Source organism: Phaenicophaeus curvirostris, chromosome 12 (genome assembly GCF_032191515.1).
Source record: "Phaenicophaeus curvirostris isolate KB17595 chromosome 12, BPBGC_Pcur_1.0, whole genome shotgun sequence".
In the NCBI taxonomy this organism is placed as follows: Eukaryota; Metazoa; Chordata; class Aves; order Cuculiformes; family Cuculidae; genus Phaenicophaeus; species Phaenicophaeus curvirostris.
This window is the reverse complement of record NC_091403.1, coordinates 13,759,051-13,978,755: the sequence shown is the minus strand read 5'-3', so window position 1 is coordinate 13,978,755 and position 219,705 is coordinate 13,759,051. Positions and strand designations below refer to the sequence as shown.

General features: G+C 44.6%; 3 protein-coding genes across 6 annotated transcripts; 1 reads left to right on the top strand and 2 right to left on the bottom strand.

Moving 5' to 3' along the window:
- Positions 1-7,786: 7,786 nt before the first annotated feature.
- CHSY1 (chondroitin sulfate synthase 1) lies at positions 7,787-84,722 on the top strand. Its single transcript, XM_069866348.1, has 3 exons — positions 7,787-8,052; positions 16,526-17,021; positions 81,244-84,722. The coding sequence occupies exons 1-3, from the start codon at positions 7,787-7,789 to the stop codon at positions 82,834-82,836; spliced, it is 2,355 nt and encodes a 784-aa protein (XP_069722449.1). The 3' UTR covers positions 82,837-84,722.
- An 8,531-nt stretch (positions 84,723-93,253) lies between these two features.
- On the bottom strand, positions 93,254-177,434 carry LRRK1 (leucine rich repeat kinase 1). Of its 4 annotated transcripts, XM_069867134.1 has the most exons (34): positions 177,351-177,434; positions 173,430-173,643; positions 155,018-155,181; positions 153,989-154,160; positions 151,516-151,695; positions 150,758-150,906; positions 143,127-143,353; positions 142,595-142,722; positions 142,172-142,335; positions 141,345-141,482; positions 137,219-137,331; positions 136,043-136,119; positions 132,623-132,752; positions 131,976-132,088; positions 130,899-131,113; positions 128,687-128,851; positions 125,166-125,338; positions 123,079-123,199; positions 122,676-122,835; positions 121,788-122,064; positions 118,651-118,822; positions 117,065-117,228; positions 115,668-115,807; positions 113,866-114,115; positions 112,269-112,435; positions 110,969-111,166; positions 110,078-110,355; positions 109,690-109,884; positions 106,889-107,040; positions 105,202-105,319; positions 103,696-103,812; positions 97,971-98,806; positions 97,306-97,407; positions 93,254-95,430 (listed from the first exon to the last, which is right to left on the bottom strand). In XM_069867134.1, the coding sequence occupies exons 2-34, from the start codon at positions 173,494-173,496 to the stop codon at positions 95,253-95,255; spliced, it is 6,000 nt and encodes a 1,999-aa protein (XP_069723235.1). In that variant the 5' UTR covers positions 173,497-173,643; positions 177,351-177,434; the 3' UTR covers positions 93,254-95,252. The 4 variants fall into 4 exon arrangements, with proteins under 4 accessions (XP_069723235.1, XP_069723237.1, XP_069723236.1 ...); XM_069867136.1 differs by lacking the exons at positions 173,430-173,643; positions 177,351-177,434 and adding an exon at positions 172,474-172,483; XM_069867135.1 differs by lacking the exons at positions 173,430-173,643; positions 177,351-177,434 and adding an exon at positions 159,560-159,806.
- Positions 177,435-180,505: 3,071 nt separating this feature from the next.
- ALDH1A3 (aldehyde dehydrogenase 1 family member A3) lies at positions 180,506-218,217 on the bottom strand. Its single transcript, XM_069867145.1, has 13 exons — positions 218,066-218,217; positions 214,570-214,674; positions 209,638-209,778; positions 207,257-207,386; positions 206,171-206,232; positions 203,230-203,358; positions 200,733-200,846; positions 197,605-197,707; positions 196,403-196,587; positions 190,955-191,119; positions 185,916-186,073; positions 184,668-184,742; positions 180,506-183,241 (listed from the first exon to the last, which is right to left on the bottom strand). Exons 1-13 carry the CDS (start codon positions 218,165-218,167, stop codon positions 183,169-183,171), a joined length of 1,542 nt encoding a protein of 513 aa, XP_069723246.1. The 5' UTR covers positions 218,168-218,217; the 3' UTR covers positions 180,506-183,168.
- Between the last annotated feature and the right edge of the window lie 1,488 nt (positions 218,218-219,705).

Here is a 219,705-nt window from a genome sequence, read left to right as displayed (position 1 = left end):
TTTTACTTTAATCCTCAATTCCCTGAGTTTTTCTTGAGCAGATTGAACAGGATGGGAGGAAGAACCTCATTTTGGAAAACACCTCTTGGCTCACAACCGCACAGGCAGATGGAAGGGTTTTTCCTTTGACTTCAAACAGAAAGCTCTCCTTTGACCACAAACAAGGACAGAAAGGTGGTTGCGTGTTGCTTTGTAGCTTAAGAGTGAAACATGCCGAAGGCATTGGGTAAAAATGAACTGTTTAATGGATTTGCTGTTCCTACTTTGGTATGAATTCCCAAGAACTTGAATTATGAAAGATTCTATTAAAAAGCCTTCAGGAGAATATTTCTCTCCCCCACTTTACAGCAGTTATGCAAGAAGCCTCTTTCTCCACTGGTGCAGATGCCTGGAAATACCTTTATCTGGAAGAAGCTAACCAACAAACTTAGAATTAATGTAATGCTCTTCAACTGCTGTATAATGTTTCTTAGGCACCAGTGAGTATCTGGTTTGGGTGTTGAAAAATCCTAATTCAAAAACATCAGTTGCTCAAGAAATGCAGCTAAGTATTTTTCATTGCCCTTCAGATGATTTATGTGCTGCAGGATCAAAGGTTTTTGTTTTCTTTAAACTGCAGATGAGGTCTAGTTTATGCATAGTTCTGTTAAGTATTCATCAGGAGATACTGAGCACTGGAATTAAAACTGACCAACAGCCCATGTTGCCACCCTCCTAAAATTTATTTTACTTTATTTATGCCTTTCAAAAACATTGTGAAATGAAGGAAAGCTTTTAAGAATTATATTGTATTGCAGACAATGTTTTTGTTTTGTTTTTTTAAAAAAAGGAGTGTTTCTTGCACTGGAAATTTTAAAAAATGAGCAAGAGAAGATGGATTTGGGGGAGCGAAGACAAAGGGGGGTATGACAGCAGAGCTGTTCCTGAGTGACAATGGTAGTTGTACCATTATTTGCGAGTCACTGCACTCCTGATAGAGGTGCAATGCAGGTGAGAAAGGTTAGTGCTAACAAATAGAATCTTATCTGGTTTACACCGTTCCATACTGTGTTGGCTCAAAACTCAAGGAACTGGGCTGTTCTGCAGTTGCTCTGTGCCCAAGCTGGTTTCTTCCTTAGCCTGTGTTGGTGTTCCGCTCAGGTGTTTGGGTTTGGGTGGTTTTTCCCTTAGGTTTTCTGTCTTTTTCTCCTCCCATAGAAGATAACTAAAGGGTACACTTGTGTTCAGAGCACTCCGAACAAGGATGGCATCCAGCATGACAGGCTCCCACACGCTTTAGCAGCAGCATGATGGTTAATGGCTGCATTAGACCCTCCTAGTGCTGTGCTTTATGCCTCCTGCAAGGTTTTTAAGCCTGGCTGCGCATCAGCAGGCATCATCTACCCTCTGGAAGATTTTTGCCCTTGTGTAGGCTAAAAAAGTGACACCTCTTCAGGGACCTGGTTAGCCAAGAGTGGGGCACAGCACATTTCTGTCCACGCTGTCGCTAAATGAAAATTGTATGATTTTCAACTGTAGAAAAAGCTGGTCTAGACTTGGATGGGCTGAAGACTTGGATTAGGTTTTTTTTTTCTGCCTTTTGGAATGAAAACTTAGCTTTTGGAACGGCTCCGCAACCACAAAGGAAAAGCATACGGCTGCTGGCTGGGTGGTGTCCTGGCTTGCTTGCACCATTGTAGCTGATTTTGTCTGATTGTCCAAGCCAGCTGTTCCAAGCCTGACACACACCCTGCCCATATTCCCAGCTCCGGAGCCAGACACTTCAAAAGTTCTTATGAAGCACCCGATGGCTGCACTAGTCTCAGCCCGGTTTTGGTGGTGAATGCACACGTTTTCATGGCAGATTGCTGTTGTGAGGGCTGGTAGGTATTGTGGCTGCTGCTCTGATAGTTCTGTGATCATTTGTGTTTTAAAGTGCATACCTGTTAAAAAGCACCTCCAGCACGTAACAAGATCTGTGCTGATAAATCAATAATGTCATTCTTCTGTCCGTCTGCCATAGTTTACTAAGCAAGATTCTTCAGCTATGCTGCATACCGAGCTCAGCTTCAGAGTGGGTTCTGTGGGTAACGTTAATGTAGGGATGGCAAGGAAAAGGACTTGGGGAAGAAGTTGGAAGGAAAATGGATAGACTGAAATACCTGGCCTTCCAATCTAGCTCTAGTGCTCTGTTACATGCGTTAAAACGGAGAGTTACAGTCAGGTTTGCCTACAAGATGCAACCAAATCCTGGGCTGCAGCTGGTTGAGGGAGGGAATTCTTCCCCTCTACTCTGCTCTGCGGACCCCTGGAGACCTGTATTCAGTGGAGTTGTCAGCACAGGAAGGACGTAGATCTGTTAAAGCAGATCCAGAGGAGGCCACAAAGATGATCTGAGGGCTGGAGCACCCCCCGTACGAGGACAGGTTGAGAGAGTTGGGGTTGTTAAGGAAGAGAAGGCTTTGAGGAGACTTAGAGTAGCCTTCCAATACTTAAATGAGCCTACAGGAAAGCTGGGAATGGGCTCTTTATCAGGGAGTGCAAGGATAGGATTAGGGGGAATGGGTTTATGCTGAAAGAGGAGAGATTCAGGTGAGACCTTAGGAAGAAATTTGTTACTGTGAGTGTGGTGAGGCACTGGCACAGGTTGCCAGAGAAAAATCGTGGCTGGAGGTGTTGGAGGCCAGGTTGGTTGAGGCTTTGAGCAGCCTGGTCCAGTGGGAGGTGTCCGTGCCCGTGGCAGGGGCTGGAACTGGATGGGCTTTGAGGTGCCTTCCAAGCCAAACCATAATGTGATTTTGTCTACTTTTTCAAAAAAAAAAAAAAAAAAAGAAGAAAACCACAAACAAACAAAAAAACCACCAAACCCCAACCAAAACCCCCTCCAAAGCTGAGTCCTAAAGCTTTCGTTAACCATGTACAGGAGGGGGTAACGTTCGCCCTAAGTTGGTCTCACTGCTTGTCAGGGAGAGGGCGCTGTCTGCCCGGCTTTCCAGCCGGGAGCCGGCTTTGTCCCTGGGCTGCCATCCTCCGAGCGCTTCGCCTGAATGAAAAGGCTGGGACCACGCCGTGGCTGCACCAGAAGAGGATGGGGAGGGGGGTAAAAAGTGGGTGCTGGAGCTGAGGAAGGAGTTTCTGCATCATTTGGGAACATGCAGTGGTGCTGGAAACACCATGACCAAGACAAACCCTGCTGGTTGCCCAGCTAGATTTTTTCCACTGTGAGTCTGTTACCTTGAATATATGAAGTGCGCTCATTTTCCATGCCTGGGCAGTTTTAAAGTATCACTTTAAGTACTGGAACATTCATAATTGAAGTTTCTGGAGCGCTTGGGAAACAGTTCACTTTTTTAACCATTCCTTTAAAATACCGGTATAGAATCTGTAACGTAGCAGGCACATCCTGTGAGTATGAGGGTGGGCTCATCGCTGTGGAAAAACTGGATATCAAAACATACAGGAAGAAAAAGTGGTTATAATGCAGGATCATCCCTCTTTCCTCTTAGGGCAGAGTCGCCCCAGGGGAAGAAACCTTTCTTTTTTGGTATGAACCTTCTTTATTCAAAAAGGATGACGTCCATTCAGTATGCGCACAAACCAGCTTGCTGCTTCAAGGACTTGGCTTTATCATTGTTTAAAAACACATTTATTGGTTTGTTAATCTGATATGAATCTAAACTGCGTGAGCCTGTCCACAACTGGTCCAGGTGCTAATCTTGCTGGAGTGAGTGGGATGGGAGCATGGAGACAGAGCACACACGACATGCATCCTCTTCAGGCTTTTGGAGAGCCCTCAGAATGTTCCCTCGAGCAATCCCACATGGAATAGAAAATATGCTGCATGAAAAGGTGTTTATGCTTTTAAACAGTGTTATATGAGAAAAGTATCATGTCTTTCAATACAAACTAGCTATAATATAGTGTGTCAACTATTATTGAGACTAAGAGTTGCATTAATAGGGGAAGGCACACAAATGTGCTTATGTAGCATGGCATGTCTCTGACAACCAGATGAAAAACATTTTCTAGGCAGGTAATGGCAGGCTTATAATTCAGTTGGAAGAACTGAGATGTGGTCTTCATGTTTTCCCTTAATTTGCCTTTTTTTTCTATTTTTTGTATAGCAAAAATAGCAGCTACTTTATGCAAGACCAGGGAAGGGAGCAGGAGGAGTAAAAGAGGCATTTGCCCACCCAGCACTCTTGCACGTGAGCTTGGTTCAATAAATGTAATGAAGCGTGGCACTCTGATGTGCCTGGGGAGGCCGTGTGGGCATTGCAGCATTCTCAGGTGCTGCCTCCTCTTTACAGCTAGATGTCTCGGCCCTACAGCTCTTGGTGTGATCTCGCACTGTGGCAGCGTGAATTCTGAATGTGCCTCCTCTCCAGGTTAGATCCTGGCACCAAGAAAGCATCCCTCCTTAATATGCTCCTTCCCTAAGCACTCTCAGTTCACTCCCTGTGTGCAGTGAGATTCAGTACCATAATTCCGCTGGGAGGTGCAGGGAAGTGGGAAAATGCCAAGTGAGAACTTGGGGCAGCGAACATCTAACACGGGAGTGTGCTGCTCTGCTTCATCGTTTCCATGTGTGCTAAGTCGCATGAAGTTTTGAATTCTGATGACTAACTTATTTTATTTATGGGAAGAAGCCAACTGACAGCTCCTCAGCCCCAACCCTTCTCTTTTTTATTGCCTTTTAACCATGCTAGCTCTGCCTTTTCCTGTAATTCATGGGCTTTCCCTTGAATCAGGAGATTTTTATTGCTGATTTGGATCATGCTGAGAGAAATCCCATTCCTGCTCACGGATTTGCCACATCTCCCTGTTTTGGAACGGAATGGCCTTACTTTTTATTTTACTTGAATGTCTGTCAGTGTCCTGTATTTCAGGACCTGATGATCAGGCTTGAGGGGAGAAGCAGAGTTTGAGGAGGTCCCTTTTGAGGAAGCTTTCAAAAGTGGAGTAAAAGGTCCATGTGTGCAGAGTGGCACAGGCTGAGGATATCCCAGGCTGTGTCAAAAGGGGTCAGGCCATCAATAGCTAGAAAAAACAGTAAAGCATTGGGAAGTAGAACAGAATTCTAGTACTGGTTTGGGGGGAATTTCCCTATATGGAAGATATGGAAAGGACGATATGGCAGAAAATGTTTTCTTGGTGTAAGTAATGGTTTGGGGTTATTTTAATAGGGTGAACTGAGGCAGATTGTGGGTCCCATTCCCTGTCTCCAGGAGGAAGGTCCCAGAAAGACAACTTTGTGCCAGTTTTGTTGGAGCCAACATGGGGCTTCCAGCCAGCCCCTGGGTCTGCCCCGTGCCTGTCTCTGGTGGGAATGCTTCTGTGCCTTGTGCATGGTCAGCCTTTGAAGAGCCCTTTTGGGGATCTTCATCAGCCTCCTCTCTGACTCGTAGCACACCTGAAGCTGCTGGGAAACTGCTGCTACTCACTGAATCCCAGCCACTGCTGCATTTTTAACCCTGTCCTGTTGTTTTGCAGCTCTTGGAGGCATGCAGCCTTGGCCTCAGCAACTCTTCTCACCTTCCAGCTGGCTTTTGCCAAGTGACAGTGCTCCTGCCCTTCCCCAGCTTTACCTACCTCCTGTCTGTTCCAGCCTGGACTTTTCTTCTTTTCCCTCTCTTTTGCTGCTCAGTTCTTCTCTTCCTCTTCCCACAAACATAAACCTCCCTAACTACTTCTGCGTTCTGCCCCTGGGCAACCGAAAGGAGGCCTCTTGCTCTTCTTTCCTGTTAGTTGCTTGTATTTCTCCTCTAGTTTCTATTTATATTTCATTTTACTTTTGTTTAATACCATAAATCGTGATGGCACTTCCCTTGTGTAGTTTGTTGCTCCTGACATCACAAAAGTTCATTGGTGCTGACCTCTGTGTGAGGATTGCACCATCACAAGAGCAATAAAACCCACACAAAGGCATTTTTTCCAAGACATATCACCGAGTTCCTTAGATAAGCAGATTATATTACCTGCTAGTTCCCGCAAGTGTGACAGTTACTTACTGCATAAGGATCCTAGAAATCCATCATGAATGGCTCTCTGACTTAATTATGTGCAGTAATAATTTGGCACAGCACCCTCTTTTGCAACGGTTCTTGCTCAAGAGCAGGCTGCCGTTATGCCAATCCTTTCTTATTCTTAGCTCATTGTGGATGACACCACAATAGAATTGAATTTTAAAATAGGAAAGACTGGCAACTGGAGATGGGAGAGTCGGTAGGAAATGGAAGAGGCTACAATGATACGCAGGAGGTCAGCGGGCTGCACTAGATATGTTTCTTCTGCATACACTGGAGGGTTATTTTCCTGTAAAATGTTAAGGGTTTGGGGCTGCAGTACTTCAAGCACTCTGTAGATGAAATGCATGTGGAGTGTTAGAGCAGACAAAGAAAAAAGAACTCTTCACACAGTACAGCTAACTCCTTCACTCTGTTGAGCAGTCATTATAGCCTCTGGATGGAAATAGGCTGACCTATTTCTGGTCGGTTTAATTAGCAAGGTGGGAAAAAAAGGAGAGCTGCCTGTGCTTTCACTGCCCCAGGCACCACAGCATGTGCTGCATGAATGCATCAGCGCCAAGCGAAACCAGGGCTGGAGGGCAGCTCCTCACTGCTGTGCTGTGCCTTCCCTCTGGCTCTGCACCCTGGGCCGAGGCAGAGCAGGTCCGGGGCCTGGGCAGCAGGGACCCAACCATGCACACATGGGAATGGCGCATTTCTGCTGCCAAGGTTTGGTGTGAGCTGTGATGGGCTCTGAAGGGATGGGCAACAGATCTTTGCCATTGGGCATGGGTATATGGGGCCTGTCCCGAGTCGGAGTCCAGGTCTCCCAGCACCTTCCCTCCCTTGTCCAAAGGTCTGGACTAGAGTCCCAGTCCCACCTCCCGAGCCAGGGTCTTGTCCTGGGATCCTGGTGCAGGATGCTGGGCTGAGGCTGTGTCCAGTGTCTCAGTCCCTGTGCCGGGATCTGAACACCCATGCTCTCTTGGGCTCCCATCCCAGCTTCTTGGACTGAGCAGCTGGGCTGAGGGTCTGGGGTCCCAATCCCAGGCTCCCAGTGTGGGATGCTGGGTCAGGGACCTCGTCTCCGGTGCAGGGTGCTTGGCCAAGGTGCAGCTCCCTCTCGTATGGCCACGCTCCAGGGTGATGCTTTGCGATCAGGTCCCTGTCTCACGATCACATCCCAGATCCCAGTACCCCTCCCCACCCCAGGCTCCAGACCCCCACTGGCATCAAGGACCCGCTCCAGGGCAATGCTTTGGGACCGGTTCCTTGTCCAGGGGTCCCATCCCGTGTCTTCAGCCCCACTCCCCCCCCGCCCCGATTCCACCCTCTGTCCCGGGGGGCTCCGCTCCCATCCCGGGGTCCCGTTGCCTATTCCGGGGGTGGCTCGGGGCTACCCTCCCCATCTCAGGCTCCCCTCCCGGGGTCCCTCCCGTTCCCTGTCCATGGGGGTGGCTCTTGCTCCTCCCCATCCCCATCCCGGGGTCCCGTTCTCCATCCCGGGGGGGCGCTCTTGCCCTCCTCCCCATCGCTGGGGTCCCGTTCCCCATCCCGGGGGGTGGGGGAGCTCTTGCCCCACGCCCCCTCCCGGTTCCCGTTGGCTGCCCGGGGGTGGCCGCGGCCTCCGCACCGCCCCCAGCACCTCCCCGGGGCGGGGCGAACGGCGTGCCCCGCACACGGCGCCTGTGCCGCGCTCCCCGCCCGCTTCCCGTCCCTGCCCCTGCCCATGGCGGCGCGGGGCGGCGCGGCGCGGCCGGCGGCGCTGTGAGGGCCTGCGCCGCGGCGGGCGGGCGGGTATGGCGGGCCGCGGCCGCCGCGCCTGGCTCAGCGTCCTGCTGGGGCTGGTGCTGGGCTTCGTGCTCGCCTCGCGCCTCGTCCTGCCCCGCGCCTCCGAGCTGGCGGCGGCGGCGCGGCCCCGCAGAGCCCGCCCGCAGGGCTGCCGCCCGCCGCCCGCCGCCGCCGCCCCGCCGCGCCGAGCCGGCTCCCCGGCGCAGAGCTTCCTCTTCGTGGGGGTCATGACGGCGCAGAAGTACCTGCGCACCCGCGCCGTGGCCGCGCACCGGTGAGCGGGGGCCGCTCGGGCCGGCTCGGCTCCGTTCGGCTGGGCTGTGGGTTCAGTTCGGGCGGGTTCGGCAGGGCTCGGCTCTCTTCGGGTGGTCTCAGGTGGGCTCGGCTCCGTTCGGTTGGGCTGTGGGTTCGGTTCGGGCGAGTTCGGGTGGACTCGGCTCCGTTCGGTTCGGCGCGATCCCGCGCTCGGGAGGTCCCGCAGCCCCGACCCCCCGCCCCGGGGCGGCTGTGACCGAGCCCAGGGGACTCCTCGCAGCCCGGGAGCGGAGCGAGGCGCCCCGAGGCGGCGGGCAGAGCCGCGAGGATGCTCTCGGGAGGTCTCGGTTCCTGGCAGGCAAAGCCCGCGGTCCTGCCTCGGCGGCCCCTTCGAAGCGAGGGGACGCGTTCCCCCGGTCCCCTCAGCGCTTCTGCTGAAGAGAGCCAGCAGCCTAATAACAGTAATAGTAAAGTTTGGAGCCCGCCGTAACCCCCTGGGTAAGGGAAAAAAAGGACCGCTGCGCCAAGCCGAGAGCGTGTGCTTAGGAACGAGACCCAGAAATCGCATCTGGGAACAAAGAGCGAAGCCGGGCGGTGCTCCCCGTCGCTGATGGGGGGGAAAGTCGGCTTTGGTGAAACTCTCCGAGCCTGGGGCTGGCGGAGCCTTTGTTACCTGGGGCACCTATTTTTGGAGCGGATCAGTCCTTGTGCTCTGCGCTGTGCGGTCTCCAGCCGTAGCTGGGTATCGCCGCGTGCTAACGGGACTCCTGTCCAAAGCCTCAGCAACATCAGAATAATCATCTCTTCTGTGAGAGACGCGTCTGTGGCTTTGGAGAAACTCCCTGCTCTGCTGAAATATGCTCATTTTCCCGGCGTTTGCGCCAGCGGGCAGTGCTGGGAGGCGCAGGGAAGCCTGCTTAGGAAATCTGAAAGAGTTAAGGGCTAAAATGTCAGCTCGGGTATATCCCAGCTCCAACTGAGCCGTCAGAGGAATGGCCAGGAGCTCCAGGGCGGCCCTTTCTCTAATAAAACATCCCTTTTAGTTTTGTACTAGAACAAACTCTTCTCCATCTCCTGCCTGCCCAAGCTGAAAAGTACTTGGCCCTATTGGCTGGTAAGAACAGGATGGCAAAACCGTTTATGATGCATCTGCTCCTCCCCCTGCCCAGCCCTAGTTTTGGGAAAGGGTAGCTCTCTACATCAGCTCAAATATAGTAAAATGGCTTAATTTGGGCAATCTGAAGTGTATTGTCTGCCAGGGGTGGTATTGACGGAAACATAATTCCTTCTTTCAGCAGCAGACCTGTAATTAAGTTACAGGGAGTGCATGATTGATGCTTTGAAATGGGTGAAAGAATCTGTTTCTTCAGGGTTATATATTCTTCTTCGCCATGTGGGATGGAGCATTTTGGGTTGCAAATCACATGAGCCGTGTAATTTACATTTACGTACAGAAAGGTTGGAGAGTTGACCTTTACATACAGAAAGGGTAGACTCGGGTTGGAATGTCACGCAACAGTTTTTATGGCAGAATAGTTTGTTTAGTGTCCATCAGATTTTGCATCAAGAATTCAAGAAAGGAAAACTTACCCCAATGTTGTCCAGAGATGGCAGCTGTGGAGCATTTGACTTTGGTGTAGGAAGGGTTCTCACCCCTGGCTTTGCCTGTGCATGCCAGACAGTCTCGTGCTGTGGGTGAGCTGGGTTTACAGAATCAGATCTGCAACATCTGCTCACACACAAAAAATGGCTAAAGATGCAACTTAACAAATTCAGCTAACGGAATCGGATCTCTTCAGCCCTTGGAAGGAGATCCGAGTGTCACTTTTTACTGCACTACTATTTTGGTTTAACCTCTAAAGATGATGTCCACTCTGGAAGTGATGAATAGAGAGATGATGTCTGCTCGGAAGGGATGAATAAAAAGACCTCTTAACGTTGCGGTAGAGCTAAATGCATTTTTCTTCCCTTTGTTCAAAGAAACAAGACATCTTTGGGGGAAGGTTGGAAGGGGGGAAGAGGAAGACAAACCTGAAGTCTTAAATGGCTTTTGATTGCCGTGAAGTACTCAAGCAGAGAATTGCTGGGATTACTACATTGACAAAGCATCCTGGTGAGCTGAATCGCTGGCACAGCGAGCGAAAAGGGAAGCTGCTAGCAAGGCCTTCCCGGGGTGGCAGCGTGTGCAGAGCCTTGATACCGGAATTAGAGATTCAGAGGCTGAATACCTCCAAATTGATGTGGCTCAAAGGCCATTTACAGACACAGCGAAAAGGGACTGGAGCAGAAAGCATTTGCTGATCCTCGCTGCTGTGAATCCAGATAGGGTTTAATAAGAGGGGAAGCAATCCACTTCCTGAACATCAATCATGAGCAAAATGACCACTGCAAGGCAAAACAAGCCTGCTGGATTTTCAGGAGGCACCGGCTCTTTGAAACAGTGGTGCTTTTGTAGTCTGTGAGGCAGAGAATAAGCTTTACATCTACAGGTTTTTGGAGGGCAGATTTGTAGCTTCAGCAGTTATTGCATCTGACAGCCAGGTTAGCAAAGCTTCCCTTCCAGGAGACCCGTGAAGTGCAGCAGCAGAAACTGTGGTGGCACATCAAAGGACGAGAAATAGTCAGGAAAAGAGACATGCAGGAAGGAGTTAAGGTATGGCTGGGGTTCAGGGAAAGTGCAACAATATGTGGTAATGGTTTTGGAGTTGAGGGGAGTTGTCTTAAAAGAGCTGCAGGAAGGAGAGGATGAAAAGAAGCCCTCTCCCAGAAGATTTAAGTCTGCTGTCTCAGGAACAGAAATCTCAGGCAGTTAACCCTTTTTTTATTTTATTTTTTTTATAGCAACTAGATTTCCCAGGAAACATGGCAGGAAACGAGTGTGAATGCAGTTAATGGTGAGATTCCAGGGGCTGGCCTTTGGCAGTATCCCTGTTGGAACACAGTTGCAGTAGTCCTCAGTTTGGGACAGCCCTCATGGCACCTTGAAGTGCTGTGATGCTGCTTGCATGGGGAAAGTGAGTTTTGCAGGGCTCACACTAAGCCACCCTGCTCCCACAGCAGAATGATGCCCTTTGGAAGGCTTCGTTTTGAATGTGCTGCCACACTTGATGGTGGCTTATAGGAAACAGACTGCATTGGAATCTAAGTACCTGGAAAAGCTTAAGTGAAAGGCAGCCAGAAGGATTTGGGTCTAAAGGAGTTTGTATTATCTGTCTAAGCCCGCAGTAGCTGCTGCAGAAGCATGATACAAACCACATTTTTTTGCTTTTAAATTGGGAGCCTACGTCGAGGCTTTTGGGTGGTATCTGATTTTGGCCCTTTCCACTTGCTAGGGAGGCGATATGATGGATTATGGAGTGTGCACTCTTGCCTCTTGAGATGAGGTCGTGTGAAATGTCTTTAAACATCATAACAGCACCATACACATTTTGTTTACAATATCAATTGTACCACAGTATTGCAGTGGTGCGAACGCGTGTCCTGTTCTTGTATCCTCTAGCAGAAGTAGGACATACTTGGGCTTTTGGAGCAGTCAGCAGTTACCTAAAAATTACAAGAATGTTAATGTCTGAAACAAATAGAAGGAGAGCAGCTGGCACAGATACATGCGGGATAAGGAGAAACAGTCACCTGCATACCCCAAAACATGTATGGCCCAGACCTTTGGGACACATGGGCTTTGGTCTGATCCTCTGGGTATCGGCGTGCCTGTGGGTGATGGACCTGTTTCTGTCCCTCTTTCCGCAGGAAACGTGGGTGGATGTCCACAGACAGAAACTGAGCATCACTTTAAATTGGAGGAGTTTAATTCAAAGGACTCTGAGGAGCTGTGGAAGCTGCTTGGGTTCTCCAGTAAAGCTAGATAGCAAGTTGAATTTGAAAGGAACTCTCCCTCAAAATCTGAATTTTGTGATGCAGATCTTAACTGTCATAGTCTTTTAAAGCTATCTGGAAATATGAAAAAACCAGCTTGATTTTTTGAGCTCTTGTGATGGTCATCTGCAGTACCACGTGCAGGAGCAGTGTGTGGGTTTCTGTGCTCTGTTCTGCTGTGGTTCATAGCTTCCCCTGTAGCAAGCGTTGCTGGGAAGACGGCACCTTGAAGAATAGTTATGCAAAACTAGCTCTAATTCAACATGAAATTTAGCTGAACCATGTATTCAAGAAATCAGTCTTTTGGGTCCGTTATCTTGCTAAGTTCTTCACAAATGACAGTTTTCTTCAGCATAATTATACAAGATGGCTGTTTCTCGAAACTTTAAATGGTTTCTCTGATCTCTTATAAGGGAGGTTCCCAAGCTGCAGACAAACTACAAATAAATTTTTTTGTGATTATCTCCAATTTGGGTCTCTACAAAGGGAGCACTGTCTGCATGATGCTGCTGACTGTGCTTCTGCTGAGTCTGCAGAGCTGGTAACAAAGCAAGGTAATACAAATAAATAATGAACACTGGAAACTGAAGATAAAACATTCCAGATCTGTGCTCTTCCTGCTCCTAGCTATGCTTTTTAAACTTCTTTTAAAAAGAAGAAATGACTAATGATTACATTTGGTGACTATAGTAGCGATCACTTTATAGAAAACACTGGGGTTTTAGTAGTCTCTCTGTGCAGTTTTCAGTATTGCGTGAATACCTCTACCGGCTGTGACAAAATCTTTGCATCCAGTTTGCATGTGACTCACTCAGTTTAGGGTGCACACAGTGCACAAAACCAGGTGAGGGATGGTGAAATTGAGTTGGTAACCACCAATACTGGAGGTGTCCTAATGTCCTCAGCCAAGAAGTTTCTTTTAAAGAAGTATTACCTTATCTTTCTATGTTTGTTTAAATTACACTTGATTGCCTTGTCAATGCTAGCTTCTATTTTGTTGAAGTTGTGTGCCTTGAAGAAAAACCTGATCGCACACCCTCATATGAGTTTTCAGCATTGCTCCAGAAGAAGGTAACAGAGAACCTTGCTGTCCTGATTCATGCACATCCTCTTGTTTAACCAAGCAGATTCAGATTACGCAGAGGAGACAAGGTTGGAATCGTCAGAGCAGTTCAATTGCTGAGTTTTTAAGTGACCAGTTCAGTACTCATATCGGTTGTATCCAGAACCTGATACTTCTCTCTGGACAGTTGAGACGGCCTTACGTTGACTGAGGCTACCAGCGCTCACTGCAGGGGACGTGGTCTCTGCAGACATAGATACCGGAGCCCGGTGGCAGAAATGTGGTCACCGCATTTCCTTAGAAGAGGTGAGGTGACATGGAGCCCTTATGGCAGGAAGGGAGGTCTCGGGTTTTGCTAAAAGTATTTTCCTTTTTTGTATTATCAAACATGGCACTTGTTTGCACGTACAATCTGCAAGTCTCATGTTAGTGAAGCCTTGACCAGGAAAGCAATACCAGCTAGTGGGAGCGGGTCCTGGTGGAGCCACAGGAGTGGGAAGGTGGTGAGACAAGAGCTTTATGCCTGAGGAGCCGAAAGGGTCAGGTTGCTGCCCATAATCGGGGAGCAGACATGGTAAGCTGGACTGGAGATAGGAGGATGGGCAAGAAACATAGCTGTCGACACACTGATCTGCAGAATCACTTGTGATTGAGCCAGATCTGATTCTTTGCAATGCCAGATAAAGAAGTTAAAAGTAGCTTTGATCAGAATTCATCCCTGAGTTTCCTAGTTCTTAGCTCTGCTGATAGCTGGGCTCAGAAAAATGCACTTAGTGTTCATCTTACAATCTGTGCTTTGGCTTCTTTGGCGGTGTGCAACGACGTGCTTTCTGAGCAAACTGTTCTATATTTCCCCCCCAGAAAGGGACTGCGTGGAGCAGCGAGCTGTGGCTTAAACATAAGGAGCAGCACATGGTGATTCCCATTGTTTTAGTCTCTGCTGAGCAGTGCTTGCATTGACGCAGATGCTTAGGCAGTTTTTCGATGTGGGAGCACATTTTGTCTGTCTGAGTTTGAAAAAACTCTCAAAGCCACAGTCACAAATGACACAGCAAGTCTTTCTCATCCTAGAAATTGTGTTGTCACAAGAAATGAACAAAAGCTTAGTCACACCATGCTGGGGCACGGTCAGTGTGAGATCCCAAGGCTGAAGTAGTACTTTGGTGCTTACCCAAGTTGCACACTGATCCTTGGGGTGTAGTTATCGTTAGGGCATGGTCTATGTACCTTGTACTCCCCACAATTGCAGGGATATGTCTCTGGTTTATTCCTGCTTTAGTGTGAAACTGAAATATCATAGAATAGTTTGGGTCAGAAGGGACCTTAAAGATCATCTAGTTCCAACCTCTCTGCTATGAGCTGAGGGGTTTAAAGCAATACAAGGGCTGGGAATCAAACGTGTCAGGGTTATGGTTGTATATACGTTTTATTCCCTCTCCATTGAATAGGAGAATCTTCTCTTGGTGATACCTAGTGGGGTCTTGAGGTGAAGGTACCTGGCTGGAGAGCAGGGAGCAAATTCAAACTAGAAATCAACAGAAGGGGTGGCGGTGTGGAGAGAAAAAAAAAAAAAAGAAAAGAGTTGAAGAATCCAGAAAGGAGCAAAAGCTTGGAGTGAGGCAAGGCATCCTGCCTTATCTATAGTTTGTAAACATTACAAGGACAGGAGAGCAAATCTGAAAATTCAAAACAGTGGAACTTCCTTAACAGTGAAATTTCAAGATATGAGCATGTCTCATTTTAAAATGGATCGGTTTTCAGTGCTTTAACAGGATGTGGCTTTATAACCAGTGGTACCATGCATTAATTGCATCAGTGATGATTAAAGGCCTCATCATCACCGTTGTGAAGTCAACAGTGATGTTTCCATTGGCTTTACTCTGTCCTTTTGTGGGAAGATGGGATCTAAACTTTTCCTGTGAAACACTGCCTGTGGCAGCAAGGAATCCAGAAGACAAAACTTTTAAAGTAATTGGGCAATATTCATTACACAAAGCTTAATTAGTGTGTTGCTGTTAAGGCATTGAAGTTGTTGTTGAGTTAGTACTAATTAAATACCTGTGCACTTCCTGGCAGAGCTTAAGGAAGTCCTCAGGGATCTGATTTAGTAGTGGACAGGTACGGTTGGACTTGATGATCTCAAAGGTCTTTTCCAACCAAACAGTTCTATGGATCTGTTTATTCTGAAATATTTGTACATGTCAGACTTTATATGGTAACTAATTGTGGAGATTTTGAATTTCAAATGGTCTATATTGCCCAAAATCTGCTCTGCTTTTGGCAAGAAACCTATGTTGAGCAGCATCTGGTAAAAGTGGCAGTGATGCATTGAGGAAATACCGTGTCCTTTACATCAAGAGTGTTTTCACATTCAGCTTTGAATATAGGTCACATTCTGAGCATAGTCACCAGACATCATTAGAAAATATTCTCCTCCTATACAAAAAGGAGCAAACCCCATTGACTTACCAAAGAAAATAGTTTTCTTTGAGTTTCTGTGAAGGGTGTATGAACTCTGCTTTTTTTCCAGGTAGAATTTGAGAAAATGATACTGAAAGGTTAAAATTCATAATTTTTAGAACAAGGCTGTAACAGTTACATGATTGAAAATCCTCCGTGGAAGATGTTAAGTGTTCCACAGTCTGCCTTGAGGAATCATCCTACATCTCTTCCTGCAAGATAAGTGACCCAGTTTGCCCATGCAGATGGGTTGGATTTAGCAGAGAGGAGCGTGGAAGGTGTGGAGCAGATGTCGTTGCTGTGCTGCTTCGCACAGAAAAGGCTTCTCTTTTGTAATTTTCTTCTCTACTAAAATCTAGTTTGAAACGTGCAGAAAGCTGCTGGAGGCACTAGTGCTGGCTGCAGCAGGTCAGCTGTTGGGATCACGTGGTTTGTGTCCATCTCTTAGGACTACTTTTCTACTAGTCCTTTGTGGGTTAGGCAGACCCATTTGAGGTTACTGTATCATATGCTCTGCGCTTCGCCAGCTCTTGCAAACAGGCAGGAGTGGTTTACTTCTGTCAAAGTCCTACTTGCTTCTCCACATAGCATCTAGAGAAGTTCCTGTTTTGTTGGTTTCCCACAGGATACTGATTCCTCACAAGTTCATGTGAAGTTTGCATCTGTTTTATTCTGTCAGTACTTCTGAATGCACGTTTGAGCTTTTGGGGGGCTTAGGAAGATTGGGAGCTGGATACGATGCTGTAGAACTTGCAGGGAAGCTTGTTTTATGTGTATTGTTTGCCTGCCTTAGCTCACCTTGACTTTGCTCTGTGCCAATGTGCTTAATACTGCTACTGAATTATTTTTCTTTCAAACACAGCTGCAAAAATGATATTCAGATCCTTGTCATGTCAGAATTTTTTGTGTTATACCACTTGCTCTGTGTGCCATGTGAATGTCCTCATTTGCATGGAGAAAAATATTCCTTCAAGGCATTTAAAAAGAAAACTCATAAAGCAGATGAGGTGTAGTTCCTTTGAGTGGTCTCTGACAGCACACTCTGCCTGCCTCAGTTTGCATACTTAATTAGTCTTTATTGTTTTTTTCAATCTAGAACGTGGTCCAAAACCATTCCTGGCAAGGTTGAATTCTTCTCCAGTGAGGGTTCGGACACCTCTATTCCCATCCCCATCGTGCCGCTTCCAGGTGTAGATGACTCTTACCCACCCCAGAAGAAATCGTTTATGATGCTCAAATACATGCATGACCACTACTTGGACAAATACGAATGGTTTATGAGAGCTGATGATGACGTTTACATCAAAGGAGACAAGCTGGAGAACTTCCTCAGGAGTTTGAACAGCAGCGAGCCCCTCTTCCTTGGGCAGACTGGCCTCGGCACCACAGAGGAGATGGGGAAGCTGGCGCTGGAACCAGGCGAGAACTTCTGCATGGGGGGACCAGGAGTGATCATGAGCCGGGAAGTTCTGCGGAGAATGGTGCCCCACATTGGCGAGTGTCTCCAAGAGATGTACACCACCCACGAGGATGTGGAAGTGGGAAGATGCGTACGGAGGTTTGCGGGAGTGCAGTGTGTATGGTCCTATGAGGTAAGGATGAGGCTGTAGGGAATGAAGTGTGTGTATTTTGGGGGAGATGGAGGAGCGGCTGGGAGAGGCTGGCAGGAGGGACTTGTTCTACGTCTGTGCAGCAGTTTCTCCAGAGCTCACCTCCCTTTGCACCTTAACTATCCAACTGTACAGTTTCTGCACTCTTTGCTTCCTACAAGTGTCACCCTGGGAGAGACGCATGCAAATACAGAAGTGCGACAGTAAGGAGGGAAGTGGAGCCTGATGTTATGTGCATAGGGGTGACGGGAAGAACATTCGTCATTTAGAAAGGGAATGAGCTGAAATCAGAATGGCCACAAGTCCCTGCAGTCATGACTATCCATGCCTCTTATCTTTTTTATCTGGGTGTTTCATGCTGCCAGTGTGGAAAACAGATGATACAACTACTGTGCAACTTGCTGCATTGAAATTGCAAGGCTGGCAGATGTTTGCCCTGACAGTGACAGTTTTTTCACAAAGTACAGCCATGGCAGAGATGTCTCATGGTGCCTGGCACCATCACCCTGCGCACTGAGCTGCCTCCCAGCCTGCCCACAGCCCGAGTCCACTGCTGCTCAAGGGTCTTGCTGGGAGCCCCATCCTGCAGATGCCTGCTCAGCAGGTCTTTGACGTCAGGAGAGACAAGCCACTGCTCATACACCACAACTCAGGGTCTGCCCACACTGATGTGTCTGCAAAATTTGGCATCTTCAGGGGGAGAAAGGAAAAAAAAAAAGAGCCTCCAGCTTGCTTGTGGCAGGGCTTCCTGCTGGATGCTGGGGTCTGGTGGCGTCTCACAGGGGTGAGGGGGACTTCTGCTCTTTGAAGTGAGTCCTGGGTGTTTACAGACTGTCTGATTAAAAACACCTGGAGGTCTTGAGTTGCACTTTCTCCTGTAGTACCAGGGAAAATGCTGTTGGGTCTGCCTTAGAAATAAGGGAGAAATAGAGAGCAGAAATGAGTGTGAACAGTTTGTCTTTTTATACAAACATTTATGGCTTGTATGCAACTATTGCTTTGCCCTTTTATGAGATGTGGTAAAAAGGAGGATTCTTTCACCCACGTGACAGAGGAGCTGTGGTCACAGATGATGACAGATACTGCTGCTGCCCCACTCTTTCACTGGCAAAGACTTGTATTAAACTTCTGACACTGAATTTCTGCCCCCAGAAGCTGTTGCTTCATTTCAGTTCACAGTTCAGTGATGGGAAAGCCTCTGAGAAGGGGAAGGAGGTTTCCAGCTGCAGTAATTCATTCATATCTTTGTGCATTAAGACTTCCTGGACTAACAGTGGCTCTCCACATTCCTTGCTTACAGACCTGGAACTAGTTTATGCATTGCCAGAGTCGTGGTTAGCCCTTCATAAGTAGTCAGTAACTTTTTCCAGTTTTTAGCAGCATAAGATTTTCACTCTAGGCACTCTGAGTTGAAATAACTTTTGGTGTGAATGCCTGTACCATGTGGCATTTGATAACTCACTGAAAGTCAGCATTTATGTCCTACTGAAACCGCAAGGACCCTCTAAGTTCAGTGTGATCAAATTTTGGTTTGAAATAGACTGGGCTTTTCTCAAAATCAGTTTTGTTTGATCGGCTTCTGTTACATTATCGACAGAGATGGATTCTCCCAAGTGCAATCAGTTACTTAAAATTGCTTTGTGTGAAGTGCATAAACTGTAAGCTGTTCAGAAGTAACCTGTAAGTGTGAGATGTTAAGGCTCAGCTGTTTTGGAGAGAGAGTAGAGTTTTGATGATGAAAGCATGCTGCTTCTGCAAGAGATAGGTCCACTCTCATTTAGTTAAGGCTTTTCAATTTGAAAACCTGTCATCTTTTCAGTTTTTTTGATCTAGTCCTCTCATTTTCCAGACAACTAGATTAAATGTGGCTGGTATTTTATTTAAGATAAAGCAATAGCTGTGTGAAGTAACACAGCTGTAACAGCTGTGTTAGGAAAGCTTGGTGTAAAGGTGAAATTTTCCATGTCTTGTATGTTCTTGAATGTCAAGTAACAGGCCACTGTAAGTGAATTGCAAAGCATTGTGTTTCAGTGGGCTTCTGATGCAGCAAAAAGTTTATCTGTGCCTGGTCTGCTGGGGCACAGCCACCACATTCTTCACAATTCCTGTTGAAAAGAAAGCAGTGACAGCACAAGGCTCAGCACACAAAATGGTGCTGGCCTCAGAAAGCCCAAACCTCAAACTTCTCTGATTCCTGCACTTCATATTCTGGAGACTCTCAAGTGGCAGCACAAACGAGGAGCTCAGGTCTCCGCAGTCAACCCCAGCTCATTGGGTTTTGCTCTTGGCATCTTGGATGTGGAAAGCCCTGCCGGACCTCAGTGTGTGTGGCTTTTTTCCCCTGCACTGTTCTTGTGGTGGGCTCTATGCCCAGAGTCATTTTACTCATCTCCATGACTGTCACTGCCCCCTTTCTCTGATTTTAGGATGCCACAATGTCTTTACTGTGCTGCTCATCTTCCCTGTCTCTGGCTCTGGTGTTGTGCCCAAATGTGTTTCCAGGCCTGGCTCTATGTTTTTTTCTGCTCGCAGCAGTCTGTCTCAAAACCCTATTTTTCTTCCCTTCCTGTGTTTCTGTCACTTTGCTGCTCTCTGTGGTGCCTCTTAGACCACTTCATTAGCAGCACCAGTTATTGCCCATTTCAAGACGTGTAAAGATTTGTTCATGCTCTTCCTGCTGTCAGGAGCTTTTCAGCAAATACAGTGAAGGAATTGACACCACGATTCTTTGGACTTCCTGCTTCATCTTGCCCCAGAAAAGAGGCAGCAACAGTATGTGTGAGCTTGAGGAGAACTGAAGCGCCCTGGGCTCTGGGGAGCTTTGTCTGCAGCCTGGCTGCTGCATCTTCAGGACAAGTTTGCAGCCCGTGATGGATTTTAGGCTCCTGTGACCAGGCTTGTAGTTGTTATCCTGTTGAGATAGATCGAATGAGTCACAGATGAGACATGCCTCTTAAAATCTAAGTTCTTTATGGCAAGTATTATCATCATTGTAAAAACAAACCCAAGACTTTTACTGCTGTTTGACAAATAGCTGTAAAACTCAGCCCTCTATAGGGTGGAGCAGTCAAAGCTGCGCATTTTACACAGCACGTTGGAAGGAAAAAGTCATGAAAAGAATGAATGGAACTGTGAAATCACTGAGGCCTACAGATGGGAGCTTGACAGTTTATGAAGTGATGTAGAGCAGTCTTTCCTCTTGAAGAGGACAAAATGCTTGTACTGAACTTACTAGGCAGTGATTCTGCCTTTCTAGTGAGTATTGGGATTTTGGACTTCTGGTATGCTGCTGGATGTCTTTCTCAGAAAAGGTTTTCATATTTAAGAATCCCTCCTTCTCTCTTTTTTTCCCTGCTTGTAGTTCTAGTTCTTCCTATGTGGATCGCAGAGGCTTGCCAATTTTGTCATGTGCTGCTGTGTGGTCTTGGCTATTCAGCCTGCGAACAGGTTTCAGCTTTGATGACAAGCAATCTCATTTGTGATTTAAACAATCCCAACATATTGTTGATCTCATTTTTCGTTTTGAGTCTAATATTTCCTTTAAATGCACCTGAATTACAAAGCCATTGCTCTATATCTTTGGTTTGTTTCAGCCTTTTTTCATAGCTGCTGCTTCACATTGTTCTAGTTTGTGTTTAATATCCTCACCTTAAGACCGCTGGTAACTTTAATAGATGCCTTTTGTAGCTGCTAGAGGTCAAAGCAGTGCTGATATATGTCCTATTAATTTCTCCCATGATAAAAGCCTTCTGACACATTGCTTGGTGGTGATGCTGACTACTTTGTGTCCTACGGTGCAGTAGAAACGGCTGGATCCAATAGCGCAACTTAGGCTACCTCTAACCACTGGTGCAAATGCCCTGATGTTTTGTCTGTTTTTCCTGCTGTTCTGATTGAGGTGGTAGGAGAAAGTAGGTAAGAAGCAACAATTGTCTGTGTGGAGGGGCAGTGCTTTCCTCCAAGCCGACAGCAAGTACTCTTAAATGTCCTGAAGTGAGATAGGACCTTTTACAGCATACATAGAAAAGAAGCTGTGACAAAGGGGTGCCATCACATCAGGAAGTGTGGGCATCTAGGAAGACTATATACAACCTTTTGGAAGTTGGCGAGGGAAAAAAAGTAGAGCAGTGGTGACTCTGGATAGGGAGGGGCCTCTGGTTGAAGCAGAATTTGAATTAACATTTGTGTGGTCTTTCATCTGGAGTAATTGAAGATAATTGCTGCTCTGAAATTTGCTGAAGTTAAGAAAGTTCTTAAAGTGCACATTATATCTGTCAAGTACGTTGGCAGTGCCAGTACTGTTACTGGAATGGACTCTCCCATGGGCAAAACTGAAGTCTATGGTTTACTGTAAGACAGCCAGAGGTCAAAAAAAGATAAAAGTCCTGCAGCAATTATCAGAACTGAAGTACTGGGGACAGATGCAACTGTTAACCTCTAACCTACAGCTCCCTTGGCTTATCCTCTCAGAAGGAACTTTCCACATCTATGAAAAAGGAGATTCAGCCTGGGTTTAGCTGACTAATGTATAGCGCACAGCATGCAGTGACTTCAGCAAGAGCAGTACATCTCAGAGCAGGGCAGGACAGGATTTGTGGGGAGGTACTTTGGGCAGGGTGGTCTGGACAGTGGGGTGGACTGTGGTGTTTGGTCACTGTAACTCTGCAAACATTTGCCTTGGGCTCTGGGGAGACTGTACTTGTCTTTGTGCTGGAAGCATCAAGCTGATTCTGAAATTGGTTGCTCTAATAGATATACGTTGTCCTGGCTTCAAAGCTTGTGCTTTTTTTTTGGTGTCAGAGCATAGGAACTTGGCAGACCCCAACAGCAACAGGTACCTTATCTTGCCACGTTGAATCTCTTCATTTAGGAAACAAATTCATTGTATGTGTGGGAGAGGGAGGATACAGGCATGCCCAGTGTTTTATGCTTAAGCTTTCTTTAAGCATTAAATTTTATCTTTGAAACACTTCAGTGATGCCTTTTTGGCTTCAGAGTAAGTTGGAAGTGGGTAGCCATGCATTTTGGGGATGGATGAATGCAAATCAACCTTCATAGAGGTAACGAGGAATGGTATTTTGTCAGAGGACAAATGAGTAGGACTAGAGGAGAGCATTATGTGGACAAGGAAGGCTCAGTCTTAGACTAAAATACATGACTGATGTGACAGGGAGTCTGTGACAACAATAGGGGAAGCAATATGGTATGACCACTGTGGTCTAATTTAGTAGCTGTGTTTGCTGAGGAGGAGGGCAGAGAGGTCAAAGGATAGAGCAAAGGCTGCAGTTTGAGTTTGTGAAACCAAGGTGTGCATTAGGAGAGTTTGGAATAGGAGACAGAGATCTTGGATCTGCACCCAAGTCCTGACCTAGCTCTTTCACTTCAGAAAATTAAATATTTGAGCACCAAGTATTTCAAAGAGGGAAAACTGACTTGACATCACGAAGTCATTTATAATTGACTTCAGAACTCAGGTTAATAAAGGTTTCTTGTTTGCAGAAATCAAAAACCACTCTGTATATAGTGCTAAGTGTTGTACCAAAACCACTTGAGCCCGGATCTCACTGACTTTGTGCTGGCCATCATTTTAAAAGACTAAGGCTGTAATTTATGCTTCAATGTATATGCCTTTCAGGGTTGTAGAATCTGTTCGAGACTGACCCAGTTTTTGTGAGCACACAGTTAATCTGCCCCTAGTTAGCTGGATGACTTGATCTAATGCCTAAGATGAAGGTTGCTGAAATGGGGACTTCGATGGTGTCATGCAGACCCTAAGGAAGCTTTAGCCGTGAATCCAGCAAACAGAAGTATTACTGTTTCCCCCGTTATTGTCATCTTGAAGTGCAGTGGTTCAGTTAGAAATTAGGATCTGTGCAGCCTGTTGTGTTTAGGGAACGGGGTTAGTTGTTATCTTGGGGAGTCAGGGAAGGCTAATCCTTCGTTGCATGGCAGGACAAAGAACTCTAATAAAATAGCTCATCATCCCAGTTTCTTAATTAAGGCACTTAGAAGATACTTGAGGATTTGAATTTGTTCTGTAGAGCAGCAGTGGGGATAGGCAGAGGGAGGTTAAGGGTGAGACCAGAAGCATTCTAGTACATTTTTTTTTCTTATGCAATGGTGGGAAAACCATCTCTTTTGCAGGGTAGATTCTTGCTTTTAGGCTTGCTGGAGCTGTAATGCTTGGTACTTGGAGGAAATGTGATCTGAGCTGTGCACTGTACTGCCTCTTGTAGGCGAATCCTTCCTGACTGGAGACCTTGGAAGGACAATGGTTACATTCTCAACCTGACCAATACAAAACCCAGTAATACCTGTGTAATCAATTCTCTCCCGTGGGTCAATTATGTCTGACAAAACTTGAGAGTTGGCAAGTTTCCTTTTCCATTTTGTTTAGTGCTTATCTCTGTGTATAAAAGACGAAACTGGGAGAATAAACCACTTCATGGCTCCCTCTGTATAAACAGAACCTCTGTGAAATGGCCCATGTGACTAGACAGTAAAAAAAAGAATTGTCTCTTCCAGCTGAAGTGGATATGGAGTGTCTTCAGCTGGGGCTCTCAATATGGAAGTTTTTAGCTGATCTATATGTACTGGGTAACTGTGACCTGGATATTGGGGGGAACATAATTGTGTAAATTTGGAGAGAATATTTGCTTTTCTTCCCTGAATCTACTAAAGCCAAGTTCTGTGAGCAGCTTAAAGTGCCAGCAGCGTGGAGGTGTCAGAGCCTGTAAGCATGGGAGAGAAAAGCCAGATTTGTTTGCTTATGGGAAATAGAAAAGAGGTGCTCATGTGGGGAAGGGGCTTAATGTAAACTAGCTGAGGTCACTGAAAGGAAGGTAGAAAGAGATGCACTCAGGTCAAATGCTTTCAGTGCTAGTTGCATCATACTTGGAGTGTGTTGTTTTGAGAAATATTTTGATTTTTAAAATAAAAACTGTTGAATTATTGGAGAGCCTAAACAAAAGGTTGATTTTTAAAAAATGGATGGATGTGATGGGTTTTGATGTAATAGCTATCTTTACTTTTATAAAAGCAACTTAATATAAACCATTTTCTTTTGAACTTCGAGTGAATGAACACAGATAATTAGTGAGAGTTGCTTTAGACAGTGTTCACAGCCAGCCATATCGGTGTGTAGCATTAATCTGCCATGAAGGCTTTTTGCGAAGGTGACACATAGCAGGCTGGCACTGCGGTGCCACAGCACTGAACTGGCTGCTCTGAGCATCACCCTGGGCTGACATCTACTGGGGCAGTCTCTGAGGTTGCATTTATAGTCTGTACAATTACTTTGCCAGTTCACCGTGTTTGCAGTCACTACTGCTAGTGCTGGGAGATGTGTTGAAAATATCTGTTAAAAGCAGGTGACTCCTCACATAGCCGAGGAACTGCAAGTTCCTCTTTTGCTTCCCAGTTGCCTGCTCCTAAAGTGATTGTCCTTTGTGGTCCCTCAGTGCTGACAAGGCAAAAGATAACATTTGGTGTGCTGCTATATGTTGTTTTTTTATTACTTGCAGCTGCAATAACTAATGAGAACTATGTATCCCCGGAGTCTTCCTGTGCAGTGTACCCAAGTGCACTTAACATACGTCAGTAAGGAGCTTGGTTTTTGGGGCTGTGGTGGGAGAACTGTTGGCTCGTGGATGAAGAGGGAAGATGGAAGATCACAGCCTGCAGTGCTCAGTCCTTGCAGGCAGGTAGCAGTTTAACTCAGGGCTCTGCACTGCTGTCTGATGGCTTGGTGGATGGTGTAAGTATGTAATCTGACTACATGGAGGATTAATTGTCTGGGATTTGTCTAACCTCATTTCCTGTAGACATCTGATTGAAGAGCTGCTGCTATTTTGTTTTCTAAAATCATCTGATCTGGAGCAGAGAACTTTAGTTTTGCTTTGCTGGACTGTTGCACCACCCTTAATTAATCCTTAAAATGCTTAAAACATTTTAGCATTAATTTCCTGTGTTAAAAAGCTTATCTGGACTCCTGGCGGTGTGAACTTTCATGGTTATCAGCTGGAGACCTCTTAAATCTTGCCAGAAATCCTGGTTGACTGAAGGGTGGGGTTTATCCTCCTGTATGCCTAGACCAAAATGACCTTTATGTGTCACAGAGAAGTTTGGAACGTAATTGGAAGGATTTGGGGAACTAAATGGCTTTGTTTCTTAAGTCCTGGAGTTTCCGCTGAAAGTGTATTTGGGATCCTTGCAGCACTGAAAGTTGAGTTCTGGTTGTTTCTTATTAGTTTCTTACATAAAAGTGAATTTCTGCTGGTGCCCTGGTAGGTCAAAGCCTGCACGTAAACTAAATTGCTATTAGGGACACAAAAGTGGTTTTTTAGGCTCTTTGAATTGGAAACATATGTTTATCCATCTATACTTTCTCCACACTGTAGTGTAATACTTTAATGTGGAGTATTGTTGGGAAGAGGAAAGCCACTACAGCAAGCTCTCTTTTCCAAGTAAGCATTCTGCTTCGTGGCAAGCTTTGCACATTGCATGGTGCTGTTTAACCTGTGCTGCTGGCAGGGGCTTGCTCTCAAGGCTGCAGCTACCTCAGCGTAGGTGAAGCTCCAGCAATCAGCTTTTGCTCTTGGTGGTCTGGTGTCCTGGGAGCGTTGTTAGGGTAGAGCAAACCACTTCATTTAGCATCTGTTCTGGTTTATAGCTGAGAGCACAAGTCAGTACAGGATTGGAGCCCTAAATGTTTTGCAGAACTGTGAGATGAGGCTCCTAGAGCCAGGGCTTTAGAATCATCAGCTTAGAAAGAGGTTTAGGAAAAGGCACGACATGCTCTTGTGTAATGAAGGGAGCACAGGTAGGGTCATGCCCACTGGATCTAAGCTCCATCCAAGTCTCTGGGTTTAATCCTTCCAACTGAGTGGCTTTAAGGAGCTCCAGCTGAGTGCTGTATTTTTGTTCTTGGAAGCGGTCTTCAAAAGCATCCGGCACTCTTTGTGGATTAAGTGCAGGTTCTTAGAGGCTAGGATTAGCAATGAAATAAATGAGAACCTGTAGTTTGGACTCGGCAGAAAAAGGGTAGTAGAAAGCTGCTTGCAATTCTAGAAGTGCTACTGTCACCTTCCTGCTGCAATAAAGAGAGAAGCACCTTATCAGAAAATTCACCTACTTTCGGCTTGTCTATCCGCTCTGAGTAGGCAGCCGGTGCTTGGCTGCTGTGTCCTTGCCTGCTGTCCTCTTGGACATGCTCAGACCTTGTGTCAGTGCTCTTCCTGAAAGGCAAGCACAAGTTTGTTCACAAAAACTTGGTGCCTGCTCTTGTTCATTATTTGCCACTTCATATTGGTGCAACTGGTTAGAAAAGTGCTCCGAGAATTACAGCAGAGTATTAATGAAGGTTCCTCTGCTTATAGGCCTTCAATAGGTGTAATTACTTGGCAGTAGCTTCTTTAAACCTTATTTGAATTAAAGCTACGTGTTTTGGCTGGTTATGTCACCACTGTATTAGTGAGGAATGCAGGAGAAAGTGCTAGTTTGCATTAACTGAGCTGCTTTAATCCTTTGTAACCATACTTTTTAATATATTACTGTCTTACAGAGAGAGAAAACATTTGCCCAAAGGACACCAGAATTCACTGTCAGCATCTCTGCATAAGGGCAATGTTCTTTGTCCTTAATAAGGACCGAGTGTGTCCTTAGTAAGTGGGTGTTGAGAATTAATATTATGTGTAATTCTGCATGTATACTCAATGGGGAACTGTGTGTGTCTTTGGTCTGAGATTTTTATAACCTTTTCCTACGATCCCCTTCAATGTATGAGTGCGGAGTGGGTTAAATGCCTGACCCAATTTTTTTAATGGTTTCATACAGCCTTCAGACCAAATGCTTCACTAAAGCCACTCTTGTCTGACTAGAGTGACTCCACACGTACGCTTCTCACGTCCATTGTCCAGGTCAGCAAAAGTATTGTTCCCTTGCACATGTATCTTTGTCCTGACAAAAGTGACATTTGCTTAGCCTTATCACAGATGATTTGTAAAGAAACCTTACCCTTACCGTGCCTTGTTTGTTTAACCTTATCATAGATTACTTAACTTACATACTTGGTTTTTATGTCCTTTGATTGAAGACACTTCACTTTGCCCAAAGATGTTAGTAACCTTATTAAAAAAAAACAACAAACCAACCAACCAACATCTGAGAGACATTGGCAGATTTAATCTTCATAAAGCAGCAGGATTTTTGCTTTCCTGGGAATGTTTGTGAGCTGTGACTTCTCCTTAGGGTTGAAGTGTCCTGTGTACTCACTGTGAGAGCCTTTTGCAGTTGCACTTTGCCTTGTTGCTGCATTTTACTGGGCCAGACTGGGAAGCCATCTTCAGTCCTGTGAAATAATGTGTTTGGCTGAATCCTGAAGTTTGCCAATGGTATAATCACTGCTACATCTGCTTGTACTGAGGAGGAACCATCCACGTGGTTTCTTATCTTTTCTAGGCCAAAAATAGCACCGTAGCTCCTGCAGGCTTAAAGAATTAGCCTAATTGCAGAACTGAAAACTAGGGTGAAGGTGAAAAGTGTGTTTCAAAATATGTAAAACAGGAGCTGGGTGCCTAAGCATTAGGATGAAGAGCCTTTGTCTGAAGCTCTGGACAGTGAATCGGAAGTATTTATGACGATCGTTTTCATGAACGCTCTTGTAGGGGCAAGTATCTGCTTAATCACAGGTCGGTTCAAATTTAAGTTAAGCAGTTTAGTTCTTATATGGGAACTGCAAGCAAGGAAGATCGAAGGTGAGGGCAGTGTCATCTTCCTTCTGGTTGTAATGTGGCTCCTCCAGACCCCTGGTATGGGTCTGCTGAAGCAAATGGGTCACTTCTACAGCCCACGGCGTCTGCTTTGTGCCATCTGCCCTCGCAGTTCCCGGTGCAGAGGAAGTGTGAAATGTATAACCACGTTTATTCTGCTAGGTGGTCAAGGCCGTCTCCCTTACAGAAAATGCCTTGTTTCTGTTCAGCCAGCACAAAGGCTCTTTTATAGCTGCTTGGCTATACATCTGCCGAGGTGCCTCAGACTGTGTGCACTGGTTACTGTTTGAGCTCCGCAGGCTCTGAGGCTGTGATGCACAGTGATATGTTGTTTGTATGTTGCCTCCCTTTCCTATTGAGGATAGGGAGCTGTGCTGAGTCCTACCCTGAACAAAGCCTGTGTCAGTTATATGAAGAAACAGTAGCCTGTAGATTTTCCCTTTAAAATCAGGACTGGAATCCTCCTGTTTCACACCTTGAATTAAACATCTGAATTTGGCAATGTGACTTCAGGACAATCGAACTTTCTCTAGGGACTTCCTGCTCCAGAGACAGACCTGACTTGAAAGACAGTGTGTGCACCAGTGTAGAGGGCCTCCTGTCCTTCACAGGGTGCTTAACCGACTTCATAAAGTTTTCAAACTTTATTGCAACCTCTGGATTTCCCTATGTTTTCTCCCCTCCCCCGTAATATTTTTTTCTCCTGCACATGTCCTTGTGCTCATTTCACAAAGAAACTTTGCTGAAACTAGTCCTGCCCAGAAATCCACACTCATCTATTGAAATGTAGGGGAGGGAGTGAGAGGAGGCTCTGTAAGCTGACAAAGTCCTGGTGAGTTCTGAATCTGATGTTTGTCTCCTTTGGCTTTCAGACACAGAAACATAGAATGTCTTGGTTTTCTGTGTTGGTTTCTTTTAACCCCACAAAGCTATCGACAGCTCTTCAGTTCCGTTCCCAAATAGCATTCTGATGCTGTCACTGCTGGCTTCTGGACTCAAAGCAGAGCTTGGGTGGAAAAACAACTTTTCATCAAATTACCATTTAATAGATCTCATGGGATAAAGGAAGAGCACAGGAGTATTGTGCCCTGTTTCACCTTAAGCTCTTTGCTTTGATGTTCATGTTCTCTTCTGCTCCATTAGCATGGATAAATATTGAAGTCTGATAGCTGAATGTGGCAAAAGGTGACTTGGGGCAGATCCATGGTATGTTCCACCACGAGTCCCTGTCTCTCGAGAGCAGTAGCTATGCCCAGGCCCTGGCATCGAGGCCCAGCTCTGGCTTGTGAACACGTGCCTGTACTTGCTTTCTCCTCTGGGGAGTATTTCTTTCTTGTTGAAGCTCTGTTTAGGCTGTGAAGATGCATTTAGGCTTTTTGTGGCCTCTTTCACAAGAGGGTGAGAAGTTAATTTTCAACTTAATTTTAGACTTGGTGTCAGTCTTGAGCAAGCTTGAAGAAGTGTGGTTTTGACCTTGCTCGCAGGGAAACTTAGAGGAACCTGATTTCCCAGTACATTGAGGGAACTCTTACCTCGGGTCTAGAATTTTGTGCTTCAGCATCAAAGCACTTTGTAAACCTTTCCCATGCTTCCTCCACTCTGTGGAACGACTGTTCTCCCCACATGGCATGGGGTTATCCCCAGGGCACCAGAGGAGGTACTGTCAGGGCAAGGCGTGGAGTGAAAGAGGTCCTAACTCTATGTCCCGCAGCCAAAACACACCTTCCCTCTTTCACTAGTTGCTTCAATTAAAATTCCACTACTGGGGCTGATGTGAGGGGAGGCAGGAGCAGACTTGTTTTCAGGAGGGAGAGAGATAATCGAATTTTCTGCTGAAATGGGCCTTTTCCAGGAGCAGGCTTGGGAAATGTCCCCTCCCCACCAGTTAAGTGCAGTAACAGGTAGAAGTTGCAAAAATAATCAGCATTGTCTTGCTTCAGCTCCCAAAGGACATCAGAGAGTGGTGAACAAATTGAACTGCGAGTGAAAAGCCCTGCAGAGACAAACCAGTAGTTCTCAGTCAGCCCTTCTGAACCATGGCCTGAGGCACTCATTGAAAATGATTTCTTGATAAAACACAGGGGAGCCAAGTGTGCAGGGGTGCAGAAGAGGCTGCTGGTGCCGGGAGAGAAGTGGAAGAATAGAGAAGAACCTCCTAAAGGTGAAAGGTGGTGTAAGCCGGAGAGCCAGAGTAAAACCAGGGGGGGTCATCTTCATGTGGTGGACTCCAAGCAATTTCAAATATTCTAAACAGAGGTCCCGTGAGTAGAGATACGAGGGAACCAAATTCCTTTGGCATTTGCAATATCAGGCTGGCTAAAGTAACTGCTCTTGTGCAACGCTCTGCTGAGTGGCCGTTGCTTCTTTTGTAACTGCTACTCAGAGTGAACTAGTTTCTAACAATGAGTCCGGCTGCCTGTATAAATCTGGGGGCTGTTTTACAGGTGCTAAAAGGGTGATAAAAGTTGAAGTCAGAAGAGCTGAGAGTAGAGGAGAAGCAGTCACTTGCACTTGCTGAAGAAACTGTCTCCTTCAGGACTGTGAGGACAATGTGAACCTTAAACTTGCTTAGCCTTAGTTGCAGGTGTATGGTGGGGCTAGGCAGAAGATGACCGAGATATGTTTTCGGAAAGGAAATCAGTCTAAAATAAGTGCAAGTAAACAGTAGAATGTTAAAAAGTGCAAGGTAAGGAACAACCTGCTGTTTTCCCTGGCTCTTGCTTGACACAGCTCTAACCCGTAAAGCTGGAAATCGTATCTGATGGGCTACAATAACCATGTTTTTCTTAGATGTAGAACTCCCCTATGTCTGTCTCCCCTAGGCAAGGAGGAATACCTGCCAAGAAAGCAATGCACTCTGAGACTCAGCTGCTTTGGCATGCTAGCAAAACCATCCTGCACTAAAGTGACAAGCATGATGCCGATGGGACGTGTTCTGGTATGACATCTGATTTAAATCTAAGTGGGAGCACTCATGCAGCTGACTGATGGCCAACAGAGGAAAAAAAAACCAAAACAAACCCTGTGAGCAGCCTGTATTGTAGCTGGTATAATTTCATGCCTAGTTACCATGTAAAACGGTCAACTCTTCATCCAAAAATGAGATTTGAAAGTGACTTCTTAGAGTACATTTTCTTCCCGTCCAAGCAGAGAGTATGCAATGAACAGTGGCTTGGATTTTGTTTTCTTTAGTAGCCAATATGATGTCACTGCTTGTCTTTGTGTCTGCCTCTCTTTGTACGGTGGGACAAAAAAAGCCACTTCCAATTTGGGGCTGGTGCCAGTTTTATCAATATGATGATTATATGGAGAAGAAAGGAGCTGCAGTGGTTCTGGTGCTGCCTCGGTGGTATGGCTATCTCTTCATATGCCGGTTAGACTCCCCCAGCTGCCACATATTGTGTTGGAAAGCGCTCCCTTTCATGTTACTGTGCGTGCTCGTGCACTCTGTGGTTAGCTAAAGTAAATGTTCACATCCTTGTGTGTGCTGGAATGTAACAGAATTACGTAAAATATTCCAGACCCTCTTCCTGAGCATTGTCACTGTTCTGGCGTTGTAACTGTTCTAGTTCACTTGGATGATGCTGTTGTGGGTTTTTTAATTTTTAAGTCCTTAAGTGTTCTGTGGAGTTACTGCAGTCCTTTCTACATCAGCCTTTGGGACTAAAACCATAGCTATAACTTTGAAACTTGGGAATATTCATACAGACTCAGTCCTGCATCTCACACCAGACAATAATGAGCACTGAAAGCTAAACTGAGCCCATTGATATGTTGATCATCAGTACTTTTTTCTTTCTGATTAACATTCAGCTTGTGTCTTCTATAACGTTTCAGGCAAACCATGGGATTGTCCATTCTTCATAGATCCAGTTGCTCGGTGGGTTTGAGCCCATCCTGCCAGACAACTTGCTGGCACTGTATCCTGTTAGGGCAGTAGCCATTGTGGCCCGCGGTGCTGTGGTTACGTGTATGATCCAATTTGGGTTGTTTTTCATTCCCTGAGAGTGGTCCTAGGCTGAAGGTGACAGACTGACAGCGTGGAGTGAGTTCCTGTTGTGTTTGATCTGCTGCGACGTGGAGTCTATAATCCCATAAGGATTGCTGCGTTCCTGCTGGAGTCTGTGTGTGCAGAGGTCTGTGTACCACAGCCTTTGCCTTGGAAAGCTTGTGTACCAGGGGAGGCACAGTAGGTGACAGGACACCACACAGCAGCATTGAGCAAGGATAGATACAGATATTTTTAATTATGTTTAAAGTTAAACCAGATTCCAAGCTGCTTGTCTAAATTGAAAAGAAACCTGGTCTGTGTGTTAGGTGAGCTTCCTGGCTGCCCTTTTGGTCAGGCTGGCTGTTTTGGGACCCTTTTGGCTCTTACCTGCCCTGTTTGCCTTGTCACCACCTGTGTGTGCTGCTGTGGGGTAGCCACTTTGGTTGTCCCATGAGTGGCATGGAGGAGCTCTGCTGAGGGGGAGCCCAGGCTTGCTGGAAACTCCAGCCACTAAAGGAGGCAGGCCAGCAGGATCTCAGGGGTTTGGGATAAGCTGTCCTGTGTCTCTGGGGAGTAAGAAGATATTTGAATGAGGCATGCAGTTCTAGGAAGGCTGGCACCTTCTGTCCCATGCCTTTGCTCTACATTGCCAGCTTTTGGCAATTGTCCTTTAGTCTTTGAGAGTGGAGACTCAAGTGTGCTAGTTAACCAGGCCAGGATGGCAAACCTCCTTGGGTGTAAGGTACAGCAGATGTCATACTGGCCTCCCAAAAGGGCATCAAGAGAGATTTGTGTCTAGTAGCGAAACTCACCTTCCCTTCTGCTGCCCAGCGCTTTGGTCATGGGTGAAAGGTGCCAGGATAGCCCGGGAATGTTGTTGCCATGTAATATCAGTGGAAGTGGGAAATTCATAAGATCTGAAGGGGGATTAAAACATAAGGGCATACACAGAGTGCTGGAGCACATTCATCTGTAGATTGTATGTTTCAAAACAGAGCTACCACTGACCAAGGCTTTATCTGGTGGGTAAATGCATGCTTGCCCAAACCACAGCAAATTAAGCAGAATAGTAATTTGGAAAGATGATGAATCACTGTTTCTCTGTCTTCTATTCGCAGGGAAATGTTGGAATGAGTAGGGATTTGCACGTGTACGTGTGATACACATATACATATGCACCTCTTCTTCCTGTGGGAGAAGGTATGCTACAGTTGGTGGTGGGGAGATGCTCTTCTAGCGGTTCTCCTACATCTTGTCTCTGGGAGCTCTTGGAAGCTGGATACATCGGGAGGAGTGGGGAAATGAGAAGGGCAAGGAGTGAAATAACATGAGGCTCACTGAGGCTGTATTTCTCGCTCTGCAATAAGGATGACCTTGCTGGCTAGATTGATTTAGGTTTACTGCAAATCTCATCTAGTCGGCAAGCTGCTGGAGGAAACTGCTGGCAGTGTCTCCAGGTAACAGTAATAAAACTCTCAGTGATTATAATATTTAATTTATAAATGAATGAAATACATAGGAAGTGGCTGGAACAGAGTGATTGTATGAAAGGGCAGGCAGGCAGCTCTGCTTTGTGGGGGAAGAGCAAAGGCTGGGCATTGGCTCAGGCTTTCCAGTGCTCTCCATGGGCAGAGCACAGGATGTGACTTCTAGGAAATGCAAGATGAAGTGGTCTTTGTTTGGACTGGCCACACAATCCCCTCATGAGCAAACACTTTATCATGCCAGTTAGGCTGTGATGGGTGATGTCTTACAGTAGGAGGCTTGTTGCTCAGTATAACTGCTGCTGCCTTTATGGCCAGGGAAAACCAGGCGGTGAGATTGCTTCAGTGCTAAATTCGCTGTTAAAAGACCTTTCAGGGGAAGTCCTTGTGGCAGAAGGCTTTCACATTTATTAATTGGTCTGATTTCTCTACCATGTGAATCATTCCTAAATCATTCCAAAAGTAAGGAGCAGGGTCCAGGTATATTTAATGGCATAACATTTGAACATTGTAACTACACAGAAATGTCATAGAAATGCCTTTTGCAGTTGCAAAATGGAGTGACTTTTTTTTTCTTTCTTTCTTCTGGCATTTCCTCCTGTCCCCCCCATCCGCCAGCAAAACCTTGCTGAACATGTCTGGACATGAATGTTATTTTGTAGGGATCAACACACAATCTCGGAGGTTAAACTTGCTCTGTAAGGTTTTTGCACTCAGATTGAGCTCTTTTGTACATGACATTTCCTGCATCATGGCAACTAGCTTTAAAAGAAGTGCTTAAGGAAGACTTAACTTCACATAAGCGAGGCTGGACTTAGCTTGAGCTTCCTTTTTGAAGTGTCAGTGTCACTTAATAGAGCCCTTAATGCCTTCCTCAGCATTGCTGCCTGTCCCTTCCCTGGTGTGTGGGGTAGCCATGAGCTCCATGGATGCAACCAGGAAATTCTTGCTTTTGTGAGTTATGGGACTGCCTGTCATGCCTGAGATAAATGTGTATCTTTATGTACTCCTCAAGTTGTGCATCATACCCCTTTCCTACAACAAAGGCCTCCAATTTGTAACTTGCTGAGGACACCTCTTAGTCAAGGAGAACTTCATCCAAGTAGAAACTCAACACAAGGCTTTTCTCAGTACTTCTCTCCCAGTTGAAGCCTATGTATACTGTATTTTTTAGACTCTATCCATTCAAGATTGTTGCCATTAGGACTTCACCTGCAATGCATGGAGTACGCACAGCGCAGCATCACACCCTTTGCTTAATGTAAGCAGCTGGCTTGAGTTGCTCCTCTCCATGCATTTATTTCTGTATCTTCTCCCCACCCTCCTTTGTTTTTTTTTCTTTTACAGGTTTTGGCCACTGCTTTTAAAATCATTCAAATTTCCATCAGCACTAGAAGAGGCTAACCACTGAAGCTGTCTTGGTTTTACTGCTACTCAGGATGTCTTTTTTTAAGTATTTTTTTTTTCTTTCCTTCTTCAGTCAAGTCTACAAAGAATACTCTGTTTTATGTGCTTTATATGTGTGATTTCTCCTTAAAGGACAACTCATTTCCTCTACTTTAGAGGTATTTTCTTTAAATCTGTCACTTCCTGTCTCTTCCCTGGCTGTCTCATATGCCAGTTTTTACAATTTTTTGTAACTGTTCCGCTCATTAACTTCTCAGATCCTTTGGGAATTGCATTTTGCCCAGGTGAGGTGAAACTTCATTTTTATTCTCTGGCAAGAAATATTTGATGATTAATTCAATTACTAAATTGGCTTCTAAGCAGAAGCAGGATTGGAAAACTGAAGGGGAATTAATCATGTCCGCTTAGCAGAAGGGACTTGAAAACCTGGAGACTGTACTAAAGATGTCAGTGAAAATTAAACTGCACGGTAGCTAACAAGCTTTTAGTATTTTATCATACATTTTTTTTGGTTTCTTGCTGGCTTTCACTGTTTTTCACCTGCTAGAAGAATAGACAGTTCCCTCCCAAGAAGAGAGCAAAGTCTCATCTCTGGAAAACACTAACCAACTGTAAAGGTGAAACCTCTGGGCTTTTGACTGAACACCTGAACATTCATGTACCAATGCTAAACACATGCAGGGGGACACAAATGGGACGAGACAGGCCCTTGTGTTGCTTTTCAGAAATTAAATATGTGGTCCACAATCTGTAGCAGTTGGGAGAGTTAAGACTTAGTCTATGAGCTTGTACGTGAACAAACAGGAGGAAAAGTTCTGATCCACTTCTTGTAGCCTTGGTGCTCATAGACTGTACCAAGGCTGTTGTCCTTGGCGTGTCCTGCAGCAAAAGAGCTGCTTTTGCATTTGGGTTCCTTCTGTAAAACCGGCCTCATACTTACAAGTGTTTCTCTTGAACTTTCCACAGAATGTGTACCTCAGTCAATTTGGATTGAATTGTCATACAATCATAGAATCATTAAGGTTGGAAAAGCCCTCTAGGACCATCCAGTCCAGCCGTCAGCCCGACACCACCATGCCTACTAAACCATGTCCCCAAGTGCCACGCCTGCGTGTTTTTTGAACACCTCCAGGGACAGAGACTCCACCACTTCCCTGGGCAGCATCTTCCAATTCTTGACCACTCTTTCGGTAAAGAATTTTTTTCCAATATCCCATCTAAACCTCCCCTGGTGTAACTTGAGGGTATTTCCTCTCATCCTATCGCTTTGTTACTTGGGAGAAGAAAGCAGCACCCGCCTTGCTACAACCTCATTTCAGGGAGCTGTAGAGGTCAATGAGGTCTTCCCTCAGCATCTTCTTCTCCAGACTAAACAGACATTCCTATAACCCCTGTGCTCCAGACCCTTCCCCAGCTCCGTTGCCCTTCTCTGGATGCGCTCCAGCCCCTTGATGTCTTTCTTGCAGTGAGCAGCCCAAAATTGAACACAACATTCAAGTTGCAGCCTCACCAGTGCTGATTACAGGAGGATGATCTGTTACCTGCTCCTGCTGGATGCACTATTTCTGATACAAGCCAGGATACTGTTGGCTGCTTTGGCTACCTGGGCACACTGCTGGCTCATGTTCATCTGGCTGTCAACCAGCACCCCTGTCACTAATGTATGCACAATAGGACAGGAATTCTGCTAATGGAGAGCTGAGTTCAAAACAGCAAGCATTGCATCAGATGGTGTTTAAGATTTAGGGTCTTCGAAATAAGACCTGGCATAAGGTTGAATTTTCCTCTGATGTAAATGAGTGTAACTTGACCAGGGAGCAAGGTTATACTGATTTACATCAGTTAAAGATTAGTCTTAGAAATCTTGTTTAGGACTACATACAAGTACTGCAAGAAAATAGTAAGGCCTGAAGGATGTATGTGTTCAGCATTTTGTTAAAACAAATGGAGTCCCTTTTGAAAAAGCTTCTGCCTGCAAGACTTCATGTCTTGGTTACAGTGAACTCAACTTCATGGGACTCCAAAGGCATTATTACAACTTCTGTAATTACCCAAAATAGCTGTTCTGTACGTAAGATTGGCATGATATTAAAGCTCAGTGTCTTGGGCTTTTGCAGGACTCTCCAGTAATGACTCTTCCATTATCTAGCTAGGAATCTCCCTTTGAAATGTATAAAGCCTTTTATAAATAAGGGAGCTGGGGTGTCAAGCTGTGAAATGTCTGATTTTTATTAACTATGTAAGCTCTGCTTTTGGTAGGAGATGTCAGTAAGGTCTTGCATATACTGTGACTTGGGAAGAAACAGAACTTAGGGAGCAAATTCTATATTTGGAGAGGCAGGAGAAGCAGTTTTATTATGGGTTGTTACTGGTTTTGCCTGCTGTCTCCATTGGTAGGAGAAGGATTAGCACTGTTGTGGCAGTGTTTGCATATTAGATTTGATGTTTGAAGCTTAAATTATGTGGGGGAAAGAAATGAGAAGTTATGGACGTGAAAATGCTCTTGTATAGATAAAACCACTGAAGTTATTCCAAACATTAATAAATGTCATTGCTTATAAAATGTGCATATAACCTTAAAGCCTCCAAAATGACTGTAACTTGATATACTTCCCTGCAACTTCTAGATAAAGACATTGAGTTTTTCTGCATCATTTGCCATGTGTTAATTCAGACATGCAAATAATGACTGAAGATCCTTATTTCTATAGCACAGGAAGTATTTTCTGAAGTACAAGCAACCATAGAATCATAGAATAATCAGGTTGGAAGAGACCCACCGGACTTATATCAGCATTGTATTGCTGATTTGAACATGGAACTATCCTTTGAAAATCCTTTTTTGCTGGATAAACTGTCTCCAAGTGCAAATCTTCTAGTTCCTCTACTCAGTTCTAATTATTCTTGCAGTTGTTTTTCATTAAGTGTTAGTACTCTGAGAACTGCAGTTTGTTGATCATTTTTCCATTATTTATATAGCAATTTAGCAGAGTTGCTAAAAATGTAATCAGTTTTGAGTATTGTCAGTTTTAAGTGTATCAGGTGTAAATGAAAACACAGCTGTGGTTCATGCAGTCACTGTACAACTGACTGGTTTCATACTTGCACAATTGAAGAAATTAACAGTTCTCTTCTACAGGTTGTACATAAATTAGGGATGTAAAATGCCTGAGTCGTAAGTATACATTAATTGTATGCACAAATTAATGAAATACCATCTTGCTGAAGCGTCTGTAAAGCATTTGGTACCTGATGTGGGCTGAGACCTACAGAGGGGACAAGTAATGAGAAAAACTAATTATACTGTAATACTGAAATTTCCTAAATGGAACGGAGCAGGGTGTTTTTGTCATAGAAAAGAGCAATGGGACTGGAGCTGGTGTTTGTAGACTTTACTTTTTTTCTCCCTTGAAATCTCAAGGAAGAACCCAAGACTTCCTCCTTGCTAGTCCTGTAGTATCACATTCTAGAAATTTCTGTGCACCTCAGCCACTTTTTCAGTGGATGTTTCATTAATCGCTTGGGAGATCCACTTTTTCCCTTTCAGTTATAACCAAATAGCATCTTGTCTTAGGATCAGAGGAGAATACATTATTTACATTGTTAGACAGTCCCTTCGCATTTACATTATTGCTTTACAAATATTTGTAAGCATTTCAGTAGATCATATACCATGCCTCCTTTCAAACTAGTGACGTTACTCCTCCTTTGTCTGTCTGTCCACAATCTGCCATATACTTGGGTAGTTTGTTGCTGTTGGGTTTTGCAGCCAGCTTTCTGGCAGGAACATCTGTAGAAGGTACAGTTTTGGAGTAAATGTATAATTTTAGCTCCTCAGCTCTGAACATGGGGATACCATTAATGTATCCCAAAGCAATAGCCTTTTTGCTGTGTTGGTGAATAAGTTGCTTTGTAGCTTACACTGTAAGATGTAAAAACATTACGGCTCTCCATTTGTGGGAAGGTCTGTCAGGGATTGTTAAACATAATGATCCAAATGCAATCTCCAGGTTAGGAAACTCTGTGACTGCTGTCTGCTGCAAGCTGGAAAGCAGGAGGAGGGCAAGGACAATCCTGTCTCTGACCTGCTGCCTGGACGCTTCCTGGAGGAATTTAACTGCCCACTGTCGACAAGACCTTGCCTGGGGAGCCTTTAATTTGGTGCAGCATGGCTGCTCTATGTTTATATTCTGAAGTTCCTTCTGGTGCCGCCTCTGTCTTACTGAGTTGTCCAAGTTGTTTGCCAGCTGGCTTGTAAGCTCTGGATGCGTGTCATCTGGTTTCACTGCATCAACGGGGTGAAGCGAGATGAAATGCATTAATTGTTCCTCTGACCCTTTTTTTCCAGCACTGTGAGCTTCTCTGTTTCATGAGAAGTGTGAGTGAAGGCTTTTACCAGCTCGGTGTCACCTTTTGTTTTCTTTTTCTTTATTTAAGTGATGGGCCCCCTTCCAGAGCTTCTCCTCCCCTGGATGGATTTGTGTCACTACTGTTGTTTAAACTCTGTGATGTTGGTATCTGAAAGAGCATTGTTCTTTAAAGATCTTACTGCTACCCTGCATCCTGGGGTCATCTTCTCCCATGTACCTGTTTCCCCACAGGCTTTAATTCCTGATGCTTTTTAATCTTCCTCTACAATTGAGTGACTTGTGTGCTGTGTTCTCTTTGGTGTAGTGGATTTGCATTGCTTCACCTCCCGTGCTTTGCACTGAGAAGTAGCATTGAGTTTACTTCAACCCATTTTCCTCCTCTTACTGCTACCTGGAGGATCTTGTGAGCTCATTTAACAGCCTCCAACTTCTGCTCTCTACCTGTTAATATTTTTCTTCAGATCCTTACCATTCTCTGGAGCATTGCCTCTTACTAATTGAGAGCTCATTCTAAGTAGGGCAAACATTGTAAAGGGCAGCTTTTCCACGAAGAGCCTCTTTAATTGCTGGTAGCAGAGGGTTGTATCTGTAGTGTTTCCTTTCCCTTAGCTTAGTGCAGGTTCAAGTACTGCCCTTCCTGCTGGTATGTGAAAACACTTATTAAAGGTTAGTGCTTTGCATTTGAAGGTAATGATTAATGAAGCTTCATGGTATAGGATTGTTTTTGGTATTAAGGAAAAGAAGTGGATATCCGAATGTGTGCATTCCAGTATTATCAGTTTTAAGCTTATGCAAGCACTTCTGAGATGTTGGTGATTGTGTCTTTTATTTGCCTGGAGAGAAAGGATTACTTGGAGAATAGGCCAAAGGGACCCTCTTATATTAGGAGATACTAAGAAATGCCAAGTCAGTGGCTTCAATTCTTACCTGCACACCGGACTTCCACAGATTTTGCAAGCAGTGTTGTGCATCATTGCCCAAAGCTCGTGCCCAGTTTTTTGAGTGTGTGCCGTCTTCTGGTTTTCATTAACAGATCTTGTGCTTTCCTCCTCCTTCATTGTCCTGGGAACATGATGTGTTTGGTGGAAAACTTTCTTGACCAGACTCTAATGCTAAATCTTGTTGTCAGTTGAACTTTAAATTTATAGATGGGGCTGGGTTGCTTTTAATTAGAATGCCACGTCTTGTTTCTCTCCTCTTTCCTCTCTTTAAATCTACCCTGTCCTTTACAGCACTCCAAAGGGCGCTGCAGCAGAAAAGGAACGTCTGAACAATGCAATGTGAAGCCAAGAGCTCTTTAAATTTAATTAATATCTTTTCTTAAAGAAATTTGGCCTGAGGCTAGATGTGCACAGGTGGGAAAGACACATCTGCTTTTTCTACTGATGTCTAATGGTTTAAGAACAGTGCCGAGGTTGTTCTTTTTTCTGGTTAAACTATGCCTAACCTACAGTGCTGTTTTCTGAGCTTTGGGATTAGTGGGAAAAACCCAGCCGGTGTCAATGCAGGCCAGACGGGTGTGGGAGGACAGCATTGCTGGCTTGGCCCTGCCAAGAGGAGCCAATTTTTCATTCCCATCACCCCTTGGAAATCCACTTGCATTCAAACTAGCCTCCCTTTTGTGTAAGGGTGATGTTAAACAGCAGGTTAAGGCACTTCTGAAATAGCCAGGGTGGAACGAATAGCCAGCATCTCAGAAAAAACACTCAGTAGCTATCACACCAAGTGGTTAGTTTTTAGCCAGATCAGCTCTCTGAGCTGGCTGGTCCCACAGCTTCACGTGCCAGTGCTGGGAGGAGGAAGATGGGCCCCTTCCAGCAGCGTCAGCTGTGTCTTAAGTAGGCTGAGGCTGCTCCTGATCCCATCTGAGGGCCTTTCCCTTCTGCTGTACTTATTCCAAAGCAGTGATGGACCTGGCCAGCTGAACCAATCTAACTAGAACCTGTGGCTCGTTGAAAACCAGATGCCCCTTAGTGCTGGCATGGCCAGGAAAGTAGGGCACATTCATCTTCATCTTTTAATTTGCTCAGAAACTGATTTCTTTGGTATGAATCTGTACCAGTATTTAGTTTTAAACCAACAGCTTGAATTTATTAGGCTTTTGACAGAGGCAAAGGGTTTTGTGAGTTGAGCACTCCTGTAGTAGTTAGTTGATTTTTCCAAGAATTTTGTAGACTGCTGGATGTCACTTACTTCAGAAGGTAAGGAGTATATCTTGTGGAGTCCTTACTACCTTTGATATCAATCAGATCTTCTTATCTTGGCTTTAAGGCTGCAGGCATTGCTGAGGATGTTAGGCTGGTGTTCATTCCAACTGTGCGCTGCTCATTCTGTTTCTGTTGTGGGGTTTTTCTTTTTCTCGTGTGGAATAAGGGGAGGTGGTAGTTCATCATATCTGTTAAACTGGTGTCACAGAAGTGAATATTTGAATTGAAGGCTTTTTTTGTGTGTGTGTGTGAAAAACAGTGTTGAAAAGTGAACAGCTTAGGAGTTGTTCCTAAAAATTTATTTGGAAATAATGGTTTTTGTCGTTGGAACATGATATTTTTATAGTATTGACTTAATAATGTTGTCTTTTTAATTTGGCCTGCAACCTTTAAAATGGATAATATTACTTTGCCTTATGAGAAGGTAAATAGCAAAAAAAAACCCCAAACGCCTAAATTTTGCTGATTTGTGCAGTCCTGTAGACTTTTCAAAACGCTGGAGTTTTAAGGACAGAATGAAGTTGTCCCTTGTTCCTAATCCTTTTTTCTGTACAGTATTATAGCTCCCACAACAGAATCAGACATGAAAAAGGGGATTTTGGCAGCACTGTTTTGCCTTGTCTGTATCTTAAGCACAAAGATAAGCATGTTTATGCTTGAACATGACTACACTGTGGAAAGTAATTGTTGATCTGATTAGCTCCACCGAGACAGAGCTTGCCTTCCTGTGCTTTATGGGTGTTCATCTGCCTGGGGCAGCAAAGGCTGTGCTACTGAAGCTTCTGCCTCATTTCCATTCTGCAGCTTCTCAGAGGATCAAACAAGTTTGGACAGCAGGCAAAAGGCAAGCCTGCCATAGTCCCTTCTACATGTCAGCCTTTGACCAGTTCATGTGTTTCAGGGTGCGGGAAGTAATGAAGTCTGAGCAGAAGAGACTTCTCAATATCTTTAGGAAGACCCATATGCCTCGTTTAATGTTGCTTGATTATTTTATTGTTTTTGTTGTCTTGGATGATTATTTTTCATGAAAAAATGGATTTTTATTTTCACCTCTTTTTCTTTTAATCCAGGCTTTCAGGAAACCTGACATTGAAATTGGCTTGTATTGATGGCTAGATAGAGCTGAGAAGCAGACAACGGGAATTTCTCTCTCAGAAAGCAAGTATTCAGTTAAATCAGTAAATCCCCCTATGAGAGTTTCATCCAAAACTGGAGCACAAAGTCTCATGCAATTAAACAAGTGTTCACAATGTTAGGGAGGACACTCAGAAGCCTCATTTAACTGCTGGGAATGAAGACATGCTAATATGCTGCTTGTTCCATAAATATTTCCCAGTTGTAAGCCATAATGGGCAAATGCAATACCTTTCACCACAGTTGTAATTAAAAATGGTAGGATTGCTAAACTGTCAGCATATAAAACTCTCTAAGAACATGCACCCTCATGGGCTGGTATCTTTCCTCTGTCCTTAATTTTTGCCACAGCTGAAATGCACTGCCTGGGGCAATGAAGGGTGGCACACTGTTCAGAGCAGTAAATGCTGAAGTGTGTTTCCTGGTAGGAACCTATTTTCCCGTTCCACCCCTGGTCTCCTGTTACTATAAATAATTGTTCCAATGTATGGTTTGATCAAAGCAGGTGCACAAAACCATCTCTGAGTCAAGCTTAGGAAAATCACTTATTCTTTACCTGGGCTCCATATTTGTGAACAGTAGTGTTGTGGCTAGGGTGTGTGCTTAACATATTTAGTCTGCAAGACTACCAGGTTACAGAGTAAACTATGATGAAAAGAGCTGTGTTTTCTTGATTAGATTTCATCAGTTTATTATCAGTCTGTAGCCCCATTTCCTCTGTATGGCCTTTCCAGATATATGTGTTTGGTTTATCGACGGAGCTGCCTTGTGATGCTGAGGTATTACCTCACCTTTTGCCTTGTGCTCTCTGCTCTGCCTGTACTTGCCTGCTGTGTATCACCTTAATTTTTGCATTGTTAAGCTTGGAGGTCAGAGAGAGATTAGGGTTTTTCTTGGGGTTTTTTTTGGTATTTGTATTTTCTTGTTCTTCTTGTACTGTTACCAAGCCTGATGGGCCCTCGTCTGGGTAAAAGAGAGCCTTTGGCTGTCCCAGGACTATAAATTATAAACAGGATTGTCTTTAATTTGCAGATTTTGAGCAAATCTTTATTGGAGCAGTGCTGGATGTGGTGATTAGAGTCATGGTTGGTTTTCTGATGAGGATGAAGTTCTCACAGCTGTCTGGCAGAGCTGTTTGTTTCCTGCAGATCCTTGTTGTAAAGTTTGGCTCTGACTCTGTGGTAATAAAGTAGTTTTTGTCAAGGACTTTTTTCTTTCTGTTTTTTTTTGTTTGGTTGGTTTTTTTTATTTCACCATTCTCTGACTCCAGCACGTAATCTCAGGTTCTGCCTATTTGACAGTGCAGGGCATTTCTGCTTCCCAAACCTCCTGCTCTTCCACAAGTAGGCAGAGCATGCCTGGTTAGAGATTGCTCTGCCCGACCCGTAGTGCTGCTTACACAGTCTTTCATCTGGCTCATTAGGTGCAGAGGAGAGCAGTTTCTTACACCTGTCCAATTTCCATTTCCCATTTCCATTCTATGGAACACAGATTTCCCAGAAGTCATACAAGAATTTTATGGCAAAACTTGCCTAGGAGCTGTTTTGGACCATGGGCCTTGTCTTTAATTTTCCTCTTTGTAAAGGATTGTTCATAAAATGCTGGAGATGCTCATTTAAATTCATCCTAGAAGTTCTGCATGCTGCAGAAATTTCAGATTATTCCAGACGCTTATCAGGAAAAAACTTTGGAAATAGAAATGTACATAATTGGATATGTCCGCAGAGATCCCTGCAGGGCGTGTGTTCCAAAGACTCTTGTCTCTGCTGTTAATAACAGCCCAGAAGACCTCAGGTATCTATTTAAGGGTTTGGCTTTTTTCATATGGGGTACAGGAAAAAAAAAAAAAACAAAACAATATTAAAATACTAGACAAATGCAGAACTGACCTCTCATTTAAGGTACTAGATTAGCCAGTAGATATTCATATTTGGACTTGGCTTTAGTTCAGTTTTTTAAGGGAGGAGTGAGGGAAGCTGATGTTTAAAATATCTTGGTTTCTTGTATTTATGGATGTCTTCCAAACATTTAGCACTGGTAAGTCTTGCCGTGGATTGTCTGTACTGGCATGTATTTCCACTGTTGCTGGCTCTCACTCTTTAGGTACTTCTGAAGGCTGCATGTGAATACACTGGTAAAAGACTCTCAGAGGTGTTTCTGAGCATTATGTCTGCTGCACCTTTGCTTATTTGCAGGGACTGGAGTGCTCTGGTCCTCCTTGCTGACTTTGTGTGGCAGGCAGTCAGGCCGAGTGCCTAACTGTCCGCGTAATGCTGGGCAGCCTCTCTGTATCTGGGCTTGGAAGCTGTGGCTCCTGCTTGGCACAGAGATCAAACTCTTTTCTTAAACTGCATGGATGTGAGACCAGACACAAGGATGGGCACAGTTCTGGATTTCCTTCTGTCCCTCAGCTGTAGCTTGCTACTGTCTCTGCTCCTTCACCTCACAAATCACAGAAGCCAGTTTTCATGGTGCTAATGTGTTTTCTCTTGCTGCTTGAGCTGTCCAAGCATACCAGACTGTTGGAGGGGATCTCCTGACAGTATCGTGACTTGCGTTCCTTGGGTAAGATGTCCAGATCATAGGCGCAGCTGGCCAGTAGAAAATGTCTGTAGTGGTGGGGCTTGTGATGTGAAACCCTACCAGAATATATCAAACCATTAAAAGAGACCTTTGGTGAAGGTCCTTCTGAGCTTCTCATACCTAGCAATATCCTTTGTACAACTCATGAAACAGCTACTAGCTCTCCTTGGTGGCGATTAGATTACAGCAATTCGAACGTCTTTGATGATCAGACATCTATCTCCTTTAGAGGCGGTGGGCTGTATACCGAATGGCTTATTCAGAAAGCCAGCTGAGATGTTTGCTGCCTTGAGCACATCTCATGGTCCCACAGCGCTTTCTGCGGAAGGGCATATGGCTGGTGTCTGCTCCTGCATACTGCAGTCCCCAGGTGCAGCAAGGAAATTCCAGGCTTGGGATACATTACATCAAGGTTGTGTTTATCTCAGGACAACTTCAGAATTACTTTTTTGTGCCTTCCCTCTTTCATTGTCTTGGGGACTATCAGCATGTCCCATACATTGTGGGGTGGCAAGCTTTGTAAGCGCTGCTTCCCCCCAACCTAGCTACAAGGCAACAGCAAAGGGCTCTTTCTGTGAAGCTTTCAAAGAGAATCTGGAGGAATGTGTGTCCTTTTGGTGTTCAGTGAATGCTTAGCTGGGCAGTGGTTGGCAGTCCAGCATGTTAGCAGCTTGAGGCTTGGGACACGTGTCTTAGGGGTGCAGGTGAAGGACGTGAGGGCTGACATTATGCTGAGGGACAGGGAAGCAAAGTTGGGTGAGAGATGACATTGTGCACTTCCCATAGGTGGATTTAAGTTTTCTCATTGTATAAAGAAAGGATTTGCAAGCCTTTTGATATATCCAAATACACTGTCCAAAGGTATATTCATCATTTAATGAAGTAATGTTGAAGCCTTGACATTTCAAGGGTACAGATGAAGTGAACTTCAGAGGAGGAGCCAAGTTTTCTGATTTTTTTTAGTATTATTTAGTCTGTGCAGGAAGGTTTTCAGGCCAACAGCTCTCCTTCAGACTGGAAAATAAGACTTAGATGCTGAAAGCTTGTCAGTCGCTGCCCTCCCAGCCCCGCAGGCTCCCTGTTTGTATCTGTTGATCTAATAAAAGGTATTACATCTCCTGAAAAATGTTTCCTCACAAAACATTTAAACACACTGCTCTGGATTTGTCAAAACTGTCTAGGCGAATTAGGCAGGTTTCCATAACACTCCTGAACAGCATTTAAATCATGAAGATGGATTTGGAAATGTTATCCAAGTTTATTTAAGTGGGTAGTAAAGTAGTATGGACAATACAGATGTCTTTAATGTTTCAGTTGTTGAAAACTTCTCTCAGTTTGAAGTCTAGGTAGAGTCTGTTTAAACACTAGTCCTGCAGCAGATGTTTGCTTTGCTCTTCTCCCTTTTACTGCAGCTGGGCTTTTCAGTTACTGGAGCTTCTGCTGCATCATCATCTAATGTTACCTGCAGCTCTTGTTATGCATTTCTCCAGAAATCTTTGCTTTATTTAATGCTATTGTCCACCAAACTCTTTATTTTCCACCAGGCAGCTGCACGTTCCTGTCTTTTGAAAGCACAGAAACATTGTCTTAACCAGCAGCTCCTAATGTAATGTAGCACCAGTTACTCCCCTGCTTTACGAGGTGTTGTGCCCTGATTAGCATTTGCTGCCAGCCGACTCAATAATCCTTCCAGAAGAGACACATCAATAAAATAGCTCCTAAAATACCATGGACATGTTACAAGCAAGGGATGCGAGTCCAGCCTCCAACAGGCCTGGATCTGCTCTAGCTCTGTTGTTGCTGTGTTGAGGTGCTGTGCTTGTGTAGAGCGTTCCCTTCTTCTGAACACACAGATGCCATGCGGTGTTCGTGTCGTTGGTTACTGGGTTTTCAGTGTTAGCTGAGAAATCATATTCTTGACCACTGTTTCTCAAATACTTTCTGCAGGTGAGCCTAGGAACTTCAAGGACCGTGAAGCCATTAACATTCTCATGACAAATTCTGGCCTTTAAATCAAAATACATTTAGACATATTCACAGCGTACAGGGGAGGAAGAACGTGGAAAAAGGTTAGCACAGCCCCTGATTTGTTCCCTTCCATAAATGTGCTGCAAGAGAATTAAAACACCCTGAGAGGAGGGGGTTCTTGTTCTTGCTGCACTGCTTTTTGTACTAACAAGCAGTCTGTGTCAAAGTGACAGGGTACCAGGATCTGTGGTGTATGAGACAGCTCAACTGATCTTATTTGAAATTGATTTTTGTTCACCCGCTGAATGAAGATGTGTGTTAGCCGATCTGGCTACCTGACGTTTGTGAAGATACGTCTTTCAGGCATGCGGTGATCTGCTTTTCAGGGCCATTACTGACATTACTGTCTTTTAAAATTATTTTGAATCTCTGACAGCTCATGTTTTTCCTTAAAGTGGGTAGTTCCAGGCTAACCAATAATGGCTCCTGTGGGGGCATCTGTAGTGTGGTGTAAAAGCAGGGGCCTGAGTAGGAAGATGTGAGAAACAGAAGGGCTGTAGCAGTTGCATACATTTGCAGTAAGCTTTCTTCCCAGAGTAGAACTGTGCCTGCTACCTAAGCTAAGGCATTTCAGGTCAGTCTGAGTGTTGCTATGCTGGGCTGTAAATACCCCTACTTGTTCTGTGTGGCTTAGACTTCTATTCTACCATCAGGCAAAGCCACCACACGACTATAGCAAGCTGCAATATAAAAGAGTTTGTGTTTTAAGAAGCTAGAGGCATCTAATTTTTCTCGTGCTGCTTGTACAGACCTCTTTTGAGTGCTGCTGTTTGCCAGCAGCAGGTTTAGCCTCAAAGCCGTTTGCTAGAACTGGTTTTAATTGTATTTCTCTTGTACTTAGTTGATTTGTACAGTCTCCAAACCCTAAATAAGCACAATGGAAACTGTCATGAGCATTTCTGTGTTCCACTGACTTCCAGTTCCACACAAGCTTGCAAGTTTAATGTAAAAGGTTTTGAAAATCTCTGAGAAAAACAGAAAGTTAGTAGACTGAATTAAATGGTGCTGAGTATCTGTTTGAAGGCAGAAGAAAACAGATTTTCAAAAAAGTGCTCCTTAGGCATCTAGAGACAGTAGGGAAATTTTTCATGGGAATTTGAGAGCAGGGTCCTTCAGACCGTAAGGTCTTTCCTGTTAAATCATTTTGTATTTTTTTGACAAGGACAGAGGGCTTAGTCTTTAGTTTTTGACCCATTTGTCCCAGAGGAATTCAGCCTCTTCCCCTGCCTGCAGTGTCCAGTCATGATCCCATCAGATTTGGAAGACTCTGCACAAGATGTGTAGGACTGTCATTGCTCGTTCCTCTGCACAGGCAGTTTCTCTTTCTGCTAGGATGGCTTTTTTATTTTTTGAGTCCCTGAACTTTCAGGAAGAAGTGACTGTAGGAGTTCAGTGGAAATGGCGAATTTAATGGTTTCTAAAACAAGCAAGCATCTTATTTCTTCACATCCTACCCTCTGTGGAGGCTTCCTGCTGGTACTGTTGATGACATTTATAGCTGTTGCTAACAGTGAAAGGGCAAAAAAAAGGAGACTTGTTATTTTTACTGTCATAGCAGTACTCAGGGCATCAGCTTTAGGAAACTGGAACTTGAGAGCTCTCTTATTAGCTATTAGTCTTCCTGTCCTTTCTGTGCATGCTCCCCGAAACTTCTTCACAATATTCTTTAACATGAGGTTTTGAAGCATTTGATTCTTCACTTTAACCACAGTAACTGATTTAAATGCACTTAGCTTAATAAGAGCTAAACATCTTGTGTCTCTCCTCGAGCCAGCTGCTTCCACATCTCAAAACTACCATGCAAGCTCCAGAATTCAGATTGTTGCAGTGGTGCTAGGGAAAAACATTCCCCTTCTGTTGTGGGTTGAACAGAATAAGGTGTTCTGCTCCTTGGCCTGTTCTTTAAAAAACAAATGGCTGCTTAAAGGTTTTTTCCACTGCTGTGAAAAGTCTGTGAAGGGACCAGGAGCACTGTGCTGTTCCCCCACATGGGCAGTATTCCAAATGCTTAAAATGTTTTGAGAATGAATCTAGAAGAAGCCCTGTAACAGACTGGTAGAGCAGAGAATAAATGTACAATGTTTAGAAATGCAGAATTTCGTGTACGGTTTTCTTTAAGAAAAAAAAAAGCAACACAAAAGACTGAGGAAAATTGGCAGGGAAAAGGAGACTGAGGAGCACAGTTCCTGCACGGAGTGGTGTTGAAATCTGCAAGCTCTGTTGAAATAATGGGTTTCAAAAGACCCCCACCTTTCTTGTTATTGTACATCTTGCATGACCCATATTTTTTAGCACACTTGCCATGTCACAGCACTTAAACAGGATTTTGTTTTCTTGAAGGCAGTCAGGTTCATGTAACGTTGCTAAAAGCAAAAGCTCTTTCCTGCTTTTGCCTGCCTCTTGGTTTAAAAGAGAGCTAAGTGAAATAGAGCGCTGACTAAAACCATGTGCACACAGCCCTCTGCAGTCGTGGTACAGCTCTTTCTGCACGCACGCCTGACTGTATTTCATCATCCTTGCTGCATCCCTTAAGGTCTCACTTCTGTGGCTGTTTGAGGTTCACCCAACTTCTTTTTTAGAAGGTGCTGTTCAGGCTTGCTGTGAATCAATGATCCGAAGGGGATGTCTGATATTTGTAATAGTTTTAAGATACAGTTTAAAATGTGATCTGACACGTTCCTGCTTTTTTAGGACTTGGCATGATGCCAAACTTTGTCTTTACTCAGAACAACCCTGCAGAATTTGGAAAGGAACTCTTTTCTTCACATCTCATTGCCTCATAATTTATATAGTTTGTTCTGTGGTGTTGGCATGTATTTCCGAAAGGCTATATAGAAGGGAGTATGGTGCTGTTAGTCCTTCTCCCCTCCATCATTTCTGCTGGAGTCCTTGCTTTGGTGATGCTTTTAAGATTAATATAAGGATTAATTCCTATGGTAACAACATGAAAGTCTTTCTTGGTAATTATTAAAGGTAACACTTCTGGTTTTCTCACTGTGCTGCTCCTGAACCTCTCCCTAATCTCCTTTGATGGAACTGAAGGTTGCTGCCGAGATCTACCAGGATGAAAAGGTGGGGGGAAGTAGTGACCTAGCTTTAAATTTTATTCTTGCCAGTTTTCAGCCCAAATCCTTCCAGCATGACAAAGGAAGAATGATCTCTTTTGCTGTGCGGGCACAGAAGAATAAAATTCTGTGTTTGAGCTTTAAATGGATTTCCTGGCATGCACTTACAATATGTTAAGCTTTGACAGAGAGAGCTTTTACTGAAAGGAAAAGACGAGATGTGGTAGGTTGTTTCCCTTCCCAGTTAGGTTTTAGTAAAATTACCTTGATTTCCCCTCTCCCTTTTAAATTTTGTTACACGTGCAGCTAGAAATGGAATAATAGGTGTGTACAATTCAATTTAACCTCTGGGAGAGCTGCGTCTAGATTTCCTGTATTGGTCAGCATGGTGCTCTGCACTCTGGGGGAAGGAGGTGAGCATCTGTTAAATAGTAGCAGCTTATGACTTTTAACTGTTTTGTGTCCGGAAGCTGACATGTCTCGTGGAAGAAATGCTGCTACGCTGCTCTCTATATCTCCCGCACTTTATCGCGTTGGCCAGCGCCGTGCCATTCCGTGTGTGTCCTGCATACTGGTGCAACAGAAGGACCTGCATTTTTAATCACAATAATGTAATCTGTTTTGCTTCCGGAGATCAAAAGGCTGTAATCATTTTCTCAGGGAGAGGGAATGCAAATTTGAAGTGAGGCAATTTTAAGGTTGTTGGAGGGTTTTGTTAATATGCTATCTCAAGCTTTGATTTGACTGGTCTGATCTTTGTTACCTTGCTGACCTCCTTTAAAGTCTGAAACAGCAATTGCTGTGTTAACACCATCATTATGTGTTGTTTTATACAGTGTTATTTCCTCGTGTGTTCTTCTTTCAATGGTTCAAAGCCCATTTAATTATACAGATTACAAGGTTAGGCTGATTTTCTGATCCATATGTGCTCTGAGCTTTGTGCACCAAGAAAAGAACCTCTTCAGTGTCTGCACTGGTGGCCTTTTCTTAACTGCTCAGTGCAGTGGGTGAGGCTCTGGGTAGATTTTGGGGTTTGCCACATGCATTTGGTGAGTCAGCTGTTTGCATTTTGATTTTCTGGCTATGTGAGTGCAAACAAGAACCGAGGAGGGGGTGTTGATCTGAAAGAAGTCTAGTTGCTTACTGAGCTTATACAGGTAATAGTTTGGGGGCCGACTGGCTGACAACCACCACTGCAGGCAAGGGACATGGGATCCTGGTGCGCAAGGAGTTTTATGTGAGACATCAATATGGCTTTGTGGCAAAGGTGGCCAACAGCTTCCTCTAGTGCATTGAGCAGAGTGTTGCCAGCAGGTCGAGGGAGGTGGCCTTTCCTCTCTACTCAGCCCTAGTGAGGAACAGCTGGAGACCTGGGTCCAGTGTTGGGCTCTGGTACAAGTGAGAGACAGACATCCTGGTGTGAGTCCAGTGAGAGGACTCAAAAGATGTTGGGATTGGAGTGTCTGGTGTATGGGGAGAGGTGGAGAGAGCTGAGACTATTGTTCAGCGTGGAGAGAGGAGGTTCAGGGGGATCTTATCAAAAGAGTGGTAAGGGAGATGGAGCCTTCCTCTTCTCAGTGATGCTCAGTGACTGGATGAGAGGCAGTGGGTCCAAACTGGCATACAGGAAATCACATGTAAATGTAGGACAAAGCGTCGTTACTGCAAGGGTGGTCAGATATGGAAACCAGGTGTCCAGAGAGGCTGTGGAGTCTCCATCCTCAGAGACAGTGAACACCCTATTGGGCAGGGCCCTAAGCGACCTCTATTAGTTGCCCTTCTTTCAGCAGGATGGTGGGACAGGATGATTTCTAGAAGTCCCCCCTTACCTCATTTATTCTGTTACAGTTTCTGAAGCCTCTTAAATGGCCTTTGGATTGAAGCTTATCATTTGGTAAACCACTGGAAAGTGCAACCCATTTGCAATCCTTTTGCAATCCAATTTGCAATCAGCATTTGCCTGTTGGATGTATGAATGCAACCCAATTGAAATTGCTGTCACATATCGAAGAGAAGGAGTCCAAGTTGCTTGCTCTTAAAACATTTGAGACTTGAGGCTGTTGGCTGCAAGTTAGGCAACACATTCAAATTTGTGTTGCATGTGGTAAACCTCTATCTGTGTAATAAAAGGGCAGGGAACCTTTTCATTGCTGATGGCCCAGTAAATGTTTTCAACACATTTGACGGGCCGCATCTTGACACACACTTGTTACTGTGCGTATTGTGTTATGCATAATAAACTAAAACTAATAATATGGCTGCGAGCCATGTGTTCCCTGTTGTTGCCTCACTATAGCAGAGATTTGCAGAAAAGCTTGAAACCTTTGGCTTCCTTGTATGCGTCTTGCTCAGTCATCACTGTTCATGCCAAGTAAAATTGCACTTGCTCTTGAGGCTACTAGTCTTGAGATAGATACTGAGGCTTTAAAAGTCAGAGGTCTGTCACTCTCTTAGCACCATTACGCACACAATTTTCCCCGTCATGCGAGTTCATTTAAAATTGATGGTCAGCCTGTGGGCATGGAACGTTTTGGGAGGGGCATGGGGGGAGACCCCCCAAACCTGTCTTAGTTAATTTTAAACACTGTCTCAAACGCATTCATACACAACTAGAGCAGCACCAGCAGCGTTCAGCCTGCCATCCAGGCAAAATTACAGCCTGCAGTCAATAGGACTGATTGTGGGAACTGCCTTTCCTATAAAGACACATCACTATAAAAAGCAGCTTGATGGGTGACTTCCCTTTTTGGCCTCCTGAAGGGCTTTGAAAGCCTGGGTGGTCACTTGCGGTGTCAGCATCTTCCTTTCTTTTTTTTTTTTTTTTTAAAATAAAAAAACAGGGGTGGAAAAAGAGCTTTTAAACAGCTGTCAGTCCAAGAGGCCGTAAATGAGAACAAAGCACTCGCAGTGAGCCGTGGCAGTTAGTGCCTGGACCCAGAGTGTGGGAGCCCTCAGAGATCACGTCCTGAGGGCACTGAGATGAGCTTTAAGTCAAAACACATTGCTTCGGGGCACGCATCCCGCACCATGCGTACTGAGCAGCACGCTTGCTGCCCAGGGAGGTGCACCTGCGCGGGGGTCAGCGGTGCAGGCTTGCAGTGGAATTTTGCCTTTTGTGGCTTGAGCCTTCCCTCCGCAGAAGATGGGATGTGTGCTGGAGTGACAGGGCTACAGCCTGTATGAAATGAGCCTGCTTTGAAAAGCATACGAGAAGCTTCAGGGCAAACCAGAAATACATATCTGCACAGTGAAGGAGGGATAAAGGTGTGTTCTCCTCACGTCCATCCCTTTTTTAATCTGTCCTCTCCAACTGTGCGATCCCCTGGTTTTGGGGATGCTGATCCACATATAGATCTGGGCTATGCTCCTCTTCTCTATCCCTTTGTAGGACATCAACTGAAAGTATTGAGCTGAAAACGCAGGATGTAGTGTATGGTTGTAGTTGGGAGGCGGGGGGGTTGAGGCATCTCACAGCCCTCCCTGGTTTAGTTTTGAGGGTTTGTCCTCCTTTCTCAGCAGATGAAGCAGCCCACAGGAGCCAAGGAGTTGAGGTGTTCCCCGTGTCCTGGCTATGCTGCTGAGTATGAAGCCCTCCAGCAACTGTACAAAAGAGGGTGTGATGTGGAAAATCGGCTCCTTACAGGGTGAACAGCTGTTCTCTAAAGCAGTCCACTGTTGCTTTCTTTCCTTTCTTTTCCTAACGTAATGGAGAATGTAAGGAAGACATGGCCTTTGTTTGCCAAATCTGATCATTTAAGTGCTTTTCCAGGATGCTGTGTTTTGTGTTCTGTTGATTAAATGCCTATTTACAGGGGAGAAAAGCATTATGGATTGAACTGCCCTGGTTTTTCTCTAATTACATAAAGGCTGGTTTGTATATTGTCAAAGGTAAAAATGTTCCAAATCAAACTGTTTTATAACCCTTATATATTTAAACATATTTAATACCTTTTCAGTTTAAGCAGGAAACTGTGTAAATTCAGGAGAAGGCTTACATATTAATATTGTTATGTTACTTTTGCATCTTTAGTGCATGCCTGCGGATAAACTCAGCATTTCCTATGCTCTCAAGGCAGGGAGGTGCTGCATTACCCTGATTTTATGCAGATATCGATGAGTGTGTTTTTATCTCTTTTTAAATCGGGAAAGTGGATGATGGGAGAAACGCTTCAATCTGTGTTATAGGATATCGCTAGGGTTTTTGGAGGAGGGGGGACGATCCATTCAGGCCAAGGGAGGATAGAGGAAGCATCATACGAAGAATGTATTTTGAAGCAAACTGTTCTCATTTTGCCTAGAGGGTGTTTAGAGCTTTCAGCCAGCTCAAGGCTGGGCTGACAGAAATGTTGTGGGGTTTAGGAAAAAAAAATGTCAAGTTCTGCATGTGGAGTGGAATGACATCTGTGTCAGTGCTGGCTGGAAAGGACTGGTGGCTGCGGTGGGCACTGAGTTGAGTATGAGCCCAGAGTGCAGTTATCACAAACGTAGGTAATAAACACTCTTCTTCCTTGGCAGTCTGGTTAGCAGGGTGATGGAAGTTCTTATCCCCTTCTCCTTGACACTGGTGAGATTCATCTAGAATATTATCCTCTTGGCTCAAAAGGGACAATGAGGAACTGAAGAAGGTTTAGTAGAAGGCCACTAAGATGGCCAGCAACCCATGAGTCCCATGCCCTCCAAAGAGATGGGAGCTGTTTCCTTGGATGAGGAAGAAGGTAAGGGGTCATCTTAACAGACACCTACAACTACTCGAAAGGGCAGTAGTGAAGATGGTGGAACCAAACTCTTTGGTAGTGCCTGATGGCACAAGGAGCAATGGCCATGCAGTGCAGTTTGGGAGGTTCAAAGCTGTGCTAACAGCCCCGCTTTGAGCAGAAGGGTGGGCTAAAGGTCCTTCAGAATCCAAGCTTCTGTAGTTGTTGGAAGAGTTCACTCAAACTTTAGGGTAAAATGTGCAACAGCTGCTGACCACTGTGGTCTTGAAGCAAACAAAACCTGATCTGGTGAGTCTGAATGTGGCTTTGTTCTGATGTCTTCTAAGTGACTAATGTGCGGAGGTGGGAGGGAGGCACAGACAAGGAACATCTGGGTTGTCACCCCATGGCCAAATCGCCTACAACTTTGACGTTTTTTTGGCCACTTACACCTATTTAATGTGACTCTGGTTGTGGTGGGTTTAGTGTTGCATTTTATTGATACCTAAATTGTGATGAGCCTTCTGTGGGTAGGTAGGAGTATGTTTTAATCCTGATCTGAACAGATGTCAGGCAGGAACCTGTGCATGAGGGATTAAAATGGGACGTTTTCTCTGGTCTGCCTGCACTGGAATAGTTTCAGGATGTTATATGGGTTGAATTTTTAGGCAGAAGGTAGTGAGGAAGTGAAACAGATCTTGTTTTCATGTGCAATGTAGATACTCCATTGCATTCCTGGCAAAAATTCCTGCCTCCTGAGTGATATTTCATTTGACCCTGTGTAGTACTAGCAGGCAGAAAATCTTGTCTGTGTCAGGTTAACACCTAACAGGTTTTTAGGTTAACACACCAGCACATCTCTCGGCACACCAGCAACGCATGTGGTAAAGAAAGTGTCTGCTAAGCATGTGGTTTTGCTTTGTCGGGATAGTGCTTGGGGCAAACCAGTTTAATTTAGGGTTTATCAGCTCATGGCAGAAAATATAGGGGCTGGCTTCTTTCCTGGGCAGCTGCACCTTGTCAAGGCAGACCAGTAGCTACTTCTCCCCTCTTGGTTCATAGGATAGGTTCTTCCCTCACAGGATATGACAAAATTTTGTTGACTTCAGCGTCAATTTGTCATACCCTGTGGGAAGAAGTGGGCCCAGAACAGATACTGTCCCTCTTGAGAGTTTCCAGCAAACGTGTATAAATCTGTTTTGTAGCATTTCCGCTGTTTGCTGTCACCTTAGCCATGTCATCATGTGGCTGAAAAGCTTGATTCCCTTCTGTAGGAAGTCTGAGCTCAATTGCATCTTGGACTCTTGGCTGTGCCTTGGGTTTTCATCATGAAACCGATAAGCTGACCTTCAGGCTGAGTATTTTTGGAGAGGAAAGAGGATGCAGAATGATTGTGCAGTTGGTACATTTTGCCTTAATAAAAGGTGCTTGAAAATACACTATTAAAAGGCACCAAGGAGAAAATGGCTGTAGGAAGGCAAAGCTTGGATGCTTGCCACGCTGTTTCACTGGGCAGTGTTGGTGAATGTCTACACACTGTCTGGTTTGGTACTGACAGCTTAATTGAAGACTCTGCAAGTGGTTGTAAGACCTTCCTAAATGTGAAATGACACTATGGAGCAACATTGGCAGTGCTGCTCATCTGTGGCTTTAGTTTTGACTGGTTGGCTTAAACTGTTCCGTCTACTGTCGTGGCTTTTTGTGATTCATTTTTAGAAAGCACAAGCCCAGAAAGCTGTCTGTCTGGCTTACTTTACAGATTATGTCCAAGATTTTCAGTAGCTTAGATATGACCATGGTCTTACTTCCTTCTGTCTGAAGGATGGACGCCAGATTGAGAAGCAGCATGCATCATACCAGTGACGCATATCAAGGGAAATCCAGGAGCTGTCTGCTGGAACAGCTGCTTGTCCTTTTTTTTGAAGGAAACTAGGAAAAAAAAACCAGGACGAAATTGAGCAACGATGTGCGATACTTGAGCCACCAGACTGATTTTCGCCACTGCCTCTTAATTGATAAGTAAGCTTGGGAAATTGATAAGCAGCACTTGGGAATTTTGAATATAGTTGAGATGTTCTCCTTTATGAGGAGTTTCAGGGCTGTGCCTGTGGGTGAGTTGTTCAAAATAATGATTATTCAGAATTTGAAACTTCCAAATCAGGGACAAAGGAAAGGAAATGTACTCAGGAGCTGAAGTTTTACATTATTTTTAAGTGGAAAAATTTTAGTCAGCGTGCTTTTAATTGCAAGTGCTGCATTTTAATGTTTTCTTCAGCTCGTGTTGCTGAAGAGAATTACATCCGATACGGAGAATCCTTTTTATCTCCCTACTTTGTCCAGAAGAAAGGGTTGAGTAGCTGATATAATTCACATTAAAATCCCTTCGCTCTCTTTCACAGAATGAGAGAGCAGCAATGATATCCATTGCAGTGCCAAGGCAAGCTATGCTCAGTGCTGCAGGAAAGTGAGTATGTGAACTGAGAAATGAAGTCCAGCTGCTGCCAGCCCCTCTGACAGCCTGTCCAGCCCCATGTTGTAATACAAGTAATTTATGTCAGGGTGGCAGAACGGAGTGTCCCTGTTGCACTGTGAGTTGACATAAGGAGAGGTGTTGAAGCAGATCTTCTTACGCAGCACAGCTAATGAGATGTGCACTCAGCATCGTTTCTCAGCTTTAAAGCCAAGGGGGATAACAAAGCCTGGTTTCTCCTGGGTTTCTTTTCCTCTTCCACATGTTTTTGCTGAGCACTTGTGAAAATACAGCTCCAGAGTATGAACGCTGGCACTGGACTTGTGTAAAGAGGAAAAAAAAATTGCTCCCTTCTGATTAACCTCTTAGTTCTGTTTTCTGCATCATCATTGCTTAATTATTGCTAATGATAATTGGGAAGGTTAAAGGAGAAGCATTCATACTCTGTAATGAAATCTGCAGTTGGACAATAGAGGAATAAAATCTCTAATTACCCAGGCTGGGAGTTCAGCTGTGATAGTATGGTGCTGTATTCAGCAGCGATTATGTGCAAGATTACATGTCCTTCTGGATAGATCTTTAGCTTAACTGGCTCTGTAGGAGGCGTATGGGATTAAGCTAGAATCCTGTAGTATGCAGAGTAAGTTATGCTAGGAATTGCACATGCAACTTCTAACTATTTTAAAGGGGCTTTTTCTGAAGCATTTTGTGGATGAGAATGTTTGAATTGACCCTCAGCAGGGAAATGACATAGCAGGGAATTTCACTAGGATCGATGTTAAAGAGACAAGTATATAAAATATTGTAAGTATATAAAATATAGCTTGTATGTGTGTTGTAGCGTGTGTGCTTTGAAAGGCTTATGATCCCAGAAGCTGCATCTCAGCTTCTTGAGACTATAAGTTTTCAACATTACTTCTTCCAGTAAAAAATCAGGTGAGTAGTCTAGACAGAGGCGATGGAGGATTCGTCTTTGAAGGGGAGGCCAGTAGAACCTAGGAACTAGAGTGAGTCTAATGGGACAGGGCAGGGTTTGAGCCTCTTCTTTTCTTATTTCTGTTTTATTATACTGTAGTTAGCTGGCAGTCCATCCAAAAACAGTTGGCTGTATTACTTCTTCCTAAGTGAAAGCTTTACATGGGTGTAACTCTTTTCTTTGGCAGTCAAAACATTTTTATTTTGAAAGGCAGAAAAATATGGTTTTTTTTTTCTTTGGGTGCCATTTCTAGGTAATAGAGCTTCAGCTAACCCAGCTCTCACAAACATTCTAAATTAAGTTAAAATATAAAAACTGGGGGAAAAGGGACACAAATGCAAGCTGGGAAAGTGGGACAAGGGCAGTGCTGCAGTTGGCTGCTTGGCTGCATGGCACAGAAGGAGCATGGTGGGAGGCAGCATCATAATGTTTGAGACACTTGAAAACTTGCGAGGGCACGCTTTTTATGTAGCACCCATTAACCCCTAAACCTTGCTGCTGCAACCTGCTGATCTGCAGAAGCCCTCCATGGGGTTAGGAAGGATTATGGCCAGATATCAATATTAGCCTATAGCCTGCTACAGCAAAAGAATGTGCATCAGCTGTGAGCTTTTCTATGCTAGGGAATAAGTTAATGAGTAAGTGGGCTTAGGACTAAGTCTTTCAGCATTGGGATGGTGCTGAATCAAAGTGCCCATTCTTGGGAATCCTGGATCCAAGCAGATCTGGACCTGTCTGCTGCTTGATGCGCGAAGTGGAATTCTGCTGCTCCCCGTGTCTGTCAAGAGCTGGAAATCAAGTTTAGGGGGAATAAGGAGCGTCACAGGAGGTGCTGGATCACAGTGAACTCTGGATCAATGCAGACACCCCACAGAAAGCAGACAGATCATCGAAGTCAGGACCAGGTACTTGTGTCCCGTTGCTGCCTGCTCGGCCACAGTGCAGTGGGCAAATCATTCACATGGGCTCCTCCTCTCTTTTTCCCACCGTGATTTCACTCTGAGAGCTCTCCTGGTGCAGAAGAAGTTTTGGTATTAAATCATCTCTTCAGACAGTGTTTTTCTCCTTGCCAGGGTGGCTGGTGAGGTATTTCATCTCCTTTCAGTCATGCTGCTGAGTCTCCTGCATCAAATCTTTCCTGGCACCTTCCTTGCAGGCTAGCTGAGGACATTGCTTGGGTTTATGGAGCCCTACCCTGATTTCCAGGAACAGGCAGTCTCTTCCTCAGCTGTGAGATGTGCAGTGAGATTGGGACCATACGAAAGCCTGGAGTCCCAAGGCAGTGCCAAAAGAGCAAATCTCTTCCAAGCAGCCCTCTGCCTCCCAGGGAGGACAGGTTGGTTTGGTCTGTTAAAAATAAGATTGTGCCAGCTCCATGGGGAGCTAATGGATGGATGTGCAAGCTGTTATAAAATGTACTCTGTGCAGTGCCTTGTATTTCTCTTGCTCCCCTGATCTGAAAACATCCTGTGGATTCAGTAGGGTGTTACCTTTTAAAAGAGGACTGGGCATTTGAGTAAGACTTCACCATTACAAGGTGGGAAGTGCTGTGGGATTCATGTGTTTGGTGTGGAAATCCTATGATTTTTATCTTTTTTTTTTTGTTTTGTTTTTTTAAGAGTCTGCAGAGACCACTTCCCATCCTTGATGTCCCTGGGAGCTGCAGTGGTTTCTGCAAGGGCTCAGCCTGTCCGCTGGCTCTGTGGGGTTTCAGTGCTCTTTCTGCAAGGGGTATTGTGTCTGGTTGGTGTGGCTGAGATCTAAGAGCTGAAGGAAGTAAAGTCTGTGTTTGGTTGAAATACTGGAGAATAAATAATTGACCATAATCTGACAGCAGATCTAGCTATGCAGAGGACAGCTCATCACCGTGTTAACAGAAATGGGCTTTCTAACGGAAATGGCGCTGATGGATGTTTTCTAATTATTCCCTTGTGTCGCAAATGTTAGAGAGCCAGCTTGAAATCTCTGCCCAGAATTCAGAGCCTTAATTTGTTTGACCTTTCCACTGCTGCAGACACAAGGCTGTATGAATTGCAGTCATCTCCATTAATTTCTCTATTGTTCTGGGGATGCAAATGAGCGTGTTCTTCCACAAATACTGTAGGGAAGATGGCACAATATAGTTCCATGTCAGTTTTGGTGTCAGGCAATACTTAGCCATGTGTTTCGGGGGAATGCTGAGCGATGAGGGGGGGTCTGCCCCTGGAGGGAGTCTGCCAGGCAGGTTGAGGGTGGTCTTGGCTGACGGGAGCTGGAGTTCTGTTTAAATGCACTGATGCTAGAGGGGTTTCTGCCCCTTTCTTAGAAATAACCAGATATTCTGGCAGATATATTTCTCTTAGAAGTGCCTTGATTTTTGCCTTTGGACTCATCCTTTTGACAAAGAATGTTACATTTCAGATAGCATATCTCAAGGATGTGTAATGCTTCAGTATCGTCCTGTTGACTTGAAAATATTATTCCAACTAATCAGTCTAAACCCCCTTTGAAAGTGCCTGTGTGTTTTCCACTGTTTTATCAGGGAGACTTTTGAGGCTGGCTTGCTTTCATGTTTTAATGAAGGAAAGATATAGCTGCCAGGCATCTGCTAGCTCAGATAGATCTCCTGGTACCAAATGTGTGTGCATGTGTGTCGTACTGAGTCTGTGAATCACCAGTGGGTGCAGCAGTAATTTTTGGTAAGTTGGAGGCAGATGAAATTGCTGGTTATGATTTGATGCCTTGCCCACAGCAGAGCAAGCAAAAGGGGTGAATTAGAGACAGGAATAGTAGCATAACCTTTTTTTTCTTTTTTTGTGTGCAGGAAACCACAAAGCATATAATGAACTATTGCCATTTTGATTACCAATAGAAAAAAAATCACCCCAAAAAAACTGAATGCAAAGATAAAATAAGAAAACCTCAAACTTAATGGTTTTGCCAGTAATAAAAATACATCACAGAACAAAAGGCTGCAGAGCTTTTTTTGTATCTTGTATTCCACATGCTGGATTGAAAGGAAATTGGCAAAAGCATGTTTTTAAAGTCCCCACCTCGCCTGTAGTTTCTTATTCTTGCCTGGGAGAAGTGCCTTCATGGCTGCACGAGTCAGCAGCCAGCAAGAATGATGTTGAGTATGGGAAAAGATATAATTAGGATAGCATTAATTGCTCTTATCAGAGGATTTATTTTACAACAGCCTTTTAACTCAAGCTGTCCCAGCATAGTTCAGTGCATTCCCCAGTGATGTCTGGTTTAGTCCTGGAAGCTGTGCAGGGCCTTGCTGGGAACTCACTGAAATCCACTGCTGCTTTTTGACTTCAGTGAGAAAACAGCCATTGAATTACAGGAACGCGGAGCTCCTTTGGGCTGTTCTGCGCCAATGGGACTTGTTTGAATCCTTATAGATACTCTGAACTGATGTTGGCACTTTAAAGCCTTTCATCTCCTTTCTATATAATGAGTAAATCCTTGGCCACCGCCAGTAATCTGCTTCCTTCACTTATCTCTTCCCTTCCCCCCTGTTCTGAACCTGCTGCTTCCCATTTATTGAGGCTCATCCTGCCTGTGGGCTTCCCTCCATTGCAGTGTGACTTGAGGCAGTGTGCGCTGCTGGCAGGTCTTGCAAGACAGGAAAAAAATTGTAGAGAATGCTGTTTTTCTCTGGATGCAAATTAGGCTGCATTTTAATGACAGTTTGCTGAGTTTTGATGCATTACACTGATACAGATTCCACTGGGAGTCTTCTGCTAGCTGTTGGAAGAGCCCAAAGAAATCAGTATTCTTTTGCTTTGAGTCTGGGAACACAGCACCTTTCCCATTACTGGCATGTGGTGGGGAAGGAAAGGCTAAAATCCTGTGTCAGCATTGGTTTCCAGCAGTGACAAAACTTGGAGGATACAGCCTTACTGCACAGCAAAGTGCCTTTCAGGGATATCTGGACCAGCTGCTGTGCTCCACCCAGGGTAATAGTCTAAGCAAAGCAAAATGCTGCTTAATCCCAAGTCAATTCTTGTGCCCACAGCTTAATTTGGAGATCCTGCTCTCAAGTACTTACCCTTTGGGGCTGAGGCTTGGATCACTCCAAACCACTGTCATTACCAAAGCGGCATAAAATGTGTAACTTGCTGGTGTCTGGAGGAATATTGTGTCCTTGCAGGTTCATGGGAGTCGCCCGTCCACGTTGATGGGGAGGCTGCGACTGCTTTCAGCCAGTTCTTGGCAGCATTTAACTAACTGGCTTTACACAGCAATTGACAATGGTTTTTCCACGAGGTGCGGCATATGGCAGTGCCCGGAGCTGGCTGCTGTCATGCCGTTACTCGTTATGAAATTGGATGCTTGTGGTTGGCACTGCCACGCCATACTTGCTGTGTGGGGAGAGACACAGAACAACTCTGTGGCTGATACAGATCCACCACACTGCAGTCTTGGAGCCACAGCTCTAAATCAGCTTTTTCTGTGTGGAGCACAAGCAATTGGAAAAGCAGGTGGTGCATGCACTTAGAAGTTGTAGCTTGTAGAGCTCTCAGTCGTGTTCCCTCTTGGACTTCGCTCATTTGATCTTGTCTGCATCACAGGCTGTTAAATTTCACCCAGGCAGCTCCATATTAACTCAAGAGTTTCAGCTTAATCCAGTTTTTCTCAGGAGGGACAAGACAGCTTAATTCCTGAGCTTCGCCACAGACAGATGATTGATTAGGTGAGAGGTACTTAAGTGGTCCTTAGAGAGGGCCACATCCCATGTTGCAGTCGGAGAGCACTTCAGGGGAAGGATTTATTCTCCCATCTGTCCTGGGATAGGAGTTATTCCTGACACCAGCTCTGATGACCAACAGTGACGTTCAGCATGGCTGACTAGCTAGACCTCTTAGAAAAAAGGATTTTATCTTACATCAGGCTTGGTCTGGTGTGAGCTACTCGGAAGCCTTTCAGAGCAAAGCACTTGTGCTCCTCTGATCTCTTCTGATCACTGATACCATTTGCCACCACAAATACATTAACAACACCAAATCTTCCCTGGTCCTGGCAGAAAACTGCTAAAACTCTGGAATATTTGATCTAGTAATATTAGGGTTTATTAACAAAGTGGTATGAGTGGTGGGACTGTGCTGAGTGTAAAGTAATGAGCTGAACAGTGAATTTGCAGGTTCCAGTCCAGACAGGTAATATCTAAGAAGCTGTGATGCTCTGCTCACAGAGGCTGTGTAACACCTCCCAGAAATTTTATTTAAAGCATATTTTTTTAAAAAAAAGCTCTTTAATCTTATTCTGAAGCCTGAGTAGTTGGGCAGCAGTGTGCTGTGTTGCCCACCATGTCCATTCTGCTTAAACTGCTCAAAAGTTTAGCCACTCTAACAGTGTGGTGCCCCTGTTCTCAGCTCTTCCATCTTGTTACACCTTTAAATCAATAATGGAGCCCCATTTCCATATTGTGAGATAGTTACTACCCACACAGAGTATTCAATTAGTGATTGACCTCTGTACGTGCCTTTTCTTCTTAAGCTAATGCCCGTGTGATTATAGAAAATAAGTAAAATCCCATCTTGAAACCCTCTCTTTGCCATTCCTGTGCTTTTAAAGAACATGCCACCCCTTACTCCTGCTTCATCATAAACTACCCTACAGTGGGCAGTGCACATGGTGACAATTCTTATGTGCCCCAGGTGCTGAAGTAACGTTGGTCTGTCAAAACTTGCCTTTGAGTTTGCTGTGCCCAAGAGAAGTAGATGTCAGCAGCTCTTCTTCCAGTTTCTCATTGTTAGAGCTTTTGTATGGACTTTTGTATGGAGTTTCTCATCTGCTGTTGTGGTTCCTTGGGTAGCAGAGGGTAATTCTGCCTGTACTGAGGCAGAAAAAATGGCATGTTCCTAGTGTTGATTTAACAAAACAGTGACACACAGCAGCACTGCTCTGCTTCATGGTCCAAAGAGCACTTGGAATGGAATAAATCTTGCAATCCTGTTAAAACCATGCCAAAACACTTTACAGACTTGGTAAATATTAGTAGCAGGCTGACATGAGTTTTTTGCAGTCATCTCTAGCTTCAGCCACCTTGGGCAGGAGGATCTGCAGGAAGTCTCTGGTCAAGATCTATAAGGCTCCTTCACTCCCTACAGGGAAAAGGGAACCGATGACCAGATCTCCAAGGTTATGTTTAATATGTTCCCTGTTTAAGCCACTGATCCAGGAGCAGAAAGTCTTGTGTTCCCAGATCTTTTAGAAGCATCACTCTTATGGGATGAGGTTGCCAAGTCTTTGGAGACTTTAATTATTGTGCTGTAATTCCATCTGCGACCTTAACAAAGATGATGTCTTGGGGAGTGATCTGCTTTCATCCTCCTTTTGCATACTGTGGGGTGATACACGAATGTTTGCATTTTTGACGTTCTTGATTTTCAGGTTTTTCTCTTAAAACAAGACTAGAGACTGTATGAAAGTCAAAGGAAGTACAGTCATTCATCAATGCAGTCAGGGTAAAATTTGCACGACTGCCAAAATGAGATTCAGATATTTTACTGGGTGATACAAAATAAATGTTTAATTCATAGTGCATAACACTTTAAATAAATATAACTTGGCCACCCTCTAATTAGGATATGCTTGACCATTGACACCTCGCATTATGGACGTAGTTTCTCTTACTCATTTTAATGGCAGACTGTACAGTTTTAAAAAAAATAACATTCAAAATACAAATCCTTCAGTTTTGTCTAAAATGAGTCTTCAGTTTTGTAATGTCACGTTAGAAACCCTACATTTAAATTGGTGCTTGAAGACAGCCTTGGGGATTAAAACTTGCTTTTACAGAGCAATAAAACCTCAATGTCGTGTACTAGATGTTAGCAACATACAGCTACTGTGTACTTTTAACTAAAGACCTTGGTGTTTCTCCTCCATTATCCTTTTTTGAGAGATGTTTGCATATTCCTTGCATCTTGTGCCATGCTGGATCCACTTGCAGGCAGGTTCCCTAGAGGTTTAGCCTGTGCTTAAAGAAGGGGTAAATTTAATTATTTTTTGAGCCTGGCTGCCCAGAGGAAACAGTAGTCTTTTTAGTCATTATTCTTTCCCTCAACAGAGACAAATGCCTGTTTCCCTGCTTTATGTCCAATAACTAGATGCATTTCTTGGACTGACCAGCCAGAGAGTGAAGAGGAAGGGTCAGTAGTGAATAACAGAGCAGCTGGAGGAGAGCTTCCACTGTAACAGATGGGAGGGCAAAGAAAGCAGAAGAAAATTGTACCTGCAGCCATTGTAAATACTGATTTCCTAGGTAAACAGGGGTTTGTGTAGCGCAAGTTCCATCCGGTGGAGCGTGTTATTTGTTGCAGGTTTAGGGGCCACAGTTGGTGTTTCCATTGTGCTTTTTAGCTTTTCTTAAGACTTAATTTTCTGTAATCTTGGGCAACCTGAGACTTGCCTGGTATTTAGACATCTCATTGATACCCTGCCCTCTCATTGTGGGAAGGTAAGGGAAGAAGTTAGGATCAAATGAAGATAAAGGAGGAGGGAGTTCTCAACTACTGGCATGTTTACTCTGTGGGGCTGTGTGCTCCTGAAGTCCCTCTGAGGGCTTTTCATATCAGCTCCCCTCAGTTTTGTGTCTGCCCATGTGATGCTGATAACTGCCAGGTTGTTTCACTTTTGCTAGGAGGGTGAGTGATCACACACCACTTCCAGCCATCTTCCTGGACTGCATTTGCAAAGGGGCTGTGGCTCTTCCACGTAGTTATTGGATGGAAAGTGTTGCCTGTTCTGCAGAGAAAACCTGCTCCAGAAGCTCACTAGCACCACTCTCCCATCTTCAGGCACAATTGTTTCTGCTGCTTGTGTCCACGCCAGGGCTTAAACATCAGGGAAACTAGAATGTTTGCACTGTGAGCTAATCTACTCTTTAAAGATGTTAAATAATATAATAAAAAAGCTCAGCAGTGCATTGCAATCACCTTTCACATTTCATTATCCTTCCAAAATTTTTGTGTTCTGAAACTAGGATTATATTTTTAGTACAGTGCAATCAAAAATGTCTGGCCAAGAACCTGATGTAGTACCTAGGAAAATGGAAATATTTCTTTAAATGTCTTCCAGAGCTGTGGTTTCCTCTGACTATTAAACTCCGTTTGTTATGTCCTGATTACATACTTCGGTCTGGGTTATATATGACTTGGATTTATAATTCCATATAAATGAACAGATTGATCTCTTCCTTGTAGTTTTATTAGCAGAAAGCACAACCTAGACTTCTATTTTAGCATGATGTAAGCGTAATTATTTAGTGGGCAAGAGAATCGAAATTACATTGTTTTGTTTGCCACTGAGGCTTACAGATTATTTTTTTTTTCTCCATGGTTATGACCAAAAGATTCATGCTTTTGAAACCCCAGCCATTATGTCAGGGTCATGGTTTCTGTAACTTGCAAGTGAAGAGAGAAACCTAACGTAGAGCTGGCTAACTCGGCAGTGGAGCCAACTTGACATTTGGATTTGACATCATTCAGCAATGACATGGATTGGCGCCTCTCTTACAAGCTACATCTTGGTGAGTTCACATAGTTTACTCTTTCTGGCATTTTGCAGCACTCAGGGTACAAATTATTAGCAGTAGTCCCAACTACTCACATAAACTATGACCCCTTACTGTCTTCTCTTTTCAATTCTTCAGTGTATCTCTCTTCCCGTAAGGAAGTTTCTGGGTTGGCATTTATCACACAGCTTCCTTCTGTCTGTACAGAACTGGTGTATGATTGCCTGCAGCTCACAGCTCCAGCTGCTGCCTTGAGCAAGTCATCGGCTGCTGACTCATGCCCACAAACCATCCAGTGCCTGTCTACATGCTCTTCTGTGGGACATAAAGCAAAACCAGAGCAAAGCAGACCAGCTCAAATAAATGTCCCTTCAAGACAATTTCCAGCCTCAGTACCGAGTGGGAATTGTCTGAAGGGAAAAGATGAAAAGGGTATTTTGGAGAGGGATGGATTTTGATGTGTGACTTTTTAAGCTGTGGAGTTGTCTTACTTTCCAGCGTATTTTAGTCCTTGGACAAAATGGAGAAGCTGACATTTAGTGAGTTAAGTGGCTTCTTTCCCATTCAAAATGGAGAGGAGGGCTGCACCACAGAAAAAACCCAACCAATCAGCCCAGGAACTGGGCTTTCAGGTCCAGGAAGACTTGCTTTGACCTGCTTCTTGACTCATTGGAAATCACATGTTAAGATGATGCTGTTGTTCTGCTAGTGGGTCACAAAACCTGGGCACTCATTCTTGCTTCCAAAGAGAACAGTGCTTTGCATAATGGAAAGGCTGTAGCAGGCAGGCACCAAGTTTGCTGGGTCTTTAGGTTTGGGCCACGTCGCTTCTGTTCCAGCCATAAAACCTTTTTCTGAGAAGTCCTCCAAGTGTGAAATCCCAGACCTCAAGAACAGGCAGTACATTTGTTAGAAGTCAACATTAAGCAATGGGCAGTACAACATGTTGTGTGAATTACATGTGTCTGTCTCCTCACCCATCCTAAGTGAGGCAAAGAAGTATCCTTCTTGAGTTGATGGATTTAGTGGAGTTTGTTTGTGATTTCTTTTAATGTGCTTCAAATTAGTCATGGTGCTTTATTTCCTAGGCTTCATTAAGCTTGTGGTCTGACCATATTGTGATAGTCACTCCTAGCAGTTTACTGAATACTAGTTTTAATATCCGGATATAGATTTCTTCAATATCCTGCAATGCATTTTTCAGTGCTTTTCTGGATAATGCTAATACTAAACAGTTTGTGATGCACCAGGCCCCCGAGCTACATTTTAAGGTTAGCATAATGCTTTCCATCTTTCATCTTTGCGCAACACAGACTGCTGTTATGATTTGGGGTTTTTTTAGGACATAAAGTACCCAAAAGGAACATCTTGCTTAAAAAGCACTATAAGACTACACAGTGGTGCTGCGAGTTTGCCTATTCTAGTCTGCCATTGTGCCTTCTCCCTTCTACTCTTCCTTTCTCTTTGCCCATCCTTTGCTCCTCTTATTTTTATCTGTGGGAAATAATACAATGGTGCACTGTTTCTATGGAAAGCAAAATGCCCAGGAGATCATCTCTCTATTCTTCTGACTTAAAGACCTGTAGGAACAAATATAATACCAGAGGGGAAAGTGAAAATTCTCTTTTGAAGGTTCGATGAACAAAGAGGTGGCATACTGAACAGATCGGGCTCCTATGTCACCTGTGTTCTCATGGCAGTACTGAATTAGCTGTTAAAATGTCTGTGAAGGTAGAAAACATGTATTTTGCATGTCAAGAAGTCAAACTTGCCTCAGAGACAGAGAGTTGTTATTTGCTGGTGTGTTGAAGCAGTTCTGGACCAGGTGTAGATTTGCCTTCTCCAAACAGAAAAAAGCCTTTGAACGTATTAACAAAAAGAAAGCTATCCCATGGGGCATTTGACAGGAGGCCAGCCCTCAGAGGACAGCTGAAGAGGGAGAGACAGGTTTCTAACATCTGTTTCTGGTGGGTGGGTGGATTGTGTTTGACTATGGCATTCATACCAAGGCAAGGCAAAGGCAGCAGAGACATAATTTGATGAAAAGTGTGGTCCAGCACCCTGCACACTGACCTGCAGACTCTGTGATTGAAAAAGACCCAAACAGCAGCAGATGAAGTAACCGTGAAATGAGGAGTGAGAATCCTAGGGCACATGCATAGCTTTTTCTGTAGTCTTTAGAGAAAAATACTGATAACGCTCGATTTGGCATCCCAAATTAAGTTGTTTGCTATAGGATATGTCCTTGACAGATGTCTTTTAGTGGAAGGAGATCCTTCTTCCCACCTTGAGCTCTCAGGGTGCCTCCAGGCCCTTCCAGATGAGCTGTGGGGAACAGTACTGCTGTTTTAAGGTACAGATAGGATGTCAGTGCCTACCTTGCTTTCTGACACAAGGTGCTACCCCCACAGTTGAGTCAGCAATGAGAAACATTTCCCTTTGCGCTGGCTGAGCCTGTTTCCAAAGACTTACTCTGAGTGGTGGTTTTAAAGCCTGCTATCTGCTGAGATGGGAGCACAGCTATTTGCTCATCAGGTTCACATCAGAGCCCTTATTAGCTCCAGCTCAAAACCCCACTGAACTGGGGAACAACCCACATTTCAAATGATACAAGTATATCTCAGAAGAGTACTAAGGAAAGTGGAGCAGAAAGTACTCCTGTGTGTCCCTCTGAAAGCCCCATTGAAGGGCTTGGGCTCCCTCAAGGACATGCCTTGTGGACACCAGAAGAACACAGTCCCCATCCATGCACCCTGCCCTCCAGGACTGGTGTCCCAGCTGCATCAGAATCCTTGCGATTTATAATGCCCTGAGGAAACCAGTACCCATTTCAATGCAGCCTTAGGCTGTCAGGCTGTAAATTGTCTTAGTCTAGGAGCTACTTCAAAGCACCCCTGGCTCCCTGCAGCAAGGAGAATAATGGGTTATAAGAAGACAAGGCATTGCTGTCTGATAAATGAAGCTGCTAACTCCACCAGCCTTCTCAATCTGTTGGCCAAAGCTGTTTCTACTTTCTCAACAGTGGCTTTTCCTTCCTCCCTGCCTTTCCACATTGTGCTCAGCAGCACTGAAGCAATGGGACTTTGACTCAGCAGTCAATCCCACCCAGAAGATCACAGAATCACAGAATAACCAGGTTGGAAGAGACCCACCGGATCACCGATCTGCATATTTCCCTGTCCCTCCCACTGCCCCTTGCCTCCTACATGAGTGAAAGGTGTCAATGAGGTAAGGGAAAGTCACTAATGACCTTGTTGAAGTTCCTCCGTGCTGTTTGTTTTCCTAATCTAGAGGAGCTGTAGTCTTCAAGGGTAGGGGGAAGAGAAAGAAAGCACTAACTGGGTGTGAGCAGAGACTTGCAGGTGGTGAGGTGACTGCAGGAGGGATGGAAGGACCCAGGCTACAGGTAATGGGCCCAAGTTTTGCAGCCAGATCTGCTCTCCCAAAACTGCACCTACAGCAACTTGTTTGCGACCAGCAGCGTGAAGCCATCATCATGTTGGAAGCAGAGTAACAAAGAAAACCCTACGAAGGAACCAAAAAGCTCTTCATGTGTGTGTGGCTAACAATCAAAAGGGAGTTGTGTGAGCTGTGTGAACAGCAAATCCTTCAACAAGCTTGGGAATATTTGAGGCAGGGTTTTGGTTTTTTTCCCTCTTTCCACATCCAGTGGTGGCTAATGCATCTGCATTCAACATCACTGGGTTTGTCGGTATCCACATCTCCTGCTTTAATTTAGGGCATTACAAAAGCAGTGGTTGAGAATATTCTTTTTGACAAAGCTAGGTGATGGATGGTGTACATCAGCAAAACTTAAACACACCCGCTTGGAGGTGAGCCCCTTGGTTTGACAGACTGTGTATAATGCAAGAGGCACTTGGTTACAGAGCGCTGCAGAGTAACGCTGCTTGTTGCTTTTCCAGACTGTGCCAGACAGCAGACTTCCAAAAAACCTCAGACCATATACAGTTAGCCAGCAGCACTGTGTGAAATCTTTAACCATATTTGAACGAACGGGCTAACTTGGACAGCACGAGGAGGGAAATGCCAGTCTGCTTGACAGCTCATTTTAATAATGAGAAAGTTGTTCCACTGACAGGAGGACAATAAAAACTGTGGCTACGTAGAAAGATGTGGCCTTCCCTCTAATTCAGAGCATACGTGAAACTGCAAAGGAATGGGCTGGTTCCTAACCTGTGCATGTGCAGCTCTGCTTTTTCTTTCTTTCTTTCAACAATTTTTACTTCTTTCCAGGTTGTTGAATCTGCACCCACCCTGTGAACCCTACCCAAATGAGGCTCTAGTTTGCATTAGTAAATCACTATGTTCTCCTAAAAGGTGCTTCATTTTAAATACATTATCCCTTGTGCTTCAGCGAAGCAAGTAATAAAAATAGGTGACCTTTGTAGTTAGAGCTATTAATGAAAAATTTATGGGGCTTTTGATGTACAGGGCATGAAAGTCAAATTCTTGAGAGATCATCAGTCCTCTGAATGGGCAAACTTCCTCTACTGATTCCCCATTGATCAAGGAACTGGGTCTTCTCTAACCAAGCTGCTGTGTATGGCACGTGTTTCAGATGGGAGATCATTCTGAGGCAGGAGCCTTGTCATCGTATGGTTTTGGCAGTGCCACGTCTACACTGGACAGGTACATATGTTTTCCAGTGGTGAGACGAAGGGCAGATTTTGCTTTTAAAGTCAGTACAGAATAGCGAACAGGCTTTAAGTCCTCCGTGGTAATGATATGAGTGCAAGAAAAACACTTTCGTAATCATGGCATCTTGCTGTGGACATTCTGTCTGGATCAGCGGCGTTACCGCACAATGCTCTTTGCCATTGCAGCCTTCTAAAGCTGCGTTATCTTAGGGCCGGGGCTCAGCTGTAGGATCTTCATGGGCTGACTGAAACATGTGGCTTCTCCACATAAAACAAGAGTTTGTGGCTTTATTTCCCTCCCCTTCTCTGAGCAATTTTTTGGCCAAAAAAAAATGTGCATGTGTTTAAAACGCACCCTTCAGAACAATGCTGTGCAGCTTTAGTGAACCCTGGAAGCTGTCGTCCTGTGCTGCTCTTTGTGTGAAACAAGCTGATGATTGAGTCCAGGCCCTTGTAGATGGTCTTCAAACCAGCTGCAGAAATAGTGGCTCTGGTTGAAACACCAAATTGAAGATGAAGAACCGATCTGAGCTCACAGGCTGTTGAAAGAGGAACAGTGAAACCATCTGCCTGTATCAGGCACTGATACTGTGGGAGTTAGTAAGGAGCTGTATGTCTTGTTCTTATTTTCTACCAACGGGAAGAAAAGGGTTATTCTTTTAAATCCGGCTTAATTTAGGAGAAGCAGCCAGAGGATTGCAAGTGAGTTACTGCTTCATTGCTGGATGCCCTGAAGGGGCATCCTCCTGGCACCAGTCCCCAGCAGGAGATCCAGTGCTGCCTCGTGCTACTGGCTTCCCTCCTGTTCAGTGCAGCCTTCGACAGTGGTCAACAAAGGCAGACAGTCTTGATGCAGAGAGCAGAGGGAGGTCATGGTCCTCAGTGGGAGGCTTTCTGCTTTTGGGGGGTGGATGTTTAATCATCACTAGCCCCAGTGCCTTGTGCTCAGCCACAGTGGCTCTTCCCAAGCTTGCTGAGCTGGAGGGGTAGCGGGGATGTGTGGGATGGCCGCTGGCCTCCAAACTGTGCTGAGCTACTGGTAGGGCTGGCTGTCAGATTGGGGCAGCTCTTCATCTGGAAAAAGTCAGCTGAATCCCCATGGAACTCCCCATCACCTGCAAGCTCAGAGTTGCTGCATGTCCTTTTTGCTAGAGGGCTGTGGGTATTAAATCACTTTAAGCTTTGGTTGTCCTCAGCGTGAGCCTGGAAAAAGCAGTTAGCAAGCATGCTGTTGAAGCACCCTAATGTTGAACTCCAAGCTTGGAGAAGGAGTGGGATGGCTGTGCCATCCAGTTAACATCACAGCCATTCAGCCATCGCCTTGTCCTTCGTGCTGTTGCGGACCAGATGATAGTGGTGAGATGTGTGTGGAGCTGAGCATTGATCCAATGTGTCCACGTGGATCCAGCAAGGGTGAGTGGATGGAATGAGCCCACTATCAGAGTTTAGGCCAAATGCTGGCTTACTTTTATTTCAGACATCCCTGTCATCATGAGATGGTGTGCAGCTGCCACCTCGTAGGGACAGGTCACCCTGATTTGGAAGGGGCTAAGGTTTCATATGTGTGTCCTGAACAATGTCCCTTTTTCCAGCTGCTCTCCTGGCAGAGATGCAGTTCAGCAGCACCCAAGAGGAGCTGTTGTGGCAGCTGTGAGGTGGGCTCGCTAGCGGAGAATTCAGAAATCTAATATATTCCCATTTCTGACAATTTTCATTAGCTGATATGGATGCTGCTGGCAGAGAAGTGGTTTTGCCATCAGTTGATAGGAAAGCATAAAGCAGATGGATTTCTAAATGCAGTTATGAAAGATGCTCTGTCACTTTGAGGCTGCAGCTTTGACACAGGCAGTTCAGAATCTGGCCTTGCCTTGGGGATTTTCTTCAGCATTCACAGCTTCCCTCTCACCCCCTTCTGAAAGCTCTATTCCTGCAACGAGTCTTCAGGGATCAGAAGCAGCAAGTATGGTCCGTTGCCATAAAAAAGGGAGCTGTGTCCCTCCTCATCTAAAACAGTGCTGTGTAAACAGCAAAAATATGAAAAGTCTTGGAAATTAATCTGTTCTTTAAAATATACTCCCCTTTTTACACCAAGGGAAGAACTGCAGCAGTAGCTATTGTGAGGCCAAGTCTTTGCCTGATAAAATTCACAATAATCTCTTGTGAAGACTCAGAGAGATTTAGAGCTTTGCACTGATGCCACTTCAGTGCTGTCCTTTAGCCTGGACCTGTTACTGTGACATTGGCTTCATGTAGGGCACCGTGTGCCTGCTCAGGATGTTCCTGAAACATCTTGCATCAAAAGAAAGCTGTACTGGTGATGTGGGTGAGGCTGAAAGGGATGGATCCTGCAGCTGGATCTGTTGGGGTTGATCCTTCCTCCAGGGTTCTTGCAGAATCGTGTGTTAGCAAAGACCTGGTCTAGTGTGTGCTACAAAATCATTGCTGTCCCCAGCCAGCCTGCCAGAGAGGCTGTGCTGCCTCAGCTTTATTTCTGGTGTTGGACTGATGTTGAGATGATGTGTGGATGCCTGTGCTGCAGCAAAGGGTTTCTTCTCCATCTCACTGTAAGCAGCAGCTTGTTGTGTCCTTGCCAAGTGTTTTGGGACCAAAAAGGCTCATCATCCATCATGGCTCACAACTCCTACAAAACCACTGGATGTGGGAAGTAGCTCCCAAATAGGAATCTTTGAATTCCATGGACAAAAGTGTTTCTAAATGATTATATTACTGCCTGTTGAAAACACATGGTGGAAAATCATGCAGCAGTCCAGAAGAGGTCTTGTCATCTGTGGTCTCTGCTCAGAGGAGGCTGCATCCCTCTAATTCTGTTTCCAACATCCAAAACAATATTTGCCAAGGTGTCAGAAGCTTTATGCTCATGATGTCCAAGAAACTGTCCTCCAAGGGTCATGTGCTGCTCTGAAATCTTAACACTTTGCATGAGAAAGAGCAGATACAGACTTCCAAGACCACGGCTCTTTCTTTTGTGGGGTGTTGAAAGCCATAATGAAAACCAAATTTTCCTTGTACTCTGCGCATACTGCAGAATATAAAAGCGTGGAGTTGACAACAAGGAAGAGAAACCCTGAGACACAGTATATTTGGTGGGCAAGTAATTTGGCGTCATCCCTGAGTCTGGCCTTTAAATGAACAAATCAGTAATGAGTCGCTGTATTCCTGGTTTTGTTTGGATCTGGGACAGAGGCAGTCCTGCTCTGCTGGAGAGGGAAAGCTGAATCATTTGCCCCATGGGTCAAAGCCTTAACTTGAGCAAGGGAGAGCCATGTGCAGAACAGGACTTGTAATTTGGAAATTATGCTAGAAAATTATGCTAGAAACAAATTTTGATCATACTTTCTCAAGCAATAGCAATGATAATTAGTCACTGGCAGCTATGACATTCTGCTTCTTTAATTACCCTGGGATAGAACATTTGTTAATATGCAGTGGGTTTTGGGTTTGGTTGGGTTTTTTTTCCCCTGTTAAATCAGAACCTTTTGCAAGAATATCCCTCAATTGCATCCAGATCTCCTAAAGTTTGCACTGTTAAGTCTAAATATCCCAAAACAGCACGTTCTATTTTATCTGGTTGCTCCTAAGATACAACATGCTTTCAGGTTATATTCTGGTTTATGCTTTAAAAATATAAATCTGTGTCTCTAGAGAAGCAGTTCCAGGCTTTATGGAGTGCACAGTGCAACCTCTGTAATTTGTGTGTCAGATACAGCCCAGGGGAAGGATGTTTACTAAAGGAGCAAATGTTTTCTTTTGAGAGTGGTATGCAGTTGCACTAGCATTTCTTTTCTTTACAGAGCAGGACCAATTCAACTTGTCCCCCTTACCCACAATAAAGGAGACTTGAGGAATCCTTACTTCATGACTAAGAGGAGAACGGGATCCTGTATCCTCGTTTAGATCAGGAGGATGAAGCTCAGTTTAATGAACAGCCAAGGGAAGAGTCCTCCTCTGCGTTTTAGCTGGAGGATCTGCTAGTTCCCAAGTGCAGTGGATTGCTCCCACGTGTAGGTTTTGGGTAATGAGATCGTCAAGCTCAGGGTCAGAGGTGAAGTGTGTGATGCCAGTTTTGAAGGCACATTGATTTTTGCAGGGTTTTTTTCTGTTGCCAAACTGGGAATACTTTAAAAGGCTGCTTGCTTTGAGAAACTGTAAATGAATAAGTACTTTTTAAGCTCTTCTACTTGCTTAAGCAAGAAAGGATTGGGAGAAGGACAGTTGTTTAATTAAACAGCTACTTGGTATTGTTAACAAAAGATTGAATTCCAGCAGTAACTCTCCTAATTCACAGATTCCTTGGGAATTCAGTGACCTTGAGTTTGCTGTTCTTGAAACTTGCCTGAGATACTTGGCTTCCTTTCTCGAATACTTTGGAGAGGAAAGCGGTGCAGAAGGCACTGCATGGCTCTCGAGTGAGACAGGCGCTGTTTCACTTAGTGTCGTATAAGAAGAGGCAATTGTGTTGTACAAAATAAACTTCGTGCTTCAGAGCATGCCTGGAGTTATTGCACTCTGAGGTCTCGGTATATCACAGCTGGATCAGTCTCTGCTCCACTAGCAGCCTGCTATGGAAATTTGTAGTACTGGCTGTTCAGGATGTCCAGCTGATTTTCTTCTTTAATTTATGAAACAAAGCAAATGCAAACCAGTGGTACATGATGGAATTTGTGTGCGAAGTGATTCGTCTGAGGGATCACATCATTTAACTGTGCTGCAGAGCTCAGGCCTTCACTCATCAGCCCAGAGGGAGGTCTGGTCTCCCAGCATTGAGTGGTGTTTCCTGCATCCTTTCCTGAAGTGGCATCTCGGGAGGTGACAGGGATGAACGAGTGGCCAAGTTCACTGGAAATGAATGTTCATCTGTCACTTCCCTATGTTTGTCTCCATCATAATAAGTCTGCCCTGGAGTGACTTCAGGCACGTCAGTGGTTAGTTGTGGGATCGCACATAAAACATCAGGATTTAAAATGGAAAGATCATTGTTAACAACATCCCTGAATACATGGAGTTATATCTAGGGAGGTCCCTAGTCTCCCACTCCACTGTAGCCGAGTCAGCAGTAAACAAAGACCCACTGCTCCTTTCCATTGGGTCTACATGCAAATTATTTCATCAATTTAGCTATATCAGTGATATAAAAACCAGAAAACTAGTGATCTGTTTTTGTCAACCACTCCAAAGTGGCAAAGCTATGTTGGTGCAGCTGCATTTATTTCTTGCAGTTACTTGGGATGTGGGTGCAAAACAACTTGCATTTCACTTCAACCATCCAACAGGAATTGTCCCCTTGGACTCCTGTGGCTGCATCTGAGGAAGGAGGATTGATGAGGAGATGGGGGCCAACATCCTGTGGAGCTCTGGCAGCAGGGCTGGGGGCTCTATAAGGGCTGTCCTGGCATCTGCATTACTCCCGTGGGAGAACAGCTCTGAGAGGGACCTACGTGCTCCTCTCCACCCAAGTAAGGTGCTCACATACTAGGTGAGCCATCTTTCAAGCTTTTAATTACTTTGGCTTTGTATTTAAAGCGCATCTTGGGCATTTCAAAGCCTGCCATACAACATGTCTTTTCCACAATTGCTTTTCATGAGACTTGTGGGGCTACGTTTTCTGGGCTGTGGTAGTACAATCTGGAGCTGTGAGAGAAGGCCCTCGGGGGCTAATCCGTGGCTGCGGGCCAGTTTCTGCATAAACTGGTCTTATTTTTAAAGTCCATTTTCTCCAGTACACTTTTTTTTGGCCTGCAAAAGACTTCTTCATTTGAAATGAAGAACATAACACTCTCTCCTTTCAGTTGGTCTTTTGGACAGGAGCCAGTAGTGCCCACAACAGCTGTGCCACAGTTTAAATTCAGTCTCTAATGGTTTGGGGGAACATTAGGGTTTTTAAGGCTTCAGCAGGTCTAGAGTAAATAGTGGTCAATAAAGAGTAGCTCTTCTTTGTATCCCTATGCTCTCAGTGCTCTGCACTAGAATAAAGCATGCTTAGAATATAATCGTTGCAAAATTAATACCCATGAAAGGTTCTTTTTTGAGAAGAATCAGAGAGAAACCTGTTTCACTAAAAGAAGAACTTGCCAGAGTTCAGCTCGCAAGAGTCTGGTAACAGGCATAGGGAAGTTTGCATGTACTGTCTGTGAGAGATGTGCAGATTCTGGGCTTGTGTCGCTTCTCATGTGTGTGTTAATGGCTGTTACATGGGAGGAACAAATACATTTATTTATTTCAATACATATATTTATTTCTCTGGGAGAACAAATATAAATGTTTATTTCTCTGTCGTTGTCTCCCACCTACTTCTTAATGATGTATGCAAGAGGTAATTATGATATTTTGTCATCCTTATGGCTTTCCCATATTGGTCAAAAAGCCCGCATGTGCAAATAGGTAGTATTTGGCATAGCATTTTGGACCCATATGAGGTAGAAACTCTTGTTCGTTAGCAATGATGGGTCATAGTTGGGCATTGCCCGTGTTAGTGATTGAACCCAGTGCCGAGGACTAGTGCCACCTTAACTATTTAAGCAAATTTAATGTCAGTGGGGCTGTCAAACTGTATGGAGGGAATTGCTTATTTCTTTTGAGTTTTGTAGTTGTGGGTGAGAAAGCATAATCCATGCCAGGCTCCTTATCGTGAAAGAAAACCCACGCGCATTGCAGCACTTCTGCAGCATTGGGTCAGTGTCTGCAAGCGCCTTGGCCCAGGAAGGGGTTAAATTGCTCTGTTGGCTGCTGGCCCCTTGGGCTTCATTTGCAGCACTTCATGCCGCTGTGCAAAAATAGTTTGTAAATCATTATATTCTCTGTAGGGAATTGATTAACCCCTTCCAGTACCCTTCCGTGTGTTTCCTACAGATATGGGGTAGCAAACCCCAGCTCTCCGTTCCTGGGTGGGTGAGCGGCACGTCCTGTGTCAGCTTGCTGAATGCGAGGAGACAACAGGGAGGCTGGAGTAGGAGAGGGGAGACTTCATAGGAAAAACAATGAAAGCACCAGCCTTGCAAGGCATTCTGCTGAAAAAAATGGGTTTATAGAAAAGCCTGGCTACTGTGGTGATTCTCATTAGTTGCACCGCAGGGTTGGCAGGAACACAGGGTTAGAGTTTTCACCTTTTGGTCTGGAGCTAGGTGGCCATCAGTAGACATTTCAATTGTAAATTGCTGTGTGCTGAAGCACCAGTAAAGTCTTGCTGACACATGCTTTATTTTCAGTTCAGTCTTCGAAGTTCACTCCTCTTTGGAAGAGGCAAGAAGTAGTATTAAGAGATCAGAAATTCACCAGCCTAGTTAAGAGGTTGCTTCTGCATGGCAAGCTAGAGCTTTAGAATATGCTTGTTCATTTTATTTAGGGCCATTCAGAAGGGCTTCGTGTCTTTACTTCCAATGGGAAGTTTCATAACGTTTTCCTGCCCGTTGGTATTCTATTAAAACTTCATTGTGTAATCTAAAAGCCTTTCTGTTTCTCATGGTTTCCTCTTGAAGCTAATTCAGGATGCCCTAGATGGCAGTTTTGGCATGAATGCATTTAGACTGCATGGTCTTCATTGTGTTTTCTTATAAATTTGAAACAAAATTTGAAATTAAGCCCTATTGTCAGTTTTTCTTTAAATAATAATTGCCTAATGACACAATTTAAGATTTTTTTTCTAATGTCACAATACTCCCGGGAAAGCCTGTGCCTATAGTCACGTTCTAGTTAAAAAGTCAGTGAAGTCTGTTGCCGTACACATTTAATACATCTACATCTCTATATATAGTATTAGAGCGTATAGATCAGTGGAGTCAATAAAAATAGACATGTGGATCCTGCCGGGTTGAACTGGTGGTGTTCTTGCTGTGTAAGCTCTCCATTGTAATAAAATGTGCTTACAGGACTGACCCTAAAAGGGAGTGATTTGAGGTCTCCCAGAGCCTTTAACAGAAGCAGTGAGGTTCAAATTGGACAAAATATAAACTGCTATTAGTAGAGGAAATAATATAGGGATAAAAATGAAGAACAGTCTTTGGATGAGTGGAAAAACATACTTATTGGGAAAGCACGAGGTTCGTTCAATTTGGATAATTCTGCTTAACATGAGATTAGATCAACTAACCTGTAGCACTCAAGATCTTAAGTCTTGCATGGCTTCTGAAAGGATGCGCATCCTGACGGGCAGCTCAACTGTGCCTTGCCAAGAGGCCATCGCCAAGGTGTTCTCCTTCGGCTGTGTTGCTGTTTGGGATCTATCTAATTGGAGGCAGCCTCTGGCCTCAGTTGCTCACAGACAGCATGAAAGCAGCAGGAATCACGTGGGGGAGAGTGAACTTGAGCAGCAGTGGAGAAGGGTGAGTAGTTGGTGTGACCAAGGACAAAAGTGTCCTTTCTCTCTCAGTCTGGCTGAAATTCCTCCCTCCCTCCTTTGAAATGAATTGCATTTGTTCAGATCCATGTGAGCCGTTTCAGGTATCTGTAGCTTGCTCCTTTGGTGTTCACAGTGATCTGCTGGATTTTAGGCTTCAGTATGCACACATCTGGTTTGTGAAGATAGCAGCAATTAAATGCAGGTGTAAGTTTATCCCTTGGATTCAGTGTCTGTCCACAATAATGAGAAAAATGCAGCTGAAGGCCTAATAAAACAGGACTTCTGCTGCGACTGAACAGCTGGAAGAAGCATCACTTGTGCTTTCTGTAAAGGCAGGCTTTCTGTGCTTGTGATTTTCCTTTTAGTACTCCCTTTAATTGCCACCATAATTGAGTCACTTGCTCTACTGTTTGTCTCTTGCTCTTTGCTAATCTTTATGGCCCCTTTACACGTGCTTTGTTACCTGTAGCAGATTGCACCAGGAGCATAGGTTGGATCCTATGTGGAATGAAGCTGTCGCGTCAGCTCCTCTGGCAGGTTGATGACATTTGTGTTGTGACATGGAATCAGCCCATGATCTTTTTACATGTCCATTGTCTAGGCTGGTATTTAAGTTTGGCCTGGAGGGTTTTTTTTGTCTTTTTGGGGTTTTTTTTAGCTTCTTTCCCTGTTATCATCCTGGTTTCCACATGCCTTTTGTTATATCGGTACTGTCTGACCTACTGTGAACTGTAAAGCTTGTTCGACTGTATTTCTGAAGTTGTGGCTCACTGTAAGGCTTCTGGATCTAATCTTTGCTCACTATCTTCTTGTTTTGAAACAGCAGTTTCCACTTTAAGGATACTTTTATTCTAGTGTAGAAATGCTTCCTGTGATACCTGTCTTCTGGACCTGCTGCTAGGAACCTCAGGCACATTTTACTTGTTAAAATGACTGGGGTACTGTAGTTTTGCATTGCAGCACTTGAGATAACATTTAGCATCTTGACTAAAACATTCAGCAAGCTGGATTTTAAATGCCTGCACAGCAGTTAGGTGTAGCGGGAAAGGTGTCATCATACTTGCTCACTGTGTGTATGGCATCATTTTTATTGTTGTTTCTTATGATTACTCTTAAAGCCCCTGAGAGGCAGAAGAATAGCAAGAGTTTTGTAGTGAACGCTTCTTGGGAGTTTTTCTCCTGGTGATGCCGTATTGTTGTGAAAAAATGAGCTTACAATCTGCTTATTGCTCAGTTGTTTGGCCGCTGGTGATATCTCTAGAATGGGCTCTAGTAATCCTAAATCCATGGTAGATGTTTCTTTTACCAGTTTACAATGAATAATCCTCTTAATTTCCTTGAATAGCAGCTGGTATTGCTACAACCTGTGCCTACAACCAAGAACAGCTTATTCAGAAAGCCTTCTGGCTCTGTGAGCAAGGAGGAATTTTCTCCCAGCAGGGGCTGTGTGGGTTGACTTTCACAAGCACAGCTCTGCCGAGACACTAACTTCTTCTTTCTCTCTTCTAGATGCAGCAGCTGTTTTATGAAAATTATGAGCAGAACAAAAAAGGCTATATCCGAGACCTGAGGAACAGCAAAATACACAGAGCTATAACACTGCACCCCAATAAAAACCCCCCATACCAGTACAGACTTCACAGCTACATGCTGAGCCGCAAGATAGCAGAGCTGCGCCACCGGACTGTACAGCTGCACCGGGAAATTGTCCTGATGAGCAAATACAGCAATACAGAAATCCACAAAGATGACCTACAGCTGGGGATGCCACCCTCCTTCATGCGATTCCAGCCTCACCACCGGGAAGAAATCTTGGAGTGGGAGTTTCTTACAGGAAAGTATTTGTATTCAGGTGCCGATGGGCAGCCCCCTCGGAGAGGAATGGACTCTTCTCAGCGTGAAGCATTGGATGACATTGTTATGCAGGTCATGGAAATGATCAACGCCAATGCTAAGACCCGGGGGAGGATCATAGATTTCAAGGAAATACAGTATGGCTATCGCAGAGTAAATCCGATGTACGGAGCGGAGTACGTTCTTGACTTGTTACTTCTGTACAAAAAGCATAAGGGGAAGAAGATGACCGTCCCGGTCAGGAGGCATGCATACTTGCAGCAGACATTCAGCAAGATCCAGTTTATGGAGCATGAAGAGATGGATGCCAAAGAGTTGGCCAGCAAAATCAACCAGGATTCTGGATCCTTGTCTTTCCTTTCCAACTCGCTGAAGATGTTTGTTCCTTTCCAGCTCAGCAGATCAAAAGTAGAGAGGAAGGAGCTCAAAGACAAGAAGATCAACATCCTGATTCCTCTCTCTGGACGTTTTGACATGTTTGCAAGGTTCATGGGGAATTTTGAAAAGACGTGCCTCATTCCAAACCAGAACGTCAAGCTGGTTGTCCTGCTTTTCAATTCCAACTCCAACCCTGACAAAGCAAAGCAGATTGAGCTGATGAGAGATTACCGCTCCAAATACCCCAAGGCTGACATGCAGGTTTTACCGGTGTCAGGGGAGTTCTCGAGGGCACTGGCTCTGGAAGTCGGATCTTCTCAGTTCCAGAATGAGTCTTTACTTTTCTTCTGCGATGTTGACTTAGTGTTTACCACAGAATTTCTCCAGCGGTGTAGAGCCAATACAGTTTTGGGTCAACAAGTATACTTTCCCATCATTTTTAGCCAGTACGATCCAAAGATTGTTTATAGCGGAAAAGTCCCTAGTGACAATCATTTTGCCTTCACCCAGAAAACAGGTTTCTGGAGGAACTATGGCTTTGGTATTACCTGTATTTACAAAGGTGATCTTATTCGAGCAGGTGGCTTTGATGTCTCCATCCAAGGCTGGGGCCTCGAAGACGTAGACCTATTTAACAAAGTCATTCAAGTTGGCTTAAAAACTTTCCGAAGCCAAGAAATTGGAGTAGTCCATGTGCATCACCCTGTTTTTTGTGACCCTAATCTTGATCCAAAACAATATAAGATGTGCTTGGGGTCCAAAGCTTCAACTTATGGGTCCACACAGCAGCTGGCTGAAATATGGTTTGAAAAAAATGACCCAAATTTTGGGAAAAGCAGCAATACTAATGGCTCGGTGAGGACAGCCTAATGTCCAGCTATGCTGGAAAAGACTTTTTTTTTTAATTATCTAATTTATTTTTGGGAAAATGTTTTTGATAATTCACTTTTAAAAGACCACACAGGATATATTTTAGAAATCATCGTTGTTTTCTTACAAAGCGCTCGTTTTAAGAAGAACAAGGCTGTTGGGGTTTTTTTGTTGTTGTGTTTTTGGTTTTGAACAAAACTGTTATCAGTATTTGCCTTCAAACAAAAAAAGTGTTTAAGAGTTATCTGACCAATCAGTGGAAATCTGACTTGAATTAGAATTTCCTTATGAACAAAAGAGTGTTACCTACCTTTTCCGTTGCTGTCTTCATTGCTGGGATTCTGTAAAACGGGACCTGAGCGTGCAAGCCAAGTGACAAAACGCTGTACCTAAATGTTTTGTTGTGACTGCTACCGTGCAAAGATTCTGCTGCTTTTGTTAAGGATAGCCGTTATTTTTCAAATTGTGTTAGAACCAAACTCATGTGGCGATGACAAAGGCATTGACCGCAGGTGGTTTTTTTTCCAAATGGCTGATTATTTCCGTTTAAAAATACACTTCCACTCATTATGGCCAGGCGACTTCTGGGGAGGGAAGAAAGTAAGCACAACCTGCTATCTGTTCAGTGTGTGTAGAGATTTTTGTCTTTTATAGTTGGTCCATATATGGACATAAGGTTGTAAGAATCCACGGTGGGTTCTGTGTATTATCCTCAGCCACTGTCCTGTCTAGAGCCGAGACAATGTGATCCAGAAATGCTGAAGCGCAATGAGAGAGGGGAAGAGTATGGGAAACGTGAATCTCTTGCAGCAAAGCGACAGTGCACAGCATACAACTAGAGGTCCCTAACGAGAACTCTGAAAAATCTTCTGTACTGAGTGTACTGCAGCTGATGGCGTTGATTTGTTCTGTTGGTTACGTGATGTTAATGGGAACAAGTATTACATTTGGTTACTAGTTTTGTTTTGGGATTATTTTTTTTTTCTGTATCTGATAGACGTTTAATTTATTTAATATCCATTGTTTTAGGTTCTTGTCCTTTCCTTGAATATCTGTTAGTCATTTTAATATTTTATATATATATATATGTGTGTGTAAATATATATATATATATTAGGAATGTATTGCATCTTCTCACTGGTAAGGTAGTGTACGTCATACTTGCAGTAAATGACCTCCAAAGATTACTTTCTAAGATATTTTTTCATGGATCCTTTTTCCCCAATTTCTTTAACGTTTTTGGAATGACTTCAGTAACCTTAGGAATTGTTTTGGTATTCTAAGAGGAACTGGGGATGGGGAGGCTGAGTATAAGGAAAGTGTAATCCCTATGAATTAACACCTAGCAAGGTAAGAGAAAATATACAAAATGAAGTGCCTTATAGCCAGAAATGGAACCCTTTACCCTGGGGCTTAGAAAGTGAATGGACATTGCCATGGAAGCAGAAGATCTGTTGGGACCTGCCTACCTGTAAATATCTTGCTCAGCAGAAACAAGAAATAAAAACCAGCGAACAATATATTTTTCTAGCGTATCCTCCAGCATCATTTCGTCTCATTGCTCTCAGTTCCACTTTGCCTACTCTTTGGGAAGTGGAGACTTGTGAAGGAATGGAGAAAAAAACAGTGCATAGGTTGTTGCCGTGTTTGAAGGGATCTTATGGAGTAATTGCTATTCCAGTAGAAGAAATAACTATTGTTTACAACATGTATGGAATATGAACTGCAACTAGCGTAGAGTCTATGTCTTATAATGTTCATCATTTTTTGGTGACAGTCCCAAGGATGTAGGTACTTGGATGGATTCAGTGCATGGAAAATCTTTTTTTTTCTTTTTTAAGACTTGCTTCTAAGATGCAATAAAGATTTTTTTATTTGCAATTGGAGCTCCTCATGTCGTCTGCCTCAGTCCGTATCTTTTCCTACAGGGTAGGCACAGCCGTGAAGTAACGCTGGTTTGGGAAGTAAATCTGGGTAAAAAGATCGCTCTCTTACAAAGGGTTGTGATCTCTGTGTTGTGTTTTGGCCCAAAATATACTTAGTGCCATGTACCTTGGCTCTGGGGAAAGGGGAAACATCCATTCATCAGCCTCTGGCAGACACTCTCGCTGCTGCCTGCACTGACTGGCTGTGCAGTTCCCCAGGGCGGCTGCTCATTTTTAACTTTTTCCTCATAAGAAAATTAAAAGTCCTTTTGCTGTCTGAAAACATCTATAACTTTATATTTAAAATGCGTAGGATGACAATTCTGAATAACTGAGTAACAATTTGTGTATTCAAAACACAGTAGAAATAATTACTGAGTGTGCCGAGCACTTATTTTTAATAGCTCTGCCGGTTTTATCGCAGTTGTTCAATATCGGTGTAAGGCCTTTTTATGTAAAATTTGAGGCTTTTAAATGTAAAAATGAAGGCCCAAGGCAAGAATATTAGGGATTTCAGAAGCGTTTCTTCACACCAGGGGAATTAAAAAAAAAGCAACTCATTTGTGGCTACAGAGAAGAGTTTGAAGACTACAGAACCTAAAGAACTACTAAAAGAAGGGGGAGAAAAAGCCCTGTGCTTACCCTATATTTATTAACATTTATGATGATGTAGGACCTTTTTTTAACAGCTGGTAAAAGCAGAATGCATGTAAATGGAAAAAGCCATTCAGAGAAAGGCACCCATCTGGTACTGGGTTTTTTTGCTCATTTGCTGCGGTTCCGGTTCTGTTGCCAAACTTGCCCAAGCAGCATCAAATGAGTTCTGCACCAAGCTTGGAGTCGACTCTTGAGGCTCCACATCTTAACTGACCACATATTTTATGGACTCGCAGCTTCAAATAATCTGTTTTAAAGTTAAATTTTGAATTACAACTGTCTATGATAAAGCCTATCCTTATAAAACCCTATTTGTACTAAAGTGGGTGCCCAGGTTGTCAGGACCTTGACCAGGTTGAAGTCATCGGCTGGCAAGTGCTAACCCAGCCCCTGACAAAACTCCCGTCTGGGGACTGGAATGTTTCATTTGCAGTTTGCTCTGGTTGGTTGATTCAGAGAGAAGTTTCTTTTGGGCTGAGAAGCCAGTTCATGTTGGAAAACCCATGAGGGTTTGCCTCCAGTACGCTGAAAAAACAAGACATGGTGTCATTCTGGCATTGAAGAGCAGGGTGTACCGAGAGTTAATTTATTGAGGTTTGCTATAGCTTGAGATACTTCTTTTCTTTATTAAAGCAATTAAAAATATGAGATGCTGCTTTCCGTTATTCTTCCAGCGTCTGTAACTCACATCCAATGCTGTGCTGGTCATGGACAGGCTTAGTACAAAACTCCCTCCCAAGCAGAGCTTTACAGCCCCTCAACGCTTGGATTTAAACCCTTCCACCTTTTCTAGACACCCACGGGAGCAAGCTCTGCCCTCTGCACCCACACAGACGATCAACCAGGGAGTCAAAATTTGGAAATGTTTCACCATTCCAGTCTTCCTGGGGATCACGGTGAGTGATGTCGTCATGTGGTGTTTCTAACCTACATTGTCTCTGCTTGCTCTAGCCAATGGCTTGGTATGTTGGTGGCTCCAGAGAGCTTTGGGTGCTCTTTATCTCTGCTGAGCTGCGGGAGCAGCTGTTTCTGACCAGTGAGGGACCATGCCCTGGAGCACAGAGGTGACCCATCGCTATGCTCACCCGTCAGGTATTTTCATTGCCCAGTCCCGTGTTGCATGTCAGGGGTTTGATGTCCCCACCCAGTGCTCCCTCTGGCAGTTCCTGTCCCCAGGGTCTCTTTTGGCAGCTCTGAAACAGGAGGGGCTGAGCTGAAGACTGGAAAGGAGCTGCAAAGGAGCCTAAAGGCAGCCTTGGTCCTTCCTCCTGACAGGGACATTTGTAAGGTGGAGAATGGCCAAAATCCACTGTGAGCCTGGAGCTGGGGTGTCTTGAAGCTGCAGTTGGCTCTTTGTTCGTGAACGTTCATCAGTCACTGGAGTTAAATTGCAATGTGAAACTTCAGAGAGAGGCAGTGAGGGGGGAGCTGAATTTATTACCCTGTTTTCTAAAAGCATTTCCCTCCCAGCAGCTCATTTCTTTGCTGAAGGATCAATAACAACAAAAGGAGGCAAAGGACATGAAGAAAGCCTGGATCTGGGGAAGGTGGCACGGGACTGTTGTGCTCGGTGCGACCACTTACACGTTAATTATTTCTGTGTTGGTCTGCAGAGTCATAGTCCATGGAAGGGTTTGAAGGTTTGGGCCTTTAGGCACAGTGGGGTTTTATCGCCCTGAAAAACCAGTGACCAGCTCCAGCCTCCAGCAGTTTCCCTTGCCCTGGCTGTACAGTTCCTTTCAGCAAGATCAGCAAGAAAGTCCCGCTGCCCCCAAATCTGCTTAGTCTGAGTTTTTGCTGGAGCTTTAACTTTACATTGCAAATTATGAGCCTAAGCCATTTCGCGTGAATACTTGCTAAAAATACTCTGCTTGCACAGCCAGCCTGACTCCGGAGCTTTTTGGAAGGAAAATCTTCCAGAGGCATTAAAACTGGAGAGCACCTTACTGGTGTCAGATGCTTCCAGGTTCCTCCTCTGCTCTGAGACGTGGTGGTGCGATACTGGCCACGTTAGGACCTGGCTTAAGCCAATGGGGCTCCCCAGGTCTGCGCTCCCAGTGTGAATTATTGCACCGGCTGGAGCAAACTTAGGGGGCTGTGGTGCCAGCTGGAACTCAAGGGCCGTCTCCTCCATGGGGCAGGGGCGGTCTTGGAGACTTCCCAGGCTCCCTGGCCAAGGCATGTTGAGCTGCAGTGCAGCCCCATCCCTCGAGGTTTCCTTCCCTGACTCTTTACAGGATTTCACCTGGTTGCTCCTGCCAGAAGAAGTATTCTTCATGTCCAAGGTGCTGCCGATGCTTTCCCAGGTGCAAGAAACCAGTTTACGTCCTTTCCAAGCTCCAAAACCCCATCTCCTGACTCTCCTCCAGCCCAGGACTCTCTACCACCTTTTAAATCACGTTTATGAGCAGAGCAAAAAAAATTGAATTACCATCAGAAAAATAACAGACCGAATCCTGGGCTGGCTGTATTTACTTTCACACTTTAATTCAATAAAGACCTCAACTTTAATTGACCTGAATTGGCTCCAACATTTCCAGCCCACTGAGCTCAAATGTCTTGGAGACTGGGGGTCCCCACTGCATGGCTTGGGGTGCTGAAAGGCTTTCCCTGGGTCCTGCTAAACCTTCACCCAATATTTTTTTAGAAAAGGAGGACAAAAAAATTATGACACCATTATACTATTGACTTTTCAATAAGAAGGCTCATATAAAGGACACAGTTTAAAGTAATTCTGCAATAAAACAAACTTCCAAAGCAAATGCGCTGTGATACGGGGCAGATAAAGGCTGTTTACCTTGTCAGTGTTGGCTCTGTGAGCAGTAGTTCAGGTGGTGCAGAAATGAAAGGTGGAGCCAAGGTGGCTCCACATGGCCAGGCAGGACCCCAGCGGCCCTGGGGAGCCTGAATAGCTGCAGACGTGCAGTCTCATGGGGTGGGTACGTGCCCTAGCCCATTGCCCACTGCTGAAATCACTCTTCTGCACAGCCCCTGGGGCTGAGCCTCTGCCCCAGTTAAGCCCAGGCTCAGCACCGTTCCTGACCCCTATCTCCACTGGTATCCCAGCCCCATCCTCATCTGCACCCACACCCTCATCATCAGCCCCATCCTCATTGTCACCCCCAGTCCCATCCAGGACAGCCTGTACAGCAGAGGCACCTGGGCCAGGGAGCAAACTCCAATGCGGGTGACGTCTTCAGCTGCTCACCTGCAGACTCAGTGACAGCTCTGCAAGCAAGGGTGTTCCTCCAATTTGCCACACTGCTCCTCAGAGCCCAAAGCTGCAAAACCCCCTCCTATGTCTGAAAACCACCCCTCACACTGGCACTGGGGTTTCTCTGAGGGGTGGTCGAGGGGACACCAAGTGAGACGCTCACGTTGTTTCGGTCTCTGCTGCAGGAGCTTGCGGTGGGAACAATGAAGTCCCTGTACAGGGCCAGCAGCCTGGTAATGGAAAGGGATTTTGATGTGGCTACCAGGGCCCCCTCCCAACCCATGCTCATGTCTGGATTGCAGCAAGCATCACGCTGACTGGTGACGGCTGCTGCCTCCCAGGACACCAGGAGCTGGGCACAAGAGAGCTGGGCAGTGTTTGCAAAAGGAGACCAGGCAGCTCTATTTTTTTTTTGAAAAAAATTGGCAAAATTTAAGTTGTCTTGTTCTCAGAAGGGGTCCCACTGGCTGCAGCCTTAAGGAGCAGACCATGAGCACAGTGGAAATCAGAGGGAAACCCTTTGTCTGGAGTTCAGACCAACATGTCCCTGCAGGAAGGTTTATTAGGGATGGAAGATCACACTGGGGTGTTTAATAGTCTGGAAACCAACCCCCATTGCCACCGGAGCAATCACCAGAGCTTGGGGTGATGGTGTGCAGTGTTGGGATCCCCATCCTGCCTTGGAGTGGGGGCTGGGACCGCAGTTCGATCCAGCAGCACTCGTTGTTGGGGAAAAAAAATGCCGGGAAAAAAAAAGCCTGATAAAACACCTTCCTCAAGTGTGTGCGGTAAAAGACCTTATTGTCAAAGAAAAGAGGAAAAAACCAATGAAAACCACCAAGACTAAAATGTATAGAGAAGCCTCCAATGTCTAATAATTTTCTCTGTCCCCCTGGCAGGATGCAGCCACCTTAGTGCTTCTTTCAGCCACGACCTCCCCAGATTGTCCCAGTGCAACATCCAGGGAGCGAGTGGGGACGGGCAACCGCCGCAGCAGGTTTGGCCAGGAACAGAGGTGGTGCTGGGTGTCCCCTGCCAGTGGCAGGAGCCATTTGTCCTCTGCCAAGGGTGTCCAGGCCACCACAGCCAAGGGACATTATATTTGAGGCTGGTTGTTCTCTTCTAATCCTCTGAATGGGGTTTATGATTTCTGAGAAAGAAAACAGAGAAGGAAGGGCCAAATACATGGCACAGGTTGGTCTGCAGCTTCCGTGGGTATGTGGGGTGCTGAGCTCCTCCTGCTCCCTGCGATTGTGTGACTGCACATAGTGGTGGGTGGGGGCAGAGCCTGATGGGGTCCAGACCCTGACCTCCCCCCGACCTATCCCCACCAGCTCCCTAGGGGCGTGGCAGCAGCTTCCCTGGGTCCGTGTGCCACTAGCATCACTTCCATCCCTCCATTCCTACAAGCTGCCATCCCTCCATCTCTGCACCATTCCAAACCACCATCCCTCCAGCGCTCACAGGAGGCCTCAGCTGGTTGATGGGCTGCAGGCACCACATGTGTCTAACTCAGCTCAGAGCCGGCCCGTTAGCGGAGCTGCTTTGGCCAGGAGCAGGTGGAAGGGGAGCAGCATTGCTGCTGGGGCTCTGTGTCACCGGGCTGGTGGCACCAGGAGAGACAGCTGCACACTGCAGAAATCTCATGGCACAAAGGAGAAATTATCAAGACTTAGAGGAGTCTGAGGAGGTGCTGCTGTAAACGCAAAAGCACAAACAGGGATGGGGAATAAAAAAAAAAATCATGGAAGGGCTCATCGTGGCCAGAAAGCATCATCTTCCCAGGCCTGCCAGTGCTGGACCGGGAGGGAGAGGAACCAGGCTGGGTAAACCCAGCTGATGTGTTTTGAATGGGTCTTTCCTGGGGGTTTTGGTTTGTTTTTTTTTTTTTAATCTTGGTGTTATTTCCTTGGGCATTGGTGGTGAAGAGCAGCAGCCTCCTCCTGCCCACACAGGACAAAGACAGGGCCACGAAGCCAGTTCAGCTGCCGGAGCCCAGCGCTGCTCCCCGTCCCACCGCCACCAGCCCGGGTAAGCCAAGGACAGGCTGGCAGCCTGAAATAGCCAATATTTCCTGTCCTTTTGAAGTTTGCTTAAAGAAAACTAATTTCCTCTGTCCTTTCGGTAGCAGAATACAAAGCAGCCAGAGCTACTCCATTCCCCATGGCCCTTAAAAAATCACCTAATTTTTCCTTACATTGCAGCAAAGAGCCCTTGGTGCAGTGCGGGATGGAGGAGCAACCAGCTTGTGCGTCAATGTCCACCTGCCCCAACATCTGTCACTGGGCACGAGAGGTAGGGTTTGGTCTAATATGTGAAAATATGATTTTGGTTTTCTGCACGTTGAACGTAACAGAGAAGAGAAAACCATTTGAGTCACCCAGCTCTTGAAAAAATGAAGCTCAAAATGGCTTTTTAAGCCTCAAAAGCATGCAAAGCCACCCAGGCTGTTGAGTGCAAGCAACTACGAGGTGTTTTAATGCTTGTGCTGGGCTTTGGTGGCAGAGCAAGAGCAAAGGGGAGCGGGAACCAGCTTGGGCAGCAGCTCCTGCTCCTTCACTGCTTTGTTCAAGGGATGGGAAATGAAGTCCTGTTTTTAATTTCTCATGACGCTGCAAAGTTAAAAATATGATTGGATTTGCTGTCCTTCCTACTCCTCTGTCTGCTGCCCAGCTGCTGCTCCTGGTCCCTGCAGCCTGGTTCCTGCAGAGCTGCTGCTCTTATGGGAGCTGAACCCGAGATGCTGTGGGGTTGGAAACTGTTCAGTGCAGCCCAGGCAGCACCACGCAGGGCACCTGTTTTCTGCCAAGGTTACCTGTCCAGGACTGGGGAAACTTCTAATACCATTAAATTGCCCTTTCCATGGCCTTCTTCCCAGGCAGTGCCTGGATTAGAGAGAGGGATGTGCCCAGCAATGAGACTGCAAGGGTGTAATCCTATCAGGTGGTTCCATGAGCAGCAGGAAGGGGCCAAGGTGCTGAACTGCTCTGCAGGAAGTTGGGCCTGATCCTGCACTGCTGCCCAGGGCAGCATGAGCAATAGGGCTGCTCTGCTAGCAGAATTAGCTTTAATGGTGCCCTATTTTCCTGCAGACAGAGAGCCATTTGGCTTTGGGCAGCATGGGGTTGGTGCACCTGAAGCACTCCAGTTCCCGCAAACACCCTAAGCAAGCACCGGAGTCGGCGAACAACCAGCAGTTTCATCCATGTCACACCTGCCCTCCCCCAACTGCTCAGACCATGCCCTGAGCCCCACCAGGAACCCGGGTGTTGGGCACAGCAGGTGTTTCCATCCCAGCTCCTGACCCTGCATCCTGCTCACCGCACCAGCAAAGAAACAGCTGAAACCAGGAACAGTGACCAGTGCCCAGATGGCAATTACCTTCTTTTTCTTCCAAAGCAGGCGGAGGACAGTCGAGGACGTTGGGGAAGAACCCTGACTGCAGCATGCAGCTCCCTGCTTACAGCAGGCAGCTGGGAGAGGAGTGGAAGCCAGGTTTGGGAGCTGCAGTGGCGCGGGTGCTCTAGCTCCAACAGCTCAATTAATCCTGGTGGCAGCAGGTCCTGTGAATCTCCCTGCTTCCTCAGTGAGTAATTAATGGCCTCAGCACCAGCCTCCCTCCTGCTGCCAGAGCCGGGGTTAATCTCATCTGAGAGCATCCGCTTTCGTCCCAGTGTCGAGCCCTTTCTGTGCGCTCCCGCTGCTCCAAGATGAGCTGGGGGAAACTTGACATTGACAAAATAAAACTAAGCTGTTTTCTTGTCTCTCCTCGGTTGGCTGAAGGAACAAATCCCTCCAGGCTCCTAACAACATTATTTTTAGAAGCTGAAAAGAAACAGCAAGGGCTCCCGTACCTGCAGTGTCACGGCCCAAGCGACAAGTATTGGGGACTTCTGTCACCAGTGCCTGGAGCTCAGGCAGCTCCTTGCTCCAGGGTTTTAGGGGGTTTTCCTGCCTTTGGCCTCAAGCCTATCCCCTTCCCCAGGGATGGATGACGGGGGTCAGATGACACCCCTCACTTGTACCTGCTGTCAGTCCTGCTGGGAGCAGAACACGCTTTGCTAGTGGAAAGGTTGGGAATAAGCATTGAAATATTAATTAAACTGCCTGAACTGATGGAGCTCTTTCAATTTTGTTTTTAATTTCTGTTTATTTTTGCCCCTGGGGATTTATTCCCGCAGCACATGTGTGGCTTACTTAATGGAGCCTTGTGTTAATGAGGTTTCAGGTTTGCTGAAGGTGGGGATATTCAGGCTCTCAGGCACTTCTGGGAACCAGCCCCTTGTCCCCAGGAGTTTTCGGTACACATTCACTCCTGTCCCTGTGGCAAGGAGCTCTCATGCCAGCATGCAGTGTCATTTGCTTCTCTCCCACTCCCTTCCCTAACCCTTCCCACCCACGGGTGATGCCGGCAGCAGGGGGTTTGGAGCAGCGATGTTTCGGTGTGCCTGGGGCAGCGTGTGCACTTGCCTGTGTGCAATAACAGCTCCAGAGCGCGCGGCAGCGAGCAGAACAAAGCCCCTTTTGTGGTGGCCTCAACCAGTGCCCATCGAAGGTTGGGAAAGGCTCCAGCTGACCCCTGTGGGTGCTGGGGAGCCTGTGGAGAGCGTGGCCCCACGCTTTGGAGACAATGTGATGTTCTGCTCGAGGGATGTTAAGGACTGGTTGCGGCTGTTCCAGGGAGCGCTTTCTCCAGGAAAACCTGCAAAGCTGAATGAAAGTACAAACTGTTTTATAGCCCCTCTTGGGGCTTCAAGGATCACAAAATAGTACAAGTGTGCAAAAGGGCTCTGGCACCTGGAAAGGCGACATGATCTGGATGAAGCCCAGCTCAGGTGATGGGGTGTACGCAGCAGGCAGGTGCAGGTTTGGGGCTGCGCAGCAGGATGGGAGGTAGGTGAGACTGTTCCAGAGAATGGCAGTTAATTAGCCTTGACGCTGATACAGCCATTCCACAGCTCAGCTTGAGTCAGGCCAAGCTCTTGGGGCAGCTGTGAAAACGCCTGTCAAACCACAGTGGCAGCGACAGGCTGAGCTGTCTCTTCCCCATCTCTGAGACCACAGGCAGGAGGGCTTGTCCTGCTGAGGGAGAGCAAACCAGGGCACAGCGGTGCTGTTGTACCTGCTTCACCAGCTGCTGGAGGAGCCACAGGGGACAGGCCAGGATGGGTAAGAAGACTGACAGTACCTGTAAATCTGATTCAAGCTATGCTCATCAGGAGGACATGCATTCTAATCAGATGCTGCGAACGCCAAACACCTTGGAGCTGACGCAGGCAGAGGCTGCCAATAAAAAGTGCCACCAAGGCAGTGTCATTGTGGGGAGGAATCTGTTTATTTTGACATACACTCTGTTTCTGAAGAAGGATATTCTAGCAGCCTGGATATTCTAGCCAATTTCTAACAGAAATGTGAACCAGAGGGTTAACCTGCCCTTTCGGCCTTGGCCAGCCTTGCCGATGCTCACACAAGTTCCTTGGGATAGGAAAAAAAAAGATCTAAAATGCAAACTGTACACCTTTTTACAGGGTGCTTAGGCGGGTTCACTCTTTACACTGCTGTACATGCTTGGGACAACTAAGTGCAATTGTATTCAGAGCCAAAACATCATCCCAGGCCACTAATGAAGATAAAATAAAAGCTGTGGTGAGCAGAAGCTGCATAGATACACAGGCAAATGAAGCTTATTGTATTCCCGATACTCCAGAATGCATTTATCAAAAGAAAGAGGACTGGATGAAAGACAGTTTATAAACCTTCCTGGTCACAGGGCTCCCCTTTCTTACACTGGGGGGTACCTGTCAAAACGAGTGGCTTTGCTTTGTAACAGCTCTATTTCCAACTGACTTTGCAACAGTGCAATTAAATTGCTCACTCACTTACTGAGATTGTGTGGTATTGTCAGATTATTTTGGCCTCTCTCACAGTAACACTGCACCACAATAGCTTTTAGGAAGCAGAAGTGTGATGGCCAGCCAAAGCTTACTGCTGGTCCTTATACCTGGATGCCTCTACACAGCAGTCACAACTGGGGCTACACCTGAACTAGCCTCTGCCAAACACGCAGGGATGTGGGTAGTAGTGCCGGGCTTCCAGCACATGTATTTTCCCCCAGAGGAGGGTGGATCAGCCCACAGTGAACCACACCACCAGCCAGGATCCCAAGAAAGAGCCCGCTGAGGTTAATGGAGCTCTCCTGGCTGACAACATACACTATAAAAGCAGCAGAAGCAGCAGCAGCAGCTGGGACATGCTGAAGGGGAGAAAGGAATGAAAAGTGGGGAAGAAGGAACTGGAAATGGAGGCATGAGCAGGCACCTCCATCTTCCGCTCTCGACTACTGCAGGAGAGTGTGTAACGGAGCAAGAGCATGGAGAGGCGGTCCAGCGCCTGGGCTCATCCCTGCCCTGCTCACCGCTCAGCATCTTCAGTCCCCAGAAGTCCTGATGGGGTTTCAGCCACGGGAATACTGTGGCACTCATTAGCAGCAAACCAGATACACGCTCCCCCCATGCACCCCTCATCCCCTGCCTCTCCAGGGCTGTGTCTTGGAGTCCAGGCGTGCTCAGAGCAGGACACCTTTGCCTTTCGTCGAGCCTCGGTTCCCAGTGCCACAAGCACTACCTTCTTTTTCGCATGCAGGTTTCAAGCCTTCCCAGCTCTTCGTAGGCCTGGTAGAAAATGTCAAAATCTCTGGCACTCCAGCCCCTCCAGACAGCCAGGCACCACTCCATGTTTTCATTCTCAAAGCAGCACACAACTGTGTCCTTTGCTATGAGAGCAGCATCCACCAGCGTCCTGGGGAAGGAAGAACAGAGCAGAGAAAGGCGTTATGGCAGAGAGCAGTGCTGCTAACACAGTGCACTGCCACTCATCTGGGAGGCACTGACTCACAAGCTTTCCTTTCCAGCTATTGGATCTCCTTTTATAAGCTGTGAATACTTGAGAAAGGAGAAGGTAACAAAGACAGGGATCAGAAACTATGTCACCACAAAAACAAGTGGCTCAGTGACACGGGAAAAGCTTTTTAAAGGGATTCAGGTGCCTAAACATGCAGGTGGGTGTTTAAGTCTGCTGTGACATTTCAAAGTTGCCGTTAATCTCCTGATTTGCTAAATCCACAGACTCTTGCCTGCTGCCAGCTGTGCATTTTCAAAACAGCCCACATCATGCCATGGCTAGCAGGCTGCTGAGAGCCTCCACAGCCTGAAATGTGGTGTGGGAGCAGGATGGAGCCCAGCTCTGCCTCCTCAGGGTATGAGTCTCCAGTTTGGATCAGCAGACATGGCTATGACAACAGCCAAGGAACACACATGGTTGGCACAGGAGGAGTCTTGCACGACAGCATCACATTGCATGTACTTCCCTTCATGGTGTTGTAAGCATCTTACCTTATCAAACAACAGTAGTTGAAGCTGACCCTGAAGACAGCCCAGAGGCAGAAGATGACACTTCTGTGCTTGCAAGGTTCAAGGGACAGGAATCCAGCCCTTCCTGGTCTCATTCTACTGCTCTGATAGCAGATGGGGAAAGACCAGCCCAAAACTGTTTCCCCCTGGAAGGCCCCCTCGATGGGGAGCTCTGGCAACTTGGGCTGCCTCGGCAGCTGGCTTTTATCACAAACTACCCCTAAGAAGCCATTCCATTCCCTCCCCTCCCTACACCACTCTGCACTTGGAGGGGCTTGGAGGAGGCAGATACTATCAGCTGGTCTTTATCCTGCTGGTAAAACAGGGTGAGTCAATGGTCATCATGCCTGAACCAGCCAGGCTGAAAGACAGCAAAGCAGGACAAGTCTGAGATGGCTGTGTCACTCTGCCTTAATGCCACGCTTCATCTGGGGCAAGCAAAACAGTTATGTCTGAAAAATAAAGACAATACGCCAACCCCTAGTCATTGATAAAGACACTCAATTATCAAGCAGAGGGAATGGCAGCAGTACTTTGATAATTTGCTGTGTTTGCTCAGTGGTAATAAATGATCGTTTATAATCCTTAGCACTGCTTAACCTCCATTTGTTTGGACGTAACTAGTACGATCCCAGACTGGTATTTAAGTGATCAGAAGGAACACTCCCATCTCCCTAGCAGCTATTTATTTACTTGGACTCTCGTTCGCTGTATGAAACATTTTAAATTAATGTATATAACTGCTCTCCCCTGTGCTCCAGGAGCCTTCTCCCGTCCGTCACTGCCGACAGCACAAAGGTGCTCATTTAGAGCCAGAACGTCAACCTGATCCACGTGAATGCAGCCACAGACAAGCGCTACGCTCTGCATAAATACATCTCTTGTTCTTAACATAGGGCCTGAGTCTGCCAAGCTCCACCGATCTTCTGCCAGGTGCCCGCAGAGCACCGGGAGGCAGCACCAGCCAGGATCAGACCAATGTTCATTGCCGTGTGCAGGATGGTCCTGTCTGTCTCGTTACAGGGGTACTTGGTCTCTCTAGTCATGCTACCTGCCCCTCCCCATCTGTCATGCTATAAAATCATGCACGTGCCCTAATGTGCAACCAGTAACTGTGTCTCCTGGGGCTGGGACCTTCTCAGACACTGCTGGAAGTGAAGAAGAAGCTCCTGAGAGCCCTGAGACCCTGCAGAGCTAACCTGTGCCACCCAGTCCCCTCCTCTCCCTGCAAACTGGTGTTCGGGCTCTGCCCAGTCAGCCTCACCCATAGGGAGCCAGCTCCCCAGCCTTCAGCACAGCAATCACTCTGCCCCGCTGGGTGCCAGATTCCTTCTCCAGTCCGATAACGATGATATCCCCTCCTCTCCTAGAAAAGAAACAGGGTTGATGTCACGTGTTCAGCAATGGGGACTGCTGGCAGCTAAGATCCATGTTGGGTATCCATCCTCTCTGCTGCCATCCCTCCTGCGGTTACACGACCTTTGCAGGGAAGGGGGCACTGTGATCCCGAATCCACTACAGTGACAGCCCCCCAGAACAGGCAAAAATACATTCTCAGGGTTTCTGTCAGCAGGAGGCAACAGCACCTGTCAGGGTTGTGTCTGAGCAAGAAAGCTGCTGGCTGTTCATTGCCTCCTTAGGACCAGGGAAAACAGGGCTTTGAGTCTTATCACCCACCTTCTCACTCTGCTGAAATGAATCTGGCAAGACTTCAGACGTGGCCATTCTGCTCAGCACCAGTTATCTTTAAAAAGTGGTAGAAAATCAATGTACCACTGTACTGGGAACAACATTTCTTAATGGTAGTTCGACTTTCTGGCCAGCTGAATCATACTGGGAATGCAAAATCTCCTGAATTAGCCATGGATAATATCATGTTCAGCCCAGGAGGGATTCTGATGAAGTTGCTTTGAGAAGCAACTTACTCACCTGGGGATCCATATGAGGTCTTTCACTGGAAGAATCTTGACAGCTTGGAGGTGCTGCACGTTGTCACCAGCAGACACAGCATCATGATCCAGTGAAGGCTTCAACTCATGAAATCTGTCAGACTCCTCAAAATCTGTAGAGAGCAGTGCACTGGAAGAACTTGTGGGCGAGCTGGGTAGGCTGGAGGGACACCGGGTTATCCTGTTAGGAGGCGAGGAGGAGTAGGAAGACACAGAGCAATAATCTGTGAGTGAGTCCTGGTGGTTTAGTATCTGTGTGCCAACCTCTGGGCTGTAGATAATGCTCATATCCACCAGTGCATTGTTCTCCGTGGTGCTGTGGTTTATAGGTGCTGTAGCTGGGATGGCTGTTGAAGGCTGCTGGATTGTAAACATGTCTCTGAGAGGGCTGCAGTCTCCGCAGAAGTAGCGTGCACAGAGCTGGTAGGTGGTAGCATGATACATCACCAGGAAATTGCTTTTATTGTCCAGACACCACACCACCTCTTCCCCGTGACACTCGGAGTTGCAGGCAATCGAAGTGATCACCGATGGTGGGCTGAAGGGCTCCAGCCTCCTGCTGATCTCCATCGTGGCACAGTCTATGATGAGGATGCCAGGGCCATTGCTGTACCAGACCTCTGCTCCACTGTTGGTGATCTCCATGGCCTTCACGGGGTATGGATTCTGCCGGGGGTCATCATCAGAAATGTTGAATTTGGACCGGTTTGCAGTGTGGGAGCACAGGTAGGAGCAGCTGTCCTCTGGGATGCCCTGGGACACTGAAAACACTGCTACAAGTCCATCTGACAAGCCGGCCAGCACCACATACGAGTTCTGCAAGTAAAAGAACGGATTTACTATCTGGATTCTTTACTTCTCTGCAATACAAGAGCTTTCTCTGGCTGCCTCTCACAATTCTGCAAGTGTACCAGTAACTCACCCCAAATCACTCAGTGATAACAGCAACATAAAAAGCAGTCATTACCTAGAAGCTGCTGGAGAGCCATACGCCTCTCACCCAGTATTACCTCTCTTTATTGGCAAGGGAGGACAGACGGACCTGGCAACTTTCCCTAAAGGTTAAGAAATGCAAGCTGGAGTATGTTCAGACAGCCATCACAATCCTAGGAATCCAGCTGTAGAAACCCGGCCCACTTCCAAAAAGAGTAAAGCTATTGCTATCAGTGTAGGCAGGAGAGGAGTGGAAGAAATGCAGTGAAAATGGAAAAACAGGGAGACAAACAAGAGCATACACTGATCACTCACAGGCGTCCCAATAGAGGGCACAGAAGCAGCAGCAGTTCAGCAAAGTGGCTGCCAAGTGCCATGCACAATTCTGCAGGTAGTTAAAAACCTGCTTCTAATTGTAGAGATGTGTTGGCTGCAGGAGCCACAGCCAGCACTGAGCACCAGTGCAGTGCTCTGCGGCACCGCTGCGATGGGTACTGTCACGTCCTGTGGAGGGGAGACAGCGAGGAGCCCACGGCTTGCTGGGTCCTTGACTCCTCCAGCTCATCACAGCGGTGCAAAATACTGTTAAACAGACTGGGAAATGGATCTCTCGGGAACAAAACTCCCCATGACTTTGGGTCTGTACCAGAAACTTCCCCATCTGTGAAGCAGATAAAACAATACCTACCTCAAAGGCTTTTGTATTTCCTCCCTGAGGAGCAATAAATTCTAAAAAAAGACCCTTTGCCCAGGGCTTTTTTGCTGTTGTTAAAATCTGGTCGGACTAAAGCAAAGCGAACAGAACCAGACAGAACATCGCCAGCTGAACCGACACGACCTCACCCCTCGGCAGCCCCGCTGTGGCAGGGAGCTCTGCTTCCCGGCACGCCTGGGACGCTGCCCACCTTTGCGAGATGGGACAGGGACCCCATGTCACCCTCTGTTGCTCATAAATCAAGGGAAATCCTGTGCCCTTTTGAGGTTCTTGGCCATGCCAGCCCAGGTTGCTTAAATCTGTAGAGGCCACAATCAGTACCTTGAATTGCTCTCAGACACCAAAGGGCAGATATCATAATGGTAACTATTCATGTAATTCACAGCACTGTTTGCAAGGCTCATTAAGAGTCTTGGACAAAAAAATGCTATCTGCATACAAAGTATGAGTAAAACCATGAGTGCGCTCAGCTTGTATGACTAATCCAAATCACGGCAGAATTTTACTGTAATGGGAAAAAATAGGGAAGCAAGTGGAAAGTTGTGAAATGGGACTTGGACTTCAACTCAGTCCAGACCCTATTCTCCAACCACTAATTAAAATAAACCCAAATAGCCTGCAGTGTTTGGTGCCGTTTCCCTGCTGCCATGTGGATCTGGTGCAAAGGCTCCTGGATATGGGTTTGCCAGGGAGTTCCATCAAAAGGTTGGAACGTGGCATGATGCTTTGCACAAGCTGGGTTTTGGGTTACTTTTTCTTTGGAAAGGAGGTCAATTATTTTATACAGAACAAAACAAAGCAGAACAGCCCACATTTCTCTAGTGAAAATGGTCCAACTTCTTTCAATCCAAAGGGCTTTGCACAATAGGTATTTTTTACGAAAAATGGAAAATTTAAATTGAAATGGGAGTATCTGAAATTAACCATAATGTGGGTACGGCAACCTGAACTGCCCCTAATGTGATACAGGACACTAAAAGTCTTCGGAGATCTCTATTTTGTCACCTTTGAATTAAAAATGCTGAATTATCCAACCATAATTTTCACCAAAAATATTCTGATTGCTTTGCTTAGTGTCAGCTACTGCAGAAGAGAATTCAAATTCCTCTCTGGGTTCCATAGGCAAAATTTCCCCTGCATTGGGCAATCGGCACCATAACGGGGCAGAACTGCGTCAGCGATCCCCACCCAGCTTTATTGGTAATAACGACTCTGTCAAATTCTATCCTGTCTGGAATACCACAATGGTGGAAGCAAATCTGGAAGGTATTTTATGCTTTGGGGCACTTACTACTCAGAGCCCTGGCTATCAGGACCTGTTTCGATCCAGCCCCTGTTGCTATCTCTCTGTTTAGGAAAGAAGGAGCAGGAACTCAAGTGCTGAGAAATGCCCTCAACCTGCCAAGGTTGCCTGACCCAGATGAAGGTGTGACCCATTTCACAGAAGATCACGTCAAAGGCCACCCACCTCTGAGTGCCACTGACTCACTAGACTTTAGACTTTATTAGGTGCTGGTGCACCCGGACAGTGAGGCAAAACTCTACCAGTCAGAGTATTACAACAGTGACCAAAGGCAGGCAGGGCAGGAGCCTCCAGAAACCTTAAGTAACTTTCTCAGAATTCATTTTCAACATTTGGGCTCCGCCAAGAGCCAACAAAAACACACAGCAACAAAACTGCATTTGAAGTCTCCATCCTGCCAGAAGTCCCGCTGTGCCAGGGAGGAAGGCTGTGGAGTGGGACTGTGACGGTATGTGATGTGCAGGAGATGAGCTGGCTCCAGACGTCCTGTCCTTGCAGCTAAGGACAGCGCAAGGCTCTGAGCTGCCAGGACGGCTGCTGCGAGCAGGTTAAAAAAAAATACAGCCCCTGACACCACAGCCTGGGTCACCTCCTCCTCTCTTCCCCACAGGGTCTGGCACTGCTGGCAGCAAACGCCACAGTAGGCTGCAGCCTTTAAATGATGCTTTTGTTTTTGTGAGTTCCAGGTTTTTGCAAGAGGCCAGAGGCTTGCGCCCATTCAGGTTTTTCTGTAAGGATGCTGCAAACCATTTCAGAAAGTATCGTGTTTTGCTCTTTTTAATCTGTTCGCTTATTTGGGTTTTTTTTCTGAAAAGAAATGTACTGAAAATTTTATTGTTTGCCACAAACAAGGATATTGGTGACAGAAAGCATGCAACAGAATAACAACAATTAAATTGTACAAGACTTTTCCTTAGCGGGTGAGTTTTGGATTCTGGGCCCCTCTCTGCTGCTTTTAAATTTCCATGATGCTTCCTTTGGATGAGAAACCAAGTTTTGGAAACTATTTCTTTTGGACCAGTCTTCCCAAGGCAGTCATAAAGAATTCCCCTTCCCAGCAACATCCCTCTGACTGCAAGTTACCTCACATCTCATCAGTTAAAGGTTTTCTTCCCAGGGAAATGCGAGCAATTCTTTTCTCTGCTGGACAATAATGATTGTGTGATAACTCTGATACAGCTCGCTGCGGCCTACAGTGAGTTTGAAAAGTGTAAGTTTTCCACTTAGCCTTGCTGGAAGAACTGGCTGTTTCAAAAAATGGTTTAGTTTCTTGCCAACCTGGTCTGTACATCCCTATGGATGCTGCTCTGGCTATTTCACTGCCAAACTCATTCATAGAAAGGAGAGAGGAAAAAGTAAGTCCAATAAACTAAGAAGGGATGTGGATTTCTGAAAGGTTGGGTAGGGTCGGGGGAGGAAGGGAGGTGTCTAGACTCAATATTGCTATTGTAGGGCCTGGCATTATTTATGACATTTTCTAGGCAAGCCACAAACTGAAAATAGAAACCAGGAGACATAAAGCCACTCGCAAACCCTGAGGAATGGCTTTGCAAGCTGTATGACAGTGGAAAAGCTGAAAGTGAAAGACTCATTCGACTGCCCTGGACGAAAACCTCAGGCAGCATGAAAAAGAAATTTGCCCTACACACCAGAAATGAAACTCTATGGTGGAGAAATGCTGCAGGTCTGGGAGCCAAAGAAAGCCGACAGATTGTAGCCTCCCGGCGGGTGAAATTCATCCCTGTGCCAACTTTAGATCTATGCCCTACTTTAGTCCTACTTACACCATGTTTGGAAGTGAAGCAGTACACCTTACACTAACCATCTGCCTCAGATTCAGTTTACAGTGATGCAGCATTCTGAGCAAACGAGTCAGAAATGGACAGTAACGCAGAACGGGCATGTGGTATAAAACAGCTCCACTGTCACTCAGAGAGCTGCTCCATATCGAGCTTTTGGACACATACTAGTCTGCTGGCATTTGGAAAAACTACACAGCTAACAATAATGTTGGGATATAATTATATGTTTTTACTTGAGGTGACTGTAAGCAAAACTGGAGATAATTTAGCCCAAACCCAGTTTTTATTCATCTCCCAAGACCTGCCCGCAATAGGCAGACATGTCAGATTTCTCTTGCCAGTAACTGAATGTTAGCAATTCCAGAACTACACAGATACTACATAACTTTTGTTATTACCCATAAGAGGCAGCTCTTAGACTGCCTGTATTATCTAACTGTTCTCATTCAAAACCAAAACGAAGTGTGGCTGAGCCAAGATGATATTTAAAGATGATGGTGCACACAAATGACAGCATGCACCCACATGAGGAAGAGTGAGTACCACAGCTAGGAAATACCCATTCGTCTTTAGTAGCTAACAAATCTTTATTCTAATTATTGTTTCATGTCTCCTCTACTTTGCTTGATCAGCTTAAACCCTGTCTCTCAGTGATGTGGAAACGCAGCTGGAAAACTTCCTCGCAGAGGAATTTGATCTATTTTGACTATTTTCCCAGCAGGCTTGGAAGGGCCAGCTTTAGTCCCCTGACTCAGGTTCTTGCCCACACCTCCGTCTTCTGGCAGAGGCACAGAGCCCTGGAAATCTTCTCCTTACACTGCCAAAATGTTCCTGGGCATTGGAAGTCCTTCAACACTGGCTAGTGACAAGCCACGCAAACCCTGGCAGCTCAGCCTGGCAGCAGATGGCTTAGTCTCACTAAATGCCCCTTTTCCTTTAGGTGCCTCCTTACCTTTTTGACAACAGGTATTACTAGGAAGCAGCTCACAGCAGCGGGAGTGTCTAAACCCTTCTGTGGAGTCTTTAGAGGACACATGCCCTGCAACCCATACACAGAAATCTTCTGGTCCTGTGAAAGAGCATACAAAATTCTATAAATTTCAATCATCTTCCATGCTTTTCATATTTTGATACCTGTACAAGATCGAATTGCCTCCAAAACCAATTTCCACTTGTATTTTTTGATATCCAAAGCCTGGCTCTCTCTCTGTTTTCCCTGGAGAGCATTTGCTTGTCTGTGGGTAGAAAGCAGGCACTGCCTTACCCCGAATGAGTTGTGGGCAGTATATGCACTATCCAAATGCCACCAAAATCACCACTATAAGTGTTTTATCACCACATCTAAAAGTAGCATTTGACAACCCCAAATCCATTTCTTGTAATAATTTTTGAAACTCTTCCAAAAATAGATTAAAGGGACCAGTTCTGTTCCTCCCCCAATCTGAAATATGTCAAGACAATTGAAACATATTGTATGTTATTTTGCATTAATCTGTCAATTCAAGAAAAGCTAGTGTTACATTGCATGTGGGATAACACCTGCTCCACAACTTGTAAATCTACTAAACTGACATAGAGCACTCCCTTTGGGGAACAGCAACACCTTTCATTTTGATCAAAAAGATGGGATGTAACATGCAATACAATTTTTAAATTGTAACTTTTCTATGCTTGTTGTTATGAAAAAAATAGGAATATTTGAACTTTACCTCAATTTGGGAACAGAAAAAGTCAAAATATCTTATTTTCCTACAAGGGAAAAAAAGATCTATATTCTCACTTAGTTCCAGCATCCATGCTAGGGCGGAGTGAATTAAGCAACACAAAATACTTATTCAACAAGCATGGCCTCTTTTCCCCTTTCTGAAACACAGAACTTTGGGAACATTTCAGTTTGTTTCAGCTATTTTTGTTTGTTTTCTGTCAAATGATTGTGTCAGAACCGGTTGACACATAACACAGCCCTTTCTGATAGGAGGGCAAGGGCTCTGAGGGATAAACCAGCCATGCCCTCTCACTCTTATCTTTTCAGCTGTGGTGAACACAAAACTTGGGTACCCATTTCCCACCAACTTTCAAATCCCTCAGGCCCCTTTCAAAGCCCCACCCTTAAACGCATGGTTTCTTTCACTGGTTCCCTTTATCGCTTACAGATAAGGACATTTCCCAGATGCAGCTCTGGGTACAGATAGGCTATAATCTGACAAGTTTTGCCTCAGAAAGACAAGTTTCCCACGATCGCTTTAAACACCAGGAGACATGATTTTGATCTAGGTATCAGCTAAGTAACAGGCAGAAACAATACAGTCGGAGACAGCAAAATCCTGCTGCTCATCTGAGACACCCATTGTCTCAAATGCTCTTAGCTTTACTAATTTAATAGGCTCTTTCTCTTCATTTGTGTCTCTTCTAATGAGACCCCTCTTGAGCAGGGCACTGAAGAGCAGGCAATGCTCACCTCCGTGGCAGCCCACAGGGCGTTCTGAAATTTTAGTTGGCAGCATAGCTTCATTCCTGGGCAGCTCATCCTCTCCACTTCTATGACTCCTTTCTCTGGATTCACCACTGTGTAGTTTCTGAAAGGAGCAAATAACAATTTCCTATAGCCAACATTCAGCCTGCTGCAGGATAGTACTGGCCAAGCCCTAACGTGACTGTCCAGATCTAGATGCTGCTGCAAGGATCTACACCCCTCCGGATAATCGTCTCAAAGGAAGAGAAATGCAGATGTGCCATGGCTCTTCCTCAGGGGGCAGATAGGCAATTGCTTCTGTGAAGATTTAAACGCAGCTATCCGACTTTGCACAGAAATGGATTAGGAGAACTTACGTGGTTTGTTACAATAATTCAGCTGTGAGACAAATAGCTCCAACTGAATAGCAGTAATTAATAGCTGGGAGGTCTTAGCCCATCTTGCCTGTTAGGTTCTCAAGAGAATATGTGCTTGTTCTCCAAATTCACTGCCTCAGTATTATCTGGCTTCATTTCTTATTCTAGTACATAAACAAAGCAGCATGATTCTTACAAATAAGAGCAAAGATCTGTAACCTGATAAAGTAATTTACAAATACGAGTAATTAATATTTTGTAACTAATATGATTTTGTTTGTTTGGGAAGGTTTATAGGGTTTTGGGTATTTGAACAATAACTGGATATTCACAACCACATCTGTGAGCCCCAGATGTTTTACCAACTGTGGCACAAGCAATTATACATCCTGAGATCCATCACTTTTAAGAAATTTGTTATTCAGCAGTCTCCAGCAAGTGGATTGTCCAGTCAGGAAGCAGATTCACTGAGATACATTGCTGTGAATATTTGGACATCATCCATGCATTCAAAATAAATCTGTGAGTCCCATGTGTTTTCACCAGTTTTAGCAGGAATAGTTACACTGTCTGCTCTGAATGACTGGCCAGGCACCACAAACAGCAAAGTAAATAGTTCATGAACATATCACGTACCTTTCCCATTAGGTTAATGCTTACAAATAATGAACACATTAATATAAATTTCACATCATTTTGTGAATGTTTCCAAATAAGATTTTGGCTATAAAAATCACTAACATCCATAAAAATAATCCTAACTAGCCATGGGTCATGTGGCTGAGCAAAATACCATCATCTCACTCACAATTTAATAACATTTAAAGCACATGCCTATTCAGTATAGCACACATTTTACTGGAAGTATACACTTGGATGCACACACAGCTTCAGGCATGTGGTTAACTCCCAATGATTTCAATAGGATTTAAGCATGTGCTTAATTGCTTTGCAGAACAGAGATGGAACTGCAGTCTCATTAGGAAAGGTTTAGTGTTAAATGGCCTCATTAGGAAAGGCAGAACACGTCTGTTCTCATGTGCAAATGCCTCATCCTGTGTGTGTGAATCATTACACCACCCTAATCTTCTCCTCATATTAACTGAAGCAGAGTTAAGCTCATTAAATATCCTTTATAAAGCAACCACTGTTCCCAATTAAAAGAGTTTGGGAAAACAGTGTTCACTGTATCCTTGGCAAACACCCAAATTCACTTTCACCTTCTTTACCTCCCTCCCAGAGGTGTAAGTGAAGAAGCTGAAGGAGTTTTTCTTAAAAAGAAAAAAGCAAGCAAATACTAATATGAGCCTCCTCACCTGGTGTCTTCCTTTCCATCCCAGAACACCACAGTGTACTCCTGTCCTTGGGAACAGAAGAAGGAAGACTGCTTCCCACAGGACAGCAGGTACATGAATGTTGCAAAGGTAGGATCTTTCATCTGTCCTACCACAGAAATGGCCAGTGGACGCTGTGGGGAAAGGAAAAGAGGAAGACGGTTACACAAGAAAGCTGGAGGTCCAGATGAAACAGAAGAACCATAATAATCATTACTTGTAAAAGCTATAGACCAAGAAGTAGGACTTCTTTAATAAACAATTCTGCTGTTTTCTCAAATCTGAATGAAACTCTCCTTATAAATCCCACTTCATTGGTTCTTAGCATCCTCTATATCCCAGACACTGAAGCCAAATCTCTTCTGTACTTCCCTGGTTTGGTCTGTAATTCTCTTACACATTCTATTGAAGAATTTCTGCAGGGTTATAAATTTTGAAAGCTGACCCACTGTCATGGCTGTTTGTGAGTCAAGCTGACCTTTGTTTGAAGGACAGCAGCTCTGAAACACCAACTTGCAATTAATGAAAAAATGTAATGCCGCATAATGAAAGATAATAAAAAATCTTTCTACAAATATATAAATAATAAAAGGCGGACTAGGGAGACCATACAGTACCTATTGGACACAGAAGGAACAACAGTGACAGGGGATGAGGAAAAGGCTGAGGTACTTAATGCCTTCTTTGCCTCAGTCTTTAGTTGTAAGAAGGGTCGTTCCGTCTGTGTACAAACCCAGGAGCTAGAGGAGCATAATGAGGCTCCCATGATCCAAGAGGAGGTGGTCAGAGCCTTGTTAGCCCAACTAGACACCCACAAGTCTATGGGGCCAGACGGGATTCACCCTAGGGTACTGAAGGAGCTGGCGGATGTGCTGGCCAAACCCCTTTCCATCATCTTCCAACAGTCCTGGAAGACTGGGGAAGTCCCACTGGACTGGAGGCTGGCTGATGTTGTGCCCATCTACAAGAAGGGTCGCAGGGAGGATCCAGGGAACTACAGGCCTGTCAGTCTGACCTCAGTGCCAGGGAAAGTCATGGAGCAGGTGATCTTGAGTGCTATCATGAAGCACATGCAAGAGAACCGGGTGATCAGGCCCAGTCAACATGGGTTCACAAAAGGCAGGTCTTGCCAGACTAACCTGATCGCCTTCTATGACAAAGTGACTCGGCTGCTGGACGAGGGAAAGGCTGTGGATGTGGTCTTCCTGGACTTCAGTAAAGCCTTTGACACAGTTTCTCACAGCATTCTGCTTCAGAAACTGTCAGCCTCTGGCCTGGACAGGCGCACACTCTCCTGGGTGGAAAACTGGTTGGATGGCCGGGCCCAGAGAGTGGTGGGAAATGGTGCGAAATCCAGCTGGAGGCCAGTGACAAGTGGGGTTCCCCAGGGCTCAGTGCTGGGTCCAGCCCTGTTCAATGTCTTCATCAATGACCTGGATGAAGGCATCGAGTGCACCCTTAGCAAGTTTGCAGACGACACTAAGCTGGGTGGAAGTGTCGATCTGCTGGAGGGTAGAGAAGCTCTGCAAAGGGATCTGGACAGGCTGGACCACTGGGCTGAGTCCAATGGCATGAGGTTTAACAAGGCCAAATGCCGGGTCCTGCACTTGGGGCACAACAACCCTATGCAGTGCTACAGACTAGGAGAAGTCTGTCTAGAAAGCTGCCTGGAGGAGAGGGACCTGGGGGTGTTGGTTGACAACCAACTGAATATGAGCCAGCAGTGTGCCCAGGTGGCCAAGAAGGCCAATGGCATCTTGGCTTGTATCAGAAACGGCGTGACCAGCAGGTCCAGGGAGGTTATCCTCCCTCTGTACTCGGCACTGGTGAGACTGCTCCTCGAATACTGTGTTCAGTTCTGGGCCCCTCACCACAAGAAGGATGTTGAGGCTCTGGAACGAGTCCAGAGAAGAGCAACAAACCTGGTGAAGGGGCTGGAGAACAGGCTTTATGAAGAGCAGCTGAGAGAGCTGGGGCTGTTTAGCCTGGAGAAGAGGAGGCTGAGGGGTGACCTCATTGCTCTCTACAACTACCTGAAAGGAGGTTGTGGAGAGGAGGGTGCTGGCCTCTTCTCCCAAGTGACAGGGGACAGGACAAGAGGGAATGGCCTCAAGCTCCACCAGGGGAGGTTTAGGCTGGACGTTAGGAAAAAATTCTTTACAGAAAGGGTCATTGGGCACTGGAACAGGCTGCCCAGGGAGGTGGTTGAGTCACCTTCCCTGGAGGTGTTTAAGGCACCTTCCCTGGAGGTGTTTAAGGCACGGGTGGACAAGGTGCTGAGGGATATGGTTTAGAGTTTGATAGGAACGGTTGGACTCGATGATCCGGTGGGTCTCTTCCAACCTGGTGATTCTGTGTGATTCTGTGATAATCCTTTTTTTGTACTTTGAACCTTTTCCTTCCTCATACTGCCTTTTATAATCCTGGGGGGGGGGTGGGGGGTTAAAAGTTTTTCCAGTTATATTCACAGCATGATACTGTAGCTGTTTCTAGAAATTATGGGTAATGTCTTACCCTGCTGAAATCAATAGCCTAACTGCCACTGACATCAAGGGACCTTCACAGCATCGTGGGTGTCTAAGGCCACCAATCTGCCATTGTTTCATTCACAAAACTCTCATTTAAGTCAAAAGAAGTTCTGGGCCAAATCAGCAGGAGGGGTAAATGGGCAACTGAGCTGTTCTGCTACACAGAGAGCAAGCTCAGCTTTCCTGCATAAATGGACTACCAGATTCCTGTAGCTACAAGATAAGAAAACACTGATCACAAGGGTTCTTTTATACCTTTTCTGGCTTTGTGTCCCAGCACTCCATCATGAGCGCCTGCATCCTATATAGCTGCACCTCTTCCGGCTGCCCAAGAACAGGACGGATCCCTTTAGACAGCTTCTTTGCAATCTGGAGCTGATGTTGTCCCAGCACAGGCCGCTGACCAGACAGCAGCTCATACAGGACCATCCCATAAGAGAACATGTCGACCTAGAGGCAGCAGCAGAGAAAAAGAAAACAAGGGAAAACCTTCCTTGGTGGATAAAGAGGAGAGCAAGGAAGGCTACGGTGGGAAAGCTGGTGCTGCACACCATGTATGTAGAGCGGAATTCAGCCCCACGCATGAAGCCAGCCACACAGAACTGTCACCCAGGGGTTGTTCCCATGCATACATCACAGTTACCTTCTCATCGTAGACGATGCGAGGCCTGATCTCAGGAGCTTGGTAGCCTGGTGTACCTTCCACGCCAAGCGCGCCTTCGTGGAATGACTGCCGGGAGATCCCGTAGTCAGAGAGCTTGATGTTGACGTGCTCTTTGACATCCAGGGACCACACCAAAATATTGTCTGACTTCAGATCACAGAAGATGATGTTTTTCTTATGCAGGTAGGCAAGGCCTGTTACAATCTGATACGCTATTTTGTGTGTCAGCATGTGTCCCAGGGGCACAAAGGAAGATCCTGGCACAAAGGAACAGCCTGTCTTCAGTACTTGTAATAACTACTTTTTTTTTTCCCTTTCTCTTTTATAATCCAGAGCAATAACTAACAACCTTTTAAAATATCACTCAATGCCATGATTTGAAATGACAGTGTTCGTATTACTATACATGTCTGACAGTTCTATTAGATTCTTTTTACAAACCCTTCCACTTTTAGACCACTAAACCTTCTGTTGAAAATTAGTGTTTGAACGTTGACACAAAGCCAAGGTGCCAAGAAAGTCAGATGGACTCAACCTATCACAGAGTTTGTGTCATTCATTTGACAGTGACAGACATACAGATGAGACACTCATCTGCACGGGGGAAGAACACAGCATCGCCCACACAGCACTGAAGTGAGATGCACTTATAAGTTGCAGAGAAATTGAAAATCTAGGTCCCCAAAGTAGTTTTGAAAATCCTGAGTATACATGTTTAATAGGTTCTCAAAGGTAATTCCATCTCCACTTCCCCTAGTCTGGAAAAAAATCTCCTTCAGTAAATCAAGCAGTAATTTAAATGTTGTTGACCATTTGTCACCACCATGACTCAGAGAGTGAGTTCTCCCGGGAGAGAGACCCTGCTTTTACCTTTGGAGTTTTCAGACAATACAGTGGTGAGGCTGCCCAGAGGGGCCAGCTCTAGGGCAAAGCAGAGAGGATGGATACTGATGCCAATGAGGGAGACGATGCAGGGGTGCTGCAGCGAGTGGAGCATGCTGGCTTCCTGGCGGAATTCTGAGAAGTTTTTCATGGCGTCCATGGCTCTCAGGTGTTTCAGCATGGTATCTGGCAAGACACACAACCCCTTTCTCACTCTCCAGCTGAGAGACCAAGTCAGAAACTCTTTGGAAGGTGTTAAACACTGAGCAAATGCCACAGGAGGAAGACATACAATGGGGTTGTCCCAACAGCAGGGCTTCACGTTGCATCCTCATGTTGATGCATGAGCTGCTACCAGACATTGACTATAAGCAGGATATATACGACTGCATGAGAAAGCAAGTGCTCCCTTGGTCCTTCAACACCAACCTCGAGTGTTATCTGGCACTCACTGTTCTCATACATCACTTGGATGACTTTGTAAAACTCATGCTGTGCTTTTTAAAGCAGGGACTCTCTGGGTGTGGATTGCAGACCCTTTGGTGGAAGGAATCTTCCCTAACCTTTCTCAGCTGCCCTGCAGAAGCAGGACCCTTCAGAGTAACTGTCCTTCTGCTATGGGACACCACAGGCTGTTCAGGCAGGTCTGGCCTTTCCCAAGGTTATCTGTCACTTGGACAGCATCTGACCTCCTCCACAGCTCAGGGCTTTCACTCCCATGACAAAAATGGGGGAAGTGAGGTGCTTTCGCTTTTCCCTTGCCTACGGACAAGCCTGCTCTGCTGGCATCTGGCGCTCGACAGCCAGCATGTACAGTACGAGAGCCTGTCTCTGCCTGGCAGGCTGAGGTGGCTTTCCAGTTTCCTTACTGTAGCTGCTGGCACAGACGGAGTACAACACTTATCCAGAGATAGAGACCCACAAGTGCTCAGTGCAAATCCATGCACATCCACGCTTCTCATTGCCAAATAGCTTGGGAGCAGGAGATGAAATCTCACCTCCCACCCCAGCCAAGTGCTCTGCCTTGGCACCCTATGAGTTCACCCATTGACCTGCAGGAGAGAAGCTTCCTGCAGCACTGATGATCTCCATTGCCAAAAGTGTTTTTGTGAAGGACTCTTTGAGATGCATCCTCCTCCTCCATGCAAGCACATCAATTCTGCTATACATTTCAAAGCTCTGTTTTAACAGGTGCTACCAGCACTTCAGAGAGCGAAGGCTCTTTGGTCTTAGCTTGGGATTGCAGACTGCAAGAGCCAATTCCCAACACTGGTTCTGTGTACTGTACCTGCAGCTGAAGTGGGAGAACCTTTGCATTTTTTAATCTGAAATCTCTTCACAGCCACTGGTTTTCCTTGGTATCGTGCCCGATATATAACAGTCCCACTTCCACCCTGGCCAAGAACATTGTTTTCATTTTCACTGCATTCCAGTTTGCTATTTTCCAGGAACAGTCTGCCAAAAAGAGATTGGGTCTTTTTAATTAAAATCTCAAAGACATCGTAAATTCATGTCTTAAATGTGATTTTCATTTTCACAAATCCCTAATAGGTTCTTGTCTACTGAGAGGACTGGATCACCGAAACTACCTTGGTGATCTCAGCATGCTCTATGCTGGTTCACGTTGTACAACAGATCTCTTGCAGAAAAGAAGTAACCTGGGCAAATAGGCAAAAAAGGCTTTTTACTAATTTATCCCACAAGAAGAAAAAAGATATGGAAAGCATATAAGCTCCTTTTCCAAGCAGATGACACAGCTAGCGATATATGTACCATTTGTCTGTATTAACAATTTTGCTTCATTTACCTCCTGTTCCTCTTTTCTGTGCTGAGGAAGGACAGGATGTTTATGAACAGCCCCACACTCCGAAACCTGATTATTCAAATCAGCTTACTGTTCCCAGACCACAATTCATCATTTCCCCACTCTTCCAGAGACTACTTTTACAGCTGTTCACACTTCAAACATCTCCACTCGCCTTGTACCCGTCAAATAAATCTTGAGGAGACAGCATTGCGAGGAGGACTGTCGTGACAAGTTGATGGGATGTTTGCCCAGTAAATTGGCCTCAAGAAAGGAACAAGGGCCAGTGGGAGCACAGAAAGCTCCAACAGCAGCCAACAGGACACAGTTTGATCAAGAGGTCTCATGGCTCTGCACAGGGCACAGAAAGACCTAAGTGAGTGTGAACTGCAAGAGACATCGGTCTCCTGTCCTGCTTGCTGTCAGGAGGTCTCTTGCTCTACACAAGATAAGGGGTGTAAGACTGAACCCATCTGGGAAGGCAGTTAAGCAGCCTGAAGTTTTGGCAGTGCTGCTATGGGTAGGGAAGAGCTATTTCAGCTGTTCAGGATTGCCATAGTACTACTGCAACACAGCTAACAGCCCGCAGCCAAGCAGGAGCCTCAACTCAACGTGAATTCTCTAGTGATGTCTACATAAATTCACTCACTTACAGATTCTTCAGAACTAAAGCTGATTTCAGTGCCAATTGTGTGATGCAGCTGCAGTGCCTTTTGTTTTTGCCATATTAAAATCCCCTTTCTGGGATCCCAGAAAGACTCCAACTACAGAAAGCTCTGGCCAGAGTACTGGACAATGCAGGACAGCTGTGGCTTTAAAAATGGAAGTTCACATCGCATCACAGCGATCTCAAAGGACCGCCTGAAGTGATGACTCGGGTCAGCGCACAGTGATTGTCTAAGCAAGTGTGGTGACCACCAGGAGTGCAGTTTAGAATGAATTGCCAGAGCAGGGATTGAGAGCAGATGAATCTGTTTCCTGTGGTCAGCACGTGCCTTTAGCAGAGATAACTTAGAAAAAAAATCCAACCTGTTTGCATTAGTACACTGAAATTTAACTAAAAACTACTAAATAACATTACCTGGCAGGAAAATCGGTCATGAAAAGCTCGGGGACCAGCTCTTGCAGAGAAACAGGGATGTCAGGGTGATTAGGACACGTGATGTAGTCCAGTTCAATGGCAGTCAGCACACAGTCCTCCATGTTAAAGTATTGCGTGTCCTCTGCCCTCTCGCCACACTCATTCTCCTCTGGCTTGGAAGCTGCACAGATGTGGCAGGGCACATACTGCTCCATCAGCAATGTGCCGTCACTCTCAGTGGCTGTGAGAGCTTCAAAGCAAGCAAGCAAAGGAAAAACAACATAACCCATACAAACTGAGAAGAAACAACAACTCCTAGTGCATTCAAACATCTACAGTCAGTACTTGGTTCACTGGCTGAGGTTGGTCACATTCATAAAAGCAGCAGTTTATTCCAGTGTATTGACAGGAATAAGCAAATAGCTTTCTGCAAAGTATGCAGAGATAGCAGGGACAGTATTGAGGAGACAGGGCTGTTGATGTAACAGCTACCCTGCTTTGGTCACAGGTAATACCCAGGCTTGTGAAAAAAATATACTCAGGACGAGTAGAAATCGCAAGTACGTGAATAAAGCCTTGGAGAGAACCTCATAATTACTGAGTGTTCCTGTGCAAACTGCCTATAGGGATCATGGTATACACTAAAGAGCGTGACCGTACAGTAGAAGAATGGCAGCTGCACGGCTGCCCATGAACACCACCAGTCTCTGCTTTGCAGACAGAGAGCTGCCAGGTGGCTTCAGATGGAGACAGGCATGGGAATGGGAGTGCACTGGGGAGGCATGGCACGCTGAGCACTTCACGTGGAGGCTAGGAGTAAGCATGCATGTGCAGCACCCAAGATAGTTACACTGTCACTGTGAAGTCCCTCACAGGCAAGGTTTTCAGCTCCTCCGGGGGAAATGTGGATTCTACCAAGCCTAAACCTTTGGGAGGTTCGCACCTCTCCCACTGACTAGAGGGATTTTGTGATGATAAGCTCTATTAAATGCCTACAATTAGGCAGGGTGAATACAGGCTGTAGCCTTTGACGTCATGATTCCTCTCATGCTTCAGGGATTAATCTTATCATTATTTTAATCCAAACACAAATAAAACCTGCTTTTATCTTCATAACATGAAGATGTGAGAGTGCACAACTGCCTCCTCCAGAAAGCCTCCAATTAAGAGATTTTTGGCATTGCTTTGTAGACCAGTGTGTGACGACTAAGAACACTTCAGGTTTTGTTTTGGTTTGAAACAAAGTGTATTGGGGTTGCAAATAGCCCGCTGGGTAACAGCAGTATCTGTGCTGATCAGAGAAAAAGCAGCTGTTGGAGTCAAGGAAGTTACCTTGGCACAGAATCCTTGGTATCATATTCAATCATGCCTCTCACATCATGATTTCATAAACTATAGGGTGTTAGCAACAGTGGGCAAATGCTGATCCTAGCTGATGAGAACACGGGTTTGGCCACCATGGGACAGTGCCAAGTAGTCTGGGACAAAGCCTGTCTCTGCTATGAGCACTGGAAGAGTCTCTTCAGCTTCTATAGAAGCAGGTCCTGTTTGGACTGTTATGTTTCACCTGTGCTTGCGGTGACTGACAGGCTGAAAGACACTGTGTCTAGACCAAGATGTGCTGGCAAAGAATCTTGATCTGTCTGCAGGTTATCAGCTCTTCTCAAGCTCTATTGGCTGGAGGTTGTCAGAGCCTGAGGGGTCTTCAATTAACAGACAATAATGTGCACCCAGAGAGCTTTGTCAAAGAACCTGCTGTTAAGAAGACAATACTGCACAGAAAATTACAGTAGTTCTCTTACCAGGAAACCACTGGTCTATCAAAGAGTTGACATGATCTGTGATGAAAGCCATTGCTGAAAAGTCTCTCACTTCTGACTGGCAAATGATTTTAATTCCACCACTTTTTTTCTTCTTCCAGTTCACATCAGAGGACTCGACACTGTAAGAAAGCCAAAAGACAGCCGCATGAAGTTCTTCTGAAGTACCAGTGTCAATTAACTCTCTTTCTCAGAGGAAACCTGAGTGACATTATAATACATTGTCCATTAGCAATCAAAACAAAAAGCCATCTGGTTTTGAGGATAATTTTCAATTCAGTCTATTCTGCAAATGACTTCCAGGAGGGAATTATTGCACAGAAATGCTGGTTGCTCACAACAGGTAAATGCTGCAGAAGGTCAGACCAGAGAAAACTCTGGCCTAAGAGAACTGAGTATGATAGAGAGTTCGGACAGAAATGCCCCATACAGAATGATGGAGGGTTAGGAGCAAATCAATAATAATGCTCTAGTGGCCTAATAATAATGGTGATGATAATGATAAAACTTCCAAAAACTGCCTGGAAAAATTTGTTGACATAACAATTCTTGTGCAATTCCCACATAAAAAAAACCCCAAAACCCACAACACTTTAATACAAAGAGCTGAATCCTGTAACTCCTCAAAGTACATGTGGACATAAGGGTATGACCACGACAACGGTCCAGAATTAAGGATTCCAGCCTGTGATTTGCAATGTCTCAGTCCAAGACTCTACTCAGCCACAGACTGCCTAGAGGAACTCTGGAGAGTCACTGTGCCCTCCTGGTCTCCAAGCCTGCAACAGCACCAATGGTTCCTCCCTACCTTGCCAGGGACTGGAAGAGCAAAAGCTTCTGAAGATACCACAGAGATAGAAAAAAGTTTTTAAATGGCCACCTACTGTCTGAATTTGTGAAAGAACAGGGACAGCAGATTTTCTCCAGGCTCGCAGCCAGCAGGCACTCTGTCTTGGCCAATTTAAACTAGTTGCCCATAGTCCCTGTTGCATGCAGTCTGATAGCAGAGAAGCATGTCCATTGATTAGATTCAGTGGAAAACTCATTGACAGAAGGAAATCTTTGCATGTGAAAATGCATGATTTTATCCTGTCAAAGAGTTCTTCTCTGAGTATTGCTTTCTGCTTTCAGGCTTCTTTCAAATCTGTGGCTGCAATAACACATGAGGGTCATATATTCAGAACCACCAAACAATCAGTTATTCATCATTGTTGTCACCAGTTGTTACCAGGTGAGTTATGTATATTAAAAGAGCCTCCTCTTCTACTGATGAGTGAACATATAGCATGAGTCAGGCCCATTCATCTCCATTCAGATGACGTGTTTCATATACTCCATTAGTCCCCTGTCATGCATGCTGCATTTTGAACACAAATTACCTAAGATAGCCTCCATCAAAGGTAACGAACAGACCTTCCTGCCAGTAAACAGTGTGAGTCCTTTTGACTCTGAACGTGCTGCAGCGGTTCCTTTGCGTGCCTGTGAAGCTGTAGATGGTCACCTTTTTGTTCCTGGTCTTGGTGTTCTTCTTATTTTCAAAAAGCTGAAACAAGCAGAAAAGCACGAGAATCATTAAATTATCAAAATTTCTTATAAAGATCTTGTTTTAATCCAGCAATAAGATGACTTCATGGTTTTGCCCTTCCCAGGTGTTATCATACCTTTTCCATTAAAGAGCGACTTATGCTCATAAAAAAATTTTGCAATGGAATGAAAATACACGCAGTAAAAGTTAGTCTTGCAGCAATGGAAATATCTTTCATGCCACTCAAAAAGGAACAATTTCATACCAGTTGACAAAGTTAATTCTATAACTGTGACATTTGTTATATGAATTCTGAATTTGCAAGAGTCTTATAAACCCAAAGAAGAGCTAAACACTCTAGTGAATTATGTCTGCCCTCAATGTAGAGTTAACTTTTCCACCTGTTTCAGTGGGAGGAAGATGGCCTTTCTCCAAGACATTTCAGCACTTAGAGCAAAATGTATTTTTGTTTTTAAACCAAAGACTTAATCTGCAGAACTCCACCGTGCTCACTGCTCTAACACTTATATGTCTGCAGACTGGTCTGACGCCTGGGATCCTTTCCATTCACTTCAGCAAGGACTAGATAAGCTCCTGGCAAAGGTGCTCTAAGGCTATGTAGTGCCCATGAGGATGCAAGCACAGGGCTGCCAAGACGGCCTGTTAAAACAGGTGAAGTTATTACATGGCTTGAGAAGCCTGGAACACAGAGAATCTTCCAAAAACAGGTATCATGTTTTCCATGTCCTGTACATCAATGGCAGAACACAGTTTAAATGGATAGCTGTCAAGGAGATACCACAGCAGTAGTAAAAATATTTTGCAGATATTTAAAATGATTTCCAGTGAGGCTATGTTTTCAGATATAAGCTGCTGCAAAAATATGTCTGTAACAACATCAAAATTCACTTAGATTTCAGAGTCTTACAAACACTACTTAAATGATATGCATACCGCTTGCTCTAATATGGTGCCTGCTTGCAGTCATTATCCCATTAAGGCAACAGTCCTGTAATTTTCTTCTCATTTAAACCCATATAGATTCAGATAGCTGACTTTGGTGGAGCTGTTCCAGATCTCCACTGGCAAACAACGTGAGCAGAGTCTGGCCCACTGGAATGGTCATGGATGAGAGCTGCAGGCAGAACTCCAATTACTTGTAATTGGAGGACACTGGAGGTACTGAGAGCCTCCAGGGGATCATGTCATAAAAAGGCTGTGGAGAACGCGGGCTTTTTTTCCCCCAATGGCAACTTGTTTTTCTAAATTACACCTACTGTGAAAACAGAATCAGATTTTGATTGCAGAGTTTCACCTCTCCCTATTTACCCAAATTATGTTACTGAAGTAAGCTGGATGTGAAGAGACACCCACTTACACTTAAACTGAATAATATGTTTAGCTCTCTTCTTTTGCTTGCAGAGAGATACAGTCACCTACCTGGAGGTCCATTTCCGCCAGGCTAATTAACATTCGGGCTATGAATCTTTGCCAAAAGCCAACTGGGACAAAACTCATCTTGAAGACCCTCTGAACTGTGTTTGTGGTCTGGTGACAGAGCCCGTGGATATCTAATGCTGGCTTGGTAGGAAGCAGATGAGGGAGGAGGTAGCTGAAACACATCAAATTCAACAGCTCAAATTTTAGCTACAGCTTGTAACAGTGAGTACATTGTTACTGGATAATAAGGCGATTCAGTCTCCGAAGAGATTTTTAATGGCACAGACTACTGCATATAAAAAAGCTTTTAGACTAAAGGCTCTGCGGCAATACATGGAGAAATTCATTTACACTATGGAAGCAAGCAGAGGCAAAACAGACATTACATAATCCAGTCAAAGCTATTGGACAGGGCTAAATCTGATGTAATGAGCAGGACATTTGTGTAATCACAAATTAAATGCATTAAAATACAAGAGTCATTAGAACAGCTATGATGTTGGGACTAATTTTTTTTTTTCTTTACTACTCTGCTCTGGCAGTAAGTGGAGAATTACAGCTGTGCTCCTACGTGAAACAGAAGGTAGGTGTAAAACAGCCTACAGCGTCTCAGCTTCAGTAAGCCCAGAAGGTGGGGAAAGGAGGTGTCATGGGAGGTGGCAACAAGGCAGTTACAGGTTGCAGGGACTGGACTGCTCCGGCTGTCATCATGATCCCAGAATGAGAGCATCTTACGTGTCAACATGGCAAGGTTTCCCGCTGCATGACACTGCAACCAATGGACTCCCTGCCACATCCCTGACAAACTCCTAGGGCAAGAGCTCACTTTGCCAGACTGATGCCAGCAGAGATATCACTGGTCTTACTCAGTTTCCCCCTGCAATCAGATTATTAAGGTCTTTGTCCAAGTGTGGAGTAGGCTCAGTGCTATCCAAGTCAGATTGGTCAGAAGTAACAGGACCACAAGCATTATTTTTGGATCTTCCAGTAAACACAGAATATTTTGTCCTAATCTTTAGTATCTGGTAAGCTAAACCCTTTTGGAAGACTAGAACTGTTTAGAAAACTATGAGCTTATAGCTTTCAATGCATACCAATAAATCCCTTTACAGTGATACTCTTCTGTACCAAATACATTCCCAAGATGCCTACATGATCAAAAATCTTATTTGCTTATTAGCAGAAACACTGCTGTTTTATCAGTGTTGAGCCTGAGAAAACGTGTTGGCATGTGGTGCTCACCATTGATAGGTGTAATGACAGCAATGAGGCACATGGCCAAGGGACTTGACCAAAATAACAGTGGGAGGGGTAAGATGCACAACTAGAACTAATGCTGGGTCCAAATCCAACGCTTTAAGCCTATCACGTTTTCCCTCTAGCAGCTGCAGTATTCTGTAAAACTTGAAACATCAGCTCAGAAAAACCAGCCATCACTAGACAACAATTCTCTCCATATGTCACAGCCCATACAAACTGATGACATTTTACATGACTGAATTATCTGTTCCATGAAACATCTTTGGAATGCAAAATCGATAAAAAATTCTCTTCATTTATAAATTACAATAAGAATGATCATACTTTCAACCCTATTCTAACAAGCAGAACAAACTAAATTACATGAACCTTAGGCAGAGAAGTGGAGTGCATCCCACTAAAAGTTCTTGTTCTATAAAGGTAGTGGATGCATCATATGATGGCCAATAAATTTTCCTCAGCACATCCAAGAAAGGGCCTAGGAGTATAAGAAGGCCAGTGAGGCCTTTCTGCACCACAACTGTATAGTGGAATATAATACAGATGGCAATTCAATGCTCTTGAACAAGAGCCAATGCAAATTTTGAAAATATGTGAAACATGCCCCCATCCACCCTTTCAGAACAGAAACTGGCAGCTGCTTTCCCTACTGACTGCACAGAAACCCTATCTGGCAATCTAGCCAATAATTGCAGAAGCACAGTAACAAATAACTGCACTGTGTCTGGCTAGTACACTAAATTAATCCAACCTGCTACAGCTACAGTCCATCAGTGGGAAGAATATTCTGCTAATGTGGCTTGGACTGCTCTAAAAAAGATTGGGCAGGCCATGAAAAAGCAGTTTCCTTGTTCCCGAGGCACAGACAATGTAATTGCCTTGGAGAAAAATGGCAGATAGTGACAAGGAGTCCAAAAGGCATTTTGGACTAAGCAGAAACATTGCTGCTTTATCTGTGTTAAGCCTGAGAAAATTTGTTGGCATCCGGGACTGGATAAGTGACAGGCATAATGACAGCACAGAGAATGCTGCACTTGTGCTGGCATTCAGAGCTCCCAAGAGGCTCAGGGCGATGCAGCCGTGCTGTCCTGGAAGGGCAAGGAAGTGAAATGCAAATGCCACATCAAAAGTGCACTACAACTATGGTTTCACCGTTAAAGCAACAACAGGCTGTCGCCAAGCAGATGGGAGAGAGAAAAATAGCAGGGAACTCTACCCAGAGGAAAAGAGATGGAGGGTTGGGGGGGAAGGAGAACTCATTAACATTTACAGAGAATGAGGTTTCCTACACCATTTCTAGAAAAAATATTGAACAACACCTACAGAGCCTAAAAATTAAGAAAACCACATTGCTACTGAAGCTACGCTTTCCTGATTTCACTAGAAATAAACCAATACTACTTTCAGAGCTGACACAATTATTGATTGCCCAAAGTTTTCTGCCATACTCTGGAGTGAGGATCTTTCACTGGAAACAGATGACTCCAGCCCATCTATATTTCTGGCCCAGCAGCCACAAGTCTCACACCCTCTCTCAGCTGCAGCTGTGCCAGCTGAGTGCTTGCAGCTTCCACCTGCTAATCGCCACATCCCTGGTGGTGTCCCTGCCACCAGCCTCAATGCACTGAGCGCACAAAGACCTGCTTTGGAACATTTTCAAACTAGCCTAGCTTGTTAGGACCAAAGGATGCTGGTGCCAGGAAATGCAGCCCGAACGGATGGGTGCCTTCCATTACACCATTTAATATACTCAAATACTTTCTCACAGTAAGATCCTTGTCAAGACAACCGCTTATAGCAACAAAGCCTGTTAATATCTGCTGATTAAATGGCCATTTTTCTCCTGCCCGGCTAAGTCTCTCTAATTACCAACATACCTGTTATTTGCCACAGGCAGTGCAATTTCAAACTTGGCCAAGAACTGGAAGTACTGCTCTTCAGTTTGCTCAGTGAAGCCTGTCCCAACCAGCAGCATCCTGAGGTCCTCTGCTCTGATGACTCCATTCTTAGCTACAGACTTGGAGCTCTTGATATTGAAAATCCTCTGTAGACACTCTGAAAGCCAGACGGGGTCAAGGAAGTAGAGGTTTCTCAGGCCATGGCTTGTGTCTGGGAAGTGCAGTAGCGTACCCGTTTCTATGAGAAAATTAATTGCTGAAAAACCCAGAGAACTGTAGATTAGCAACAGGCTAGCATTAGAAAGCCACAGTGCATTTGAATAAGATTATGAGGCAGTCTGTGCAGTGTTATGCATACCAGATATAGCCAGCACGTAGCCAAGCCAAGAGAATACCATTTATCTGAGGAGTGCTGCTGTCTGGCACTCCACTTGTGAAACTCACATCTCACATCAGTATTTCTATCCCCATCACACCTCCCCTTTACTCATCCTCACAGGCCTTACGGAGCAAGGCCTCCGTAAAGATGACAGGACTGGGGCCCTAAAGAAAAGACAGCCTTGAAACCACGGCAACCCTCATTCTTCACAGAGCAGAAATAAAATCAGACAAAACTTGTCAGAAAAAAAAATAAAATAGTAGCCTCAGACCACCCTAGAACCTTCCTAGTCCTCTCCCAAAGCCTTGTTACTAATTCTGTATCCAAAATGGTCACAGTTTCCAAAGTGACCTCTACACAGGCACAGAGCACTCTGTTTTTTGCACAGCAGTTATCTGTTGGAGTTTCCTCCTCCCCCTCATTTTATTATCTGTGGAACACTTCACACATACTGATTTCCAAGAAATTATTGGTCTGCGCTGACCTACCAGTTTGTAAGTCTTCATAGTCTTTGATATCATTGCCAGGGGTTTGCTCAATGATCAGTTCTATTTGTCTGTCTGTTAAATACTGTACATCATCATTCTGACTTCTTTTACGCTGTTCTGCAAGGACAGCTTCTTGAAGACTAAGGTAACTTCTTGGTACCTGTAAGCCACATGAGAAAAATGTCAGGATCAATATCAGACAGCAGCCGCTCTGATGGTGATGAACCTCCCCTTTACAGAGATCCTATGGTGATGACTTTTCCCAAAGCCAGATAGCCATCCTACATACTTCACAGGCCTCTTGCATCAGCAATAACTCCTAAAGTTCATCTCCCAGTCCAAAACCAATCCCCACAAAAGCCCTCTTTTGGTAAGGAACACCACTAGGAAGTCAAGTTCTCACCAATCTTCCTGCAAGTTTCTGTGAGCAAATTGAGCTGCCGACGTCCTTCATGTTGCATGTGACATGAAAAATCAGATGCCGGAGTCCATCAAGACCTTCCAGAGTCTTACATGAGAGCTCACTGCAAAAGTCATTCAAGTGTAAAGATTGTCAAACCTTATCAGCACATTGGCTTCCTTTCCAAGCTCACTTTCTCTTATCAGCAACTGTAAATTTCCTGTGTCAGATGAATGGGAGGAAGGCTGTCAGTGATCATTTTTAGCTTTGGAGAAAAATACTAAGGAGCCTGGCAAAGACATATTAGGCCAACCTCTTGCTTCATTCGCAGTGCACTGCTCTGCAGTCCCCTGTGCATTGTGGCTTCTAGGGACTTCCCTAGCTCACCAACCGAAGTCATCACCCTTTTTCCCTTCGGTGCTGCACACATCCTGGAAGGGACTGCAGGAAGGACAAAAACACTGTGCTCTGGCAATTGCTGGATACAAGTCCAGCTCTCCTTGCCTCAGATCAAAGAGGCACAATGATGAATACCAGACACCTTTTCCCACCTTCATTCTGGCCCTGGCTCAGCTGGATCCTGTGATCTGGGAATTGATGCTTAGATCCTGAAAGCTGGCCTTCATTATCTCTTTAACAGCTAAAAATCTGCTCTGTTCAGCTCCTACTATTTTTTGCCTTTTAGTGGGTTGGATAAGAACAGTTCTCTTCCACTTTCTTCAACAAATGGTCTTTCTAACTGACCCTACACATGTTCCTACAGCAGAAAGAAAATCTTTTTCTTCAGCAATATGCTTTATATTAAACCTCAGCCATCAGCGGCACTGGGAAGCGTGCACTCACTGGGATGCTGGAGGACCAGTTGGACTCACACACACGAGGCTTTCACAGCACACAACCCTCATACTCCCCCGGCTGCCTGGAGGAGCCCCATACAGGTGAACAATGTGGCGTGATGGAGAGGCACAGGAGGGAGGAGGTAGGAAATCAGGCACAACTCGGACTGGGAAGAAACGCAAGGGGAAAGGAAGGTGACGTAGGGGAACACCCAGGATGTGTGGCAGGGTGAAAAGTCCCCTTTCTTGAGAAAGAATGATTGAGCTCATGTTAGCATCCTCTGTGGTGATGGGAAAAGAGATTTGAGAACACTGAACCACGAACTTTTCTCTTTCTCACTGTAAAGCCCTGTGCTTCACACTGCGTGCCTGGTACTCCGCCTAACTGGGAAGAGCTAGCTGGGATGCCCGATGCAGCATTTGTGTCTGCAGAACAGAGTGTGAGAGGTCTCTTGATGACTTTGTCAGGCAGCAGATGCAAGGCACAGGGGACACGGCAGCACCCTTCTTTACTTGTCAGCTGCCACCTGCTCTTGCCCCAGGCACTGGTGATTTCACAGTGTTTAGTGCCAGCCTGCTGCATCCACACTTCCATTTGTGCTGACCCTTGGCTGACAGACTCCCTTCTTTCCCAGCTGGAGAAGCCTCCTCTCCCCAAGGGCATTCTCCATCAGCCGAAGGGAGGGAGCAGAATCGGACTCCATGACCTGACTGGCACCATTCCCCTAGATAGCACCAACCCCCTGTTATCGCACCCAGATAACTCAAATGGCATCAGGTTTGGGCTGCCAAGGGCTCACAGGGCTGATCCACTCCTTGCTGCGCCAACGCTGCCACATGAGCTGTGTGCTCACATCAGGGAGCAAGGGGTTCCCACGCAGCCTCCCCTTAGCAAACCCCACAGCATCCACCCTGTAACAGGCTCCCAAGTGCTGCAGCATTAATTACTTGTCTGTAACTTCTCTCCATGTGATTAATAAACTTTATCACCATTTAATGGCAAGAAACCTGAGTGGAGCAGAAACACTAAAACAGGCTGGCCAAGGTCATGACTTCAGAGCTTCCAGCTCATGATCAGACCTTTAAACAACACTGAACTTCTCTCTGATTATATGATATTATCTCAGCCGAAAATAGATGAAATGCAACGCCAACAAGTCTTTAAATCAGTTCTGTTGCCAAGGAGATCAAGTATCACAAAACTATTTAAAGTGACATAAAAAAGAGGGACTTCATAAAGGAAAAAGTACTTACTGCAGGTGCTTGAATGTGATATCTGGGAAGCCGGTTGCTCTGGCTCCAGAGGGAGACCGACAGAGAGCCAAGACGTATGCCCTCAGAGTTGCTATCCTCTCAACACGGAATTTAGTTTCAATTAAATCAAGGTGTGTTCCTACCACTAACACCACTGAATTTGGAGCTTTGGCCTGTAAGAGGAAATACTGACAGTGATCTCATTCAGATTACATCATGGTAAATTTTCATGTGAAAAGTATAATGTTTAAGAGGTGGTAGTCATGTATATTAATAAAATGGAATATATATGTGCACAAAATAGAGGCAACCTGTTGTGACAGCTCAGCAACAGGCAATCTGGGTAATACAGAATTTCTCCTGCAGAATATGGCTTAATCATCTGCTGCTACTGCAGAGCAGGGAATTGTCAGTTTGGGTTTATTACATCAGGGCTTAACATAAAGGGAGTTGCCTATTGATCTTGAGTGCTATCATGAAGCACATGCAAGAGAACCGGGTGATCAGGCCCAGTCAACATGGGTTCACAAAAGGCAGGTCTTGCCAGACTAACCTGATCGCCTTCTATGACAAAGTGACTCGGCTGCTGGATGAGGGAAAGGCTATGGATGTGGTCTTCCTGGACTTCAGTAAAGCCTTTGACACAGTTTCTCACAGCATTCTGCTTCAGAAACTGTCAGCCTCAGGCCTGGACAGGCGCACACTCTCCTGGGTGGAAAACTGGTTGGCTGGCCGGGCCCAGAGAGTGGTGGGAAATGGTGTGAAATCCAGCTGGAGGCCAGTGACAAGTGGGGTTCCCCAGGGCTCAGTGCTGGGTCCAGCCCTGTTCAATGTCTTTATCAATGACCTGGATGAAGGCATCGAGTGCACCCTTAGCAAGTTTGCGGACGACACTAAGCTGGGTGGAAGTGTCGATCTGCTGGAGGGTAGAGAAGCTCTGCAAAGGGATCTGGACAGGCTGGACCACTGGGCTGAGTCCAATGGCATGAGGTTTAACAAGGCCAAATGCCGGGTCCTGCACTTGGGGCACAACAACCCTATGCAGTGCTACAGACTAGGAGAAGTCTGTCTAGAAAGCTGCCTGGAAGAGAGGGACCTGGGGGTGTTGGTTGACAACCGACTGAATATGAGCCAGCAGTGTGCCCAGGTGGCCAAGAAGGCCAATGGCATCTTGGCTTGTATCAGAAATGGCGTGACCAGCAGGTCCAGGGAGGTTATCCTCCCTCTGTACTCGGCACTGGTGAGACTGCTCCTCGAATCCTGTGTTTAGTTCTGGGCCTCTCACCATAAGAAGGATGTTGAGGCTCTGGAACGAGTCCAGAGAAGAGCAACAAAGCTGGTGAAGGGGCTGGAGAACAGGCCTTATGAGGAGCGGCTGAGAGAGCTGGGGTTGTTTAGCCTGGAGAAGAGGAGGCTGAGGGGTGACCTCATTGCTCTCTACAACTACCTGAAAGGAGGTTGTAGAGAGGAGGGTGCTGGCCTCTTCTCCCAAGTGACAGGGGACAGGACAAGAGGGAATGGCCTCAAGCTCCACCAGGGGAGGTTTAGGCTGGACGTTGGGAAAAAATTCTTTACAGAAAGGGTCACTGGGCACTGGAACAGGCTGCCCAGGGAGGTGGTTGAGTCACCTTCCCTGGAGGTGTTTAAGGCACGGGTTGACGAGGTGCTGAGGGATATGGTTTAGTGTTTGATAGGAACGGTTGGACTCGATGATCCGGTGGATCTCTTCCAACCTGGTTATTCTGTGATTCTGTGATTCTGTGCTATGTGGTATCAAGTTGCTACGAGTCAGCTGAATGATGGGAACTATGTCCACCTTGACAAAGCAAAAGCAATTAGCTTAACCTGTAGCTAGATCTAACCCTGATATCCTGAAAAAGGCCACATACACTTCAGAATGGATATCTGGCAAAGTTACACAAACATTTTCACTGGAGGTATGTGGAGAGGTGAGATAAATTGCTAGAAATGTCTGAATCTATTTAATCCTGAATCAGTGCAAAGGAATGGATTAGATGATCTTGTGGTTTCCTCCATCCCTTTCATGATTTGATTACACGACTGGAACGTATCACTTCAGGGAACATGCTGACAAATACACTGGGATTACACCGGCTTAAGCAGGGATCAACTTGCTGACTCTGACCACAGAAGAAAATTCAGATGTACCTATATGCTTATTTGTAAACAAACAATCCATTTGTCTCTTGAGATACCCACTGAAATCTCAAACTTGAACAACACCAAACTTGAACCCTGTGCAGATAGAGGAGTGATGGCTCTACCAAGTCATGCCAAAGGGCTCACTTGACCCAATATTCTGCCTGGAGGCTAATGAAGAGTATAGGTACAGGGTAAGCATATAGAGATTTTCCCTGGTGTGTTCTCCCAGTATCCAGCAGCCTGTAGCTCATCAGCTTCCTGAGCATGATATAGAATCTCTGAATTAGAAGCACTTGATGGATTTTTCTTCCATCTTTCTGGGTGTTTTTCAGCTTCTGAAACTCACAGCACATAGCTAATCTGTGGAGCTGCAATCTGTTGTGTTTAGGATACTTTGTGTTGTTTGCTTCACAGCTACCACCTCATTATTTCACTTGATCTCTCCTAACTTTTCTGTTGTAAAAGATCATGCACAAAGACACCCTTGTGTCTTTCTCTTTACCCCTGCTAAGTCTACATGCAGCCCTCCTCATCTGTCTTGGTCCCAAGCTGAACAGGCTTAATCTACTTAATTGCTGTGCACTCAGAAAGTTTTCCATACTCCTAACCATCATGTTCATCTTTCTCTCTATCTTTTCTGATGCTACTATGTGCTTGCTGGGATGTATTAAGGATGCAGGCACATCACACATTTTTTAAATATAATAATTATGCTTTCAGCTTTGTTACCTAGTTCATGGTGTTGATTACTGCTGGCCGTTAAGCTAATACTTCTGCGATATCAAGATGTTTCTTTTTTGAGACACAGTGGCTTAAAGCTCATTTTTGTGTATGTAAGATTAAGACAGATATCAAATACTAAACATTTAAAAAACTTATTAACATGGTATAATACAAATCAATCAACTAACACCAATGAATTCACTGCAGCTCTGAGTCTCAGCTGAGAGCTGTCTGACAGATATTCTCTAGCTTACTTGAATCTAAAGTGTTAAAAATATAACCTCAAGACTAATATGTGTCTAACCCACACAAGAAAGAAAATGCTTCAACCCCCCCTTGGAGCACAGTGTGGTCAAACACTAATTCCAAAATAAGTATGTTCAGCCTTCCTTAGCAAGAGCTTATAAATCAGCTTTTGTTTCATTCCCTGATGTGTGTGAGGGAGAACAAAGCAAATGATAAATTTAAACCATTAAATATAGTGATACGCCTACAGCATAATGGAAAATTAATTCCAAAAGCTCTGCAAAATTCATGGCTTGTGGCATTTTTTAAAGCAGACCAAAAGAATCTGTAATATCACATATTTGTGTGCTGAGCTATTACTTGATAAACAGATACCAGTGACTTCTTACCTCAATGTTCAGCAACCAGAACTGTAAGTTTGCCACAGCTTCTTCCCCCAGTGCCAAGTTCCATACCACTATGTACAATGCTTTGTCTGTGAAGAAACACTGATTGACTGTAGACATGCTTGCTGGGCCTCCGATATCCCAGACATTGAATTCCACTGAATCAACCTACTTAGACAAAGAGAAGTGTTCAAATCAAACGGGCTGCAGTAAATCACGAGGAGATAATAGTTGAAGTATAAACCTACGCCTGCATAATGTATGACACAAGAAGGATTTCAATGTCCTAATTGTGCCTCCAGGAAAGAAAAATCAACAAGCAACTGTTAAGAATGGCTACCACTTCCCCACAGGAAATCAAGACTAATTACTCGCTGCAAAAACGATAGAGGTGCCCTTGATGCTGGTAAATCTCCAGTTAATGCTGTGGATTCTCCAGTACAAACAAGGGTTTCATTCTGAGCCCTGTATTTTGCTGCTTCTTGAATAGAAACTGTTTCGCCCTTGTCTGTGCCACGCTCAACAGGACAGGACCGTTGAAGCTACTTATCTGCCACTGCTATGGGGAACAGGAAACCCCCTGCTGAAATCACTTCCACTGAGCTCAGTCCGAACTGAGCCAAACAGAATATAGATGCTCGGGAGATGGGAAACTTCTAAAGCCTTTCACAAACACCTCCTGCACGTTGCTCAGAGGCTTCTGACGTGTATTTCACACCAGAGATGGGCCAGAATTACAGTCACTGTAATCAGACTCACTGATTTTCACGGGGGAACGTGTGAATGGAGTCCTCTCTAGCTCTGGCTCTCTTCCAAGTATCTCAGCATCCATTTCCCCATTCAGGCTCACAAAAGCACTAAGAAGGAGCGTGGCTCTCTGCTTAAATGGTATACAGGCACCCAGTTACAGTAGGAAGTACCTTAGAGGCTTTGTCCCTAAATCACTTGGCCATGGGGAGGCAAGAAGGCCGTGACTGAGCCAAAACCAAAAACCTGCTTCAGCCACCACCCTCAGAGCATCATGTAACACTGAGTGGCCTCTGTTTACCAGTCCAAGTCCAAGTCCTGACAGATCCTACATGACAAGTTACCCTATGAGATTTCAGCAAGGAGCTAAGTATCTCAGTAGGGCTCTGACTTCCTAGCATAGTCCCAGTCTGAAGTCTCCCAGAAACAGCTGGAAGATCTTCCATATTGTTTAAACAAAGCCCTAACAAGCACCAGGATTGCTTTGTTCATCCAAATGACCTTCAGCTGTGGGTGCTTGTATGGAGAGACAGAGACTAGAGAAAAAAGCATTTTCAGCATCTTGATCACACTCCAGGTTTCTGATACTGTCTAGGTTTATATTTTATTCAGTTGCTCTTCAGCACAGAACACACAAATCCCTTCTCCAACCAAAGTCTTCTCTTTAGAAAGTCAGGCTGCGCTTGATCTTTTTCTCTATCTCTGGCCTGGCACTCTTCGCTGTAGAATAGCTGAACTCAGCAGGCTCCTCCACCCCTTCCAAAACAGTCTGGTGGTCATGGCTTTCATCCGGGAAGGCAGAGCCATGTGTTTGCACACCCTCAGCTCTGACAAGACCTAAAGACTAATTCTGCATGCTCTAACTCCTGTGTTATTATGCAGGCAGCAGACTAGGCCACCTACAAATGCTTGAATGAATTAAATGCCATCCAAATGTGTTCAGTCTGGGTTGACACACTCCCTGAATGAGCCATCTGAGATTTGGTTGTTTAAGGTCCACCTTAAGACACCCCTGGATCACATCAAAGATCAGGCACCCTACCTTCTACCCACCTTCCCCACTAAGGGAAGTTCTGACATCAAAGGAGTCCAGCTTTAGGTACTGATGTCCCATTTTCTCGCCCCAACTGAAAGGAATATCTGATCTACAGAAGCTAATTTAAAACATTCTCTCAGAGTCAGTGTCCAAAAACCATCCAAGCTGGGAGAACCAAAATTTAGGCAGTCTATACACGGCTCTCTCTCTTTAGGGTGCAAATTTGAGTGCTTAGAAAAACAGAATTGTCCTCTAGTACTAACTGGAAATGAAACCGAGGAATTGCAATGGGTCAAAAGACATGTCACTTGTGAGGTCTGGCTCAGAGGTAATGGAAACCATGCTTTGTAAAAGGTCAGGCAATTTCAGCCCAAAGAGGATACTGTGGGGCTGACGTCCTACTGGGGCTAAAGATCTTCAATTGTTTTTCACCTTTGCCTTGTGACCCACTGGCTTGGGAAGCTCCCATTTTGTTGTACGTATGGTGGCATCGCTGTGCATCATCTGAGGGACTTTTCCTGTCTGTAGGATCTCAACCAGTGTTGACTTTCCCTGTCGTGGGGGACCGATGATGATCATCTTCATTAGCTTACACTTTTCCGCTTTGCGCAGCTGTGCTCGTAAGTATGCCAGCACTGTTTTAGGGCCTGTGGGGGGGAAGCATACAGGCTTTATCTGTGGTTAGCAGTTACAAATGTCCATATGTACAGCAGGACTGCACAAAACCTACTGCTTGCAGACACATCAGCTGAATTAGTATTTTCCCTGAAGTTTCACTGCGGGTCGAGGCGACCCAGAGAATAGACAAAGAAACCTCTAGTGGACAAACCTGAGACAGAGAGCCCAGAAAAAGGTCACTGCTCTGAGACTTTACAATGGAGCACTGTGAGAAGAAACAAATGCTGTGGCTCGTATGCTTCAGAAGCGCAAAGGAAACATAAAATACTAATTTAGTATTGGAAAATACTCAGTTTTTCCTTCTACTTTTATGTTTCCAGTTAAAATTAGATTTAGGCTTGAATAGTGTGCTGGAGAAGGAGTAATTCCTAATAACTTTGTTCCCACAGGATTTTATTATTAAAACACACAAAAAAGAAGACAGCATTGTAATAGATCCAAAAACGTAACAACTTACAATAAAGTCACTTCAATGACTGTGACTGTTGATCCTAAACACTTTAGACTTTAGAAAGACCATCTAAGTATCCTAAAATATACATATTCAGGAAGCAAGCCCTGGAATTTATCCAGCATGCATACTGCAAATGAAATACTGCATTTTAAAGTCATCATTTTAAGGTAATCTACCTTAAATTGATAACACAGCCAGAGCTTAGCACCAATTATCAAACTTGCAAATAAGTGTAGGAGGTTTCCCTATGCAATTCCAGTAAAGCGCAGCTAGGGTTTGGGCGCACACTGTCTGTTCCTATTCAGGATCATTAAAAGGAAGTGATTTTCATTATATGTTCAGTCAATTTAATAAAGAAAACACAGGATCAGCCTTACCCTCTTTTCTGATCTCTGCAGGAACGTTACTGATATTTAGTTCCTCGATATCCAGCTGCCAGAGATTAGCCAGCTGTCCAAGTTCTGGAGGAAGCTCTCGGATACCAGGGTTACTGTACAAAAACAAATAAATCTACCAACAACCAGGCTTTGTGTGTAAGTAGCTGCTCTCACGGACTCTCAGATTACACTATTCTCTCCTTGCAGAAATCTTCCATTAACATTTTAATAAGACTACTCAACATTTTAGTAATAATCTACATCCTAAAAGTGATGTATAACCTCAGTTTATCCTCTGAGGCAGACTAGTGTAATCATCTCTACTGGATAGTTGGAGAAATAAAGGGAAAAATGATGAGTTATTGACTCTAATGCTCTAGAAGCTGACAGCAAAAAGCCAGAATGAACTAGAAGCACATTAGATTTGCAGGCCTGTGTTCAAAGCATTAGATCATCTTCCCCAATTCAAAAGGCTGGTCACCTCCTTATCTAAAGCAAATGATGAGCACTGTTTTAACAAGGGGCTGACTATTTCCAGCTTTTTGACTTCAAAAGCACTGGATATCTGGGGTGGGGCTCCACAGAAGACTGGTCACTAAAACAACATGGAAATAAACCTGCACAGCTTTTCCAGGACACGGACTTACTTTCCTAAATAAAGTTCTGTTAAACCTTTCAGAAGGCAAACGGATTGTGGGACAGAGTCCAGCTGATTGTCATTCAGATAAAGGACTTCCAGAGAATCACTCAGAAACGCTGGAAACTCCAGAAAAGGACCTGGAAAAAGACAGGAAACAAATTGCACCTTTAAAACATAACAGGCATAAAGGCTCCGAACGAAAAGCCTTCACCTTAACATTGTAGGCAGGACATGAGGTCATGTTCCTTGGGAGGAACCATCATGAAGCAACAGCAGAAAAGCAAATGGCCTTCAACAGTGACCAAAAATCAATGCTCACATCTCAATTTTTTAAAACCATGGTGATGCGTGTTTGAAGGTGGTGTCCTCCAGGACTTTGCAGGTGCTGAGGGAGGAACTCCAGGCCTGCCAAGATGCTATTATATCACAGGATGAGAGGTGTTATTGTTTTTGCTGGCAATATCTTGTGAACAGCCCTATTCTAGCCTAAGAGATGGCAATGAGAGAGCATACCAAGGGCACAAGTGATTCTCAACAAGTTTTTTTCCATGTTGCCTGAGAAAAGCCAGAAGCCAGTCAGAATTTCTGTTCAGGCCCCCACATTACATCCTGGAGCAATTTATGGTGAATCAAAGTCAATAACAACAAAGAAAAAAATCCAAACTGCAGCTGACAGACTGCTAACCTACGATTCCTCTAAAACACTGCTGGCATTTGCCCCTCTGTTCTGTTTTAGACAGCAAGGTCTCAGGGCACTTCAGACTCCTTGTAAGTCTGAGAAGCAGCTAGCACATTTTGGGAGCAACCCAAGCAATAATAGCAACAACTGCATGACTGAGTTGCTGCTGCTGGAGAAGTTCAAACAAAAGCAAATTCTGCTGGTTTCAAAGAGTATCATTTCACTCCACAAATTACTCCCAGGACAGTGGCATGAAAAGCTGCCATGAATTGTGCTGCTCTCTTAAGAGTGTCACATATATCTACCAAAAAGCATCCTGAAGTCAAGGAAAATTAGGCCACACAGGGACAAGAAGATTCTGAGTCTCTGATTAGGAAAGTACAACCAGCACCATCTGCTGCCTCCATGGTCAATAAAAGCACCACCCTGAGATGCAAGAGACACTTTTCCTCAAGGATAGGACAGTTGCACTTCTACCAAGATCTTCTTCCCTTACAGAAAAGACTTGAGGAACTGTACCTAGACTCAGCTGAAAAATAAAAAAGTAAAGAAAAGAAAATGGAAGAGGTTTTCTCAGGAGAAAAATCCCCAGTTCCAATATTAACAGTGCTTTGAGCCTGAGTTATGATCGGAAAAGGAATAAGATAGAGCCCCACTGTCTGCGTGGGTGTTTTATATACGTGACAGGACTGCATGGTGTGGGCAGGGTGTCACAGTCCGCCTTTGAATTTTCAAATAAAAAAATCATCTTTGGGATTATTTTAGAACAGCAGGCTTATTCATGGATTCAATTGACTTCCTTTCTGGCTCATCACTGGACTTAAAACTTTTCATTGTTCCTCTTCAGTATGCATCTAGGCACAGACAGATTTAGTCCCTCCTGGGCATGTAGAAGCAAACACCTAAAATAGTAGCAATTTTTTTAAATTCACCAAAGAGTCCCAGGCAGAAAGGAGTGCACTATATTGGAAGCAAGGTTGAGGTGTTTATGAGTTGCAATTATTTATTCATGAGTTATTTATGATTTCTCTGGCTCAAGCTCAAATTTTCTTTCAAAAAACTGTAGAAAAATTAAAATAAATCCCATCTAGAAAATATATTTTTTGATGAGTAAATGGCACCAACACCACATGTCTGTGCAAGAAGTTATTCTGAGATTTACCAGTCACGTAAAATGAATATCCATAAATTATTCTATTCAAACAATCTAGACTTGAGTAAAGAGCTTTGTTGGTAAAATCATATGGAAACCTGCCCCGTCACCTCACCAGAAAACTTCTACGAGTAGCTGATGTACTCCAGCTTCTGCTTTCTCTTCATGTTCTTCAAATTCTTGGGCATATCCTCTAGTGTCACCAAGCTATGCTTGGCAAAGCACAGAAAGAAAAAGATGAGCTGGCCTTGCTCTGCCTCCGTGGCAATTCTACTGTGGCACCAGCCAGCTGGGCTACTCTGCACCCTCCCACAACCTGAAACAACCTCAGGCATGTTGAAGTCCCACCCAGCTTTTCAAATGGTACTAATGCAGAGTCTATCCTTTCCTCTTTTATGTGGAGGGGTTATGCTGGGTTTGCAGCATGCAGAAATTTCCATTATGGCAGCAATTCCCTTTTATAGCTGGTTTCGGCTGCCTTTGCCCTCTGCTCCTGCCCTTCTCTCCCTGTTGGGAAATGCTGCTGTAGCATTTCACTCTGAGGGTATGTCACACTTCACAGATTCACAACATTCAGACACTTTTTCCAGTTCTTCCAGGATACTGCAGATGTCATGGCATTTCTATTTCCACTTCCTGCTTGCAAGACAATTCAGACCAACCCTTTCTGCTCCTTAGGGTGTAGATACAGGACTTGCTGCACAGCAGCATCTACTTCCACAGACAGAAAAATGAGGATTAGCCTTGCCAGGAGGCCCAGGTAGAGCCTCTGCCTCCTAGATAAGCAGAGTGGAGGTGAAGACTTCCAGTCCTAACCTCTACCTATGGCTGTGCTTGGTGCATTTACCACTTCTACCTATTCACATATTCAGTTTTCAGAGGAACTGAAGAACGTTTTTGCTGCAGGAGGGCCTCTCCCTCCCACGAGCAGCTGAGAGCTGCTTGGATGTGCGTCACAAAGATGCCAGCTTTATTCTACTCTGCGATTTGCAAAGAATGCTTTAGAGCAAGCCATTCTTCAGGCAGCCGAGAAGGAAAAAGCTCTCCAAGTGCTTTAAAATAAAACAAACAAACAAAAAGAGATGCAGATGAATCCCACAGAGAGCAGGAAGCAGTGCAAATATCTTCAGATATTCCTTTGTTCTCTCTGGGATTTTACGTGCACTAATCCAGGACATCTCTTCTGCTCTACCACAAACCATGGGTGTGAATCACAGGCAGGGGAAAACACGCAATTAACAAATTCAGCAATGAGAACAATCCTAAGAGTAATAAGACTAATTCAACATTTATGCCTTCAACATAGCAGTTGGTACTCTGATTAAAAAGAATAACCTTGATGAAGAGAAAAAACACTCAGTGAATGAACCAGGTTTCACTTATTCTTCATCTTTCTATATTGATGGTACGTACCAACCAGCTGCACATTTTACCTAAACGTATTTCCTCTTAATTTAAATGCTATTGCATTTAAAATTGCAGATGAATTTACACCGATTTCCCTCCAGCCAAACTCCACAGATTCCTGCTGCTTCACAGCTCACCTGACATTCTCAGCATCTGCTTCCCCGCATTTGCACTGCTGTGTGCCTTACCTGCCTCCGGGCCACAGCGCACCCTGCTCTTCGTGGTGAAAAAGGGAATCCGCTTTGTTTTAAATCCCTCGTCACTCCTGCAGGTCAAACAAAATGGGGACATGTGGAGAAAAGCGCTTGGATGCAGCAGTTGAGAACCACATGCCCAGGATGCTGCATGGGTGCAGAGTTTGGGTGCACTCAAGGCACAGCTTTTACGAATTCCTCTCTGCGTTTGAGAGATGGGATTGAAACCCGCCGTGCAATCACAGAGCTAGACTCCACCAGCACTTGTCCAGGCCCAATGGTTTTCTTCTGGCAAATTAACAGAGCTCTGCAAGGCAGCGCTTTGAGGGTGAGAGCACTTGACCCCTGGCTGTATGGGTGTCGAGTTTAAGTAGGCTGTCAAACAGCAAACTGAACAAGCTTCAGCAGAAGCACTGGAGAACTGACCGGCTGCCATTCCCTGCTCTAACCAGAGGGTTTCTGACAAGATGACCCAACAACACGATTCTGGGAACTCATTGAGACATTCAAAACTCAGTAATTTGTCTCCTGCAACTGACATAGCAGCTCACAAGGACTTCAGAAAATTTGCAGGACAGGCACCAAAATAAGAAGACAGAAGTATGACACAATTCCATGCAGTTCTGGAGAAGATAAGGGACCTTTAATTCTATATGTTAAACATCCTTATTGTAATTTCTGAATTGAAGAATACCGCTCTTTTTTTTGGATGTCAGTCTTCTCTATGAGCTTGCAGCTGGTTATACTTCCATTTAAAAAACAAAGGTCTTTCATTTTTTCCAAAACAATACTCCCAAACTCACTACAAACTGCACTTCAGCCAGATGGTTTATGGTTAAGATAGATATACTCCCCACAAACTAGTTTTTGTAGTGATGAACCACACACTGGGTTAAAGAACTTTCTACATGCTCTGAAATTAAACTGCCATTATCAGTAGTATATCCACTTTATAAACGATAGTGTGCTGAATGCCCAAAGAATCAGGAAAGGATAATTCATCACTGTCACAGATACACAATATACTTGGAGACACGGTATGCGGATATCAATGCCTTTTGTGCAGGTAATTAATTCACTACTGACACCCTTTGTATCACATGAGGGATTGGGTTTGCTATTATTTCTTCAGCTATTGTTTTCTCAACAAAATTTGAAAGAAACACTTACTTTCCAAGTTGGTTTTTTGAAAGATCCAGTGATTTAAGTTGTTTGCAATTCCACTTTTCTTGTGAAGGCAATGTAACTAGCTGGTTTCCCAGCAGCTTCAGGGACACTAAAGCCTAAAAGAGGAATAGCCTGGAGTTAGAAGACAGAATCTATCAAACACACAGAAAGAGTTTTTTTAGCATGGCTATTAAATAACAGAAACATGAAGAAAGTACATCTTATTCATCAGAACATCCTGTCCATGCTGCCTAGCATGCAAACATTTCCTTTTTGTCTCCTGCAAGTATATTTCCTGCACAAAGCAACACCACTATTAGTTCTGGGACATTATTAGTCTACTTGCTGACAGATTCAATTGGAAACAACCCATTTAAGAGGACATTTTACTTTTAGTGATGAAACCTTTCCAAATGGAAAAGAACAGTATGATTTATCTACACAGTATGGCACATACAGATGAGAAGTCTTGTATGTGTGTTCAGGCTAGTGTTGAGAGTGGGCTTACACCTTTTGTATGTTTATAAGATCAACAGGCAAACATGAACCATTTCACACAGGAAAATTTTTAATTGCTGTGTTATTACATGTCTATTAAAATAGAAAGGATTTATATTAACTTTCCAAGATTTATTGAAGTTACCTATGTACATTTTTCCCTCACACCAGAGACAGAAGTTTTAGAAACAAGAAATGAAGCTGATTTTTACAGTTAACACCATGCAGAGAGGACTCAGCTGCAAATACCATGAATAAGGTCAAATGCAAGTTCTACTTTAAATTTAACTGAAATATAAGAGGAAAAAAATGCAGTTCTCATTCAGATTTGTAAAGTTTATGCTCTTCCATCTGCCCTGAAAAATAATGTCAAGGCTCAAACAATCATTTTCATTTGATTGAAAATCCAGTTTTCCACTGAAAATTCTTCTTTATAGAATGTCCAACCAGGTTTATTCTGCAAGCCCCCCTCCTGAAAACCGAGATAAGCAGAATGTCAGCTGAATTATCTCCTGCCACAAGTACAGCAATATTAATGAATTATCATGTTTTACCAGCAGAGATTTCAGCTTCAAGTGTGCTACATGTTTTATGCGCCCCATGTAATATAAAAGGTTTATGTCCCTTTTCATCAAGCCGGATTAACAACGTCTCGGGAAGCCTGTCTGTTGGCCTTCCTCCGCTTTTCTCAGAACGGAAAAATAGGAGGCATCCATGTGACATGAAGGATGGGCAACCAGCCGTTGCTGGAATGGCAATTCCCTTGCGAAACGCTCCCTCTAGTGATAAGAGTGGGGCAGGAGTGGGCATTGGAGGGGCTTGGGCAAGGTAAAGTGAAATACAAAACTGCAGATAGGCAGATTGAAGCGCTGTAGGAAAGGGCTGGAAAACCATGCAAACTATAAACCCCTCCCTGCCACTCGAGTCTCGACAGTCAATGCTTTTACCATCATGAGTCTTCCACTGGCTCGAACCTCCAGCTGGAAGGAAGACCCGGTCCTCCCTTGGCGCCGGGTGTCGAGCTCTCTCCAAGTATCAGCATGGGGGCTGTTCAATGACAATACTTCAGACTTCTCCCCCAAAATATCCCTGAGCATGGGCGGGAGGAAAGGGAGGCTAAATGTTCCAGAATTAGCACAAACTTTGTTCTGTGTGGTCTAGCTGGGGTGCTTAATTTTCAGTCAACTGTATCCATGTTACGTGTCCCACAAATGCTGACAAAGGTCACTCTCCAGGAGAGCAGAAAGCCTGGTGAGATTATATGCAATGCCTATGCGCCTGCTCTGTAGGGGGAAAATTAGTGACTTTCAGCTGACTGTGGCTCTTCATGACTGTAATTCTGGAGATTACTAGTCCTTGTTTTGCAATTGCCTCCTCTTTCTCTTCTTTAACTTCTCCATTTTTGCCATCTTTCAGGAAGAGAATGTGTGCCTCTAGAAGTGAAACAATGGTAGCAGCAGACAACTTCCTTCAAAACTACCGCCATAGCATGCAAAAAGTGCTCTGATGTGTTAAATTATAGGAGAAGAAAGGAACTGTAGCATCTAGATTAGACTACTTTGGTCAGTCCGTGATGTGGAAAGGCTGACCAGAGTCTTACTTTACTTCCACCCAGAGGGGGTCAGGTCTCTTCAAGAGAAGCAAACCAGTCTAGAGAACTAAGACATGGCTTGGAGCATGGGCAGTTGGTTCTTCTAGAAGGCAAAAGACAGGAAGGCTGAGAAGGCCTCTGCTTTCCTCACTACCACATTTCTAGTACATACATCATATTAAAAACTGTGAGCTGATCCTGGACTTCAAACCCCTCCATAAACCAAACAAAAGCCAGTGATAAACTGCATGTCACAGAATCACAGAATGGTGGAGGTTGGAAGGCATCTCTGGAGATCAATGAGTCCAACCCGCTGCTAAAGCCCAGAGCAGGTCATACAGGAACACGCCCAAGCAGGTTTTTAATGTCTCCAGAGCAGGAGATTCCATACCTTCTCTGGGGAGCCTGTTCAGTGCTCCATCACCTCACAATAAAGAAGTTATTCAGGAGGAACTTCCTGTGTCACAGTTTGTGCCCACTGCCCCTTGTCCAGTTGCTGGGCATCATTGAGAAGAGTCTGGTCATATCCTCCTGACACTCACCCTTTAGACATTGATAAGTTCCTCTCCTCAGCCTTCTCTTTTCCAGGCTTTTCCCATCAGCCTAGCTCAGAGACATGTTGTCAAGTCACAGGCTTCCTCTGCTTTCGGCTTTTCCCAGGGAAAAGACAGCTCACTGCTGTTCCTACACGATAACGGAGGAAACGTAACCTGCTTCCTGCATTATATGTAGGAACACGTTACTGCCCATTTCTCCCACTTCTCACGTCTATTTCTGGAGAGGGCTGGAGCATGAGTGAAGCCCTATTCACTGACACAAACTCTATAGCCAAGTAGTAACCCAAGCCAGGACAGATCTAGGCATGGGCCTTCATCTTCCAGTTACTCACCACACTCTAGCCCTTGGAGGACTAAAAATTATGCACTGTTTATTTCTTTTATGAAGGTAAGGTTGAAGAGATATGGATAAGAACTGACATTATTTAAGGCAGCCAAAGCTTACTAACTTTGAAGACAGACCATCAGCAGAGATTGCACTGAGGTCTTTGATTTCCTGCGCTAGAGCCTTCACACAGCGGCATCCAAATAAATGTGCCCTTGAAGCACCATCTAGTGTTTAATGTGTGTTACGGTAGCTCCCATCCACTGGAATTATTTTTACTGCATTCAGAAAAAAACCATTCCAAAGACAATAGTCCATTGGACCAATTCTGTTCCAGGAGAAATGCCAATTCAAAACAAAGGGTTACCAGAAAGCAAAGCCAAATCTGCAAGGATCATTAAAAACAACTGAGGAGCAAACAACCATTAGCACCTCTGCAGCAGATCTGCAAGATCCAAATTGGACATGAACATGAACCATCACTTCAGCATCCCCTCCACAGATGCCGACAGTGCAAACCATGAAACTTCTGCACAAAGGTTCATTGTTTCTATCTCCATGACTCTGAGTTTGACAATCTGGAAAGGAAGCTTGGAGGAAACCTCCAAGTTCTGCTTCATTTCATGTTGAACCATGTGAAACCACAAACTCCGAAGAATTCTATGGATTTCTGATGTTGACTGAAAGTATTATTTAATCTGCACAAGCTTAAAGATGAGAGATGTCAACTAGCATTATTTAGGGCTTTCAAACATGCTACTTTCAGCATAAAAAGACTAATTACACAAAACTGGTGTGCCAGATTAACAAAAAAACAAGCTATTTGTGAGCACATCTATATTTCAATGATTACAGCTTGCAGCTACAATACAGGTGTAGTCATCCAAACAGTGCTCCCAAAATCTGATAGCCACAGACATACAAAGAGCTCTCAGAAGACTTGTGTCAAAAGATAGATAGCATATCACACTGGAGAAGGGCCTGAATGTAGTCATACAGGGGGTTTGGGGCTGCTCAGAGGCTCTATGCAATTGCTGTCTTCATCAGCTTGAAACAACAGGTAGTCTCCTACCTTAAGCAGGCAGACACTGCTATGACTTCCAAGAACTGAGTAGGTATTAAGAGAAGTATTGTGAAGTAGGAAGAAATGACACTTACTTCAAGCTGGAAGAGCCCCAGTGGAACTTCTTTTAGTGAGTTCTCAGAAAAATCCACTTCTCTGAGGTGATTTTTCCAGAAAACAGTAAATGCATCAGGCAGGAATTCCAATGAGTTTCTAGATGCTTTGCAACATTTCTGGAAAACATAAAATAAAAAAACATTCACAGAGTAGTAATCATCTTTTTAAATAATGAGGTAGATCAGCTGTCACATGTTTAAGACATAAATAAATTCATTCTCTTTCACTATTTTGATCTAGATAAATTAACGTGCATGCAGGCACCTAGGATTTGTTGAGGAGATGCACTCCCTTAATTGATGGGCAAATCCTTTGGTGGTCAAAAAGTATTTCAAAAGGTATTTTGAAAATTATCCTCATTTGTTTTTCAACCATAAACAAACACTTCACCAAAATATACTGTTCTCCCACTGTCCCTGCAACAATGCAGAATAAAGTCACAGTGACAGGTGGATATAAATGCCCTAGTTAGACATGGGTTTGGGCAAAGTTAACTCTGAATAGAGTGTTCTGCAAAATGATCCTAACAATACTTTTGCTCGTAGCTATAGAGAAAATGAATACATCCATATAAGATGTTTCTAGAAGCTTCCCACCAATGCCATCAACATGGTGAGGACAGGGTAGGACCTCAGAAAGACTTATCTGAGACCCATAAACTGAAGCAGGCAGGGGCACTTGTACAGAAACGGAACAGCCTTTTAGCCCAAGAGGCCTGACAGCTTTGTAAGTATCACAGTATAATTTTTTGCATCATTTCAACAGCTTTTTCGGCCTCTGACTCTTTCAGAGCAGTTTGACTTACCAAGGGGCAGGCCCAGGGATCTGGAAACACTTTCAGCTGATTTCTGGAAACATTCAGTATGTTTAGGGACTTGAAGCAGTATAGAAAAACCGTTGGAAGTTCCACCAACCTGTTGTCAGAGACGTCAAGCTCCTGCAGCTTCCTTAAACCAATCCAATTAGTTGCTAGAAAACACGAAACATCGTAGATTTAGTGTAAGCATGTCTGATCTAGCGAGATGATGCATACTTGCTAGATAAGAACCAAAGGATTTAATGACTGCTAAAGAAGAACCAGGTCTTTACACCAGGTGTTTGGACAAAGGATTGAGAGATGCCAAGCATCTCTAGCTAATACTGCCTTTAAGTCATTATTATAACAATCTGGTGTTCTCCCTTACAGATGAGGCCTTGAAATATAAGCATAACACTGGACCGTACATACTGTTTTCCTCGTCAAATAACTTCTCCATATAGTTTTTGGAAGCGATGAGTTTTTTAAGGTTTTTAAGATGTAGGAATCCAGAAGGGAGAGTAGAGAGCCTGTTGCTGGATACGTCGACCTCGAGTAACCTGTGAGTACAGAAGATACCAAGTCAGGCACTGACAAAATGCTAGCAGACTCCTGTTGCCACAGTAATTTCTTTTACCAGGACATCTATAGATCTGAATGAAAGCAGCTGGAAAGCACTTTCACAGGGCAAAGCAAAAAAACCCTTATTTATAAAATTAACCCTTCTGGGGGTTGCAGAAGCAACATGAGACAATACAGAATTGAAAGTCCCTACAGTTGACCTCACAACTAACTTGGAAACACTGGGAATGAAAAGACCAAATCTTAAGTTAAGCCTTGCATCAGACAGAAAATAAACCAAGAAGCTCCTGCATATGCTTTTCACTTACGCAATTTCACACTAGCACAACTGACTCATTTGCACTTGTGGGTTCAGTTTGCTGTAAGCATCCAGCACACACACCTTGTACATATAATTTCATCAGAAGACTGTACACTGGGTAACTCTGTCAGCCGATTGTCAGCCAGGCTGAGCTTCCTGAGATTTATCAGGCCCCACGGTATCACGGATGGAAGGGAGACCAGGCAGTTGGCAGAGAGATCAAGCTCTGTTATCTGACAGGAGATATCAATCAGCCAGTCCAGATCCACCCAGGGAAGTTTGAGGTTTGACCAGTTCACGCACAAAGCCTGCAGATGTCAAAGACAAAACCATGTTAGTAAAATCCCAGTCACTCTCAGCCTGTGCCACACTGTTGGGAATCTGGCAGATTAAAGCACAGACCATAAACATTTTGCTCACTTTCCAATTTGCTTTTAGGAACTGACTCAGAGCTGAAATCATGCCAGGATATCAGCAGCCCCCACCACGTAGTTGCTCCATGATCTCACTCCAAAGACCATAAGCAAGTGGAAGCAGGGGACCTGGACTCCTTCACCACTCCATAAACCAGCTCCAGTGTGCCCCACTAAGGGTGAGCTGCCCTTGCCTGAAACCAGCGCTTCCATCTGAGAGCTGGACAGACTCCCACGGTTTGTTCATCCAACAGTGCACTGTGAGTTTCCATGGGGCTGGGCTCCCTGCCCTGCAAGATGCATTTGCACCCCACACCAGCAGCATGATAGGGGCAGATCATGGAAATCTATCTTATATCCAGACTCTGCAGCCTGAATTTCACCCTTGGACAGGCCTTGCATTGCTGCTCAGACCTCCAAGGGACTCCGAACACCAACAGAGGTCAGACGGCTCCAGAGGAACCCCTGAGGTGCAGTCGGTCTCTGAAACACTTGTGAATCATTGCTTGCACATCTGTAGAGAAGACAGAGACAGACCTGCTGAGTCTTTTAATGACTTCTTATGAGAAGGCCGGTTGCTGTAATAATTAATACACACCCAGGCACTGCTCTTCCATCTTAAACCTTCCAACCACAAGCAGCATTAATTTTATTAATTGTATTAATTTTATATTCCTGTTGATTTTAGGTTTTGCGAAGGAACATCTGTTAAAGGCAAGCAGAGGCAAATGGTCTCTTGTAAAGCATTTATTTCTAAACACTTGAAGTTTGCTCAGTATCATTTAGCAAGATATTTCAGTATCTGAGAGACAGGATTTTGGCAGCTGCCTCTTTGCTAGATAATATTCTACTGCTTTTGACAGTAGGATGAGGAAGTAGTTTTATCTTATTCTGGAAGAAAACCAGAAGTTGTTGTGAAAAGCATAACTCTCTATTTCAGGCTCCACATCAGACAGAAGTAAACATGAACACACAATGGTCACCAAAGGAAGTAAACAACCCAAGGCTTCATTTTCAAGATCACTTCATTGCATTCCAATGAAATCTATGTTACAAAATACACTAACATTTAAAATGTTAGTCCCAAAACGTTTTCATAAGCTCAGTGTTTTTAACATTACTCATCCCAGAGACAGCCTCAATGAAGTGAGATTCTCCACGAGGAGGCAGCAAGGACTACACAGCAAATTTAATTTCCTTTCCAGTTCCCAATATTTAAGATTTTTAACCCCAAATCTAAAATTAAAAAGGAATATATTCTGGAAAGGGAGAGAAAGAAAAGGGAGAGAAAGAAAAGGGAGAGAAAGAAAAGGGAGAGAAAGAAAAGGGAGAGAAAGAAAAGGGAGAGAAAGAAAAGGGAGAGAAAGAAAAGGGAGAGAAAGAAAAGGGAGAGAAAGAAAAGGGAGAGAAAGAAAAGGGAGAGAAAAGTCTATCTCAAATGCCTATTTGAGTCTCATATCTCCAAATAATGAAGATCACACAGTTCAAATGCCTAGGGGAACAGAATAAAAATAAGCATAAACAGCTGCACTCTTCAGAAATTGACTAAGTGTAGAGATAGCACTGTTTTTTGTGATATCACCAGAATGGCTGTGGATGCACAGGATCCACACCACGGCCCCAAATGAAAAACAGGAATTTTCCTGGCTTTTTAAAAAACATCTGTTAGCATCTGATCTAAAGCGGAATGCTCTTTAAGATAAGCATCCATGAACAGAGTATCCAACCCCTTTAAACTATTTATGTATTTTACCTTAATAAACAGAAGCAAAAACCCTAGAATTACAACCAAAGACCTGGGCAAATATTCCATACAAAAAGCTATCCACAGGTCCTTCGGTCACACCAAAGATGCACATAAACATACAGGGCTTTGCAACTCTGGCAGTGATGGGAACAAAGGCCTGGAGAGCTGGCTTGTTCATTTGGTTTTCTCCTCACAGGAGAAAGCAGGCTCTTGTGGTTGAGATACTGAACTCGGACCGCAGAGCCCCAGATTTCTTGTGTGACACCAGTCACTGCCTTGGGCTCCCTAGACTCTGCTTGCCAGCCCATATAATGGGACAGTAATATTTCCTCTTCTCACAGGGGAACCAGGAGTAAAAATACACTATAGACTCCAACTCCCTCTTTTCTCTTCCTGCTTAATTAAACTGAAGTCAACAAAACTGCAATAAAAAAAAAATAATAAACCAGAAAAAGAGAACTGAAGGTGCTTATCCCCTCCCTCAGTTCCTGCTCCGTTTCAAGACGATGCTCTTTACAACGGGCCCATGCTCTTATTTCAATACAAAAGAAGTGGTTATCCTTTAGCACACTGACCAATGCAGTAATAATAAGATCTACAGCCTGCCTTTAGTGGGTGCAACGACTATGCATCTCTGCTGCTTCCCATTTACGACTCTGTTTTGCAACTAGACTGCTGTGTATCATTTACCTCAAAACTGCAGAGGCACAGCCTCAGGGTATGTAACATGATAAGAAGATACCTGCAGAATTCAGATAGTGACTTCTAAAACCACAGACAGGATTATGAAATCCAACGCCTGCTATGAATGCCACAGGGTAAGTGTCCTCATCTCCTTGGCAGCTTTTTGAATCTCAGCAGTAAGTGCCTTGCACTCAGTTCTCCTTCCCACACTGAGCCAAGGACTGACAGTGCCTCTTCCACCTGAGTACAACAAACTGGAGAATCAGTCAAGCCCCTCCATCTCTTAGGACACTGAATAAAATCCACCTTGGTGCTCCTAACCTGTTGTCCGTGGAGTTACCTTAGGGCTTTGCTTGGCTCAGCACTCTGAAGTGAAAATGTAATAGAATCATAGAATAGAATCATAGAATAACCAGGTTGGAAGAGACCCACCGGATCATCGAGTCCAACCGTTCCTATCAAACTCTAAACCATATCCCTCAGCACCTCGTCAACCCGTGCCTTAAACACCTCCAGGGAAGGTGACTCAACCACCTCCCTGGGCAGCTTGTTCCAGTGCCCAATGACCCTTTCTGTAAAGAATTTTTTCCTAACGTCCAGCCTAAACCTCCCCTGGCAGAGCTTGAGGCCATTCCCTCTTGTCCTGTCCCCTGTCACTTGGGAGAAGAGACCAGCACCCTCCTCTCTACAACCTCCTTTCAGGTAGTTGTAGAGAGCAATGAGGTCTCCCCTCAGCCTCCTCTTCTCCAGGCTAAACAACCCCAGCTCTCTCAGCCGCTCCTCATAAGGCCTGTTCTCCAGCCCCTTCACCAGCTTTGTTGCTCTTCTCTGGACTCGTTCCAGAGCCTCAGCATCCTTCTTGTGGTGAGAGGCCCAGAACTAAACACAGGATTCGAGGAGCGGTCTCACCAGTGCGGAGTACAGAGGGAGAATAACCTCCCTGGACCTGCTGGTCACACCGTTTCTGATACAAGCCAAGATGCCATTGGCCTTCTTGGCCACCTGGGCACACTGCTGGCTCATATTCAGTCGGTTGTCAACCAACACCCCCAGGTCCCTCTCCTCCAGGCAGCTTTCTAGACAGACTTCTCCTAGTCTGTAGCACTGCATAGGGTTGTTGTGCCCCAAGTGCAGGACCCGGCATTTGGCCTTGTTAAACCTCATGCCATTGGACTCAGCCCAGCGGTCCAGCCTGTCCAGATCCCTTTGCAGAGCTTCTCTACCCTCCAGCAGATCGACACTTCCACCCAGCTTAGTGTCGTCTGCAAACTTGCTAAGGGTGCACTCGATGCCTTCATCCAGGTCATTGATAAAGACATTGAACAGGGCTGGACCCAGCACTGAGCCCTGGGGAACCCCACTTGTCACTGGCCTCCAGCTGGATTTCACACCATTTCCCACCACTCTCTGGGCCCGGCCATCCAACCAGTTTTCCACCGCAATGCCACGAAGAGAGGGGGATTTCCTTCCCAACTCACACTTAATCATCTCCACTGTCTTTCCAGAAAAGTCTGTTTCTTCGATACCAAAGGTCTGTGATGTGGAACTTGCAGAGTCCAGTGATCAGCTCACCCCCTCTGGTACTGCCTGGTGAGCCCTGAGCTCAAACAAGAGAGGGACAGCTCCTGGGCATGACCTGACTCTGGTCAGCTTACTGCTCTTCAGAAAGGCAAGGAAAACCTCTGCAGACTTCTCTCTCCTGCCAAGGGAAGAATTCCTTATTATATGTCCTGAAAACTAAGTAGAAATCTACTGCAGCAATGTCAAGGGATATACTAAGGAAAACAAGGGACTGGAAACTGTGCGGAAGCAAGAAACCCTGCTGCTCTTGGGAAAACAATGAACTATAAATACAAGGAGTATTTACTTAGATTTGAGACCATTTGGTAAGGTGATTAAAAAAGGCTGCTGTGCATTTCTACTAAATGACATGACATTCCCCAACAGAACCTCACTCCTGCTGCAGACGGGATATTCTGAAGACCATGATCTAATTCCTCCATCAATAGAGCTGCTGTGAATCTTGAATGAAATGGTTGCAGATTTCTTTACAGATAGTGATGCAACTGAGATTAGCCAGGCAATGCATAAAGAAATCAGATTACACATGCACATATATATTTGTATGGGGAAAATGCAGCACTTTAAGCTCTTTTCTGGTCTGTAACGGGAAAAAAACTATATCCCACACCACACACTGGAAAGTTACATGCTGGCTGCACCTATCAAAGTCTGGAATCTGTGCCCAGCCACTTTACTGCAGGGGCTCTTTTTGGCATCTGTTACCTGTTCCTGTAAAAATGGAACACTTCCTCTCTTCAGTAAGACAGTGGTTTTCTGTGAGGATGAATTTATGCCAGAAAAAAAAAAAAGGAGAAACAGATATTAGAAAAATGAGATGTAACTCCTCTTTTCTCAGAAACGCAGGACTATGCACAGAGCAATAGCTGCCTGGAAGGTGTGGCAGCTAAATCAAGCTCTCCAGCCACATTTTATGCATAACTGGTAGCATTCACTGTTGTAAAATCAACTGGAGGTCAACTGTGCAGTGTTTTCACTTAAAGAGAGCACAGACAGGACAAACCCCTTTGAAGTTCTGGGCTCATTCTGAAATGACTGGTGCTTGGTCTGCCCTGTCCAAAAGGACAGACTTTAACATCCAGCTGGCTGCGATACACATTGCAGTCTCCACACAATCCTCTTTTGCTTCCTCCCAGTGCAAAATGCATCACACCCCTTACACAAGAAGACTTATATTCATCAACCTTGTGAGATGTGAGGAAAGCATTGAGGCAGCTTGTTTGCAGCTGCCATGAAGTCACGTGTTAAAAAATTAAGTTATGTGACCATCACTTTCCAGACACCTGAGCTCAGCAGACAAACTAGGACAAATCTTCCTGACTTTGGCCCAGTCAGCCAAAATGAATTCAAAACGAAAGCATGAAATAAGCAAACATATTAAAAATAAACAGCTACTAGAAGAATCAAGACCCAGTTTCTGGGTCTGATTTTTTGTTTTTTCTTTTTCTTTTAAACCAGGTCCTTCTGGCAATTAGCTGATGTTTTAAAACTGCTCTCTTCTTCACTTAGGGTGTGACAGCAGCAAAGCTGATTCATTTTTACAGCAGCTAAGTTAAATACTGCCAGCAAATTCACATGGAAAACAGACCTCTTCCCTGTGATTCAAATATTCATTCCAAGTTTACTCAAGCTGAATTATCCAGCTGGATTTTTTTTTTAATTCAAAAAGGCATGTAGTTTTATCAAATCTTATTCCAAAACATCTAGGATTTAGTTTCTTCTTGTATACCTGTCAACAAAACTATGAATCCCACATGGAGGTCTCTAAATCTGCTGGTTAAACCTAATGAAGTCAAGCTCACATATGTGGACTGTAGTTCCTAACATGCGCAGTTTTGTCAGGAATCCAGTGAGACAGGGTTTTGGCAAGAAAACAGAGAATGGAGAGGTTTGTAACACTATGAAAACCTCTCTGCTTATTTTTACTTAACATCAAAGTAGAATCAACACCCCACAACATTACGAGTTGAGCAAACAGATATTCAATGGGCAACGGGATTCGTGTAGAGCGAGCCTTGATCGAAAAAATGCCCTCAAAAGTTTTCACTGCGCAGTTTTTATGACCTGATGAAAACTGTAACTATTTAAAGCTCAGGGCTCTGATGTTCCTATTCAACAGTGGTGAATCTGAGGGGAAAACCAAAAAATGCCCAATAACTACCTTGCTGGATAAAAGTAGAAATAACATTGAATACTACGTGCTTCCCTATAAAGCTGCAACAGCGTGTGCTGCGAGACATTTTTCAGTTCTGAATAAAGGAGACTTGGATAATGGAGATTAAGGGAATCAAGAATACAGCCTAGTTATACAAAGATATGGGATAATAACAAAATGTAATAATACTCTGCATGAGAACAACATCACTCATCTGTAGGTCTCAAAGCATCATTATGTATTAAGCCTTCCAGGAGCTGTGAGATGTGAAGAATATAAATTTAAATTTAAACAGGGATGCAAACGAACTACCAAAATTGTCAAATTGCTGTCAATGGCCAAGTAGTGAACACAGTTGTTGCCAACCTGAAAAGGCTTCAATTGCTTTTTGCTGGCCTCTGCGTCCTATCAAAACCCCTCTCTGTCGGACAAGCGCAGATCAACCAATGTGACCTGATCATACACAGACTCTCCGTGCTACTCCAGAAAGCTAGGCCTGTACTGAGTGACAGTAAAGGCTACCAGTCATCTTTTACTAAGGAGGATCTGAAGTAGGGAAGATATTTTGAGCAGATGTGAGCTTGCTCTGCTTATGCTCCATATTAACAAAAAGCCACATGAGTCTATTTGTATGGGTTGTACTGAAGCTATCAGACATATGGGATGAGGAGGTTTGTATGCTCAGCTCTGTGCCACGCTAACAATCCAGGACACCACAGAGCTTGTGGCATTACCTTACAACCAGAATGCACAACAGAAACCTAAATGAAATGATTATCCTGGAGTCACAGAGGAAGCCTGTGATAGTGCTTATTTCTCTGGACGACTTTGAGCACAAAGTCAACGCTTCTTTTCCAGAGCGTATGCCTGGTTCACACACTGATATTAAAATTGCCAAGCAGAAGCTGCCACACACAGCATCTTGCACAATGATGCCCCACATTTTACACCTTGCAATTCAGCACTGGCATGAAAGCCACTTTCACAGCTTGTTCTCTAAATGTAGCAAACCACAAGGCTCTTAGTTGAGAAGAAGAGTCACCATCCACATGGTATACAAAGACAAATATTAATTATTAACTTGATGCTCTTTTAGAAGAATGTCTCTTGACACAGATAAATGGCTACTTACTGGTTTTGCCAGAGCACTACCTGGTAGCAGGCTCGTCTCAATGAAATACTTCCTCAGAAGGTGTTTGCTGGATTCAGGACTGTCCATCAGGATATAGGAACAAAAGAAAGCTCCGTTCCGTAATAAGAACACGGCTACGTCTTCATTCCCTTTAGAGAAAAGACAGATTGTCTGCTCTCTTCTTCTCAAATAAATGAAACAGCCAGGAGCTGAACAGAAAACCTGGGAAATAACCACTTCTGAAAAAACCCACGGGGGTGTGCGAAAAGGGAACTGAACTGTATAAAGACTGTTTCCTCCAATTACAGGATTTAGTTAGGTCAAACTGAGAGAGCAAAGCACTGGCCCAAGATCTTTCTTTTTTGACTTTTTTTCCCCTGTCTTATGAAACTATACACATAGGTGCGCTTTGAAATGTAAATTATTCAGCCTAAGTCAAATGTGTGCCAGAGTGTTCACAACAATAATGCTTTTACTTGCAAGGTGCCTATTTTTGAAGGGTCTTTTCCCTAGGAGTTTAAAGAGGAAAGGTCAGCCTCTTAGCATTTACAGTGATCTAGCTAAGGAAGGCCCTGACTTAAATTTGGTAAGATAAAAGATTCAGAGTCAATTTTATTTTAATTTTTCCCACTAGAAATCCAGAACAATTCCAAGCAAGCCAGTCCGTAGTGACACCTTCCTACACATGAATAACTCAGCCCATTTTTTAAAAGGCATTGCAGAAAAGGGGCAAAGTTTTGAAGCATGCAAATACATACCTGCCTTTATAGCAGCATACAGGGGCAACCGTATAAGAACTGGAAACTCATTCTTCCTGACTGCACAGCTCTCTGGGTCAGCACTGTATGCACGAATTAGGAGTTTTACTATGTCCAAATGTCCCTGCTGGCAGGCAATGGCCAGCATCCAGTTCAGGAGTTGTTGGCAACTACTAGGACCTACCAAAAAGAAACAGTAATTGACTTAGTTGATGTCACTAGGTTGCAACATACAGCAGTCATTCAGAAATAGTGGCTGTGGGAAGAGTACAGGGTGAAGCCCCTGAGGACAAAGGAGCAGACTGTGCCACAAAAGTGTGTTACAGCAAAGTCCTAAGCTGGCCAGGCACAAACTTTTAGCTTTGCTGAACTGTTCTTCTGTTACCTACCCTGCTAACAGGCAAACTTTTTTTGACTGTCCCTGACCTAATCATGCATAAGTTGGCAAGAGTGGAAGGATTCAAGGACGTCTGCTAGGCTTCCATCAGAAAAATCAAACATCTAATCCCAAACAGAAGTGGCAGGGGAAGACCAGGACTGTCTTTGCATCCATAGGCAACAGGCCTGATTCAACAGCTGTTAGATCCAAAAATTCAAGATAGGCCACTTCTTCCAAGTTCATGAGAGAGGATACAAAGAATTAGGAAAACCAGTTGCCTTTTCATGCTACACAAAAAAAAAAAAAGAAAAAAAAAAAGACCCTTTCCCCTTGAAATATTTCATTTTGGGTGAATTCTTTAACATCAATTCATAGCAAAGTTAGACAACAGTTGTTTAAGGGTAAAAACTAAAATACCACATTCTGATTTCTGCATGCATTTGCTAATGTTTTAGTCATCCAAAAAAAAGCTTCTTTTACTGAATTAATGTTTTTCCTGTAGCACACTGCTTCCCTAGGTGTGCATAATTCTGTCTATGTAAATAAATTTCCAGGACAGGATTGTTTCTATTAACAATAAGCAGCCTTCAAATCTCCCCAGATTCACAGTGTCACCTCCATCTACTTTACAAATTCACATCCCCTTTGAAATGCTTACAGAAACATCCACAATTTTCATGTCTACTTTTTTTTTGTAGTTTCTTCATGTGGAAATTAGGTTGCTGTTTGCGCTCATAAAAACTTGAATGTAGCATTCACCCTCATACTGCGCAAAACAGGCTCTACTTCAGCTGTAAGCCACAAGAAGTTTATACTGAGCCAGACAGAACCACTGCAGTGCACCAGCCAAATTGCCAATTCATGCAATTTATTCTTAATCCCTGTGATTGGTTTCTATCTGAATTCCCAGGAAAACAATGGGAAGTCCTGCATACAACCCTCTGAAAGCTGCAGTCAGGATACTGCACCTCTCGAAGCAAGGGTTTAAGGGAAATCAGTTAGTTCTAAACCGAGCTAAGTTTCCAGAAACTACTTAAAATCACATTTCATTACTGAGAGCATTACATTAATATAACCTAATTTTTGCTACTAGGTTACAAAACCAGCATTGTCAGCCTCCTTTCTAGTGGAAGGAAACATTAGGTTTAAGTGCATGCCCCACACTGGAACATTTCTTTTGCTTATTAGTGCTCTAACAGTTTAAGAACATCAAAGAAGCAGGTTTCCCGGCAGGTTATTCCTGTTCTCACTGAGGTCACTGGCAGGTATATAGCTCCAGTAAGGAGCTAGAGCTATATTCAGGCCAAATATTGCAGAGGGCTAGCTTAGCTGTTGTGGTTACTGTGGTGTCTGAGGTCGAGATAGTGATTCGCCTTGGCTGCTATGCAGGACCACCAGACTCTGAATCCATAGAGGGTCCCAGTAAAAAGTGAGCTGGCAAGCCCACAGGATGCTAAGAGAGCAAGACTCAAACAGAAGTTCCTGGCCCTGACTCACAGTAATGCTCTTTCTCCTGCCTTCCTCTCTCCCCAGCTGTCTTAAAAACCGTGTGTAGGTCTAAAAATGTCTCTGTTCTGCTCTAAAATACATTTAAAAATAAAATGCAAATAAAATACAATGGTTCTAAACAAGAAATTCCCCTAAAGTCAGATCAAAACACTAACGGGAGAGCACAGAATATGCTGCCAGCTGTGCACCCAAACCGTTACTTGCCAGACAGTTGTGCTGCTCTCTCACTCCCAGCACCACTGTGTCTGCTGGATCAGTGAAGTGGGATGATGCTGTTTCCTGAAAATCCCTTATTTTCTCTGTGGGGTCTAGGATGTTATCCAGCTGCAAGGGCTAATTGAATGAATAGTTTAAATGGCATCTTCCTCCACTTCCAATTTGCAAACACGGAATATCTTTATGCGTGTATTTTTCCCCCATCAGCGAAGTTTTCTTCAAACACAGCAGAGATTAGATCCCTCCATGCACTTTCCCATGTCTATGTCCCTCCTGTTTCAAGCAATGTGAAAAAAAAGCCTGCTTGAAGCTATAGCATACAGCTACCAAAAAGCCTGAGGAAAGGCAGAGGCAACCTAATATGCTTACCATGCAAGGAATCCAGCAGCTCTTTCACAACATCCTTATGTCCAAAATATGCAGCCACCACAGCTGCATTGTCATCATTAGGTTCTGTTGGCAACATCACTAATGCTTCCTTCAATAAATACCTCACTGCCTGAAGATCTCCATATGCTGCTGCAATACCTAAAAGTTGGCACTGGTAAAGAAAACACAGCAGATTAAATTCTCCATAAAGGCACTGGGCAGAAAAAGAGAGCATTTCTCAAGCCATGTATTTATTAGTGCCATATTTATTATGCAAATGCATACTCCTGTCACTGTGGTTAACTGAGGATATCATAAACACTAGTAGCCATTATAATAATTGCTGTCAATATATTAATTATATTAATTCCGGGGGGTTGCTTTAAAGTTTTTTGGATGGCTTTACCACAAAAGCTCCATGGCACAGAAAGGTGAGTGAAATCCATTTTTCTGGACCAGTGGGAAAAGCACTTGCACAGCTCTGCTGCAAGATGCAGTATTTACTCTTTTGGAGTCCAGTATGCCTGGACTTGGCACGTAGTAGCCTCCCAAAATGCTAAGATAAACTCCTTGCAAAGAGCAGGTTCAAAATGAGGGTTCTGAAGTCAGAGCAGTGCACAGACAAACAGCAAAATCTTGCTGAGGGCCATTAACCATCTTTTCACTGACTGAGGAATACATTTTTTTGTTAAGTCTATAAATTTCTTCCTTTTGATGGGGAAAAATTTATTTCCCTGTATTAGAGGCCATAGCACCAGAAAACCTCCTCCTGCAGCCTGCTGTTCCTACATATGCACTGCCCTATGGTCTGTCTCATCTTTCTGATCAGTGCTTTCAAGGGCAAGTACTTCCCCTGAGCACGTGTTTTTGAAGTGCCTCACAGAACCAGCCACGTCTGGGACCCCACAGCACCAGCATAAGGTATATAATGGAATGGATTTCCTGCATGAGAATTTGTGGAAGACAGCAGTTTGGCATTCTGGTTTCTTTCCCAATAAAATTCGAGAAAGTGCAGTAACCTAACCCTACCTTTTCCACTTGCAGTGCAGTCTCCTCACATGACAACTTAATCAACTCTTGGGCCTTGCTGATGTCACCAGCTTTGTAAGCATCCTGAATGCTTTCTGTCACAGGTGTCTGAATTACGGAGACATCGCCAACTGTGGACTGTTTGCCACCCATGTCCACAGTTCCTGCAGTAAAAACAGAAAAAAAGGGGTCAGGAAAAAGCACCTGTTTGTTACTCATGCACAGCTGCAACATCAATACATCCTGGCATCCTGGGTGAACTATTTTCAGTGGAGTATTTACTGCACACAATTTAAAAATGAAGAAGAAACCTCAACACTCAGTCACCTGATAAAAGAAAGTGATAACACGCTAAAGTACTTTCCAGCAGGGACATGAAATTAAAGGGAAAGCAAGTTCCCCAGCTGCTCTCGGAGGTGGTTTCCAAAGGACAGTGTGAAAGCTCAAACACACATGCAGACACGTCCGCTCCATGGCAGCCTGCGATGATCGACCTCCTGCTGCAGGAAAAGGGAAGGGAAGGGCTTACAGGAGACTGGCACCTGCGATTCTTCTGAAGAAGTAAGGTGTCTGCATGATCTTCAAAGCAATTATTTTATTATTAGCCTTGCTTCAGTCACACTTCATTCACCTCCTGACAACAGCCTAATGAAACCCCACTGCACTTCTCCAGCACTTTCAACAAGGACTTTATACACTCAATGAATGTTACGGAAGAGAAATTGGGAATATTTTTACACCAGGAATATAGAGTAAATGGAGATTATGCAAGATGCTCAGTATCACCCTGATCAATCCTGAAGAGTCTTCTAGGCTAGACTCTTTTTTTTGAAATGTCATTAGGAGCCAGAAGAGTTTTTACATGTCAAAGATTAAAAGCCGCAAACCATTAGAGAGGATGCTTGTGGTGGGTGGGTAAGGACGAGACAGCCATGACTTCTCACATCTGCCCACCCTCCCAGCTACCAGGACAAGCAAAGCTGCAGGAAAGTCCTGGAACTATGAGTAAGATGTTCAGGTCTTCTCCTGAATGGCACGCATGAGAGAGAGAACAAACACTTTTCATTTGAAAAGACACCATTTCATACTCACTTTTTCCTGCTAAACATTATTGTTACTGTTTATTTGCAACTGGCCAAATAAAGCCCTGAAGTGCACAGATTTTCACATATGTTAACAAGGATTTTTTCCTAATAGACACATCTGACATGCAGGGCCTGGTTTAATGCAGCCTGGAAAAAATAAATAAATTTGGACCAATCTATAACCATCAGTAAATATCATTGAATAATGCAGTCTGAATCACCACTATATTCTGACTAACACTTCTCATCAATTATTCAAATGAAGCTCAAATCACTCAGACATCAGAGACGGCTCCAGAGATTCATGCCATTAAAAATGTGCCCACATCAATAACCTTTCTCAGATGAGGCAGAACGTGTGAAGGACAAGCAGCAGAAATCAAGGCAGATGAACATGGTGTAAAATTACAATATAATAAACAGCATCTTCCAGTTCATGTTAATAGGTGCAGTGCCTTCAAAATTTTAGAGGGTACCTGGGAAAAGAAATAAATCCAGTATTCGGTCCAGTCTTTCAGAGCAGACCACTCACCTGTATGGCACCCCTAAGAATATTGCATGTGATTAAATTCCCTTTTTAATGGACACCAAAGTAGGAAATGTAAACATTGCTTAGGCAAGTAACTGTTTAAAGGGTGATAGAAGAAAGAACTTTAAGGCAAAACAGTTCTCCAGTCTAAGCAAGTCAGAACTGGACTAAATAAAATCAAAAAGTACAGATCCGAGGAAACACTGCAGTTACTGGAACATGCAGCCTCCCCACGCTCAGTGCTCTGTGATGAAATCCTGAACCTACAAACACTGGAATTCCCCTTGGAGGAAAAAAACACCCGACACTGGAGATACAAAACAGCTGGAAAGCAGAGCAGAAAGCCCTGTAAATCAGGGCTGGCAAAACACAGTAACTTAAATCTGGTTACTAAAAGAAATGCTGAAAGGAAGGACAAATTTTACTTCCTTCCAGCCTCAATCCAGATTCTGTGAACTATCACTCAAGCCCCACATCTGCAGCCATTCCACGTGTAAACGCACATCTCTTCTGCCCAAGAACTGAGCAGAGCCATCCATCTTTCTTTCTTTTTAAATCATAGCCAGGGAAGGTAGAAGTACAAGTATCTCATGTTTAGAGATTAACTGGGGATCTGGGAGATTCTGGTGTCACTTCCTCATCTATTAGAGAGATCTACAGCCAACCTCTCATGCATCTGCACACCAGAGTTCTTATTACAGGAGCACTTTCCACCTCTTCTATTGGAGCTGCCCCATGTGCAGGGAGGACTACCGAATCAGTTGGTCGGGGACCACAACATTGTAACCGAGGGAAGGAGGAACCCTGCAAACTAGACCCTAATCCCAAGATCGCTTCAGTGTTTTAATGAATGACTATTTCATGAAACTGCTTGGCTAATGTGTCATGCGTCCTCCTACATCTTTGGTCCCCTCAAGAGTTCTTAAGTCCTTTGTAGTGTAATAGCTTAGTTATAATGGCCACTACCATCACAACTGTTTGGAGAACAGAGGCTGGACATCAGCCACCATGGTCTGCTCATGATCGTTAGGTACAGACTTCTGGGCACTCCAGGAACATGAAGGTCAGAAATGGCTGGCTTCATGGAGCTCATTCACTCCTAGAGTTAGCTGGCAGTTTAAACAAAGTCTTTGCGATATCAACTTTAGTCTTGTCTTGGGCAAATAAGAACTGTTTATTGATCTGCCCAGTTTTGAACATTTGAACATCCATCAAGCAGAAGTCAATAAAAGCTCCACTGAATGTAAGAAAACTGGGCAATTCTACAGTAAGAAAACGATATATCTATACTTAAACATTCTTGCCAGAAAGATAATGCTGCTCATCGTTCAAGTTTCTTAGGTAACCATCATCAAAACTTCTTCTTATGACTGCATTCTTTATAGTAAATTTACCTCCTGCCTAAGACCTGAGGAAAAAAGCTGCCAAAAAGCAGCAAAAAACACCAGCCTTGCAACTGAACTAATTACTACCCTGACAAGAGCAAAACTGGTGAGATACACAGTGATAAAAAAGCTTGCCCTCAGCCAACAACTGTACTCACATGATTCTGTCAAAGTTAACCTAAGCTTTCAAAAGTTAAATGACAGAAGGTGGGCCATCCATTCATCAGCTGCCCAAAACCACAGAAGCCCTTCTCTCTGCATCATGTTTGTTCAACTTCTCTGTAGATCCACGACTTCTTTTCTTTGCCTGCTTTCAACTAGTGACTGTAAGAAAACCAAGTGCTGTTTGTGAGGGGAAAACAGGAGGTATTTGGCGACATTAAAATCGCATCCTTCATATATTCCTCACAACACTTAAATGTTTTTATCAAAGAAACTACCTTCAGAAATACTTCTTGCTTTTGATTTCAATTTCAGTGTTTTATACTTTGAAAGTACCTTTTCATAGAATCATAGAATAACCAGGTTGGAAGAGACCCACTGGATCATCGAGTCCAACCATTCCTATCAAACTCTAAACCATGCCCCTTAGCACCTCGTCCACCCGTCCCTTAAACACCTCCAGGGAAGGTGACTCAACCGGCTCCCTGGGCAGCCTGTTCCAGTGCCCAATGACCCTTTCTGTGAAAATTTTTTTCCTAATGTCCAGCCTAAATCTCCCCTGGCGGAGCTTGAGGCCATTCCCTCTTGTCCTGTCCCCTGGCACTTGGGAGAAGAGGCCAGCACCCTCCTCTCTACAACCTCCTTTCAGGTAGTTATAGAGAGCAATGAGGTCTCCCCTCAGCCTCCTCCTCTCAAGGCTAAACAACCCCAGCTCTCTCAGCTGTTCCTCATAAGGCTGGCTTTGCAGTAACAGCCTTTTACAAAAGCTTGGGGCAAGACCAACTTTCTTTCAAAAAATATTCCAATGGAAACAGAGGTTTTCACTAAAAAAGCAGTGTTATTTTATTGCCATTTAAAGGTTACAAGAGTATCACTTATGAAGTGCAACAGACTGCCGTCTCCCAGCTCCCAGAAACAAATCCAAGATAAGTGTTACTAATAATAAAGGGTACCATGAGAATTTCAAAGATATTTGTAGTTACATCCCATCTCAGGCCTTGGTATTAAAGCAGGTGAAAAAAACCCCCTAAAATTTCTAAATTGACGGTATGCCATTATTAGCAACAAGGTGAGGGTTTGCAGGTCAATGCTGTAAATCAGCAAACAGCTGTAGAACAAAACAGTGCACTGTACAGATGATTTTTACCTTTATATCCCAAATCACTACATTCCTGATTCTGACACACACACTCACAGAGCCTGTAAGTGTCATATTAGTCCCTTTGATAAGGCAGGAGTTCTTTGGCAACCAACTACGATATTTTTATTTAGCAGAGAAAGATATAAATAAGATGCTTAACACAGGACAAAAGAGAGCAGGAAGCTAACTCACTCCAAAACAGAATTACAATAATAATAAAACTTTAAAACTGCTACTGACCTTGTCATAGTGTGTGCGGGTATTTCCAGAGACAGGAGCAAATCAAGATGATGACTTTAACACAGCATCCCATTCAGCAATGCTCTATTAAGCTATTAACTGTTAGCCACTCACCTCTGCTTCAGCAGAAGCAGCTCTTGCAGCAGCCACTGGATGTAACGGCTGGCTGGCTGGCTGCTTCTTTGTTTGAATTAACTACTACATTTTAGCCTTGACAGTTATTTTCATCTCCATGTCCCATTACAGTGAAATCGAAGCCTCTGGTTCACAGAGGATCTTCAGATGGGGGTGGGCAGGGAGGCCGCCTCTCCAGGCTGAGCTCAGACATAATTCCTCAACAGCACCAGATGGCTACAGCTAACCTTTATCAGCTTAATCTTTTGCCATTTTGACTTCTAAGCACCGCCACAGAGCAAATAAAAAATGGGGCAGAGATGAGGTTTAAGATGTGCTGAATATTTAAAGCGATCCCCCTCCAATGCTTAAAAACTCACAAGCATCACTGAATATTTTTCAATACTAGTCCACAGAAACTTTGGCCAGCTGGTTTGCAAAATTAAGAGGAAGTGATGTTATTTCTGAGCCTCTGTAACAGACACACAAGTCTTCTTTTGCTTTGAAAAACCTCAGACTAATAAACTGAACAACAGCCAACGGGAAGCCTCAGTGATTTCAAAGGATGATGGATCTGCCCTACATTGTGCTTTCCACTCAGATGGGTAAGAAAAACTATTCAATCTTCTGGAAATCTTTGAGATACTGAAAAATAATTCCCATCCCAGTCCAGGGAGGAAAAAGAAAACCCTGGGTTCTTCAATTAAAAAACAATCCCCAAACATTTGTGAATCAGCCCAGGTCAGTCAAAACACCCTAAGAAACAGACACACCTTTTATGTTCCTTCTCTAATCAGCTGACATTTGAAAACAAGCTTTCGTTTGTGGTTTAAAAAAGTTTAAATGTTTTGTTCATTTATTTCAATCACTCATTCCTTAAAAGATACAGTCGTTGACTAAGGTCTGTCCCCAGAAGGGAAGCTGCCCCCTCACCTGCCCACATGCGCTTGGTCCAAGTGGCCCCACAGCCAGGACCTGACCCAGAACCAGGCACAAGCGGGTCCTGCAGCAAGAAACCTACAATGTATTTCACTTTGTTCTCAGATTCAGGCAAAACACATATGGCCCAAGCAACTCTGATATAAACAATCCCAGCAGGTTTAAAAAGTGGTCAAAACCACTTATAAATCCCCCTGTGAGAAGACAAGGAAAGAAAGCAATGATAAATCCAACTGAGAGATAACAGGATGGTTTATTTGGGAATTCCACATCCCTGCTGGAGGGACTGCATCAGAATTGGGCCTTTTCCCTCACACACTGATCGGTATCTCTTCACAACAAGTGAGATGTGCCAGCTTCTCAGAGCAGCGGGAACCCCCCACATGCTTTTTCTGCCTCTTTTTTTGTGGTTCCATTTGACCCAAACATCCATTATTTCTGCTAATTAAAGGAATGGCTCTACACCAAGATCTGCCTGCCGAGGCAGTGGAAAAGATGATGTATGGAGTACAAAAGACCCACATCTACAACACAGCCTATAATCAATGTTCCCTGCCCCAAAAGGAAACCTATAGTCCCACTAATGACCAGATAAGAAACCCAGAAGAATACTTCGAAAACAAAAATGCAGTACTGAAGAGATATTTTTCACTATTATTGCATAATCTGGAATTATTTTTAAATTGTTTACGTGCCAGTACCATGCACGCAAAGTGCTCATCTGCATTAAACATTTTCTAGCAAGCATACAGGATCTTGTAAAGGGCATACTGACAATTTTAGGTACAGCCATGCAAAGTGACCAATTATCACCTGAGCTGTTGGAAATCTTGTATTTAGAAACACTCTTAACCTGCAAGGAAAAAAGCATTTGCTGAAGCAAACCTGAAAGGAAAATATTAAGTCTGGGATGGAAAAATGCTCTGGACTGCTGCCTTTTAAAGGGGCTCCAGAACTGAATTATGAAAAACAGATGCCTCCAAAGGCTTTAGCTCTACAACTGCAGAACCGTTTCTCCATCATCCTGGATAGTGGGGAAAGAAGGGACAGAAAGCCTCAAACACCAGCAATGCAGGGACTAAGCAGTCTTTAGTGGGCAGTATCGCAGATGCCTGAATAGCTGTGTCAAGCTGCCTGTCTGCCCACCTGCCAGAGCCAGCACTGAGTCAGGGCTGGAAAGCTCTACCAAATCTGAGCAGGCTCCTGCATTTGTGTGTGCACCTCCCTGATCCCCAGGACTCTGGAAATTATTTGTGTTGTCCAAGAAGTTCAAATGAAATTGAGCTGGTTATTCTTACTTTGCTGAAGTACAAAAGAGGATACACAAAGCCATTACAAGCCAATGAGGACAGAGAGAGCACAAAGAATTACACATTGGAGTAAGTGTGTCAGAACAAACCCATCGTCTCAGCATGCAAATCACACTGGAAACCACAGGATAGTTTCAGGGTCACTAAAGATACCTGCAGCTACCCAGGGAAAAGGAACAAGGGCTGCTACATTTGATGGCCTGGGACATACCTCTTCTTTTGCAGTCGGCAAAAGGACAGCTCTGCCTTAGACAAGACACTCTCCACTGCTTGTTTTTCAAGCACATGGACCAATTCCACTGCCCTGGGCTATATCTGAAGGAAGAAGGACAGCAGAAGTGCAATCCTCAAAGCTGAGGTAGCTCATCAGCACCATGACTGGGCACTCCTTGCTCCCACCTGGGCACCAGGGGCTGTAACCAGCCTCTCTTGTACTAATAAACCCTACATAAATCCCCAGCCTGCTGTGCATACCAGCACACAAGGCTCCCATTGCTCCTCACCTTTAGTTTCACCCTCTCCATCTATAAAGCTTCCTTAGCTGCAATAGATAATGCCAAGATAACCTCCACATCTTGAATGAATGGCAGCAGCTCATAACAAACACAGGGCCACTGCCTGCTCTTCTTCTTCCTCCTCCTCTTCTCCTTCCAACCTGTCACCAAGTGACTGAGTACTGAACACAAGCAAGCAGCCCTTCACTAACCCTGCCATGCCCACCTTACCAGAAGAATGAACTGGGACATTCTTGAAGACAGTGATGGCTTTACTCTCTCCTGACTACATGTCTCAGGCCTAAGCATCTTCACGTGCACACATTCATTCCTTTTGAACTGTAGGAGCACTCAGAGCATCAGTGGCCCCAGCACATTTCTCAGTGGAAAGCTTGTTTCATGAAGGCAACATCATTTCTGGTAGACACACTCCAAGCCTTTGGGACAAGGCTGACTTCTGACAAGCACAGGGCAAAAGCTGGCTCTCATTGTGACAAGGGATGCCCCACATCCTCCTGTACTGCCCTCTTTGGGGTGCAAAGCATCAGCAAAGATCACGGATAATAATAATGGTGCTAATTTCCACCCCTAAGGGAAAGAGATGGAGGGAGCCAAGAAAGCTCCAAATAGCCAGAGAGCCTATTGCCATACTGAAAATACAAATGACTCAGCTCTAAGTGAAAGTTGCCATTTTTGTCTTTTGGCCTCAGTGATTTGGTTCCAGTCCTACAGCTTGAATCATTCAGTAATATGCTTTTGCATGCAAGGCCAGCTATGACATTCTTGCTTTCCAAATTTTAAATTGGAAGATATACATTAGGCATGCAGAAGTATGACTGCGCTTTTGGATTCTCTTCATGTTCGTTTCCAGGCATGGCTGCAAAGAGAGGATTATTAAATAATGAAAAGTGTCTCTAGTGAGACCTTTCCTGTCCAACTGAATCAAATACTATAGCCATGAAACCAAACCAAGACTGGCTTTCATTTGAAACTTTGTAAAATAAAATTTCATGCCTAACTTTGGTTTCTTTTAAAACTTTTCCTTTTCTCCAATGCTCAAGCTTTCATCAGAAGTGAAAAAATTCCACATGTCAACATTTTCTCTCTTTCAAGGAAATAATTTGCTCAACATACTTCTAAAAAAAGTCATTAATTATTCACTTTGGGGAATCACCAAGTCATGGCCAGGCTCTGCTACATCCTCCTGAGGGACATATTTAAAGCTAGCTTTAGAGAGAAGCAAATGCTTTTAGCCCCAGCTGTGAGAGGCTAGGTTGGGAAGAGTTCAGGGAGGGACTCCCTGTGTGAATGTGAGGGAAGGACAGGCTCAAGGTCTCTGCTCAGGTCACTTCTGAGTCCAAGTCCTCTACTGGCTGTATCAAAGACATATCCAGCAATTCCACAGCTCGTCCAAGTTGAGAAAAGCAGCTCCAATGCTTATGTTTCACTTTAATAACACACGTAAAAACTCCCCCAAATGGAAAGTCAGTTTACAACACTCCAACCCAATTGCTGGTCAGAAATAACAGCACAAAAGCAGCCAACATCAGTCACTCCAGCCTCATGAAACTTCATGGATGCTACTGGGAAAGTCAAGCCCCAGTGGGGCTTTCAGAGAAAGCTGATGGAAGCAGTAGGATAAAGCTCATGGCTGCTCCATCAAGTCCCTTTGCGCCATGGCAGCAAACCCAGTTCTCCATTCCTCCATTACATGGCAGGAGTCCTGTGTATTTTCTGTCACTTGTGGGGCCAGCAGCATCCCTCCTCCCTTCCCCATGGAGCACAGCAGGTCTCTTGCAGAACCTGGATGTACGATGTTTTGGAAAGGCTGGCCAGAGAGGAGGAAAAGAACAGGAAAACAACATTAAAGAGATATGTAAAATGCCTTGCATGACCCCCATTTTTCATGTTCAAGGAAGGACAATCTGGAAGAGGTGGAAAAGATGAATTGAAGAAATGGACAGCCAATTATGAGACTAAGAGATTAAAAGATCTTGTTGAGCCTGGAAAAATGAAGACTGAACAAGGATGGGAGTATTGTCTATAAATACACCCAGAGGGAGACACCAGGGAAGAAGAGCTATTTATGTACAAGATATGAATATGTTTTGGCTGCCAATTAGAAGAAAGTTTAAAACATTGGAGGAATGAGGCTTTGGAACAGCCTTCTAGAAAAAGCAGAAGCAACAGTCAACTCACTTAAAACAGGCCTTATATAACGTTTAGGGGTGTGACATCAGGGCATCGACCCACACACTCCTTCCAGTCCGACAGCCTGTGTTCCTACGTTACACATGTGCAGAAGATAACCCAGCTACCAAACACCAAGTCATAACAAATGAGACATAGCAGCTTCACAGGCTACTTTTGAGACATGTTTGTAGAAAGAGAGAATATCTTTTATTAAACATAATGATAGATGTAGGAAAAAGCAGACACATCTACAGGAAGAAGCCTTTCAAGAGACTTGAGGGTGTAAACATCCCACACAGCAAAATCCAAGCTTAGTATGTTAGACACAGTTCAATGTGCTTCTTTAACTGTGTCTGCTAATGTAATAAAATACCTTAATTTGCTACCCTTACTTCTCCTTTATCACCAAGACAAAAACTCCAGACTAGTTTAGATAAAAGTGTTCCATGCAGAGGAAAAGAAAATTCAATCAAGGTATTGGATATGGTTGGCATCAAGAGAATTGAACACACAATTTGGCAACAGCAATGTCAAAGAAAGTGCATAGCTGGAAAAAAAGCATCTGAGGAAAGAGATTAATACGATGGTCTGGAAAAGAAAAAAAAAACCAAACAAAACAAAAAAACAAAAGAGCAGAGAAAGTGAGGCTGCACTCCAGCTTCTACTGAACTCAACATGAGCATTTCCAGCAGCTGCCATGTGGAGCAGGAGCAGATCTTTCGAGATACCTCAGAGGGAAGATTACCTTAACAGCTGTGTCTGGAGTAGAAGAGAAAGCCTGATGGAAAGACCTCTGCTGTTGGCCAAGACAGTGTCGGTCCTGAATCAGGCTGTGTAGCAGCGATGTGCTGCCAAAGCTTTAATGGAAGCTACCAAAAAAAAAAAAGAACCCATCTTCCCCTCACTTGAGACAAAAACCTACAAGTAGAAGTGCCTGCATTTTCAGATAGGGGGACTGGGCAGATATTGCCCTTTTGTCTTCCTGATGTTGGGATTATCATCATCCATTTCAGTGGAGAGAAGACATTGACTCTGCCTGGGAAGAAGCTATGTACAAATGAAGGGATGTGCTATGAATGCACTTCAGCCCACAGCATTTTTAGATGGCTGCTCCAAGTTATAGATGGCAAAATTAGGTAAGGCATGTTTCATCCCCTTCCCATTAACCTAAGATGAACTCTGATCCATTGCATCCGAGAGTGTGGACCAGTCAACACAAATGACTTTGATTCAATAGCTTTTATTCCCACCTCGCCATTGTGCGAAAGGTCCCAGGTGCAAAACATCAGAGAATTGTGACCAGGATTACAAGCTTACTTAAGGAGCCACACTTTTTTGTTTTTCAAGCTACATCATTTGAGATCTGAAAGAGAATCTTGTCCATTAGTGTTTAAAAAAAAAAAAAGTCCCTGTTTGATGCAAAAATAAAAGCATTTTCAAAGGCTCTTTGATGTGCAAGACAGACATGCAGGCAGATTCTGGAGGAGGCCTTGTCTTCAGCAATTACCAGCACTCTTTTTGAATCTTACTCCCAGACAGAATTTTTACGTGAAGTAGATAATCAATCTGCAGAGTGTATCAGCTCTAAACTTTGTGGCTTCACAATTAAGCAGCAATAACCTCTAGTCAAAATACTCCTTAACCAAGATGGGAGTAAAACAAATAAGTCCAAAATCAGCTAACTGCAGGTGAAGCAATTCCAAAGACATATACACTTTTAAAAGATTTCTTTGAGCTCTTCTCAGGTAGCCATGCCAGTTTTCCAAGCAATATTCTGATCATTAAAAAAAAAAGCAGTGATGTAATTTCCACAGCAACCTCAAACATACCAAGAATATTTGAGCTAAATTTATCCAGACTTCTCATTTGAATCATTGCTTTGGTTCGTTATTTTTCCATGATATTCAACTATGCACAGTAAAGTTGCGGACAGCCTCAGACTAAGCTTTATCTGGCAGTATCTGAAATGCAAAACTTTATGCATGGGAGCCACATATTCACTATTAGAAATGAAACTAAGCTGTTTGTAATGCTCCCAACCCCAGGTCTCCACTCCTTCCACCCTTCGCCTTCCACCCACTCTTCCTGTAGCAGACTGACCCTTTCCCTCACCCTTGGGTGACACAACATGGGGCTTCTCTTTGCAAGAAGTTCCTGAAGCTCACCACAGATCTACTGCTGGCCACAGCTGGAGCCAAACAAGAGAAGACCTGCACCAGAATTCCCATTGCTCTGTGCAGCTCCATGGTAGACCCCAAGCCCCGCCAGCCCATGCAGAGCAACACATCCCACCACCACGAGTACTCGTGCCAGGAGTGCTTGGGCTGGTGAAGGCTGTCTAGGCTCCTTCACCCACAGATACACGTCCCCCCAAAAATACACAATCCACAAAGACATCGCTGGGTTTCACCCTCTCTTCCAACACACTCAAGGAGGGACTGAGTATTTGCAAAAGCTGCAGCCTAACCCCCAAGAGTTTACACCGTATTTTAACATGGTCTGAATATGTCCCTGCAGACTCCATTTCGGGTTCATGATCAGGTTCACTGAGTTTGCCTGCATGCAGTTGTGTTTGCAATTTCTGAAAGCACACTTGATTTTATTTTTAAACCAGAAACTGCCAGCCCACAGAACCCCTCTGACTGCAGGAGGGCTTCTTGAAAGTTGAGGGCCTCCCCTAATACTTAAAGATTTCTTTTATAAGCCCTGCCTCTAAGTAAGAGCAAGGCACAAATTCAAAGCATGGACACGCTTCTGTTGTGAAGCTATCAGCAGCTTACATAAGAGGGCTGCGGCTGTGGTAATACATAATGATGCAAACAAGCAATTGCCGACCTACTAACGAGCACACAGACTTGGATTAAGGAAAGGAATTAAATATTAGCCTAACTTGATGTAAAATATGAAATTGAACCTATTAAGGAGCAGGCTTCACCTATACAGCGGACTGGGAGGTGAATGGTATAAAATGCAGCCCCCGCACCCTCATCTGCAATGCAAACATCTCCTCTCAGTTAGCAGCCTCCTGCCAAGCAGAGCCCTGGCAGCCCCGTTATTGATCAGAGAAATGAAAAACAAACAAACCACAGACTTAATGCTCTAAGGATCCCTGAAGATCTGATCCCAGGCCTGTTATGTTAGTGCAAAGACTTTAACGGGTTTTGGATAAAGCCCTCCCCGACTTTGGAGAGGATAGGAACAAATAAATAAGTTCATAGCACCTCCTCTAATGCAAGTGTAAAATCACCTGCTACATCACTGACAAAACAAAGCAATAAAGCAATTACAGCCCTAGTGTGAACACTGCCAATTGCTTTTTCCCACTGAAATGGAGGACAAGCCTTACATGACCGTGTCAACCCTCACCTGAGAGCTACCTTATAATGACACATTATTAACATCATTAAGGAGTCTGTGTACATGTTTTAAGGGGAAATAATTTTCTTTATTCCCTCATCACGTTATCTTTTTTTTTTTCTAGGCTTCTTGACAGACTTGTCATGTTACATTTTAACATAATACACCACAAACACATCTTAACTGAAAAGTGGAAAAATAAAGCTGTATAGCAGTAGACAATGCCAGATACAGCTCAAATAAAGATTAATGTTTTACTACTCCATAAATCAGATTGGCTTTCAAGTTGGACACTCGGCTCGATTAGCTTCACAAAGCCTGCACCACATTGCTGGCACTCCCAGCCACTCTGCTCCTTGCTACAGCCCTCAAGTTCAAGAGCAGCCTGGCTTTGATGGTATTTATCAGGAAAAACCTCGTCCTGCCAATACTGAGGGCTAAGTGCTCCTTTATATCTCCTTGACTCCCAAAGGGTGCAGCACCCACAAGCCAAACTCCTACTTTCCATGTGCACAAGACGTTTTCAAAGACAAACAGTTCTTCTGGGAGCCTCTGTTTCAAAATACAAGGGATATCTTCTAAGGGTGTGTCTGAAGAACAGTGCTTAGTATCCAGACTCTGAAAATCAGTCCAGAGTGTCTTAAATCAGGCACCTAATTGTAAATGCCCCAGTGTTTGTTGTCCTTTTAGGAAATCCAGACTCACTTCAGTGAGACTGTGCAACACACGGCCCTGTTCAGTCTGCACAGCACAGCAGGCTTAACTACACATATTTTCTGCTGCAAACTAACCTTCTGCATTAGCTTTTGACCCCATGTGAGATTGCACCACTTCTCTATGAAGTGTATATTTAAATATGTTTAAAAATACAAGCCTATTAACTGCTTTACCAGGGTACTTCCTATTCCTGTCTCGCATTTCCTACTCTGCCTTCTGCAGGGCACTATGCAGCAAGATTAACTCATGTAAGATACCCATTTCATTTTTTGGCTTTTTTTTTTTTTTGCTTCTATTAATACTTTCAATTTGCTGCTTGGACTCAAATTAACTCGCAGCTTAACAAGCAGGGGAAAAAAAAACCAAACCCAGGAAACCTTGAAGGCTCATTACTATAAAGAACTTTAAGCAACCAACACACTTTGCAGGTCTCTAGTGCTCTGTGTGCTTAGATCACCTCCCAGATGTTCTCCTCGTCCTTGCCACCAAACTGTCTCAGCGGAGTCAGGGTAATGTTACTCTCTCCACTCTGTGGATGGGAAAAGCAGGATACAGAGTACTTTTCCCGTGTTATACAGTACAATCTGCCACAGACAGGGCTAAGTCAATGTGCCCCAAGACCTAACTGCTGGCCTGAGCCCCATGATGAAAGGATTTTAAGCTTTACACAGGGATTTCATTAGGAACAAAGTGGCATCAGTGGTGCTGCCAACCCTGATTTCCCTTCCTCTTCTATTCAGTAGGAAAGATCTACAAGCAACGATATTTACACCACCAAATGCAACTTCCTACCCTTCACATTTAAGGCAACAAAACCAACTGTGCAGGACTATAAGGGAATGGCAGCAAAGATCTCATCTGGGGGTCATGTATTAATACACACACACCCAGGAGCAGGTGAGCACTGCTTGCGTTTATTACTAAAAAGAAGTTGGGTTCTTCCTGTAGACTTTTAAGTCACACATCCTGACAGCTTGGAAGGCTGGGGTTGTTCAATAAGTACAAAACGGAGAGCAAGGGCAGAGTAGGAAACTGTGAAAGCTTCCATCCCTCCACCTACCGTCCCACCACTACCTCAAACTGCCACCCTACGACGAAGGCCTCGTCCACATTTGCAAATGTCCTGTGCTCATGCAAACAGGTGAGCGACGCTGGCTGCACAAAACGATGGCCCTGGAGAAGAAGCTGTTTCATTTACTAGTAGCTAACCTCAAGGTGTCACTATTCAATCCATTGCAAAACCTTCCACATAAAATTGCACTAGCTCCTGAGCAGTCCCTCTTGTTAAACGGACTCTTTAACTCTTCCAGCTAAGCTGCTCTCACTTGCACCAGAGGCTCTTCTGCAATTCAGGAAGCAGTGGCGCAGACAGCAGCTTTCCTTCTGAGTCAGTTCTGAGCTAAGCCACAGTGCAGATGGGGCTGCATGGGTCACTACCATGGAGGGTAGCTTCTTTCTGATTAAAATACAAAGCCCTGTGAGCCGCAGGTCACCATGGCACTTCTGAAGTGCAGCTGTAAGAGCCTTTGGTCCGCTCCAAAGACCAACTTAGGTAATTATATTCTGTTTATGTGTTCGCTCCCTCATTTTAATATTTATGTCTCTTTTCCAGTCATGCTGCCTGTGCCTACCTGTGCTACCCTGGACAGTTGAAAGTCACCAGCTTACAACAGATGTGCCTCAAAAGAAGTTGTGAAGGTTCATTTAGTTAATGCCTGTAAAGCTATCATAAAATTTCAAACAACTATAATTTGCATTGTTGCCCCTAATTATGTGATATTATATACATTACAAAATATCACCCCTTTTAAATGCACATTTCTAGATTTAGCAGGAGAAAAGAGACACCCTCTGGCGTGTTTGGAAGATAATCCAATTCCACCTCCAAGACACACACAAGGGGCATACGAATGCTCTGTGACTTTGAATTCTCAATAAGACAGCAATAAGATCTTTAACAAAAGTACCCTTGCATTTCAGAAGACAATGATTGTGTTTCTACATCTTTCTGTAACTGTCTCCTAGAAACTCATATAAGGATTAAACCCTAGCTGTAAAATTTCCTAAGATTCAAAGAAACCAACCAGCCTGAAGAAAGGAGATTAATCTCTGTTCCGTTCTAGGCATTTGTACAGTAATATCTTCAGGCTCCCATTGTTTTTCCTACAAGATTCATTTTATGTCACCTCCATTATATTATGCTCTTTAATCAAGTTTTAAAAAAACCAAACGCTGTGCTTCATGAGAGACTGCAGCCGCCCCCGTACCTCTGCTCGCTTTCTTTCTTTTAATTAGGATAACTCGAACAAATCTAGGAGAGGGGAAGCAGGGTTTGAGGAGGCAAGGGAGATGCTGGCTGCACCCAAAACAGAGTGTTATTCTGCACCCCAGTGACAAATCCTCTCTGTGGACCAGTGGGTGCTCGCCGGCATCGCTGAGTCAAGCCCAGCACCATCCCTGGAGTGCAGACAGGGTCCAGTTCTGAAATACAGCTCCCCAGCTCTCAGGGTAAGCAGGCATCCTGCAAGGATACAAGTAAGATCACTGCCGCAGCCAAGAAGAATAGCAGAGGAGACACCCTAGGTAAGGTGAGCCCCTGCATCATACGCTACACTTGCTAACTAGAGCTAATGATGCTGTGAACCTATTGTCCATATGAAGACCTGGCCAAATTCTTGAGCTGTCAGGGAAAAAAAAAGCCCTAAAAACCTTGAGGCTTTCAAATTATCAAAGCCTGGGTGCACATGGTACTTGCTGGAAGGTGCTTCCAGCACTGTGCTGGCCATAATGCTGCACTGATCCAGCTGACCCATCAAGGAGCCACAAGCACCACAGCGCTGTTTGTTAAACCCCTCACATCTACAGGTATGTCTTTCCTGCTTGGATGGAAAAAAAAAAGATTCCAAGATCTGTGAGCACTAATGAGGTCATTGGTATTAAAGAATTATCTGTGATCTCATTCCACTTCCAAGTGGTTCCCATTGAATGCAAGCAGGAGGCTGCATCTAGATTGTTAATAAATGCGTGTAAACAATAGGTTCAAATGTGGAGACTGAATGAGTCACCGTGTTCCTGTGTTCAAGCCATGTAATAGGATCCAAATGCAGAACAAGGACCAGCTAACTTAGGGAGTGGACCAGCTAGCTAATGGCAATTGTTCTTGGCAGGAATCAAACAATCCCAAAATAAAAATGAGTTTAAACATGTATAGTATGCTTATAAGGAACAAATCCACTAGGGCAGTACTGGATCTTAAGTTTTCCTAGGATCCCTTTGCCAGTCTTCCAGCACTGTTCATCAAATAAAATAATCCAGACATTTAAGTATGGAAGAGTCATGCCAGAAAGATTTGTATGCTTCCAGTTAACCAGTTTAACTGAACATATTTATATAACAGAAACATGCAATAAAGTCCTCAGAAGAAAGGTTAAATTCACAATACAGTAAATACACCTTTTTCACTTCTCACTTCATTATTCACTCATAAACTAATATGCTTATTTACTGTACCTTTAAACAGTAGAAAAACTTGTCAAATTACAATTGCAGAAAAATTCAGCAATTCTTAGCACTTGTGAATCACTAGCGCAGATTAAAATTATTCTCATGGTTTATAGCTTAGTATTCAACTGGAGATAATTTCTTCCAGAGAAAAACTGAGAAGACAGAATTTAAGAATTTTAAGAATATTCAGTAATCAAATACTCCTGATCATTATAGAAAGATACAAAGCCAATAAAAGCAAAAACAAACAGAAAAATCAGTATCACAGAATAAGCAGAATACATACAGCGAAAGGAGAGTTTCCAGACCTCCCTGTGACGCTGGTGAGAAACGTTTCCAAGCAAGCTAAGGCGGACTCTGAATAAAGTATCAGGGTTTGCTTCATAGTTGATGATAAAATCCAAAATAAGGCTGCAAAAACATTAGCTTCTACTGAAGCCTGCTTACTCACTACAAAGTGTCAAACACACCTTCATCCTACACTTGAAACGCAGATGCTGCCTCCTAATGAACTGCTTGTTGGAAGTGGGGAATACTGTTATACAACAACCAGAAGGCTAATTCTTGATGCAAAAACGTAACTGGGTTTTGACTCAGAGAACTGCAGCAGTGCCTAGCAGCTGAGGGTTTCAGCAATAAAAATCATCCAGAAATAATTTAGGTCTTCAGAAAAGAATGTAACAGGAAACCACCTGAAGCACATGTCCCTCCTGAAAGAGAAATCTCCACTTCTGGAGTTATTACATTGCCTAAATGCAGATCTAATCTAGCCCAACATGACATCCCAGTCACTGGATCAAAGCTGACAGTAAACCTGGAGCAGGTTAATATCTGTTCAGCCTGAGAAAAGATGCTCTGATTTTAGCAGCTTTCGTACCCTGAACACACACTGCATCAGTGGCTGGGAACATATTTGCATTCACACGCAGAAAAAGCACAGATCTTGTAAAACATATTTAGGAACCGGCGAGACGTGACACATATATTGACTAATTCCGTAGGCCTTCAGAGAAAATCGGTCTTCAGAGGAATGCTATTCTTATCACCTGAGTAGCTCAACATCATTCTCCTTGGAAGTAAAATTCTTTGTTCTATACTGTAAAATTTCAAACATTGGGTCTCAAATCACTCAAAGATCTTTCATATATTTAAGTGCCATTGAAACTCAGTGGCAGCTGTTTACTGAATTCTCTTAAAACCTTTCGCTCCCAATCTCAACAGGAAAGAAACCATCCTAGTTACCATTTTGTGGATCCATGTTGCTCTCTCTGGAAACAGCGGAGTCCTCAGTTCCCACACACCAGTACATTCTGGGTCACAGTTGTGAAGATCTAACAGACAGACTTTCTGCAGCACTTCAACTTGTAGTGTTGTCAAAGCTGAACGATCTCCATTAAGTAAACGCAGGAGTGGAGCGACTGCTCCTAAGAACTATCCCGAAGAACCATCATTTACTCTGTTTAAAAATAAATAGTAAACCAAATTAATTGTTCTAGTATAGATATTGCAAGATACTTCTCTGCACTGTAACACAGCTGTCTAAATACTACTTTGCAGAAAGGCACTCACCATCCTATGCAAATACAAACACAATTATTTTCATAATAGCTTTGTTAAGAAACATAACATGAATTAACAGAGGAGACTAATAATGTCTCTGCTACAGAAAAGATAGTGTTCCCAATTCTTCTCCATCAAAACAGCTCAGTCTTTGGGCAGATGGCGGGGTGGCAGCAGTCACAGCTGCAGATTCAGATTCTCCACAGGCCAAGGTAAAGGCAGAGCACTGAAACCACACAATGCAGCTGGAAAAATCCTAAATGCAACCTCAAAACCTTTCCCATCCAAGAAGACTGTGGCTCTTACGAGACTCCACTGTGAGAAGCTGTAAGATAACTGATGTGGTCACAGAGACAATCCTCTGTAGAAAATTAAAGCAGGTTGAGAGAAACACACCAGCTCCTTTCCCTGGTCCTTTGAGAGAACTCTACCACATGAGAAGTGTCAAGCTTCTTCAAACATGTTCAGAGAAGTAAATCAGGCCCCTAGAGCTCTTAAAGCTTGGCTTCTTCTGAACTGTCTTGCATAACAGCCAGTAGAAAGCTGCACAGCTCACTCTCCCAACTCCTTACCTCTTCAAAGCTGCACACCTGTAATTTTCTCTCTTTTAATGAATCTTCCAAAGAGGTTAAAACTAAAGGTGATTTTACAGCGTGTGCCCAAACAGCATCAGCACTCCTTCATTTTCTGTTTTCAGTTTCAGTCAGTGAACTCCTCTCAGATCACAGAATCACAGAATCACAGAATAACCAGGTTGGAAGAGACCCACCGGATCACCGAGTCCAACCGATGTAACATGATGTAACAGATGTAACATGATGCCCCTCACCTTTTACTCTTCTTAGTTTTACTCCTCAGGTATGTGATGCCAAAGTTTTGATTGGAGGCTCTAATCTGGCAAAGCATGTAACCTGCCTCCCACTTCAGCCAGGAAGGCTCAAGAATACCTGTAAGTCTCCTTGAGTACCGGTGGCTCTTGAGTTGGGATCAAAGGCCAAGGAGAGTTCAAAAATACACTGATCCATCACCACTCTCCAGGAAGCTTTCTGCTCCTCCCTTGTTACGTAGGGTTTTAACCACCAGCTGACAGTTAAAAATTACTGCATGCTACATCAGTTGTTTCTAGGCAAATATTTGAGTTTTCGGTGCTCTTACAGCAAAACTCTGCTCCTGATAGCCCCTATTATGTGGTGCCTGGCAAAAGGAACCAAAACTCACACCCCCAAAGCTGCACATGCCCCTGCACCTCACAGTCTGGGCGATGGGTGCTGCCACAGATTGCAGTTTGGTTCTTAGGTGTTTTTCAGAAGTGGGAAAAATAATTTTGGTACCATAAGGCAAAAAATGATATGGACTGAGACCAGGACCAGGCTACATGCAAGCACTCTCACACACCCACACCAGCCCAGGGCAGCTGAACATCTTCTTTGCAGCAGGATGGCTGCAGCTCCAGCTGGATGCAAATGTCCGAGTTGTTGAGCATCCATTCCTCCCTCTCTAGCTCATTTCCCAGGCTAGCCCCTTGCAGGTCTCACACTCCAACACAGCAGCAGTAGGGCAGAGTTAAGAGGCTGGATTTGGCACCTTTCATCCATGCAAGGAGGGGAGGCCGTGAGCTGCTGCAAGAGGCTGAGATGGAGGTGGTTCATATGTCTAGATCCATCCCATGAACTGCTGAACTGGGCCATGTTGGTGGAGGACCAGATTCCGCATGGAATACGCCAGATTCCCACCAGAGACAGCTTGGCTCCTGGGCTGAGCTTCCCTCAGCCACTTCGGCAAGCCCGGCTGCTATGCCAGGACCCCAAACCTCTGCCACATTGTGGGTGTGATATCCCAGGCGGAGGTGTCGGGAAGGCCCTCGTGCCTCCCAAAAGCAGCCTAGGTTCTTAACTCTGAAAATTGAGGGGATGTGATGCTTCCAGCAGCTGCCTCCCCTGCACTCTTGCTACAAATGCACTGAGCAGTTACAGTTAGAATAAATACTTCCCCATGCGAACACCAACAGACCAGCTCTTTTCAGTAGTTGCTGGTTTCTGAGGCGTTTCCTTGCTGTATGACACCACAGCAACTGCACAAGAAACACTGAATGGGTGTCAACATGGACCACAGAGGCCTGAAACCCATCCTGGTCCCAGTTTTTAGCTTTCTACTCAGTTTATTCCTCAAACTGAAACTTTCCTCATATATACCAAAAAGAAAAAACTTTGAGGAAAAATAACAATGTGGTTTTGATTGTCAGTTCTGTTAAATGCAAGTAGGACACTACACACTGTAACCATGTGTATTGCTGCTACACAGCACCCACGTAAGCCCTACTTCCATATTTTGGGACCTCTGTGTATAAAACAGACCGGCACAATGATTTTACCTTCAGCAACATATGCTCAATTGTGACATGTGTGAACGCCATGTTTTAATTTGATTTAGGGGCAGGGATCCTATGGGCTCTGCAGAATCTCATTCAGAAGGAGGATCATGCAGAGCACACCCAAGCGATTCGCATTGTTTCACGCATTCCCAGTTTATCTACCGTGACCTGCTGCTGCCAGCTGTCAGTGTCCCAGCACACCTGACCTGTCCTGAGCATCTCCTCTCCATCTGCCAGCCGGTCTGGTCTCACACCGAGCATCATGCCTCAATGTAGCAAGACACTCAGAAACGCCTCAGTTTTCCCAATACCCAGGAAACCTGTCAAAAGTTCAGTTCTTTGCCCAAACCACCTGCTGCTTCCAAGAAGCCCGTCTGGGGCTGGGATGGGTGTCACCACGCACCTGGAGAGACCCCTGGCCCCACTGGGATGGCAACGGGCGCTGGGCTCCCCTGCCCGCCCTGCACACGGCAGGGTGAAGGCAGCCTGCCCGCTGCCAGCCAGGGGACACCCGAAGAACCACAGAATCGTTTGCGTAGAAAAGACCTTTGAGGTTATTGAGTCTGACCAAACCTGCCCACTATTAAACCAGATCCCTGAGCACCCTGTCTACTCGGCTTTTAACCCCCCTCCAGGGATGGGGACTCAACCACTTCCCCAGGCAGCCTCTGCCAGTGCCCGAGAACCCTTTCAGTGAAGAAGTTTGTCCTGTTATCCAATCTAAGCCTTCCCTGGTGCGACTTGAGGCCCTTTCCTCTTGTCCCAGCACTTGAGAGAAGAGCCCCCTGCACCCCTGGACAGGCTTTGGCAGAGAGTAGCAAACTAGCCCCTTCTCCCCACCCCACATCCCAGGAGAAACACGGCGTCACAGCCAGTTCCTGGGTGTCCCATAAGCCTTCCCGGTTGCTTTTTGGTTCCTGCCTGTCTGCCAGCTTGGCCGTGGGGCTGGGGGGAGCCCAGCGGGACAGCCAGGTCTGTTCAACTGGGACAGCCAAGCCAAGACAGCCGAACCGGGACACCCAGACTGGGACAGCCGGACTGGGAGAGCCAAACTGGGAGAGCCGAGCCGGGCCAGCTGGGAGGGCACCGCCCGCCGCCGCCCTGCAAAGTTCCCTCCCAACTTTTACAAAACGCTTGTTTCCCCCCCAAGTTTCTCCACTCGAAAGGCCCCGCGGTGCCCCAGCCTCCCCCCAGCCGCCTACCCTCCCGGCGGGGCAGCGAAGCCTCCGTACCTCCTGCGTCCCGGGGCCGCGGCGGTTCCTGCCGCCTCCTCCTTCTTCTTCTTCTTCTCCTCCTCCTCCTCGTTCTCCGCCCCGCGCTGCGCACGGAGGAGGGGAAGGAGCGGTGCCTCCCCCCGCGGGACAGGGAGGGAGAGCGGGGATGGGACGGGAGAGGAGGTTGAGGTTGGACATCAGGAGCGCGTTCTTCTCCACAAGGGCTGTCGGGCACTTTCAGAGGTTGCCCAGGGAGGCGGTGGAGTCACCATCCCTGGAGAGGTTTAAAAGACGCTGAGCTGCTCAGGGATCTGGTTTAGGAGGGGACGGGTATGGCTGGGCATGGGGATCTCAAAGGTTGGAGGGCACAGGGCTTCCCCATCCATGCCCACCCACTCCCCAGGTGCTCCCTGTGTGGGCTTCAGCTCTTGGGATGTTTGTTTTCTACAGGCTGTGGGAATTAAAGGATGAAGCAGGACACTCCAACAACCCATTGTCCATCTGGAGTGAGAGGCGCAAAACTGAACAAAAGATTCAAGGAAGAGAGGAGGCAATCTCCAAAGAGAAGCAAACACGATCATGGGAATGGGCAGCTTTCGAAGAAAGAGATCTCCGATGAGCTCTGTGATGGGCAAACCTCTGCGGAGAGGTGATGGAGGGAGATGGGTGGCAGTGCTCTGTCCGAGGGACGGAGCACTGCCACCCATCTCCCTCCATCGCCTCTCCACAGAATCCTGGTCTTACCCATCACAGACCAGAGCCGAGATCTCTTTCTTTGGAAGTTACTGATTCCCAGGATTGGGGCCACATGAGTTTGCTCCTCTCTGGGAAAGCAAAGCAAGATTGTTCCCTCTCTTCGGTGAATCTTTTGTTGAGTTTCGCAGCCCTCGCTGCAAGATGGACAAGGAGTTGTTGGAGCGTGTCTGGAGAAGGGGTATGGAGCTGGAGAAGGGTTTGAAGCCCAGGGGTTATGGAAATGGCTGAGGGACCTGGGGTTGTTTAGTCTGAAGAAGAGGAGGCTGAAGGGAGACCTCGTTGCTGTGTGCAGCTCACTGAAAGGAGGTTGAAGCAAGGTGGGTGCTGGTCTCTTCTCCCAAGTAACAAGTGATAGGAGGAGAGGAAATGGCCTCAAGTTGTGCCAGGGGAAGTTTAGACTGGATATTAGCAAAATTTTCTTCACCAAAGGGGTTGTCGAGCATTGGAAGATGCTGCCCAGGGAAGTGGTGGAGTCACTGTCCCTGAAAGCGTCCAAAAAGCAGGTAGGCATGGCACTGCAGGATGTGATTTAGTAGGCACAGTGGTGTTGGTTGGACTGGATAATCTTAGAGGTCTTTTCCGACCTTAATGATTCTATGATTCTTCTGCAGGTGCCAGACATGCTATGCTCCTACTGCTACACTGGTGTTGCATGCACCTTTTTCCCATCACAAACCCATTCATATCCAGGTATCAGGAACCCCTAACAAGCCTGGTGCTACTTTATTTTCCCCACCCACTAAACCTACTAAGAGAAGACCATTTCTGCATGCCTTTTGTTTTGTTATTCATGATGATTATTACATACACATTTTCTTTTTTTTCCAGGCCCATACCAAGAAATGAGTCTCTGAGGACTGTGTGAGGATGGAAAAAGCCATATCCATGCACTGAGCGGCTGCTGCAGGCTGAGATTTGCCTAGGGTGTTCCTTTGCTCTGATTAGGGAGACAGAGAGAGCATGGGTCTTCTCTGGTGCTCTTGCCAGTGTCCAGGTCCCCATTAATCTGCTTTTAGCTGCAGCCACAGTAGTTTCCCCTGTTTACCACCCTTTCTACCTTCTGCCAGCCTGTTGTCTTTTGTGCCTTGCAGCCTGGCTCTTGCCCAGGCCTTTCTTACAGCTTTTTTTAGCACAATTGTTTGAAAACCCACTAAAATAACTTTTTTCCTTTATTTTGATAGCGACTTCCCCTAGCAAGAGCTTCTCCAGACATTCAAGCTAAATTTTTGTTTTTCTTCCCCCCCCCGCCCCCCAAACTTCTTCCCACTTTTCTTGGCTTGTATCTCTATTGATTAGGTCACACATTAATTCCTTTCTCTCTTCTGCCTCCCCCCTTCTAAAGTGTCTAAGTTTGAGTGATGCTATTAGCACATGGAAAATTCACAGAGTCTGGCTTGGCCTGTGTGGGGACATGTCAGGTATTTCTCACGTGTTTGCTTGATGGGAGGAGAGTTAAAAAGACAATGATAATGGTGTGTTCTTGCTCTCGATCTACATTGCAGATGAAGAAAAGGCAGGAAGGGAAACACATCTAGCAAAGTCTCACTAGTGATGGATGTGTCTCAGCAGACAGACCAAGGCAGGAAGCCCCATCTGACAGCACTGTCTATGGTCCCTTCAAATTCTCGATTTTGAGGCTCACCTCAGATGAGAGAACGGATCCATCTACTGGAAGAAGCTGTGTTGGCCCCTGTCTGCTGCAGCTCTGGTCTCCTTCCCCTCCACTTGCTGTAAATGGCACAACTTATAAAAGCAACTGCCTAAGGGCTAAGCTATCAGACACAGGCTCCAGCATTTACATGTAGAGCACTGACCAGTTTCAGAACTTTACTTTTTTAAAAGATGCTTTTTTTTACAAATTGCAGAAGTGAATACAAGTTCAGATTCCTTCACAGTCCCCTGTGAGATACTGAATCTCCAGATACACACACACAAACACACGCTCTGCATGCAGTTCTGTCATGTGGAAACAGTACCTTGGAACTACAATGTATTATCTCTTATGAGCCCAGAGCACATTTCCACCTGGGGAGCACAACTGGGTCACAGAATCGGGGGAACAGACACAACACTGTTTGAGGAAGAACCCCCTGTAACTAGAGCAATCCAAGGCCATTTTGTTTTAGAAGCGTGAAACTGTAACCCTTTCCAGTGTTTACTTTTATTGACACAATGGGCCAAATTCAGAGCAAAATGAAAAATAGTGACAGGAGGATTGAGTAGACTGGAAGTTGCTTGCTGAGCAAAGGGGCCTTAACACATGCATTAGAGGGGCTGGAATTATCTTAAGGCACTAATCAGTGTAAAAATAAAAGTATTTGAGTTACTCCTGCGTTAAAAGGAGTAAAGTCAATATAAGTTTCCTGCTCCCCCAACTCCCTTTCTCAGCCCTAACAATATGTAGCATTTAGAAACTATTTCATAAAGTATAACATTTATTAGGAACAAGATCTATTACAAAAAGATACTCATAGTCTAAATATATACATGAGGTTTAAACATAGCGCTTTCATGTACCTTTAGCTATAAAAATACATTAGATAACTGTATCCTAATTTATAAATATAGTTCTTTTTCTTAAAAAAAGTAGTATTTCATATGAAAGCCTTACTGTGCAATGAAAGAATATACACCCTCTAAGGGGTTATTTTAAAGTTAGTGTCTAATGTTACATAACTTAGAAAATTCAGTGTGTAGAGTCAAACCCTGATTTATACAATAAGAGATACATTGACTTTTTAAAAACTTGATACAGGAAAATAAAGAAGTGAAATCTATATCATACATATAAAGCCAGAAGACTAGGAATTTAAGAGTTTCAGATGATTTCAGTTTCAACCACTGTTTATAAAAAATTAATACAGATACATCAAGATAACCAGCCTTTTACTGTTTGCCTTACCTCCTACTGTCTGACTGCAGCCCTAGAAGACCCTCAAGCAGGCAAAAGTAAAACGTTTGTCTGAGAAGATGTTCACACTCTAAGTGTTTTACAAAAATAGAAACTTATTTACAATGTTCCCATTTGGCCTTTCATGGGGAAGGAAGGACATTTTCTTCACTGGATGGGGAGATTTACCTGTCTCCCATACCCACAGGAGGACAGGCACCTAGTTACACACAGCTGTTGGAGATATGTCACTTCAGAAGTTAAGCAGTGTTGGAAGTGCATTTTCAACATTCACTAATAAGGAAGTTTAGGCTCATGCAAACTTTTTCCTTACTTATCACCACCCACCTTCCTTCCCCTTCCAAAAAAGGTAGAGTCACGCAACAGAACTCATAACTGACTGGGTTTATCTCTGAGCAAAGGAAGGTACTGGTTAAATCTATGCTTGCATCACAGAATAGATCTTAGACCTGCATTTCTGCTTCAAGACCTCATATCTGGAAAGCTCCAGGCAGCAGTCTTTACCGGTGCTCCAAGGAGATCTGCTGATAGGCCGTAAGGGACTTCTATCAGTTTGTTCTCAGAGGACAATCCCAGCAAGATCAGCTAAACTTCCTAACAAGCTGACACCATCAATTCCTGCGTACTTACAGCTCCTGCATACTTACAGCTCCTGCAGACATGGAGCTTCCTGTATGACTGCCAGTGGTTCTCCAGTACACGATTGGGAGGAGGAGGAGGGAAAGTAGTGAACCCAGGAACCAAAGACAGCACGTGGCTTGTCATTAATCTCAGTAATGTCCGGGCATGCAAAGAAGTTACTGCAGGAAATACTAAGGCATGAACTTGGTGTGACAGCCACTCCATAGATGCTGTTCGTGTATTGCTTATACAACTGTAAGCAAGAGCCAGTTCAAGGCAGTTAATTCCTCAGTGAAGAATCAGCTACTCTTTGCTTACCACAAGATGACAGCACTCACGAGGACAATTACTGCAAAGCTGCTGATGCACTTACGTCCAGCCATCGCTTTTCCATAACTGGTTTGTACACCCACATCTTTAGCACTCGATGTGTGCTGTGCGCTGTGGAGCACCTGCCTTTTCATACTGTACTTCCAGAAATCTGTTTTAAGCTACATTCATATGGGATAAAGAAGCAGTAAGAAGAGGTTTTGAGTTACTCTCATAATAGCTCGGCTTGAAAAATGAGATGTTCACACAGCCTGAAAGTTACAGAGAAAGAGAGAGCAGGACAGCTTCTTGCAGCTGTTCTGCTCCCTCCCCCAGAACAGAAGGACTGGCGTGGGATGCTTTCTGAGGGGTATCTACCATGCTATATGCTTAGCATTCAACTCTGTGTCATGACGGTAAATACAGTGCAAAATCCTCTTGTGAAAAGTGCTACAGTGAAGGTCTGAGATACAATTATGACTCATTTGGGCCAGAAGGGTTAGCAAGTCAGTAACCTGCATTTGCAGCACTTGTAATGTGCACACCCCAAAACATCAGGTCAAAGAACACTTTAAAGTCTTGTTCTGTTGGGTGAAATACTGGCCCCAAAGGAGTCCTCTGGGAAACTCCCATAAATCTAATTCAGGGCTAGAATATCACCAACATGGAGATTGCATGTATCTTTAGAGAGACCAAGATAGCTCTTTCAAAGAGAATTTCTTTACGTATGCTTCTATGAAAACTTGCACTTCTATCCCAAACTCCAGCTGCAGTCTTCACCCAAATTCCACCAACTTCAGTTGAGTTGCCTTAGCCCTACCACTCAAGTCCATTTATGCCACGTGAAACCCACATGCCTCCGAAGGTGTTTAACAGTCCAGACCAGAAGTCTCTCTAACATGCCACTGATGTCCATGTCCTTCAGCAGTACAGTTGGAAAGCAGATGTCCTGCCAACACTATGACTAACCAGCATTTTAGTCACAGGCAGCAGATAGATATATAGGCAAGGACTTGCACAGTGTAAGTGTTGCTGTAGGGTCATTTACATGTGCTGCCAGTAGGGTCATTTACATCAGTTTTTGAAGAGCCAGTTGACAAAATGGAGTCCAGTAGATTCAGTGTTTCTAGAGGAATAAAGTTAGATGTTTCCATTTTCCTTCCTATCCCTTCCCTCCCCCTTGCTCTGAACACGTCCCCTATGTGTCACATTCAGAGTGTCAGCATTTTAGGCCTGTTTTCACGGACTCTTCTGAGAGAGTTTAATGGTGACTGTCTTCACTTCGGTATACTCTGCCAAAGCATATTCACCACTGGAAAAGAAGAAAGATAAGAGAAAGGGACAAACAATTGTAACATGTTAATGTGTACTTTCCTGAGATAAGAGAGTTCTATGTTAGCTACTGATTGACAGTTGCTATAAATGACATCAGGCCATTAAAACCAGATGTGAACTAACTTACACCAGCTACCAGTTTGGCCTACCGCTTCTAATAATTGCAAAATACATGCACATAAGTACACACAAACACATCCCATTCTAAAAGAAACATGGAATACTTCTGGCCACAGTAACCCATGAGATGACACCTTGTGAGACTCTGCCTAGTGAAAACTGAGTACTATTGTGAGAACCCATAGAAGCAACATCCATATAAACATAATTATCTGTGCTTAGGAAGTAATTAAAGTTACTTTTTTACTGAAGGTAAGCTTCTATCTAGAAGATACCATATAATCAAGAGGGCACGATTGCTCCAGAAATGCATACTGATGACAAACTCCACCACTGCATTGTTTTGGTTGGTGGAAACTGTCTCTATTCCCATGCCTTGCACAAGGGATAAACCCCTGACATCCTTTAAATAGCCAGGCAGTCAGGCAAAGTAAATGATAAAGTCTCAATATATGTGCCCTATTTGAGTATTCATTCATTTGCTGTGCTTAGCAAGTGAGGCATCTGAATGTATCAGAGCAGCAGATACACCAGAACAGCTACTGGAAATGGTTCCTGGAAATAGATCTGGCTTATGAAAGAAAACATGCACTAGATTCCTCTGAAGAGTCTTCTGAATGGTGTAATAAAGATTTAAGTTAATTCCTCAGCTCTACTTCTAACTTACAGGGCTTTAAAAATTGATGGGTTTGCTTTGGTTTAAAAATTGATGGGTTAGTAACTAATGAGAGCTGGAAGCCTTGGTAGACATGCTACAACAGGTCAGGCTGGGGAAAATGGACAGAGGGTCTTTCTGCAAGTTAGTAGCAAGCTTGGAAGGTGGGAGGTGGAATGATCTTGGAGGTTGGTCTTTTTTGTTCTAGCTCCAACATTAGAAAGTCAGAGGCAGTAAGAGGTCCAACTAGGAACAATGATACAGCAGTCAAGCGAGGCCCAGATACCGGCCTATAAAGATGGAGGAGGTTTAGGGTGGATACCAGTGTCCCCAACCAAGGAGCCATACTTCTCCCTTGATCTAAAAGCCTAACCAGTCAGGCAAAATGCTTACAAGTAGAACTGACTGAACTGGAGTTAAGAGCTTATAAAGCAGATGAAAGTACTCCTGAAGGCACTGCTCAAGTTCTCTCATCTATGCTTTACATCCACGCTGTACTGGCTTAGCACCGCCCTGTGCAGCATACTGGAGCCTGGTAGTTTAAAAGCAAATACAACAGTATTTTCACGGTCACAATTGTTACTACATTCACCATGCACATATAAACACAATATTGAGCAAAACTTACAGTTCTCTACCATTGCCTGACATTTTAAAGCCACCAAAAGGCGCCTGTGCATAGAGCGCATTGTAACAGTTGATCCTGCAATAAAAACATCAATTGTAAAAAGACAATTCAATACCAACGAGAAGCAAGATGATAACAACACCACCAGTACAAAAAAGGCTGAAATCTGTCAGTTTTCTTTTTAAACAGTTCACTCACTTGAGAAACCAGATTTTAGCAATAAAATCTTATTCTGCTACAGAAACAGAAAACATTTGAGTAGTACTTAGAGCCACATCTCCCTTCATAGTCTCTGATGGCTAATACATTCATGCTTGGGCTGGAACTTATGCAGCGTTCAGAGCCGTGCCTAAAATAAACAGTCAAACCTATTCCTTGGTTTTATTAATCACATTCTGAAATGAACATGTTTACTCAGAAAGCCATCTAAATGCTCACAAGCAGGCCCCACCACGCACTTCAAGATATAGAGAAAAAGTTGGATTGCATTAGACAATTGTGTCACAGTAAATCAAAAGTGCTAGCCCTATTTCTATAGACACTAGGTAGGAAATGCTAATGTAGATACTTTCTCAGCATCTCAGTATGATCAAGTGGCTGAGTTGAGACAGGTATGGCTGGGTGCTGAAGGGCTGCTCCTTCATATATCTACAGTGCACATGTCCTCCAAAGCCTAACACCCCATTTTCCTGAAGTATTACTCAGAGGCAGATTCTTCTGGCACCAACTCTTGAAATTAGTTCTTTATGCATCAAATTAAGACACTAGATTAAATTCTTATCTTTAGTGTGGAAAAAATCAGGATTCTATCTTTAAAATTATTCTAATATAAGAAATTTTGTAAACAAACCCAGCTATTGATCTTTATGACAGTGGTGTGGTGCCATCTACTGTCCATACTGATTTGTGCAGCTACAACGCCATCTGGTGCTACCTAAGGATTGCTAAGAATTGTGGTTTTCAACATACAGAGCTTTGAAAGTCTTCATGTCTGGGGGAACTTACTACAACTCCAACAGTTTCATAGTTTTGCAGATAAAGAACTACAACAACTGAACAAACAGTCAATTTTGCTCCAGACTGTCTGGTCCTTACCACCTTATTTTGATGAACAGATGTTGCTTCTGAGCAGAATATCAAGAATTAAACAGACTACTAATACATCTTACCTCCAGCACTTACATGCAATTCCAAATCATATGTCTTTTCCCTTTCCTGTGAAACAAAATCCCAGCCCACGCTGCTTACCAGACAGTTCCTGATTGCAATGCAGAAGCTAACGTTAGTGCTCTGTCCAGATTCTTTGTGAACACAGCAGCTGTAAGTCCGTACTCGGTACTGTTCGCTCTTCTTATGACCTCTTCTATACTCTTGAACTTCATAATTGGCTGAACTGGCCCAAAAATCTGCACGTATCAATTTAACATTAGTACAGGAAAGACTTTGCTAATGATGGTATTTTTCAAGTAATCGGATTCAGATGCTTTGTTTGGAATCAATATGTAAAATGCTATATCCTAGCCTTCTAGAAGTCACTGATAGTGTCTCATAAAAAATAATAATTACAGTGACTTCAAAGGAAGCATGGTGACGTGCAGTAGCCGTTAATACAGGCTAAGCTCCAGCAACTAATGAATCATTTATAACAATCAAAATAAGCAGAGTTATATTTGGACAAGTTTCCAATGATTCATCCTTACTGCATTTATTACTCTCCTTTTGGCCTCAGAAGTTGAGTGTACTCAAGAAGTAATTAATAAATTTCAAGCATTGCAAGTTTTCTTCCTTGGTTTTTACTCCAATTTTGCCATTGAATGCAGTTTATTTGTATGCAGTGCATGTACCATGCAAGTGTTTGACCAGAAACTTGGCTTCCCAGGTTGCCAGTACAAAGGCAGCTGGCACACACAATGCCTTCTGGAGTCTCTCATCAAATCCAGAACCAGAGGTGAGGCACTTTCCTGGCCTGCATGGTCTTGCAGCACAAGAAACCCCCCACCCCGAAGCTGAGACCTGGTCTCACTTGTGCCACCTTGAGGGCCAGGCTGTGCAGTTTGCCTGGCCTTTAGCTTCATCCAAGTGTTTCTAACTTTCTTGGGTTTGGAATATCTAGGTACTTAACGGCAGCCTTGAACCCAGGCAAAGGATGAACATGTATTTGCAACAAAACTGCAAATTAATGAAACTGGATATGCTTTGTGAATCATGACTTGGGATTTGGAGTCTGTTCATTAAAAAGTGCCTGTCATGGGATTTTTCAGCTTATTCACTCTATTTTTGGAATGTAACTCACGAAAGACTGACTGATATCTTTCCCAGGTTCCTTAGAGATTCTATGGCAGATCTGAGACATCTAAACATTTTGCCAAGAGTGAACAGTAAGCAAACCCATAAAAAGCACTAGACTAAACTATAAAATACAAGTGCCAGTTGGACTTTGGCAACTACTTATTTTCCATTACAGAACATGATGAAAAGTATATTAACTTATATTTCAAAGGAATATCACAGCACCTAATCACATGCAGCTTGTTCAATTTTTCTGCATATGAATAATGAAAGCCAGAGTTTTAGATCTGCACTTCAACTCTGTTTTTGTATAGGAAAAAAAAAAGACCAGCTCCAGGCGATTTCACCATGAGAACAAAATCTGGGATTATTTCAAGTGCTAAAGCTACATGACAGAAGTTCTTCAGTGACAGTATAGCAGTGCCACTCCTTCCCTCCTCACCAGCTCTAGGTCTCAGAGTTCTTGTCCCATCTCTCTGCGATAAAGCAAATCCTTTTTCACAGGGCAGTGGAGCAAGAGCATACATTCTACTGTCCTCTGCCACTGTGCATCACCATGTACCACAAGTGAGCAATTTCAAGTCCTCTCAATAGGAGATGTGTAAAAGCACCCACAACCATCCCTCTCTGTAGGAAAGCTTAACTCCATCTTCAGAAAACCTTCAATCTTCAGGGCAAAGAATACATAGAATTGCTCCAGCCTGCCACACTTTCAGTTATTTTTATAGTTATTTATATTTAAAGTCGAGGATTCAGGTAGAAACTTCTCCATCACCACTGCTTCTTATTCAGAAGCAGCATTAATAGCAGCTGTATCTGGGTAAGGAGTCCTGGGAGAGAGAAGAACAGGAGCCCAGGTGGTGTCCTTGCACTTTTCTTTCTCTCTCTCCCTTTCCTCACTTTCTTTCTTTTCCCTTAACACAGATTTAGCAAGCCAATGCCAATCTTATTCCTAAGAACACCAGTACAAATAAAGTCCTTTTTGGACCAATCTTTTGACATTGTTTTGCCTTCACTTAGCCTGGTGGGTACTGAACCCACAAATTTTATGGGGAGACCCAGAGTCTTACCCCAGAGACACCTGGACTGTCCAGGCTGGGCTATGACAGCATGTGCTTGTATTTTGCACTATATCAGGTTCCCCTGAAATAAGACCCAAAAGCTTTAAGGTTGCATTATTATTATGTTTTCATCTGGGTTTATTATTGTTCAATGAGTACACTCACAGGGCTACTTCCCTTTTGGAAAACCAAACAAAATGGGAGAAAGCAGCAAGGCTTTGAAAGGCCAGGCAAACAGACACCGATGAATTGCACAGAAATTGCTGCTAAAACATTTTGACAGGTTTTTTGCCTGTTCTGCCCTCCTCCTTCTCTCACAGCGCCCCCCCCCCCGCCACACCTGCCATGCACATACACTCCAAATTGAAATTCACCTTGCAGATAACTCATTAGTGGAATGGATTTCAGCATTACAGAATCACAGAATCACAGAATAACCAGGTTAATAACCTTAAACACCTCCAGGGAAGGTGACTCAACCACCTCCCTGGGCAGCCTGTTCCAGTGCCCAATGACCCTTTCTGTAAAGAACTTTTTCCTAACGTCTAGCCTAAACCTCCCCTGGCGGAGCTTGAGGCCATTCCCTCTTGTCCTGTCCCCTGTCACTTGGGAGAAGAGGCCAGCACCCTCCTCTCTACAACCTCCTTTCAGGTAGTTGTAGAGAGCAATGAGGTCTCCCCTCAGCCTCCTCTTCTCCAGGCTAAACAACCCCAGCTCTCTCAGCCGCTCCTCATAAGGCCTGTTCTCCAGCCCTTTCACCAGCTTTGTTGCTCTTCTCTGGACTCGTTCCAGAGCCTCAACATCCTTCTTATGGTGAGGGGCCCAGAACTGAACACAGGATTCGAGGAGCGGTCTCACCAGTGCGGAGTACAGAGGGAGGATAACCTCCCTGGACCTGCTGGTCACGCCGTTTCTGATACAAGCCAAGATGCCATTGGCCTTCTTGGCCACCTGGGCACACTGCTGGCTCATATTCAGTCGGTTGTCAACCAACACCCCCAGGTCCCTCTCCTCCAGGCAGCTTTCTAGACAGACTTCTCTTAGTCTGTAGCACTGCATAGGGTTGTTGTGCCCCAAGTGCAGGACCCGGCATTTGGCCTTGTTAAACCTCATGCCATTGGACTCCGCCCAGCGGTCCAGCCTGTTCAGATCCCTTTGCAGAGCCTCCCTACCCTCTAGCAGATCGACACTTCCACCCAGCTTAGTGTCGTCCGCAAACTTGCTAAGGGTGCACTCGATGCCTTCATCCAGATCATTGATGAAGACATTGAACAGGACTGCACCCAGCACTGAGCCCTGGGGAACCCCACTTGTCACTGGCCTCCAGCTGGATTTCACACCATTTCCCACCACTCTCTGGGCCCAGCCATCCAACCAGTTTTCCACCCAGGAGAGTGTGCACCTGTCCAGGCCAGAGGCTGACAGTTTCTCAAGCAGAACGCTGTGAGAAACTGTGTCAAAGGCTTTGCTGAAGTCCAGGAAGACCACATCCACAGCCTTTCCCTCATCCAGCAGCCGAGTCACTTTGTCATAGAAGGCGATCAGGTTAGTCTGGCAAGACCTGCCTTTTGTGAACCCACGTTGACTGGGCCTGATCACCCGGTTCTCTTGCATGTGCTTCATGATAGCACTCAAGATCACCTGCTCCATGACTTTCCCTGGCACTGAGGTCAGACTGACAGGCCTGTAGTTTCCTGGGTCCTCCCTGCGGCCCTTTTTGTAGATGGGCACAACATCAGCCAGCCTCCAGTCCAGTGGGACTTCCCCAGTCTTCCAGGACTGTTGGAAGATGATGGAAAGGGGTTTGGCCAGCACATCCGCCAGCTCCTTCAGTACCCTAGGGTGAATCCCGTCCGGCCCCATAGACTTGTGGCTGTCCAGTCGGGCTAGCAAGCCTCTGACCACCTCCTCTTGGATCACGGGAGCCTCATTATGCTCCTCTAGCTCCTGGGTTAGTACACAGACGGAACAACCCTCCTTACGACTAAAGACTGAGGCAAAGAAGGCATTAAGTACCTCAGCCTTTTCCTCATCCCCTGTCACTGTTGTTCCTTCTGTGTCCAATAGGGACTGTATGGTCTCCCTAGTCCGCCTTTTATTATTTATATATTTGTAGAAAGATTTTTTGTTATCTTTCACTGACTTGGCCAATCCAATTTCTAGCTGAGCCTTAGTCCTTCTGATTTTTTCTCTACACAATCTCACTTCCCTCCTGTAGTCCACCCAAGAGGCCTGTCCCTTCTTCCAGAGGCCATAAACATTTCTCTTCTTCTTGATATCCCTCAAGATCTCTCTATTCAACCAAGCTGGCTTTCTCCCCTGCCGGCTTTTTTTCCGGACCACGGGGATGGCTTTCTCCTGAGCTGCTAGGACCACCCTTTTGAAGAGCTCCCAGCCCTCCTGAGCTCCCTTGCCCTTGAGTACTGTCTCCCATGAGACTTCACCAACCAGCCTGCTGAAGAGATCAAAGTCTGCCCTCTGGAAATTTAATGCTACCGTCTTGCTAACCACCCTCTTCACTTCACCTAGAACAGAAAATTTTATCATCTCATGGTCGCTTAGTCCTAGGCGTCCACCTACCGCCACATCCCCTACAAGGCCTTCTCTGTTCACCAACAGCAGGTCTAGGAGGGCACCCTCCCTTGTTGGTTCATTCACCAGCTGTGCGAGGAAGTTGTCTCCCACGCACTCCAGGAACCTCCTAGACTGCTTCCTTTCTGCTGTGTTGTACACCCAGCAGATATCAGGCAGATTGAAGTCTCCCACCAGAACGAGAGGCATCATATTAGGCAGTAGTTACAACACTGAAATAAGTGAAGTAAGTGAAGTAAGTGAAATTTCCTTTCTCCTCTCAGGTTTCACTTCAAACCACAACCACACTTCTTTCCCATTTACAGTAGTAAGCATGTATAAAGGGTCAGGTGACTTGTACTGTACCTCTTCTTTGGCGATTCGCATGTTGTCAGTAACCTCTGAAAACACAGTGGGTTTTATAAACAGGCCTCTGTCTTCAATGGCAAGACCCCCACACTCCAGCTTAGCCCCTTCTTTCTTGCCACTTTCTATCAGCTCCAGGATTTTATCAAACTGGTTTTGGTCAATCTGTCAGATACAAAAGAAAAAGAAAGACAGCAGCACATTTATTATCACTGTTCCAGAGAACAGACTTATGCTGTGCAGCCTGAGGGCATCTTTGAAGGGCACTGTCAGACTAGGTAAGTTCGTATCTCATTCTATGATATAGCAGTCAGGCAATAAGCAGGCTGAAAGACAGGATGTGGGTATAGCCCTGAGCCACACAAAACAGAGGTGAAGTTACATGTGACACTTTGATTTTTCTGCACTGATTTAGCACAGGAGCACCATGAGAAAAGCTTCAGATGGGTTTTGCTGGCAACCTCAATCAGCTTGGCAAGGGATCTGACCAGCAAGAGAATCAGCAAGGGAAGGAGAATCAGAGTACATAAACTATTAAGCTGACTTTGCTGTCACATGCAGCTTCACCCTCAGCTATCAGGAAACAGCTGGAAGAACCTAGAGGGCTCTGCCTCTATCTCTTATATCTGTGCATGAACAGCCTCAAAGTAAGCCCATTAGTGGGGTGACTTTGGAACAACAACTACACTGAAGCCATACTTTTAAAATCAGAATTACTTTTCACAGATCTTAGAGACTAGTACCATCCCAGCATTTTTTGGTTCTCTGGGCTGGGAGCCATATCCTCTCTTTTAAGTATCAGCCTTGTCTAACTCCTCTCCACTCACAACTAAATATGCAGCAATCTCAAACAGCAAGTACTGTTGCATTAGTAGCCTTTAAACTGGGGGTTTCAGCAGAGGTGGGGAAAGGCCTGTCCAGACACAGGACCTTGCAGTCACACAGCTGTGCAGCCCTGCACTAGGACTCGGAGAAGAAATCACATAGTTGACAGGCACAGTGCTGCAAGGAGCTGCAGAAGCCCACAGCACTTCTGATCAGTGACAGTACTTCTTTTGTGCTCCACATACAGCCATGTACCGCAGGTACTACCAGATTTCAAACAAATAGATGTGGCTATTTGCTTGATTCATAATTAAGCAACAAAGCACCACAACACAGCATGCAACAGATGGTAAAAGACTTACAGGGACGTTTTAAAAAAGTAAAACTAACAAAAACCTCGACAAATTCATCAAGTTAAATAGAAGACTCCACTCCCTGGTTCAAGGTGCCCTGGCAGCCTGGAAGGTTATTCTGAATGCCAGGTATCTCCAGATGCTTGTACTGGTTCTGTACCCTTCCTTAAGCATCTGTTTTTATTTCAGTAAGGCCAGTTGCCAGTTGCGTCTGTTTACATGGAGTGTTGCATGCTTGACTCCTCCAGATTACAGACTATACTCTGTCCCTAGTTGATCCTGGCCACAAGCAATCCAAGTTTTCATGCTTTCAGACAAATATCAAAGCTTCAAGAAGGTGTCCTTGGAGTGCTTCTGGTACACAGTGAAAACAGAGAACAGCACAAATCCTGCCACACAGATGTGTGTATCACATGCACCGTGGACAGCTTGTACTAAGGACTCATGCTCTTTCATTGAGTAGCATCAGTAGGATGCTACCAAAGAAAACACTTGACACATGTTACTGCATGAGGAAACATGCACTCTCATGTAGGATACAGTGTCAAATACTAAGTTTGGCAGGTGTCACACATTGTCTATTTGTCTGGTTGCTTAGTTGCCAAATGCAAATAATTTGAAAATATCTGCAAGTGCTTTCCATCCTGGCACGTCTGTGATCCAGACTAATCTAGTTCATCCACTTCACATCACAGAAAACAAAACAAGGATATTTATACAGCTGTAACTTGTTGCAATGCAAACTATAGTTAGATGAAAAGACACTGGGGAAAGAAAACATTTGTAAAAATGACACGCAAGGGTGGAACTGTTTGTCATTGTAACTAGAGCTTGCAAGGCTTGTTTAAATTCTGTCCCCTACTCTACTATTATTTATGGTTCAAGCATTGACTTCTATTAAAAACACATGACCTGGCAGGGCAAATTCTACTATTTGTCCATCTAATTCAAAAGAAAGGAAGGCTTCTAAGGATCACCACAATGCTAAAAGTCTGAGAACCCCCAGATCTTCACTTCTTGCTCCAAGTCAACACTGCAAGGAGCATTTTTCCTTCTTCCAAACCTACCATTTGTAATCCTATGTAACAGCCCCACAACTGCGTCCAACACAGAGTTGGACAAAAACTCTTCCTACTTACATGTTTTACTTCCATGCTTTAATCTTAAAGTACACAAAAGTCTACACTCTAAGGAAAATCTTCACCATCTTAAAAATGAAAGAATAGGTTTGGGGCTTAATAACTTCTGTCTAGCAAGAGCCACAGGGCAGCATTAGTGCTTATTTTCTTTCTGCAGATCAGGCCTTATAGTTATCAGATCCCAGTATTTGTGGTTCATAGAGACAAGACTAGTCTGGTCTTGTTATAATCTAATCCCTTTTCTAGCCCACCAGGTTCTTAGTCTCTACCTAATGCAGTCTGCTGTTCACAGTTGTATAATGCACTGGTTAGCCAGTTTGCCATCCATGCAGATTTACTTTATTACTTCCTGTGATACAGCTCACAGGAATCTAAAGTTGAAGAAATGCCCATGGTCTGCATTTGAGGTTGGCACCTTACTCAGACGGTACTGATCACCCCTCGGGTTTCTTGTGGTGTTCCTTTGAATTCCAGCCAGACAATAGTCAGACACATGTGAGTTTTGGAGAAGTGTCATCAGAAGCATGCTTTGTTCCTGTTTAAATTTAATACTGCTTAAATTTGACCTCATTTTGATGAGAGTAGTGCAGTTTATATCAGCATAACTCAGTACTGCAGCTGACAATCTTTTCCCCACACCCAGACCGTAAGCATCCATGCAAGTACACAGTAACCCACATCAGGGAACCAACCTGAGTAAAACCTTTCTTTCTCACTTCCAAAACCACTGGATTCAACCTGAAAAAGCCAGATCCCCAAATCCAGTTCATAAGTGCAGTGCAATACAGGAACAAGCAACTGCAGATAGAAGCACTTTTCTAGTACTAGCTTACATCAATTTTAAGTTCTTGTGGAAGACTGCTGTATGTCCCCTCGTTGTGCCCTGCTCCAGGTTGTCCCAGCAGCTACTTTAGAGTACTATGCTCAGCCACGGTGCAGCTCAGTTTCATGGAGCAGTGGCTCAAAGTTTGGACTGCAGAGGCTCTCCTATTTCACACTTTCTGAACTCTCTTTAAGTTGCAGGTCCTGTTGTCAGGCTCCAAGTGAGCTGATGTGGGACTTTAAAGATCACGGGCTACAACAACTGTCAGCCTACAGGCTGGCTCCAACTCTTTCCCACTTGTTGGCATTTAAGCTAGTGATCATCCCAGAACAGGGTCTACACAGCAGCACGTGGCCATTTTTTGCAACACTGTTCTGTATGTTCACCCTGACACACACAGAAGGAGAAAGAAAGCAATGACCTGGATCTGAGCAATTGAGGCCTGACTGAGAGAGATGAAGAAGAGAACGAAAGATTATTTTTCTCAGAGATTCTTCTGTTACCCATGAGTTCAAGATAAAATAAACCCTCACAGCAGAGCTGGCTACTTCAGGAACAGAAGAAAAACTTTATCTGGAAGCTTCACATCTGAACAGTAACTAGTGGGCAGGTGTGAATCTTTGCTACTTTTGGAGGTATTTGGAGCTCTTGTGACACTGCATCATTTCTCTAATTTGGTTGAAGTCCTGTGTGTTGCATTTTAACAGCATAGGTTCCAGAGAACAAGCAATGATAGCTGCAGAGGAACTGGATGTTCCTTTGCACTGGCAGCCACATGAAAGCTTTGGGATTAACAGCTTCCTCCTACTCTCTCAACACCTTCCCATCCTGGGTTTGACAGTTGCATGCAGAGAAGTTCAGGTGTGTGTGCAGGTATGCAATCTCTCCTGCAAGTGTAACAGGTAAGCCAGGACAGGGAAAGAGGACAGATACGCCATATTTAAAATCTGACCAGACACTACTACTCCTACTTACTTTTACCCTTGATTATAGCTCTGTATGCACAAAGTCTCCCTTAAGCCACAGCAGTGACACAGTGCTCTGCCATAACGCTCACTGGGAAGTGCTCTGACAGTGTGGCAAGAGCTGGGAGCATGGATGAACTGAAAGAAGCAGCCAGTTCTACATGTTCTGCTCACTGCAGTGTTTCACCCTTTAAAACCTCATGACAACTCCCTGTGATTTCAGAGGCTCTTCTCATGATATCAACGGTCTCTGTCAGAGCAGCCAGGTGAACGTGATCCTGACAAGACTAACTATAAATGCAGCTCATTTACTGTTATTGCCGGATAAGGTTTAGGATGGTTTTCTATTAAAACAAACCAACCTGAAAAACAGATCATTTAACAGAAGCTAAGTGTAAATTCTGAAGCAGTTTGAGGGCCAGCTTATCTCTGCTGAAGCAAGTTCCAGCATGGGATTATTTTCCTAAAACTGCTGAGCAGTTTGAAATCTCTTTCTAGGCGAGTTACAGGGATAGATGTAGCCCCAGCATGAACATCATTTTATTCCCCATGCATGAAGACATGCAATGAGGTTTTACCATGCATGAATGATGCATAAATGGGCCTAGATCCAGATAAGGGGAAGCAGATGTCCCCACAGACATCCCTTCTCTGAGGCATAGTAGAAAAACTCAGTGCAGTACTAAGAACAGGAGACAGGCCACAGATTTCTGGGATTTCCCCTTTTACTTTTGGTAGGAAACAGTGGCCCTGTTACAAGATCTGTTGCAAGGATTGTCTTCCTCCAGAGCTCTCAACTACAACTTAGATTGCTTTGAAATTTAAAAATAAGAGGAAGGCTCCGGAAGCACTGACAAAACTGGTCGTGACAGCAGCTTGGCACGGTTTTTTCTCCTAATTCAGCTGAAACCTCTCCAAATAATCAGAAAAGGGACAGAAAAAGAAAGGGAAAGTGGGGACTCAGGAGCCCCTGAGTTCTAACTACTTGTCATCACCAACACAGCCAAGTAGCTTAACAGCCGTTTCCGCAGCTGCACTCTTCTGTGCAGTGCTATTGCTCGCTGCAATATGCTTTGTATTACTGTACCAGAGAGACAGTCCGTTCCATAAAACTGGATAAGAAATGAATTAAATACATTTATGCTTTAAAAAATTACAACATAACATTTCAACAGTTGTGATTAATTGGTATTTAAAATAGAGAAAAAAAATAAAGCCATGATGCATTACTCACCCCATGGCACTTCTGCTGGGACCACATTCACAAGGATAATATTTACACAAGGAAAATTAAACAAAACCACAACCAAAAATCAAACAACTGTTCTCAGGCACACAGTTACCTGGGGCCCTTGTTCAGTTCTGGCATCAAAGGGGTCTCCAACGAGTCGCTTCTTGGCATACTCCACGCTGCGCTTGACAAACTCTGGATATATTTGCTCCTCCACAAACACTCGGGAGGCAGCCGTGCAGCACTGCCCTTGGTTGAAGAACACGCCTTGATGGGCACATTCCACTGCCAAGTCCACTGCAAAATGGCCCAGGAGGGAAAAGCATTACCACATGCCCAGTTTCAGCCTTCGAGTGTTTCCAGACGTGTTTTTTCCTTTCTCTTTTGAAAGACTCTTTAAAAAATGCTGACAATGGTCCACACCCATTGAAGACACCTACAAGGCCTCATACTGCCTCCAAACCTGATTTCTTATTATTTCCACCCCATTTCTTGCCTCTTGTCTTAAGCTCTAGTTTGCTATAGGCCCTGATACTTTCCTTCCACAAAGACTAACTGAGGGCAGTAACAAGTTTTTCTTGCTGTGGGAGTTCAGATGTGGATTCCTAGATACTGTGCACTGGTACCTGAAGACTAGTTTCAGTTAAAAAAAACAATGTGCCTTTCTATCATACAGCCAGCTCAGACCAAGGCCTTACAATGCTCACTGTTAGCAGATGGCACAAATACGATCTCTGCTGTGCTATGCAGGAGAGGGGAGGGTAGTTTCCCCAGTCCAAATAGTATTTTCCAACCACTTTGGTGGTCACAGGTTACAAAGATCTCCTAGTGCCACTCACAAATGCAACAAAGCCACAATGGAACATGCAACATGAGTCCTGCAGACCCTCAGGGTAGAGGTGAAGGCTGGATTAGATCAGATCTTACAAAACTCTCCTGTCAGAGTAAGTCCTGCAGGGGCGCTGCACTTCAGAAAACTGCTTTCCCCACTGCTCAGCTCAGGCTCTGCAGTACTGCCCACCAAAAAGAAGGCACCATAACATCAGAATCACAAAGGCAAGATTTATCTGCAACTGCTGCTGGGAAGGCAACAGTATAATGATATCCTCACTTGCTATTGGAATGGTCCCTGCACTGGGCAAGGGCTCCAGTGAAGCAGAATGGCATCCTGCTCTTGGACAGGGAGTTCCTCCAGCCTTTGGGGTAGATGTAGTGGCAAACACCAGTCCTGCCAGCTGCCAAAGGACAGCAGAAGCACACAAAAGCACCATACTCAGCATCTTACAGCAGATAAACACAGCAACCAATACTTACAGTCTGCATCTGCACACACAATGCAAGGGTTTTTCCCTCCAAGCTCTAATGTCACCCTTTTGAGGTTGCTTTTAGAAGCAGCTTCCTTGATCAGTTTTCCAACCTGTAGCATGGAGAAACAAAGAGGATGTGAACTGTTTCCTCTGAAAGTCTTCACTCAGTGTTGTCAAGTATGATGCTAATACTGGCAGAAGAGCCTGGTGGGTGGCTGAAGCAGGTAGAAGTCAGGGATAACATTCTTAAATGGTTCGAGTTTCCAAGTATTGAGAAGTGCTAGGTCAAAACCAGGCCCAGAATTAATGTCTGGTTTAGTCAGATCTGAAAGAGCTGTGTGAGAGAGCTACCAAAACCATACCGTGAAGTTATTTGCTACCTAGAGCTGCAGAACAAGATACTTTCCACCAAGTGCAGGCTAGCGAGCAACACTGGCAATCAATGGGGGATCTAAGGTTTACGAATTTTATTTTTAACAACTGGGAATTCAACTTTTCCCAGGCAGGCTGCTATCTGTTACTGCTCCCATACCAGAAAGTCACACAGAGATTTTAACATTTATAAGAAAACTACTTCTTTCCACCAGTCTAGGTTGAGGTGTTCCACACACGGGAGTAGCTGAGACATGTTCCTTCCAAGGCAGTACCCGAAGGTGTCAACAAACTCTGTCTAGCTCTGCTGTGGCACTTTCTGCCCAGGAACCTGCTCTGACCTCCTGGTGGGATTTATGTGGCCACCCAAGGGAAGGACTTACTTTGCTTCCAGAATTTAATCAAAGTGATGTCAACCTAAGAGCTCCCCGTCCCTCCCCCCAAAAAAATTACTTCATGTTCAATGTCTTCCCCCAATTCTGACTGACTCTTCTATTTCTTTTTTATACTGGTAACACCAAAACAGTGATTTCTCTTCCCATTTTAAAAACGAGAATTCCTCAGAAAAGCATTAATCAAGGTTCAGGATCATTTAGTAATCTAAGTGTGTTAGAAACAGTATGAGTTAAAACTATTTTGGGGTTTCAATTGTTAAGGCAGGTTTTGGGGTGTTTTTGTTTTTTTAATTATATTTGAATTTCCTCATTTTGTAACTGATTTTCTTGTATTTTACCTTTGCACATGGCAATCTTAGTTTCATTTCTATGTAAAAATACTATTGTTCTGTAGTGGAGGTATGAGCAAGGAAAGCATGTGACAACTGGCTGGCAGTTATAGGTCTACATTTGTCAGGGTTTGCCTTTGTAACTCCAGTGAGACTCCTGAACCTAGCAGTACAGATCATCTCTGCTCACTCAGTGGCCTCCTCCTAGAGACAACAGAAATAAGTGATGCATCATTCTGCAGACACACATAGCTTCGCAAGAGGCTCTACTACACACTAGCTGGCCAAAGAGAAGTAAGTTAACAGACTAAGGGAAAGGAAGAAATCTAAATGGGAAAATTCTCATGGAGTTTAAGATCAGTATTTCCAGGCTGGCACTGAGTCCAATCTGGGGCTTAAAAACTAAGTCAAAATGTATTTTGAATTAGTTTCACTTCCTGGATCGGAAACAGTAGCATTATGCTGCAAGTGCTGCAGAGATGCAGCTGAACTCACAGATGGGTGGAGGGGGAAGAAAACACTTCTAAATTACATATGCATTAGCAAAGAATCTGTCTCCCTTGGTGTTTCCTGCACACCCATGGATCAGGAAGAAAAGCACAGTGTTGTTTTTGCCTACAGGCTCCAGCAGCTGAGATTTTCCTTCTGCCCCTAATCCACTGGATACTCCTTTTTCATTAAAAACCCAAACAGATCCATGTGGGCTGGATGAGTCTATAAATTCTATTGTTTTCACACAGCCAGCACCTAATCTGGGCTACAAGTTTCTGACCTAGGATTTGGAGACACGCATTTGGCTGGGAAAACTCCGAGATTAGACCAACTATCAGGAGAGTAGAGATAATTGTGAACTTTTAATTTATTGTGTTAATATTTGTTCCCATGATCCTATACAGAAAAGGAGGCTTAACAGACCTTCTTCTACGGGATAAGGGAAGCAGTTAGCATGTACCCAAATCCACTAGATGGTACTGTTGTTAAATCCAGCAGCTCTTGAGTGTTCAGCGAGCTACCTTTATGACCAAGAATACCATTCAAGGCAATTTGTCATCATTATGCAATTAGATTACACTAATTATGAGGATACATATAAGAATGGATGAACTTGGCAAATGCCCAGCAAGAATAATGTTACTCGAGGAGATAAAATGGAAGAGACTATATTTCACCCATTGGTGTCAGCAATTCCATTCTTTGGACACTCTTCACGCGGAGGCACATATATTGCAAGAAAAGTCTCGAGCAGTGAGTGGAAAACCATTCCCATTTCTAGACAAGCTTTTGTTTGAGGATTTGCAGCAGTGATTGCTGCAGACAAATTTGTTTGCATGCCGCAGCTGTGCCCGATTTGTTGGACATGGCCAAGCCATGCGCTCCTTTCACTCTTGTAGGTACAGAAGAGGGCAGCTGCAGGTTTCTGTTAATGCAGAGGTCTCACTTCCACCCCTCTCCTTATCAAGGCAGCTGTAGCTGTTTACAGGAAAAAACTGAATAGAAGGTGCAAGTCACAAAAGAAGCTCAAATGTTAATCTCACCCACGTCAGCAGAGGAAGCCTTGGGCACAGGGCCATGTTTTTATTTAAGTCCTAGTTCCTCAGAGGTAACTAAAGCTGAGGAAGAATTGTTCAGGGCCCTGACTGACATGTTTTCCAGTTGCACACGTTTGCAGGGCAGGACTGGTGGGCAAACTTGCCCAGAAGCTCAATCAGGTCAATGATGTAATGTTAAGCCACTGCCAGCCCCTCCTGTAGACTGCCTTACCTTAAGTCAGAGCATCTATTACTTACAATTCTTACAGAAATGTGGCAGTTTAGCGAAACCCAGCTAACAGAGATGTGAGATTATCACAAGCACAAGGACCTGAGTTGGACAAATCCCAAACACTTCTGAGAAATCCTGTCACATGGAATGTGATGGAAAACAGCATCAGCTCTACAGAAATTACTAATATTTCATTGGTCCAGTCTTATGTGAATGACAATTTTAGATGAGAATGCAAAGAAGAACAGGAGGTGTTTTAGGAGAAATCCATCTCTTACCTTTGTTGAACCAGTAAAAGCAATTTTATCAATGTTGTGATGGGTAGAAATCGCAGCTCCAGCTGTGGGGCCGAAGCCTGGTACAATGTTCACCACACCTGGAGGGAAGCCCACCTAAAACAGAGGTTAAAATCTCTCTACAGAGCTGTACTTGAGTACTCTGGAGCTGATCTGCACTCCTGAAAGTGCAGTTCAGTTCTCAGGAGGCTTGAAATAGTTGCACAATATACCTTGCAATTAAGAATTGCAAGTTGCAGACAAGGAGACCATATCAGATATGTCATTGTTTTCCAGACTTTCCAGTAACATGGCTGTGTGCTACCAGCTGGAGTAGATGTGGGTGAAACTAATGGCCATGCTTAGGAAATGCCAAGTTTCAGAAAAAATTCTTGGAGAAGTCCCAGATTCAAGTCAAATGAGAGTGAGTCTTTTGGCCAAACTTGGCCCCCAGCTACCGCTGTGCAGCTGAAGCCAAGGTGGAACTGAACGAAAGTTTGTTTTGAACAAAGGTTGACATTTGTGGTTCTTCAGAGGCCAGATGGATTCAGAAGTCAGTAAAAGCTCACTAGATAATGGGGCTAATAAAATGGGAGTACAAGAGCAGATGGTAACAGACTTATGCCAGTTTCCACCACATTTACAACCTAGATTAGCCAACCAATAATTTTGCCAGAAGAGACAAATGACAAAACTTCAGGTGAAATTCTAGTGTGAGGAGAAGTGTGGGACTTACTGGTCTGTTTTTACTTCCTGAAGCAAGAGTTTCAAGGATTATGCTTTTCTAGGTCAGCCCTCCCCTACTACTAATTGCATCTCTACCATTTCTAACAACAGAATTCCCTTATATTAAATGTGCACTTCATTTCTTGTGGCTTTTTAATACAAAATCTTAATAAATACTGTTGCTCCTTCCTGATACAGAAAAAAAATGCAAGTAATTGCTCACGTACTGTCTTGCAAAAAATCATCTTAGTAAGATTTTTTTTTCCCCTGTTTTTTTCTTCTCATCAACTAGAATGGCAGTCTGATTTTTTCTATGGACACGACACTGATAAAAGTGAGTTTAATAGAGTTTGCATATTGGCTAATGAGTTCTCAAGAAAACACTGCATGTCAGGCTGTGCAAGTAATGGTGTTTGGAATCAGCAGCAAAGCCACAAAGAAACAAAATTTGGTTTAGATCACCCTGAGACAAAAAGTTTTTTGTTTTTCAGCAAAAATGAAGGCCAAAATGTTTTGGTTGGCTCAAAGTTATTTCATTGAATCTAACACATAGCTTTGATTGTGTCTTAACATCTTCTGCATCCTTTTAAAGATGTAAAGCAAAAAAAAGTTTAACCTATTCTTCTGAAAAACTGCAAAGAATTTAGCTAATTTTGGGTGGATAAAGGAGTATCATAAAATAAAATAATTCTACTCTAATTACACTTCTTCCTTGAAGGACAACTGTGAGAAACGGGCAGCTTTGAATTTCAGCTCAAATAATGAATTTCACCAGAATCGAAAGTTTTTTTGGAGGGAATGTTATCCTGTGTTTGGGGAGCTGTACGTCAGACAGAGTGAAAAAAACAGCGCTGTGGCAGGGCTAACTACAAGTCATGAAAACTGGACACTACGCTCACTCGTCTTGTATAATTTTATTAAATCAATTAACTGCAGGAGATACATAACTGGCAGTATTTTTGCACTGCCTTTTCTGACGGAGGAGCCCTGTCAATTATTAACATATCCTTCTACTTTCTTCCAGGCTAAGCCAAGAACAGACACAATTTTCATTATCATTAGACTGAGCCTAACAAACAGACTTTACCAGTTCAGAGGCAAAAGTTTATCTACAACCCTTTTAGTTTTCCTCACAACTAGTCACATAAGTGGCTATAGGAAGCTGACCCCTCCTGCAAGATACTGTGCATCTTCCACCACTACTGTGTGATTAATAGACCTCAAGGCACCTGAGATCCTACCTCACAAGCCCTAAACCAATGTTTTGAAATCCCAGCCTATCATCTTCCCTTTATGTCAGTACTGAGTTGGCTTTAAAAGCCAGATGTCACTAAATTATTCTACGAACTGCAGAAATCATGAAGAATTGTTTCCCATGGCACTCTGTCTTGGTAGAATTACCTCACTTAAAAATGGTATAAACACAACGCTGCTGTCAGATCACACTGTCTTTTGTCTCCTTGTCTAATAAAACTGAGCTGCACACTTTCCCTTATTTGAGAGAGGGGAAGACAAGGCAGAAGAATAAAGCACCATTTTTCCTCTTTGCAGCTTCCTGGGAAAGCAGCTTTCTGTGATCTTTGCTACCTCCTAGCTAGCCACTTCCAGTTACGAAAGCCTTTGAAAGAGAAGATTGAAGAGGGGTTGTTCTCACTTTCCACTGTGAGGCTTTAACATTTTTAAAAACTAAAATCCTACACAGGCAATTCAAAATACAGTCTTGCTTGTGACCTTACAAGAACAGTACCTAGACAGGGTGTTCACATTTCCTCACCTCCTTGATCAGCGAGCCGATGTACAATGATGTAAGAGGAGTTTGTTCAGCTGGCTTAATAACCAAAGTGTTTCCACAGCACAGTGCTGGTGCCATCTTCCAGACCAGCATTAGCAACGGGAAGTTCCACTGCAAGAACACAAGGCTGGTCAGATCAACCCAGCACAGTCACCTACTCACTTCCACACAGTATTTCCTCCACCTTCACAGAGCTCAGGGAGAAAGAAGCAACTGGGAGGACAGCCACAAGCAGAAGTGGCTGCTAATGATACCACATTTGCTTGGACTATGGAATATTACTTCCTTGATTTCCCCCTGAGACCCCAAATATTGCTGGCAGTCCTCAAGCTAATCCTGCAAGTTGGACAAACGTGCATGATGGGACCTCGGTCTTTACTTCATGTACACTTTGTACAGAATTTTAGTTACCCAAGGAAATTGTGTTGGAGGCAGTGTTCTGATATGTCACTTTTGTACACCATCCTTATGTGAGGGAACTAAGAGGGTACAATTCTTCACTGAAAAGAACTAATTTTTCCATGTTAGGTATTGGCTGAGTAATTAGGAGTTATACAATATCATTCAATTCCAGGTTTATAACTAGGAAACTAGCAGTGGGTTGTTCAGTCATGGAAATCAAGGGGAGGTCTTGCACTCCCTTCAAATTGTAAATTGCTCCTTTCCAATTAGTTTTCTTATTTGGAATTAGAAATCAGTCCACATCAGTTTCCTCTGTGCTAATCTCTTTCATAGTCATGCATTATTTGTAGATCTTGGAGACTATGCAAGAAGTGGAAAATCTAGCTCACGCTGAATCTCAGAAAGGTCATTTGGCAGCAGAAAGGATTTCTTCATTAAAAATAATTAATGCTGCTTTAGGGATAATGGAAGCAAGCCAACAGTAAGGGGACTTCTTGTCAAGACTCAAGCCAAGGGCCTTGGGCTATCAACAAATAAGCCAAATATGTCAGGAATCCACAAACTCACACTTACAAATAAATTAGCAGTGTTGCTTTTAGGAGATGAGTTTTGTTCTAACCCAGCAGCCCTGAGACAAAGCAGAATTTAGTGTAATGTGCTATTCTTTAACATCCCTCCCCCTCTTTCCCAGACCTGTTTCGTTTCAGTGATCTTCTCAAATGGCCACATCCCATGATTTGCCCATTTGTCTTTTTCTCCTAATCCTTCTTGAAGGCTTGCCTTTGCAGCTTGAGCCATCCACACCTGCACTACTTTTCTATACTTTTAGAGCATGACATAACTCCATGAGGAGCTTCCTGTTGCAGAATGGCTGGAGAAAGTAATAGTAAAGGATTCCAGGGCTGTCTCATGCTAGCATCTTGTGATAAAACTAAGTCATATGCTGCACTTTGTTAAGAACCTCCCTTGTTAAGAATGTTGGTTTAAATATAGTCAAGTCACAGGAAAAATGGAGGACTGTTAATTGGTCTAGGAAGACATGCAGAATAGTGACAGTATCTCTTTAACAAGTAGGAATATGCAAACCCACAGACTGCTGGTGGTAGAGATCAAACTGGGAAAAAAAAAATTGGAGGGGGTTTGCTCTACACAAATCATAGAGTCATTAAGGTTAGAAAAGACTTCTAAGATCATCAAATCCAACCATCAGCCCAACACCATCATGCTTACTAAACCATGTCCTGAAGTGAACCGACAACAGATGTGGTTTTGTTGACCCCAGTCATGCCTTTTACAAACAGGTGAACTTGAGTTGAATTTGGTTCTGTACTTTCTGTCATATTTATTGCTGAAGTAGGGTCAACCTGAAATATTAGAAGTCCCACTATTTCCTTTTATAGTGGCCCTCCAAGGAGTCCTATATGTAAGTTTTCCAAAAGGACTGCTGAGTGACAAAGGTGGCTGAAGTGTGATGGGGAGATACCTTTTAATTGGTGATCACTGTGAGGAACCTGATGTTTTGATCTTAAGTCACAAATTCTAGTTGCTCACAAGCAGTCACATTGCTTGTTTAGCCAAAAAAGCTGTGCAGAAGTGATCATGCCAAACACCTGATAACTAGTACCAACCACATCCGACTTTGCCTCACCCTGACATTGCTAAATAGACTGTACCTATTACTGAGGATTATAAGCTCAGTCCCCCGAAGCAAAAAAAAAAAAGCAAAATTTCTCCAGTTATCTTCGGGAATTAGTCCAGACTGGGTATTTGTAGGGTCCAGCAAATCCAATACCCCACATGCATTTCTTTCAGTCTCTCATATAACCTTATCCCAAAGGTAAAAACCTTCCATGGATTCTTATTGATCCAAGTATCCAAACTGACTATCTTGGCACACCTCCATTTGCCTCATGGCCTGCAGGATACCACATTCAAAGCATTTTACAACCAGACAGGAACAAACTATGTCTCCCATGCAGCTGTAAAGCCTTCCTGGCTGTCTGTTTAAACAGAGCAAGGAACACACACTAAAACTGGAGGTATTCCAAGAGCTAGCCACACTGTCCCCTCAGCAGAGAATGAGACCTCGAGGAAAAGAAAACTCTATTCAGTGAAATTTAATCACAGAAAGCTCAGAGAACAGCCAGGAGTTATTAATAATGGATATGACTTAAAACTCAAAACTATGTATCAGCACTAGGCAGCAAAAACCTAACACACGTAAGGACAAGATGGTTGTCCTAGCAGTGCAGGAGTCGGAGAGCTCTGACTGGTCTCTGGTGTCGGGTCAGCCTTACAGAGGAACAGAGCATCTGATTAGGAGACCCGCCCTTCTATTGCAGAGGACTTTATGTTGCTAAGGGCAATTGGCATGGCGGTAAAACAAGAAACTGCATAAGGCAACTGAGATGGGAGTTCCCTGCAGAACAGCTGTCCTTAACTAGGAAGCAGATGACTGCAGGGTAAGATTGGGAGCGCTTCAGTTTTGAGGGAGATGCAGAGCACCATCACTGCTACTTACTGGAGTTATAGCTCCACAGACACCCATCGGTTCGTGCCTGGTGAAACAGACAAAGTTTTCATCTGCAAGACAAAAGAGTAAAGGAAGACTAAACAGTCAAAAATCCTTGCTTCCACAGAAAGAGTGTAAGACAACTACACTCTAACAGTTTGGGGACACAGCTAAAACCATGTTAGACGAGAACCCTATAGCTGTTCATCTTAACCCATGGCTCCGGGACATTCCAGGTGGATGAAAAGCTGTTTGAGAATAGGTCTTCTGTTAGCATAAAAGCCAAACACTGTTCACATTCACAGTGGAGCCTTTTAAAACCAGGGGTTCACTTTCTTCTGCAATCTCCCTGTGTCAGGCTGAGGTGGAGGATAATTCCCCTCCACACTTGAAGAACAAGTACAAATTTCATTCAGATTATGTCTCACAGAAAGAATCAAAGCACCTCACTCCCTGAGGGGAAGAATTTTTAACACTATTTTGTACAGGAACCATATTTAGTGTAACAGGGATTACTTGTAAGAAATCACAAGAAGATGAAACTCTAGGAGTAGAGCAACACCATTAATCTTAAAATGCTGCTATTACTCTTTCAAACAGAAAGGATGTTTTCCTTACAAATTCATTCTTGCCAAAAACCTAGCTTGATTGGAAAGACCTGACAGAAAACACGAATATTTCCAATTATAGTTTTTGGAAGTGATCTCAAATCAGGACCAATGAGAAATATCCAGGCAAGAAAAAGCTGCACATTACCCTAACGGAGGCCAACAAGAGAGCTGGAGAGGGACTTTTTATAGGGACATGTAGTGATGGGACAAGGAGTAACGGCTTCAAACTGAGAGAGGGTAGATTTAGATTATCTAGAAGGAAGTAATTCCAGACTATGAGGGTGGTGAGGCACTGGAACAGGTTGCCCAGAGAAGCTCTGGATGCCCCATTCCTGGATGCATCTAATAAAAATACATTCTGAGATAGAAAGGAAATGCAGGGTGTTCTGCAGCGCTTCAGAAACTGCCCTTTCCATTCTCCTCCCTCCTGCCCCCTCGAGGCTGATCCCATCCCAGCTCTGAGACTGGGTCTGAAGTAACTTACCCACTGGGATAGTTCTCCCCTGAATTTTATCAGCCCATCCAGCATAATATCTGAGTGTCTTTATACAACCTTCCAGGTCAATGAAATATGCCTGCAGAAAAGGTTTTCCTGTGTCCATTGTTTCCAGAGTCTGAAAAAGACAAATTGCATGCACTGTCAGCCAAGTTAACATTTTTTTTTAAAAAAAGCTTTTAGAGAAACTCCTTCTCAATTTTATTTCGCCTTGTACTGCAGACATGGGGTTTCCTTCCCTCCCCTCATAGTTAAGGAAGAAGCTTGTTAACGCAAATAAGGTAGAAGGGAGCCTAGACCAGACAACCCAGATGAATGCAACAAGCCGCCTTTTTTGGTGATTGCAATGAAAGTGCACCTTCTGGAAGCCCCCAGAAGATGGTTGTGGGTGGGAAACAGGGCTGTGGTCTAGGGCACTGTTCAGAAATGATGCGTCATGACTTTGCCACAATTGACCCTCCAACACAGATGCTCTGGATTCCAGATGGTGTAACTGAAATCAGTAAGACCCACTTTCCTTTTATTTGGAAATCTGGGGTTTGGGGTTTTTTCGGTTTTTGGTTTTTTTTTTTTTTACTTCATAGCCCTAAAATCAACCTCTGAAAAGCCTCTTTTGTCCACAGGATGATAGAAAGCACATTTTTTGCACAGATCTGGTAAAGTAACCTTTGGGCACAGAACTGTGTTGAGACTAAAACAAGGGAGAAGTTGCTTTACTAATGCTGCACTGCTGCTAAGCATCTCTAAAAGAAGTCCAGTCTTAGCCTGTGTCCTTCTCACTGTTCTAGTCATTAGCTCAGTGAATGCTTTGTTCTTTACTCAGGTCATTAAATGTGATAGTGGTGCAAAGGGCCAGCACATCCATAAAGGAAGTACTATCCCTTGGTAGATTGAAACATCTTTGTTTATATATGAAGTCATACCCCGTCATCTTCCACAGACATCACTGTCCAAACAGCACTTGAACAGACATTCCCCTTGGAACGGCTAGAATTGTTATCCACTGTGCCTGCTAACACGACTGATTTTTATAAGTCATTACTTAGCATGCAGCCAAGGCAGCTATGGCTGGTTTTCTGCAGTGAAAACAACAATGCCAAACAAGCCCTCCCAGAGCAGAGTGACAGGAGGAAGTTTGAAATGAGTGTCCTGGCTTGTAGAAAAAGGAGGGTCCTCTTAAGTCACATCAAAAAGTGAGCAGAAAATGAACAGAGGGTATTCAGACACACACACACACACACTTTTCCTTTTATTTGCTGGCCAGAACAGCCTTCAGACGTGAATGCTTTGGCTTTGTCATATGGCTAAGAAACATTGTTGGGGAAAGAGACCAAGCTCAAAATAGTCACACAAATACAGTCTCCTAAGTACATCCCATGTATGTTTAGTCTTACTGATTGTAGTGGGACATTAGCTCAGGACCTTATACATCTAACAGCACAAAATGTCATAAATGCCATTCCCCTGAAGACCAGCAGAGCAGAAGTGCAGTGCTGAACTGGTGAGTGCTCAGGCCAAGATCTTTGATATGGATGGACAACAGCTCTAAGCTGAGAGATGCTAGGATCTGTGGGCACAATTTAGGAAGATGTTCAAGGCCCATAGAGTTAAACACTTCTATCAGCTGCAGCACATTTTAGCTGGGGTCCTTCAGGACAGGATGGGGAATCATTAGCAATGGTTATTCAGTGTAGAAGTCCAAGTTTACACAGCTTCATGGCTATAAAGAGATTTTCCTGAGCCAGTACATTCAGTAGGGAAAGAAACAGTTCTCCCTTACACACATTTTAAACTTTGGATGACATCCAGCAAGAGAAACACTCATTCCAGCCCCGCATTTTAGGGGAAGCTATTTGCAAAGAAGTTGAACTGGCCTTGCATTTTTGCAATGGAGGACTGATACAGTTGTGGTGGGTTGAGGGGAAGGAAGAGAGGGCCATTTGTGTTTTTTGTTCTTGTTTGGATTTTATTGATGGCTTCAGGTTTGTTTGTTGATGGCTTGGTTGTTTGTTCTGGTGTTTGTTTTTTTTTAAGATAAGAACTGGAAGACTGCTATGAACAATGACGACTTACACCAAGAATGTTTATTGCTTTGAAAATTTAAGTATTAATATCTGTAACCACTTCAATAACTAGCTAAAGTTTTGGAGAAGTCACTATAAAGAAATACTAACAGCCTTCTTCCAAGACCCCTAAAATCATCCTGCAGAAGGAGGAAAACAAGCTATGACTTCTGTACATTTTCTTCTGCCCTTTGTAAGTGGAGAGAGAAGAAAAACATTAGGTAGATACAGATACAGCAAAGTTGGAGGGATGGAGGCAAATTATCAGCCATCCATTGATCATTTACCACTGCCCACAGTACTTACTGCCAGGATGACTCTGTCTCGCTCAAGAAGATCAGCCAGTTTGTGTAGGAGTTGTCCTCTGCTTAGGGCATCCATCTGTCTCCACGGAGAACCCCGTTGGAATGCTGCCTTTGCTGCTTCCACTGCATTATCCACATCAGGCTAGAACACACACACCCCACCCCCACAAGAAAACCTTAGATTACAAGGACAGCAGCACAGAAACCCCATCAAGCTACTTCCTAGATGATCCTGTGGTGGCTGAAAACCAAGCTGTCTGACAAAACCACTTCCATTTTAGTCCTGGATTTGGATCCAAGTCTGCATAAGTTCTGGGTTAAGCATGGGTTGATAAAAAACACCTTGAGGCCAGAGTACCAATAGGGTCTTTCAAAGGTAATTTCATACAACTGATTTGTTTATGCAATAATCCAGAATCACATTCCTGTTGATACAGGATGTAAGTGACACTGGAGTAGGATGGAGAAACAGAACCCCAATCCTGCTTCCATTACAGTTTTGCTAAGTGGGACAAGCCATTGGACCACATGAATCACCCTCCTCTGACAAGAGCGGGAAGGAAAGTCCCCCATGAGAGAGATAACCATTTTATCCAGGGGAACAATCACAGCTCAGATCCCACCATTAAGTCCCATTGGAACCCATGCCAGTAACAGTTAATACTAAAAAAGCTCCCTTGGACCCTAGATTATACTTCCAGAATGTTTCCACCAGACGAGCAGAGTTTTGTTGACAAAGGCATTTCACCTACAGGCTTAGCTCCACTCTCCCTTCTACAGGCTTTATCATGCTTTTATCAGGGCCAAATCTAAATCTGTTTACCCAAGTCACGATTCAGGTGGGCAACAAACTCCACCACCACCCCCAGAGAAGCTTCATGCATTTACACTGGCCACAGTATGACCTCACCCCTCCCTTCTCCCCACATACACTGATTGAAGAAAAAAAAAAAAAGAGTGAAGCCAAGGCAACCACCTGACCCAGTGAAATCAATGGGAACATTGCCATCAGCATCCACAAGGCCAAGACCATACCCCAAGCATACATAAAGCATACTTTGCCCAGGCTTTGGGCAGAATCCTGCACTATGTAATATCTGGCACAGCCCATGCCTCATTTCAGCTGATGGAGAGCTTGCACCTCGCCACTATATGAGGATCAATGGGAGGAGAAAGGAAGGAGGGTTTCAGGCCTTGTTTGTTCCTTGTAGCACTTCACCAGTTGCTCTCATTTAGGTCTTATCTCAATCTATGTCTAGACACAATTACAAATTAAGTGTCAGCACTGATCCAGGTTCAGCCACCCTCCCCTCATGGGGGAATGTTTGGTGCTTAAACAAGAAAATGTTATGGAGAGACACGTTGCCTTCTTACAGAAGTTCATGGAGAAAAAGGCAAGTTATTACCCACTGAAATGGCACCTTACACTAAATTTGGATCCTTGCCTTCACAAAATTTCAGAGTTTTGAAACAGTTTGACCTATGCTGCCAAGACGAGAACTCTACCCTTTCAGAAAGGTGCTGATGGGGAAACCATTGGAAGAAACTTGTGCCGTTACAAGGGGTTAAGAATGGCTCTGGTTAAGCAAGGGTGCTGGCAAGGCAGAGGTAATGAGCAGCCACTGTGCTTAGGCAGGCATGTCCTGCCTGGCCCACCACTCACAGGCAGAATGGGCCTTCAGAGTCGTTTTCTTTGGCTGAGTTGATCTAGATTTAAACTGGCACAAAGACCAGAAGGCACCACAAGCCACTGCTCACTTAGGTACTCCCCATCATACCCAACAGGATGAAGACTCAGGCTGAAAGAAGGCAATATTTCAGGTGACAAAGTAGACAAAAACAAACAGGAAGTGTCAGGTTTAAACAAGTCTCCCCTTAATTATCTTCTGTGACCAGGCTGGGAGCACTGATGTGCAAAGCATTGGGTCTGCAGTGGTGGAGGCCACAACACAGTATGCCCTTGGTACCAAGAGACCTCCCACCACCCTGGCTCTCACAGGAACAGGGATGAGATGGCTGTGCAGGCAGAGGACTTAAGTGCATGTCTAGATCTTCCCCATCCACTAAACAAAAGGCATCTAAGCCCTGTTGCAGGCTCCTGCAAATATTAGCTGCCTTGTCTCTTTTCTCAGACGTGCTAGGCACACATAGTACCTTGGAGACTGCAGTCACTATCACACAAAAATAAAGACTTTCTCAGAATACGCTCAGAGGTAACACCACCAAGTGAGATCTCGTGAGCCTGCACAGCCTCAATAGGCCTGAGAGACCAGCAAAACCAAGGAAATTCTTCAGGAAGGCTGAAATGCCATTCTTAATCCATCCTGTTATGACTAGGCATTAAGGGAGTCTGAATGTCGTGTTCATTGCAGGCATGTTGCAATAGGTAGGCACAATGCGTGACAAAGACTCATAACTGTCAAGGTGCCAGGGACACACTGGTATACAAAGCCACAAGGATGTCTGTGCATCCTGGTGCTGAGTTGCAACCTATACAGATTTATTGACTATTACATAAAAAGCTCTGCTAATAGAATATTAAGATTGTAAAGTCAAGCACTGCAGCACTGGGAAATGCCTGCAAACTTTCATACCCACCCTGGATGTTTGCATTATGATACAACCCCAGTTACACAATCACATACCATCTTCCCCTGAACAAACTCACACTGCTCTTTGTTCTAAGCTACCTCCTCCACCTTCCTTACCTACCTCAAGTCCTACTCATTGCAGCTTCATATCTGTCCTGCCCCTTTTCCTCTCTCATCCCTCATCTGCCAAGCACAGTCCAATGAAGAAAGTTATTCCTTCTGTTACAAACCTGGCAAAGACTCAGATGCTAAACCATTATTGGGGAGGCAAAAAGCCTTCAAGCATCCAGTGGAAGCATTTGCCATTTTATTTTCAGCGCTTCTTTTTCCACACAAGACTGGGATAGTTGGCGGATAAAGCATCAAGGGCAACTCTGTCTTAAATTCTGTAACTAAAGAACAAACAACAAAACCTTTGCTCCTACCCTCATAAAGACTTGGCCAAGTTTCAGCACTAGACTGAATTGTCATCACCGAGATATCAGCTGCCAAATTCCCACCCCTCACATGCAGCCTAAGCAAAACACTCCAAACAGCTGGGGAGGGGCAGGTTTCTGTTCAGGGCTAGGGAAGTGGAGTCCTGCTCCCAGCCTACTCTGAAGGTAGAGACAAACCTGGCACAGTACAGCTGAAGCCAGAGCCAGTATCAGGAACTGCCACCCCTGCAGTGGTACTGACCAGCACAAACTAGTATGGTGGCATATGGGAACAAGACACTGGAAAACTCACCACTTTCTGTAGTAACTCCACTGGACTGGAATTACAGACCTAGGAGGGGATGGTCAACCAGAACAGAGGAAGTCTCAGGGGACTCAGTTTGCCAGAGCACAATGGGACATGGTAAAGTGTCACCAGTAGGCAAACACTTAGTTTAGGACGCTTCTCACACATTATTCTGCCTTCTACCTAATCCAGACCCAGATCCAGGTCTGACCCCACTTTGTCCCTCTCAAAAACCTACTTACAGCAAAAGAATGTTTGGGGCTTTTTTTTGAAAAAGCATCATGTAGAACGGTAGAAACGGCTCTCATCATCCAATATGCAGCAAACTTACATTCCTGCCTGCAATTATTTTATGCACCAAAGAGTCAGCCACATACACTGACCATCCATGGGCAGAAAGCTCCATTGATTGGCCCGAAGGAAAAGTTTACAGTGACTCTCTTGCAAGCTGGAAGCTGAAAGCCATCCTTGAATTCAGGCAGGAGCAAGCCTCAAGGAGGCAAGCCACAAAATTGGCCTTTTAGTTCTGTATAAAATTCTTTTAACCAAGTCATTAAGAAGCAGGCTTGGAATACTCATGTGATGCTCTGTAACTGCTTGAAGAGACACTTAGCCAAGGGAACAATAACAATGTCATGGTTTCTGCCTAGAAAAATATAGTTGCATCAGAGTTAGCTTCAATTCCACTGTTTACATGCCACTGCAACTAAACATAGTTGTGTCCTACCCAGTTAGTATAAAGAAATTACACATAATGTTTGGTTCTGCCTCAATCTATAATTGTCTGACAAATGCATAGATCCCCCATGGCAATAGGTCTCAGAGGCTGGCTGCTTTAGCATCATTCAAAAAAAGAACTACTGTCTTACACGCTATTTGGATGCAGGCTGGAGACTTGTAGTGCTAAACAATTTCCATTCCATCTGCAGAATGGTCAGGCTCCACACTCTACACTGTGTAACACCGGGAAACACATTGCCCCTGCTCAACTACTACTGCACCTACTAGGAAAGGATCCCCAAGGCAGCAGCCTGGCTGGAAGTCAGGTATTTGGCCTCGCAAATGTTGCACAAGCTTAGATGCCAAGAAAAAGATACCACAGCACAGGGAGAAATGCCCACATTGCCCATCACTTACTAGCCACAGCAATGAGCAGGCAAAGCCCTCATACAGCAAAGAAGCTGTGAATCACCTTCCCATGATATATTGCAGAAAGCCAGCTCTCGGGCCAGCTCCTTCCCATAGATCAGGCCAGTTGGCCCATACATGATGAGCTGTTTTGGACAAAAGGCATCACATCTGATTGTTCTTCACATTGTATTGTTACCAAACCAATTATGACCTAGGCTAATCTACAGCACATAAGGGATGGGGGCTACTAAAGTTCCGAGATACTAGTTTGGCTTTAAGAGTTGCCACGTTTGTGCAGGAGGCCAGAACCCATGATACCAGCTGGAAAAGCAGCACCACAGCAGCACATCTAGTGTCCCAAACCTTCAACTCACAGTCTGGCCAGATGTATGCTGCCATTAAAAAGCCAGCTTTTCCTCTGTGTGATTCCTTACAGGAGGAAGTCACTTGGAAACTACCTTTTACACTGCCTTTCCAATGACACTTACCTTGTCTCCTTCCTCAATGTCACAAATTTTCTCCAGCGTTGAAGGGTTGTAGGTGGCAAACTTCTTTCCACTTGTAGACTCGTGCCATTCATTGTTGATAAATATCTGAAGAGATAGCAAGGGGAGTGGGACGGGGTGGAGAACAGAGTGATTGAGACAAAGCAAAAAGCCACAAGTACTCCTCAAAGGTCCTGAGGTTCTCCTGTTACCACTGATGGCAGAGTCCAGCATGTTCAGTCTCTCTCCCAGTGAGACTGTTCGCGATACAGACAGTATTTATCCAAACTAGAACTGCAGCCAGAGAACAGACAAAACAGCCTTCATACACCCAGTTAGTTTTGAGCAAGAAGACAGAGGATGGGGCCCACACACTATAACACCATAATTTGGCAATGAGAAACAGACACTTTTTGAAAAATATCTCCATGGGAACAGCAAATAGACACCAAGAGAAGCTTGTATGGTTCAGGCAAAAGGAGCCCCTTGTTACAAGCTACAAATGAAACATCAGTGTACAATATTACTTGGTTATTCATATTCTGCCCTGTGCTACTTTCACGACTTCCCCCCCCAGCACTGACCAGCTGGCTCAGTGCCACCACATCATGGCTTGTCACAGGCCAGATCAAGCCACTCACGTCACTTGTAGTTGTCTGTGACAAGATTTAAGTGTTTCAAAATACTGCATTTCCAGAGCAAGAACAAACAGTCCCAGTGTTGCGTAACTGAAAATGCATTAAATACTAGAGTGTTGTTACTCACTGTAAACACAGCATTAATACCTATATACAATTAATTGATTCAACATGCATCTTATCCACACTGATCTAATTTGGCTGTGTTATATTTTATAAATATACTTTAAGTAAGATTAGATGAAGTAATCTTTATTAGTAGCCCATTAGCAGCTGGAAGCTAGTCCTTTTACTTGGAAGTCATCCACACTTGCAATCTTGTTTATGAGTCTCTACACACCACAAGGAGATTAATGTTGCATCCCTTGCATTCGGAATTCCCACTGCTTTGGGTCATAGTTTTCTTTCCTTGCTATTTCTGCAAAAAGCAGATGTAGTTGGCATAAAAGCTGAATTTTTGGACCCACCTGTTTCAGACAGGCCATGAAAAGAAAATTTTGCCAAAGATGTTGCCAAGTGAAGTCACAAGAAGAGATACAATGTTAGAAAGACTAACTTAACAATAATACTCTCAAAAATCTCTATTATCCAAGTGCTGCATTTTAACTTCAATTTTCCTTTGTTTCACTAACAAAGAAAGTAACATTATAAGTGTGGGAGATACAACAGGGTCTTTAAAATTACAGCATCAGGTATATGCTTACAAACTAAGGACTGGGGAAAAGATACTGTTTTTCCTCCACATTCATCGTTACCTTTATGCAAAAGGGTTGGGATGGGAAAGCAATGTTCCTGTAAGCAACAGTAAAACACAAGAGTGACAAGATCAGGCTGTTTTAAATGTAACATATATGTTGGCATAATTCTAAGTATCACACCACATAGCCCAAGTCTTTGGTGCCAGGAGTTGAAATCACACAGAAGAGCGTATCAGCCATTCACGCTTCATAACCAGCATTTGAGACACTGGATTGTGGACAGATCACTTCCATCACACATCCATGACAGACACTAAGCTGCTCAATACAAGATCTTTGTTGAAAATTTTTCCTTTCCCCCAACCCCGTAACTGGTAGAACTGAAAACAGAAATCTCCGCTAAGCAGAGGAAAGTGTGCCGTCAGCTGTAAACATCTGGTGAAACTCCATAGAAAACCCCTCGCAGCTTTAAGAAAACTGACTGCTGCTCATTTTCTTAGATGCACTGGGAGCATCAGATCAAATGTCAAATTCACACCTTTAACATTGGTTTCCGCTTTTAAGAGACTACTCTGATATCTTTAGTGCACAGTCTCTGACAAAACTGGAGAATAAAAACACACATGTTTTAAAGCACACACGACTGCAGGATCAGATCCCAAAGGGCTATTTAAAACTGTTCACAACAATAAAAAACAACAAAATCCAGAACATTTAGATGTTTAAGAACTCTAATGGCTGTGTCCATTTTAGACACAGGAAGGTGCTGTTTGTGCAGCACTACGCCATTCCACAATCAGCAGCTGTAGATCCAATTTGCAGATAAATGGCTAGATTAACTTTTAACATCCCAATTTTATCTATTTTTTCTTCATAAGATGATCTAGTCCAGTGATTACTACTAATTGCTAATCTGTTTTAGTACTTTAGATGCATAATTCAAATCAACATCTCACTGGATAAGCTACCGCTGTTTACTCCTCATGGCAAGAGAATCAGCTTCAAGTTCTGCATTTTTCTTTAATGCTGATTTCAGAAATTTAACAGTAATTAATATGCTCGTTCAGTCCCTCCAGCTCTTTTAGTCCAGCCACATACTTTAAATTACGGCAGTCAAGGCTGCTTAGCAGTGTAACCAGCCGGGATATTTTCCCTACTGCGCAAGACAGTGGGTCAGGCTGTTACAGAACAAAAAGACTCTACTATTGCAGAGTTATGGCTGCGCTAGGGAGCAGGGATTTCTGCAGCAGCACTCAGCACTGCACCAACACCAGCCTCACCTCTGGGAGGGAGTTACAAAGTTCAGGAGCCTTTGGTTAAGCCCAAAAATGTAAGGAGCAACAGTTTAAAGGTTGTTTAAAGAGAAGCTCAACGGATAGCAGAGTTGCAGGCTTGTGTGGGCTTGCTGACCGACTTCTCATCCTGCAGAGAGGCAATAGAGGATCTCTATTGGGACAGCAAGCCACCAACAAGACCTGGGTGACCACCACTCCCCTTCAGGAGTTGTGGGGTGGCCTCATTCCTATCACAGAGCCCTTTCACAAGGCCCAGTCTGGCAGGACAGAGGGTCTCCTCCATGTTCCGTGCCTCACCAGGGCACAAACCCAGACCCTGATGCTGAGCCCCCTCCCACTGCAAGGGAGCTTCATACCACATCCAAGATAGTCAAGCGGCTTCCACGCAGATAAGCCTCTTTTTGCCCCTGCCTCCATCCAAAGCCAATTTTGCTGTGCATCAGCATGATGCTAAAAGCATTCAGCGTGCAGGTTTGTGAGCGCTGGGGAAATAGCAGCAGGGTGTGCGGGAGGGGACAGGTCACCACAGCACCACAGCTGTTACAGGTCTGCCGCCACACAGCCATTGAGAGATGAAATGAGCAGCTCCACAAATATTTTCCTTTCTCTTTTCCTATAATCTGGTTTCTCGGGCTTTATGGTTGGGGGCACCTGCAGCTCCCCTAGAAACATCACATTGCCTGTTCACTGCAGTCACCCAACTGCACTTTCACCCCAGCCACCTACTGCCCAGGGAGGCAGAAGACTAGAAGAAAAAAGACAGTAATAGAGAAAATGTTATATTAAAAAGAATAACCCCCTACCACCGCCCTGACTACACCGAGCACAGCACAGCCCCCTGCCCAGCTCCCCTCGCCAGCTCACTCACCTTGGTGTACTTCACCTCCAAGCCCCGCAGCGGCCGCGGCAGAGCCGGCGGCACCTTCCTGTCCGGCTGCCCGTTCTCCACGGCGCCGTTGAGGGCGGCCATGCCCGCGCCTCGAGCCCGCGCCCGCTCTGCCGCTGACAGCGCGCGGGGACGCCTTAAGAGCGGCGCGCGCCGCCGCCGCCGCCCGCCCCCATTGGCCGCGGCCCACGCCCCGCCCCGCCCCCTGCCCCGCCCGCGCTCCCATTGGATGCAGCTCGCACCTCTCCCCGCCCCCCTGCCCCGCCCACGCTCCCATTGGCTGCAGCCCGCGCCTCGTCCCGCCCCCTGCCCCGCCCGCGCTCCCATTGGGTGAAGGGCTGGGGTCTCCTCACGGGGTCCCCCTCATGGCTCCTTGCAGGGCTCTCCCCTTGGGGATTCTTACGGGGCTCCCTGCAGGGCTCCTCGAGGGAATGGCTCCCCGTAGGGTTCCCCTTATGGCTCCCTGCAGGGCTGCTGTTGGTGATCCTCTCTTAACTCCCCTTGGGCGCCCCTCGGGGATGCTCACGTTGCCCCCCATGGGGCTTCCCTCAGGAATCCCCTCTTGGCTTCCCCTGGTTGTTCCCCTGAGGATCCTCTCTCAGCTCTGTGCAGGGCTCCTCTCAGGGCTCCCCTCATGGGTCCTCACAGAGCTCCCCTCAAGGATCCTCTCATGGCTTCCTGCAGGGCTCCCCTTGGGGATGCTCACATTGCTCCATTGCTGCCCTCACAGCTCCCCACAGAGCTCCCCTCGGGGTTGTGGCAGGAGGAGCCCCATCGGGCCACAGACCTCTCTGCTCAGAGGTGGCCGTCAGTCCCAGCCTCACTGCTGGCAAGGGTGCTGAAGGAGAGAGCCCTGACTGCACCATCCATCCTCGCTTCTTCCAGGCCGAATGTGGGAGGATGTGCCCTCCACTGCCTCTCTGTGCCCTGGAAATCTGCCCAGTCACTAGAGGACATGTGCTTAGGTTTCTCTGGCAATACCCTCATCCTCCCTGGGCATGGTGACGGGGAGTGGATTGTCTCAAAGGCTCTCCCCTTACATGACATGTTACACCCAAACCTCTAGCTACTCAGGGCCTTCCTCTGTTACTCCTGGTGCCCTGATGGCCTTAACCCCAACCTGCTACACCCCATCCTTCACTCCATGCCTCTGCAGAGCTTTCCAGGGCTGATTAAGAAGGGAAAGAAGAAGAGTTACATCAAATATATGATATGTGGCTGGCAGCAGCTCCTCCACATCCTGTATGCACGCATTGGTATGGGACCAGTTTGACCACCCCAGTTTGACTATCCCAGTCAAAGGACTTCAGCCTACTGGGGCAGGACCTGCCCTTCAGCAAAAACTTCCTGCAGAAATGAGTAACCTATATATTTGAGTCTCACACAGTCAACTTCTAGCACAGTGTTCATAGTAGTGTACTCTGAATGTTGAGAAAGATGCTGTCTTTCAAGAAGTCCTAAAGGATATGGTACATGTCTAGAGTGACAGATCTCGGCTCTGTGCCTGAACAAGTTCATTATGTATTGCTTAACTTCATTCTGAATAAAATATATGTTAGTCTTTGCAGGCTGGGGGCCAGGACACTGGGAGCACCCTTACGCCCACACACACATGGAAGATA

Bases quoted from the DNA above. Each gene is read 5' to 3' on its own strand.
- CHSY1 (XM_069866348.1), top strand. From the start codon at position 7,787: ATGGCGGGCCGCGGCCGCCGCGCCTGGCTCAGCGTCCTGCTGGGGCTG. The intron at 8,053-16,525 runs GTGAGCGGGGGC...TTTTCAATCTAG, and splicing joins CGCGCCGTGGCCGCGCACCG to AACGTGGTCCAAAACCATTC. The intron at 17,022-81,243 runs GTAAGGATGAGG...TCTCTCTTCTAG, and splicing joins AGTGTGTATGGTCCTATGAG to ATGCAGCAGCTGTTTTATGA.
- LRRK1 (XM_069867134.1), bottom strand. From the start codon at position 173,496: ATGTACTGGTGTGTGGGAACTGAGGACTCCGCTGTTTCCAGAGAGAGC. The intron at 115,808-117,064 runs GTAATTTGTGTT...GCTTTCTTACAG, and splicing joins TTTGATGGAGGCTATCTTAG to TGTCGAGTCCTCTGATGTGA. The intron at 107,041-109,689 runs GTATAAAAGAAC...CTTTCCCCACAG, and splicing joins GGGACACAAAGCCAGAAAAG to CGTCCACTGGCCATTTCTGT.
- ALDH1A3 (XM_069867145.1), bottom strand. From the start codon at position 218,167: ATGGCCGCCCTCAACGGCGCCGTGGAGAACGGGCAGCCGGACAGGAAG. The intron at 206,233-207,256 runs GTAAGTTACTTC...TTTGTCTTGCAG, and splicing joins GGGGAGAACTATCCCAGTGG to ATGAAAACTTTGTCTGTTTC. The intron at 196,588-197,604 runs GTAAGTATTGGT...GCCATTTTGCAG, and splicing joins TGTGTGTGCAGATGCAGACT to TGGACTTGGCAGTGGAATGT.